This window comes from Natrix helvetica (genome assembly GCF_964273705.1).
Source record: "Natrix helvetica genome assembly, chromosome: 1".
Taxonomy (NCBI): Eukaryota; Metazoa; Chordata; class Lepidosauria; order Squamata; family Natricidae; genus Natrix; species Natrix helvetica.
In genome coordinates, this window is record NC_138548.1 from 305,778,005 (window position 1) to 306,066,362 (window position 288,358).

Below are 288,358 nucleotides of genomic sequence, written 5' to 3' on the forward strand. Positions count from 1 at the left end.
CAGTTGCCAAGTATTTGAATTTTAATCACATGATCACGAGGATGCTACAAAGGTGGTAACTGAAAAATGGTCGTAAGTAATTTTGTTTCAACAAATTTGTAACTTTTAACAATAACTAAATGAGCTGTTGTAAGTCGAGGACTACCTGTAATACTCTTTATGTTGATGGTACATTGTGAGCAGATATGAAAGTAAGAAAAAGGCAACAACTAATTCAGATTTGTTTTCCTAAAGTATGGGTGTGAGTATGCCACCCTCTGTCAGGCCTGGAAGCCATATTTTGCATTGGGCCCTCAAACCTGCTACATTTAATGCTGTGGGAAACTGGTATGGGGGATTGTATGGAGTGGAGTGTATATAGTTAAAATATCTTATCTTCTCAAAGAGTCAAGGACAACTTGCCCTGCACCTGGAGTGGGGTGACTGGGAGGCATCTCCAGTTGGGATGGTGATTGGACCATGTGATGGACATGTGGGTGCTGGGCAGGGACTTGAACTTTTGTTTGTGTGGAGAAGACCTGGAAACTTTCAGATTCGGGTTTTCCCAGATGTGCCAATATGATCTTTCTAATAAAATGGAACTTTGAGGAAACTCAAGCCTTGGGTCTTCTTTCATTGGGGTTGTTACTTGGAACCCAGACACCCTCTTTAAACCAGTTACTGTGTTGGCAGTATGAAACTAGCTTTTCCAGCAGACAAAACCATGCTGGATGTTCTGACCCTCCTTCTTTCTTTGCCCACACAGAACACGCTCCGGAACAATACTATTTTAACAGGGTTTATTACACAGACATACAGACAGATCCTTGGCAGTAAACCACCACGACAAGGCTCACAAACACTAGACACGAAAGCAGCTATCCAGCCTGGTATGTTTCCATGACCAAACTTCTTGCGGGATTTCTTTGTTGACTGCTGCAAAGGGCGTATGCTTGGTCAACCCTTTTATAGCCTGAAGGGAAGTCTACTTATCAGCAGCTGAGAGCCCTTACTGCCGATAACTGCGCCCTTGCTCCAAGAACTCCCTGATCTCTGATTCACTGTCCCGTGACTCCTCCCCACTGCTCCAAGGCATGGCATCAGGAGCCCTCCTCCTTTGGCTCTCACCGCTGCTCCATGCCTCAGGCGCCTCCTGGTGGCCAACCAGACTCTCCGATCCCTGCTCAGAGTCAGAACCCTGCCCAAGATCCTCCTCATTCTCCAGAGCCGACTCTTAGGGACCCTTACTCTCGGAGTCTGGTGGCAGCTGCAACGGCTCCTGCTGGGCCACAACACTGGACTACATCAAAATAATACATTTTAAGCTTTGCCTACACAAGTCAGGCATTTTCTATGTGTGAAATTATTATTCGATTTACTCTTCTAATAAGTTGCTGTCAGTCCCTAAGTCATGTCTGACTCTTCTTGGCTCTATGGACCATAGCATGTCATACCACTCTGTCCTCCACTGTCTGCCCAAATTCATATTTATTGCACTGATGACACTATGTAACCATCTCACCCACTGGCGTCCCCTTCTCCTTTTGCCTTCAATCTTTCTGGACTCCAGGATCTTTTCCAAGGAGTCCTCCTTTCTCAATAGGTGGCTGAAGTATTTGAGCTTCAGCTTCAGTATCTGTTTCCTGATACAGTGGTCCCTAATCTGTGGATTGACCCTGGTCCGGGCATGCCAGAAACAGGTCTGTGCAAACAAGCGAAGTCCCATACATGGGATGCAGACAGCACGTGAAACCACGCCCCCTTCTGTCCGTGAAAGAACTTCTCTCCATGGAACCGGTGCCTGGTGTCTAAACAGTTAGGAGCCGCAAGTGCTGTCCTAATACACAGAATAATTAAAGTTATTTATTTTCTGGTTTGCTTCCCCCATTGGTCTCAGTAAACAGAGAATTAGCACATTCTGTATACTCCCATATTCTTTAGGCCTAAACTTTTTTTTTCTTGTAATGATTGTTTCTTAGAATGTAAAAAAAGGGGGGGGGGCTTTTCCTGCACCACCAAGCAACCACTCCACCTGACACACCTCGAAGATTAAGAGGAAATCTGATCTGGCCAGGCTCCCAGATGCCTCAAAGATGCAAAGGAACAACTGTAAACAAAAGAGCTTAGCGTGAAAAGGTAATCAGAAAAGAACCTAGTAGGAATCTGACTAGGAGAAAAGTTAACCTAGACTTTTTGGTCAGAACTGTTTTTATTAGTTTTTTAAGGAGAAAAACATTTGGCTCTATATTTTGCACACGCACACACCACAAATGTAGCCTGAATTAATCACACATTGTGTCTTTTGTAGCAATGTTTTATTTTTGTAATGGGAAGGTGTGTTTAATTTTTACTTTTCCCCGACCTGGTAGTACTTACAATGTATCAGCACAACTCAAGGAAACCTCCCATTTTTATTACCCTCATTTCCTTCCTTTCCTTGCAATACAAATGGTTCAACAAAGCAATTTAATATATTTGAACATCTTCCTGGTTGACAAAATGCTGGCATTGGCTGTTATACTTCCCTCCTTATTGTGTGAAGCTCACAGGCAGGTGCAGCTGTTATTATCTCCAACTGACCTCTGACAGCCAATTATCTGAATACTTAGGATGAATGAAAAAAATGTGCTTCTTCAGTCCCAATTCCAATACAATCGGTAGGCGCAGAAGGTCTTCATTAGGACCACCTATGGAGGTGAAGAGGGTCATTCCTCTCCATGCTCTCCCCATGCCGGTCAAATTGCCAGCGTCCCAGGCCTTTATAGAAAAGATTCTGAACATAGTCAAGTGGGATCCATCACCTCCTAATATTGTACAAAGATTCAGGACAGAAGTGATTAGAGAGATTAACAACATGGATACCAGCAAATTTATCCAATATATTTACCATCATTATTTAAAAAAACGAAAAACACAAATGTTCAATTCATGATGGCTATTGCAAGATGAGTTATAGCCCAATACTGGAAAAATTCAGAGCCTTCGTCATTAGATCTGATATGAAAAATTGCAGAAGATGGTTGTTATAGAAAAATTGGTCTATAAAAGATGGAAGATGTTATGATATATTAGACAAGTTATCTTTGATTCATTTGGGAAAACAGTTATCCTTTTTGTAAAACAATAAGCTAAGATATTTTTTGTTTACTCCAGTATTTATTAAAGTTGTTGATTTCTTCTTGGACTTTTTAAAATACGATCATTCTGTGATATTTAAAACGTTTTATTACTGTCTTGCATTTCCTATTATTGTTTTTACTGTATATTTTATCACCAGATCACATATCCCTCACTCTGTATCTGTGGTAAGCAAAAAGAAGATTAAAACAAAAGTATAATCAATCACCTCCCAAGTGCTAAATTACACTCCTGAATGGTGAAATGAAAATGGCAGCTAGACTTTTCACTCAAAACAATTCAAAATATTTGTTTTTTTCTATAAGCACTATTGAGGAGAGATGTATCTCCATCAATTATTAATTTTCTTTCATGTTAATGATTATATAAAGTATTTTTGTGTTTAATCCTAGGTTATTGTAGTCTTTATTTTAAGGATGTCTTGGCTATGTTATATTTTTGAATGTTTACACACGAATATATAACAAAGTAATGGGAGAAAATGTAAAGTTATACAGACAAGGCCAAGCATCAACTGCAGTGCACCCCTATTGTATTTTAGGAAAGTGTAGCTATAATAATAATTTCTGAGCAAGCTGGTGTGGTAGTCCAGAATATATATCCAGATGGATTTCAAAAACATCACATTTCCAATGCTATCCTCTTGAAAGAAGAAAGTTGGAGATTCTTTTATCTCAAGTCCTAATAGTGTCAGTTGAAATATTTGCTTGTTTACATTCTCTGCATTTTTTCACTCTACAGATATCAAGAAAGTCCACAAGGTTTATTTGGAACTCTTCTGTCATTTAGTATGTTCTAAATCAGGGATCCCCAAACTTGGCAACTTTAAGACTGGTGGACTTCAACTTCCAGAATTCTCCAGCCAGCATAGCTGGCTGGAGAATTCTGGGAATTGAAGTCCACCAGTCTTAAAGTTGCCAAGTTTGAAGACCTCTGTTCTAAATGATCAGCTTATTATGATCAGTATAATCATCTATGAAAGAAAACTCCATTGTTTTGCAGAACAATGCCTTGTATACGTGCTTCCAATTACTGTATATAATGCAGTAAAATTGCTGAAAAGAATCACTTTTCAGAGTGCGGCTGACAATTCTAAAATAATAAAATATTTTAAACCTATTAAAAACAGTACAAAAATAAATATAAATGGATTCTCATTATTGCCATATGCTGTAAAAGAACTGCAGGAGGGAGTAACTCGTGTTTATTTTATTTTAAAAGTTGTACTTAGATCCTTCTCCAGCATTTCCACTTTTTTTTCAAATTAATTATCCAACTGCACAAGGAAGACTGTTAATTTCCCTTAATTATTGCTTTCCTGAATTACACACATTTCCTCACCATCAGCTATAGATTTACAGAATGGATTATTGTCTCCTGGTGACTGTGTAGATTAGTCTCTGTACTTTTCTTGGCAAGATTTTGGAAATGGTTTCTTCTCTTTCCTAGCGCTGCTGCAACAGATTGACTGATCCATGGTCACCAAGCTGGCCTTTATATCAAAAATGGGACTAGAACTTACATATAAAGCTTTTACATGATTCAAAACAATCAAAGAAGGCTTCTGGCTTTCCTTTACCAAGCAAGATGAAGTGGCTGTTGATTCAGAAACCTTCTGCGTTTAGGATAAAATTAGCTGTGTGCTGGAGAGAGCAGACTAGCAATCTCAGCATTTTGGGATTCACGGTTTCTGTTGGAAGCTGTGGCCAGAAATATTTTGCCCATTTCCAGCTGATAAGGCAGTTGTTGCCTTTCCTGGATAGGATGACAAGAGGGCAGTCACTCATCTCCCTATAATATCTTGATAGGATTACTGTAATTTGCTCTACATGGCCCTGCCCTTGAAGGCCATCCAGAAACTTCAGACAAAGTCTGTCCTTTTCTTAAGCTGATTTCTGACAGATGAATATGATTTCTGAGCAAGAAGATCAAAGGGAAGTAAATGAAAGGGACATAGATTTAGTTTCCTCTCCTTCCTTCCTTCCTTCCTTCCTTCCTTCCTTCCTTCCTTCCTTCCCTCCCTCCCTCCCTCCTTCCTTTAAAAGTATTCTAGGAAGCAAAGACAAAAATGAATGGAAGAGTTGTGACAACAAGAATTGTCTAACACTAGTTTCACATTGGATGCTCTATATGTGCACAGTCTAGTGAAAGTGCTAGTATGAAAAGATAAATGCTAACCTTTTTCAAATTGCTGGAATGTATTAGTACATTTATACAACGCATTAGTGTATCAGATCTTCTGGCTATTTAGAACTTGACAGAATGACTGTTGCTGTGAATGAGTATCAGCTGTGGTTGTTTTCTAAGGTTGTAGCTCTTCCTGGAGTGGATTTTGCTTTTGTTTTCATGTTTGGGATTCATGGTTGACATAATTTTTGAATTTTTGTAGCAGAAGAAAGGAAACGACTGGCAGTTCTGAAGGTATATCAAGAATTGGAGAAGGCTTCTTGTCCTGAATGTGTAGTGTTAGATTCCTAAATAAATGTATTTAGGAATCTAAATACATTTATTCCTGGTATCAAAAAAAAAGTGTTCTTAATGGATGTAGATAACAAACAATGGATTTTCCACCACCACCACCCACATGATAGCTTTCTGGAAAAGGATTTTTTTTTCTCTACATTTCACATTGACATTTCCAGCCCAAATATGTTTTTTAAATTATGTTTATTTCAATCATGTTTCTGATAAGACCCAATTTTAATGTAACATCTAATAATTTTGACAGTGGAAAATGCATCTTTGCCAAGTAATCCAAGGAGTTAAAGCAGGGATGTCAGACTTGGTTTGTCATGGTGCCCTCACGTGATGTATTGTGGCTTTTTTCCGATTCACTAAACCAGGGTTGGGTATGGCCAGCGTGTGACGCTTCTGGCCTGCAGGCCATGAGTTTGACACCCCTGAGTTAAAGGATTGAGAGAGATAAAAGCCTCTTCAGATGTTCTTAATGCTTTGTGGCACACAACCAAAGTGGAAAGTTAAGTCCAAGTATTCTAATTCCGTTCTCACTTTGTTCTTGTTACCTTCCTCATAAAGTATATCAGCTCCTAAAGCAAAATGCTGTTTCTGTTGATTTGATGAAGAACTTTGGAAAAATGGAGGTTGTAGAGAGAAAATTCCCATTTTCAAAATGTGCTTTGAACATAAGGAGGATGCTGATAATGTGGACGAAGTAAGTATAGCTAGCTCGTTCAATGCTTTTGCTTTTTACATGTTGCTACAGTAAATTCAGAACACATAAAAAGAGCTAAGCGCAATTGGAGTATGCACCTATCTTCCTGTTTTTAAATGTTAAAATTAACTTGGTTATTTTAGTCACTATCTTGGACCTATAGACATAATCCAAATTTTGCTCTGTTTTCCAGAGTATTGTCCTCTGCCAAATTAATAGTTATTCCTTACACTTCCTATCCAGGTCAGTAACAGGGGGGAAAAATGAAGAGTATTGTGTCTAGGATTGAATCCCATTTCATCTAGCTGTACCAAACTAATGGACTGTCCATGGGCACTCTGTTGGGGTGATTTACAACTCTGTGGATTTATCAAATAGTCATGCAATTCATCCCCACATTTATTAGTTTGCTAATCAGCACATCTTGGAATACTTTAACTTAGGGTGACCCCAACCCCTGATCCGTGGTATACCAGAAAAGGGGTATGCAAACAAGTGAAGCCCATCCATGGAATGCACACAAAACCACACCCCTTCCAGTGTGCAGGAAAAACTTTCCATGGAAGTGGTCTCTGGTTCCCAAAAGGTTAGGAGCTATTGCTTTAACTCTTCTCTAGAACTATCTAGGCTATAGTTAAAATGTTTTGCATTATTAAAAATTGCTGGTGATTTCTTCTGGAAATACAGTTAAATACTGCAATCAGTATCATTCTACCTATATTAATCATTATAGCTTTGAAGGATGTTCTGGTGTGTTCCTTCCTATTGTTTGTGCTATTTCCTTTCTGACATGCACACAACCAGATAATGCAAAAAAAAAAAAAGAACCGATCAGCAGAATATACGCACTCACACAAGCACACACATACATATTGGGCGTGTTCCTTTATAAGCAGAATCCAAACTGAACGTGTCAAGCCAGAGGCGTTTAATTATTTTAAGTGTTTTTAAGCCATCACACCCAGGAAATATCTATCCAAAAATAACAGCTTCCTTTTGGTTATGATGATACAACTGCTTTCTACAATTAAGGAAAAGCATAATAGCCAAAGTTTTGATCAGAGGAATGAGAGCGACATGCATAAGATAATAAAACATTTTCTAATATATTCACTTAAATGATCGTTTGGCTAGCATACAAAAGTATTTTATTACTTAAATGTGGAATGTTTTATATCTCTAACTTTTCATAATGGCATGCACATTTTGCTTATGCGCTGAGCAATGACTGAGCCCAGTGTTATCAAAAGGCTGGGACATCAGCAATAGTGTAAAGATAATAAAGGGGGCTGAGCGGGAAGGTTTGTTAAAACAGTAATTCTCAACCAAGTTCCAAACACGGACATGAGGAGATCTTCTATTCAAGATGCAATTCATGAAAACATTGCTTTGGGGGTGGTGATCTGGTGAACTGCTTGCACAATGTATCAATTATTCCACCTCCAAAGTTATTTAAATAATGTAATCCAAAGTATTAAGAACTCAGTTGCCTGGAAAGCAAAGAACTGTATTGGAGGAATTGATTTATTTTGTCTAAGCTTCTTCTGATTCTACTTTAAGCTTTTGCTATGGCGTCACTCTGACTAATTTACAACTTCTGAGTTCAGAGATCACTTCTAATTATCACTCTGCCATGTATCCTTGCCACAAAACCCCCCTTAAGAATAGTAAAAGAGAATAGCCACAATATTATTTTTGTTCAGTTGTGTTGATCAAAAGCAGTAAAACCTATAGTAAGGTTTTATAGTAAGATAGACTGAAAAAGGATAAAACCTATAGTAAGGTTTTATAGTAAGATAGGCTGAAAAAGGATAAAACCTATAGTAAGGTTTTATAGTAAGATAGACTGAAAAAGGATGATCTCTCATCCTTCAAGCTCAGGTTTCCATGATCCAAGTGAGGATAAAACCAATGAAGAGTATCATAAATGGTTCCATGTACTCACATTAAAAATTCAAGAGATAAGACCTTATTTCTACTGTTTTTTTAGACTGACTCTTAAATACCCTAATTCCTTAGAGCAGTGGGTCTCAACCTTACAATAAAATACAATAGCAGAGTTGGAAGGGACCTTGGAGGTCTTCTAGACCAACCCCTTGCCTAGGCAGGAAACCTTATACCGTTTCAGACAAATGACTATCCAACATCTTCTTAAAAACTTCCAGTGTTGGGGCATTCACAACTTCTGGAGGCAAGCTGTTCCACTGATTAATTGTTCTAACTGTCAGGAAGTTTCTCCTCAGTTCTAAGTTGCTTCTCTCCTTGATTAGTTTTCACCCATTGCTTCTTGTTCTGCCCTCAGGTGCCTTGGACAAAAGTTTGACTCCCTCTTCTTTGTGGCAACCCCTGAGATACTGGAACACTGCTATCATGTCTCCCCTAATCCTTCTTTCTATTAAACTAGACATACCCAGTTCCTGCAACCGTTCTTCATGTGTTTTAATCTCCAGTCCCCTAATCATCTTTGTTGCTCTTGTCTGAACTCTTTCTAGAGTCTCCACATCTTTTCTACATCGTGGTGACCAAAACGGAATGCAGTATTCCAAGTGTGACCTTACCAAGGCATTATAAAGTGGTATTAACACTTCACGTGATCTTGATTCTATCCCTCTGTTGATGCAGTCTAGAACTCTGTTGGCTTTTTTGGCAGCTGCTGCACACTGCTGGCTCATATTTAAATGGTTGTCCACTAGGACTCCAAGATCCCTTTCACAGTTACTACTGTTGAGCAAGGTACCACCTATACTGTACCTGTGCATTTTGTTTTTGTTGCCTAAATGTAGAACCGTACTCTTTTCACCATTGAATTTCATTTTATTATAGTGCCCTTCCTAATTCCGCGACCCTTTAATACAGTTCCTCATGTTGTGGTGACCCCCAACCATAAAATTATTTTATGTTTTCCGAATTTTTTTGAAAATATGTCTTTTCCGATGGTCTTAGGCGACCCCTGTGAAAGGGTCATTCGACCCCCAACAGGGTCCCAACCCACAGGTTGAGAACCACTGCCTTAAAGCAACAACACGACTTACTGCCAAGGCTGCTAATTATGATTGTTGACTGGTATGATCCATTTCCTGGATACCAAAATTGTCACATTTCCTTGGTATCCAAATCCTCACTATGAAGGACTCTGGTACTTTTCGTAAGAAACCAAAAGTGCTGAATATTCACCAGTAATAGCCATGAACTATTATGATGCCATCACTCAGCTATATATCAGCTTATCTGCATTCACAGATGGTAGTAATAATTTGCCTCCTTATGACTTGAATAATTTCTGCCTCCTTAATTACTTTGAAACTTCTGTTTTGTTTAATAAAGCTGGTATCCTTCATATATTAAGCAACAGAAAAATTTAGCGATACTAATAAAATGCATGTGTATGTGTTCTATTTTACCTGGGGGGGGGGGAAGGAAAGTGAGTGATCCATGTCCAAGGCAATTGTAGGTATCTTTTAAAGATACAGTTACAGTTTCTTTTCATTTTGTGGTTGGTTTGTATAGTCCTATTGTAACATACTAGACTAAAACTCTCCTCTCCCCCCCCCCCCTTTCATGTCTACTTTGTCTAATTACAGATAGCAAATGTTTGGGTGAAGCCTCTCTTTATCCCATATTTTTTTAAAAAAACACTATTATTGCAAATTGTAACTTTAAATTATGTACCCATTCTTTTTCTTTCTCAGTGAAATGAAAATTTAGGGCATCTTCCATTACTCTTTCCTTAAATTCACCTTGCACAGCACAACTTGGCATCCCTCCCTTTCTCCCTTTCTTTAAAAAAAAAAAACCCACCGCCACTTCCGTTATTTCAGTATGTGCAACTTGCCTTTTGATTGTTGAAAAGGATATATGTGCTTGTGGTTTGCTCTTTGCAGGGAGATACTGTGTCCAGTGCCTTTAAGGGGAATAGGGTTAGTCTTCACTAGAAATCTCCACTTTAAGTCCAGAGTGAAATATTTCTAGCCTTCCACCCCCAGATTCCTTTTCTAACCTTTCCTCGCTTCTTTACAAGCCAATTTCCCTTCCTGGGGATCTCGTGCCCCATCCCGTCTCTCATAATCCGTCTCTCCAACTCCTTCTGCCCACCAAGTTTGAATTAGTCCTGGGTTCTCATCCAAAGTCCCCTGGACTTCTTTCCCCACCCCGTTCGCCCCTCTGATAAAACTTTAAAGACGGAGGAAGGCAGCGCTTTTACTACGCGGAGAGAGAGGAAGAGGTGGGTGGAGAGACATCAAGGGGGGTCTTCACGATGACTGATGGACCCCAGCCTCCGGGTTTTAGGTTAGATAAACAAGTTCTGCAGTTGGTCGGTTTCCTTGTGCTCTTCTTTTAAAAAGTCCCTCCTTCCTTCTTCTTCCCCTCCCGATTTCTGTGGCTCCCCCTCCCCTTTTTTTTGGGCAGCTGCACTAGTGACGGCGGCGGCAACAAAGCAGCAACAGAGTAGCACAAGGGCGCCTGACAGTTGCGTGCATATGGGGTAAGTTTTGGTGGTGGGTTGAGTGGAAGGGCAGAACTGGCCGATTAAGGGGCTCAAATGGGGGCCGCTGATGAGCAGAAGGCGTGAAAAGCCGATCCTCGGGATAGACTCTGGAAGCTTTCGAGTATATATCAGGTCCACCTCCGAAGCGGAGACACCGCTTTTGGTCAACTTTGAGACACCCTCAACCTCCCTCCGTTCCCAGACTCGGAAAACGGAGGCTTCCGAGCAGCCCTCCCAACTCTCCCTTCCGGATCGCGCTCCCGGTGCCCAGGAACCAGGTAGTCCGGGGTGTGCATGTGTGTGGGCGAGCCAAGGCAGGGTCCCCGCGACTCTCTGGGAAACCGAGCTGCTTTTCCGACTCCTTTGCAAAGGAAGGAGCGCGGCACTAGTTGAGCTTCGGAAGTGAAGGCTCTTAGGCTGGGGACTTGGAAGTCAATGTGATTGAGCGGCAGGAGGTCCTGTTAAGTGATGGAGACGCAAAGGGGAAAAGCAATTCTGCTTCTGGACGATTGGATGGGAAATGGTAGAAGCAGCCAGAAAAAGTCATTCGGGAAAGGAGGGGGGGGGGAAGGAATATGAAAATGAAATCACAGCGCTAGTACCCGTGTGATGGAAACAAAGTGTGAGAGAAACAAAAAACAAAAAAAATGTTGGTTTTTAAAAAAAAACTTCAGCTAGGCTGCAAACAATTCCCTGGGGAGAGGCGTTTTGGTAATTAAGTGAGGCTTTTGAGAAAAGTTTATGGTGACAGAAGAGGACTAAACACCAGTAAATAAAATAAATAAACCTCACTCCATTCTTTCAAACATGCATCCCCAAATCCTGAAACTCTTTCTGGAAAAAGTTCAAAGGAAAGAGGGAGGGGTTCCCACCACTGAGCAAATTGGAAAAAAATGGAAGAGGGGAATCGTGTAAATATATTGCAACTCTTCTAACTTAGTACCTTCTACATTCTTTGGGATGGTACCTTTTGGGTTTCCCAACCAGAATGGCCAAAGGCTTTGAATTATGGGAGCTATGATTCTAATTTATCTCAGGGATCCTAGGCTAATGACCTCTGGCCAGATATTTCATACATGAAACCCAACACATAATTACTTCCTAGAGGCAACCAAATTGACCTTGGAATAAGGTTTTATTCTGCTCTTGCTTGGTTATATCTGTATAAGGTAAAATATGCAGCTAAACCCAAAAAAGAGAGTTTTAAACATTCTTTCCCTGCACCATTTCAAAATGAGTAAAGCAGATAGGAAAAAATGAAGAGTACATGTAGAAGTCCTTTAAATTTTCCATAAGTTCTACTCTCTTTGGATGAACAAACTGGTCTCTTGTCTGCAGCACTGATCTATTTTACAACATTTCTATGACAGCTAGAAAGCAATGAATTGGATCTGGATTTTTATTGTATAATCTTTGGGGTGGATCCTATATAATCAAAGAATCTGAATAAGTTCCTAGTAAGTTTTTGTGATTCCATTCAATGTTTGGATCTAATCAGTGTTATGTGAACTATTGTGATCATTTGAAGTAGTAGTATTATGTGAGTATTATGTGAGTATAAATCATTTTCTGAAACAATTCAATCTCTATCTCCTTCACTCTCCTTATTTCTGTCTCTTTGACACTGAAGCTGCCACTTGGGATTTAGGAATTTCGGGGGGTGGGAGAAGAGATTCATCTCTGAATCATCTTTCATGCCAATGGGATTAAAGAAAGGCCTTCAGTAAAGAACTATGATGTAGATAAGACTAGTGACATAAACACTTACATATTTTTAATGTAAAACTAGTAGAAACCCAAAAGACAAGATGGTTGAAGTACATGCAGTTAGAGAAAATACAACCAGTAATATTAAAGGTTTGGTAAAATTGGAGGAGGAAATTAATGGGGTATCCAAAAGCATGAATTCTGTAAAAAAAAAGAGAGGAATAAACTGTACTGGAAATAGAATTGTACTGCGGACTGGGAAATATTGCTAACTTCTTCATTTTTAAAGTTTTTGCTGTTTACAGATATATGCGATACATTCTTTTGTTCTCTTTAAGAAGTGGTCTCCATAATTATCCTCCTGCTTGTGATTGCATGAATGAAAGCTTTCCTTCCCTGGATTGGAGCCTCACTAGTATGTGGTTTGGGCATTGTCTGTGTCTGACAATAGTAGAAAAAAATATCCTTTGTCTACTTGGCAAAAAAAAAAAATCAGTTCTGTTTCAAATAATCTTTCCCTAATATTGTTGTAGGCTCCATTGTATCATCTGTATATTTTCACATGTACTCAACCTGCTGCTGCCAAAATATCAAACTTTTTGGCACAGGACCTAGGTATTTGCGGGATCGCATCCTGCCCCATACATCCCTTCGGCCAATCCGCTCTCACAGAGAGGGACTCCTCTGGGTGCCGTCCACTAGGCAGTGCCAGCGGGTGACGCCCAGGAGCAGGGCCTTCTCTGTGATGGGCCCGACCCTCTGGAATGACCTCCCCCCCGATATCAGAAATACCACGGATCTCTGCTCCTTCCGTAAGAAGCTTAAAACCTACCTGTTCAATTTAGCCGGCCTGGCCTAATCCCAGCTTAGTCCCTCAAGTATGTATTTTAAATTTTTAGGGGTGGGTTTTAGGTTGTTTTTTAATTTTTATTACTTTGTACAGCCTATTGTTTAATTCGATTTTATGGGAATTTAAGGGTATTTATTTTTGTATACGGTTTTTAATGAGATGTCTGTACATCGCCCCGAGTCCCTTCGAGGAGAGGGGGCGGTCTATAAATCAAATAAACTTAACTTAACTTAACTTTGAGATTGCTGGCTCATATCTCCTGGGCTTTACTCTCAATAGTCACTCCTTTTGGTTCAACATCCAGAGCCGTGGTGACACAGTGGTTAGAATGCAAGCTACTTCTGCTGATCACCGGCTGCCAGCAGTTTGGCAGATCAAATCTCACAAGGCTCAAGGTTGACTCAGCCTTCCATCCTTCTGAGGTTGGTAAAATGAGAACCCAGATTGTTGGGGGAAATATGCTAACTCTGTAAACCGCTTAGCGAGGGCTGTAAAGCACTGTGAAGTGGTGTATACATCTGAATGCTATTGTTATCCATTGTTATCTACAACTTTTTTCTTTTCTCAGACTGTTTTCTTTCTTCCTGGACCTCTTTTCCAAAGCATCTCTAATGAGATAACACACCTTTAGTTTTTACAACACATTATCTTAAAATGCGTTTTATGATAAATCTTCAGTTGCAATTCTCTAGTTCTCAAATTCCACTTCAACTCATGCTATAGATTAAGTATAAACATATGCAACTGAAAGAGTGTCATATTTCTTCCATGTTAATGATACTTCCACTTTTCTGTCCTTCATCTGTTGTTTCCCAGAGAAAATTTTAGACAGCAAGCTCTTTGGAAAAGAGGCCTTAGTTTTCTACTTTATAAAGTATCCTGCACTGTGAAACTTATAACTTGCTGTTGCAAGAAAGAACAGAGAAAAGCACAGAAGAATTTTGAATCAAGAAAACATGTTGATTCCTAAAGTCGTAAAATAGGAATTTCAGGTTCTAAAAAATTAATGTATTTTAAACAATCAAGTAAAGTGTGATAGGAAAAGAACCTGGCAGATAAAAGACGGAGCTATTTTTGATGTATTGATTTCTTCTGCTGGCATTAATAGATCTGTGGCTCAGAAAATGTAGTTCTTCTTGAAGTGATAAAACTAGCAGAATTCAATTACTTTAGAGAGATGAAAGCTGGCATAGCTTAATGCTTCTCCATTAAATAAAGTTTGAGCAAGTAAAGCCCCTCTCCCAAACTAGGTTCTCTGTCCCTAATTTTTATTATTATTATAGTTGAACTCATAAATCTGGGTGAAAGACAGCATAGTGATAACTGAGGTTTAGTGGAAAACAGAGAGAGAAGAGAAAAAAATATCCATTTGGGATAATACTCAGGGAAGTGGTTGATGGTTGAAAGATCACAGAAAACTAGTAGAAATGAAAGCAAATACTTAATGTGAGTATTGGAAAACGATTGCAGATTGAATGGATAGGCCATTTAAAGTGGGAATAAGTCTTTATTTAGTTAGTTAACAGCAGTGTTTCTCAACCTTGGCAACTTTAAACTGTGAACTTCAACTCCTAGAATTCTCCAGCTAGCCAATTCCACACATCTTAACATTGCCAAGGTTGAGAAGCATGGGCTTATAATAGTTATCATCATATTATTTATCATTTATCTTGGCTAATGTAGACTAACTCTCTAACATTTAGAAAAAGATTAGCTCTGAAAGATTCCTGCAAGGTGTTCAGTAACAATGCAATGTCCTGGATTAAAGAGGTCCCTTTGAAATGCAGCATTACATTAAAGGTACTATAACAGCAGTACTGTCTGCACAGTTGTTTTTTTCATTTGCTGGACAGTTCCCTTGTAAAGGCTATCTGTTTAAACAACTGGATAAGATTATGGAAGAAGATTACCCTGAGTTGTTTACAAAGACAGATAAGCCTGCCTTTGATACACCACTTTGGAAGACTACATTAATTAGGAATATTGAAATAGTTCTCGATCAATGTCCATTTCCTTTCGATTTTGCCCAGCTCCTAGCAAAAGAAACGTAGAAGCAATTGGTATCTGTATAATTCCTTATAATCTCCTTTACGCCATCAGCTCAGGAAAAATTTCCAACAAGCCATGTATGCCCATGAATCTTTATCTATATGCATCTACTCCATTTGTCTGTGGACTGAGTATATTTATTCTTGGAACATGAATATAGATAGTGACAAGCGTTGGCAGAATGCTCAGTTCTTCATGCTGATAAAGTCTTTTTTTAAGCTTGTGCATAGCTAAGTGAACAAATTGTTAAGAAATGCTCTGCTTTATGAATTTTTGGTCATGATTGTTAAGGAAAACATTGCAGTCATTAAGTGAAGCACATGGTCATTGAGGGAACGTGTTCCCTCCATTGATTTTACTTGCCAGAAGTTGCTGGGGAGATCGCAAATGGTGATCATGTGACCCAACACACTGCAACCATCATCAGTCCATGCTGATTGTCTGACTTTTGACCATGTGACTTCAGAGGCACTATGTATAAAGACTGATTATAAGTCACTTTTTTCAGCAGCATCATAGCTTCAAATGGTTGCTATACACATGTTTGCTAAGCAGAAGATTACCTGTATATGCATGCCCAATAAATCTGTATGCAGATTTTAATTTTAAGTTTATCCTTCAGCTTCATCAGATTGCCTTTAAATGAATTATATATGTGTGTGTGTGTGTGTGTGTATGTATATATATATATATATATATATATATATATATATATATATATATATATATATATATATATATATATATATATATATATATATATATATATATATATGCTTTTAAACATTAAACACAACAGTAGGAAGAGAAGCATGCACTAATTGGGGGCCCCAGGGGTGAGGAACAGATAGAATGGAGAGGAAATGAAAAGATTAACTGTACAGTCTTATTCACATCTTCTCCAAAATTTACTTCCAGCAAAAAGGTTACAGATTACACTCTTAATCCCCAGTCAAGACATTTAAGAGGTAAAACAAGGGATAGGGCTAGTTTGGGATAGACGTTTTGTAGTTAATAGTTTTTCACATTTGTTTATAGAATTAAACGCTGAGGGGATGATCAGAAAGAAGTAATTTCTTTAGCGTATTTATGTTTAATAATATAACTTCTCTAAGACTAAGAAATAAATCCCAAAAAGAGATAGGAAGAAAGTGTGTGTGTGTGTGTGTGTGTGTGTGTGCGCATGTGTGTTTGTGTATTCAGGAAGAATTAACTGCCTCTTAAAAAATTCCCAAATTGCTATGTTCAGAGCATGACTTTCTGATTGAAAATGTGAAAATGAAAAAAGACAGAGGGGCTAGCATCTGAAGATATATCTTTTTTGTAAAATTGAATTTTTTGCAGAGATCTAAATATGTAATTTTAAAACCATCAGATCTATCCAAAGGGTAAATATAGTCCACCTTGCCTCATGTTCCGAAAGCAAAAATCTTACTGATGTTACACTATGTCATGGCCTCATGTACAAGCTTTTACTTTGTTTTTACACATTGTGCACCAACAATTTAAAGATATCTCATGTCTGTTTTGGATGAACATGCATCTATTCTGCAATCCATTGATGGTTGCATGACAGTATTTCTGAGTAGCTAAACATCAACTTACATAAATTACCCTTTCGGGTTTTTTTCCTGAAATAAGTAAATGGAAGAAAATAAAACTGGGCTGAGACATTTGTTGAAGTATTTGGAAAGAAATGGTTTATAATGCTCACATCACAGGCTGAAAAAGACAATTATCTATCTTGCATATTTGTAGGATGACTATGAAGAAGGTTTGCTTTTATTTTTTAATTGGCAGTGGGTTTGAGGGAGAGAAGAAAACTCTAAAAGTTGCTCCAGACAGCGAGAAAACAAACAAACAGATCCAGATACTGAGTACATTCAGATACTGTATATCTCAGGCTGGAAAAGAAAAGATAAAGGGGATATCATTTATGGCTCCCTAAATCCCCTATCACCAAGCCACGCTTGACATATTCAAAAGGAAGCTGCTCTAAAGTATTTTTGGTGGACTTTGATGTACCTAGAACAGGGATGTCAAACTTGTAGCCTGCGGTCCGGATGTGTCATGCGCTGGCCATGCCCAGTTTAGCAAAGGGGAAAAAGGCACAATACATCACATGACAATGCCATGAGGATGCAAGTTTGACACCTCTGACCTAGAAGATAACCTGTTTCTTGCCAACAGCATCATCAGTATTTTATTCTTATTTTGCTTTAATCCGCCTTACCTGATCCTCACAATCTTCTCAATTCCCCATGTTCTCAAATGACAAAAAATATTGAATACCTTAAATTAAGTATGAGGTCACAAATGTGTGCTACATTAAATGTTCTTTGATTTACCATCCCTATAATCCTTTGTTATTGGCTGTATTGGTCAGATCTCACACAGCTGGAATTCAAAGAAACATATGTTGTTCAGTGCAGGGCTGCCAAACTGAAAGAGTTGGGTGGGGGAGAACCACCCATCCACCTCATGATATCCTCACTTAGTTTCCTTACTCCACTTACCGCTAGTGAGGCTAGTTACTTCTGGAATTCTGGTGAGAACAAAGTTCCCTGTGCACAAGTAAAAAAAAAAAGCTTCACAAGGAAAAGCTCCTAATTAACTGAGGATGGTTCTTATTGAATGTCAAGAAAAGACTTAAGAGATTAAGGCAAAATCAGGTTCTGTGTTTGTTTTTTTCCTTCCATTTCTTTCCTTGTTTCTCTTCTTTCCATCAGGCCTTAGAGGCTCTTTGCAATGTTCTTCATCACTCTGAAACTGAGTAGTTGTTAACAGTCTTCTTAATTGACTTCTCCGTCATTCAGTCTTTTCTTATATGAAAAACAGCTGTCTTTACATTTCTGCTGCTCTAGTTTTTTAAACATCCCTCCTGATTTAGGAGATACAGAGTGGACTTCACCTGAGTCATATTGACAACAGGCATCCTTCTTGGGGAGTGTGAATATTGTCATGGACAAATATGTGCTGCAATGCTTGTTCAACTATATTGTAATCCCATTGTCTTTAGTTTCACTGCTGAGACTTGCACCAGCAAAAAACTATGTTGCTATGCGGTCGTGCAATTTGTTGACCTTATTGCATATCCCTATCTTGCCTCCACCCCACCCCCACCCACCCCATATATTCAAAGTCATTACTAGTTAGTATTGTCTGGATGATACACTGCTTGATTAATACAACAACTTTTCTGGTTATGCTACAGTTCTTCTTCACCATATTGACGGTCAGTGGGAATATTTCTGTCAATCATGGCACTGTGACAGGAACAGGGTGGGTCTGTAGGCTTCATTTTTGGCTTTTTTTTCTATTTGATCAACCTGAATTAACAAAACAGCAGAAATAGAAAACATAAAAATGAGCCAAAGAATTAGGAGATACTATTTTGGGGTGGAAGAACACTTCTAACTAGGATATCTTGCCTCCTCCTCTCTTTTTTTAAATATCATCAGCAAGGATCAACATCTGCCTTACTTTCTTTCATTGTCTGAATATCATTCAGAGGAATACAAGGCTGAAATAGTTCAATTGTGGGAATCCAACATTTCAGCCGTGCACAAAACTGATAAAATAGCCCGCCACTCTAGCATCTGCATGAGAAACCAGCTACAGACCTGCTGTTCTGGTGAGTACAGTTGGCGCAAAGCTAATGGGACTTCTAAAAAGTGGCTTGTTGGGAAAACTGGGACAGAGGGGATCTCTGCCATCCTACTTGCCCTAGAAGAATCCAGTCAGGTGATCTATTGTTGCTGCCCTTGCCCTTAGCTCTAGATTGTTTCCCACTAGTTTGCTTCATTGAGAAGCACCTACTCTGAGCTTTACAAAAGTCCACGGATATTCGATAAATGGCAGGAGTAATTTTTTTAGGAAACTGGAAAGAAAGTGGCCAGATTGTCCCAGTTCATGGAAGATTTTAACCGCCCTGATTAAAGATTTTAAAAAAATCAAGCTTAATGAGTCCAAAAGTAGGAAAAACCTATACAAGAACGGGGCTTAGGAGATGGTTAATGAAGCATGCCCAAGCTATGTAGCATGAAATGTGAGAGTTAAAGAGAAAGTTGTGGGAAGAAAAATAATCTTTAGCAAGAATCTTTAGCCATGGAGAGAAATGACACCTTCCGTCCCTGCCAAGTTCTCTGGGAATTACAAAAGTGATAAATCAAATTTAAAGTGTGCAAAAAAATAGCGTTAGTTAGTAACAAGCTGCACTTTACTAATCTGGGAAGAAAAATGCTAAGGTATTTTAACACAGTTATAATTCAGTATATCTGAAACTTGTAAAAAAAAAAACTTTCTTTTTAAACATTCTTCTGCCCAAATTAATTTTCTTGATCCCTAAATTGCCCAGAGTAAATATAAAGGTTTCAAAGAATTTGGGGAACCCTATAATGCAAGGCTTCCAAACTCTTTCCAATGCTGACAATTAAAGAGGAGAAAAGAAAGCCCAAGGGTAGTAGGTGGAATCTTTTTTTTTCTTCTTTTCCTCAAGACAAAGTCTTGTCATGTTGATTCTAAGCATTAATCTACCAGGGACAACTTGAATCCTGGGGAACAGAAGAAACACATCTTTCTAGTTTACTTGACAACACATGCTTCATGCTGAGTATTTTTATTGCCATGTCAGATGCTGCTGTATCCATGTCTTAGTGAAACAACATCAAAACAGCAACAGAAGAGCTGACTGGGAAGGGATGGGGTAAAGTATTTCCTTAGCTTGAAATAACAAATAAAGATATTTTCTTGCACCAACTTCTGGTGCCTGTCTCAGAAGGCAGGGTTGTGGGGATAGAACAGAAAAAGATACTGCTGAAACATATTTGTTTCATGATTGTTGTAAGAGTGAAAAGGTCTAAAAACCATCAATTATGGGGGGAAAACCCAAGGCTTTTATGGAGATTCTCAGTCAAGCAGGTCATGGTTACCTAAAGATGCTTTCTTTCAAAGGCAACTTGTTTTGCTTGAAGACGTTTAACTTTTTATCCAAGAAGAAGTAAGAATCCATAGCTGAAGAAGTTTCTTGGATAAGAAGTGAAACATCTTCAAGCAAAACAAGAATGTCCAGTTGCCTTTTGAAAGAAAGCAACTTTGGGATGAGGATTTTTCTTATTTGGGAGAATCAGTGGTGGGTTGCAGGCTGTACATCCCGGTACAGGTGTACCTGTGCCTGCTGGGAGCACCAAGTACCGTTCTGGTACAGAGCTCTGGAGGGCCCAGACGCCCAGCCTCGTTTCTTACCTGTATTTGAAGGAAACGGGCCATTTGCGCAAACGGGCACAGCGTACGGTGCCTGCGCAATGCTCTGCCGAGCAGTTGGAGAATTGCGGAGGCATCGTGGAGCATCACAGGAGGTAAGGACGCATGCGTGTGCTGCGTGCATGTGCTTGCGTGCTGCATGCATTCATGTGGTGGCCGCCGTGTCCCGTTGCACCATACCAGTTGCAACGGGATTCGGAACTCACCACTGGGGAGAATAGATATGGGGGCTGACATAAATATAAGGTTGAATAGCATAAGGAAAAAGTAAAGAAATGAGAAATGTTAAATGCCTCCTGCCAGCTAGCTGGTCTTAGGGTCTCTGCTGCGCATGCATGGGAGGTGGGAGGCATGTGGGGGCCCCACACACATGTGCGGAAGCTGGTGCATGTGGGGGGCCATGCACACATGCACGGGTGTGTGTGGTGCTTGCATGTGCAGGGGGTGGGGCATGCAGGGGGAGCGCACATGTGTGGGGGGGCAGGGCATATGTGCAGGGGTTGCACGCACATTGCATTTTGAAGGCTCGGACATGTGCACATTTGCATACCCGTGGGCACTCAGTCTCGAAAAGGTTAGCCATCACTGCATTATCGCAGCTTTATTCCATATGTATTTAAAATGTGAGCAAGAGAAGGTTAAATGGTGATTCAACCTTCTCTTGCTCACATTTTAAATACATATGGAATAAAGCTGCGATAATAGGCAACATTCTGCCAAAGCCAGAAATGCCACAAAGCCCACTGAAGTACTAGATCAATTTGAAATGTTCTAAAATGATTTGCAGGCATATTTTTCAGCTCACAGCTTTGCATCTATTCAGTTCGGAAATTCACTATGATTCAGAAATGTCATCAACTTGCCTTCGCATTGAACCTTTGTGTAGAATTGACATAGCTTTTCTTGGTTGACTAGCTCTTCTAGGTAGACTAACATTTTATTGTGGCAGGAATTTTCCAGATCTCTATGGGAGGTTTTTAAGACCCGACTGCAATGTGAATTCCCCCATAAACAATATTAGGAGTACTGCCATTGACTAGTATGCTGCTTCTGACCTTGGAGGTAATCTATAACCATCATGCCTAAAAGGACTTGATATGGTCTAGTTTCCTCTTAGAGCGATCCAGATCTACATTTCATTATACTGAATTGTACTTGGAAGGAAATGCTGGTGTCTCCTGTGAATGAAGGCTAAATGGGTTAGATAGAATTCCAGAAGCTTATTTCCATATTGAATCTATATTTTCAATTTTTTTAAAGATTTATTTTATTTATTTAGATTTTTTAAAATTGGATTTTGAGGCCTTCTGATTCCACAAAATAATTTATAGAAGAATTTAAGAAAGGAATATGATTTAAAGGACAAGAGTGTGTAATTTAAGAAACGGTTAATATAGCGGTAACAATAGTTTTAAAAATCACCAGACATTCTAACCCAGGGCTTGAGAAACATTCTAACCCAGGGCTTGAGAAACAAACATGTTTTAAAGGGCTTCCAGAATATTTGAAGGGTTGGAGACATTGTTATTTCCAGGGAATACTGTTCTAGAGGTCAGGCAGCATGACAAAAAAAGCATGTTTGCTCAGTTTAGCAAGAGGACATTTAATCGAAGGGACTTGGAACAGACCAATGCTGTTCAATTGTACCAGATAGAAAGAGACCGGCTGTGTCTGAAATAACGAGGCCTTATGCCCGTGATGATGAACCTAAGGCACGCGTGCCACAAGTGGCACCCAGAGGCCTCTTCGCTGGTACACGAGCGCCAGCTAAGCACTACCAAGCATGCAACACTGACCAACTGATTTTCGGTTCGCTGCAAAACACTATAGAAGCCATGAATGTACATGCAACAGGAACAGGAAGTACCTCACAGGAGCTGATAGAGGTAAATCCTAGAGAGATAGGTAATAGAACAATGGAGATGAATGCTAGAGAGGAATAAAGCTGCATACAAGGCTGACATAACTCCTGTAACCGTGTAGGCATGCACCGGGGAGGGGGGGGCGAGGAGCATGCACATGAGTGGGGGTGGGGGAGCATGCACGTGTGGGAGTGGGGGTCTGGGAGCACACATGCATTGTATTATGGGTATGGGCACGCATGAACGTGCATCCTTTTGGCACACGAGGACAAAAAGGTTAGCCATCACTGCCCTATGCTATAAAGGGCTCTATAAGTGATGACCAATATTTAGAATTGTATTTGGAAGTTATTTTATCATAGTAGCTGCAAAGATTTTATATGCTTTTTATTGGAAAAGATTTTTGATCTCTGTGGAAGAATGGTTAATTAATCTATGGGAATATTCTTTGATGTCTAGAACCACTACACGTCTAAAGAATAAATCTGATGTACAAGTCAATATTATTTGGAGACCATTTCTGAACTATAATTCTAAATAGGAATTGTGTCACATCCCATGTACATGATTTTAATCAGGCATATAGTCTACACACTATATAAAGTATTGTTTCATTGTATTATTAGTTATAGTGTTTCTTTTTAGCATATTGATTCTGATTATGTTAAAATACATTAACTATTTCTACAGTTTAGTAAAAATATGCCTAGACTAGAAATTTGGTGTGGAATGTCTTATAGTAGTCCAAGTTGTTAATTGTGTATGTTAATATATTAGCTATATGATATTTTAGGTCTGATGGTTATTTAGCAGTTGTTGGCAATCAACATGTATTTTAATGCTTATACGTTTTCCTTCCTTGCATTGCATCTGGAAACATGTTATTTAAAATATAAGAGATAATTGTAAAGGACATGAATTAAAAGATGAAATATATGGAGAGATATAGAGAAGGTGTTTAAAATAGTTTTTAGTATGTTTCTTTTCTCCTCTGTTCAGTTTTAATTTCTTTTACTTACTCTTTCTTACTACTCTGCATAATGTTGCTTATCCTGAAAGGGAATAACATAATGGTCATATACATGAGTATCTAGTGTCAACTTGCAAAGCATTCCTAACCTGCCCTCGAGTTGCCATAGGTAGGGGGATGGGGAATCGAGCTTCGAAGCTGCATCAAGGAAATTGCATTTCAATTAAAAAAAAAAAAGCACATTCCAGCTGGTAATGACAAGGTCATCTCCACACAGACCCACAGTGGCCAGAGGAAGTGACTTCTACAACCCACGAAATTGCTTTGTTGGGGAATGTGACTGATGACACCTTGGGGGGAGACAGAGTCAGAGCCAAGGTGCAAATTAAATGAGGTCAGAGTTGGCTTCACTTGGTCTGTGCTGACATGAAGTTCCTAATAAGTAAGTAGATTTCTTTTGAAGCTTGGCTTGAGGCTCATGGTTTCATTAGGGCATCGTCAGAACCCTGACAGCAAGCCAACTCTCCCAAAACTAATTAAAACGACCTGGATTCCTGAGTCCTGGGCTCTCTACTCACTCCCCAATACCTGGGGTGCATGGAGAAAAACTCAGGCTACCATGGCAGAGGGCGGACTATCCGAGGAGAGCTTGCTCCAGGTGACCCAGAGCAGGGCAGAACTTGCCCCCACCCAGGGAACTCCAGGAAACAGCTTGACATCTAAGTATCTTTTATTTTGTGTTTTGTTGTCAGTAGAAATTCACAGCAAAAGTGTTTGTTGCACTTATTTCACACAAACAAAAGTCTCCTGCCCCTATGCTTTGCGTGTACCTTTTCAGTAGTACCAAAGTCCTTTTATTTTTCTATTATCCTCAAAGTAACAACATTAGAAACAATATTCTGCTTGCTGAGTATCAGTGAATATTCCATGCTACTATGACTACTTGATCAAAAGCATCTTACCATCAAATTAAGAACTTTTGCCTGATAAACACAGAAAATACAGAATAGAATATGAGACTGAAGAATATAATTTAAATGATAATATAGTTCTGGGGGGGAATGCAGAACTTACTATCCATTTTCAGAAAGAGGTGAAGGGACTTACTTCTTTCAACTAAAAACCATTGAGACTGTTAATTCCTTCCCTCAGCTGAGTTGGGAATCATCCACAACTCATCATGAGACTACATCATTCATTGTAGTCTCAAATATTACAGCAAAGAAAGATTCTGATCCCCATTTCCTTCTCCCGCCATAGAAATGTCATACTTTTCATGTTACAAAGGAATAAAAAGTGACTTATTGTTTTTTTTTAAATTTTGGGGTTCATTCATCAGAATTGAATTCTTCCTTATTTTTTTGGAGGGGGGGTGGCACACTGAGAAGAAATATTTCTTATAACACAACACCCTGAATCATCCACCTAAACCAAACAGTAAGCAACATGGGGCAGATTAAAGGAAGTGCTACTTCCTACAGCACATATTTAATCTTCAGAATTTGCTACATCAGAATATAATGATGGCCACCGATTTAATGCTCTGTGGATAATAAGGTTCTCCAACATGGTATATGCCAGTGATGGCGAACCTATGGCACGCGTGCCACAAGTGGCACGCGGAGCCATTTGTCAGGGCACGCGAGGTTTAACTAAATTAACTAAACCTTTCCCAAAAATAGTTTGGTATGAAACAAAATCAATCATAATAGTTATGTGATAAGATCAATTAACTTACCTATGTCAGCTGCAACAGTAGGGTAGAAATGCAAAAAATAAGTATCAGGAACAGTTTTGAGAAAATTTATTTTTTCCAAATAATCTCTGTTATTGTTACATAATGTAAGTTCTTCCCTCTCCTATATAGCATCCACACACATCCACAAGTACATATTTAATGGACTTCATGAAAGAGATGACCAGGCTTAGTCCAAGGATGGGGTCAAACATGTTATTAGTTTGGAGTCACCACCCTCCCATAAGAAACCTAAGACAAGCCCATCCATGACACTTTCCCAGGGCCTATTTCCCTTGACTGTTAGTAAATAAGATCCAGGTAGCATGAAATAAACTCATAGTACTTATGAACTCTATCCTACCTCCGGTTTCTTGCACCTGACAAACAGTATTATGGATTTAAGCTTAGATTTTGACTCAAGTCCCACCAATAGGACATTCTGCAAAGTCCCTTAAGCTCCCCTGGAAGGGGGAAGGAAATCCACATTTTCCTTCCAAAAGCAACAGTCTCAACAGGATCAAATGCCCTTGCACAAATTTTTTTTAAAAAATCCTTCTTTTCTTAGAATGGAAATTCTGGATCCACACCATAATGTGCACATTTATTTGCATTAGACTCATATCTATATATTTGTTACTAACTATTCTACTATTACTTGATTACCTACTGTGAACCAGAACATTTCCATAATCTGTTTAACTTTTTGTTGTTATTTTAATTTTCATAGATTTCAAACACACTTCTACTTAATAGACTCTGTTGGAGGAGAGCTGAGTTAGTTTGTGGTAACAAAATATCCAAGGAGTCTGCTAACATCTTTTCCAGCCAATGCTTTTTATAAAAAAGCATAAAGATCTTTAGGAACTGAACTGGGTTAATCAATGATAGCAAACAGGAATCTTTTGAAGTGAGCTGCAGTCCACAAAAGCTTATACCTTTCAGTAAAAGGTGTTACCTTCTGATTTTTGCACTTAATAGTTAACCCTGGTGTATGCATTTCCTGTATTCTCTAGTTTTATGTCTGCTTTTTATTCTCTGAGCGTCCTTGTTCTTGCTTCACTTTAATCTTCTCCTGCAGCTGTTTGCAATGTAACATTCCCCTCCAGGTGTCTCACACTTTCTCTCAAGTGAAAGCCTTCCTAAATTTCATTTAAGGTAGCTTGTTTCATTCCTGACTCCATTGCCAGGAGTAGTAAAACTGCTTAATATTGCAGTAGTACAGAAGACACTTCACAGGACTGTACTATTCCTGGTTTTTTTCTTTGCTTAATATAACAGTTCTTTAAAAATATTTATATCCAAGATTTGACAAAGTGTTCGTAGAAAAGCTTTGCATATTAGGGTAGTCAGTTTTATTTTTTGAGAGTAGTGTGATAGTAGCTTATGGGACAATAGTGCTGGAAGAAGAGTGAATAATGTTGGTGAAATATCCTGGTTATGATGTTATGGTTATGCCGGAAGAATGTATAAAATATTGTTTTCTGATCCTACTAGATTCCTTGTATAGCATCCAGGCAATGGAGAAGTGGTCCTTATTTAAAGCCTAATTAAGATATTTAACCATGACTTGTTGAATAAGGAGCATGACTACTTCTGCCTTTATCATTTTTATTGTTTGTTTTAGATTTTCAAACCAATTGTCAAGATGGTCTATAACCGTGATGGCGAACCTATGGCACACGGAACCATTATTGCTGGCACACCAGCTGTCATCCTGGGAGCGCATGTGCACCTCACCAGCTCATTTTTGGCCTTCCAGAGGGCTGGATGAGGCAATTTCCACCCTCCCCAGGTTTCAGGAAATCCTCCGGAGGCTTGGGAGGGCAAAAAACAGGCCCAACCAGAAGTTCAGAAGTGATCCATTTCCGGATTCTGCAAGGCCTCCGGTGGGCTGGGAGAGGCCATTTTTGCCTTCCCCAGACTTCAGCGTGAGGAGGGCATCCAAAAGCAGGATACACCTCCACACCCACATATACCTATCCACTGCTCCTTTCCTTAGTAGCCATACTCCTGACCTCACAAGTTTTAACAATTTTGAGAATCCGCTTCAAAGATATGTAATATACAGGCGATCCTCAATTTATGACTGAAAATGTGCCCACAATTATGGTTGTAAGTCATGCTGGTCTTTAAATGGGTCTTCAAGTAACCCTACCCAATTTGAATGCCACTGACATTTACAAGTTGATAATTTCTAGCAGAGGATGACTTGGTCAAAGTATGCATTTACAAAGGAAGAGGGCTTTGTAATCAATGGCCACATTTGCCATCTTAGCACCTTTGTCTCTCTCCATCACTTCAAATGCTCCTGGTTTATTCATTCTATATGGAAGAGATTGGAGACCTATAAACCAGAGGTGGGTTCCTACCGGTCTGGTTGAGCCGAATAGGTAGTAACTCTGGCAGACACGTGAATGTACCGGTTCGATCCTTGGCAGCCCTATCTTGATTTGTGCAAAACAATCTTCATTGAAAAAATGTCCCCCCCCCATTCTTAATGCTGTGCGCATGCACAGACCATTGTTAGTGCTAATGCGCATGCAAAAATTTTCGGGCACCAAACCGGTAGCAATGGTGGCAGGAACTCACCCCTGCTATAAATGAAAGGTCAACGTATCTGAATTCTGAAAGAATTCTACAAGCTAAGCAAGATGATTGATTCTTGAAAGGAATTTAAATTTTGTTTCACTTCACTGTTCTTAGAATATTGTTAATTGCTGGTTTTTATTTGTAATTAGGGGTCAGTGAAAGCAAAACAAATTATTTAAATAATCCTATTGATCTATGATGCAATAGAAAATATTCAGATTTTTTTAAAAAAAAACTTCTACAATATCTTTAGTTTATTCCTTAAAATGGAAGTCTTGGTGAGTTTATGCATCCATGAAATTACTGTAGTACTTCGAATATGATTGACCTTCGTCCCCCTTTAAGACTCTCAAGAGCTTGTAGAATGGTTAGCATGCATGCAGAATTAGGAAAAAGGTTTTATGAACATCCAGATTTTTTGTTTTGCTTTAAGATTTCCACAACTGAAGGAACTGCTATATTTTTTAGATTCCACCAAACTGGGGGGCGGGGGGGGGGGGGAGAACCTTTGGTCATGTTGGTGCTTTCTTTTGTTGCAAATTAGAGGGAGGTAAAAGAGAATTAACCATATCAGAGGCACATGGTATTTCCCTGCTCATATTACAACACAAAATCTGGGCAGTTCCTTTGGACAGGGCTGGGAAGAAGAATTTGTGAGCAGAAAGGAGGCAGAACAGCAGTAAGATGATTGGAGACAAAGGTTATAAGAAGCTGACTACATTTACAGGTCTGTAAATCTACATATTAGTTGCAGCTAAATATTTCTGGTGACTAAGCATGCTTATAGTTTGTTTACCTTTAGTTTTCTAAAGGTAAAGGTGCTTTGCTGGTTTTGATTCTATTTTGTTTTGCTACTCTTTGATTCTGTTCTCAAGGTTTAACTCTCAGCCTTTCAAATTAGTAGCAGTTTTATCTTTGGCTTGACAAAATTTTAAAACTGGATGTAACAGGATTTAAGCAGGACACTTAAAAGTACTGAGCTCAAACTGCAGCTATGTTACACAAAGTGTCCTTGCAGGATATTTAAGGTTTTTTTCCTTGAAAAATGTATTATTACATGTCTCTCAAGGAACTGCTTTAGCTCTTTGCAAACGGAAAACTTTTTTTTTTTTGCAGATGCTGCTTCTGGCTTTTTAACTCATGAATTAAGGACATTTTTACCTCTCAAGTTTAGCTAAAAAGTTTGTTATTCTTAGCACAGATCAGAAGGGAATTGTGATTCAGTGTGGCATGTTGAATGCAAGCCATATGAGGCTGTACAGAGTTAAACCTCTATTCAAACTGATGGTATGAGTTACAAAATATCAGAGAATAATATAATGTCTGTACCAAAGTTTTCCTCCCTGCACAAATTTCTTTTCAATTTCTTTATCGTATGTGATGGAAAAATGCCTAGTAAGCGTTATATGCAATACGTGCAGAATTTTCAGATCTCTTAAGGATTTTTGCAAACTATAAAATGTTTAATGAGCAAATTTTTATTGTTTGCTGTATAGTTAATTATAGAAACAATTGTCCCTAACTTCTTAATTGGTTCAAATAAACAGTGTTTTAGAATGATACATTCAGATAATCCACACCCAAAAGATAATAGGTCTATTTAAAAAAAAAAAAGTGAGCTATGTTTTGCTCCAAGCATCTGTCGTCTTTTAATAAAGGATTACATTTTTTCTATGCATGTGATAGAGTGTAATTTGCACAACTCCTATTAACAGTACTGTACTAATAAAAAATGCATGCTCATTTGGCTGAACAGTTGGTCCTAAGCAGATTGCAGTCTTACTCTTGCTTTCGGGCAAAATATTTTGGTTTTTCTTTTTTAAGGAATATTTTGATGAATAGATTCTTTCCAACCTTATACTTCTGTTTTGGAACAGAGGTTCTGTCTTCCCACCCTTTGGCTATATAGAAGACAAATGAAAGCCATAAGAGAATTGTTTAGTGAGTCCTATTTTCAGTAAATCATGATGTCCCTGAGATAAATTTAAAATGCATCTGAACACATTCTTGTTTCCATACTTACCTAATTGATACAATCTGCTTAGGAGTGATGACTGACAAAGTTTTTATGTACATAGTGAAGAAAAAGTGCAAAGGGGGTATTTTGTTCATCCAGATGTAGTTTTTAAACATTTAATATAGCAATATAAAGTGCTATATTATGATAATGGAGATGATAACCCTGAAGCTGCCCTAGATTTAAAAGTAGTTTCTGCTGGCAATAGCTTCTCCAGACGTTATTGGAAGATCTCTGCTTGTTTTGGAGAAAAGCAAAAAAAAAGAAGATTGAAAGGCATGCTTAGGACAATAATTCAGTCAAGAATTACTGGAAGAACTTAGAATAAAGAGCAGAGAGCAGAAGTTTCTGCAGGATAGGGGGAAAATGATGAGACCGCCATTGCCTCTTTTGAATATGCATTAAGACATTACATGGATCTATGAAAGAGATAGTGCTTGTGTCATATTAGTGTGATGTGATGTGAACCTTTGGTCCTTATCTCTACAATATAGATAAGCTGGAAGATCTCATATATTATTCTGAAATGCACAGCCAAATTTTAGGTTTCAACATTTAACCAAGGATTCCTATTGTAGCTGTTATTATAGATGGATTTTTATAATAGTAGCAGAATGTAACTCCAAAATCAGTAGCCAGACCAAAAGATACCAGAATGGGCAGGTTTTAATAATACTAGAAATGGCAGAATGAGGCACAGAATTGGCCCAGAAGTAATCTTCTAAGATCACAGAGGTTACTTCTTTAATCCTAAAACAAGGTACAATTTAACTCAAACATAAATATATCTCCTGACCATTCCATCAGAAGATCCTATTATTAGATTTCAATGTTGTCCCTTACCTTATAGTTTTAGTTGAGGAATTTGTCTATACTGAACTCTATTCTTTATTTATACTATGTGAAATAGTTTCTGATATTACTATTACTCTTTCAGAAACATGGTGGTTTAGGCAAAATTTTGATTTGACATGAAACATTCTCACTCTTAGACAGATCACATCTGTAAGGAAGATTTAGTAATCCTATGAAATAAATCCAATTAGAAGAATTTGAGATCTGTTGTTTACAAACAACAAAAACAACTAAAACAGAATTGTTCGGGATGCAATATAGTCTGATGCTTTTCCAGGGAATTCGGATTGCATACCCCAACTTATTTCAACAAGCACTGTGAATATTAGATGTGTTGCTTTTGTCAGCTAGGTGAAAACAGCAGGTAATCAAGGACTGGAATGCTAATTGTTGAGAGTAGTAAAATGTAATGACTGCAAAAAGCTGACATCTGCTACAAGCCACCAATAAAAGGAAGATGTCCCTTTTTATACAAATACTACTGAATGAACAGCACCAAGTGTGATCTGGCCCAAGCCCATCTTGACTAAAATTTATGACCATCCTCATAAAAATTAAGAAAGGTGACAATGTTTGTTCAATTCACAGTCCTACCTGTTTGCACTCCTAGAAACAAAGCACTAATTGAAACAGTAATTGTAGTTGAATTTTGTCAGATTGCTGTGGCAGCTGGCCCAAATCTGAGAGGTTGAATAGAGGGCTAATTCTCTCTTGGAGGAACTAATGGTTTGCTACAAATTTTACTTTACAGTAACATGTAAAAATCTTTAGAGGTGTTGGGATTATCCAACTAGCCATATCTATCCAGGAGCTCTGCTGCTCTGCAATTTTACACCAAGCACATCTAGAAGGGCTGCCCTCGGGATTCTTATGCTCCTCTTTCTAGGCTTCTCAAGATGTGTTCATTGCTCAGAATAGGCCAAGTCATCTTCCAACTCAAAAGGCAAAACAAAGTTAATGGAAGGATGAAAAGATGTACAGTATATACAGTAGCCAAACAGGAGAGGGGAAAACAGTTGTATTATGTTGGATGCTGGTTGAGGTTTTAGTGTAACATTATTAACTGTGACTGCTTAATTTTATTAAGGTACTCCAAGTAAAATTGTCCTGTCCAATGTCTAAATTGAAAAAAAAAATCCAAATGAAGTAGAACTCTCTTAAATGTTTATACAGAGTGTAAGTAACATACTGATATAGATTTTTAAAACAAACCTTAAATCAGAACATGGAATATGTGTTTTCCCAAAAGATGGAATTTCTAAAAAAAATAATAATAATAATTGGAAACAAAGATGATTTAAAAACTATTTTATTTTTTAAAATCTCCAAAGAAGACACCCTGAATGTGTGTCATCAGCACATTTTTGCATGATAGTCAATACATTAGAGCAGGGGTGTCCAAACTTGGCTACTTTAAGACTTGTGGACTTCAGCAGCTGGCTGGGGAATTCTGGGAGTTGAAGTCCACAAGTCTTAAAGTAGCCAAGTTTGGACACCCCTGCATTAGAGCCATGGTGGCACAGTGGTTAGAATGCAATACTGCAGGCTACTTCTGCTGCAGTTTGGCAGTTCAAATCTCACCAGGTCAAGGTTGACTCAGCCTTCCATCCTTCTGAGGTGGGTAAAATGAGGATCCAGATTGTTGGGGGCAATATTATGCTGACTTGTAAACTGCTTAAAGAAGGCTGTAAAGCACTGTGAAGTGGTATATAAGTCTAAGTGCTATTGCTATATTAGAGATCCTGGGGTGATGCACTTGAGATAAAACTGGGCTTTGACTGCCTTTGTGGCCACAGTGCATGGTAGAGGCCAATATCTACCAGCTGGAGATGATTGTGATTTAAGGAAGATTGTGACTCGGAATATGATGAAAGTAATTGATAAAAAGGAGGAAGAGAGAGAAGATTGTGTGAAAGTAAGAGAAAGAGGAAGAATATAACAGATCACCTGACCTTAAAAAATGGAATTGATGAATGCCTACAGGGAAAAGAAGGTATAAGTTCCATTTTGAATGGAAGTGCTGAAACACATATAGTACGAAAAACAATGGATTAGTGCTATACAGGCTGTTGTGGATTTATAGAACAAATAGGCTGGTGATCAGTGCATGCTATACTTCCATCAACTGTGAAAATTGAAATAAATTGGAACTAAAATACTCTACTTTCTAATGAATGAGATCCAGGAGAAAAATATTACTGTATTAGTCAACATTAACAGGTAAATAATGATAAAAAGTTGTTAAGTAATTCATAAACCCAAGAATGAATGAGAATGATAATTGCTGTATAATCTGCTTAGAAAACGCTTTTCCCCCAAATAAGGGTTTAAACATGTCTACCCCTCCACACAGATGGTAAAGAAATGGAATAAAACATAGTTAATTTAATTTTTTGTTATGAAAAATTAGAGAATGTAATGAAGAGTACAAAGGTAATAAGAGGTTCTGATTGTAGGGCAGATATTTTTCTGCTAGCACCAAAGCAAGTACTTTGATGTGCTTTGGTTATATAATTCTAACTACAAAATAAATACAATAGGCATATGCAGTAAATGAGATTATTCAGGTACTCTTACATGTAATTACAGGTGCTTGTGCAATTCCGTTTTTTAGAAAAATTCATAGGATGAATTTCTGTTCCTTCTCTTATTGTGATCATCAGTTATTACATGATTTTCATGACCCAAAATCCAATTTCAGGCAAATGGGAAAACTCTTGTAACCATATACAAAATATTATTTGTGTACATGACCTCTGAAATAGTACAATCTTAAAGGTTTTTTTTAATGTGCACAAATATTTTCTACATGGTTATTTCTACTGCATGACTACATGTAGTCCTTGACTTGCAACAGTTCATTTAATGATGGTTCAAAATTACAATGGCACAGACAAAAGTGACTTATGACTGTTTCTTTCACACTTACAAAAATTGCAGCATTTCCATGGTCATGGGATCAAAATGGGGCAAAATTCATGTAACAACTGTCTTACTAAACAACATACATTTTGGGCTCAGTTGTGCTTGTAAGTTGAGGACTACCTTTATTTTCTCCAATTATGATCACAATTCACGCGAAAATTTCTGTTGCTAAGTGAGGCATTTGTTAAGTCAGTTTCACTCCTTTTTACCACCTTTCTTGCTATAGTTAGTAACACAAATGTGGCTTCCACATTGATTTTGCTTGTCAGAAAGTCACAAAAGACTGGGACTGCAGCTGTCATAAATATGAACCAGGTGCCAAGCATCTAAATTTTGATGACGTTTTGAACACTTACAAATGGTTGTAAGTGTGAAAAAGGGTAGTCAGTTTTTTTTCCAGTGGCGTAACTTTGAACAGTCACTAAACAAATGGTTGTAAGTCGAAGAATATGTGTATTCACTTGCTTTGCCTACTGTCAATGGGTTCTGCATAACATGTGCAGATAGCTTGATCATTAGCACATCTTCATTCTTGTAATAAACAAATCATATGTTCTCTTGCCAAATCATCAGTATTTATAATTTTTGTTTTCTAGAAAATAATTAAGAATAGCTTGTTTTCAAGTGGGAGAAGAATGGGCAAAAGTAAAAAAATTGTGTACAGGGCTAGTATGTTTGTATAACAAATATTTATTTTATTATTTATCTTATTTGTTTGTTTTATTTCATAAAATGGGGGTGCTTTATGTGTACCTGGGCTCAACAAAATTCAAGATATCTATTAGTCAAACTATTTTCCAAGGCACCTGAGGGTAGAACAAGAAGCAATGGGTGGAAACTAATCAAGGAGAGAAGCAACTTAGAACTGAGGAGAAATTTCCTGACAGTTAGAACAATTAATCAGTGGAACAGCTTGCCTCCAGAAGTTGTGAATGCCCCAACACTGGAAGTCTTTAAGAAGATGTTGGATAGCCATTTGTCTGAAACGTTATAGGGTTTCCTGCCTAGGCAGGGGGTTGGACTGGAAGACCTCCAAGGTCCCTTCCAACTCTGCTATTGTATTATTAAGATGATGGATGTGCTGGTTATATATTTATCAAGATGTGCTGGTTTATATATTATCTCATATGTAGAAAGATAAAATGTTCACATATGGTGATAATAATAAGTATATTTGGAAGAGTCATATCCAATCAATATTCGGCAAAGAATGAAGTTTATATATTTTAAAGTTGGAGATTAAGATTTTAAATTATTGAGGGACAAGATCATGGAAAGTATGGTTCTGGATGACTCTTTGGTTCTAAAAAGAGGAAACGCTCAGCATGGCCAAGTAAATAAGGTGGTCAAGCTTTTGGTGTCCACTTGTCAAATGATAGGTTAAAGTGGTAATATTTGCTCAGATGATGAAAAATATGTGATTTTTCCTGAAATTTATCAAGAATTACTGCATTGACAATTGGATTTTTCTAGAAAACAGTAGCTTGTTTTTAAGTGGAAGAAGAATGGGCAAAAGGAAAAGATTCATGTACAGGAAGACAGGTTTTTTTATGTTTAAGTGCCAGTTCTTTGTCTTTTAATAGATTTGTCTTGTCTCCACTTGAACAGGCAAATAATACATATAATTTATATCTTTGAAGCTAACCACACTGATAAAATATTTGCAGAATTAGACCACAACTTTATCCTTTTTATTCAAAACCATCTTGATACAGAATTAGTTTATACACCACAAATTATTATAGAAAAGACCACAGCAACTTCCTGTGGTAAAAAAGAGAATATAATCTGTAATTACCAAAACAAACCAAAGCTGGCATTCTAACATGATTCTGGGTTACAATGGAAACAAACTCCAAGCTTATTAAGAACTTACTACACATATAGCTCAAAGGCATAATCTATGTGCACATAATCCACCTGAAAGGCTACTATTTGAAGATAAGTGCTTATAAATTGAATTAAAGGTACAATCAACTCATTTATGTCTCACCAATATCTGGTGATTTAGCACAAGACTGAAGCTTTCAGATTTTCTTCAATCTATACTTTCTAGTTGACTCTATCACTTATTTGCTTATCATATTCAAGCATAGTATTTTCCCAAGCATATGACAATCAGCTTTGAAAACTGAATCAATTTTAAAAATCTGTTTATTTTATATAAAGCCTGCTGTTTAAACAAAAGCAAAAGTTAATCTTGTTTTCTATTTTCAAATTCTAAAATGTGGTAGATTATATTATATTTCAGTCTGCAATTGGTACCCCATTAAATACACCTGATGATTTAGCATAATAAATCTTACCCTCATTGCTTGCTTACTTTTTTTGTTCATAGAGGTGACCTTTGCTGCATCTTATTTTATGAAATGTCTTATTTGACATTCCATGCAAGTTTTCAAGGTACTACTGTAGCTGTGTTAGCTCAATCCTTTATTCATCTTTCCTTAGGAACACTTTTGAATTTGTAGCAAAACATAGAATATTTTCAACATTTCCTGATTTGAAAGTTTTTCAATGGCAGCTTAAATCACAAGATGATGCATACAGTGTGATTTTAAGAATACACTCCAGTTCTGAGTTAGTTCTTAACACCTCCTATGTTGTGAAATGGTGCCAAACTAGGAAATTTGGTTACATGGAACAATTTCATCATACAACATTTGAACAAATGGTGGTAAGACCACACTTGGAATACTGCATCTAGTTTTTGTCACTGCAATATAAAAAAGATATTGAAACTCTGGAAAGAGTGCAGAGAAGAGTGACAACAATGATTGAGGGATTGAAGGCTAGTTTATGGAGACTAGTTGCAGGAATTGGGTATGGTTAGTCTGGTGAAAAGAAGGACTAGAGATGACATGATAGCAGTGTTCCAATATTTGAGAGGCTGCCACAAAGAAGAGGGAGTCAACCAATCCAAAGCACCAGAAGGAAGACATGAAGCAATGGATGGAAACTGAACAAAGAGAGAAGCAACCTAGAATTAAGGAGAAATTTCCTGACAGTAAGAACAACCAACCAATGGAACAACTTGCCTTCAGAAGTTGTGGGATGTCCCAACAGTGGAAGCTTTTAAGAAGGGACTGGACAATCATTTGTCTACAATAGTATAGTTCAACCGCCTGCTGGAGCAGGGGATTGAACTAAAGACCTCCAAAGTCCCTTCCAATTCTTTTATTCTGTATTCAGTTCTGCTGCCTTCAAAATTATTTAGATAACAGTAAGAAACAGAAATGAAATAACTTCCTGCAGTTACTGATTTGAATTCTTTCTTTGGCACCTTTGGTTTTTAAATATCTAAATAATCCAGCAAGTCCAGACAATATGCAATTCAGGAAATGACTGAAAATACCATTTCAAAAGGTTACACTTCTTGTCACTACAATATAAAAAAGATATTGAAACTCTGGAAAGAGTGCAGAGCACTCTTTAAAGCGCTCCATGGCACAGGACCTAGGTATTTGCGGGATTGTATCCTGCCCCATACATCCCTTCGGCCGATCCGCTCACACAGAGAGGGATTCCTCAGGGTGCCGTCCACTAGGCTGTGCCAGCGGGCGACGCCCAGGGGAAGGGCTTTCTCTGTGATGGGCCCGACCCTCTGGAATGACCTTCCCCCTGATATTAGAATAACCACGGACCTCCGCTCCTTCCGTAAGAAGCTTAAAACTCACCTGTTCAATTTAGCCGGCCTGGCCTAATTCCAGCTCTCCCACCTCAGTCTGTATTTTTAAATTTTACGGGTGGGTTTTAGGCCGAGTTTTAATTTTTATAAATTTGTACAGGGGTTAAGGTTTAATTTGATTTTAATGGTATTTATTCTTATGTGTATGGTTTTTTAATTTGGTGCCTGTACACCGCCCCAAGTCCCTTTGGGGAGAGGGGGCGGTCTAGAAATTAAATAAATTGAAATTGAATTGAATTGTTGCACTTTATCATACCAGAAATGGACACATGAAAATCTAGTTATTCTAAGGTGGAATTTACTGTAGTGTGGAAAGAAAGCTCAAGGCTTGGTGAGGCATTAATTAATTCTGCTAGCAAGACTATAGTTGAGCCTTATATTGAAATGCATCTTTTCTGTTCTCTGCATTGCAAGAAAGCATCCATGTTTTCATCCACTGAGATATCTTACCCCAGGTAAATATGTGGATATTCTGTTGAATCTTATCTCTTTTTATCCCAGGAGGGATATTTGATTCATTATTGACAGTTGACCATTTGACTGCTAAATGTAACAAATACAAGAAGGCTGAGGAATAAATCAGTTTCTTCTATGGTTGAATTGCTCTGAAAAGTGTTATTTGTCACTCAGGAAAAGCTCACTTGTGAACTACAAAGGGAAGACAAAGAGGGTGACGCAGGGAGGGATTACATTTTTAAAAGTGCTGCATTACAAGATTACCAACTAATTTAAGAACAGATATGATTGGCAGACCTTCCCCTGGAAATTGAATATTGTTCAATAGTCTGAGTATTTGGAAGATCAAAGGCTAAAACACATTTATAGGAGAATATCATCAGTAGCGATCAGTTTTGTGCTCTCAAAAATATGGAAACTGATAGAAACAGCTGGAACTCTAAACTGTTGGAGGCTGATATGGAGGAAACAAAATATGGCCCAATTGACATGTTACTGGATTGGCACAGCATTTAACAATTCATTATAGAAATGATGTTGCTTGGGTAATTTATTTTCCCACACACAGACTCTAAGCTAAAATGATTTGTGACACAAATGTTCTACGATCTCTTCAGAATTTATTTTCAGCCTTGAATCAATCCTGTGCATTGTTTTGGAAATCTGACTAAAATAACACATGAATTTACTAGGTATAATTGTAAATTCAGAGGAGACGGGAAAGAATAACCTTGAGCTGGGAAACTTCTGTGTGTCAGTGTTAAATTTAGATTATTCTGGCTTAATTTAGTTTATGATAGCATAAAGTTTAACAAATTTAGGAATACATTTTTGGTTTGGAACAACACCAACACCACACACACATAGATATATAGGTAGCAATGTCAAAATAACAGTATATACTGTATTCACAATATAAAGTTTAATCAAAGTTAAGCAAGAGTGATTATCATATATATTTATAATGTATGATGCTGCATGGTAAATATAATCGCAGTTTGGCCTTTAGGGGGATCTTTAGAATATTAATTTAATTTATCAGCATTGTATATCATCTAATAATAAGCCATTTTGATACACATTTGATATACATATCAAAATAATATAATATACTGTGTAAATTTTAAAGCAATATAATATAATAATCTATATAACTCTTCTACTTCCTTGTTCCAATAATTTAATCAATTTGTTTTTTGTGTAGTTTATCTGGTGACACCCATGTGTGTGTGGTGTGCATGCACATGCAAGTACACACGCGCACATACACACACAGTATGTCATTCGTTGTTTGAAAGATATGTTAGCAATGAAGAAATCATTGGATTGGCAAAAATGTATAACGAATTCTCTAAATTATTTTTGTTTTCTAGGCAGAACAGAACAACCTTTTTAGTATTTGCAATGGTAGCATTCCCTTCTCTAACCACAAGGAGCATAAATGTGGATAACTGTCATATTAAAGGGTTATCCATGGTCCAATTGACCAATTTTTGGTCATTGATTATAGTATATCCAAATACTGTCTTTGCTGTATCCAAATACTATCCTTGCTGAATAGTAAACAGTTTGATCTTCTGACTGAAATTATCCAATCCCAGCCCATTTCAATTCACTGATGTCCAAGATCTCAATGCACAGTGAATTCATTTAATTGTTCACTGTGTTTTCTGTGTTCAAGCTTTATTGTGTCCCACGTTCTTTCATTCTGTCTTTGCACTTTGGGACTTTCCTGCACTGCAATATCAGCAACTAGACTTCCCAAAGGCTTTAATTTAACTGGATCATAAATGCCATTGATACTCTGAAAAACTTAGTACTTTCTCTATAACATGTTCAGTTCCATCTGACCTAAGGGGCCTATCATCCAGTGTAATGTTGCCAATCACTTTTATCTTGTCTATATATGTGGTATCTTGCTAAAACCCAAGAGTGTTTACTGTTGCTTTCTCCCACGTAACATGAAACAATGCCTTTACCATTGTCACTAAAGTGATCATCTGCCTCTAGCCTCTTTCTACATCCCAATTGCCCAGAATAATATTTTAGCTGTGCAGTTGAAATGATCTTCAGGCCTTGGGTGATCCTGAGAGAGCATATATCTTTGGCATGTGCTTCTTTGCTCTTCCCTCCAAGGAACACCCCCTTCCTCCCAGCACCTCAGGACTTGAAGAAGGATCCAAATACACCCACAGTTAAATCCTCACCAGCTTCTATGGATTTTATATGAGAAGGCTATCAGGTCTTTGTTTTATAGCTGCAATTTGCTCTTTCTGTCAACAATCTCATTCTTTTTGCTTTCCCCAAATTGTACTCTACGGTCTCATTTGTGGTGCACTCAAACTTTTTGCTGAGACGATTTATATCTTGGGCAATTTTATTCACTTCAGGAAGAATACACCAGGTAACTATCAGAAGAGAATAACGGCGAGGATAAGAGAAGGGCCATGCGAGATTTGGGCCCAGTTCAAGAGCACATCTGATTTTCCATCATTGGAAATATGTATTTAATTTGAACAGTGTAAGGGAGAGGAAAGGAAGGTTCTCATGAGAACTACCCAGATGTATGATCTTTCCAATGACACCTTCCTCCAGCCAGCCTTGGTAAAACAACTGGCTATTCATAGAGCCTGGGGTAACATTCAAACATATGACTAAGAAGCTCTAAAAAAGAAGCAATGATTTAATGCAGCTCAGTCCAAAAGACAATATTTCTAATGGCATAAGAAAGCTATTCATTTTATTTGCATGCTTTCCATTCTCTTCCAAAGGTTATAGCAAAGGAGGCATGTAAGCTCACTGTAGGCTGAAAGCATGGAAGGCCATTGCACAGAGATGAATCAAGATTGCAGCCTTTCAGAAAACAGATACAAAGGCAATTCTTCGAAGGTTAGTTTGATGCCTATCAAAGTTATCAAATCATTTAGGGTCCATGTTCTAAAGGCACACAGGAAATACTGCAAAAATATCTCTGCTGAAATCTGTTTCTTTTACTCAGTGCTTGAAGTTCTGGAAAATTAACCTGGGCAGATTTATCAATTAAGGCATTAAAGAGAAGGGAACAACATCATTTTAAATGTTTTTTCATGGTTGCTAGTGGTGATGTTATCTATTTTTTATAATACCATTACCAGCCAGCATCTGGTGAGCATCAAATTACAAAAGATGAATGTTTGTCATTTTTTTCATGGTTCCTTTGACTAGCTGCTATTCGGCAGTTCAAATCTCACTGGTTCAAGGTTGACTCAGCCTTCCATCCTTCCTAGGTGGGTAAAATGAGGACCCAGATTGTTGGGGGCAATAGGCTGACTCTGTAAACCGCTTAGACAGGGCTGTAAAAAAAGCACTGTGAAGCTGTATATAAATCTAAGTGCTATTGCTATTGCTGTTGACTGACCTGTGAAAGTTGTAAGGATTTGTAATGCAAGGGTTGATTGTAAAGCTTCTTTTTCATCCCCATTGTAGCTGAATGGTTGCTAAATGATGGAGTTTCTGGTGTCAAGCAGTGTCATTAAGTAAGGACTACCTATATTGTAAACCATTAGGAATATGTATAAATACAATAAATGAAGATGTGATTATTAACAGTTAATTAATATGATTTAGCAGTAGCAGTTAAGGCAGTAGACCTGGAAGAGGGAGAGCCAGGCTCTAGTCCATTTTCAGCTATGGAAGTCATCTGGAGACTCTGCACCACACATTCTCTTAGCCCAAAGTGCATTTGGGAAGAGTAGGGAAGGCTATCTCTTTAGCTGCCCAGTGAAAGGAAAAGTGTGAACCTAATAGACAAATAAGTAGTCAGTTAAGCCTGAGCTCCAGAATTTATGGAGAAACACTAGATGTTAGCAAAGTTATCAGGTTCTTTTTGCTCTTGTGCTTGTCATCTGTAGTTTAGAGTCCATATTTGACAGCCCTACTATTAATAGAAAGTTATTGTTAAATAGTGTTTTAATTGCTCAAGTTCTGGGTACCTGGGAAAATTATATAATACTTTGTCTTATATAATACTTTACTGTGCCAGTTATCCACAATTAAGAGAGGCAGCAATTCAACGTAAGATCAAACCTCAACTACAACTCTGTCCTCTGGTAGTGAGTTCAGAGAAATAAACTTGGAACAAGTTATGCTACATCTGTTCAAATAACTGGGTTTCAATGCAGTGCAATTCCTATCAGATGCCTAGTCAATTGGGGTTCCTAAGGCTTCATCAATACAGTTTTTAAGAATCATGTTCATTTTTCCGGGCTCTCCTCCAAATTGGTGGGTTGCCATGCCCAGCATTTCAGTTGTAACTGAACTTTGATATTTTGAAAGGATGTTTTAGCTTTCACAGGAGATTAGGTTTTGTTAATGCTTTTTTTCTGATTGCTTGCTTGTGGTAAGATCAGATTTTAACTTTATAAAGCAAAAGCTTATTTGCATTGCAGTTTTGATGCACATGGTTTTAAGAAGAGAACAAAGCTTGTGAAGGAGTGCCTCAGTTTGACAAAAAATTGGCCCAAATGACTTTACAGTATTTCATTTTGTCTGGCACAAGCGATTCTGGCTGGTGAACACAGTTACAAATATCATACAGCGATGTTTTGTGGCATGATTTTGATCATTGACCAGCCTTGAAAGTTTCAACAGAATTATTTAGCTACAACGAAGCCCCGAAGCAGGGATCTGTTTCAAAGCAACAGGTTGAAGCAGATGGCTTCAAAGTGTTTTCTGGCATTTCAAAGAATGTTATCAATTGAGTGGCTTTTTCTCTGCTTCTGGAATTGTTAACAAAACTGCTGCCATTTTATTTCTATATATGGAGAAAGAGGAGGGAAGGCTGAGTAGCATAAGGAGCTTGATGAGCCCTGGGGAGTACATTTTGTCACTATATTAGACTCTTCGTCTGCCAGAGCTCCTTTCAGATTATACTGTTTGTTAATACAGCAGTGAGTCTTTGTCTTCTTTACATTCTCAATGTCATCAGCCTTAAACCTGGTTAGGGGAAATGTAGTAAGAGAGGGGTTTTGTTTGTGTATTCGCTTACTTCTGCACAAGTGTTGCCAGTGCACGGGGAATTCACCTTAGCTTTCTGCACATTGAATAAAGACACGAAGCGGACTATTCCGAGAGGCACTCTTGGGTTAACTGTTTCAAATGTGCATGAAAGGGCAGCTTTAAAGGTCTCGAAAATGAGAAAATGGCTGCAAGGCCATCACTTAGAAATGCTAGGCCAAACGTTTATAAATAATAGGCAGTGTCAGATGTACAAACTTCCTTTTTTCTATGCCAGCTTCTTTCTCCATGACTTGACCCTCAGTGTCATTGTATTCATACCAGGTTGTGATTGCCACCTCTGCTAGTATAAACTATCTGTCGGAGAATATTATCAGTAAACTATACTACTGAAGTACTCGGGTCTTGCTAATATGCCAGGGATAGGGTTATTAGTCCTCTGGCAAAAGGTTGACATGTCTTCTTACTCCTCCTGTCCTCCTGTCAGAAAGCATAGCCTTAAAATCAAATATTGTCTGGCTGTGTGTGTGTTTTAGTACCTAACAAACTTACTCTTCCCGAGCAGCTTTGCTCTGTGTGGGGCAGCACTTCCTTAAGTGCTAACCATAAGTTAACAAGCTCTGCTCTGTGTCTTTAATTAGTTGATTAGTAGCCTCCAGCCAGCTTGTCCTGCTGCATGAAAGGACAAGACCTTAATCAGTTACAGACTGAAAGCTTTTGCCTCTTAACTGGCTCTAGCTCATTCCTGCAATTGAAAAACCAGTCTTTCTAATGCTGGTAAAAGGAATCTCATATGTATGTAGGCCCAAATACATTTTGCTTGCAGATTTCTACTGTAATTTTTGTTGTGAATGCCAAGGAACTTAAACAGTTTGTGTTTCCTTCCCCTCATTTATTTGGCTTTCTAATCGTCTTTGTCTTTCTTTGCCTGTTCAAACATCTGATAACCCGAATCAGGGGGTATTTTGCCAGTCAAATATTGCCAGTCAGATGTGCCCACCCTCTTGTTACTCCACAATAGCCCCAGGGGTCTGTGGACCACAAGCTGAGAACCACTACTGTAAAAGATTGTACATTAATCCATTCCTGATATTTTTACCTGACCCTATAAAAAATGAGATGCTCCCTATTTTACTAATGAACAAATACTCAAATCAAAGTTTGAAGTAACTCAAATGAAACACTCAATTTTCAAATTTGTAGCTATAGATCTAATCAGAGTTGATTTACAGAGACCTAATACATTAACAAGCAACATCTTTTATATGCTAAATGCATATTTTAAATAACTGCTGTTATAATACACTATGTTCAGAACAAACTAAGAGTTAGGTCCATAATTGCTGTACCAGATATACTTGGGTATAAGCCCATCCGTAGATAAGATGATCCTTATCCTTGGTTTTTTAACCAAAATTGTAAAAAAAAAATGTATCACTTGTAAATAAATTGACCCTTTGTGTGTTTTAATTTGCACAATAAGATTACCCATGGGCAATCCACAGATTATCCTCTTCATGATATTTTGTGGGTCAAGTTATTTGTAGATGAGTCTATACATGAATATATATATATATATATATATATATATATATGTATGTATGTATGTATGTATGTATGTATGTATGTATGTATGTGTATGTATATATATATATATATATATATATATATATATATATATATATATATATATATATATATATATATATATATATATATATCAGTGATGGCTAACCTTTTTATCATTGCATGCTTATGTGCGTGACAGTGTGCGTGCGTGCGTACCCACAATGCAATGTGTGTGACTCTCCTGCATCCCACGCCCCACACATGCACCTGTGACCCCCCCATTCTCCCCCCATGCCGCCCCGAGTCCTTTTTGGGAGAGGGGGCGGTCTAGAAGTGCGAATAAATACATGTGCACATGACCCCCCACATTCACACTACCCCCCGCACATGATAGATATTTCCTGAAAAAGCTTGCTATTGTCATGCTGAATCTTTGTGTACAATTTTTGAAGTATCGTTTTGAACTAATTCCCTGTCTGATCTATGGTCATCAGCTATAGTTATACCAATTTTTTAAAAAGGGTGACCCTTGTTCAGTCGAAAATTATAGACCCATTTCTTTGTGTTGTGTTACATGCAAAATTATGGAATCAATTATAAACCAATCCATCACTCACCACTTAGAGACAAATAATTTGCTATCCAACAAACAGTTTGGCTTTAGGAAAAACTCATCCTGGAATTTACAACTTTTGCATTGTAAAAACATCTGGACTACATGTCTTGATCAAGGTAAAGCTATTGATGCAATTTATAGCAGAAATATAACATCATAGCAGAAGTAGGTGGATAGAAATAATTTGTTTCCCTGACTCTACATGACATTTTTGATCTCCTATTGAGAAGTGTTGCTCTATGGTCATTTACTTTATTCTTTGGGTACTACAGGAAATAATAACAAATGTTTGGAGTAAGAACATTACAGTACCCAGATCTTTATAAAAATAGTGATTTTCCACTTGACCTACAAGATTGAGAAAGGACTCAAAGAAATGCTTTGCGTTTAATACTAAAGACAAATGATATTTAGACCAAACAAAATGAACTTTCGGGTCTTCTGTGCTCCCAATAATACTTAAGTGATAAAGACTCATGTTAGGTTCAATAACATTGAGAAACTAGTTTCCTGATTTCTAATATGCTTACTTTCATTGCAGGTCTTTCTTATGGTTCCTGATGACCACACCTTGTCCCATGCTTGCTCCTTACAGCAGTTAGTGCTTCATAGAGGTCCTGCAATGGACAGTTACTGCAAGTAAGTTAAATTGGAGGTGAGGAAAATTATTTTCGTCAAATACAACTTTTCAGGTTAAATTCAGACTCTATTGGGCCCAAATTCAAAACTAATTCTAATTAATATTTTGATGCTATCTTGCCATTCATACCTCTATTATAAAACAGAATGAGATATAGTGCTAAAACACATTCAGACTGTATCAATGTGAGAAAGAATTGTATTTTTTGTCAATAATTATTTTAAAAGTTAGAACTAAGAAAAATACACCCAAGAATATTAAATCTGTAAAAAGAAGTACCACAATAAAAACTTGCCTTTTATTTTACTTCTTTATTGACATTTCTTAAATGCTTTTTAAAAAAAAAAAGTAAGAGAAAGAAATTTAAGAAAGTATGAGAAGAAATTTTAAAAATGTAGTCTGAAGTTTGGTGTCTACACTTGGATGAGGGATATGATTAATTTTATGTCAGCCTCCAGATGTTGGGGCTTTATCCATTTTTTAAAATATTGCTAATGTTTACCAGGATATGTGTGAGGCATAGTCTTTAACAAAGTTCTCTTTCATAAACCTAGGCTCTAGTTCCAAAACATAATCCAGGGAAATATTTCTGACCAAGAACTGAATGAACAAGAAGTTCAAGGGGGTAGTAAAGAAAGGAAAAGAAGCCCATAAAAGATTAGAAAAACTGAATGCTTGCCAAACCTATTTAGGAAGATTATGGATAGGCACCAAATGTTCCACTTACATTGTATGAACACTGTCCTTTTGGTGCTTATTTGGACTGGCATTGCAACAGCACAGAAGGATTGCACAGGTGTGGAATGTAAGCAGCCAGAAAATTGCATTGAAGAAGTTCTAGAGCCTGGAGAATGCTGCGCCTCTTGTCTGCAGAATGGCTGTACTTGTGAAGGATACCAGTACTATGATTGTGTGAATGTGGGATTTATCAATGGAAAAGTGCCTGAAGGGCAGTCCTATTTGGTCGACTTTGGAAGCACAGAATGTTCTTGTCCCAAAGGCGGGGGTAAAATCAGCTGCCAGTTTATGTTATGTCCAGACCTTCCACAAAACTGCATTGATGCGGTTCTACCAGCAGATGGATGTCCCGAATGTGGAAGAATAGGCTGTGTCCATGAAGACCAGAAATATGCTGCAGGACATACCTTCCACATGCCTATGTGCAAAGTGTGCCATTGCCCTAATTCTGGCGGCGACTTGATGTGCTATCAGCTCCCAGATTGTAATGAATCCACATTAACCTCCCCTAATCCATCTGATACCATGGAAGTAGAACAGCACTATGATGATCCCTACAGTTTTGACCAAGAGGCACCAGAAGGAGACACCACTCAGGTGGAGCCACCCAAAAAGTATTACAGTTATTCAACACAATTGGAACAAGAGAGCATAGGCCAAGAACAAAGTGAGGATTATGACTACCTTGCAAGCAGTGTTACTCCATCTTCACTGACTCAGTCTATTTCAGACCCAGAAATGCAGCAACAAACCAGCACAAATGTCCCTCTCCTAAATCATCCAGAAAACAGGAGCAACAATGAAAATAGCAAGGTCAGGATGGATACAACCACAGTATCAACAACCAAAGCACCACAAAGATATAAGATGACCACTACAAGTAGTGTGTTAAAGGAAGAAGTCATGACAACAACTGAGACACCCCGGGATGGGGCAGAAGTGGAGAGACAAAATGCGATCAGTCATGAGAAAATTGAGCAAGGAGAAAATCCTCCTTTTAGAATCAAACTAAACATGAAAAAAGACCAGAAATTAAAAGTACCCAAATCATTGGATTTCAAGGAATCCAAAAGAGATAACTTCCCTGAAGTCAAATTTAATCCGACACCATCATCGCTGATTGCCTTAAAAGAAGACCGTAATTGGATATCCCCCAAACAATCTCAAACACTTTATCATTACCAGCCTGATGAAGACGTAGATCCCAACTCTGTTCATACATCCTCCAAATTATCAGAAGGTAAGATGTTGGTTTCAGTGCCTTAATGTTACATCAGTAAACAGTACAGTAGGATTGCTGCCTGTTTGCTACAGTAATGAAATGTACAGAGAGTCCTTAACTCACAACACTTCATTTAGTGACTGTTGAAAGTTACAACAGCACTGAAAAAAGTGACTTATGTCTATTTTTCACACTTGCATCCATTGCAACATCCTCATGGTTATGTGATCAAAATTCAGATGCTTAGGAACTGGTTTACAGCTATGACGGCTGCATTGTCTGGGAGTCATGTGATTTTGTGACCTTCTGACAAACAAAGTCATTGGGGAAGCCATATTCATTTAACAACCATGTTACTAATTTAACAACTGAAATGATTCACTTAACAACTATGGCAAGAAATGTCGTAAATGGAGCAAACCTCACTTAACAAATGTCTGACTTAGCAACATTAATTTTGGGGTCAATTGGGGTCATACGTTGAGAACTACCTGAAGTCTAACGAACAGTTGCAGAGTCAAGCGATCACAAAAAAATCTTAGCTCTTTGTAGAATAATTATGCATAGTTTTAGTGAAAGTGAGTGGATAGCTGGTCAGCTGTATTGCAATTTACCTTTCTTTTTCTTTTTCTTTGAGGGGTTATCTAACATTTGGACTTTTTAACCATTTGATTTTATGGAAAAGAAACAAAGTTTGGGGTTTTTTTCTCTTATAGATAAAAAACAATTGGATGAAATTTTCATGGTTGGGCTGTAGGCATTTTGAATTTATATTAGATTTGATTAAGAAGGGAGTGTAAGTATTTTGCTATCTTTTATTGCATAATCATTATTAAAGTTTTTCAACTTTTTAGCTTTGGAGACTCCCCAAAAAAGATATAAGAATGCTCCTCCAATGGAGAAGTAGAGGCAGCCAGTGATGAGAAATTAGTATCTTCTACCAGTTACAAAAAGTTCATAACCACCCCCAAATGTCAGGAATGTCTCCCCAACCTTTTTAATGAAAGCATACTGTGAATACAACAAACAGGTAGCCTTTTTACAAACAAAGATATTTTTACAGGATTGTTAACATACAGTATCATAAAACGTTAACATATCATAAAAATGCTATCACTATCTATTTTACTTTAATTCATATATCTTAATTAAATATATTTGACTTGACTTACACTAATTTTCCATTGACAAAGGAAAATGAAAGTTTGAATTCAAGTGGCTTTAAATATTTGATGAAAATATCAAATTATTATATTTATTGAATAAATTAAGCACATAAGCGTTTGGGTAATGCAAAGTAAATGTCCAATCCATATTTGTTACTCATAAAATTTAATATTATTTAAATTTTGACCCAACTGAACTCAGTAACTCGTGCATATATTATGTAACATTTGGTCAAACAGCAATGTGAACTGGTTCGTGACCTGTACTGAAAATGAAGCTGCTTGCTGCTTTGAAAAAGAAATTCTTTGTTAATAATGGCTTTGCTAAATGAGCAGTGTTTATGTTAAATACCTCTGTGCATTAATACAAATATTAGTCCATCTCTTAGAACAATCTTTGTAGATTTGCTTGCTGTAGATAGCTTTGTTATGTGTTGAAAGGAACCAATGATGTTAACAATCTGAAACTGAAACAGGAGTGATCAATGTTTCCACCCAATCAATGGATACTTCCAGTGAGCCAGTCACCCATTGCCATAAGGACACTGAGGCTATGCTCTCATGGCAAAATTGGCCAGATGCAACCATCCTATATGCACGAACGCAGTTAATACAATGTTATGTCAGTCTATTTTATGGAAATTCTAGAAGTGACATGTCTATGGAGATTCTCAGTCATCCAGGTATGGTTGTCCCCAAAGTGCTTTTTCAAAAGGCAACTGGACTTTGTTTTTCCTTGAAGACATTTTGCTTCTTATCCAAGAAGCTTCTTGGATAGAGGGCCTAAATGGGATGCGGTGGAGCCGGGGCGAGTGGGAGGTGGCACCCACGATTTTTGCAACTGGTTCGGTTGAACCGGTCCGAACCAGTAGAATACCACCTCTGGATTGCAGTTAGAGTAATTAAAAGAAAGGCCACTATAGCACTATGAATTCCCTCTACAGTTACACTACTTATTATTTTCAGACAAATTGATATCACTTTTCTGGCATGAAAGTATTTTAATATGCTGACCATAATATTCAATTATGCCCATGCCACATATCTGCAAAAGCGTACAGGAAACCCTGATTGTTAAGGAGCTTGACTTTTGTTACATTTCTTCTCTGTAACAATGAGCCATGAAATGATCCCTTCCTGTTCCCATTGTGATAAGATGAGAAGTGAGATCAGATCATAATGGATGTTGCCCAAAATAAACCATGCTTGTGATCTAAAGATTGCTGGACTTGCCTCTCCCTTTCCTGTCACTCAGAGAGCCTCCATGCTTGCATTTCTCATGTGCTTTATTGCCAGGTCTAACTTAATTGGTCATGCTTGCCATCCTAATCAGAGGCAGACCTTATGGGTTTGGATTTCATTAAAATAATATCCTGATTCAGGTTAAAAAAAAGACCCGTGCCAAAAGATAAAATTCATTTATTTGTACAGTAACTAGGCTAAATTCCTGGCGGCTGAGCGTTAAAGTTGAGAAGCTGCCATCTCATGACCTAAAGCAGACATGCCGAAGAAGAAGATATCTATGGAGAAAGAGAAAGAAAAAGAGATTATTCTGCATACTGGCATCATTAAACTCCCAGTGAAAGAGCAACCGGCTCCTCCATTATACAGTGGAAGGCATGTGGATATACTTTCACACGATAGCAACCTTTGGTTTTGAGACAGAAGACTCTTGAGCAACTATCCTTAGTGATTCTCTCGTCCCTTCCACTCCCTGCCAAAGTTTTCACTAGTCATTCAGTCAACTCTTTCTATTCGGAACAAGCAGGGATGTCAAGCACCAGGGAAATCAGGCAGTTCAAATGTGTATACAGATTTATTGTAAGCTTAAGCTCTGTACAGGAATCTGAGCTAGTAACGGTAAATGAAAATTAACGGTAGTTAAGAATAGAAAGGAATTCAAAGTGTGGCTGACTTAGATCTCTTATGGGCATGCAGGGACTCATGACTCATGATGCATTTGACCCATCGCTCAGGCTCAGCCTGGTCATCTCCTATAATGGGGAAACCATGCCCCTCCAGAGCTACATCTTTAAGCAAGCTTGGCCAGCAAGGCCAATTATGAGTACTAGTGGAAGATCAGCAACAATTTCTCCATATTTTCTGCAAACCATACCCACACTGGTATAAGAAGTAGATGTTTTATTTTTCTCCCCTATATTTATTCTGCCTTAATGAGAAGAATGTCTGGATCAAGGAACAATAGAATTGAGGGCGTTGGTGACCAACATATTCTGTCCTGGGCTGGGATACAAGTCTAAATCATTTCAAGAAAACACTGCCTAATACATGTTCTGTATCCTAGGATAGATTGGTGCTTTACTGTGTATTAGTGCTTCCAGTCAGACTAGTTGAAACATTCTCTGTGACAAAGCTGGAACAAAATGTAATAAAATACAAGTTGGCTGCTAGTAAAAGCAACTTCACATATCCTCTGCTTCTCTTCTCAATGACAATAGGAAAGCTGTGATGTCACTTATACTCTGTCCAGTTTTGTAAAGAAGCATCCACTGATTATGATGACATAATGTTAAGTATTACTAGATGTTTATGTGTAGAGATGTTGAAAAGAGTCGACTGTGGTTTTCCCAGGCAGTTTGGAACTTTTATCCTGCCCAAGAGAGCCACTGGAAATTCCTAGGCCACAGAGATCAGCACCAAATCAAAGATCCAAGCTCAAATCAAAGTTAGAGAACAAGCTGAAAGTAATTAAAAAGGTAAAAATTTGTGAGGAATTACTTTTACAACTTAAACTAAGAATCCTTTATATTTTTTGGAAATTATATATATCTTCAGCAAGAAGATTTCTCACAGAGTTATTGTTTTGGGGAAAAAGGAGGAAGGAATATTGGGTATGCTTGCTGTTTTGGGTTATTTATAAAAAATAGTAAAGGGATATAAATAAATTTGGAAAAAAGGCAATATTCAAACATGCGAAATGTAAATAAATAAATAAGTAAGATGTTAGAAGCCTGTCACAATGGAAGGTTCTCCCTTTTTCTATTGCACCTTTATTAAGCTACAATTGATCATGAAGTTTTGTAGTAAGTGGTGGTAGTTAGCCAGCTTTGGACTTGGAGCAAAGCAAGTGAAGACGGTTCTCAGATAGGAAGTAGGCTAAATTAGGAAGTACATATATCTGCAGTGTTGTCAAGAAACCTTCATGAATGGGTTCACAAAGACATCAAGAACTTGGCTCGGACTGAAGGAAGGTTTACTTGTTGTGTATTTTATATGTGATATATCAGATAGTTTAAATCTGAAGTATTCTGAGATGTGTAAATGTGTTTCTAATAAATAAATGATTGTATTTCTTGCAACTATAATCCTTACTTGCACCCTCATATTTAGGGGTTACTGAAATAGTTCTCAGTACTGTTTTAGGTGCTACTCAATTTCTTTAGTCTTCCCAATTATTTCATATTAACGATCCCAGTGTAGGCCTTGTGAGGACATTTGGCATAATTTTAAAGGTTGGCAAAAGTCTGTTGATGTTGGACTGGATAAAGTTTTGCAGCTGTGCTAGTGAATTTTCTAAGCTATAGATTAACAATTTAGGCTCCAATGAGAGAAATACAGAAATAGCTAGTACCTCCAGAAATAATCATACAAATTTTTAGACCATGATTATACCTTTCCTCAATTCATTCTGTCCTTCTAATGCTTAACTTCATTGCATCCTGAGCAATGGTCCCAATTCCCCAATAAAATTTCAATTATAAACTAAGAGCAGTGGAAATAAGATCCATATTGGTGATATAGAAATGAAAAAGAAAATTTTCTATGCATTTTAAAACTGCTTTTTTTTAAAAAAAAATCCCATTCTTCATTAATCTTCAGTTGGGTTATATTGATCAAAATAATTACATAATTTCTGGAGTGAATCTACTTTTAATTGCCTAAGTAACATATGAAAATTAGTTTTTAAAAAGGCCAATGTTTAAAATGCACAGAAAGGCTGGAAAGTGACCTTAACATCTGGCTGGATGAGGTGGAAGAAAGTATCTAGTTAGGATCTGGGCTCCAGGGAGTCAATTTTGAAAGGCCCTCTCTCTTAACATTTCAACTCTTGCCCTCTGGAACAGCTGCAATTTTCATGCCAACTTCAAAGGCAGGTAGATAAATGTTGTTTGAATGGAGTTCTTGGAGCAAGGATAAGCTTGATTAGACTTGTTCTTGTTTGTATATCAGTAGAAATGTTGCAACAACACAATGGTGTACATAATCAGGACTGCACACATTTTGGGATAAAAAGCATTTGTATTATATTTTCTTATGAAAACAGGTGATCTGAACACTTTATTTTTCAAAACAGGAATGTTGCAAAGAATGTGACCATTAGGATTGCTTTCTCTCATTGTTGGGGGAATGGAATCAGATTACAAGCCTGGTGATGCTTGTTCCTCTCCTTGGAAGTAATAGTGACTCATTTGACTATATCCATATGTGTTTCATGATTAAACGCACATGTCAATGTTTCTTTCTTTGCAATTCCTTGAACCAGCATAACTGATGGCTACTACAAGAAGGAAAATCAGTGGGACAGAATGGTCGGATGCTTTTCCTTTGGTGACATTTTGAGTGCAAGATAGAGTGAAATACTTCAAAAAATGCTTTGCGGTGCTTTAGAAATCCAGAGTGATTATCGTTGCTGACAAGAGGAATGAAATTATCTTTTTAAAGGGTCAGTTGCTAAGTGCAGTGCTCCCTCTCTCTTTCACCTTTCCCAGTTTTGGCTTAAGCAAGGTGAAAGTGGTCAGCCGTTTCCAGCTTAACATGCTCTGACATTCCTGAAAAAAGCAATCTCCTGAGTAAATTAATTCCCTTTTTTTTGACAGTTTAGAATTCTTACTTGGATTTCTATTGAGCCCAGCTCAAGAGGGCAATGCATTTCCAAAGCGGTAGACTTTTGTCAATTCGCAGGGGTTTAAGGAAAGGTATTTAGCTCGGAATTACACTGGGCACAGCTACTCCTGGATATATACTGGCAAACTAAAAGCCCTAACCAAACAGCTATTTAAGAATATGACACTCTTTAGCTGAAAATCAAGAAAATTTGCAAGAGCTCATAAGGGCAGGAGAAAAAGGAATTTTTTTTTTAAAAAAACCTAAGTGTAAAGATCTATATTAAGAAGACAAAAGCAATGTTAGGCAACATTCTTGTTCATTATTTATTTAGCATAAGGCATGATTAGTGAATGCTTGACAATGAAGAACTGCAGGTGGTAGATACTTCTCTTTTCTTGGACTCAAGAACAATTTAAGACGAAGTGTTTCTTATTGCTTATTGCTTCTGCTTATTGTTTTTTTTAAAACAAATAATAAAACAAAAAAGAAAGGCTGTAACATTTTTAGGATCAACAAACGAGAACTTTTTCAATAGCAATAAAGTTCAGAATAGTTAAAACAGTGGACTTTCTGATTGGTAAGGGATGTCTGTGAAAGCCACATATTGAAAAAGAAAGAACAGAAGACCCACTGTCTACCTGAGGCAATTATTAGCATTCATTTCGTGACCATTCGAAGTTAAATTGCACTGAATAAAAGTGACGTATGGTCATTTTTCCCACACTTATCGCCGTCACAGCATCCCCAGGGTCAAATGATCAACATTTAGATGCTGGGCAACTGATTGGTCATGTGATCTTCTGACAAGCAAAGTCATTGGGAAAGCCAGATTCACTGAACAACTGTGGCAAGAAAGTTGGTAAAATGGGGGAAAACTCACTTGACAATTGTCTTTGTTACCTATGGAAATTTTGGGTTCAGTTGTGGTTGATTACCTGTACCCTGTTTCCTGAAAATAAGACCTCCCTGGATAATAAGCCCAATCAGGCTTTTGAGTGCATGTGCTAAAATAAGCCCTCTCCCGAAAATAAGCCCTATTGCAAAACAGCAGCAGCCATGAGGTGACCATGCTCACTGCCTCCTGCACCTCAAAAATGATAAGAATGATAAGACCCTCCTGAAAATAAGGCCAAGCGCTTATTTTGCGGGTCAAAAGAAAATAAGACTCACTCTTATTTTTGGGGAAACACGGTATTTGTTTAAGTATCCTAGCCCTCCTCTCCATCCAATCAGATGTGATTAGTAACATCGTGTCTTTAAACATCTGCTTGCATTTTCTTATGTCTTTTTATCGCCTGGTGTTCAGATTTTAGCTTCTGAAATGTGTAAGTTTTTAACTTATGAAGTTTCACATAATAATGTTGAATTTATGTAGGGTTTTTTTTTTTGTAGTTTCTATGATTTCCATTTTTCATTTGATTTTATAATTTTGCATTCTTGGAAAGAATAACACTGAAGGGCATGGAATAAGTTAAGATAATTACTAGAGGAATGTTTTCTAACAATGTAAGCGTGATGCAAACTTCGAGTGTTACAGGCCTTCAGGAAACTAATCATAGGAGCCAAAGAATGCAAATTGCCCTTTGTTAGTTCAGGTGGGCTAATCTGAAACAGACACCAGTCAAAGTGATTTATAATGAGTGGACTCTACTTTATAATTAAGTGGAATTAAAAGTTACTGATTTTAATGCCAAGAAAGATGAACTATAGTCTACACATTTTAGAATACTAACTTATATGGTAAGATATCGAAGGTTATATGATAACCTGACATCTTTTCAATGTTTATGCTTTTTGTCATCTTTACTAAGCAAGGATAATGCATGTTGATTCTACCTTTCCACTGTTCAGATCAGGTTTACAGTAGTGAGGATAAAATCTTCTGTCCAATCAGGAATTCTTCACAATAACAGAATAATAGAGTTGGAAGGGACCGTAGAGGCTTTCTGGTGGAGTAAAGCTCCCTTCATCGAGAGACAAGGGGTATATGAAAGAAAAGTCACTCATGCTTTACTTGTTCAGGATTATTACATTTTTTTTAGCCTTAAAGAACATGAGCACTTTTATTTTTCAGAATATACTGTAAAATAATTGCAATTAATACTTCTGAACTACATGAAGTAAAGGGTTATTTTATTAGATTCAGATGCCCATACATCAAAACTGGGTTTATACATCACTCAAAAAGCATGATCGTGTAAGGCAAAGCTGATAGCATTGTTTCATATTTTAGACACAAATGTAGACTTCATTCACATAACAAGTCACGCAGCCACTGCAAAACAAATAATATTTATACTAGTGTTGGTGAACCTTTTCGTCATCGAGTGCCGAAACTGGAGTGCCCATGCACCGGAAGCAGGAAGAACAGCTACCCAGTGCACACCAGGAAAATGATCTTCTGGTTTCTGGTGTGAACATGCATACCAGCCATCTGATCTTCATGCGCACATGCGTGCCATAAACCAGAATACCATGTGCATGCCAGAAACCAGAAGATCATCTTCCCGGCATGCGCATGCAATTTTTCAACATTTTCACAGCATTTTTTTCCTTTTCATTAATTTTTTATACACTACTATTCATAGCATTAGTTTCCAATTCCCTTTTAAACATAGCCTCTTTGTCACTGAAATTTTCCAACGTTTTCATTGCATTCGAAGTAATTTTCTTTGCATGGTGGCTCACAAGATTAGAACGCTGGATTGACCATTGGCAACCTCGCATTCAAGACCTGCTGCCGCCATGGGGCAGGGTGAGCCTCTGTTGTATGCTCCAGCTCTCACCGAGCTAGTGGTTTGAAAGCAGGTGATTGCAAATAGATAAATGGGTACCACTTTGATGGGCAACTTCATGGGGATGCAAAAGGAGCCCCCAACTGGGCATCCTCCAGGCAACAGTGATGTCACCGGCAAACCCTTTCACCTTGGAAGCATTTGGGTGATTCTGACACAGAAGCATTAGTATTCCATTCAATTTTCTGTAGGCTTCTAGTTTAGCCAATTGACTTTCCAAAGCATGTTTTAATTCCATGAAAACCACTTGTTTTTGTTTTGATCCATTTTAATTTATCTAGGAATGTGCAGTGTTTGGTTCTGAGGTTGAAAAGGAATCCATGTAGGCATATATATGGTACCACTTGATGCTTTCTTAAAGTTGCATCTTTTCCTCTTCTTTCTCTTCCCTGGCCTCTTACCTTAGCTGCACAATCCTAGGTAGACACCTGGCCAAAGGTATGTCTAGTTTGGGGAGCTGATAAAGTCATTTTGCTGAATAATTGGTGGAATTGTAATTCTGAATGTGTAACTATGGTCATCTACTGAGCTGTCATGTTTACTTCCAAGAAATTTTGAGGACTGCAATGATGTAGCCACCGTTAGGTATGGTTCATTTATATCCTATTAAATAGATGAGATTTGTGGCTCATAATTTATTATAGGAACATTTATTCTGGATGAACAAAATATTTCAAGCCTTTCATAGATAACATATATTAGCTCTTTAGGGATTTTAAAAGAACAAGTCGAAAGAAATTAATAGTTTACAATGATTTTTCAGGTGGGGGAATATTTTATATTATATTGACTTTCACCAAACTACTCTTACCAAGGCGACTTGTTACTCACTCAAAATCTTTTAGTTGAAGCCCTTCAGAGATATAAAAGCTATTATATCATTAAAATTAGCAGAGCTCAATAAAAAGTTGACCCTGCCTTTGTCAAGAAATCTTAAGGAATCATTTTAGAGCATTTAAAAAAATCTATGTTAATGGATTGCATGCTTGAAGTCTTTCATTATGAATTTACATTATACATATATAATGGCAAGGATTCAAAACTCAAACTTGGATTGTATTTTGCATTGTGACTGCATAAATTATAAGGAGGAATGACAAATACTTTTCATGATTCAAGGACTTTCTGAGTCGAAAATTGAAATAAAGAGTTTGAAGGGAAACTTGTGCTGATGAATTTGGCTTGCTTGGTTGCAATGTTTAAGGTTGCCTTTTAAGGTTGCCAACTAGGATGACTTAAAACCTAATCACCCAAGCACGGTGGTTTTGTACCTAATGAATTGGGACATAGTGTATAAAGTTACTTTGAAAAATAATAAAGTTGCATCTAATTTGGGCTTCATGGATTCGTTTATAGATAAGAGGTGGGATAGCCGAGGTGGCACAGTGGTTAAAGTGCAGTATTGCAGGCTACTTCAGCTAAATGCTAGCTGCAGTTTGGCAGTTCAAATCTCACTGGCTCAAGGTTGACTCAGCCTTCATCCTTCCTAGGTAGGTAAAATAAGGACCCAGATTGTTGGGAGCAATATGCTGACTCTGTAAACCGCTTAGACAGGGCTGTAAAAGCACTATGAAGTGGTATATAAGTCTTAAGTGCTATTGCTATATGGGAAGAACATTTGTTGTATTTTAAGAGAGATTGATAATTAAATTGTTTATACTTGTGATGAAGAGGGAAGTCACTTCTTCAGATATTTCTTTTCTTTCTTTCTTTTTATCATATTCTTATTTTTTCTTTCTTTTCTATGTCTGATTGTTTCCCCAGAGTTGCACATATGATGGCATTGTAAAATGGTGATACAATGAATCATATCTGAGCTTTTCATTAAAATCACTAACAATATTATGGCCAAATGCCAAGCTGTTTTTCATTGAAATCATTTCAACGACAGGTAATGTTTGATTCAACTGATAACATTTATGCTTTTCTTGGTTCAAAACCAAAACATGTGGATATGTGGATTTTATAACAGTTTAATTCAAGAGAGACATAAGAAATATGAAAGTCTGCCAAGTTTTTAAAGTCATGAATTGCAGATGTGAGTGAATATTGCTGTTATCTATATGGACCTAACTTAAGTTGTCATTTGGGTTCTAATACTGTTCTGCAAGCTCATATTTTACCTATGTGTAGCATTATTAAGATTTCATTGTCAAACAATTGATCACCGATAATAATCAGAGAAAGATGGAGGATCCTATCCTGTTATTCACTAATGGTAACAGGTTAAATTTCTGTTAAAATATATTTTGAACAATATAATTGGCATCACAAAATAAAGAAAAGGAAAAAGTTGTCAGGATTAATTAAAATTTTATTAACAAATTAATGGAAATTTTATGATTGTAATGATATTTACAATATATTAGGAAAATTTTAGCAAACATATTTAAGACCTGTTTATAGCAGCAAAATAGTCAGCCAATCCCACTCACCCACCTACTGATAATCTTACCTACGGTAGCCTGGAAATGGAACATCTGCAAGAAAACAATTAAAATCAAAATCAATAGCCACATGAATGACTGAAGCAATACATTAAATTATACAAGGACGAACTGAAAGATACAATAAAGAAATTCAGCCTTTTGTCAGGTTAATAAAGCATGAAGTCCAAAGATTTAATATCGAAATAAAAGGGTTTTACTATTTATCTAGGGAAGAAGAGGAGTCCACATTTTCAGCAGTGCTATCGAGAATTATTTTTCTTCTGTTCAATTCTGGTACAGATGGGACAATATGAGAGGCTTAGTATCTTTGGTTTCTGAAAGAACATCGTATTTCTATGTGGAGCATGATTTTTCAGGATTTACATTATCATTTCTGAAGCAATCAGCATAGCAATTTCCCTGCAACTAAGGAGTTGAAAATTACGATTCACATGACCAGCTACTCCTGTAAAGTTATGTACCTGAGTGGAGGATGGACATGCTTTTTTTAAAAAAGTTAAAAATATAGTTAAAGAATGTCCTCCATACGCACATGCAGAGCAACAGTGTTCTGAATGGAACTCTCTAATATGCTGAAAGTCAAATTGTGGTGGTTTCCAGAAGTTCTAAGCCAGGGGTGCCAAACTCCAGGCGCACAGGGTGCTTAGATCTGGCCGGCGGAGCCACCCTGGAAGCAGCGAAGGATTGGCCCACTGTGCCTCTGCCAGTGAAAACAGAGCTTGAAGGGGAGAGCATGCTCCATTTTCACTGGCAGAGGGCTAGCAACACTGTAACAGCAACAGAGTTGGAAGGGACCTAAAGGTCATCGAGTCCAACCCCCCTGCTCACGCAGGAGACCTAACTAGGGATTCGAACCGCCAAACTGCTGACCTTTCTGATTGACAAGCTCAGTGTCTTAGCCACTGAGCAAAACAAAACAAAAGGAGAAATGTTTCCTCTTTTGCAGGTGCCCCCGACACGAGTGATGTCAAGCTGGCCACACACTCCCAGCTGGCCACACACTCCCTGCCTCCTCCCCCGAGGTCAAACACAACCCTGATGCGGCCCTCAATGAAATCAAATTTGACACCCCTGTTCTAAGCCATGCTGAATCTCAATTTGTCATACATAGGAAGTCAGCTTTGATGTAGAGAATGTAAACCAAATGGGTTGATAACATACTTCCAATTGGAACAGTATCTGGAAATTAAAATCTTCCCATTCAAGAGTTTACTTTACTGCAAGAATTTCAGATTTCAGTGGTGTGCTGATTTCTTTGTCCAGAGGTTGAGTGCTTATTTTCAAGCAAGGTCTCTATCAAGGACATGAGATTAAAATTATTAAGAAGATGCATTCTTGCAAGTAAATGATATCATTCTTTTCTTCTAATCAAAGTTAGGGATATCTCTAATTTTAGAGAAAATATGTCAGCTTTGCCTTCATTATCTTTCTGAATGTGCAAGGAAAACATGACCATGTTTTGGCTTGAACATAAAAAGCTATTCCCAAAAAATCTAGTTGCCACAAATTAATATTGCTTTAGGGACTTTGAATATTTGGCTGCTAAGTACATGTTTGAAATTTTTACTGTGAATGTTACTGTGGTGTGATGACATTTTCAATGATTTCTGGCAATTGTTCACTTGGATAAGCAAGTAATGTTTTGTTTTATTTGTTTCTCTAATAGTAACAGTTGCAAAGGATATAAGCATGAATCTGTCTTAAAATGTCAGTTACACAACTTGTGGTCCTCCAGATGTTGCTGAGTTACAATCTCTGGAATAATTTGCTATTAGCAGGGGTCATTGGGAGCGATGCTTCTGTTTATGGCTTTCTGAAAAAAACAAACTAGCATTTCTCAACAATGTTAACTTTAAGGAGTGTGGATCACAACTCCCACAATTCCCCCCCGCCAACACACACACCATGGATTTTACTGGGTAGAAATCAGTAGTGGGTTCCTACGCAAAACACTCTCTCAGCAAATTGGTAGTAAACCAGTTAGGAACCCACCACTGGTTGAAATCCATGCCTCTCAAAGGTGACAGTTCTTCAAAATGAAGGTCATGATTCTTAAAGAAATACTGCTACAGACCATGACATTCACATGAGTCTCAAGCTAAAATAAATTTTCTGAGATTTCCAGAAGTGTGTCTATGATAAACACCATCTGGGCATTTGAAGTAGGCGTCATTGACATGCTAGTGACACACTGCTCCATTTTTCATGTTTATCTAATCCTGGAATTGTAGCTTATGTGTAGTTTGGAGTCGGTAATGGTTTGCACACAGAGTGATAATTGAGATCCAGACAACTCTGGGTATGTTGGGCATGACAGTCTATTTGATACTGAATTGGAGCTTGTCTTAACTTAAGCACCAGGTTTGAAGGGAAAATGAATAATTTTTCACCAGCTTTTATTTAGTATAAAGTTGTGATCTTGCATTGGAAAGAAGTTGTTAATATCAGCCAAAACCTACAACCGGTCCAGAATATGGCAGTCTCTTTTTCATCAAAGTTATGCTTTTCCCTCCCCGTTGTTCACCAAGTCAGAGTTCAGATCTTCACTGTTAAAATCTTATTTCTAGAAAAAGTAGAGGTTTTTTTTTTATGGACTGTATTACCAGAGTAGTAATTCTGATTTATTTATTTATTTATTTATTTATTTATTTATTTATTTATTTATTTCTTGGATTTCTAGACTGCCCCCTCTCCCAAAAAGGGACTCGGGGCGGTGTACAGTCAATGCAGATAAAAATACAATCATAAAACAATTAAATGCATTTGGATGGAGGAGATAGGCTGTACAAGAAATAAATATATTCTAAAACCCTAAAAACATCCCCAATTAAAAACCCAAACCCAATTAAAATAAATCCCCGGCAGGTAAAACTAAGAAAGTGCCAGGCCAGCTGATTGAAATAGGTGAGTCTTTAACTTTTGATGGAAGGAACGGAGGTCGGTGGTGGTTCGAATGTCGGGGGGGAGGTCATTCCAGAGGGTTGGGCCCATCACAGAGAAGGACCTACTCCTAGGTGTCGCCCGCTGACACTGCCTAGCGGACGGCACCAGGAGGAGTCCCTCCCTGTGTGAGCGAATAGGTCGCAGGGACGTGTGTGGTAGGATGCGATCCTGCAGATATCTAGGTCCTATGCCATGGAGCGCTTTAAAGATAGTGATCAATACCTTGAAACGCACCCGAAAGGCCACAGGTAGCCAGTGCAGCTCGCGCAGGAGCGGTGTTACGTGGGAGTAACGTGTACTCCCCATGATAACCCGCGCGGCTGTGTTCTGAACTAGCTGCAGTCTCCGGATGCGTCCCAAGGGAAGCCCCATGTAGAGGGCATTGCAGTAGTCCAGGCGAGACGTCACCAGCGCATGAGTGACCGTGCGCAGGGCACTCCGGTCCAGTAGGGGGCGCAATTGGTGCACCAGGCGAACCTGGTGGAACGCCCCCCTTGCCACGGCTGCCACATGGTCCTCCAGTGACAGCTGGGCATCAAGGAGGACGCCCAAATTGCGCGCCCGCTCCACAGGGGACAGTTGTTCGCCCCCTATGGCCAGCGATGGTGTCAGCTGGCTGAACCGAGGTGCCGGTACCCATAGCCACTCGGTCTTGGAGGGGTTGAGTTTGAGTCTGTTGTCCCCCATCCAGACCCCGAAGGCTTCCAAACACCGGGACATCACTTCGACAGCCTCGTTGGGGTGGTTTGGGGTTGAAATGTACAGCTGAGTGTCATCAGCGTACAGGTGGTACTCAACCCCAAAGCCACGGATGATCTCACCCAGTGGCTTCACATATGCGTTGAACAGGAGAGGCGAGAGGACCGACCCCTGCGGCACCCCACAAGTGAGTGGCCTCAGGGACAACCACTGCCCCCCTGTCAACACACATTGCTTCCGGTCGGAGAGGTAGGAGCCGAACCACCGCAGAACGGTGCCTCCGACTCCCATCCCCTCCAACCGGCGCAATAGGATACCATGGTCGATGGTATCAAAAGCCGCCGAGAGGTCTAATAGGACCAGAATAGAGGAACAACCCCTATCTCTGGCCCTCCAGAGATCATCAACCAACGCGACCAAGGCTGTCTCAGTGCTGTGCCCGGGTCGGAAGCCGGACTGGCGTGGGTCTAGATAGTCGGATTCGTCCAGGTGTCGTGGAAACTGCTGCACCACCACATTCTCAACAACCTTCGCCAAGAAGGGGAGGTTGGAGACTGGACGGTAATTAGCTAGCTCCATTGGGTCGAGCGAAGGTCTCTTGAGCAAGGGTCTCACCACCGCCTCTTTCAAGGCGGTTGGTAAGTAACCCTCACCCAATGAGGCGTTCACCAGGCCCAGAAGCCAGCCTCGTGTCACCTCCCAGGCTGCCAGTACCAGCCAGGAGGGGCACGGGTCCATTGAACATGTGGTGGGTCGTAGCCGTCCACGCAACCTGTCCAAATCCTCGGGGGCAACAGAGTCAAACTCCTCCCAGAATGGTCTCTCAAGACTCGCTGTTGACGGCTCGTCTGGTCCACTGACGGAGGTCCATCCACTCCGGATCTGATCGATTTTGCCCTGAAGATATTCCCCAAACTCCTCTGCTCTTCCCTGTAAGGGTGTCTCTCGCGTCCCCTGCGATAAAAGGGAGCGGGTCGCCCGAAACAGGGCGGCAGGGCGGTTATCCGCGGACGCAATAAGGGCAGCACAATGTCTGCGCTTGGCCGCTCTTATTGCCACAAGGTAAGTCCGCAAATAGGCTCTTACCTGTGTTCGGTCAGATTCGGAGCGTGAGGACCTCCACCTGCTCTCTAGACGTCTCCTGTGGCGCTTCATCACCCTTAGCTCCTCAGTGAACCAAGGAGCCTGGGTGGATTGATGCCGCAGGAGAGGTCGCAAAGGCGCAACCCGGTCCAAGGCCCCAGTCGTCGCCCTATTCCAGGCAGTCACTAGGTCCTCGGAGCGGGAGCGGGACAAGGCTACATGTATTGGCCCAAGCTCCGTCTGGAATCTATCCGATTCCATCAGGTGCCTGGGGCGGTACCAGCTTGTAGAGTCTGGTTCCGCCTCCTCGCGGTGGGGGATAGCGCCAGGGAAGTCCAGCCGGAGGGATGAGTGGTCTGACCATGACAGGGGTGTGATGACTAAGTCCCCTATTCCCAGATCACTCGTCCACTGATGAAGCACATGCCAGTGGGACAGCTGAAGTGGACAAACAATGAATAAAGACAGATTCAAGCAATGTACCCTCTAATCTTCTCATCATCTTCCCTTTCCAGTCAGCAACAGCAGCAGACTGCCAAGGAAGGACCAAGGCTCTGAGTTGATCATTTGCAGAGGGCAGTTGGAATTAGCCCAAAATCTATGTGAAATTAGGCTGAAGACTGGGTGGACTGCCTATCCTTTTCCAGTACTGTCAATGAGGTGGTTCAAGTTATAGCTTCTCTTATCTTAATCTATTTGGAACATATTTGTGCTGTATCTCAAAGACCGAAGTCAGTTCACCAACATTATTGACCTATCTTATAATTCATTAACCCCAGAGATCATGTACAAAAAGCCTTTGTCAAAAATAATGTAGGAGGCAGCAGCTGTAGAAGTTGGACAATCTTCTTCCCAATTAAGTCTGAAGGGCTTTCTTTCTTTTTAATGGCAAAACTCAATCTTGGTTCATCACAATTCTGAAATTATTGTATCTCATTTGACTTATTTTATTATAACAGAACTTTGTTGGTTACTATTTTACTCTATAGCTTGCGTATAAAGGTAAAGGTTGCCCTCGCTCATATGTGCTAGTCATTCCCAACTCTAGGGGGCGGTGCTCATCTCCTTTTCAAAGCCGAAGAGCCAGCACTGTCCAAAGACATCTCCATGGTCATGTGGCTGGCAGGACTGAAAGTGTTACACTGTTACCTTCCCACCAAAGGTGGTCCTTATTTTTCTACTTGTATTTTTACGTGCTTTCGAACTGCTAGGTTAGCAGAAACTGGGACAAGTAACGGGAGCTCACTCCGTTACGCGGCGCTAGGGATTCAAACCGCTGAACTGCCAGCCTTTCTGATCAACAAGCTCAGCATCTTAGCCACTGAGCCATTTAGCTTGCACATACAATTGTACTAAATGGAACTGAGGTTGCAATCTTCAGCAAGCATTAACCTCAGTAGGAGGTGCTTCTCAATAAACACATGTTTTTAGACTTCTTTGGGTTTACATTTTTCATAGAAAGCCAGGATGTAAATATTTTTATCTTTCTCTGTTTGCACACAAATATATCTGGGCACATATGCACACACGTTTGTAGCCTGTTTTTCAGAGTTGGCATCAGTCAAAACACCAGCATGGGATTTCAGTGATTGTGTTGCTCTGGATGTAGATTTGCCAATTGACACAAGTTTGAATGCTGGCCCTTGAACTGTATAGTCTGCCTTTTTATGATTTATTTCCTTTCCAGTTTTTCCCTTGGTAGGTGGTACAGAATAGGCATTTAATCAGTTGCAGGCTGCAGACGCCAATTGAGCCTCTCAGAGTGTTTACATTTCAGAGCCAGACGAATTTGGAATGTACTGTGTGGTTGACTGTATTTGAACCTCTATAGATTTCTTAGCTTGCATTTATGAGATGATAGCCATCTTCTCTGCTGTACTGAGAAACCTATTATTCACTTCCAAATAGTGGACATTACTGTTAATTGTATAGTCATAAAATCCTTGGAATGATACAGTTTCTTGAATTTACTTTAGGGAATGGCTGCATAGATTTGCTTCATGTCTTTCTGGTTTTACATATTCTATAGCCAGGTTTTAATACCAAGCCTCGTCTGTTTCCATGCCATTATCAGTGTGCTGTGGTGCATATATGAAGAAGACATCCTGACTATTTCCAATCCCTAAGGCTGCAAACAGTTGAAATGCAGTTAAAGTGTTGTATACGCAAGGAGCGATTCAAATGCTTCCACATTTTAGCCTAGCAAATGGTTACCCAGAGAGCTGTTTGATAAGACTCTTGGATAAAATCCTGACTAATAGTGTATACTATGTGCACCATCGACTTGCTCTTAATTTATAATTCTTGGGCATAGTAATGGTAAAACCACCTTAAGGATTACTGCTCCAATCAATGTACAACTTAAACTCCTTTCTTAAGAAGTAAACAAAAATAATTCTGAAACTAATTGTGTATAGTCAAGTGATTATATGGACAAATGGTTCCTATTACGTCTTGCCTTCAGTAATAATTCAGTTCTGTTCAAAGAAGTTTCTAATAAATTCCTTGATATCATACCTCCACTTATTCATGGTCTTCCTATTCTTCTACATTGCTCAACCTTGCCATGTATACCCAGTTTTTCTAGTCCCATTGCACCATAATGGCTAAAATCTGTAAGTTTTGCTGGTCATCCCTTTTATTTAATCATCTTAATTAAAAGGCATTTATCTTCTTCTTTCACTTTTTCTTGATGTCCAACTTTTACTGCTGTAGGTTGTTACTGGAAAGAAATATTGCTTAAATGAGTCAATTCATTGCTGTCTTCCAAATATCCTTAACCTTCATAACCTTGTTTAAAGTTGTCATTATCTTACTTGCTTTGATTAATTGTTTCTTTACTTCTTCAGCATATTACATTTCTTCTTGAGCCCAAAGATGAAAATTGTCTACCAATTCTTTGAGTCAGCTATATATTCATTAAGAATGCAGGTTGACGTTACTTTTGACTTCCTCTAGGTCTTTTCCTTCAGCTAATAAAGTGATTTCATTAAGGACAACATTTATAAATCTGTGGTAGTACAGAAAGAATTATCTTTTTTTATAGCTTAGAAGATATGACAGTATAGGAGTGGCTCTTAATAAATATTATATAAGATTACATTCATATTCCTGACTATGGTCATATTAATAATGGATTAAAGAGGGAAATTTTTTCTTCTGCCTTTTGCTACAAATTGCTCCTTTCCTGTAGCTGTTTCTGGAAACTTTGGCTTGATTTGCCTATTTGTTTTATTTATTGTGTTGCGTATGTCACACTGTAATTTGACCTGTAAGCAACAACTCATCCAAAACAGTTTGTTGCCTTATGCAAAGGAAAGAATAATAGCTCATTCACTTCATAGAGAAAAGCATGAGGTGGTTTATATTTTATAAATAAATTGTTGTTAACATTGGTAACAGATAAAAAAATAGTATCTTCCATATCACTAGACTTGACAATGACCAATAACTAAGAGAATATCAGATGACTGGTCTATAAGGTAGAGAGAGGTAGATATTAGGATTAAGAGCTAGTATGAAAGGTGGTCAACTGGCAGAGTAGTATAGCTTATTGCCCTTTATACTCTGTTTATTAGGTAGCAGTCCTCTTGTAAGTAGGATATTGTCTATTACTTTGAAGCAAGATTTGTTTAACAAAATGTTCCACTTTTTATGTGGAATGAGATAACCAGTTTGCTTCTTTTCTCAGGCAACAAATTTCATCCTCTTCCTCCTCCTCCATTTCCATCCAGGTAACTATCTCATAAGCTGGATAGTAAGACCAAAGGTTAATTGTGGGGCTGATCCCTATGTGTGGCAGTATATGAAAGTTTATTTTCCTTTAACTGTGAAATTTTATGTGTACAGTTTGAGGAATAGAAAGGGATAATGTATTGAATAAGATATTGAATATTTTAAAAAATTAAATACACGCTCTGATATGTACCACACTAAAGTGTGTTTGTTTTTGTTTTGCATAGAACAATATTTGATTTGCTGTTATGTGTGCTTGACATTTCAGTAAGGAGGACAAGAGTGCCTGAAGAACTGAATAATGGATGTGAGGTCATTTTTTTATATCATGCTTGCCTTCATTCCAAAGCTGGAGATTCTTGCAGTCCTCTTGCACAATTCTTAGTGGAATGTTCTTAATAGGTGGCAAGTTCATGTATTTGTAAGATCGCCATGGTGACACAGCATCTGTTGAAACAGAACTGTCTCCTAGAGTATATCTGACAGCCCAACCCTACCTCCACTTCCCATTTGCGAAGTGCTTATTCCCAAACGTTTCACTCCATGAATGAGATGCAAAGAACAATTTCACCCTACTGTTTGCTTTTTACCCTTAGGTACCAAAAATGCATATTAACTGGAAAAAGGAATAGTGGCTATTTTATGTAGACATTTTTAGTTACCATTCAAAACCATCATTTGATTGAAAATGCTCATAGATGCATACTCATAGCACACACACAAAATCTTTAAATTGACTGATGCACCTGTACAGCAGTATCTAAGTTATATAGTGCCAGACATTTCAAAAAAGAATATTTATATGCAGTTTTTTAATCGTAGGTTAGCCATGGCTATCTCTGTAACATTACCTAGGGTTTTTTGTCCAGTTAATCCAATAAAAATGTAAATGCTTTCATAGAGTCCATGAGGACTCAGAAGATACACAGAAGATAAATTGCACAAATTAATAAATATTACATCTAATTATATTACAAGTTTCTATAACCATTGTGAATACAATGTGTCAGCTACCTTCTCCCTTCTGCCCCCACAAATATACATCATGAGATTTTATAGTGGTATGATAGCAGCTTACAAGTTATAAAACAATTAAAAATAATTAAAATATTAAAACATTTAAAAAACTTACAGAGGTTAGAATATTGTTAAAAACTGTACCAAAACTGAAATTAAGCAGACTGATAGGCAGATGGGACAGGGATAAGGTCTTCTTACCCCATAAGCCACCCCTTGTGGTGGGCACCTGCCGTGGGCCCCCAGACCAATTGGCATAGCCAGGTTTTATTACCCTTCCAGAAGATCAAAAAGGAGGAGACAGTTCTTACCCCTGGCGGTAGTGCTCCATCAAGATGGAGGTCACAGCTCTTCTTGACCTTGTCTGCTTCAATTCTTTAGCAGACGAGATCCATAGCAGGCCTCTTCTGCTGGCTCAAATTGTATGGCTTTGTCCTATTGGGAAGAGTTGGCTCCTCAGATGTGGTATATTCTACATCTAGGAGAAATGTGTCTAACAGGGTAAGTGAGCATGCAGAGACCACTATAAGATCCTGATCCCATGATGGAACAGTAAGATAAATAATTTGCAAAGAGCAATTTGTTCTAACAAAAGTTAGGAAATAACACAACATACCTCCCTATTGGGCTCCAGTTGCATGAGATCAAGACAAAGTCCTAGCTTACATAGGAAAGCTTCCATATTCCCCAGGAACTTCTTTCTGATATAGTCTCTGTTAATGCTGGAAGTGCTCACTTTTGGATCATGCCTCCATCCTTTTGCAAATACTTAGAAGGTGTTTTTTTTGTCAAGCAGCAAATATGCTTTCATTCAAAGATAATTTAATTACCTATATATTTACAATACAATAGAATACAATAGAATACAATAGAATACAATGCAATGCAATGCAATACAATACAATACAATACAATACAATACAATAGCAGAGTTGGAAGGGACCTTAGAGGTCTTCTAGTCCAATCCCCTGCCTAGGCAGGAAACCCTATACCTTTTCAGATAAATAGCTATCCAACATCTTCTTAAAGACTTCCAGTGTTGGGGCATTCACAACTTCTGGAGGCAAGCTGTTCCACAGATTAATTGTTTGAACTGTCAGGAAGTTTCTCCTCGGTTCTAAGTTGCTTCTCTCCTTGATTAATTTCCACCCTTTGCTTCTTGTTCTAACCTCAGGTGCCTTGGAGAATAGTTTGACTCCCCCTTCTTTGTGGCAACTCCTGAGATATTGGAACACTGCTATCATGTCTCCCCTAGTTCTTCTTTCTATTAAACTAGACATACCCAGTTCCTGCAACCGTTCTTCATATGTTTTAGTCTCCCGTCCCCTAATCATCTTTGTTGCTCTTCTCTGCACTCTTTCTAGAGTCTTCACATCTTTTCTACATCGTGGTGACCAAAACTGAATGCAGTATTCCAAGTGTGGCCTTACCAAAGCATTATAAAGTGGTATTAATACTTCACGTGATCTTGATTCTATCCCTCTGTTGATGCAGCCTAGAACTGTGTTGGCTTTTTTGGCAGCTGCTGCACACTGCTGGCTCATATTTAAATGGTTGTCCACTAGGACTCCAAGATCCCTTTCACAGTTACTACTGTTGAGCAAAGTACCACCTATACTGTACCTGTGCATTTTGTTTTTCTTGCCTAAATGTAGAACCTTACTCTTTTCACCATTGAATTTCATTTTATTAGATAGTGCCCAATGTTCAAGTTATTTAATTTTATTATGAGGTATGGTTACCTAATTTGAGTACCATTCTTGAAAAGCGATATATACAAAATTTATTCAAATATTTTAAAATGGAATCTATCCTACCTCATAAAAGTACGGTAGTCCTTTTCCTTTGAATAAAACCAATTAGAAGTACTGTCTGAATAGAAGTACTTTGGTTGCATAAATTAATGAACCCAACCGTCATTTTAGAAAAGTATCTTTTGATTATTAATTGGTCTTAAGTCAGAATACTTGAAAATGTACATCAACCTACCCAGAAAGTGCTGGGCTTATGACAACTCAGTGTGGTCAACTTGGTGTAGCCAACTTGCCATGGCCAATTGTTGAAATATTCTGCAGCAAGTTGTCTTGTAGTGAACTGGCCACAGCACATTGTGCTGCAGCAAGTTGGTTGTGGTGAGTTGGCCATGCCAAGTTAGCCATGGCAAGTTGGCTGCACAAAATTATTCCTTTCTGGAATGTACCAGAGTGTATATGGCATTCTCTCTATATATTATATTAAGCCTGTGTAAGCAATGATTGTATAAATGATTGTGTGTATACACATACACACACACATATTTTCTCTATTTACTTATAATTTCCTTACTTTGTCTATAACTAAGTAGGTCTTCCAGTTCAGACCATAATATTGAATTTTAAGGAGAACAGAAATCAACAAAAATGTGTTGATTACTTCCATCTCTCCTAGCCATCTCTCTCACATGAAGTCTAATAGCAATTACAGCTCAAGCCACAATGATTTCCTGGGGATTTAAGAGCTCTTCTAGTTAAAAGAATCAAAGAACAACTTAAAGGATCTCAACTTTTTCATTAATCCAGAAACTATTCCCAAAACCATGCACCAAAATTGATTACGGAAGCTAATAAACAGAGAAAGCTTCAGTAGTTAGCTGGTATTGATTTTATGTTTATTTGCTTTAGTGTAGAATGAACATGTACCATGTCTATACCTTTGAACCGAATCGAAGCAACACCTGCTTTTTAGTTTGTACCATTGAAGAAAGTTTAACTTCTTGAGTTCTGTTTAGAAACGGCTACTTTGATGTCTCAAACAGTGGCCTTGGGACAATCATTGTCTCAAAACATACTTCTAAAGAAATGGCTTTCAAGGGTTCCTGGGCTTTGGAAGTAAATATTTTCTCATTGCCCCACATCAGCCTGATTTTGATTCTGTTTCCCATCAACAAACTCACAAATGCTCAGACTTCAATTTGAGGCCTTGCTATACATTCCATATTTCCAAGAATGAGACAAAAAAGATTTTATCTTCTGTCTAAATCATGGGTGTCCAACCTTTTGTCTTTCTTGGACCACACCGAGTAAAGAGAATTTGTCTTGGCTGCATACAAAATGCATAATATATTTAATATATGTAAATCACATAATCTTGTGGGGCTGTTTTACTAGCCATCCAGAATAGATGTGGCCTGTGGGTTATGGATTAATACAATACAATACAATACAATACAATACAATACAATACAATACAATACAATAGTAGAGTTGGAAGGGACCTTGGAGGCCTTCTAGTCCAACCCCCTGCCTAGGCAGGAAACCCTATACCATTCCAGACAAATGGCTATCCAACATCTTCTTAAAGACTTCCAGTGTTGGGGCATTCACAACTTCTGGAGGCAAGCTGTTCCACTGATTCATTGTTCTAACTGTCAGGAAATTTCTCCTCAGTTCTAAGTTGCTTCTCTCCTTGATTAGTTTCCACCCATTGCTTCTTGTTCTACACTCAGGTGTCTTGGAGAATAGTTTGACTCTCTTCTTTGTGGCAGCCCCTGAGATATTGGAACATTGCTATCATGTCTCCCCTAGTCCTTCTTTCTCTTAAGCTAAACATACCCAGTTCCTGCAACCGTTCTTCATATGTTTTAGTCTCCAGTACCCTAATCATCTCTGTTGCTCTTCTCTGCACTCTCCCCAGAGTCTCCACATCTTTTCTACATCGTGGCGACCAGAACTGAATGCAGTATGGGTTGAACATGCTGGCCAAAATTCTTTGTTTCAGGCCAGCTGTTGCAAACAGAAAGCCAAGTAAACTCAAATATGAAAGTCTGAATTGGTGTATTGTCAAGCAGCTGGGATAATTAGCCACTGCTAATTATAGTAGTTCCTTGACTTACAACCACAATTGAGCTCAGAATTTATGTTGCTAAGTGAAAAATTTGTTAGGTGAGTTTTTCCCCATTTCTACGACTTTTCATACTACATATGTTAAGTGGATCACTGTAGTTGTTAAATTAGTAACATGGTTATTACTGTAAGTGCATCTGGCTTCCCCATTGACTTTGTCAGAAGGTTGCAAAAATGATCATCTGACCGACATTCTTGCAGTGCAGAAAAGTCAATGCTATTACTGTGAAATTGACATTTCTAAAAAAAAAAAATCCTCTATATAAAGCACAGGATGGACATTATGGAGAATGAGAAGAAGATAGTCAGGTAATTGACTGCCCATTCTTGGGAAAAGGTTCAATGGCACTGCGATTTGGAGCCAGCTATTCTATGTCTATGGGACATAGAACATTCACAGCCACTAATCCCCATCAAAATAGGACTTTGACCATTGCAAAGAACGCTGAACAACCATAAAAGGCTGTAAGGAACATCTTGAAATTAGAATACTTACCCTGGTAAGTATCAACTGTTTCATGCATTTTTGAGAACTATCCTGGGTTTTGGATAACTAGCAAGTTTTCTAGCAAACATTAGTTAATGCTGCATTGAATTTAAAAAAAACCAAACCAAAAATCCAACCCATACCACATTTATTTATTTCTCTGAATTCTCATTAAAGGGCTTTGGATTATTGTTATTCATTTTTCTCTACACTGTACAATCAGATTTGCAGTATGGAATTCTTCCTTTTTTTAAAAAAAAACCAAACCCTTGCATTATTCACCTGCAGCATTGTTAAATGTTGGGGTGCCATTCAGTATCAGATGAGAACCCTATTCTGAGTAAGAGTAGAAAGAAGTAAAAAAAATAAACTCCTCACGGGGTTCGAAAAGTATTTATGAAGTGACATTTCACACGCTATTGTTTATCTGTGGCTGTAATGCATCCAGCTGAGGACTGCATTGTTTCCTTCTCTAAGCAAAACCAAAACAAGAATGCTGAAATCCCATTTATTTCATTGCAAGGTAAGTGTGACTAACATATGAACCTAGTGGTACCTTTTCTTGTTGAAGCTTTTAATAGTTGATGCCACAAAGAAATTCTTGGCATCCAGCTGCAATTCAGCATCGCCTTGGTGTTTGTGATATTAGCTAAAGGGTAGATTGACACATATACCACTGTTTACCAATAATCTCAAGGATGGAGATATTTCAGAAGCATGAGACAATTATTAATTCCCAAGACAAGTTAACAATGACTAATGTCTTTTCTGCACAACAGACAAGCAGGCTGTTTTCCTTTTATCTCCTCCTTGTTATAAAACTTCAGACATAAATAGGTGATCCAAGTAATTAGGGAGGAAAATAATTCTTTCATACTTATTAGAAATTCACACTTAAGCTTTAGACATATATCAGAAGAAAATGGGGATTCTGCAGTAACCTTCACCTGGAGTGGGGAGTGAATGGAGATTTTACAGTATCCTTCCCCTGCCATGCCCACTAAGCCATGCCCATCAAGCCCTGCCCACCAAGCCCTGCAACTCCCACCAGGCCACGCCCACAGAACCAGTAGTAAAAAAAATTGAATCCCACCACTGTATAGGTTCTCCTGCTTGAGCAGGGAGCTGGACTAGAAGATCTCCAAGCTCCCTCCAATATCCTATTCTATTCTAGAGTAATAAAATGCATGAAACAGGATAAGCAGAATAAGTATTTGTAAAATAAACAACAACAAGCAAACATACAGAGAGGAGAATGATTGCTGTAAGATGAGGATGAGAGGCATTATGCAATATGTATTCACAGGAAAAGATAGTTGCAAAAACATAATGTAATTGAACAAGAAACAATTAAGATCAACAGATGCAGAGAAAATGGGACTTTGGAATGTGTTTTGGAATGAGTGAATTCCAATGATTGTACATGACTAAACAAGGAACCGTCCCAGAGTGAGAAGAATTTAAAGAAATAAAACTGATGAAACTAAATTTGGGGTGAAACTAAAGAAATGGTGACAGGAATGCTTTACAGATTTGTATGGGACTGATGAGAATATGTTCAAGAGTGGAGTTAAAACAAATGCTAATAATATTTGTGCTCAAGACAAAATTGATCAAGTCATATGTGCTGTGACAATTTTGAAAAATTGTAAATTTGCAGAGGTGGGGACGCATATTTATTTATCTATTTATTTATTTTATTTAGATAATTTATATTGTCGCCTATTCACACATGGCAACTCAAGGCAATTTACAGAGTATAAAACTTCATATAAAAACAATAAAACAAATAAAAGAGGAGTCATGTAATAAATTAATATTAGATAATCATCACCCACCCCAGCGACAGCACCTCATATGAGCCATTTAATGGGCTCCATCCCGCTCTGGGTTCCCCAGGACTGCTGGCAGAACCAGGACTTCAGCGCCTTCCAGAAGAGTGCTAGAGTGAGGGCTAGTCTAATCTCTGGGGGAAAGATGTTCCACAGAGATGGGGCCACCATGGAGAAGGTCCTTCTTCTGGGTCCCACCAGGTGTATCTCCCTAGGGGATGGGACCTGCAACATTCCCTGCCTCCCTGCTCTGATAAGGTCAAGTAGATGTGACCGGCAAGAAACGGTCCCTCAAATAACCTGAAGCCATGAATGACTTTAAAGGTGGGATAACCCCATGTGCAAATTGGCAGTCAATGCAGCTCCTGCAGGAGAAGTAATACATGTGCACACCGAGGTCTGCACAAACCATGCGGGCTGCTGCATTTTGCACCAACTGGAGCTTCCAGATGCTCTTCAAGGGCAGCCCCATGTAGAACGCATTGCAATAGTCAAGACGGGAAGTGACTAGGGCATGAGTGACTGTGAGTAGGGATTGTTGGTTCAGGAAAGGGCGTAACTGGCGCACAACCTGCAGTTGTGCCAAGGCTCTCCTGGCCACGACTGCCATCTGCTCTACATAACTTCAGAAATTGAAAAATATGGGTGCAGTTAACATGGGGTGGCTGTGCAACTTACTTAACGTGTGAAAGCTAATTATTGTAAGTATGCTGTTACCATTTTCCTATGCAGAAGAAATAACAACCAGAGTGAATGCAAATTAAGTTGGTCTGGGAAGGTGATTGATTGGAAAGTGATAAGGAGTAGAATTTGTAAGGAGAAAGGTGGGAAAAGCATAAGCTGGGTAGGAGCTGTACAGACCAAGTTGTGCTTTTGAGCATGATACTGAGAAATGCATGGATGTGGGAGAGAAATTTTAGAGATAGTACATAACAAAATGAATTGGACTGAATTGTTATAATGTTATTTAATGTGAGTATGTAATTGAAGGTGGCAGAACCTAATAAAATTGGTAAATAAAAGCATTGTGAGAAAAAACTAAATGCTTAATGAATAGTTTGATTTTGAAGTGGGAGAGTAAGAAAGGATGTGGAATGCCCCTTCATTTTGTTATTTATAGACAAATATTATTGTATTGTTAGCTTAGAACTTGAATGATTTGCAGGAAATGTTAGGTAAACTGTATGAGGCAATGAAGAATATGAATCTGAACATCAGTGTATCAAATAAGAATGAATGATTGCAATGTATGTGCAAATGGTGAACAATTGAACACATAGATGAAACTGTGTACCAGATAGAATAATGACTAAGATGGGGGAATATTTAAAAAGGAGCAAATGTAAAGAGGCAATATATGGTTTGTAGCAAGCAATGAATGTTTGTCAAAAGAAGCAAAACTGATTGGGTTTAAGAGCCTATTTTGTTATGTGGAAATAATAGTTTTGTACATCAGGAAAAGCATAAAAGTAAATTGAAAACAGTGGAAATGGGGTACTTAAGAAATTTTGTTACACAAAGTGATTGGGTCTAGAATGTATGACTGCTGAATGACAGAGGACTGAATGCAAAAGTGAACAAACAATATATAGGAAAAATACACTGAGGTGGGTTGTCATTTGGAGAGAGTGAATGAGGCTTGAATTGCACAACAGATACAAGAAGGAAGAGTAAATGAGTTGAAAAGAAAAGAAAGACCAGGAAAGTTGGATGTGGTTGAATGGAGTTGAGAAGAACCTAGAAAAGAGGTTAGTACTTTAAAATACAAAACACAATATATGAATTTGTGGCTGGACATAGTGAAATTTAGGATAGTTTGCAAGGGTGGAACATTGTGGAGCAGTAGATAGTAGTGAATAGTGTGTGTAAATAAACATTCTTAGCTCACATCTCTATTTGTTGAGTTACTATCTTCCCTTTTTTGTGCTCTACATAACAATGTGTGTCTTGTGATTGTATGTATGTAAGCTTTCTAAATGATAATAAATTGTTGGAGATGTATAAAACATAACCCCCCCCCCCCATGGGAAAGTCTCCTTCCCATTTTTGGATGTTGGAAGGAACAAAAAAAACCCTACAATGTCTTTTATGATAGGAGATGAGGTTGGACAAGTTTTAGTTAAAAGGGCTAGACATTCCTGGCATTTTGATTTATAATAAAATTTTATTGGTTTTTCAAAATTTATAGGGAAAAGGGTAAATGGACAGGTATACAAATTTTGGCAGTTGCAAAGTGTGTGAGGCCCCCCTCCCTCCATACCCATAGCGTACATTTATATATAATGCATTAGTATATAATTGATTATAATCAGCATATTAGTTCTATTATTAAATTCAATCAAATTAAACATTACAATATAAAATCCAAATATAATTCCATTTTCACTTTCGGTCAATTTATAATAATATGATTTTCGTATTTATTTCTGTGATCTGAGTCTTCTTGCTATTGCCCCATCTCCCTCCACTGGCAGAGCTCTGGCCCCTCCCGTGTCCTGCGTGTCCGTTGTAGTGTCTGGTGGTTTCTCTAGGAGTGTTTTATTTTTTTCCATAAAGGCCTGCGCCTCTATGGGTGAATTAATTCTGATTCTTGTCTCCTCCCAGAATATCAGCATACCTTCAGGCATCAACCATCTAAACCACACCCCTTTCTGGTATAATTTATTCGCTAATTGCGAATAATTTTTTCTTTTTTCTCTAATCTTCTTAGGGATCTGCTTCAGAATGGTTATCTCCATATCATGATATGTCAATGCTTGCCCCCTTTGTACACCCAGAATTTCATCTCTTGTGGTTTTTCTAAGGAATTTAATGTGAACCTCCCTGGGTAAATTGTGTGTTCTAGCATAAGCTGAGTTCACTCTATAAACCAGATCTATATCCCACCCCATCTGTTGTTTTTCTTTGTGTGTATAGTCAGCCAGAATGTTTGTCATGATGTCCCTTATATTTTCCCCATCTTCTTCTATAACATTTTGAAATCTAAGATAATAGGACATTCTCTCAAATTCTAATTTCATCTGTTGGATGTCAAGATCTTTGTTCCCTTTCTGCACGGCTTCCACCCCCCCCCTCACCTCCTCCACCCCCCCTTCCACAAGATTCAGTCTTTGTGAGTTCTTATATATTTGGGCTTGATTTTCTTTAATTTCATCTTTCATTTCCCTTAACTGTTTCTTGATTTCCTCCTGGCCCTGTAGAATTTGTTGAAGCATTTGTTGAAAGTCCATCTCTGTAGTCTTATGGTGCATCAGTTCTGTTATCCTTGACTGTGTGGCTGGACTGGATGTTGCGGATGTTGGAGCAGAAGTGGCAAAGCCAGGTTTTCCAGGAGGGGGTCTTTTAGATGCCATCCTTTATAACGTTAAAAGTTCAGTCCAAATATGAAGTAAGCAATTAGAAAAGAAGGGTAGCCAGGTGAATCCGGGAGCAGAATAACCAGGCAGAAGAGAATCTCTCCAATAAGTCTGGCAATAGATAGAAAATTTCCCCTAGAAGGTTAAAAAAATACCAATCCACAAGAGGTTCCTCTGGGAGACACGGAGACAAAGACCGGAAGCCTGAATTTTAAAGGTGGAGTCAGGTTTCAGAGTTCATAAAGACAACGGAAGTGTGCCATCTTGCCCTGCCAGTTTTGGGCACAGAGGCGTAACAAAGTTTTAGAAAGTTCCAAAAGTCCTCAAATCATTGTAATATGTAAAATTAAATTGAAAAGAAAATCATCTCAGCCTAAGTGAGGCTTCATTCGTTGGCTCTCCCCCCTCCTCCTTCCCCGGGGGCTGAGAGCAAAATTGTTTCTTGCCGCTTGTCCAGGGGGGGGGGGGGAAACCCCCCTCCCTCCAGCCGCACCTCCAAAATGCTCCGAAAGTTGTTTTAAAGTTTTAAAAGCTGAATCAAATCTTCATGCAAAGTAAGGGATGAAGAGAGAGGCAACCTCACCGCACCGCAGCTGCTTCCTTCAATTGTAGCATTCTCCAGTCGGCTTGTAGCGAGGCGCGAGGCGTGGAAACGCGATGCGCCCTCCGAGCTTGCTCCCCGGTGCCTTGGGCGCGCGAGAGAGCCCCCGCCGGCTGCCGCCGCTGCAGGAGACCTCCGCGATGCCGCCCCTCCGGCAGGACCCCTCTGCGGGGTGTCCTGTGCCCCCCAAGGAGTGGGGAAGCCCACCGGGGAGCCGGAGCGGGCAAAGAGCTGCCCGTCGCCGCCGCCGCCGGAACCGGAACTCCCATTCCTGGCATTTTGCATTCCTCAATTGATTTCTTGGTTTTGTATTTGAGAGTTCTTGGAAAAGTATGTGGCATTCAGGGTGCATTATGAAAACCAGCTAGCTTGATCAAGGTTACTTGTGTTTTTGAAGTACTAAACACAAGAAAGTCTGTTTAGGATCCTCAGAACCACAATGCAGAAACAGTAAGTTGGGCAGTGATTCAAATCTCCTGAGAAATGACTGCATGTCGTTATTTACCTCTTTTGTTCACTTTCCATTAATGTTTGAATATGAATGGATTTCTAATCTTTCTGTCATTGCTGTTGCTAATATTTTGGTTGCTGGAGAGTAGCAGTGGCTGCATTAATATCAGACTAGACAAGGTAACAAATTATGTTCCACATGAATCAAAATGTTCACTAATGAGCTAAAATGAGAAAGCAGAAAAGATTTTCAGTAAAACCATAATTGATAAAAAAAATCTGCATGGCAGGATAAACTTTCAAAATTACTTCCACTGCATAAGTTTATAAGCAATAAAAAGAATGGTGCATCAAAAAGCAGAAAGTATATCTAAACCCCAGGGGCTACTTAGAATGAACAATGACTTAAATATAAACTAGAAGTTTGATATTCCTGGTCAGAATGAATGCCATTGTTAGTGGCATGAAAACTAAGCACAACGACAATGTTCCACAAACATAAGGGTCTTACTTCCTACATTGTTTTCTCATCCCATTTTAAAAACATTCAGAAGTTGTTTCCTTAGGCAACAGGTTAAAAAGGGAACTGAGGTCACATGATCCTACTAGCTGGCCCCATTTTATCTGGAACCAATTTAGCAGTATTTGTGAATGGAGCTCTGTAAGCCAAAATCTTTATTGAGAAACCAATGGTGATGCAGTTTCTCTTCCAAAGTAAGTCCTAAAGGAATGGAAATGAATCATTTGTCATGTACGGCCTCTCTGTCAAGTACTTAAATAGGAAACCACCAAAAATACCACGACTTTAGCTAGATTGGGAAAGTGTTGAAAAGATCCCCAAAGATAGCAGTAGGAGATATCAAGAAAATAATGTGGATATGTTCTTGAAATCACCAGGAATTGAGTTATAGTTGACATATGGTTTTTAAACCTGTGGATAGAAGATAGGTTTCAAAATTGAAGTACTTTTGAGTATCTGCAGAGTCTTCCTTCTCTTCCATTCAAGCTTAGCATTGAAAACCATTGTTAATGAAAATGTAAACTAAATATCTAATTTAGCTGACCTCTGTCCCAGATAATTCAAAGTATTCAAAGTAGTATTCATCACCGTAGTCCAAGAAAATATTAAATGTTCATTTGTTTTAGGAAGAAGGTCAATCAGATAATACAGCCTGATGCCTATTCTATTCTGTGCATGGGATAAGGAGATACATCTATTTGTTCCATTTGGGCAATCCAGATTTTTAATTTTAAAAACTAAGCATAGATGAATTATTTATTGAACACAGATTAATTTAAAAGATCCTATTACTCGAAGCAGAAAAAAGATCTGAAAGATTGATTCTAAGAAGAAGCAATGTATGGAAGCATGAATTTTGAAGGATATACCACAAGAAATTTACAGAGAGGGAGAAAAAATTGTGAAAAGGAAATTGGTATATAAATACTTATATGTGTAATTGGGGCTACATAAGCAAAGTTCCAACCAAGGTATTTGTCTTTTTGCCTTCATGTTAATCTTGAATTTGGTACCCAGTATCCTATATGTTGTAAAATGTAGTGCCAGCCCCCATTGACTTTATATTCAAGAATGACTCTGGATCCCACATGGATTCTAGAACTTTGCCTTCAAAAAATAACCAAGGATGAATAACTGCAGATCAAGGCTTTCTCTGGAAGTATGCCCACCTGCCTAAAGAACAAAGTCTTGCAGGATTCTATGGAGCATGTAGGACTGGGAGATGGCACTAGAATAACTGTAACTAGGGTAACACATTTTTGTACTGTGTTTGACTTCAGACTGCAAATATAAAAATCCAGTGTGGGAACAAAAATGATATGGTGATCAGGATGATTTAAACATCTTTGGTCCTCTTTCCCTGGCCTCACATCAAGTAATATCTCCCATCACAATATTCCATTTCGAGATAGTTTAGAGTAGAATATTTTTCTTTGAAGTAGAAATTAAAATTGTAGGCATTTTTAAAAATGCAATTATTTTGATGAAATCTAGCACTAGGAGCAAATTTATCAGTGACCATATGGCTACGTTTTCTAAACCTAGGTATCCTATGGTTTCAGACATTAATGCTATAGGATACTTAGAATGACTTTGGCATTCTTCTGCAACAAAATATATGTGAATTAATGTTTATCAACAATAATGTTATTCTATTTGGTGATGCTAATTAATATTTCATTAATACCTCATTTATATTTAATGCATGTACTTACTGTATCTTAGCTTACCTTGGATGTTAATATGGCATTTGTATCTGTTTTACTGATAGATTAAACTCTTGAGTGGCTCATCAGCTTCTTGCATTTCTTCAACTGAAAAGCTAATTTAGTATGCCACAAATTATGGACCATAACCTACTCAATATAAATCCTATTAACCTTCTGTATTGAACACAGAAAGTGTCTGAGGATAAGCAAAGTTCAGACTTTATCAAATTAGAGAACTTCATCACCCCAAGAGAATTTCCTGTTCAATATTTGACAGTGATGCCTTATGTAATATTTTTGGACAATGAATTAAAAAAAGACAAATCATTCTTAAATAGTTGGACAATATTGGGTCAGTATAATATATTTTTATTCATATCAATAGATAAAACAGCTTCATTCAACTAGGTTTTATTTGTAAAATGACCTAGAAAGCTTCACAAATATGCTTTAAAGAATTTGTGAAAGGTCATTTTGCAAATAAAACCATTCTTGAGAAAGAAATATCACTGTTCTTCAATCATATAGATTGATTCTTTTTTTTGGGGGGGGGGAGTCAGCGTTCAAAAAGGTTGCTTTTAAAAAGTTTTGAATCTGAAATGCTTCCTGTGCTACCATTGACAGCCCTGTCTGCTGTGGCATAGCTTCTTTTCTTGTGTGTTGTCAGAAACCTGCTTTTCCAAGCACTATTAGAAAAACACTATTGGAAGTCTATGTAGATGGAAATGAATGTGCAATCTTGTTTTAGAGAGGTCAGGGAATAGCATGTGTACTATCAAAATGTGTTGAATAAAATGTCAAAGGCTTCACTAGATTTCAATTCTCAATTTCATCCTATTTTACAAGGCAGTTTAATGAAGTATTTCTTTCTCCAATTTTATCCTCACTGTCTCAATCCTGTGAGACAGGTTGGGCTGAAAAACTAAGCCAAAAAACATCTGGTGAGTTTCTATACCTGAGTATGAACTTAAAATGGTTCTCTTCAGTCTTAGTCCAATACCTTAGCTATTACATACTGTGTATAGCATGTATTACATCTAAATGGAGTCTGAAACAAAATACAGAATGTATGGACAGCTTTCAGCTATTCATCCTTTTTCCAGGATATAATATTTCATCTCCCCTCTGTGCATTTTTGTTCTCTCCCTTGTTCAGCAGTCAGCCAATATTCTGAGGTCACTGAACATGGTTCTCACTATGTTCACTTGGAATCTATTTCCATATAAAAATGTTTTTGAAATATTGATGTTTTTGTGAGCTTCCTGATCTCTATTTCTTCTGAGTGGATGGTACCATTTTAGAACAGGAGAATGATGCTGTGTCTATTTAGAAATAAGACATTTTCAATAGGGTTTGTTCTCTAGAATTTGTGCAATGATTGAAGTTTAAATTATAATCAGATTTTTAAAGTCTACTGACGTATATCATTGGAAATCTGCACTAGCCATCTCTGGAGTTCATCATTTGAGGACCAATAGGAAACAAGAATCAGATTCAATCAGAGATGGGTTGCTCCCGGATTGGGTGAACCAGTAGTAGTGTCAGTGGGAGGCTCCTCCCGGAGGCTTCTGCACATCCCACACGTGGGAGCGCACCGAACTGGTAGTAAAAAAATTAGCAACTGACCACTGGATTCAATCTAATTATTGAGAAGCTTTCATAACTATCTGGCATTGTGCTCACACATAAGAGAATGGTATCAGTGGACTTGAAAATCGTAAATTTTTAAAGATTCCAAAATAGTTTTTAAGTTTGGGGAGGGAATAGAAGTCCAAGTTTCCAATCTTAATTCAAAGTGTTAATATAGACCCTCAATAATTTGAGAGAGTTCCACTCACCCAAGTATTAAGATCAACTAAGAGGTTCTTTCGAAGAGGTTCTTCCATTGTTGAGAGAGGTAGAGTTATGAAGAATTACTGGTGTTTATTCCATTGATATTCTTTACCATGATATCTATGCATAGGTTAGGTAAGAAACATATATGCATAAAAAAACCCAATGTTGATTGAGCATGTTCAGGGTTCTTGGAATTCTGATTGTTTACAGAAGGATTATTACATCCAGAAAATCTAGGATGGAGGAAGGGGAATAGAAAAGAATGGCCAGAATCCTTTACAGTGGTACCCCAAACAATCATATTTTGTAACAGGTGTTATCAATCTGCTCTGATGTCGCAAACATATTTCATGTAACTATATACCTGTCATTTTTCAGATTCAACAAAGGATTTAATTGAAACTTGCTGTGCTGCTGGACAACAATGGGCTATTGATAACAATGAATGCATAGAAATTCCAATAAGTGGAACAAGTGGTGATATTTGCAGGTAGGTAAAATAAAAAAAAATTTTTTTAAAAAAACCAAGCACAAAAATTTGAGTTTACAAATATACTGTACATTATAATATAATCAACTTGCTATTCTTTATGTCAGGTCGATACTAGGTGACAATACTGTCAGATCTATTGCTTAGATTATTATTATTATGAAGCTTTTCAGATATTTTCTAATGATCTTTGGGTGTAATATCGCATATATACTTAAATGTTCCACTCTAAACATTCTCAAGTCTGTTCACAACTATTATCATAACTCTGGAAGAGGATTGTGCATTGTCATACTTCCATGAATAATGTTTTTTTTCCAATATAACCATTTGCATCTTATCCTTTACAAAATACTAGCTGTCATGTGAAGGCACAGGATTGTTTTGTGCAAATTTTAAAAAGGTGTCCCTGAAATGGAGAGAGTTTGTGCTCCCTCCAGCAGCTCTCAATTATAATGTTTTCTAATTATATTTGTTTTAATATTTTAATTTTATGATTATTTTTATTTTAAGCTGCCTAGAGTAACTTTATGGTGGGATGGATTGCTATAGGAACATGATAAGTAAGAAAATAAGGAAAGTGCCTCAGATTCTCTGTACTTTACTGGTACTCCCTCAATGTGGTGCCCTTATGCAAAACTCAAGTCGAAATAACTGAACATAGTGCCCCACCAACACTGACAGGTCAAGCTGTTGTGTATACAGTAAACAAAATGCAAGTCCCACTCTGTTTGGCACTGAAGAAGTCTGGTATCATAATTACTGCAAGCAAACAACCAAGCTCAGAGAGCACCCAAGAGTCTCCTGTTGTATATTCCGTCAACATTCCTACGCCTGTTTGCAGATTAAGAGTTCAGTTCTTTCATATCTATCTGTCTGTCTGTCTGCCTGCCTGCCTGCGTACATTTCATATAAAGATATATGAAGGAACAGAACTCTTGATCTAAAACAGTACAAGTATTTCAGTAAAGAAAAAGAAATCTAATTATTCTAGTTGTGAAGAAAAAAAACAGTCTAGCACAATGGGAAATTAAATTGTTGAAGTTCACATTTAAAATGCTCCCCTAGTAAAGAGGTGTAGTATTTTAATGGATCTTTATTTTCATTTCATATGCCAGTGTCAAGCTGAATGCCTGCTCCTAAAATCCTATTAATTTCAAAGCAGCTCACTGTAACATAATTTACAAAACATAGCTAGTCTTTATATTGTGACTTTGCAAAGGAACGTGCCTTGTGATAAAAAACATGGCATTCAGTACTGTGACAGAATGGAGAGAATAAATACCATCTGCCATTCCGTCATGTGATCTTCCAACCATTTGTGATAACGGGGAGGTAAGAAAAGAGCTTGGGGGCACACGCATAAACAGTTTCAGGGGTTAAGAATCTGGCAGGGAGTTAGTTGTGTTGAGCTTTAAAGGGAAGAAGAAATAAAATGACTCGTGAATAAAGATGCCATTTGGCAGTCTTGGGCTGCTGAACAAACACAGATTCCAGGATGATTTTGGCATACAAATTGCTATGCAGGGAGGAGAATGACAGGACATGGGAACTATCTAGTTGGCTCAGATTTCCAGACAGAAAAATTCAATTCACCCTAAAGAAGAGCAAGGCTGTTGTAGCCATAGGAGATGTCTAGTAGTCAGGCTCTAAATATTTGGTTGCCCTAGACAAAATCACTTTCTGGCACCCTTTATGTTTTTGGCTCATCTTCCAATTTTATTAGAAATTTCAAAAAGGCACTTCCTTATTTTTTTTTCCCCTTTGAGTTTTTTTTTTTAATATTTCTGAATTTCAGTCCCAGGTATATATTTTCTTGGACATTTATTTACACAGCAAATTATTTTAATTGCATCAGCATCTATTATTGTCATTTGTCATTATATTGATTCCTCTGTCAAGAATTCTGAACAAGTTGGGGCATGATTTTCAAACCTCACAAACACCTGCCAGGCATCTCACTTCCTTTACATGGATGATTTTGCAGCTGTGTGAGAAAACGCCATCTAAATGGAGTCCTTGAATGTATCGTTTTTTTCCTGCTCTTTTTTTGTATCTATGAACTTTATCATAAAATGTAAATGGTACATGTTTGGGTTATAGCTTAAGGAGATATAAGGAGTTATATCATGAAAGCTTTTGTAGAGGTTTGATTTCTTCTCCATTTTTAGTGCTAACCACTGGCATGTTTATGCCTAAAGGAAGACATAAATTTGATTGTAGTGACTCATATATAACACCTTCCTGCACCATTTAGGCACAAATTTCTGTGGTTGGGCTCCATTCTATTTATTCAGAGAAGCCTAACCACCTGCTAGGTAGTTTATGTTAAGCAAAATGATATAAATAGAAACTGCCAGTTGTATACCTTGGTATAAATATTCATTTAAATTTGAGATGACATATTTTAAACCTATACTGCTTGTATCCTATGCCTTCCATCTTCACTGTATAAGAGTGTTTGCCAGCAGCAGCCTGTGTTGTGAAAGCAATATATATATATATATATATATTTTAATTCGTTGCAGAATTGCCCAAAAGCAGTGCTGTGTCTCGTATTTAAAGGAAAATAGCTGCATTGCTGGCATGATTGCTGCCCGAGAAGGTGATTTATGTGGATCCGATGAAAGCGATACCTGTGGAGGATCATTTTATAAGGCAAGATATTCTGCTGAAATCTTTGTGGCATCCTTGCTAATACAAACCAGCTTATACCTGGACCATTTTAAACCTTAAAAAAATTAATCCTGAATTTTACTCAATTGCAGAGCATTATAGGTAGGAAATAATTTTTAAAAGTTCCTTAGCTAAGCACTTTGGCTGTTTGCCTCCATTTCAGAGCTTAGGCCAGATGTACAATTTATCTAGCTGATAAGAATTTCATTAGTGCTTTGCTTAAGCAGTCTGTCTCCACTATTATAGTTAACAGCATGACAGGATTCTTTTTTTAAAAAGAAAAAAACCCGATCACATTATAGATAAATTGTCGAGTTCCATGTGTGGTTAGACATATATTTTGGCTTAAAAGTAAACTGAGCAATGAAACTGATTTAAACTTTGAAAATATTTTATCTGATTATATTATTCTTTGTAAAGGTGGTGTCTGGCAAAACCTGCAATGCAGTTAGTTTCTTCAACTCAAGGTCTGACTCCTTACGTATGAAACCTTTTCTTCCAGATCCTAGCCACATTTAAGATTTCAAAATATTAATATTGAGCACAGAATAATTTTGATTGATTACAGCTGGTGTAGACTCTTAGTGATCATATACCCTGTCTCCACCAAAATAAGACCTAGCATGCTTTTTACACGTGTGGCTAATATAAGCCCTACTCTTGAAATAAGCCCTACTTAATTGCCTACGCAGCCACCCATCTACCCGTTCTGTCTGGTTGCTCGTGATGCCGCTGACATGAGGTGAAGTGAGGAGGAGATGGAGCTGCCCCACGCACCCCACACTGACTTACCACAGGGCCCACACGGCCAGGCCATCCATGCTCTGACAACTGCCTTGTGGTTGCAGCAGTGGAGCATCGCTCAGCTCCTGTTCCATTGGGGCTGTGAGCAGGCAGAAGTTGGACTGGCGGTCACACAGTGTTGGGCTGCCAGAACTGCCGCTATGAGCCAAGAGAGGTGTCAGGGAATGGGTGGCCTGATTGTGGGGGCCTGAGATAAACTGGTGCAGGATGCATGGGGAAGCTCCACCCCTTGCCTCATGGCAACAGCACTGACAAACAGTGTGGCCTCCTGCCCCACCAGGAGCAAGCATAAGAAGTGGGCCTCCTGTACATGGGGAAAAAAATAAGACATTCTCCTCAAATATGTCCTAGTGCTTATTTCAGTGCCCAAAAGAAAATAGGACTGGGTCTTATTTTCAGGGAAACACAAGTAGATTTTTCCCTCCATCAAGACCCGTCCCTGGTCCCTAATACCTTGCAATGGTGTACTCATTGTTACTTTTATTGAGTTCATCCACCTGGCTACTGGTTATCTTCTTTTTTTCTTTCCTTTCACCTTTCTCAATGTTAGAACCCTTTTGGGAGAGCTAGGGCTTTGCGTAATGTGTCCAAATTAGGATATTTTGATTCTGACAGTATATTTATTCATTTGATTCTCACAAGTATATTTTGCATAGCCCAAGGTTGGTGAACTTTTTTGGCACCGAGTGCTAAAACGGGCACATTCACATGTGCGCAGGGGAGCACTGGAAACTGGAAGAGCAGTTCCCTGGCATGCGTGTGTGTGCCGGGAAGCTGAGCTTCTGGTTTCCAGTGTGCACATACATGCTGGTCTGTTTTTTGTTGGTGCTTCTGGCACACGTGCCATAGGTTCGTCATCATGGACACAGCCTTGTCAAGATATGCATTAACTCTGCCTCCTTAGGTAATATCCAAATGTCTTACAAATAGATTTATCAGAATAAATTGCTGATATAGATTATGAGAATGAAATTTATATACACTGGTTCGTGGGGTAATTCAAGCGGTAATTACTGAATGGTTTATTGAAAATATTATTTAATGTTTTCTGAAACATGAACAAATAGTAAAGCTATAGATATCCATAGGGGGACAAGGATGAAATGTGCTTTGTTGACCTTAGAATGGGAGCTATAATCACAATGCATGTGATTATGCCTGTTTGAGATCATTGTGGTTATGGGTAGATGCCTATGATGATTTAGAGTAGAAGTCATTGTGATACAAATGTATATTAAGCATGAAATAAAAAAGGGAGCTGTATTTCATTTGTATTTGGAGTACCTCAAATGTCATATAATAACATGAAGCATTTAGTATATTGATGTATTGTAGCTGCTCCCTCTTTGCCCTCAAAGTAAGTTTCTACTATTCACATCAGTGATGCGAAGATTGGGATAATGGAATCCAAAATACATAAAGATTAAAGTAAAAAATAAAGATTAAAATAGTGGTGTTTCTGTTGTTCTCCTAATGCATTTATATCTAATTATCTGTTAAATAATACTTTGCAATATGAAGTGCACTTTATTATTTCTATTAGCATTTATCTTTCTGTGGTTGTTAGAAAACATACTCTGGGACTCAGAGCAAGTTAAATTAATTATTCAATTCTGAATGTTTAAATATACAATCATTGACCTATCTGTCAGTTAGTGTCCTGAATTGAGGTACCTTCTTTTTCATAAGTGGCAAAAAAGATTTGCTCATCTTCATAAACTGCAATCATGTGCATACTAACATATGTAAGCGGCAGTCATATATTATGTTTGTGTCTGATATGTGAGGTATGGATATGGAGAGAGATTTCCATTTCTCTTTCCAATGTTCAGATCAGGTCTGACTGCTTTCTGGCCTGTCATCTGCAACCTCCACAGAAGAAGTACCGTTCAAATGGTCTACCCTAGGCCCCTGATGGAATCCAGCAGATTGCCAATGGGGAGCAATCTAGTAGGCAATTATGATTGAATGAGCAATGTAGAGGCAAGCCAAGTGGTGTCAAGATTGTCCCAAACAACTTTTTTCTGCTGGCCTCTTTTAATAGACTCTTTGGTTTGCTGAGAACTTCTGGGAAATAAAGTACCAAAAAGGATACCTAGAGTGCTATGAAGAAAAATGACAAAATATTCTGATTAAACACATGTTGCACTCCTATATGGTGATCAGAGAAGTGAATCACTTTTACTTTTCCTCTCTTATTGTGTCACAGGGCCATTGTCTAATAGCCTTGCTTAATAACCAACTCTCTATTAAGAAATAATTAAGACCAATGCTGATATAGTTATTCAGATTTGCCAGAATCTCAGTGCTGACATATGTCAGGACCTAGGTGTGGCTAGTGTGACTCTCCTGATCCTTTAATACAGCTCAATGGCTTTTGATACTAGCAACTGTAGTACTTTGTTGGACAGCCTTATCAAGTAGTGACTGGAAGCACTGTTTTGCAATGGTTCTATTTCCTCCTCACTGGGCAGTCTCAAGCAGTTGTGGTGGGGGAAGAGAGGTCATCCTCTCTGGTGGCCCAGTGGTTAGAATGAAGTATTGCAGGCTGACTCTGCAGACTGCCACCAGTTTGAGTATTATTGGCTCAAAGTTAACTCAGCCTTCCATCCTTCCGAGGTCGGTAAAATGAGGATCCAGATTGTTGAGGTCAATATGCTGACTCTGTAAACCACTTCGAGAGGGCTGTAAAGTACTGTGAAGCGGTATATAAATCTATATGCTATTGCTATCCTGGTGGCCTCTACATCAGAAGGGTCAGTCCTGTCTCTACTATTGTTTAACATCTCTATGAAGCCTGTGAGTGAGATTTTCCAGCACCATCACCACAAGATACACTGATGTCGTATCCCAGTGCCCTGGGGTTGTTAGAATCTAGATATGACAGAAAAGATTGACAGAATCCTGACATGTGGGGCTCCTTTCATGTCCTTGCCAAGAAGCTGGAACAAATGAGAGGAACACTCTGGTCCCAAATGTGGGCTTGCTAACCTCCAACCTGATGCCCTAACCATGTCAGCCACCTGACTCCCATTTCCACTGGTGAATTGACTTTATGAAATAATATCCCTGAAGATTTCTCTCTTGTGCCACTGCAGAATATGTTTTTAAATTTTCCTGAGCAAATTCAGTTTTAAATTGTTGTGCCAACATATTTGGGGAAGTGAAATATATGTAGGTATAGTTTGTCCTTATGGTACTTATTCTTGTTTCATGTACTGTTTTATTCTTTTAACATCTTTGCAATCTATGCAAGTATATTTCTAATTGGGTAATTTTTTAAAAAAGTAACATTTCCAATTATTTTCAAAATTGTTTTAGTTGCTGAATTAGTATTTTGTGTAAGATAATAAATATAAAATATAAATATAAAATATGGCCATAGTATAAAATAAATAAACATTTTTGTTATAAATTGATCTGTTTTACACTTGTTCTATCTATAGTATTTATAACACTATTAAATCAATACTCCTTATAAAGAAAACAGTAAGTGAAAAATAAAATGAAATGCCAAGGATTTATGTAATTCCTTTAATTAGTTCTACATAGTAAACCTGTACTACACACAGAAAAAACTCAGCAAAGAAGCTTCATGTAGAAATGTGATTCCTTATCCTCCATCTTCAGCAAGGTATTTATTGTGTATAGGGATGTATGCCAGTTATGGAGAGTCAGTCAAATTTCTCATTCAGTCATAAAGTTGACTGTAAATTTAATCTTGCTTTCATAATTGTTAAGTTACAATGGTATAAGGAGAAAATCTCCATTCATTCTGAACTTTCTGGAGGAAGGATAACATATAAAGCATTACAGGAATAAATAATTTGATTCTCTGGTATAATTTAAGACAACGTTTTGTACATTTTTCTTACTCTTCCTGACAGTTCTTTTAAAATTTTAAAATTTTAAATTTTAAATTGTGTTTTACAATTGGGGTATTTTAATGGTGACTTTTAATTGTCCATGTGATGTAATTTGTTACCTCCTCCGTGCATGTATGTCCTGTATATATGTATGTTTATGTGTTGTATATGTTTTATATGCTCCATTGTACGCCGCCCCGAGTCCTGTCTGGAAAGGGAGCGGCTAATAAATTTAAATTTATTATTATTATTATTATTATTATTATTATTATTATTATTATTATTATTATTATTATTATTATTATGTTATGGTATTAGATGTTGTTTTGTTCTGTAGTCAGCATGTAATGGATTTATATAATGCTCCCCATAGCAACAGTAATAAACCATAGTATACTGTATCGTGAATGGACATAATAAGCTGTAGTGTAATTTCAGCCAAAAACATATGTTCTGGGTTAGCATGGTTTCTTTTGTCTTCTATATGTAAAGGGGGGGAATTGTCTGTGTGTTTTCCACTCTAAATGAAAAGAGTCATGCTGTCGATTTATTTCTCCTCTAAGGGTGTACTAGAAGGACCTCTGAAACCTCCCAACTCAGCACATGTCATGTCAAAATCATAAGTGTATTCATGGGCAATACAATGAACAGTCCTGCAAACATTTTGCAACAAAATCTATTTTTCCTTAAATTTCTACATTCTAAAGCCTTATGGAATAATTTACAGTGATGTGCAATAGAATGGAACTTCAATGAAAACAGTATAATCAAAGCCTCCATATAGAGGTAATGGAAGTATTGCACAGATAATTTCTAAAAAAGAAGAAGACCAATAAGTTTCAGTTTAGCTCTTTGGCAAGGCCCACTGAGTTATCTTGGCCGGAGCATGGAAATAGTTTATCGCTTGCCTTGAGTATCTTGAGTGATGTTTTTTGAATTCCCAGGAATCTAGAACAGGGTATCCAAGCACTAGCTAGGTTTGACAATGCTTTTCTTTTCTTAGTCAAGGTCAACTAGGAAGACAGAGAGAGGTATGCATTTTGATGCCAGGAAAAAAAAAGCATGAAAACCTTTGTTTAAATATTCATGGAGTTTCTGTATAATTGGTTGGTTTGCAATTTTAGTCAGTAGAATATTCATTTGATTATTACTGTGGCCCTCTAAAAAAAACAACCATATTGTCATGGTTCCAAGTAATAGATCCATTGCAAGCAAGAACTCTGAGGCAGGTAGATTCCTCAAAGAATAGCTTTATTGGAAGTATCAAATTGGCACATATTTGGTGAAAACCAACTCTGGGAGGCCCCTTGGTTTTCACCTAATTAAAAGTAAAAGTTTTCCCCCTCAATTCAAACACTCACAAACATGGCCCAATAAAGGCAACATCTGCAGATCTGGTGACATCACTCCACCTTCTTCCGGCCAGGTGTTAGAATGTCCTTGGTTCCCAGGACACAGTATTTTATTTTGACTACACAACCCCAGCTATCTCTAATCCTCCCTCCCGATCCCTCGCTCTCCAGTATGGCAACACTGAAGCTCCAAAATGGCTCCAGCTGGGTCATTTTCAGTGTTGACACATATTACAATCATTATAAAGAAGAGTATAAACAATATACGGTAGATACTAAAACCATTTTTTTTAATTTTTCAAATGAACAAATAGACACTATTTTTTTTTAAAAGACAACAGAACAAAACTTTTAGGACAGGTTCTTTGAAAAGATCAGCAGATTGACCCAATGAAGTTTTTGTAGAACAAAGTTATGAAGTAGATCTTACATGATTTTTGGAATACTGGTAAAGTTTCGTGCACAAATTACATAGTTTCAAAACATTATTTCTTAAGGATGCCCTTATATGAAGAATTGGGGCCAAATGGTTTCTGGGTCAATGCTGATGTTAGTTTTTTAAAAGACTAGTTAAATTGAGACATATTACAACTTGTTGTGTGTGGTTTCTTAACTTAATTCAGTTGCAGACATGGTGAGAAATGCAGCAAAATATGCTCAAGGTTGAGAATCTGATTTAAATATTTATTATGCCCTTTTCTTATTAACCATGTAACCAGTAAAGCCATTAGGGGAGGAAGCTATGGGAATAAAAAAATATTCTGACTGAAACAGCGTGGAAGAAGAATGTCTGAAGAATTAAATGGCTTTTTAGAAAGAGTCTTTTAAGTTTGCCTTGGGTGTATATGTAATATCTTCTTTTAAAGATGTTATTTTATTGAATATGTGAAAGATGATTTTGGAATAAGTTGGTACACTTTTGTTCTTTTGCATTTTGGGGGGGGGGAGAAATAAATGTCTATCCCCCACCCGCTCCAATCTTTATATCATAGATTAGGAAATAGCTTCTATTAGTCTTTGTTTGTGGTGATGGTTGTACTTTGGAGATTACAGCATTCCTCCTATTTGCTGTAGCTTGATTTAACAATTTGCAAATAGAATTATAAATTGAATATCTTGGGGGTAAATATAATTACCTGCTGAGATACATTAACTTTCTCAGCAAGAGATAACAGGTCTATTAAAGGCAAGTTGCAAATTATTACACTAACAATAAAGTAACTATGAATGACCTCAAGGACAAATGCAGCTGTGGAGGATCAGACCACCAGAAACGTTTAGCTAGGGAAGCCCACAGATTGGACATGAACAGAATAGTTCAGGTATCTCTGAACAATTTTCTTGGCTGCAGAATGGAAACCATTTGTTAATGCCTTATTATGAGATGGCTTTGACTTCACAGTCTAGCCTAAAGCCCAGTATTATCTTGTGATCTTCTGTCCAAGTATTAACCAACCCTTTTACCTTAGAGGCCCAGGGGACATCAACTGAGGCTGCTGAGATGTAGCTCTTTAAAAACCAGTGATATACTGTACTCGAATCTCCAAATTCTTTATTTTTTCCCCTCTACTTGGTATCAGTGGCAAATTAATGAGATGTAGTAAAAAATATAATGGAAAATTCATCTCATGTTTTATACCAGGGATCATATGTGATTACTTATTTCATTTTCTATGGTTTGTTTAGTCTCTGGGATTTCTTTCCTCAAGCAATAGGTTTGATTGCCTTATAAACAGTGACCTTTTGCTACAGAATTTCTGCCTCTTCTGAAGGTTTCTAAATTGCTCTCAAAAACACAAACAAAACAAAAACTTTCATCATCAGCTTTACAATACAATAATACAATACAATACAATACAATACAATACAATACAATACAATACAATACAATACAATACAATACAATACAATAGTAGAGTTGGAAGGGACCTTGGAGGTCTTCTAGTCCAACCCCCTGCCTAGGCAGGAAACCCTATACCCTTTCAGACAGATGGCTATCCAACATCTTCTTAAAGACTTCCAGTGTTGGGGCATTCACAACTTCTGGAGGCAAGCTGTTCCACTGATTAATTGTTCTAACTGTCAGGAAGTTTCTCCTGAGTTCTAAGTTGCTTCTCTCCTTGATTAGTTTCCACCCATTACTTCTTGTTCTACCCTCAGGTGCCTTGGAGAATAGTTTGACTCCCTCTTCTTTGTGGCAACCCCTGAGATATTGGAACACTGCTATCATGTCTCCCCTAGTCCTTCTTTCTCTTAAGCTAGACATACCTAGTTCATACCTAGACATACCTTAAGCTAGACATACCTAGTTCCTGCAACCGTTCTTCATATGCTTTATTGGAACGGACCAAAAAAGTGAGGAGGAATAGTCTCATTTCATTTTTTTTTCTGTTACATGCTGACTGGATTGGATATTCTAGAAGTCAAATTTATCAGGAAGAAGTCCGATTGGCAAAGACTTGCTTAGGTTCATTGCCTCCCTACCTATCATCCTTCTATTATCTCCTGCCATTTTTATTTACAAACTGTGTTTCACCCCCAATATATGTATATGTTTGTCTAGTGTTGAATGCCAAAATCAAATTATAATATAGGAGAACCTTGGGAGAGTTTCCATTAAATAAAAGCTAGGTATTCTTGCTCAAAAATGGCACACCAAAAGTCTCACAGATCATGTAATAATTGAAAAATAATTAATCTTATTTAATATTAGGGCCTTGTGGATGCCATCTAGGGGAGGTATCTGTATCTGACCGCCCTATGTGCAGCTTCTTAATTTGATAAATAAATTTTAAGATCCCATAGGCACTTTTTTGCTAACTCTTTATATGGTAGCACTCAGAATTGTCAGTGATAATATAATGGTCAGCACACAGAAGATTTGGGAACCAATTTGATAAAGCATCTAATGTATAAATATTAAAAATTCCTCCAAGGAAAAAACATTATAAAAATGATGAAATAATTTCCCTTTGAGATATGGTATGTCAAAGTTAATATGGTAAAGAGAAACAAAACAAGGCATAAAGAAAGAAAAAAAACAGCAGCCAACAGAATATTGCTATAGTTGGTTTATTTGTTTATTTCCTTTGGCTGTTTCTCAAACAATGCTTGACAAAGAGTGAGTCTGACTTGAGTGCAAGTAAGAACCTGTATTAAGAAATACCTTGTGGCAATAATGGCAGTGAAATTTGCTTATTTCTTCATCGTTGGTGTACAGTATTTACTGATAGTTGCCTCGTGGCTCTGGTTTGGATGATTTGGGATTCCTTACAGGTTTGTCATAAGTATTTCACTAAGCATGATGGCTGGTGCTGGTCCTATGGAGATGATTTAGGTCAGTCTTGCCTGGTTATCTAATGGAAATTTATTTGATTATACTTGAGGAAGTGAATAGGGTCCTTAGAAAATTTCATCCTGTCACCTGTGTGTTAGATTCATGTCCTCCTGCATAATCAGAGTTTTCTGGAAATAACAAGAAGCAGGGGTAGGAAGATGGAGGAGGTTCAGCCTGCTCTTAAGAAATCAGTAGCTTCTCCTCAAGATGCCATTACTGGGATCAGGCTTTACCTGACGATATTCATCCATCTCCAACCTTGCATTCTGGAAAAGCTTGTGGCTACAGGGATTGCTGGCCCTATTGCTATCAGGGTTCATGCTTGAATAGAGCTCCAAGGCAATTGATTGAATTTGTGGATGATCTCTGGTGGTTTGGGAAATATAGAGTGATCATGTTGTTGCTTGAGAAAGAAAAATCCTAGACCTATAAAAGCCACTGGAGAAGAAATAGCATATGAATCTTTGATACAAGCCATGAAATACAATTCCCATTATGTCTAACTACAATTGTATTAATTTTGCATATGACATAAAAGATTATCTATTTGTTTTAAAAAAGTAGAGTCTTTTAATATGATTTTCTGGTATCGGCAAAATGAAACCAAGAATCCATCAAGGCAGCATTTTTTTTAAAAAAAATACTTCTCTTCATATAAAATATGACCATGAGTGGAAGGAGTTTTGAGGACTACAGTTTGGAGAATATGTTTTAACCCGATTAGATACAATAAAGCCCACCAGAGGCTCTGGGTGGCTTCTTTAGGGCTCTCGAACAGCAAAAATGCTAACAAAATGTCAATTTGTTTTATATGAATGATCTGAAGCTTTACAGTTAATCAGAAATTGAAATCCAGTTATTGACAAACACTGTAAGAATTTCTAGCACTGGAATTTTGTCTAGAAAAAATATACTATATTAGCAATGAATTGGGGTAAAATCACTATTAATAATTGATTTTAAATGCTGAGTAACCATTCCACTAGGAACCATCCAGATGAAGCCTATACATAATTAGGCATTTTGCAGCTGAATAACATCAAACATTAGCAAAGAATATATCCCAAGAGTTTAAAAAATTGTTTAAGGCAAAAATAAATGATGGGAACACCATCAAAGCCATCAGTACCTTGCCCATACCCCTAACATGATACACTTTTGGAATTATTAACTGGACAGAAACTGAACTAGATAGTTTATACTGGAAAAACTGATAACTATTCACTATGTAGTATACTCCCATAGTAATATTTCTAGAGTACACTGGCCCTGTAGAAATGGAAGCAAAGGTTTACTTTAAGTTAAACAAACTGTTGAAGAAGAAAAGAATGCATTAGTTGATTATGCAAAAACAGAGCAAACATTGATGCAAGTTAAAAACTGGAACTTACTGAATGCACGGGAAACAAAATATGAAGACTGAAATAATGCTGTAAACCAAGAACAGAATACTGGCAAGGAAAAGAATTACACAGTCATTTTCTATAAAAGAAAGGGAAAGTGGATAAAGATAAAACCTGGCAATGGCTTACAACTGGAGCTTTAAAAAAGAAACTGGAGGCTTGATTTTGGCTGCTCATGAGCAAGCTATTGATTTAGTCAAGGCCAGATTTTTTTTAAAAAAACATCAAATGATCCAAAGTGCCGACAAAGAAACAGAAGAAGCAATAAATCATATATTCGGCTCATTGCAAGAAGATTTTACAAGCTAATTATAAACAATGATATAACCCAGTTGCCAAAATGATTCACTGGAACATCTGTAAAATGTAATAAAAATTAGTAGTGTAGTTGAAAAAGTGGTTAAAAATGTGCAGGCAATATAACCCGATAAAGTCTTAGTTTAGTTTAGTTTATTAAATTTATAAACCGCCCCCTCTCCCCGAAGGGACTCGGGGCGGTGTACAGACAATAAATATATAATAGACAAAGTCTTGGCTCATAACAAATGAGATTTAAATGTGGTTGAAAAGAAGAATGTGTAGATAATTGATGTGGCAATGCTAGAGGATAGTAGTATAGAAGTATAGTGGTATAGAAAAGAATTGGAGAAAGTCCCAAAGATCTGAAAATCAAAGATCTGAAAGATTATGATGTAAACTGCCTATGGTGGCTCCATTTGCACAACTGGATGAAAAATTCTTGGACAGCACTCAGAAAATCTGCACACTGGCAAAGTTGCCTTCTGTCAATTGCAAAAGACCACACTGCTGGGATCTGCACATATTTTACCTCAATACATTATGATCTCCTAGGTTTTGGAAAGAACTTGATGCATATTAAGGCCAATATCACTAAAGAACTGACAGCTGTCATTACATATTGTTATTTATAATAATATATACAAGTAGTCCAGAGGTGGTATTCAGCAGGTTCTGACCAGTTCTGGAGAACCGGTAGCGGGAATTTTGAGCAGTTCGCAAAACCAGTAAATACACCTCTGACTGGCCTCGCCCCCATCTATTCTCTGCCTCCCAAGTCCCAGCTGATCAGGAGAGAAGAGGGATTTTACAGTAACCTTCCCTGGAGTGGGGAGGACATGGGGATTTTATAGGATCTTTCCCCTGCCATGCCCACCAAGCAACGCCACGTCCACCAAGCCATGCCCAAAGAACTGATATTAAAAAAAATTGAATCCCACCACTGAAGTAGTCCTCAACTAACAACCATTCATTGAGTGACCATACAAAGTTACAACAGTACTAAAAAAGAGAAACGTGTGACCAATTTTCACACTTCTGACCATTGTAGCATCCCCATGGTCACGTGATCAAAATTCAGATGATTGGCAACTGGCATGTATTTATGACAGTTGCATTGTCCCAGGATCATATGGTCGTCATTTGTAACCTTTCCAACTGGCTTCCAATAAACAAAGTCAATAGGGGAAGCTATATTTGCTTAACAACCGATGGTTCACTTAACTTAGAATGATTCATTTAGATTCAGCTATGGCCAATAAAAATCAAACAATGGGACAAAAAGCACTTAACAATTGCTTTGCCTAGCAATGGAAATGTTGGCCTCAATTGTGGTAGTAAGTCAAGGAGTACCTGTAATAATTTCTACATTTAAACATTGTAATGTCAGGGATCCTGAGGCTTCAGACATGAATTTGACGGCTTTGTGAGAACTATAGATTTGCTATGTCAGACTTAAGAACTGTTTTATAGGGTCTTCTTTATGTTACTCCATCTACAAATGCTGTCTTGGTCAAAACACAAAATAAATTTGATTTGTGGTCAGTTCTGGAACTTTCTTTCTAAGACTGGACTAAGTTTTTCTGAATTATAAAAACTTTATTTCTTCTGAGTTCTGAGTGGTTTTTTTAAAAAAAATACTTTGAAGTACTTAATTTTTGCAGTTTGCAAATATGTAAATAATATTAGATTCCGTGTCACGCTGGCTTCTCTTTGACCGGAAAGATGATTCAGAAATAAATTAATTAATAATCCCTATGGATTCTCTATCAGTTTGTGAGAGCAGTGTTTATAATACTGCTACACACTACCACTTTTTGATACCCATATATCAAGAAAGCATTTTGCTAGTACTAAATTAAACGAACATAATTGTTGTGTTAATGGCACCTTTCTCTTTCAGCAATGTTGTGATTGCTGCATGTTGGGCCAACAAGTAAAAAATGAGGGTCAAACTTGTGAGTCGAATCCAAATCTTGGCTATCCTTGCAACCATGTGATGCTTTCCTGTTGTGATGGGGAAGACCATCTTATCTCTCCAGAATTGAAGAGACAGCCTGAACCATTGTCAACAGTGACACCTGAAAAATGTAAGAGCATTATTATTGTCTATAACAGGGGAAGGCAATTATTTTTTTCCAACAGGCCCCTTGAGAAATTGGGACTATTGTGGAGGGCTGAACCAAGAGGCTGAAATTGGCACCCATATATTGAGGGAGGAGGAATAAGGAGCCTCACCTCATTTCACCTCACCTCGGCCTGACAGCCGTTCTTCTTCCCCCCCCCCCCAAAAATAATAGTGTTTAAGGTACACAAAATACTGCATTTGTTACCAAAGCAACCAGTTTTTTAAAGCAAATCAGATCCAAGAAATACAGGTGACTTTTAACTTCTATAGCAACGTTTCTTTGTGCAAAATTTGATTCTGTTTCTATTTCTTCTAAATGGTTTTTGAAAGACACTTATGGAGGCCAGCAAGTTTTTAACAAAAAAGTCAGGACAATGAATATAATCCCATTGGTTGCATTATGCAATTGTTATACTACAGTATATCATGTGCTGCCCATATATTGTATACTAGGGAACTTGCTGAGGTTAGATTCTTCCGAAACCAAAGAGATATTAAACCATATAAATATATGCAGTCGGCCTTATGGGATAGAGATGACTCCATGTTTAATATGGAAACTTCTACATAAAAATGCCTACTTAAATAAAGCTCATGATTTTCTTTTCATAGAAGATATACATCAAATGGAAAAACATCTTGCATAAAGGCACCTCTCTTTTTCAAGATATTTATTAGCAAATGGCAGTTTTGAATTTTATAATAACAAAATCATCAAGAACAAAAACACATCTTAAAAAAAAAAGAAAAAATCTTCCAAAAAAGACACTAGATACGGCCTGGCCTTTTTCATTATTAATTAGAAAATTATGCAGGTGAATGCATAATCATTATATTCTTATGCATTATATTCTTTTCTTGTTAAACAGAAATATGTTCAATTAGTTTGTAAAGCTAGATACTATAAAAACATATAACCAACATGCTCAGATATTGAAATTATACTATCCATATCTGATAGGTTTTTCCCTACATTCAGTCTAGCAAAATGGATTTAAGAACATTTTAAAAATACTATAGTATTTTTAAAATGTTCTTAAATCCATTTTGCTAGACTAAATGTAGGGGAAAACCTATCAGAGGGCAGATATGGATAGTATACTTTTTATAGTCACTAACTTGGAATCAATGGTGCAGGACAATATAATATTTTAAAGTGTCATTTTTATCATAAAATGAATCTAAATTTAAGAAATATACTTTCCTTGGTACAGTTGAGAGAAGAAAGGGGAATTCTGCATAACATCCATCACTTATGGATGATGATCCTATTACAGAAGAAGACCATAGCACCATATTGGCATGCTGGGTGTATCAAATTATTTTCCCCACTTTGAGGATGCTATAATCCATGATCCATCTGGCTTTTAGACTTAACAACTGGCATTTTACCAGTACAGTAATATTTGTACATGGCTGCAACATAGCCATAGAAGTTCTTATGAAGTCGATAGAACCTTCCAAGTAGATCCTCTCAGGCTGTCCACAGTTGAGAACTGATTATGTTATTTCTAGTAACTGCAGCCAATTTCTTTCCTGACTGGACATAGCAACAATTGCATACAAATACAAGAATACATATTTGGCATCTTTTAATTACTCAATCCTTGGGGAAAATACATGTTTGCCTTATGTGTGGTTCTGAGTCACCAATGGTTTATTTCTGGGATTAATAAATGGAAAGATGTCATTATTTTGTGTCAAATTACATCTGCTATGATAAATGATAGATGTAGTCTTTTCAATAGTTACACAGAAGATTGGAACATGCCCATTTTTCCTGTAGAGGCTATATGGGTATAATTAAATTATTTTACATGAATGTTCCATAAGTTATATTTCTAGAGGTAGACAATAATTAATGAAGTACATTATTGTTTTTGACATTTAATTAGGTTTTAAATAAAACAGGAACCCAGTCATGTAATATAGGAAAATCTATTCCAGAAATAATGTAGTAGAAAGAATTTTTAAAGAGAATGAGCTAGCATATAGAAAATCTGGAAGGTTTAAAATAAAGTTACTTTAAATGTATGGTGTCATTTTCACGGTAAATGTACCTACTAACAAAATAAGCTCCTAAATGAATGTGATGAAATTCAAGAAAAGGGAGTCGGTGATGCTATGGAATCTCAAAGATACATGAAAGAAAAGTAGAGCTATTGCAGTTTTGAAAGAAACAACTATGCTGAAGATTTTTTTTTTCTTTTATATACCAGACTTGGTAGATTAACTATAAATAGGCATTTGCACATTGTCTGAAAACCAAAAATTAAAGGGAAATACTGAAATATCTGCATGTACATATGGAGTATTTTGAGAGGGGGTGAATTAGAGTTAGTATTGACTCATGGGAATTGTATCAGAGGTGGGTTGCTGTCAGTTCAGCCTTGATTGAGCAAACCAGTAGTAGCGACGGCAGGAGGCTTCACCCACTGGCCCGGATGCTTCTGTGCATGCAAGTGTGCAAGGGAGCACGCCCAAACTGGTAGTAGAAAAATTGGCAACCCACCTCTGAATTGTATGGATTAGTCCTGGCAGCTTTCTTTACTAAGAATTTTTTTTTAGTAGTTTGCCATTGTCTCCTTCTTACGGCTGACAGAAAGTGACTGCCTTAAAGTGGACATAGCAACAATTGCATACAAATAAAGAATACATATTTGGCAACTTTTAATTACCCAATCCATTGGGGAAATGCACATCTGCCTTATTGTGGCTCTGAGTCACAAAGGGTTTATTTCTGGGATTAATAAGTGGAAATTATTGTCATTATTTTGTGTCAAATTACATCCGCTATGATGGATGATAGATGTAGTATTTTCATAGTTACACAGAAGATTGGAAGATGCCCATTTTTCCTTCCTAGGGCTGACAGAAAGTGGCTGCCCTAAAGTGTCCCCCCAGCTTCCCAAACTGGCTGCACCAAGCTGTCTCACAATATGGAGATGGTGGAAATAATTTCATCCCTAGTTCTTTCCCATTCCTGCTATGCATTGGACTATTTTGATTCCTATATCATTGTCCCTCAAATCAAGGGACAATCAAAAAGAGCATAGGACCTGCACAGAGGAATTACATCTAGGGAGGGAGAAATATTTGTTTGGCAGTAATCCAGAACTTTGTGGGAGCTATCTGAAGTGAAAAAGTACAGCTAAGGAGTAGACTCCTATAGAAACTGGATAGGAATCCGAGCAGAAATGACTTCTGCTGTAATGTCAATTTAAGCCAAGGCGTAATATATCATTGAATAGAGACAGGTTTCCAAACTCCAAGAAACAAGGTTTCATTGGATTCATCTTGCTTCAACTTTCTTTTAAAATATATTGAATATTTTTTATCCCAGTCTCAAAAAGTTCATTTCCCCACTCAAGCCTTCTATTTTTTTTCATATAATTAACTATGAAATTTAAGGAACACCCAAACCAAAAAGTACAACAACAAAAAAGTAGAGCTTTTAAAAGTATTCAAGCATGAATTCCATTAGGAGCAAATTTAGCTGTTCAGTTTCCACTGGACTTCTCAGTGGCTTAGATGTTTGCATCAAATGAAATCTGATAGGGTTCATCTTTCCCTAATTAAAAATCTGCAAACACTCTCCAATTAAATGAAACTGAATTAAATTAAATTAAAACATGGTAATTGAAAGTTGCACACAAACAGCAGCCATTATGTATTTTTAAAAGCTAAGATAGTAAAAGACTATTGGCTGAAAGTATGAACTGTGATCTATATTGTAATTGCTTATTTGGAACTTAGTCCACATACCTACATAGATAAGTTCAGAAACCTTCTGCTGGTTCACCAGCGAGTGGAACTTGCCTGGATTAGAAGTGATGAGAAACAAGGTCTTTTAGTTAGCTGTGTCGTATTTGCCCTAAGATGCCTTCTCTTTATATCAGAAATGCAAGAATTATTTTTATTCTGTCGCTTATTGTTTATTACTATTGCTTTGATTTATTCAATGTTTTGGGTATGACAGATGGTGGAGTTTATGCTCTAAGCAAAAACACTCCCTTGTGGGTTCCTTTGGGTAAATTGTGGTCTAGAAAAATTCGTAAGTTGTCATGTTACTCAATTTTTTTTAAAAAAAATGCTTTTCTGTTTCTAATAATAAGCCAGGTAGCTTTTGACATAAGAATGACTTTTGAGCAGTGGGGACAGTGCTAGATTAGCCTTGGGTTTTTATGGGTGGGTCCCTCTATTTCATATTCTTCCATCTTTTGAGCAAGCTTTAAAAAAAATACCAGAGCTTTATCTGCTTTTGCTATTTCCACCAGCAGTTCTGTCTTAGCTCATGTCATCTAAGCTAATTATTTTCCTGACCAAGGAAGACAGAAGTTGTATTACAACACATCTAGATTACATCAGGTCAGGGTAGTGTGATATAAAAGCTTTAAAAGAAAGCATCAGGGTTTTTTTGTGTCCAAGACAACCTGAAGCTCCAAGGCTGTTTGCAATCTTTAAAACTTTTGGGCTCCTCTTAGAAATATCATTCTTAATATGACAGAAATGTAAAATGATTAAATATGCGATAGCAACAATTATATTTTTTTGATAAATAAAATTGAGTATAGTCCAGTCCTAGGTATACCAATAATAGGCCAAATGCAGCCACCCACTGTCTGGAAAAAATTGTGAAACTTCCATGAAACCCATACATACGCATGTACGCATACATAGGAACACAAACACAAAACAGCTGTGCGTTCTTATCATTTATAAACTCACTTGTTTTAAATCTGAAAAGCAAGAGTACAATCAGCTCAATCAGAAGATGGTGAAATTTATATGGGCCACTGCCTGTTGTGTATGACCAAAGGAAAATCAATTTCCCTTTTTCCATTTGCCCTCTGTATTTGCTGACCAGATGAACTGTGTACTTAGAGCTGAAGCAATTGCTTTTAATCAATGGGCATTTTAAAGTTCAGCTCCCCTCTCTGAGTTTTTCTTCCTGCCAGTTTACTAGATCAATAATGCTTACCCTTTAGATTCCCTTCCCTTCCCTTTCCAACTCATAGCTATGAAAACAGAAGAGCTAATTTATCCCATGTGTTAATGTTTCAGCATGTTCTGAACTTTCCCAGAGCTTGCAAGCTTATAACCTGAACGTGAAAAAAAATATGTTTACCATTAAAAGCAAACATTTTTTTAAATATGTATTTCATTTTTTTCTGTTTTGCCTCTGTTGCAAGTGAAGCTAATTTTGAAAATCACTGTTACATGTTATATCGTTCATTGACTATGAACCATTTTTTCTACAAACTGATCACTGCTTTGTGATTATCTTAATAATCTTTATGTGTAAACCATGGTGCAAGTGTTGTAGAAATTTGATAGCTATCGAATTAGATGGATAGATAGATGACAGATAGATAAAGGTTTTTTTTCTGCATGCATAAAACCTCTGATCTGTTGCAAATCTTAATTCATGGGTCAGTGTCTTTATTGCTCCTTATCCTACACCTTTGCCTATCATGTAGCAATACCGAGTGCCACAAATAAGAACTCTTGGGATCCATCACTTGGCTCTCTAGCAGGCATCCTGCATCCTTCTTATTCTCTGAAGATTTATATGGGAAGGCTCAGTAAGATAAAATGACAGGGCTGACAATGATTATTTGCCTTGGGAGTGGGAGCATTGTCAAGGGAAAAGCTGCTCCAGGGCACTTGGGAGGAGGCAAGAGCTATTGACACAAATCTTCAACTGGATGAAGATCAAATTATCTATGCCCATTGAGGATCCCCTGTCATCTGTAGAACTCTGTCCATTATTATTAAGAGGTACGTTAAACGATCCTGTAGAAGAAGTCATTTATTTGTTAACATAGTCCCCTACACATAGTCATCTAATATGCATAGACTGTTTTCCATGAATTCTCATCTCGATTGATGACTAAGGAATGTTGTCAGTGACAGAGATAGAGGATCACCACGAAGCCTTGTCAATTAGTCATGAAGCTGAAATGTCAAACAGCCTGCCTGGGGATGACCAGGACGAGTGCCTTGCCTATCCGGGAGAGCTTTGTCAACACCTCTGTATCAACACTGTGGGGTCCTACAAGTGCTCATGTTTCCCAAGCTTTACTTTGCAAGATGATGGACTCAGCTGCAATCCAGGTAAGAAAATGAACCCAGGTAAGAATATGTATGTTGGGCCCAACTACAACAGCATTACTTTCATAGTTAGTGTTCTTTCATTAATGAAGTGCCTGTTTGTTCCTAAATATATACATAACTTAGCCACTTAAGTATTTGGTGAACTTTGATCCTTAACATTTTTCTTTGTTTGTTTGATCACCTCTATGTTTGCTCTTAAAAAGATGTGATATTACATAATGTTCAAATTTCACAGGCTGAGAATACACACACACACACTTTATTCTCCAAAAATAAGACCTCCCCAGATAATAAGCCCAATTGGGATTTTGAGTGCATGCGCTAAAATAAGCCCTCCCTGAAAATATTGCAACACAACAGCAGCCATGAGGTGACCACGCTCGACACTTCCTGCACCTCAAAAATAATAAGACCACTCTGAAAATAAGGCCAAGCGCTTATTTTGGGGGGTCAAAAGAAAATAAGACCCTGTATTATTTTCAGAGAAACACGGTACATGAACCCTTCTTCAATAGCTCCACCATCTCCAGGAACAAGTGATATTGTAAGCCACCCAGAGTTACCCTGTAGTAAGATAGGCAGCCAATGAATTAGATAAATAAATAAAAGTAAGTAAATACAAATCAATTGCATTTATCCTCATATGTGGATAAAAGTTTAACACAGGTTTTTAAAAAACCAACTAAATAGCCCACAACAAATATTTAGCATTCTTTCTTATTTTCTAGGGCTTGTTTTTTTTACTCAAACATTGGACAATAATTGGACATCCATAACAATCTCTACTAGATTGCCAGTGATGTGCAGCTGTAACTATCTTGTTTTACTTAGTAGAAACTAGTTTAGGAATTAGTGAACTTTTATGGTGGGTATTTGAATATTCTAATTAAGCAAGCAGAATTATCTTATTATTTTGGATCAATCAGATGACAGACTTCAAGAACATCCCTGTGGAAGTAAAAAAAATATTTTGCATTGTCAGTTGGTTCATTCCATAGGTCAAATGTTGTTCTTGCAGTCATCTATCAGGTGCAGCCCTCTTGAAAGAAGAAAAATGGGTCACCAATTTAAATAATTTTGCAAGCCTATTTGTCATGATAACTACATACTGTTTCTAGGATCCAGAGACGATGAGCTATATTGCTGGGAAATAGCAGCAAACAGCAGCTCTTTTGAGGGTTATAGCGTTCTAAACACTATCTGGGTAACCAACATGGCCTTTTATCCAGAAATTTCTTTTAAATATCTATTAGTAGACATTGTACTACAGGTAGTCCTCAATGTACAACAATCAGAAGGTGGCTAAGAGACTTGCAAATGGCAATAAACACATACTGGTCATAAATACATGCCAGTTGCCAAATGCCAAAATTTTGATCATGTGACCATGGGTATGCTGCTAAATGCAAGGATCAGTCATAAGTTCCTTTTTTTCCAATGCTGTTGCAATTTTGAATGGTCACGAAATGAATAGTTGTAAGTTGGGGACTACCTGTATATCTTCCAAATTTAATTCACATTTATAGATATTCCCAATGTTCTAAATGTAAGTCTTTATAAATCCTATCTTTATGCATCTTATCTATATAAAGTAGAATGAGTAGATTGTTCACTTCCTGCACTGTGAGGCACAAATTATCAGTTTTCCCCTTCTGAGTGTTTCTGATTTTTTTTTAAGGAAAAAACTGCATGACAAGTTGTATTTTCAATTTGTCAGGCCTCCTAATGTTTATAGGCTTTTCCTAATACAAATAGTTTTACAAGCAGCTCCCTGCAATAAATACATATATTTTATAGTGTATGGTATTTTGTATAACATGCATAACTTTACATATCTTTTAAAAACTATATAGTTTATATATGCTTTAAAAATCGGAGATCTACATTTCAAAAGCTGTAGAACTGCAAGAGCAAATTATAACTGCATTCTGGTTTATGTTGTAATTTGCAGGATGCAAATTGGGTAGATAAATATTAAAATGAGAACCAAGTAAAATTCTCCCCCATCCCTCCTGAAAGTATGGAAATAATCACATTGGTAAAAAAAGTAAAATCCAAAACACACAAGCATTTCCAGGACAACCACCAGGCTCATATATAAGCTGATAAAACATTTAAATTGACACTTCAAATGTCTTTTTTCCTTCTTCTCCCACCTAATGGAGAAATAAACCCAGCATATGTCATGAGATTATTGAATTGTGCATTAGTAATCTCAGCTAAGCATCCTTGTACTGCTTCAAGTGCTCCACTGAACATGGACAGTAAAAGAAAAAAAGGGGGGGGGGAAACATGAAAGTGGAAGATGGATTAGTTTCCTTTGAGGTTTTTTGTTGTTGTTGTTAATAAATAGCACAAGGAGACAGGAGCAGAGGTGGTATTCAGCTGATTCAGACCGGTTGGCCCAAACCGGTAGGGGAAATTGCACCCATCTGCCCCGGCTCTATGCCGTCCTATTTAGGCACATTTTTGAGGCCGGGCACATGCAAGCAAAGCGCATGCACAGAAGGCCGGGTATATGTGCGGAGGGGGCACATGCACACGGCGAACCGGTAGTAACAAAATATGAAACCCACCGCTGGAAAGGAGTTATTTAAAATGCTATGGAGTGAATCAGAGATTCTATTCAGAGTCAATCAGAACCTAGCCAAACTATATTTAAGCTTAGCATGTTGAACAGTTTCTATCCCATGAATATCTTGAGCACAAACACAAACCCTCGAAATTAACCCAGTAGAAATAGTTAAGGGTAAGAGAACCCTTACTTGTGAAGTCACTTGTGCAAATACTGTTGAAAAGTAGAATTTACCCCCAAAATCTGTACCTTGTTCAATGCAATAATTTCAATTCTTTTTCAGAGAAGAGTGGATAATATAGGAAAGGTACTATCTTAAACCTCTGCTTTCTTTCCACTGTTCAGAAAGTAATTCATACATGATTGCCCTTGTTTAGTGACCATTCAAAGTTGTAGCACTGAAAAACCGACTTTGTGACTGGTCCTCGCACTTACAACCATCACAGCATCCCTGCAGCCAGCAAATGAACATTCAGGTGTTTTGCAAGCTGCAGGTGTGTAGGACTATTACAGCATCCCACAATCATTGCCTTGTGCACCTCACAGCTGGCTTCTGATGAGTCAATGGAGAAGCTGGCAGTAACATCGCAAGTCAAGATCATGTGATGTCTCCCTTAATGACTGTGGCACTTATTGACAGTTATTGGTCCCAATTGTGGTTGTTAAGCAAGTGCTAACTGTATTCACAATGATTAGATTACTTTCCCTCTGCTTTCCTATATGCACCCAATTTCTAATTTTTGCTCCTAGCAATAAGACAGAGAATGAGAGAGGCATCAAACTTTTATGACAAGATAGGATCAGGGCTGGCTGATTCCAGGAGCCTGTGGAAATGGAAGCCATTCAGATCTTTATAATAACTTATCTTCTCCACAGAAAGGGATGCAGTCCTGGGGTGAATTGGACTGAATCAATATAAATCTAGTGGAGTCATGAAATAAAGGTAGTCCCTTATCCAGAAAAGTTTCTTGCACGACTGCTTTTAATTACACCTCAAGATAATGTGAAAATGTGCTCTTATGCATGTATTCCAGGCTTTTTATTTTGAAAAGTTGGTCCAAGCATTTATGTTTTCCCCGCCAACACCAATAAACCTTTCTCCTCTTTCTTTTGCTATGTTTTTGTCCCATTTTTGCTGCTTCGTTTGAGGAAAATTCAAGAAAATCCTTAGAAAAAGTCATGTTTTAGTTGCGGAATAATTAGCAAGATTTTGATTCAGTGCAAAAAGAACAGTCTGTTAGCCATGTGTTAGTCATCTTATTTTTTACCATTCTATCCCATCTCTATAAATTCATTTGGTTCAGCTTCAGTAGAGAAGATTTTTTTTTGCTTCAGTTTATTTCAGAATACTTCCACTCATGTAAAATTAAGGAGGAAAAATAAAATACATAAAATTAAATTAATTTAAGTTGATTTCATTTTAGCCGGTAGCTTTTATTAGACAATCCAATTAAATTGGGCAACACTCATTATAATTAGGGAGAACAAATAATGTTAGCATATTTTTTCTTTATATGTTGTCTTCATTGGAGTTCTGTTTTTAAATAAATAATGTGTTCAGTTCTTAAAATTTATGCAATAAAGATAAAAGCTTTCCGATGTTATAGTTTGAGATCTTGTCATATGTGCTGATATTTTAAATTTAAATTCAAATCGGTGATGTCAGGTTCATACCAAGTTTGTTGCTATGGAAAATAGACCTGTTTAAATGTACTCTATTGCACTTATTTTCTTAAATGAACAACTATTCAAAAATCTGAAACTTGACATTTAACATTACATCTCTTCCTCTATTATTATTTGTCCATTTTTATTAAGTATTTACAATGCTAAAAACATTTGGTTACAAGGCAAAATTCAGTGTAACAGAAAGGTTTCATTGTTAAAAATCCTTAAGTTAAACAGAATGTGTTAATTCTTTAATATTAATTTCATAGTGGATTAATATTGACTTTTTTTTCTTTTCAAATTATATCTATTCACATCCATTTCTGTCTTTATAGCAATGAAAATTTAACACTTTAAGTACTACTTGAAATGAAAAATACTTAAATTCCATCTTAATTTTTTATGACCTTGTAATCAGCTTAATGGATTTCAGATGTTCATTTCTGAAAATATTGTTTATGTACCATCAAGTCAGTGTCAAATCTTAGTGACAACGAAGAGCAAACAGCAGCCCTTTTGAGGGTTATGGGGTTTTGAACATAGGTAACTAATATGGCCTTTGATTCAGTAGTATCTTCTGAAGATAGATCTACTATACTAACAGACATTGTACTAAAGATACTATAGAGCAGGAGGGATATGTTTATGTACCATCTCGAATCGTAGTGATCACATGAATAGATTTTCTCTATGATATTCATGAAGTTTAGTTTAATCAGATTGCACACTTGTTGGCATTCTTAAGATCAAAGTAATGAATGACATCATCCTAATGAATAACACCTGGAGTATTTGGACATTTTTTAAAAAATCATTTTTATTTGCTTTTCTTTATCTTCAATTTTTTACTTGAGTAATATAGTAAAAAATAGTACATAGTAAATGTGCATCGCTAGTGGATTCTGCTGACTGACTGCCATTCAAATCTCACCAGGCTCAAGGTTGACTCCATCCTTCCGAGGTGGGTAAAATGAGGACCCAGATTGTTGGGGACAATAGGCTGATTCTGCAAACCACTCAGAGAGGGCTGAAAAGCACTGTGAAGTGGTATATAAGTGCTATTGCTATTGCTATTTTACAAGACCTTCTGAAGTATATTTGTTGCAAGGAAATTCTAGGGTAGAAGAATAGCAAAATAAATTTCTGTTGCATGATATCTAAAATAGTCCAGAGATTCTGAAAGCTAAAGACAGTCTTAGTCACTGATGAATCATATCATATGAGAAATATGATAGCTGCTTTATCATGAATCCCAAAGATCAAAATGGGAGAGTTTGGGGTTTTACACACACACACACACACACACACACACACACACACACACACACACAGTCTTAATAAAATTATATAAAAGTTTAATACACACACACGCACATAATTTTATTAAAAGTTTTTAAAACAAAAATTAAAAATGATACTGATATAGAATAAGAAATAAAAATAAAGAATCAAAGAGAGCTAAAAGTGCAAGAAAGAAAAAGAAAAATAGAAAGGAAGGAAAAAAATACAAAAGAAGTCGCTTCTGATCTTTACAGCAATTATAAGTACAATTATAATTTTATCTATTTCTGACTCTTCTTTCTATAAACTGTCTAATCATCAAAAACTTATTTACAAACAGTGTATAAGAGATTTCCAGCCAGTAGTAAACATATTGCCTTTTCTCTGATCAAAAAAGTCAATCATCTTCATCAATCATTTCTCTATTGTAAATATGGTTAAATCTTCCAACCTTTGTTCGTACAAAAATCTCACTGTACTTATTCATACACAGAGAGAGGGGGGAAAGGAGGGAGGGAGGGGGAGGGAGGGAGAGAGAGAGAGAGAGAGAGAGAGATTGATTGATTGATTTTCAGGACTTTTTTCAACTGTTTATGACTGACTTTTCTTGTTGTTTACATTTCCAACATAAATTTGACAGGCCTTTATACACTAGACAATTTCCTTTGCATCATGTAGCATCTGGTTTTTAACTCATGTTTTTCCCCTTGCCATACAAACTTAGATATATCCTTTTGGCACTTTCTAATAAATCATAGAAATTCTCCACAGCAATGACATTGTAGTTTCTCCCATCTTAATTTTGAAATAGTACACAATTAGAATTGGACATGACTGGACAGGGGAAATGTTTACCTTTTTAAATATTTGTTATGGTGATACTTGTCTATTTTATTTTCTTCTCCATCTGAAAACCTGTTCTATTCAACAATTCTGTTCAATTCCTTATTTTCATATTTTTGTTAAAATGCTCATTTTTCTTTGTTTATGATTTTTAAAACCAGCTGGTCTACCTTTTTACTTTACTTTACTTTTATTTAGATTTTTATACCGCCCCCTCTCCCCAAAGGGACTCGGGGCGGTGTACAGTCAAATAAAAACACATCAATAAATAGAAAATACAAACACAAAGAGGAGGCAATAAGAAACTGTACATATCTGAAGTAAAGTAATTAAAAGCAATATTTAAATACCCTAAAAATACCCAATTAAAATATCTGCCAGGAGGTAGAATAAAACTATAAATGGGCCAGGCCGGCTAAACGGAACAGGTGAGTCTTCAGTTTTTGTCGAAAGGAGCGGAAGTCGGTGGTGGTTCTGATATCGGGGGGGAGGTCATTCCAGAGGGTTGGGCCCATCACAGAGAAGGCTCTACTCCTAGGCGCCGCCCGTTGGCATTGCTTAGTGGACGGCACCCGGAGGAGTCCTTCCCTGTGAGAGCGAATCGGTCGCAGGGAAGTGTGTGGTAGGATGCGATCCCGCAAGTACCTAGGTCCTGAGCCATGGAGCGCTTTAAGGATAGTAATTAACACCTTGAAACGCACTCGAAAGACCACAGGCAGCCAGTGCAGCTCGCGCAGGAGTGGTGTTACGTGGGAGTACCTAGTACTCCCCATAATAGCCCGCGCGGCTGCGTTCTGGACTAGCTGCAGTCTTCGAGCGCGTCCCAAGGGAAGCCCCATGTAGAGGGCATTGCAGTAGTTCAGCCGAGACGTCACCAGTGCATGAGTGACCGTGCGTAGGGCATCCCGGTCCAGTAGGGGGCGCAATTGGCGCACCAGGCGAACCTGGTGGAACGCCCCCCTTGCCACGGCTGCCACATGGTCATCCATTGACAGCCGGGCATCTAGGAGGACGCCCAAATTGTGCGCCCATTCCACAGGGGGCAATTGCTCGCCCCCTATGGTCAGTGATGGAATAAAAAACATTTATTTAAAAACCCCCTAAGCTTCCGTTTCTTCCATTTCTTCCACCTCTCGGGGTCTATAAACCCGTCATCAAGGCGGGCCCTTACAAGCGACAAGGGCCATGCCTGCGAGAGGGGGGACTCCCTCAGGCGGAGCAGGTCTAGCCTCGAATAAATAATCTTAAAAGATCTTAAAAACACGATGGGGTCAAGGTGCTGTGGATGATGAGTGGTCAGTCAAAAAAGGGGGGGAAGAGTAATCTTTAGCCTTCCCTCCAACCTCCCGACCCACCCTGGCGGACCCAAATGGGTCCAAAATGGGCCAGGGTGGTCATGCTGTCTGACTCCCGGCCCTCAGATGGAACGAGGGCCGGATACAGCCTCTTTCCCCCCCATCGCCGAGCTCCTTGGCATTCCGGAGCTTCAAGAGGCGACTGCCATTGTCGGAAGCTCCTCCTCCTTTTCCCAACTTCTTTTAATTTAATGTTTCAATTCCCCTTAAAGGATCTTCCAAAATCAAGACCAAGTCATCTGCAAAAGACTTTGACTTATAAATTCATTTTTAAATCTTTACTCCCACATCCCCACTTCTTTTCTTATGTTTAATATTTCAAGGATCAAAATAAGCAAGAGATGAGACAGTAAGCATCCCTGCCTTATTTCTTTCTGCATCTCACAAGGTGCGAGAATTTAATTACTATGCTTCCCAATAAACTGTAGTTATTTGTATCTTCCAAAGAAAACCTTTTTTTAAATATAAAGACATGAAAGAATGTAATTAAAATATTTCTGTAATATATACTTTTTCAGATTTTGAAGATGATACACAAAATACTGCCTTAGAGGAGAAAGCCACTCCAGCTCCAGAAGCTTTAAATATTCAACCTGCAACCAACAACACTTTACAAGTAGAACAAGATAAATGTAAAGGTATGTCTAATTGGGAGTGGGAGATATCTATCTATCTATCATCTATCTATCTATCTATCTATCTATCTATCTATCTATCTATCTATCTATCATCTATCTATCTATCATCTATCTATCTATCATCTATCTATCTATCTATCTATCTATCTATCTATCTATCTATCTATCTATCTATCTAGTTATCTATCTATCTATCTAGCTATCTAGCTATCTAGCTATCTAGCTATCTAGCTATCTAGCTATCTAGCTATCTATCTCTATCTAATTTATATAGTCACCCATTTTATAGAACAAGCAACTCTATATATTGTTTTTCATGTGTTTGAAAATCATTAAAAGCTTCCTTAGCAATTTTTATTTCAATACTAGTCCAAACAGCTTCCAATAGGTTGACAAAAAAGAAAAACAGTAGCTCAAAGGATAATGTGCTGCATAATTGGAGGTTAACTTGAAAACTCAATGTTATTTAAGATTAGCTGTTTAGACTTGTTTGTGCAACACAGCTGCGTGTAGTAATTTCAGCCTCATAGATAAACTTAGCTCAGGTGTGTTTACCAATAAAAGAAATATTCTAAAGAATGATTCAGCATATGAGGGTATGTGGTTTATTTGCATGTTTATTTTCTGATATGATGACCAGGATATAATTATAATATAAAAGGAATTCACTTTAATAGTTTTAACATGTTTTGAAATATTATGTTTCCCAGATAATGGTCCCTGCAAGCATATTTGTAATATGGTGGAAGGGGAAATTGTGTGTTCCTGTTCACTTGGCTTTGTCCTTCTGTCCGATGGCATTTCCTGTGAAGGTAAGTTTGTTGAAATCAAAATCCTTGCTTCTCAGTTCTATCTATTGAAGGACCTTTAGACACTGTCAGAATGGTTCTATTGTTTTATTTAGTTGAAAAGATAATTATACCTATAAAGCTTACGTATTATATCCCTAAATTTTGGTCTATTTATTTTACAAATAGTTGTAAAACAATTCAAGCATATGCTTTACCTTCATTTACAATTCTCTTGATGCATTGCATATTCTAACTGGTCCCACTATGAAAGTTAGTTCCTTTACTGGGAAAAAATATACAATTCAATTTTGCATAATTTGCAGGGTGCTTCCATATGGCTGTCTCATAGCGTGCCTAACAGAAAGGCAAGAAAAACTTATTCTACATATCTTTCCTTAATGGATATTCTGTAATAAGAAAACATGGGAAGATTTCAATTGCAAGAAAGGGTTAATTAAACTGTTCTTTGAATGGGCAGGTTAGTTACTTCTTAAAAGACTCTGGTGGAGCTACTTTACATCTTCACTCCCAACCTATCGGTACATGGGATTTGACTATAAATGTACTGAAAATGTAAAATATGCCATTAAAATCAATGTGATATTTTACTTCTGCTAGAGTTTCTTCTTGGTAATTCTTTGGAACAGCAACCATCCCACCAACACTCATACAACAAGCTACTGTATATAAACAGATAGCAAACCCTATTCCCTTTTAGCACAAGTGATGTTACTTAGTTTTATATTGAAACATCTTTTTAAAAAATCTCCAACAATCACCAAGCAGTTTTACTTACACAATTTTTATTTTCCCGCTTTTAATGTTAAAAGTGTACATATCCATAGATACATATATACCAGGGGTGGGTTCCTGCCAGTTCTAACCTCTTCTATAGAAGAGGTTCCACAAATCTACAGTGCTGTTTAGAACCAGTTCCAGCTTCCTTCCCCCACCCGTCCACACATCATCAAGATGAAGAGCGAGAGGAGGAATTCTGGGAGTTGAAGTCCACAAGTCTTAAAGCTGTCAAGTTGGAACACCCCTGGGGGTTTTTTCTAAAGGGTTAGGGGTGCAAGGGTCTTGTAACTTGACAGCTTTAAGACTTGCGTGCTTCAAATGCCAGAGTTCCTGAGACAACATTTTGGTTGCTAAGCAGGAGTGTTGTTAAGTGAGTTTCACCACATTTTACAAGTTGGCCATGCCCACCCAGTCACATGGCCAGCAAGCCACTCCCACAAAGCAGGCCACACCTACAGAAGAGGTTCTAAAAAATGTTGAAACCCACCACTGATATATACATACACAACTTGGTTTAACTTTGTGATATTTTAACTTTTGTTCTGACAGTTTAGTAGTATTAGTAAAATGTCATAACATTTCTGGCTTACGTTAACATTATTGGTGTTCTTGGTTTATGGCTCTGTGCTACAAGGTAATTTTGAAATGTGGAAATGGTTCCTGTATTGTATTGTTTGCTATTTATTACATTATCCCGCTTTTCTGCCAATGAAGCTCAGTGTAGCAGATAGCTAATACCAGTATGATTCCAGCTGCAGGGTGGGAGAATCTGTGTACTTGTTATGTCAGCGAAGCTATTATATGTTTCCCTGGTGCAGAAACTGTTTGCATTTAGCATCAGTATACTGGTTGTCTATAATTTTGGTTCTGGTGACTGAATAGCTAAAGGAAATAGTTAGTCAGGCTTTTAGGCAATAGTAAACATTGGATCTGGACTGCAAATCATTTATGCCAACCCCAAAGAGGCAATAGACCTGCAAGGGTCTGGAGAAATTAAGTTCATAATACTGAGATCCCAATGGGTTGCTTTTTTCTTGACCATTCCATTTGCTTTCAGTAATTAATAAAACCCTCAGATGGAATTTCTGTTAATTAATAGGAGCCATTTCCATGCAGGTGTAATTGAGTTGCCAACTGTGAGCAAAATGTGTAGATGCTTGGGGAGGGAGGGAGTCAAACTATTTTAGGATATGTATAAACTATATTTTATTTTTTGCCCCATAAGTTTTTGAGTCACTGCTTCTGTGAAGTGCAGGAATGAAATTCTACATATTGCCTAAAGAGCAACAAAATTCTCTTTCCTCCATTCAATGCCCCATTTTGCCCTATAGGTGGTTGCTCGCATGAGACTTCTAAAATCTACAGGGCAGGACTTTGCTAGGGCTTTGCAAGGGCAGGACTTCTTTGTCCAGCCACTTCACTTTCCAAACCAGGACTGGAAATCTAACCCCCTGCTCAAACAGGAAACCCTATACCTTTATAGACAAATGGTTGTCCAATATCTAAAATACTCCAGTGTTGGAGCCTCTACAACGTCTGGAGCCAAGTCATTCACTGCCCTTTCACCATCTTGGTAACCTATCTCTAGACTTGCTCCAGTTTATTTTAAATTGGAGTGTGTAGAACTGAACCAATAGTTGAAGTAAGGATTATTATTGCAAAACTAGCCCTTCTCCAATCTTCTGGGCCCTTGGCTGTTCTTCAGGACTTCTCAGAAGTGCTGTCCTAAGTGGTAAATGAGCAACACTTCATCTGTAACTTTAACAATATTTCAAGGAAGTTGTAACTCATCATTCTATAAGTGATTAAGATATAATTCTATTATGAGCTCTGTTGAGTCAGCAGGCATAGAATCAAGATTAGAAACTAACTTTTCTCTAAATGTTTAATTAAACTTTTATTTTTCCAAGTATTTCATAACTTGCTTCTGCTTGCATTACTGGAAATGTTGTATGTTCAATTTGCACTGAAGATATGGAAAAATGTTCCTCATAGATGTTTGTGGTTTTTACTTTCCTTTCTGCTGAAGAGAAGTCCACATTTTGCATTTCCTCTCCCCAGCCAAGACCCTGCATTCAGCTGAAATCAATCAACATGCAAGTAAAACCTGTGAAATTGCTTTGACATGTACATTTTCCCAGGAGAAGCTATTTATAAATCTTGCAGATGCAGGAAATAATTGGACACTTCTCTGTTTTCTTGTTTCCATATCGTTTGAGTTTTGATTAAATATTCAAGGTCACTTAGGGATTCATTGTACATTCTATTTTCTTTCACCTGTAATCTCTGAAGTTTTTTGACAAACACTGTGGCTTGCAGAGGATAGTCTTGTAGGTCAACCTTTCCCTGCTTGGTACTTTCCAGATACTTTGAAATTGCAGTTCAGCTGATTGAATACTATTGAGAATCAAAATTCTAATAGACTTGAAAGACAACAGAATGGAGAAAGTTCCTTACTTTGGGGCAGGAAATCCAAGTGTCAGGATTGTTTGAAAAGCTCAAGAAAGGGCAATAATTATGAGATAATTGTTTCTGTTATCCAGCTACTTCTTTCTCTGAGATGGTTTGCTCTATCTGGCGGAAATCTATTATTCTTGCTTAAAGGTTCTCTGTTTTCTTGTATGGTCATTCATAGAATTACAGGATGTTTCTTCTACCCTGATATCTTTTCTTGATTGCAGGGTTTGATTGCCTATTTTATTCCTTGCTGCTAAATGAGATTTCTACTACTTTTCTGCCTTTAACTTGATCTTAGATCTTTGCTGGACTGTGCCACAATTATTCTATCTGTAAAATGTGCTGTTGGATGCAGAGTTTGTATGGGAAAGCATAATAAGCTACATTATGTTTCCTTCTGAGGCCCTACTATGTGTGTGTCCATTGTAGCATGTGAAGTATATATTAAACTGATTGTGGGTTTAGAAATGAAAGGGAAATAACTGAAAGGTTTCTCTGATCTTTTGCTGTTCCTACCCTTACATATCAAATTGTGCCATGTATTACAAATTAAGGTCCTTCATGTGTAGAGGTTGTGGTAAGATCTTGACATTTGAAATGGAACCTAATCATTGCCATAATTTTGAATTAAATTGTATGTCCACCATACTGGCGTATTTCATGCCCAGCATGTAATGATAACAATAAAACATTTCTAGGATTGCAAATTATACAGCAAGCTAGAAAAATGAAATGTGAGATATAGAAGGATCCATACAACCTAATAACCCATATGCTGCCAGTCACAGTAGGATCACAGACAAAGTTCATTTCTCATTAACACATGCTGGGCATGAAACATACCACTTTATATATACTACTCAATTCAAAATTATGGCAATGATTAGGCTCCATTTCAAGTGTTAAGCTTTCACTACAGTTCCTACTTGATCGTATAACACAAGTTATTCTTATGAGCTTCAAAGCATAATTTTTCCTTCCTACTCATTCCTGTGGTTCTTCCTTGGTTCCTTTGTTACATTATTCATATATGTCTTTTGTGTCCTGTGGTGACCAAGTGATTGCTTCTCTTGTGAAATTGAATTATATTTGCTATATAAATTCGGAATATTCTATATGTAATATGCATGCTTGCATTCATACTTTTCTAAATTCTGTGTCTAATTACAGTAGTTAATTACATAACGATCTTGACTGAATGCATCACTCAAAGCAAAATTAAAGGTGGAACACTTCCTAGAATTCCCTATAAATTAAAAAATTGCAAACATCTGTAAAATTGGCAAGAAATTTTAAAAAATGCAATAATATAAATTTTTCTTTCTGGACAAATAATTTCTGCCATATCTTTATGGAGTTTCCCCTCATCTTGTAGTAAATTTGAAAAAGATCTATTATTTGCGATATGATATGCTGGAATGTGGTCTTTTCACAGATATTAATGAATGTGTATCAGATACTCATACTTGCAAGAGAGGAGAACATTGTATCAATACAATTGGATCATTTACATGTCTTCAACAACTCAGCTGCCAATCAGGATATGAATTTAGGGATGGTGAATGTGTTGGTAAGATTAGAATTTATTTTTGCATGAAAAGGATGGCTTTTTAAAGCAGTTTGTAAACTTATTTGTCAAAATCTTGAGCGGAAGTACATACAGATTTTGAAGAAATGAAATTTAAAGTTATAATTAAACGTATTGTTTTTATGAAATTAAATGGATTATTTTATGTAAACCCTCCCTCAAAATAACCTTGAAAAAGAAATGAATTGTTAAATAAATATATATATAGCAATCTTTGATCCCAGAATCAGATTTACACAATTTATGGTTGTGAAATAGATATTCCCCAAAATATTGTGGTAGCGGTTGAATATTCATTGTTGATGCTTTGATAATAACACAGGGAAAAAACATTCACTCAATTTTAGCTTGCAATTTGTTTGATACTTTCCAGACAAAGTGGAAAATGCATTTATCTTACTGAATACAGGTTGCTAAATTTTGGGGAGTAGTTGTTGCGCTTTTATAAATTTTCCATGATTTTACTACAGAATTGCTTTGTAATTATCAATTCTTATACAACACAACAGGAATTGTAAATTCTTAGTAATTCAGAATACTCAAAACAATTATGATACTATTCCATATTGCAAACAAAGAAGGAAGGATCATAATAGCTACCTACTTGTTGCAATGCTTTCAATTGTCTTTGTATGCAAGAAGACCCAACTGGTAAGAGTAATTTACTTTGTTGACAAATTCAAGCTTTCTCAGGAAACAAAAATTGCTACCCCTTCTTTAAGTTAATTCAATAGCCTGAATAAAGGCACAGCTTGGTAATGGGTATTATTTCAATTGTGAAGCATACAATTAATGCTGTTATATATGGTAAATTAACACATAGCCCACCCTTGAGAAAGGCTGGTAGGGCCAATAGCCTGTATGCAATTCCCTTCCATGTTTTGATCAAACATTTTGAAGCAACAATGAAAATAAATACTCAATCTATTTCTAGCTACTTTAGATATTTGCAAATATTGTGGGCTGTTTTTTTTAAGTATTAGTAGATATTAGTGATTAGTCAGTATGGTGGATATTCTTTCCAAAGGGAGTGAAGGCTAGAAAAAGAATGATTGCTGCATCTTCCATTTACTATTAGACGTTAATAGCATTTTGTATTGTTGCATTGCTCTTTATAAACTTACACATGTACATGAATAAAAAGATACCACAAGAGTATTAGAAATGGGATAGCTAAATTGTTTCTTTTCTTTTCTTTTTTTTTACAAAAGATATTGATGAATGTGAAGGAGGAACTCACAGCTGCAAGATAAACTTTGCATGTCAAAATACAAAAGGATCATTTTACTGTGAATCAAAGCAACGATGCATGGAAGGATTTTTACAAGATCTGGAGGGAAACTGTGTCGGTGAGTATTTTTATTCCTCAATTAATGAGTTCCAGATGCTATTCTATCACCTGCAGTACATTTAATTACATTCAGTCATCTTTAACGTTATACTGTTTCTCCACTCTTAAATTAATTTTCTTTAAAATACAATAAAACAAGAAGTAAATATCAGATTTTTGAAATATTATAATGTTAACTATGGGCTAAATAAAACCCTATTAGTCTGGAATTTATTGTACAATAAATCAAAACCAAATGAACAGGAAAGGAAGAACAGCTGGAAGATGGGTTGCTGAGTAAGTTAAAGACTGATAGCAATATATTAATATTTATTCCACAGACATTAATGAATGTACATCACTTCCTGAGCCATGTAAGGCTGGATTCAATTGCATCAATACTGTTGGGTCTTACACTTGTCAGAAGAACCTCTTAATATGCAGCAGGGGATATCATTCAAGTGAAGATGGAACCCGATGTGTTGGTAAGAGTCAGATGAAAGAACCTGGCGGTTGATACAGTTAGGTTTACCGTCTGTCTTTAATCTCATTTTCGAAGAGTTTTGATACATTTCTGTAAACATGCATGTTCTGAATTCCAACCAATGCATAAAAGCAAATATTTGGAGTGTGGTAGAGATACATTCAATGTTCTTTGGCTTACAATGGATGGCTTTAATTGCCACCCAAAACAAATTGAGTTATATATACATTGCCTACCTGCTAAATCTTAAAATAGACCTCAACAGGTGAGAAACACAAGCCTGCCAAATTCTTGGCAGTGAACAGTGTTACTGATTGCTGTTGCTTTCCACTAGGCAGTGTTATTCATCAGGAAATGTTGACATTTAAACTAGTGTTTGCCAAAATAATTACTCTTGTCCTTGTTAATGCCAACAAGGGAAATAAAATCTAAAATAATTATTCCTATGAATTAATATAAGACACCTACATGCATCAATAGTATAGATGTTTCAGTGATTCATGCTTCTTCTGTTCCTTCTGATTTCTAAAAACTGAAGCAAGCATAACTCAGGCATACACTGAATCATGGGAAATGCCCTTTTATGGATCAGTAAGTTTTATTATAGAACACAGAGAATGGGAATAAAATAACAGTTTTTTTTAAAAAAAAATGGATATATATATATATAATAAGGTCATCCAGGAACATGGACTTCAAATCATATATGAACAATGAGAGATAAACTTTGCAAGTAACATAAAGTGAATATGGTGGGTTCCAAACAATTTTTTCAAACAATGATAGGAGACATTCATTGGTGGGATTCAAAAATTCTGTGGGCGTGGCTTGGTGGGCTTGGCTTGGCTTGGTGGGTATGGCTTGGTGGGCGGGACAGGGGAAGGATACTGTAAAATCTCCATTTCCACCCCACTCCAGGGGAAGGTTACTACAAAATCACCATTTCCTCCCAATCAGCTGGGACTTGGGAGGCAGAGAATAGATGGGGGCAGAGCCAATCAGAGGTGGTATTTACTAGCTCTCTGAACTACTCAAAATTTCCATTACCAGTTCTTCAGAACTTATAGAAATTAGAGCTTTGTTGTATTTAGAAACTTCACAGTTCATTGTAATATTAGTAATGAAAACATTGTGCTGCTGCCCTTGTAAGTATACTCCTATGCTTAGACTTTAAGCATAGACTGTGTGTGTCTGTATGTCTGTATCTGTGTTAATAGAGTGAAAGCATAAGCAACCAAGTAAAAACTCATTTTTTGAAAGAATACAATGGATAATTAAATTTTAGATTGGATAAATTTATGGTTCTAGAAATAGAGCATTGGAGCAAGTTATGCAGAAGAATGGAATTGTGGTAGCTTCTTTTTGCTTGCAGAATTCTTAACAAATTTATTCTTTTTAATGCAATAGAGTGGTTAGCAGCAGTTTCTTCCAACATTTAGCTGGAAAACACTGTAACTGTCATGAAATGGGATGCTCTTTTGACAGAATAATGTACTGAAAGTAATTAAAAGCAGAAGCAATTGGAATGCACAATTTCAAAGAAAACTAATCAAAGACTTGAACAAATGAATTAAAGGCAACATGTTGCTAATTGGCAGATTTAAATCATTATTAAAATTTACATTTTAATGCTTGCTGTAAAGTGAACAGAGATGCAAAGAGATGATGCTTTAATTTTTTTAAAAAAATCACTTTTTGATTGAAGAGATTTTTCTAGGCTCCTTGAAAACAAGAGTTAAAAAATAGATTAAGAAATAATCTTTCTAACCAAACTCAGGTTTTGTACATATAGTACTGCAGAGTATATTATATGCCATTTATTTATAGTGTTGGCCATACAAATGGTATTTGAAATTCTGGCTATAATTTATTTATCTCCAAATAAAGTTGTCTACAAGTAAATCCAAGGATCCCAAAGGTTATAAAAATTGTTATCCATGCTCATGATATTATATGCTACTGCCTAGTGTGATGCCTGTACTGATAGCCAATATTATATAGTAGTTAGGTTATTAGCCTGGAATGGAGATCGTACAAATTTAAGTAAACTTCACCCATAGTTGCTATTGTAGTAAAAACAGGAGAAGGAAGTGCTATTTACCTTACTTTTTGCTCTTAAATGAAAGGCCAGATGTAAAACAATCAATCAAACAAACAATTAATTAATTTTAAAAACGCAAAGCATTTGTTGGGCACATGTGAATAAATGAAAAGTATTATCAGTCCTCAGAGTATGTGACAATTGCTTGATTGGTATGGAAAGAGATCAAAGAAAGATTTCAATTTGTAATGAAATCTAATTCTGCCTTTATTATTTTACATAATTGAATTTGTTTCCTATTATCTGAAAATGCTGGTTTAATAACAGAACAGAATAATAAATAACAGAGTTGGAAGGGGCATTGTAAGTTTAAGTTTAAGTTTATTTGATTTATAGACCGCCCCCTCTCCCCGAAGGGACTCGGGGCGGTGTACAGACATCTCATTAAAAAACCGTATACAAAAATAAATACCCTTAGATTCCCATAAAATCGAATTAAACAATAGGCTGTACAAAGTGATAAAAATTAAAAACAACCTAAAACCCACCCCTAAAAATTTAAAATACAGACTTGATATTGTAGGCCTTTTATTGTAGGCCTTTTAGTCCAACTCCCTGCTCAAGCAGGAAACCCTATATCATTTCAGGCAAATGGTTCTCCAGTCTCTTCAAAACTTAAAAACTTCCAGTATTGGAGGACACACAACATCCACTGATTAATTCTTCCAACTGTCAGAAAGTTTTTCTTAGTTCTAGGTTGGTTCTCTCCTTGATTACTTTCCATCCATTGCTTCTTGCCTGTGCTCAGGACATAATAATTCAGGACATTCCAAACATCATAGGATAATTAAGAATGTAGCTGTTTCTATATTCAATATATGTCCAGAAAAAAATTAAAAGGAAGCTAATGTTCGTTTAGATCCAAAATAGAGTGCCCGCCAAGGCTTTGCAAGTTGAATTTCTATTTTATTTTAAATTATAGGGTTTGTCTGTAAGAGCCACAGAGCTACAGGAGGCCAGCTGTGGCAAAGGGAATTGTAATCACTAATAACTGTACCTGCAGTTTCGGGGGGGGGGGGGATTAACACACTTCTGCTCCTGCTGCATGCTTAGGCTGCAAGCACCTTCATTCCACACATTTGCTGAAAATTGTGCTACAAAAGGAGAGTGGCCATCAACTGGCTCATGGTGGTTAGAGTAATTGCTACTTTTTGCTTCTATAGATGTTGATGAATGTCAGTCTGCCACACACCGCTGTGGAGAAGGACAGATTTGTCACAATCTACCTGGGGCCTACCGCTGTGATTGCAAGATGGGATATCAGTATGATTCATTCAGCAGAACTTGCATTGGTAAGTATGACACAGGGGAATTGGTATTGCTGATTGTTGAAAAATATGGACCTTTGGACAGATTTTATATGCTATTGATTTCAGCATAAGTATTAATTCCTGTACTAAAGCTCAAAATAAGATAGCATGATTGCTTCTGAAGTACCCTTCATTCACATGGACTAATTTGTCTGTTTGATAATTGCATGCTCCAGTTTTATTTCAAGTATAGCAATAGATTGAAATTAACCTAAGCCAGTACATATTGATGAGCTAAAAAGTCTCCAGCTCTCTGTTTTACTAAGTATCTTCACACTTGCAAAGAAAATAGGTCCTGAGTGATTTGGATGTTAGGTAACAATCTAGCAGCTATTCAATTTCTGAGCGGATGCTATAATCCAGTCAGTGCAAGTAGGTGCTGTAGCCTCCTGATGACACATGTCAAGTCACTTATTTAATTAGACAAAAATGAATGGCAAATTGTTGTAAAACTTTGTGCATGTTCACGCACAAGCGCACAGCATAATTGTGTAAGCTTAGCTTGGAAGGTTGCCTAGAATTAGAAAGAATGGTATGAACATTTCTTCCCTTCCCCAGCTTTCTTCCCCAAGGTAGCATTGAAGTCAAAATGAGTTTTGAAAGAGATGACCATGGAGATATGCTTGAAGATTTTGATTTTTGCAAATTCCTATACACGACGCATGTTACAGATTATACCTCGCTACAAGAACTTCTGGATGTTATAAATAAGTGAATTAAACTGGCAATCTCAGAAACCATCAGCCAGTTTGTGCTCCTTTGAGATTCCAATTTCAGAAAATTAGAAGAAGGGAGAAAAGGGAGGGCGGAACACTCTTACTTTACAGAATTGCTTGTAAACCTCTAGACCACTATAATGATTATCTCCCCTCCTGGTCTGTTTCTACTCCAGGTTGAATGTGCTCTGGATTCTAAATGATTTCAGGTGAAGCAGAATATCCAAGAGAACTGATTTATTTACAGTTATAATGATTGGGAAAATGTACATGAATGGAATCTTAAGAATGCTGATTTGGAACAAACAGATTTAAAGGTTATGAGACTTAGAGTCTGAAATAAAAAAACCCAGAGAGGGGTTGGAGCTTACATAGCTTCAGGATGCTGAGCCAAAAAATATCTTCTAGTCAGGGACGTGCGGTCAGGGGAGGCAAGGGAGGCAGAGCCTCACCTCTCTTCATGAAATAATAGTATATAATATTATAATATTATATACATCCGCCCGGCCGCGCCCGGGAGCTGCAGAGGCAGAAATGTTGTCGGCGCTCCCGGATGACGAAGCCACGAAAGCGACTGGGGGACGTTCCCCAGTCGCTTTCGTGGCTTCGTCATCCGGGAGCGCCAACAACATTTCTGCCTCCGCAGCTCCCGGGCGCAGCTGGCTGGATGTAGCCAGAGCGACGCCGAGGCGGTCCGGGCGGATGAAAGAGCGAGCGAGCGAGCGATGGAGGTCCTCGGTTGCTCACCCGCCGGACTGCCTCGGCGCTACTCTGGCTACCTCCTTCCGTCCGCGCCTGCGAGCTGCGGAGGCAGAAATGTTGTCGGCGCTCCCGGATGACGAAGCCACGAAAGCGACTGGGGAACGACGAGAACCTTCCTGCCTCTGCTGGACTGCAAAGTCCAGCAGAGGCAGGAAGGTTCTCATTGTTCCCCAGTCGCTTTCGAGGACTGCGGAGCGCAAGCCGGCAGAGCACGCTCAGGAAGGCGGGGAATGGGATCACGTGTGCTGGATGCTGAGGCAGCCTCAGCTTCCAGCACACATGGTCCCATTCCCCGCCTTCCTGATGACGTCACTAGCCTCACTAGCCATAAACCTCACCGCACGTCACTGCTTCTAGTAGTAGTACAAGTAGATTGATATTGCTGGGCCATGGGACAGGGCTTTGATGGGATAGAAATTGTAAGAGATTGACAGTTGAAAAAGGAGGTTGTGTCGCTAACTTTAGCTAATGAATGCTTACAAAAAAAATTAAAATTCATGAACTCTCAGTTTAAAATTCTCTAATTATAGAGAAAAAAGAAGTGGGACCCATTAATTGGTATAACTTCATATTCTGGAGGTTTCCAAAACCATTCGATGTGCTATACGTGATTTAATAAGTCAAAAACATAGAATATAAATGTAGACAATTTTGCAAAAACGAAGGGCTGGTTTATTTGATAAGGTGGCAGCTGCATTTTTCTATACTTCTTTATTTCACTATACTGATAAGCAACTAAAGTAAGGAAATGTAAACATCCAAGATGGAAACGATTGCCCAAGTCTTCCTCTAACCCCTTTGCTTCTTTCTGCCTTACAATTTCCCAGGTGTATTTTTATGGTTATCAGTTTTGTTTTTGTTTTGCAATAGACATAAATGAATGCTGGAATTATCCAGGACGACTCTGCCAGCATTCGTGTGAAAACACTCCTGGATCCTATCACTGCTCATGTTCTTCTGGATTTCGCTTGGCTTATGATGGGAAACATTGTGAAGGTATTTGTAGATGAAGCTATCTCAAAAAAAAAAAAAAAAAGAGGGGGGCTAGATTGCATGATGAGAAATGCCTGACAGAAAACAACACATTTCTAAATGCAGGTTTTGAAATTCTTATGCTTTCTTTTCTATTATTCTATTCTTTACTTGTCACGATTAGCATTCCAATTTTCCAATGTACTTTGTATAGTATAATGAAACCCTGACATAACTGCCGTTGGGTCCTTTTTTCCTGTATTTGTATTTCGCTGAACATGAATACCTATAGTCTAATTCAACTTGCATTACAGGCCTATGGTTTTGAATAACATTGCAATGATAATAGCACGATAAAAATGAGTTGTGTTATAACTGTTAAGTCAATGGTGGAGAAGGAGAAGCCCAGATCTGTTTGTAAACTGTTAACATCCTTTTCAGTCCTAGAGCCTCTTCCTCCGGTATTGCAATGCCATATCGACAGCATCACCTGCTGACCTATTTGCTCGTAGACAAAGTGCAAATAGCTTTGAATAGACCCTAGACTTGGCAGCCATTAAATGAAAATTGTAATTTGCATATGTTTATATGAAAAGTTTAAGACTTTCAATGAAACTTAAACTTCCTGAATACATCCTGGCTCCATCTCTTTCTTGATTGTGTGATACAACTTCCTATAGACCTCAAGATACTACAAAGGATACATCCCACATCTAAGTTACAGTTACAATCATCTGTAATGATCTGTAATTAATGCTAATTAATATTCTCCCAATTTAGTAATATAGTATTTTAATCAAATATATTTCCTGCATGTATAAACCACTGTCTGTCATACTCTATCTTAGACTTAAAGATGCTCCATGTTTTGTTTTAAAAAGGCAATCCATTTAGTTAAGGGGTTTTTCTACTTTGCCTTCAATGACAGATATGTGGCAGCAACTGATTTTAATGTCTCTGATACTGATTTTTCAACACAGATGTCAATGAATGTGACAATAATCCATGCAGTCAAGAATGTGCTAATATTTATGGTTCCTATCAGTGTTACTGCAGGCAAGGCTACCAATTAGCAGATGACAGCCATTCCTGTAAAGGTACATCTGATTTGTTCCACTGCACCACTACTGTACATTTCTCTGGGACAATAAAACCATTGCCCTCACATGTTTGCTAATGTACCAATTCCAGATATTGATGAATGTGCCCAAAGTGCAGGCATCCTGTGTACTTTCCGCTGTCTGAATGTGCCTGGGAGTTATCAGTGTGCATGCCCCGATCAAGGATATACAATGGCTGCCAATGGAAGGACTTGTCGAGGTAAGAATGACATTGGAAAAAGGACAGACAAGAAATTGTTTCTTGCCATTAGGTCATGGTGAATAGACCTAATTTTCATTTGCCATCACTGTATGTGAATAAAATCTTCATTTTTAAAAAATGCAATAAAGGAATGGAAGTTAAACATGAAGTAGGATAGTGTGTGTAAATGAACCTGGCATACCCAGAAAAAGTATTGGGGAAAATCACTTATTTAAATTACATATATACATATATACATACATACACACACACACACCTCCCAAATATGGGAGGAAGCATACTGCTTCCTTTCTCTGTCTATCGGCTCATCACAAGAAACCATCCAGACAGAAAGCTATTATTTTTAATGTTGCCTTTGTTATTTGTGTTGTGTTTGTGCTGATAAATAAATAAAGGGAGACTAGTATAGATCTATTTCAACCTATTTAGGTCTCATCAGCTAGCCATACCCTTACTGGGAATCGAACCAGTGCTGTACTGCATATTAGGCCAATGTAATTGCCACTAAGCCACAGGCTCTCTTCCTAATCAGCTAGGCCAGGGAAATAGGTATGTATTGAGTCACAACCCCTGGTATGCCCAAATATGGGAGGAAGCTGATAAGGAAGAGAGCCTATGGCTTCGCGGCAATTACATCGGCCTAATATATATATATAAAGATGAAAAATATTGAAATACAATTTTAGGGAATCTACAGCATCACAAAAGTGCATGTATTAGAAATTTGCACAAAAATACATGTAGAAGTTAATGAAGACATTTAAAAATGTACATCTAAAATTGTTCAGCAATCAAAAGATTGGGAAAATGATAAACTTTAAAAAAATTAAACTTATGTAGATTTGTCTGTAGAAAAATACTATTATCTGGGTAATTGTTTCACAATATATTATTATTAAAATTGCAATAAAATCAAACACAGTCACTCAATGGCAGTCCTTGAAAATAAGTATCTAGGTAGAGAAGCATCCCCCCCCCCCAACTTTGGCTTATTAGGGGGTAAATGTGATTCTCCCTAGCAGGATAGGAGGTTGTGGCAGCCAAAAAGATTTAGGGTGAAGAAGAACTGAGTCAGCATTTTCATCATTGTTTTTTGTTACCCTACCAGAAGAACTGTAATTGGTCAAATCAAAACCATATTAGCCAAATGTTGAAATAAAGTTTCATAGGTTCATTATTCCTTTAATTTGGTATCAATATAGGTGGGAGTCAGCTAGCATCAATTCCCAACACAGATCAGTTTTTATATAGTACTAGTTGATAACCCGGCGTTGCCTGGGTATTTTGTGAAATTATATTCTCACATGCGCCAGCCACTGCAGTGATGGTCAGACTGGGAATTCCAAGCATCCCAAAGAGTACCATGTTGGGAAGGTAGCATAGATGGTCAAGTGATATGATTCACACTAGAAGTCATCCTTTAATATGCTCAACATAGTTCCTTTATAGCATTACCCAAGCAGCCTTAAAGAGATATCTCTCTATTGTTGCTATTTTAGCACACAAAAATGTGTATGGTTCTAGATATGGATCACTAGTAAGGAAATGATTTGAAAATTGAGAAACAGCTTTTTTGTTTGGATTATTTAATGGGATCCAGTACCAATGAAAACTTTTCAGTGCTTGACTCAGAGAATTCATATGTCAGTCTTGATTTTGTGCAAATGGAAGTTGCCCTAGTTGCTAAACCTTGGGTGCTACTTTTGTCCCCCCCCCTCCTTTAATAATTATAATTTCCCAAGTTTTTTTCCCTGCTTTTCAAAGCTGAATAGCACTTAGCACTAGCATTTAGACTTATATACCACTTTCCAGTGCTTTCCAGCCCTCTCTAAGTGGTTTACAGAGTCAGCCTATTATCCCCAACAATCTGGGTCCTCATTTTACCCACCTCGGAAGGATGGAAGGATGAGTCAACCTTGAGGCTGGTGAGATTTGAACTGCTGAACTGCAGCTAGCAGTTAGCTAAAGTAGCCTGTAGTACTGCACTCTAACCACCGCGCAACCTTGGCTCTTATATAGGAGCCAAGATATAGGATAACATATGAATAGAGAATCTGCATCCCTAATTATTATAAATCCAATATTTCATGAGGTTCTAGAGAGACAATGAGTATTAATTTATGTATTAGGGAATTTTGGCATATATTATTTGCGACATTTAAACACTGTTACCATTTGTGACCCTTGGAAGTCTTGAAGCTGGGACAGGATTGGAAATATATATCTTATATTTTTCCCTAATATATATAACAAAAAGTATTGTTTCTACCCAGAAGAAATCTTTGTTTTTCTTCCTTTCCTTTCTTCCCACTTCCTTCAGGGCCATTTTATGGTTTGGTGAATTAAAACTACCATAGTACAACGCTATCATATTATGTTATGGATTGTTGTTTTCAAAACTGTCTGGTAAAGCTTCAGAGAGTGGTAAATCTTTTTGCAACATGAAATTCCATGTGGGAACAATTTATCTTTTCACCTAATTTTATGAATCAATGAGAAGGGACTTCAATTATTTTAATTCATTTTTTTATTCCCCATTTAATTTCTTTTCCTATGCCTTTAAACAAGCCACACTCCATGCAAGAGTGATGTTGATTTAGGAGACTGTCTTCTCTGTAAAAACTGGCAGATTTCACTGCAATACTTTGCTCATGGATTGTTTAGCATCTATTTTCATGGCAAACCTTTGAATGCTGTCTAGACATTTGAGATTTTTTTTTGGAATAGCTAAAGAGTTAAGCCAGGATTTCCTTCCCTGTCTTTTGCAGCCATCACAGATCAACAAATGGCTATTTTGTTATCTTGCTCTTCAAAGATTTTTCTTGTAGGATTTTCATTCTTATCTTAAGTATCCTAGGTAGAAATAAATTATTGTATCCCTCAAACACAATGACACAACTGGAATTGATGAAATGCTGGTCTTTAAAAAAAAATATCTGTAAGCCTCCCAACCAGACATGGGTTCCTACCGGTTCGGCTGAGTAGATAGTAACTTGGCCTGCCACGCTCCCAAACCGGTTCTCTCGGCAGCACCATAGGCAGCTCCATCTTGTTTTTTTAGGACTGCGCATGCGCGCATAGCAGGAATCATGCACATGGGCACAACAGGTTCTTGGGCGGACCAGCAGTAGCAGCTGCCGGAACCCACCCCTCCTCCCATCCATATAGAGAAGTATATATGCAACAAGGGTTCTGCAGCCTTTTTATCAACATGCCTCCACAGCAATAGTAGGTTCAGAAATGGGGAAATCAAAATATATTTAAGCCCATCCTTAAAAGCAATCCTATTCAGTCATGTAATTAAAAAGTCCTGCAGATTGCAGGCAGAAATGGAAGCTGATTGGTGCCTGCCTGCCTCTGGGAGTTTCCACGCAGAGCTTTGATACTACTTCTGCGGGGACACATTTTCCTCCCCTTTTGAGAGTTGAGCTAACTCTTCTGGCTGTCGTGCTGTACAGTTCAAACTGCAATTTGCAGCTTATGATTTGTGATGCTTGTGCTCTGCAAGAATTGGAAGAGTTCTACTTTTTGCCTTATCTTGCCTCACCCCATCTGCACTCAGAGATCTCCAGAAGATGTCACAATTGAATTTATTAGTTTATCCAGGCTTATTCTCTCTAGTAAACTTTGCAAGGGTTTCATAATTCCTGCTTTAAAAAATCTGTTCAGTTTAATATTTTCAGCTTAGGTAAGCATCATATACTGAACTATTTACTTTGTCTCACTTGCACGATCTGGGCTCAGGAAAGTCCTTCTTCTCCACCCAAAGGTATACCATAGAGGTCCTATATAACAACTTACATTGATGAATGTATCATTGGGGAAGAGATCCTGGTTGCAAAAGAATGATGCTAGGCTTTAAATATACTCTTGATATCTACCAAAACTTTCCCCTACTCAGAGGTTCTGGAGTTAGTCAAGCAAATGCATACTAGATGTTCTGAAATGTGTTTGCATGGATGGGATGAGGCAATTCATTTTCTCTGTGTGTAAAATGAGGGGACATTTATGTCTATGGAGATTCTCAGTCATCCAGGCCATGGTTGTCCCAAAGGTGCTTTTTCAAAAGGCAACTGGACTTGCTGTTTTCCTTTGAAGATGTTTCGCTTCTCATCCGAGAAGCTTCTTCAGCTCTGACTGGAGAAGTCCATTTAATTCCCCACCATCCAGCCAGAGCTGAAGAAGTGAAATGTCTCCAAAGAAAAACCAGAAAGTCCAGTTGTTTCCTGGAAAAGCACCTTTGGGGTGAGGCAACATTTACTGCTCCTGGAGCTGTAGACATTTAGAGACCTGGGAACTATTTTTTAAAAAAAATATTCAGCTTGTTAACTGGAGGGGGTGTTGATTTGTCTTGTTTTTTCTCAGCCAAATGGGGTTGCCTGTAGTGAAGACCATATCATAGATGACTACAAAGTGCTTAGGAAGGATTGGATCAGATGTGAAAGTGCCTTTTTTCCTTACCTGTTTCTTTAATTATTTCACTTTATTCATTGAAATTCAGTGTATTCAGTGAAAAACAACTTAGAGTTATCAGAGGGGATGGCTTTTAGTTCAATCGAAATAGGAGTGCCCAATCTAACCCATACATCTCCTTAGACTTTCCAAGATATCTTCACCAATAGAGAGAAGAAGTTCTATCTCAAATTTCCCACCCCAGCTATTTCTCTGACTTTGGACAGGGAAATTTACCTACGTGTATGATTCACGATTATCCCGCAGGTGATAGGAGTACAACCTTTGTGTGTGGAAAAAGTACTGGCTTGGGGTGGATGGATTTATTCATTTTATTTCTTAAATGTTAAGTATTACCAAATACTGATATTAAGGTAGCTCAGAAAAGGTGCCTATATTCTTCTCTTAAGCAGTTCATAAAATAAGTCCATAACTTACAATCTGTTTAACTAATTGAACTGAAACCTTTAGCATGGTAAGGTGAATACATGCATTCTTTCTTTTTACAAATAGAAACGAGTCATTGTGATTGATTTTCCTACAGGTAACCCAATGGAGTTGGTATGATTTGTTCACTTATGGAAGAAGGATGCTACTAAATTGCCATTTTTTGTGTATGCTTCATCCTCAGATATTGATGAATGTGCAATGGGAACCCACAACTGTTCATCAGCAGAATCTTGCTATAATATTCAAGGCAACTTCCGATGCCTTTTAATTGAGTGTCCACCCAACTACAGAAAAGTGTCTGACATGTAAGTCTAATAATTGCCCTTTCAATTCCTCTACATGGCAGCTAATTACATCAATACTCAGAGTCCTTAATAATTACTCAGCTGAACATAGGGTGTTTGTTGCACTTTTATTTGTTGTGATTTTTTTTCAAAACTCTAATCCATTAACACCAATACGTTATTTAATTTTTAAAGACAAGCCAGCTACAAATAGCTTCAGGCAAGCAATTGGGGAACCATGTACCATTGATTCTACAGTTCAGAGTAAATGTGACCATAATCTGAAATGGGAAGCTCTAGTTTCACTAGAAAAGAAGTCATGGTAGAGTTTCTCAAAATCAAACATACATTTTATTTACATGTATACATGTACACGCCATCCTCATTTACACTTCCTCCATTTTCTCGCCTGAATGTACTCCCCACACTTATCCATATTCTTGCCTTTTCAAACGAAACTCCAGCAATTCAAGCAACAAAAATGTGATATATACTACCATGAAAATTTTCTAAAAGTCTGTTTTCAATCAGGGCATTACATTTGTATATCATATAATGCTTAGGTAAAATTCAACTAGATACATTTAGTTATTCTGATGAACAGGCCACCGCCTCTTATGGCCATGGGGAAATATAGTCTTATCCATTTTTTGATAGTTGAATTTCATGCTGATTTTTTTTAAAAAAAGAGCTGTAAGAGCTATGACATTAAAAGCCATGCAGCTGCTCTAAGGAGCAAAATGTGAAGATAATTTTATCCCCAGATGACTAAGAATGAATGAGGATCCAAGGCACGTTCCCGTTAAATAAAAGTTTTAGAAACAAATGGCAAGGTATTCACAATAAATGATCTATGGATCCAGTGGTGGGTTTCAAATTTTTTAGAATCTATTCTGTGGGTGTGGCCTATTTTGTGGGTGTGGCTTGGCAGTCATGTGACCTGGCAGGTATGACCAATTTGACATCACTCATGCACACTCAGTCACATGACCCCCCCCCCCAAGCCATGTGGCAAAATTTTTGGGACTCCTATGAAGTGGGGGGAGAGGGAAAATCTCCCAAGAATAGACAACTGGAGGATTAAGGGCCAAAATTAGGGAGATCTGCGAAGGCAGGACAGAGAGACATGCCAGGGAAAGAATTTTGGGAGATTGGAGGAGGCAGGACAGAGGGGAATCCAGGACAAAGCTATCACATGCTGGGGAAAGAACTTTGGGAGATCTGAAAAGGCAGGACAGAGGGGAATCCAGGACAAAGCTATCACATGCTGGGGAAAGAACTTTGGGAGATCTGAAAAGGCAGGACAGAGGGGAATCCAGTAGAATGCTTTCATACCTTGGAGAAAGAACTTTGGGAGATCGGAGGACAGAGAGGAATCCAGGAGAAAACTCCTGAGCTTGCCACTGCTCTCTGATGGATGGTGCCACTGGACCTCTCCATGCTTTTCCGTTCACCATCTCCACTCCCAGGTATGGGACTTGACACCGAATTGGGCTAGGATAGTGCGGATGGGTGGGGGTGAGCGAGTGACCAACAGGGCCAGGGCAGGCATTCAGGAAGTTACTTCAGGGTCCACAGGTCGAACCTCCTTTCACCGGATCGGTAAATTTCACCACCCGGTTCTCCCGTGCGAACCAGCAGAAACCCACCACTGTATGGATCTTAAATCTTAAATTACTCCTCAGTTAATGAGAGGGTACATTGTCTTACAGAATATGAGAAGCTGGAAAGTGACATAACGGAGACACTGGGTAATCCATTTTTTTAAAATCAGAAAGTTACCAAATAATTAATGGGAGAATAGCTTTGATATACGATGACCTTAAGGAATCAAACAACATGTCTGGAGAAGGTAGGAGTTAGGGCTAGAAGGGGGAAAAAACCACGGATTCAAAGTGTAAAAAATGACAAAGAAATCCATCATCCAGAATTATATCCAAAGTAGGCATTTCACAATTGCACAGTGGTTGGGATTTTCAGGCATAGTTCATCTGATAGAGATCCACAACTTTTAAAAGAGGACCATCACTGGTCTACGGTATTCCCATCATTGAGAAGGCTCAAGCCAGAATGTGCTAAATATGACATTTTCTCAGGGATAAGATCTTCAGCAGATCCTGTCTTCCAGTTGATACGAACAAGCAGTTTCAACTTTGGCAAAGTGGTCATGACAATATCTAAGCCCTGAACATATAAAGGTGACAACCAGCAAGTCAAATTGCATCTAAGGCTAACTCTTAATCAGTGCAACTCTCACAATAGTTATGAACCATAAATACCCAGGATGTTTCAGGTTTCATCAGCTGAAATTTAGGGTTTGTTTTCTAAAGAGTGTTATATAGAATGCATTGTGATAATCCAGTAATGCAAGATAACTGATCCAGGAAAGATCACAGCTGGCACAGAAAATATTCTTCTATAGTTTCATAAATTTGTATATAGCACAAACTGGTATCTTACTCTGACACTTTCATTTGATACAGTGTGTTCAGCCATGTAATCAGAGGGGGTTGCTCCTGCACGCGCTCCTGCACACGTGGATTGGATTGGATTTATTAGATTTATATGTCGCCCTTCTCCCAAGGACTCAGGGCGGCATACAGCATTAAAAAAGACATAGTACAAAACTTAAAAGGAAATTAGAAACAGTCCAAAAAACAAATCCAATTTATATAACACTCACATTTTAAAAATTAAATAAAATTAACAGGCCAGGCCGGCTTGCTGGAAAAGCCAACTTTTTAGGGCGCGTCGGAAGGACCGGAGGTCAGGGATTATGCAAAGCTCCAGGGGCAGCTCATTCCAGAGGGAAGGCACTCCCACAGAGAAGGCTCTCCCCCTGGGGGTCACCAGCTGACACTGTCTGGCCGACGGCACCCTGAGGAGGCCAACTCTGTGGGATCGTACTGGACGGTGGGAGGCTATTGGTGGCAGTAGGTGGTCTCGCAGGTACCCTGGGCCTAAGCCATGGAGCGCTTTAAAGGTCATAATTAGTACCTTGAATCGCACCCGGAAGACAACCGGTAACCAGTGCAGGCCGCCTAAAAGGGGTGTAACATGGGAGCGTGCAATGCACCTGTGCAGAAGCATCCGGGCGGGTGAGCGGAGCCTCCTGCCGCCACTACTACAGGTTCAGCCAATCAGGGCTGAACTGGCAGCAACCCACCTCTGCACGTAATCATTCCCTAAAGTTCCATAATGCAAGTTTGCATAAGTCAGATTGCTGTGCAATTAATAAAACGTCATTTTGATACACATACATACATACTTACTTTACATGCACAACATAGTTCCATGAAGGAACAGTCACATTAACTTTCATAAGGTGGAAATGATGCTAACTTTGTAAGCATGAGTCTCAGAGATTTCATGGCCTGATCAGAATACTGTGATTGGATAAATCTCACTGTTCATTTCCAGACCAACCTGTGCAGAGTAATTTTCTAAGCATTCCTTTAAGTTCATTGCAGTTTCCAGGAGAGGTTTTCAGGTTCATGACTTTTTGACACTTGGCTTGTTACCACAATAGTTGCATTGACACAGGGAGGGTTATATAAGAAGAGCAAGCAGCTGCTAATTGTACAGTCAGTAATATTTAACCTGGCTATATATTGCTTAACACCAGAGACAGGTTTTCTGGAACTCTGCATGCTGTCCAAGAGCTCGCCTTCAAAATCCCAGTTACTAAAGTGCTAAATATTTCCTATTTCTCTTCTCTCAGGAGATGTGAACGTATCAACTGCTTCAACTATTTGGATTGCCAAAGCACTCCGCTCCGCATTACTTATTATCAGCTTAATTTCCAAACAAACATTGTTGTTCCAGCTCATATTTTCCGAATTGGTCCCTCGCCTGCTTATGCTGGAGACAACATAATCCTTGCAATCAACAAAGGAAATGAAGAAAACTACTTCAATACCAGAAAGCTTAATTCCTATACCGGTATAGTTTATCTTCAGAGGCAAGTGACAGAACCCAAAGACTTCTTGCTAGATGTTGAAATGAAGCTTTGGCGTCAAGGAACCTACACAACCTTTCTGGCCAAAATTTATATTTTCATTACATCTCATGCATACTAAGATGGATGTATTACTGTTGAAGCTCATTGGTGCTATTTTTTTTAAAAAAAAATCTTTCCTGCCAAAGCTTGTGGTAATAGAGAAAAAAACTGATAGAAAAATATAACCTTTTGTATTTTTTCTAGCTCCTAAAATATCTTTGTTTTTGTAAAATTAACTTAAAATGTATTCACCTGTTTCTCTTTTAACTCTGAATGTTTATCTGAGCAAACTAAGGTTGTTGAGCTTTGTTGCAAATGTGTACAGTCGTCATGCTGTCCTTTAAAAGTTATTTTGATATTGCACCAATGACAACCTCAGAATTAGTTACCAAGGTTGGGGGCATGATCTAGCCAAACTTAAATAGTCCAGATAAGATGGATTTCAAAGGGAAAATAAATATGCAGCTGTTCAAATAAATTGTATTTGAAAGATGCTTAAGTGCAATTCAGTTGAGCTGATGAGAGGGCAGAAGGCCAATTCCAGTCTTTAAAACAACTAAAAAGAGAAAGAAATTGCATGTCAGACAGTGATTTTTTTTTAATTTACTGACAATTACACAATGTAGTTTTAAAGAGGGGAAAAAAATCTTCCTTTGCTGAAGATGCCCATAATATGTGAGAAGAACTTGCTGTGCCAGTCAAATTCTGTTTTTATTCCTCTATTCCCTTGTAACACATTAGTGAATCAGATATTGGTATGTCCATGTGTTCCCCCTTTATTGATATCCCCACCCAGTTACTAAAGATGCTGCCTCCTATGGTTAAGTTGGAAATTATAGATGCAGTGCAAAGGAACAAATAAGTGATCAGGAATAAGTCTGACCAAACTTGATATGCATATAGGCCTCTCAATTAATTCACCTGAAAAAAACTCTCCTCATATAGTATTTATATAATCAATATTTACTTTTCCCATATCTTAACAAATGTCACTGTGAGACATTTCCATAGAGTTCCCATAGACCTATGACCATAATTGACCCCAACATTTCTGTTGCTGAGTGAGACATTTGTTGAGTGAATTTTTCCCCATTTGATTATTTTTCTTGTCATACGTTTTAAGCGAATCACGATAGATTTTAAATTAGTAATTTGTTACTAGTTTGTACTTGTTAAGTGAATCTGGTTTCCCCATTGACTTTGCTTGTCAGAAGATGGCAAAAGGTGTCACATCACCTCGGGACACTGCAACTGTCATAAATACAAGCCAGTTGCCAAGTGTCTAAATTTTGATCTCATGACCATGGGATGCCGCAATGCTCGCAAATGTGAAAAATGGTCATAAATCACTTTTTCAGTGTCCTTGTAACTTTGAACAGTCACTAAATGAGGTGTTGTAAGTCAAGGACTACCAGTATAAAACTGTTACCAGACTTTGTTGGCCAATAAAATTGTTGTATGAATCTCTCTCTGCTCCAAGAAATACATGAAGGCTGAACATCTCAATGAATAACATAGAACAGGGGTGTCAAACTCAACCTGGACCTTCTCAGCCAATGCTGAGAGTTCAGGGTCCTGTCCCTCATGATGGAGACATGTGGTCTGCTTGCTGTAGCAGCTTGTTTTCTCAAAGGAGCCTCACGAAAGATCCATACAGTCATTCTTTGAATCCAAACAATCCCTGGCATTTAATTCCTTGGGTGTACTGGACTAGCTTTAAAGGAATGGCTCTTCTTAGCCACTCAAGTTGCATAGTACTAATGCTACAAGCAACCAGATGACTGTTAGAGACAATATCAGACAGCAAGCCAAAACCAACGTGAGTAATTTCTTTATTGTTGCTCACCCATAGAATGAATCTTGCCAGATTAAAGCACAGTCTGCACAATTATCAGATGTGCCCTGTAAATAGCTAGGGTGGGTTCACTCTGGCCTTCCTCCTGCATACCAAGGATTCCAGACTGATTTGCCTCTTAGCTCCTCCTGAAAGACCCTTTCTCTCCAACATGTCTTCACCAGACTCTACCACATACAAGAGACTGAGAATGGGTGATGCATCCTTTACGGTGCCATCTAGTAATTCAGAGTTTGGCACTCCCTTGGGCTATCTTAAGGATTTCTTTCCTCCCTTGTTATTCCGTATTGGGGAACCATGGCCGCCTGGGAGGAAAAAATAGCCATGTATTTAACTATTTTCCTATGCCTTTCAGGAGAATGCTTACCTCCCAAGGCCATAGTGAGGCATGTTGTATGCAAGCGTATCAGTCTGCATAACTTGTCTTGTAAATAGCAATCTCTGTCTCCTTCTAGACAACTTTTCGAGATGAAAAACCCATATCTGATCTTGCATTCAACACAGATGAGCATCTCTTAACTGGTCCATATTTGATGACACATGTTCATAGGCATAATGAACCTGTAACTTAAATCCCATTTATTTGGAAAATAGACCCATTCAGCACAAACTGGAATTATTTATGAATAACATAGAGCAGGGGTGTCAAACTCAAGGCTCGCGGGCCAGGTCTGGCCCATGGGGTGCTTAGATCTGACCAGCAGGGTTGCCCTGCAAACAGCGAAGGACTGGTCCGAGTGCCTCTGCAAGTGAAAATGGAACTTGGGGAGGCGGGGTACTTGCCCTAACCCTCCCCAGGTCCATTTTCACTGGCAGAGGGATGCAGGAGGCTGTTGCAGCTGAAAATGAACATCGAGCTGACCTCTCTCCCCTCCAGGCACCCTGAGGTCAAACACAAGCCTGATGCAGCCCTCAATGAAATCGAGTTTGACACCACTGACGTAGAGGATATTCTGTCATTCACTCACTTTTAGATTATTTTTCTTCCCCTGGAAAGTGATGCACACTGAACAGACAATATTTAATTTAAAATTAAATAAGGGCTTAACACCAAGAGGCAGTTGATCTACAGTTACAGTGAAGGAATTTCAGGTTGAAAGAAAATAATGGATGCATGGTGCTTTCTTGTTAAGCTGTAGCTTGCTAATTGGGGCTTATTTTTAAAATTCTATTCTGAAAGGACACTTTATTTTCTAGTAATGTTAGATTCAGACAAGATGTATTATAATTTTTCAAGGAAATGCCAAAGATGAACAATGCCAAACCAAGATACTGAAATGTTACAGTATTCAATACCTGATTGTATTGCATGGCTATCCAATTAAGATAAACTTGAAGTAGAGCGATAGGTATGTTTTCTACTTTTCTAGCTTGAATTGCCCAACAAAACTGGAAGACTATTTGGCAGTGTATGTAGACTAAATCGCAAACTAATAGCCGAATGCAAAATGTACATTTTTACATTGCTCTTACTCTATAAAAATAACTGAATGAGATTGATGTCTACAGCCCATATGTGCTAATAGATACCTTAATCAAAAGATTTGTAGAAATTTACAAATGAACAGTGATTGTTAAAAATAAATTTTTGGGTTTTTTAGATAAAATAGTTTCTAGGATTCAACTTCTATTTGAATATTCATTAACTTGGTTATGTAAAAGCTAATTTTTAGCTGTTTGCTAAAAGCATAGCTACAACAACCCACAACTTCATGTATTTGTATAGCACCTATTTTTGGTATGATTGAAACCCTTTGGTATGTTTGAAATATTTTCCTAATTGTGAAGACAGTGCCTCCCTGCAACGTAGCTTAACCTTTGATACGTTTGGTCACATCCATGGAATTTTCTTGGCAAGATAGAATCACAGCCACCATTATTTTTTTAAAAAAAATCCAGTCTAATTCATATATTTTGGGGTGGCGTCCTCTTGAAGAATTAATCAGGTCCCTGGTTAGTGCTTTGCAAGATCCGTTAAGGTCAGCTTGATGCTGTACCTGGTGTGGCCCAGATGCTGTAGTGCAAGGGTGTCAAACTTGCATTGTCACAGCAGCATCACGTGACATACAGCAATTTTTTCCCCTTTCTAAAATAGGTGTGACCAGTGTGTGATGCATCCGGCCTGACAGTTTGACAGCTCTGCAGTAGTGCAACTTAGATACTATGGCACTTCCTAATAATTGTTTTGTGACGTATTGAAACGAGCATGGGGGCCCACTTTTCAAATCATTGCAGCAAGCACAACATTTGTAAGGCTTTGGAAGCATTTCTTGGGTTGTCTCCAGATACAAAGTGGCCAAACAAAAATCTTAGCAGTACATGGATAATTTGAAAAGATGCGTTGTGGTGCAGTGCTGTTACACCTCTTTCAAAGACTTTTTGCAGCCCTTTGTACAATAAGTTACTTTTTTCAGCACTTTTTTAGTGACTTCAAATTGTCACTAAATGAATGGTTAGAAATTGAGGTCTACGTATACACACAAAATATGCAGTACTCAAAACTGATTCTCATGAAATATCTTATGAGGCCCAAAAGAAGAGTGATTGTGAATTCAACTTAAATTCAGGAATTTTCAGTTGGTTACAGTAGCATAGCATGTTTTTGCTTATGGCCCTGGTGTAACACTGTTGTGGCCCACCAGCAGTTAGCAGAGCTGCCGGCAGACTCAGACAGTGAGGTGGTTGGTGAGGAACATGGACCATTCCTGGAGTCTGGGGAAGGCTCTGATGAGTGCACTGCATCGGAGACAGGGATGAGACCAGGGCCATCTGACAGTTATCAGCTGCCTTCAGATTGGACATCAATAGGGAAGAAGAACAGCTGGAGCCTGTTCCCAGGGTGTGCATGCATAGAGCTGCCAAGAGAAGGGAACAGTTAGGGAACAAGGGTCAACTCAAGAGTAAAGTCACAGGTGGATAGTGAATGGCTTCTCCCATAGGGAATAAAGAGGAGCGAAAGGGGAGTGGAGTTTGCAGGAGACAATTAGTTCAATTCATTAGAGTGAAGATCTGTTCCTGACTTCTTGCCAAGTATTGTCTGCTAGAGAGTGGCATTTGGAAGATATCCACCTGGCAGCTCTCCAAGCCTGATAAAGGTGTGTGGCTGTGAAATCTCTTGAAAGACTGTTGGCCAGAACTTTGCTGGAGAGGAATTCATTTTAAACTAAATAAAAGGGGTTTATGGAGACGAGGAATTGGCTTCATGCTTTTGGGAAGCCTTGGTCAGAAAAAACACAAAAAATCAGTGTATGTTAATATACTAGCAAAAGTACCCATCTTTCATCCGGGATATTCCGTTGTTCAATATTGTTCACACATTTCATAAAAGCACCAACTGTATTGTCATTCCATTAGGTGCAAAAGGATCAATAAAATTATGTGGGCGCATTTGATTTCCAAAGGTAAATGTTACAATTCACCATCTCCAATCATCAGACGTTTAAGTACAGATAATTAAGAAAATGGAGCACTGTTTAATATGTATTATTTAGCATAGACCAGTGAACTCATGCAAAGAAAACAAGCCCTTGTACATTTTTAATACATTTTGAACAAAAATAGGATGCTCAGCAACTTCTCCCCTCTGCAGGGCATTGGCCTATCTGTCTAAGTACTTGGGTCAAAGGAAGAAAAAGTGGTGAGAAAAAGAGGAAAGCCAACTCTCCCTTCTGCCTTGACCTGTGTAAAATCAGCAGTACACAAGAGATGGCAACACCTCCACAATGGTCTTTCTCCAAGACTCCATAGCACTATTCTGCTTAGGAAATAGGAAATTGTTATTATAGCATGTGGCATTCATAAATTGGCCTCCTGGATTAAACTAATCTGAAGACACCACTGTTACTAAAGTGATAGTATTAGGAGAAAAAGAAAAACCAAGGTATTATCATGAGTTTTTCCCCAGTACGGCAGTGGTGGGTTGCAGGCAGTACGCCTCCATATGGGTGTACCGGTGCCTGCCAGGAGCACCAGGTACCATTCCGGTACGGTGACCCGAAGGGCCCACCTGCCCACCCGAGCTCCTTGCCTGTATTTGAGCTCTTCGGTGCTTCTGCGCATGCGCACAGAGCGTACGATGCCTGTGCAATGTTCTGCCAAGCACTGAAGCATCGCGGAGGCATTGTGGAGGTAAGGACACATGCTCGTGCTGCACGCATGCATGTGGGGGATGCCGGGCCCCGTTGCACCGTACCAGTTGCAATGGGATCCAGAACTCACCACTGTAGTATGGTGTCTTTCAACCTAAAATAAATAAATAAAAAGTAAAATAAAAGGAAGGTAAACATTTCTTCAAACTTAGCTTGACACTTTGTGACTTCATAGTTATGTCCATCATATACAAACACAACAAGTGATTTGCCATTGCCTTTCTTTGACTGTACATGTTGTTTCTCTCTTCCCATTCTGTTAAGTTTTCAAGTTCAAAAGAGTGTTTCCTTTAATGTCACTGCAATTTAAATCCATTAACAGTTGTCCTACCCTCTGGTGCAGCCAGGAATGTGCGGTCAGGGGAGGCAGGGGAGGCAGAGCCTCACCTCTCTTCATGAAATAATAGTATATAATATTATATACTATATATACGAAAACAAATATTATAATATTATATACATCCGTCCAGCCGCGCCCGGGAGCTGCGGAGGCAGAAATGTTGTTGGTGCTCCCAGATGACGAAGCCATGAAAGCGACTGGGGGAAGGTTCTCGTCGTTCCCCAGTCACTTTCGTGGCTTCGTCATCCGGGAGCGCCGACAACATTTCTGCCTCCGCAGCTCCCGGGCACAGCCGGATGAATGTAGCCACAGCGACGCCGAGGCGATCCAGGTGGATGAAAGAGCGAGCGAGCAAGCGATGGAGGATCAGGCAGCCTGATCCTCAGTCGCTTGCCCGCCGGACTGACTCGGCGCCACTCTGGCTACCTCCGTCCATCCGTGCCCGTGAGCTGCGGAGGCAGAAATGTTGTCGGCGCTCCCGGATGACGAAGCCACGAAAGCGACTGGGGAACGCCGAGAACCTTCCTGCCTCTGCTGGACTTTGCACGCTCCTCGCGACTGCAATATATGTCCAGAAGCGGCTTTTGTGGCTAATGGGGTTTGGGCTTCCAGCCCATCAGCCCCTGCCACTTCTGGATGTCTATTGCAGTTGCGAGGAGCGTGCAAAGTCCAGCAGAGGCAGGAAGGTTCTCGGCGTTCCCCAGTTGCTTTCGAGGACTGCGGAGCACGAGCCGGCGGAGCACGCTCAGGAAGACGGGGAATGGGATCACGTGTGTTGGAGGCTGAGGCAGCCTCAGCCTCCAGCCCGCGTGGTCCCATTCCCCACCTTCCTGATGACATCACCAGCCTCACCAGCCATAAACCTCACCGCATGTCACTGGGTGCAGCCAAGAACAACTCTGCTGTCTTCCATATGACAATATTTCAAATATTCTCCCTTCGTCTATGTTGAGCAATTTCTTTAAGCCACATCATTATAGACAATTCATATTTAACAATGCTCTTCTTAAAATATGAAATCCAGAACTGGACATAATAATCCTAAAATAGTTTGGGAATAAAATAATGATTTGTCCCTATAATCTTGATACAAGGATTTTGTTAAAATATGTTACAGCTTGAAGCCAAACTACACTTTTTTTTTTTTTGTAGCAGCATTTCACTTGTGGATTATAATTATCACAATAATACTGTGATTCACTAACCATATGCATCTTTATTGGGAAGTAAGCTCTATTAAATTTAATTGACCTTAATCCAAACTAAATGTGGAATGGGATGCAGCCTAAGACGCCCAAATGTTTTGCACATGTGTCGCTGCCAAGCCAGCTCATTCTTAGATAATAATGTAGTTGCTTTGCCTGTAATGTGATTAGCAAAGCACTTCCCTCTTCAGGCACGATCAACTTTGCCATACCTTAATCCTCAGACCATGTTCAGTTTTTTTTAAAAGGAACATGTCACAAGAAGACAGTTTTATTGTTCATTCTTCCATTGCCTATCCATTTTTTATAGACAAGCCCTCTATAGTTTAATTGAAGCATGAGAACATGAAACGCCACATTAATTTTCAATTGTTATACTGCACTTGGTTGCATTTTGATCTCACTAAATGGTAAACAACAAACTATATGACACTTACAGGAAAAGACCACTGCAGTGCTGTTTTCAGGTGTTTTTTTTTTAAAGCTTATAGAAATTCACAGATCGTGTGTCCCATCAGATGCTGGATTTCTATTTGCTGTCAGAAATGGCCTAAGAACTTGATTTCTTATATTTTAATACTTGGTTTACATTTCATTGATATTTGCTTATATTACGAATTCTTTTTAAGCAACACACATGGCAGCCTACAATCAGTTTCTACTATCTGGTCCCTCTTTTTATGTTCCCAATCTTTATAAAGAGGATTGCTTGATTGCAGAACTGTGATTTTCACCTTTTCTTGAAACAGCCAAAATATCTCGAGAATGAAATGATTTTAAATCATTTCTGAGTCTTGAGTATTTTTAAAAGTGGCGTGGTTTTTTCAAAATTCTTGCAGGACTTACTCCACTAGCACAATGTAGCTTTTCAGACTAGAAAGGAAAAAGTGTGTGTGTGCGTGTGCATGTTTTATTTGTTTGTTTGTGTGTTTGTTTGCCAAGCTTGTACTACAGTTCTGCAGAGCAATGATCCAAACCAGAGTAAATTCTTTTGGAGATCTTGGTACTGGTCTCGGTTTTGATCTTAGTCTTGGTTTTCTTCTTGCAAATGTCTCATTATTAAATCACTGACAATGTTATGTGGTTTGGTAATGAAATGTTTGCAACAAGAAAAACAAACTCAGCAAGCAGCAAGGTACCAACATTTCAACTCTACACTATATGCATTTTCCATTATTTCCAAAGATAGGTTTGGAAGGAAGTACAGACATATATTAAGTGGGCATCCTAAAATGGTCCAAAATCCCTTTATATTTTTGGATCTGAAACACTAAATACTACTCCTACTCACCATCAAATGGAGTTGGGATGAAAGCATTAATCTACTTATATTATGGTATTCAAGCAAACATTCCCTGAAGCTATCTAACTGAAACACAATTAAAAATGTAATTAAAATGTTTAAAATTCATAATAACAAGAAGTATTCTCATTAGACCTACATCTGGCCAATAAGCATACTTTGGCTTTTCTTAATTTATAGTGTTTTTATCCTGCCCATTGGAAAGACTTTGAGCAGGATACAATAAATGTATCATTGCAAAATCAGTTAAGCATGTATTTATTCAACACATATGCCTCTCTGCAATTCTTCTGAAAGAATCATTGTTCCATCCTCCCCTTCTTCACTGTCCAACAAAGATTTTCTACAGAATTATATTATTGCCAAGTAGGACTAATAGCCAGGAATATTGTTGGTTCCAAATTCTCTGCTAGGCTTTTTCTATTGCATTGGCTTCATGTCTGGTGTAGTTAAATTACTGGGGGCCAAATTAAAATACCACCTACTTGATTGATTGAAACCAGCGGTGTCTTTACAATCCCAAGATGTGGATAGTTCAGCCTCCATTATCAGCACTGTTCTCCTGAGGCACTTTTTTCGTATAAGAGTTCATCAAAATGCAGTGGATCTGAAGTTTTGCTGACCTTGCAGCTTTATCAAGGGAGCTTTATCCTCCCTCCGAAAAACCAGACTTGTCTTTACTTGAAGGCACCCATGAAGCTGGTGACTGGTAAAGCATGAATTTTCAATGACTGCTTGATCTTCAGGCTCATCTGAAATTTCTTCCTGACATGTAGTGAATGGATCGTGTCATCCAGTCAAACTGGCAAGGGTATTTTTCTAGGGTATTTTTGTAAGTCCTTAAGTCACTGGGACATGGGAGAAGAACCAACCATGATGCGTATTGCAAGAACATCCTTTTTACCTCATTAAATGAAGCTATATGACCTACCCATAAATAAAACTAACAAGTTCATAGAAGGTACATTTTAATAAGAAATTACATGACTTTTAGTAAAGAAATGCTAATATACATATCAAATAAAACATCATGCAACATATAACATTGTAAAGAAATCTATAATTCAGGATTTGTATAAGTCCTGAAGTATAGATTTATCTGTAAAAAGAGACACTTTTATTCACCAAAATTGGAGTGAGGAATGAGAAAACTGGTATTAAACTGTTGCAATTTGCAAATGTTAATTTGCTTTGGGTGATTTCTCTCCTGCCATAGTGTGGGCCAAATGACTTTTTTCTTTCTTTCCAGAATTGCAATTCCTTAGGGATTATAATCAAGTCTGAATGTTCAGAAGCCTGTAAACTATTCAAAGCCTAGAAGAGCTAGGTAGATTGAAGAAAGATACCTTAAATTATGTTATGTGGCTTCTGGGACTTCTGGAATATGGGGAGGGGGAAGAGCATCAGAACTTGAGTAATGAAAAACATTGGTCAAGGAGAGAGACAACTGAGATGAAGGTTGTGATGTGACAATATATAAGCAACCTCATAAGATTTACCTTATCGCTCTGGTAAAAAGGTAGAGGAAAACCCTGCCTCAGCTTGGACAATGGACTATTTGGAGATTGATCCAATTGAGAGATATTAGGAAGCCCTTTTTCCTTCCCAATCAGTTGGGCCACCAATCTCAAGATTGACTTAGTTCTTCAATAAAACATACCTGAAAACAAGGAAAAGAAGGAAACAAGAAAGTCTAAAGTCAAGGGCATCAACAGTTGGGTGGAAGACGCATGAGATGAAATATGTGTTGTGATACAATTGTGGAGCTTCTTTGGTAATATTCTGTCACATATATACTTAGTACAGTTAGTCCTCAATTTGCAACCATTCATTTAGTGACCGCACAAAATTACAACAGCATTAAAAAAACTGACATGGCAATTTTTCACACTTAATGACCGTTGCAACATCCCCATTGTCATGTGAACCAATTTGAATGCTTCATATTTTTGATGGTTGCAGTGTCCCAGGGCCACATGTTCACCTTGTGACCTTCTGACAAGCAACAGGGAAGTCAGATTCACTTAACAACTGTGTTGCTAACTTAACAACTGTAATGATTCACTTAACAACTCTGGCAATAAAGGTCATAAAATGGGGCAAAACTCACTTAACAAATGTTTTACTCAGCAAAAGTAATGTTGGGTTTAATTGTGATTGTAAATTGAGGACAACCTATAGTTTATGTAATCCCATAGCAAACATCTCTGACTGCAAATTACTGTCTGATGAATAGATTGAGCAGGCTGGAGAGTGGTTTTTCTACTCAAGTGGAAACTTACTTAATGGTAAGGCCATCATTGAAACAGAGCCTGAAAGATGCAGCTGCTACACCCCCATAATCCCCTAAAGGGAAAGCAGTGGGAGCTGGGAATGTTGCCAATATCCTGTGACCTTGAAACTAGTTGGTTTTGTTCCTATCAATGCACTGCTGACTTGTGCAAGGGTTGGTTTTCCCTGTAATAAATACTGCCACCCACCATTTTTTTAAAACTTTGACAAGCGTTGTGTGACTCTCTCAGCACCTCAAGTCTTCGCCATTCTCCGTCAGCACCACCACTGTTACGTTATTGGGGAATCGGAAAGGGAGAAATACAATGTGAAAAGGGTGTGTCGGGAATGCCAAACCAAGGTTTTCTCCTGAAAAGAATTCACTGAATAAACCCTCTCTCTTTTTGTGGAGGGAGAGATACACAAGCTGCTGCTTAGATGGAAAATCTGCTTTTGGAAGCTCTTTGCATGGGGTAGAATCAGTGCGCTGTCTGCTTTGCTGCATTGAGAATCCAGAGGGGATGATCACTGGTGGACAGAATCTGAAAGGTTTGTACTCCATCTGGAAAAAAAATATTCACTGATGCCATCCATTCCAGTTAGCACTTAGTAGAGCACCATCCACATAATTTGCTCTTCTTTTGCCAGCAGTAATCCTGAATTCTTAATTTCTTTTGCTCTGTACTCGTCCTTGCACTTTGTGGATTTATTTTTTATTTTTGCTTTTGGAAGGCTTTAGCGTGCATTTAAACATTCAAAATCCTGTGTGTAAGTGACTGAACTGTACTCTCAACATTAATTTGGCATAAGTGCTTAAACAGAAGCTGGATGTCACCAATATCTTAGTAGGAGATTGCCGCTGATCAGGGTATTTTACTAGATGACCTCTAAGCTCCTTTCCAATTCAATATTTTATTATGAAGTTGATGAGATATTTTGCTGCAAACGCATCTTTGGATTTCTTGGTCTGATGGTTTGCTGCAGTGTCAGTTTTTCTTTGCATTTGGTTTGGGTTTTCTGCTGAGCTGGGTATGTGCATTACTGTAACATTTGTTCTCTGTGCTGCAGAATAGTACCCATAAATGCAATGTTACATTTAGGATGCACAGCACAAAGGAAATAATTTCATGTTGCTGCTGTTGTGGGGGCAGGCAGTTCATCTATCTTCCTGTCTTATAGAAACTGCAAATCATTTCTTTTCTGGAACCTAGCCAGTACTGGACAGCCCCAAAGGGAGAAAAAATAAATATTTAAAGAACCTGAATCTTACCTCCAGGACATCTTTAGGTGGCAGCAAAGAGGGTTTTTTTTCTGTATATCTTTGTTGCCATCTAAAGGATTGTCAGATTTCTACACCTTCAGAATTCTACTACTTGCAAGGAGATTCTACAACTGCTTTCTTTGGGTTTCATGTGGATGAAAAACTGAGCAGGCAATTTCAAGGGCCGTTCTGGATGCTGTGTGCCCTAGAATGAAGGAGCAGAACTCCTAGAGCTCTTTAAAATGAGCAGTAATTTAATGTTGATGTTAATGTGGAAACAATACAAAAATATTACAGCTGCAATTACTGGAATGAAATATCCGTATGTTTCAAGGTTGGATTGCCAATTGTATGCAGCCATCAGGGAACAAAAACAACTTAAAATATGCTCTCTTTTTTGTACCTGATCACATTAAATAGATATAGATTGGATTGGACTGAACCTCTTTTTTAAGCTTTGGAATATTGTACCATTGCTTTTATGTACTGAGGCATAAATGTGACATTAACTCAGTTAACAATGAATTTCCAACTCATTTTCCCCACCCCCATTTTTCTGCAGTGTGAACTTGGCAAGATTTAGAAGACCAAGAAAGGAGGCCCAATTGTAAACTTCCTCATCATTTGATGCAAGTGCTTTGCCAAAAATAACCTGTGTTGAGTGGCAAAGATCCAGAACTTCTCGGCAATCACTTGGAGAATGTAGATTTTCCAAGGAAACGTGATGTCTGATCTGACTAGTTCAACAGGACAGGAATGCAAAGGGCCACAGAAACTGAAGTGGCAGACCATACACAGCTCAAACGTTTTCCCTGTCATCTCTCAGCATTCCACAATATATCTTTCAGAGACAGCCTGGCATTTCTCTTCACTCTCACTTCTCCTTTGATACCCAGACAAAGGATTGTGTTCAGACCAAGATAAATGCTGGCTTTGGAACATGCTTCGCCCCTAAAATGCTCTCATGTCCTTCAATGTCATGTTCCTCATTCAAATTATACATGTGGACCAAGCAACGTGTCACTTTTTTCTTCCTTTTTTCCCCCCTATCAGTTCATCAAAGAAAAAGAGTCAGAATATATAGGCTGGGTTAACTTCTGTAGGTTATGTGGTGCCGATGCACGACAAAAGTAAAGACCTCATGGCAGAAGTCAAATGAAAAACAATTAATTGTGTTGTTGTTGTTTAAAAAAATGCATGCCAGGTTTTCCATCATCTCTGGGATGAATTCAACCATTAAACTTTTATTGTTGGTTAAAATTCTAGGCAAAGGGTTTTATTTGCAGGATTTGATGATGATGATTCCATTATAGCCTGTTAACCTTGGGGTTTTCAAGGTGAATGAATTATGACTCCTGTAAATTTATTACCAGAACAACCTCTGAGATAAGTTGATCCAAGAGAGGTGACCAATCTGGACTGAACACCATGCCAAACTGCCAATATATTTTTCTTTTCTCATCATTCTATGGCTATGAAACAAACACAGCAAAGTCCGTAGCTGTTTCCATTCATCAGAAGACCAATGGGGAGAAGTGCTGTTCCTTTCCTACTGCTGATCCCATGAAGAAAGAGTGCTAGACTCAACAGCATTAGGGGGCCTCACTTACAATTCTTCCAAATGGCTGCAATTTTCAGGTCATAAGTCAAAGCTGTAGAGCATGCAGTCTGAGTTTCAAGCTGTAATAGGAATAGTTTCAAAGAATCTTATTCAAAAATAAGCTAGCAGCAAAGTTACCCAAAATCACAGCAGCAAGAATTAGAAACTGGGCCAAAATAAAGTACAAAGCAGGTCTTCATCGCTATTTTCCAGGAAAAATACACACTGTATATGGCCTTTTTGTCAATTTTACTTTATTTATAAAAGCCAATCATCTTTTTCTACTCTGTTCTTCTAGGGTTTCTTTGGAATGCTGTGGCATGGGATAAGGAGAGGAGGAATGCTAAAACAGTCTGCCTAGGCAGCCTATCGGATCATGCGGTGCTGTTATAATCCATTAAATGGAATCCTTGCTGATCTGGTTGGTCAGGCATGAAGCTATAACAGAATGGTAGAAAGATTGACATGCTGAGAGCTTTCCAGTTTGCAAATTGTTGCTCATTATAAAAGCAAAAGAAAAGGGCAAGAACTGGAGACTTATGGCCACACATGCTGCTTCCATCATCTAATGGCAGGCCTGTCCAGGGCTGGGAGTGATGAACTAGATGAGAACATAAATGGACTTTCAAAATTCCCCTGTCAATTTATAGGCAGAGAAAGGGGGGAGGGGATAGAATGTCTCTCAGTTTCTCCAGGGAAAGTGAATATTCTCCAACAAGGCAAGACATCTGACAATAGCACTGTTACTGAAAAAGCAAAAACAACAACAAAGGAAAGAGTTCTATCATGACACCCTCCCTGGGAATTGAACTGAAGTATGTCAAGGCTGCAGACTATTAGAACAAGTACAGGAGAATGAAGGCAAAATGTTTGCAGAGATCCTCGGCACAAGAATGCCCCACTCCACTAATTTAAATTTCATTAAAAAAATTTCATTAAACAAAATTCTCCACTGAAAGAAATCCCAAGGCTTTTTTTTTTATTCAAACTAAATGAAAACTGGTATTTAAAAATACCTCAAAGAATTTTGTTGTGCTGAATCAGTGTTTTTAAATCAGGTTATATCCGGATTTCATTGCTGCCAATGTCTCAATATTATTTGAGCAAACTCTACACAATAATTAGCAGTAAGGGGGAAGAGATTCGTTTATAGCTATGTATGTATAACATAATATTTAAATGAAAGGCAATCTCGGGAATTCAGTGGGATTTAACATATATAGAATCTTGATGCATGACTGAATATTATGCACAGAAATCAGCTTGAATTACATCTGAATAATGTTTTACATACACAGAAACACACACACACACACACACATCTACATAGTTCCAGTCTGTATTGTTAGATCAATTTGAAATACAAATCAATAATAAATTTGGCTCAGTTCATTGATTTGGTTGTAAACATTTGATTGATTTGAACATTTGATTCAGTTAAGACGAAACACCTTCGGTAACTGGAAAATACATTAAATGGTCAAAGCTTCATAAAGATTTCCATAAAAAAAACAAGGTGTGGAATTCCTTGGAGAGAGGTGGGTTTTTTAAAAAAAAAAAAATGTTGCACACAAATATTTTCAGAAAAAATACTGAATGCTGCTTTTTCATGCCCTTTCTTGTCCGCTCAATAGCAGCTTTTAATCTATAGACTAGTGTTGCTCTAAAAATTCTTCAGAGAAAATACAACTGATATCAGCAGCATCGTGTATCCTTGGCCATTAGTATTCCATATCAAATTTACACCTGTGAATGATGATACTTCAAAGCACCTGAAGGGTACCAAGTCTGAGAAGCCTGGTGTAGAATATGAAGTTCGTTTTAGCTCTGCTACACTATGCATAATGCATTTATGAGGAAACGTCAGGAATAATTGATGGTACAATATTATGCATGAAATGAATAATATTTAAAATATGATCCAAAGGTTTAATAATTTCTCTGGGAGGGTAGATGTATGTATGCTCTACAGCAGAAGCCTATGTGTCCTTATGAGGAGGAAGCCCTGAAGTTGAACTCAATGGGACTGAAACTGTGCTTATTGATGGCTGACCACCTTTGTTTCAGATTAGCAGTTTTACAAAGTCTTTACTAGAAAATGTGAATAAATTCTGAGCTGGTTATCTTCTCCCTTTCTCTCTTTGTCAAGATAAACTAGTTTAATCCAATAAATTTGTAAGAGAAATTATCAAATATGTATCAAGAATTGGGTGATTCCATTCAATAATTTAAAATGTCTTTGATTGGGAATATTGGTGAAAAATGGAACCAAGATCTGTTTTGTTCAGATTTGAGATCATACCTTGATTGCAAGCAATTACAATACACTACAAAACTAAATGTGCAATTGTAAGTGAATTCTGCGAAATTCAGTGGTGTTGTAAAATATATGTTTAAAAATACAAAGCTCCTGAAACAAATGAAGCTATTTGGGACTTTCCTTTATTCTGACTGAGTTGGTAACTGTACCAACTACATTTTGTCAGGCAGACGTTGAACTGGAGGAAAGTTATATTCTACATCATTTCCACAATCAAACAAAAAAAGTTTTGTTGAATTTCTTCTTGTCCTGTGGCAAAATACCTGTATTATGGAAAATATAACACTTCACTTAATATCCACCTTTTCAGCACCATATTTCTTTTCTCTGCTTTTCTAATGCATGTGTTGAAAGAATAAAAATCTCATTGATCCCCACCGTCACCCCAATTTCAAATTAGAAATATAACTTCTGATTGGTAGTTTTTTCCTGAGTGCCATGAAACTTTCTGATGGATTTAAAAACTACATACAAGGCATTAAAGCAACATCTTCAACAAGGGAATGGTTAAGATAATGGAGGCCTTACAATGGCTGGAACAGGGTGTGTCTAGTTTAATGAAAAGAAGGAATAGGGGTGATATGGTAGCAGTGTTTCAATATCTAAGGGGCTACTACTATACAAGGAGGAGGAGGTTAATCTATTTGCCAAAGCACCTAAAAGCAGGACAAGAAGCAACAGGTGGAAACTTACGGAGGAAGAATTCAATCTGGGAATAAGGAAAAATTTCCTGACACTGAAAACAATTAATCAATGGAATATTTTGCCTTCAGAAGTTGTGGGTGCTCCATCACTGGAAGATTTTAAGGTAAGATGTGTGAAATGGTATCACGTATTCTGCCAGAAGACTTCCACGGTCTCTTCCAACTTTGTTATTCTATGTGGCAGATATCAGCATAGCCATTGGCTCCCAGGTGGGAAAATATTGGACTGGAGAAAGTGAAACAATGGTCACTTTTTCCTTAGTTTGCAAAGACACAGGAAAGAAACAGAAATTAAAATAGTTATCAGGTGAGCCATTGCCTGTAGTTAACTAGTCCTAAGTAAAAAATGGAAATGACAGCTGATGGAGTTCAAGTGAACTCAGACTATGATGTGACTAGATGAGTCTCTAGCCACACACTGTCAGCTCAGCAACAATTTATTAAGGCAATTGGCTTCTCTTCCTGCCCACGGAATGATAACTGACTGTTTAATCAAAAATGTGACCTCATCAACTTGCAACGTATTTAGCAAGTCTCTTGGCTTTCTGACTAGTAAATTCCATGTCCAGTCGAAGACTAGAATTTATCCTTATTTCAGAAACAATTTAAATCTCATATGTTGTGTCTTGGAGAAGAGATGGAGTAAAGCTGAAGAGATTTAAGTTTGCTTTGCCATGCTCATTAATTTAACCGCAGGAGATTTATTTGCTCATTTAAAATGATGCACTGGTGTCTGGAGTATGTTGTTGTGCTTATGAGGATCATAATTCAAAAACATGAAATGCAGCCTTGCAGGGTTTTCTCAAATAAAATTCAGTCATTATCTTGCATGAATGCGATTTTATTTCTGACTTAAATTAAAAAAAATACAAACATTAAGAGAAGGCAATGCTCATATTTAGCAGCACTTAGAGTATAATAGAACATTCAGTGCTTAATTTATAATTCTACAGGAATTCAACATTCCTTTTATATGTATAAAATATAGACATGTATAAGTATACAGTGCTTACATGGGAATACCATGTTTCCCTGAAAATAAGACAGAATCTTATTTTCTTTTGATCCCCGAAATAAGTGTTTGGCCTTATTTTCGGGGAGGTGCAGGAGGCGGAGAGTGTGGTCACCACATTGCTGCTGCTCTGTTGCAATATTTTTGGGGAAGTCTACAGGGTATGAAGAGATAGATCAAATTGTATTAGATCACTCATTTCAAATAAAATAGGCAGCATGTTTCAAGCAGAAATCTCTAGCAATTTTCATTCTCGTGGTCTCCAGTTTGGACTGCTATGCCCATTATCACAGTCATCCTAATCAGATGTAGCCTTACTGCAATCAATAGCAAATATAACACAACATAACTGCAGGCATAGATTGGGAAAGGTTTTTACACTTTGGTACTTTGTAATCCAATTTTTAAAGCTATGCTCCTTTTCTCCATATTTGCTACCATGAAATGGTCCTAACTGCATACAATGTTATGGCCTTCCAAGTATAAATATAAAGATTTTGTTATGTTGAGAAAAAAGGTAATCTCACTGAAAAGACTAGAACTCCTGAAATTTTAGAACTCACCACGGGAGAGAGTGCTGACAAAGTATGTAAATTGGTCTACTGCTTGCAGCTTTTGTCCCTTCACTGTGATGATGAGTTCTTGGTGTTGGACATTTGCAGCTGGCTGGTGCATCACTTTGGTCTTCTTTGTGTTGATGAGGAGGATGAAGTTGTCACATGCTGCTGCAAATTTGTCCATGCTGGCTTGCATTTCCTGCTCTGATGACAGGGCACAGTCATCAGCAAAAAGGAGATCTCGTAGCACAGTCTCTTTTATCTTAGTGATAGCCTGGAGTCTTTGCAGGTTGAACAGTTTCCCATTGGTCCAGTACCTCAAGCTGACTCCCAAGTAACTGTTTTGGAAGGTGGCTGACAGCAGGGTTGAAAACATTATGCTGAACAGGATCGGTGCGAGCAAGCATCCTTGCTTGACGCTGTTTGTGATGAGAAAGGCCTCTGAAGCTTCTCTGTCGTCCAGAACACGAGCCATCATGCCATCATGGAACTGACGTACCATCAAGATGAATCTATGAGGGAACCCAAACTTCGATATGATAGGTCACAGACCTTCGCAACTGATAGTGTCAAAAGCCTTGGTGAGATCCACGAAGGTGGTGTACAATTCATGAAGCACAATGGTGGTTTCACTTAGCTACTACCTTGCTTAATAAACAAGTTGCCAGTCCCAATTACTAAATAAGGATTGTCTGCAATAATAATAATAATAATAATAATAATAATAATAATAATAATAATAATAATAATAATAATAATAATAATAATAATAATAATAATAATAATATTGAATTTATTAGCCGCTCCCTTTCCAGGCAGGACTCGGGGCGGCGTACACTAGAACATATAAAACATAACACGTGTGTACAAACACATAAACATACATATATACAAAGACATACATGCACGGAGGAGGTAATAAATTACAACATTTAGACAATTAAAACCATTAACATACCCCAATAATAAAAACCCAATATACAATAAAAATTTAAAATTTAAAAAGACAGTCTGCAGCACTCCACACTGCCTTGAAAACCACCAAGAACCTTCAACTGGTTCACTATGCAGCACCACAAGCAATGAAGGGCATCACTTGGTATACCATATGCTATTATTTCATGAGCTGCATTGGTTGAGAGTTTGCTTTTGGGTGCAGTTCAAGATTTTGGTGATTACCTATAAAGCCCTAGATGGTAAGTAACTGCTATATCCCATATCATCTGCCTGACTGATTCAAGCCTGCAGGTTGGAATAGTGTGGGTTCCTTCAATTAAACAGAGCCATCTATTGGGATCTTGGCAATCCACCTTCTCAGTAGCAGCACTATACCCTGGAATGATTTTTCTACTGAAATCAAGATGCCCCAAGTCTGCTGTTCAGAAAAACCATGGAAGACCTGATCCTTCATCCAGGCTTTTGGTAAGGAAGAGTGAGACCTCTGCCTTCATTCCATCTGGTCTTTTGTTCTGGCCATCTTTTATCTTTTATTGAAATTATTGAGAGCTGTCTAGAATCATTGGGAGTACATGCAAGTTTAAGGATGATGATGACAATGATGACAATGACGATGATGATGATTTGAAAGTCCCTGACATCCAACTATTATATATGTAGCTTCATTCAAGTGTTCTGTAGTAACAGGTCTAATATAGTCCATTCATATTTGTGAATCTCCTGGAAAAGCCAGTCTGCCAAGCTGAGCTAAGGGTTGGGATGTGATTGTTCTTATTTTTTTTATATTAAAGGTTTTAACAAATTTTACAAATATTACCCCTTGTCCTTCCCACCCTCCTACCCTCCCTCCCCCCAACCTCCCAGAGCAAAATACAGGGTATAAACATTTAACAATCATACGCTAACATAAGCTAACTGATTTTGACATCCTACCTCCTCTTGTGCTTTAATTCCCCTTTTGTTAAGCTAACTTTAAGTAAATTGTAACATTCTTTGTGCCTTCACTCATAAGCTAATTGAAATTTCCTAGTCCGATATTTATTTTGAATATAGTCAATCCATCTTCTCCATTCCAACTTATATTTCTCATCCGAATGGTCCTTCAAATATGCTGTGATTTTGGCCATCTCTGCTAGATTTACTATTTTTAGTGTCCATTCTTGAATAGTAGGCAATTCTTCCCTCTTCCAGTACTGTGCCACCAACAATCTTGCTGCCATCATTAACTTCAAAATCAAATTAGTCTCTATAACTGTACAGTCTGTAATTATACCTAACAAAAACAACTGGGGGGGTGAACTTTATCCTTTTTTTAAGTATATTTTGAATAACCCACCATATTTTTATCCAAAATGCTTTGACTTTTTTGCAAGTCCACCATATATGGTAATATGTAGCATCAGCACAATCACATCTCCAACATTTAGGTTGTAAATTCGGATACATACAAGATAATTTTTTGGGATCTAAATGCCATCTATACAACATCTTATAAAAATTCTCTCTCAAATTCTGAGCTTGCGTAAATTTTACATTTCTTACCCAAATCTTTTCCCATGTTTCCATCATTATTGGCTCTTCGAAATTTTGTGCCCATTTTATCATAGTCTTTAACTAACTCTGTTTCAGAATTTATTTCTATCAGTTTATTGTACAACCTTTTTATATGCATTTGACTCTGGTCCCTAATTTGTTTTACCAAACTATCCTCATTTTGCGTAATACCAATTGTCTGATCTTTTTTCCATCTAGCTTGTAACTGTCCATACTGGAACCAGGTTTGAATTACCCTTTCCTCTCTTAATACATTCAAAGGCTTTAACTGTAATACACCTCTCTCTATATTAAGAAGTTCTCTATATGTAATTACATCCTGTTTTTGTTCTATACTTATATTTTCTATCGCGTGTCTGGATACTACCCACATAGGTATCTTATCATTTAACCTATATTGGTATTTTCTCCAGACACGCAATAGGGCATTCCTTAATATATGGCTTTTAAAAATCTTGTCCATCTTCTTATCATATATTAAATTAGTGTGCCAACCATATACCAAATCATATCCCTCAATATTCAATATTCTATCCTCTGTTAGATTAATCCAATAACTAATTGTTGATAAAACTACTGCTTCATAGTATAATTTTAAATTGGGCATTTTCAAACCTCCTTTTTCCCGTATATCTTGCATTATTTTAAGTTTTACTCTTGGTTTCTTCCCCGCCCAGGCAAAGTTATTACTACCTTTCTGCCATCCTTCCAAATTTGCATCTTTTTAAAATATTGGTATCATTTGAAAGAGAAATAGAAACTTAGGCAAAACATTCATTTTTACTGCTGCTATCCTTCCCAACAATGACAATTGTAATTTTTTCCATTTATTCATCTCTAACTGTATTTTATGCCATAATGGTTCATAATTATACTTATACAATTTCCCATTTGAGGTTGTAATGTAGACTCCTAAATATTTAACCTTTTCTACTATCTCATATCCTGTTGCTCTTTGTAATTCTTCTTTTTGATTTGTGGTCATATTTTTAACTGTCATCTTTATTTTTCCTAGATTTATTTTGTACCCAGATACTTGACCATATTGATTAATTATGTTCATTAAACCTCTAGCTGATTTCCTGGGTTGGGTTAAAGTTACAACCAAGTCATCCGCGAATGCTCGTAGTCTATATTCATAATGCCTAATCTTAATTCCCTGTAGGTCATCTGACCCATGTATTCTATTCAACAATAACTCCAAGGTTAAGATAAACAATAATGGAGACAGGGGACACCCCTGTCTTGTTCCTTTTTCAATTTTGAAGGATTCTGTTAAACTACCATTAACTATAATTTGTGCTGTTTGTTTCTGGTATATTGCCTTGATAGATTGTGTAAAATACTTTCCAAAATGCATATTTTGTATTATTTTTATTAGAAATTGCCAACTTCACTCGATCAAATGCTTTCTCTGCGTCTAAGAATAAAAGCGCTGCGGGGACTTGGTTGTTCTTCCCCAGATATTCCAATATATTAACAATTTGCCTTACATTACTTTTCATTTGTCTCCCCTGTATAAAACAGGATTGATCATTATGAATCGTTTGTTGTATAATTGACATCAACCTATTTGCTAATATTTTAGCAAAAATTTTTATAATCTGTATTAAGTAATGAAATAGGTCTATAGCTTTTTGGCTGAGTGTGGTCCTGATCTTCTTTTAGAATCAGGGAAATAAAGGCTGTTCTCCAAGATGGCGGTACTCTTCCTTCCATTTGAATTTTGTTAAATAATTCCTTAAGAGGATCTACCATTTCTAATTGTAACTTTTTATAATAAACCACTGTCAATCCATCTGTACCTGGGGCCTTCCCAATTTTTAATTGCTTAATTGCCAGGAGAATTTCCTCTGTAGTTACAAGTTGATTCAATCTTTCCCTTTGCTCATCTGTAACTATAGGTATTTTCTCTTTCTCCAAATATCTATCTATATCTAAACCTTGTATCTTATCACCAGTATACAATCTAGTATAGTATTCTGAGAAAGCCTTTTTAATCATATCCTGTTAATAAACTTCTTTACTTTTGTATTCTACTTTCTCTATAGTACGAGAGTTTTGTTTTTTCCTTAACATGTATGCTAGCCATCTATCTGGTTTATTTGCATTACAAAAAGTATTATGTTTAGCATATATCAGATTTGTGGCTACCTGGTCTGACATCAACATATTGAACTGTCCTCACAGTAAAGTAATTGCTTCTCTTATCTTCTTATCGACTGGATTAGATATTAATGCCTGCTCTTTCTTTTTTATTTCTTCTTCTAATTCCCTTTGTTTTTCCCCCTGTCTATGTCTATATAAATTATTCAAATTTATTAAGAAACCTCTCATGTAAGCTTTGCTTGCATCCCAAACCATTTCCATTGATATCCCCTTATGCATGTTAAAAGCAAAATATTATTTCAATAGTTTTTTACATTCTATAACATTTCTGTCATATCTAAATAAATTTTCATTTAACCTCCAAGATCTCCTAGATCCCTCTCTATATTCCAATTCCATCCAAACCAGATTATGATCTGTTAGGGTTCTCGAGCATATCTTCATCTTCTTCACCCTAGAAAATAAATCATTTGTAATTAATATAAAGTCAATTCTGGAAAAGGATTGATGCCTATCGGAAAAAAATGTGAAGTCCCATTCTTTAACATTCCATTCTCTCCAAATATCTCTCAGTTCCATATCATCCATCAACTCAAAAAAGGATTTAGGCAGACTTGTTCGCATTTGAGAGTTTTGCAATAGTCTCTTCTTGTCTTTGGTAGTGTCCATTACTCCGTTCCAGTCACCCAATAGTATACACGATATATAATCCCATTGTATTAATTTAGTATGAAGCAACTTATAAAATTTTTCTTGCTGTTGGTTGGGAGCATATATTCCTGTTAAGAGTATTTTCTTTCCTTCTATTAATAATTCAATTGCAATATATCTTCCTTGAGGATCTGCTTCGATTAATTCAGCCTTTAAATCTTTTCTTAAGTATATAACTATACCATTTTTCTTCTCTGGAGCAGATGCCACAAAGTATGATCCCAATCTTGCATTCATCAAGTATTTCTGATCCTGTATTCTAACATGAGTTTCTTGCAAGCAAATTATATCATTTTTAAATTGTTTCAAGTAGTGAAATATTTTTTTTCCTTTTTTGTGGTGAATTTAAACCATTAACATTCCAGGTTAGAAATTTAATTGCCATCTTCAGCTCCCTGAAGCTTTCTAAGAGCTGCCTGGAAGTCTTGCTGGGATTTCACCTTCGGTCTTGCTCCCCCCACAGCTTCTGTGTTTGTGTTTGTAATTTCTTGGATTATTGTCTGCGTTTGCTGCATCTTTCATTCTTGCTCTTTGCGTTTAGTGGCTGCTCGAGTTTGTCTTTGTTCCATAATTTCTTCTGTCTCCTCAGGTAAATCCAGAGCTTGAGCAGCTCCCCCTTGTACATGAATATATTGTTGTCTGTTCTCGCCTGCTTCTTTTCTTCCTTTAGGTCCTGGGGATGGGGGGCATCCAGCCTTTAATACATTGCTATAAAAATCTCTTGCTTTCCAAACTGTGTTAAGACAATATCTTTGTCCTTGATAATTCACCACCAATCCGACTGGGGCCTCCCATCTAAATTGAATCTGGCGAATTTTAAGTTCATCCATTAAAAATGCATAATCCTTTCTGGATCTAAACATTTTTTGGGAATTTCCTTCAATACTACCACAACTTGTCCTGCCACTTGTAACTTATTTTTGTAAGTTGCTTGCAGTATTTCATTCCTGGTTTTCCTGGTGACAAAATAAATTACAATATCTCTTGGTAGTTGTCTCTGTCTGGCAATCCATGAATTAACACGGTAAATTTTATCGATCTGCCAGGCACACTCCGCCTTTGGTTCACCAGTTAATTGAGTGAAAGCTTCGGCAAAAATATCTCGCAGATCTTCCTGGTTCTGTTCTTTCAAACCTCTTATTCTTAAAGCAAATTCCATTGTTCTATATTGTATCATTGTTACTTCTGCCTCTGATTTATCAATTTTGCTTTGTGCCTCCTCAACTTTATTCTCCAACTTAACGTTAGACTGATTAATTTCTTCTACCTTCTCATCCAGAGATGTTACATAACCAAGTAAGCCTTTAAATGCATCTACTATGTCTTCCCTAATCTGTTGATACGGGTTTTAATTAAGTCCTTAATTCCAGACATTTCATCAGGCACATTTTTAAAAGCATTTGAAATCTTTTCCTCCAAAACAATGGCTTGGTCCTTTAATGCATTTTGGAGATCCTCAAGTGTCAGAGTTTTTGTTTCTGCTGGGGGTAATAAAGATTGTAATTTTTGTGTCTGGGCTGGGGAACTGCCAGCACTCTTGGAAACATTTAATTTTGCTTGTTTTGAAGCCATTTCTAAATATTCAAACAAAATTTTCAGCGGCCAGTTTATTAAGTCCAAAAAGTCTACCTATTCTCCCAGGTTTGTTAACCAATACTGTTTTCTTTGATCTTAAACTCTTGAGTCTTTTAACATCGTTAACAGGCAGTTAACAAATGCTATCCCTTTTAAGTTTCAGTTTCGACACACCCCTTGTTATTCAATCGCCATCTTTGAGTCCTTTTGTCTTCACAGAGGGAAGTATTTTACATCGGAATTAGGGTTTGTACTTACAATTATATTCACTCCTGTTTCACTCTGCCTGCGTATCTTTCAAATATAAATTTAAACATTGGCAGCAAGGGTTGTCGTGACGTTTCATTTCTGCAAAAGCAGAAGCGTCCCGGATGAGGAGCTATGTCGGGCTTCTGGGGAGCTCTCACCCTTCATACCCCAGGATCTCTCCTCGGGGTCCCAGAGAGCTGTGCCTTTGCCCGTCTGCTCACCCCCCCTCTTTTCCCGAGGGGGGAGTTTTCAAACTGCTAGACAGCTGATTTACACTGTTCTAGTAGTTTATTACTCAATCATGGGGCTGGCATTCCCTAGGGAGCATCTTCCAACGCCGACGGTGTCACCGGAAGCAGCGGATGTGATTGATTTCTTGTTGATCCCAATCTGACTTCTTGATTGCTTACTCCTATTTTCATTGATGCAAGAAGAGAATCATCATCTAGGGATAAAGGATTTACACAATGCCAAACTTCATCTCGCAATCCAAACTAAAGCAGAATATTTTTAGTTCAGGGTTGAAATGTGGAGCCCTTGGTACTTTCCGAGCTTGCTTGTTTTCTTGCAGATGTTTCATTACCCTAACTAGGTGACATCAGCAGTGCTCTGATGATGTTACCTACTTAGGGTAATGAAACATCTGCAAGAAAACAAGCAAGCTTGGAGAGCAGCAAGGACCGTTCATAACCGTATTTTTAAATACTTTTATTAAGAATGAAACATATAAAAGTAATACAAGAATCGAATACAAAAAGGTATTTAAAGAAGAAGAAAAGGAAAAGGAAGGTAACACATTTAAAAGTATAAAAATCCACCCCAGAGAAAATGAAAACTCCTCTTTATTCCCAGGAAGTATATTAAACATTAACAAATTAATTCTTAAAATACAACAAAATACTTAACTTGAAAACAGGCACTTAGCAGCCGTTCAATGTTACGACACAGTCCCAAACAGATACTTTATACTTTGACCCAGTTTCAAAGTTCCAGCAGCTGCCTATCACTCCTCCCTGTGCTCAGATGACTGCATTTTGGGGGCTCAGCAACCAGACCTGAAACTAGAACTCACAGTCTCCATAATTCTATCCTGGAGTCTTAATCATCATAGCAAATTGACCATCCTGGTACATATGAACTAGTTTATTTCTTAAAGAAATCCAGATGGATTTTAGCACAATTAAAGAAGTACAACATATTCTTATTAAAGCAGTTTCTTTAAGGGCAGGCGGATTCTCTTGTTTGATTTCATGAAAATACTGTATGTTAGCAGTTACAAGCATTTTTGCACTGCAGTGGGCAATTAATAGTTTTGTGCCTAACTTCATTCTTTTCCATTAAAAAAAATCTAATCTGGCTAAAGCATTTCTCTGAGCTTTCTGCCAAGGCTAGCTGAGAAGTTGAGCTGAGGGTGAACTTTTGGAAAGTTAGTGATTTATTGCTAAGCTCAAGTGTGAAGCCTAACAGTAATTCTCTGTAATAAGAAGTACCTTGAGTCCTGCCTTGACTGTTTTATAAGGCATTAGGTATTCAGAATGCAGACAGCGTCATCACTATCATTTAGCCATGACTACTTTCTGGATTCTCCATTTTTAAAGCAAGGGCTCCATGTCTTCTCAGAAGTTAAGCCACACAAAACCCTGAACTTGATCAATCCCTCTGTAGTTTATGCAGTTCTGTTATTCTTCCAATCTAGTGCAATTATAATGTAATAGTTTAGAAATTGTATACTTTTTCTAAGCAGAGAATGCTATTTTTAAATCTTGATTGGTATTATTGTATTTGCTATAAATCCAACTGGATAATGAGAGAACACCAGTACTAGAGCAATTTTCTGTTATAGTAATAGCACTTAGACTTATACACCATTTTACAGCCCTCTCTAAACTGTTTACAGAGTCAGCCTATTGCCCCCAACAATCTGGGTCTTCATTTTACCCACCTCAGAAGGATGGAAGGCTGAGTCAATCTTGAGCCTCATGAGATTCAAACTGTTCAATTGCAAGAAGTAGCCTGCAGTGCTGCATTCTAACCACTGCGCCACCCCTGCCTCTAATGCTACTTTTCTAAACTTGGTAGGATTCACATCCATCTAAGCATGCTTTGAATTACATTTCAAATTTGCATAAGAGGAAAAGGAAGCATTCAGTGAAAATAAATGTAGCACATGAGCAGTAAGAATAAGAAGAAAAGATTAATGGAAGGAAGCCAGCTGATGCATTGATGGAGGCACTGAATCTGCTGTTATTTTCAAAAAAACATATTGAAGCACCAGTGAATTGTTTTGTAAATAAATCTGCATGTGTAGTAGAACAGGCTTTAGTATTTTTTTTTTAGAATGAAACGGGGAAAAGAAGCCATAGTTCCAAATCAGAACGCTCTAATATAACATAAAATATAAAATTGAACAAAGTAGCTAAATCTAATTTATAAATGATCAAATCACCATGATTACCATACTGTTGTTACCATACAATCTAATATCTAATATAATGAATAAACTCTATAGTAATCTGGTTTCATAATTATCTGTGCAGTCATCAGCAATGTGAGTTGCATTAATGTGGAATGAAGCCTCTATGCCAGGGACAAATTAAGCGCTAGCATTTTTCTAGGATTCAACTCTTTACCGAGAAACATTATTTCTCTATTCTTCTAGAAACTGGCTTATGGGAGAGAAGATAACTGGGTCAGTCATAATGTCAGAAGTGTATGTAAATCAATAGAGTTAAGTTATTTCCAAACCCACACTATGCCGAAATAAGTGAGGCTATATAGAATAATCCAATGCCGCAGAAAGAGGAAGGGTGAACCACTGACTTCAAGCATGTAGTAATCTTCTCCCACATTTTTTTTGAATTTTTTTTATTGTTTTAATTAAACAAAAATACAAAAAAAAATATTCTTCATTACATCTTGTAGAAAGCATGTCTATTGGTTACAAATGAATTTCGTGCGTTACTATACACCCTTCATATTTTTAATTTACATTTTAAAATCGAAGATCTTTATGTATTTTACCATCAATATACCATCATTCTCATTTAGCTGTAATTATTTAAATATGCTTTTATCTAGAATCATTTGCACTTGAAGACACAACCATCTACTGGCATTCATTAGCTATTCCTATAAACCTCCAATAATTACCCTTTTATAGCATATTCCCTTTTTCCCCCCACTCACTATCTAAGGCTTATATCTAATTGCTTTTACCAATGCCAAGACATATAAAAATCATTAAACATTATCCATTAACATTTTCTTATTGTTATTATAGTTATCTAAAGAAAAAAAAGATTTTTTTTGTCATTTATATCACATCTCCCCACCGACCCAAGAAAAATTACATCTTTATAATAAAGTCTAACCAAAAGTTTGTTAGTAGAGTTTATAAGTGCCCAAGAAAAATTACATCTTTATAATAAAATCTAAACAAAAATATATTAGTGGAATTGATAAATCTTTTCCCCAGGTTGCAATTTACAGTTTATATCCAAATTATTTTTACTAATTGAGATTATTACTTCATTATTATTATTATCATAATGAATTATTAATTAACAAAAAAAATTAAAGAAAACATTCTAAAAGTGTCTAAGAAATCCTACTTATTAATCACCAAAAGTTAACTAAGTTTTGAGTTATCAACCTTCATCATCAGCCTGTGTCTTTCCAGAAACAAAACTGTCTTATCTCTTTAGCCAGTTGTTGTGTCAATTCTCTTATAAACTTCTTTATAAAGTTTTTAAAAACTTCTCTCCACACTTTTTTGCTTGAAAGATCTCTCATATAGTCTTGTTGCCCTTGAATTAGTATTAAAATTGGCATATCTTTAATTATCCAATGTCTTTCTAAAGCTGTTTTCCTTCTTAATTCCATCATCAGATACATATCTTGACAGGGCGGGGGGTAGAGCTCCAGATCTTCAAGTATGTAATAATCAAATTCATTTTTCCATGTTCCCTCCTTTCCACTTTCACTATTAAGTGCTCCATTATTAGGTTCATCTGTTATCTTGTCTTTATCTTCTGTATCTTCACTCTCTTCTTTATTTTTTGAGGCTCCAGTCCCTTCATCTTTTGTTGAGCCAGACAATAATCTATCTAGCTTCTTATCAAATCTCTCAAATCCTTCCAATATCTTTAAAATTCCATCCAAAAAATCCTGGTAGCTTAGGGTTTCTTCATCTGTATATGAATGCATATTTCCCAGAAGAAAAGAAAAGGTTTGAAATCCACTGCCACTTTTGCCCTCAATATCTCTTTTATGTATAATTTTTTTGTTTTGTTTTAAAATTGCTCAAACATAAGATCCTTTTAATTTTTTCAAGAAGAAAAAAGAAATGAGGGTTCTATCTTTTCTTTTCTTTCCCTTCCCTTGTCCAAAGTATTCCACAAGGACACCTGCAAGAAAAACAGTTCGTGTCCTTGAGCCAGTATCAGTCTCTACAGACAAGCTGCAAACCCTCTATTTACAATGTCAACAAACTCAGAGAAAATAAAGCAAAGGATACTTTGTTTCAAAAGGAGAAAAAAACCAAGTTCTGGCTTCCCAATGGCAGCTTCAACTTTCTCTTATTCGTATCAAGCTTAAGGAGAAGAAAGATCTCTAAGTGTCTTTAATAAAATATAGTCAGAAAGAGGAAGGATTATTAAAGTGAAAAAAGTTTTAGATCAGCCAAAAAATAAAGGTAGCACAAATTAGGAGAAAAAATCAATTCATTCACTTAAGAGGAGAAAGAGGGAGCATTCCAATCACTTCAAACCACAAAACGCTGTTACATAGAAGAGGGAAAAAAACTTTCTAAGGTAGCCTAGTAAAGATAAATTTCGCCGCTTTATTCTTTTGCTTAAAGGACTAATTTATCTTTTTTTAAAAAATTTCTTTAGGCAATCATTCTCAAACAAAAAAAAAATCTCACCAGCTGGACTCACTTTCATTGCCTTCTTTCCGGAGCTGTCTCTGACTTTGTCAGCCTGGGGGCTATCTGTTTACCGCCAGCTTGGAGAACTTCCCTTGGGTCAATCAGGGACTTTGCGGTGTCCCTGAGACCAGCAAGGACTTGTCCCCCTGTCACCGTCTCTCTCGGACGGTTTAGGTCCCTACGGACCGTGCAGCAGGTAAAAGAATCAACGGCGGTCTCAGACTATCGAGACCGCACGTTGTGCCGTCGCAACGTCTGGCTCGTTCTCATCTTCTCCCACATTTTTCTGGTTCCTAAACAAAAATATGGTGCAATTAAAAACTGCTCCTTTTTTACAGCCTGCCACAAACGATGACTGTCCTATCTCTGTAGTATTATATCTCACTGTGCCGGTCTGCTGCTGATGCTGCCATCTTTGTTTAGTAGTTTACTGTAGGGAGCCAGGGAGATGATCTTGAGGAAAATATCCAGAGACTATCAAAACAATAACAGGTGAGCCTGAGAAAAAAATGGAGACTTTAGGAAGAAACTCAGATTGGATTCTATGAGAAAAGGGGTGGGGTAAAGGTGACAGAAAATACCGTCAGACTCGCAAAAGTCTGATAGAGTCTCACTAAATATAGCTCTAGTTTTCTTTTGGAGTCTGTTTCCTAATCTGGACAGCATCATAGTGACAGTGCTAAGATAGAGCATTGTTAGCAAGGATAAGGTACAGCATTGCTAACAACCCAAACAAGGAAGCCCTGTCAATTTTAAGAGGGTAGGGATAAGCTTGGCAACACTTCTGAAACTTCAGAAAGTCAAAGATTTCAGAACTAAGTCATACAACAAAGGCAAATTACTGTTAATCAGTCATACTCAGAAAAATACAAGTCTGCCCTTGTATTCTGTATAGTTTGGCATCTCACTGGAGGCAATAATCAATATACTTCCCTATCTTTGCCAATTTTTTACACTCTTACCTAACACCTTTCAAAATCTTGATAGAAGCAGCAAAGCTGCACCACCCCATAGGGAAGTATGTGGTGACTCTTTGATGTCGCTCCAAGCCTGACATCCATTAAAAGCAAGCGGAAAGGTAAGAATTAGATTTTTGAACATTTATGGCATGTTTTTTTATTTTTAAACTGCAGTAGACTTTTGCTGTGTTCAAACAGCACAGCGTAATCTGATGGCTACTGCGTTATCCATTCCTTATCTCAGCTATCTCTACCTTAAAATAGGTTGAGGGAGAACATTTCAAAAACTGAAATCCCTTGAAAGTATATAGCTGAAATCTGGCAAGATTAACATCCACTAAAGCAATATTTTGAGCAGCTGTGCTGCCATGTGGCTTAATGAGTTCTAGTATGCTTGGGGGAAAAAATGAAGGAAGCTTTTTGAAAAGTCCCTAATATGTTTCCTGACTCATAAGTAATTGGATCCACTGGTAAATAATTTCCTTGTATTAGTGGCTATAAACGGGTTTTGACTTCTCCAGAGCACCATTTAAAAAAATATTTGTGCTCTTCCGTAAACATTTTTCTCAAATTAATGGTCCTTCCTTTTTTTGCGTTCTGAGCCAAAATTATCTCAGCATGTGCTGTTGGTGCCAGTATGATGCTATTTCACAGAGATAAAGTTAGATCAGTCATAACAATGTCTGCATGTCTGTTACTCTGCCCATGAACAGATACATGGTTTATTAAAAATATATAGAAGCTCTATAGACATACGCAGGTACTGGGTGGGAAGGGGCAGCCCCCCCCTAATGCTCTACAGCATCACTATAAACAAACACAAAATGGAAAGTTCTTGTATTTTTTATGATCTGGGGTATTTTCTTCTTTACACATAAATATGGGTCAACCACCCACCCTGGCACCCTCTTACCTTTGGCAGGTCCCTTGACATCATTTTAATCTCATTCCCTTCCCATATCTAAGACAACTTTAAGTCAACCTTAACTGTCCCGGTGTTAAATCACTTTGCAAAATATGACATGGACTGAGGTTGGTGCTGAGTCAGGAGACTGCAGAGGATGGGATCAGCCTAGTGCCTACCTATGGATCGCTTGACACAACTGTGGCCAAAGATCCCCCTTGTCTCTGGCCATTGTGTATTCTCCTTAAGGACTATTCTATTTTGGGGAGCCAGTCAACCCAATTTTTTCACATCCAATCCACTTTCTACAAAACAAAGAATGCTACGTTATCTTACAGGAAAGCCCACTAGGCAGCTGATCATTGGAAGGAGTCTATGCATAAAAGGATCTAATGATTGAGACCTAACTGAAGATTGCCATCCTCTTGCAGTCAGTGGGAATTTTCTGAGCAGAATAGTATGCTGACTTTACCTAGCTGTTCAAAAAAACCTCTGAATAATGACATATTTGTACATAAGACTGTGCTGTCTTAATCTCATTAGCTTCCAGAATAACGTTCTTGCACCACAGTCACATCAGTGGTGGGTTTCTATTTTACTACTGGTTTGCTTGTGGTTGCGCTCACGCTCCTGCACATGCGCAGAAGCATCTGGGCAGGTGGACGGAGCCTCCCTACCGGTTAGCCTGATCCAGGCTGAACCAGCAGCAACCCACCTCTGAGTCACATGTATTACACATTCACATGAAAGACAGATTTTCCCGTTAAATTTCAGCTCCTCTCCTTGTCATTCACAAATGGCTTTGATGCCTCAAGGCAACAGAGTGTCTTAAATGGTGTAAACTGCTGTACATAATTCTGTGTAAGATGCCGAGAGTCTCTGGACTGCAGCGGGATAGAAATGTGGACAATAAATAAATAAATAGTGGCAAGCGTCACAGTGGGAAAATGCACCTGCACAAAGGAATTCATTAGTTGACATTTCAAGAAAGTCTGGAAATGAAAATCCATTCAGTAACATTTAATGTAAAATGCAAATTGTAAAATCTTTTGAACCTACATGAGGTGAGGGTTTGTTATGGAATTAATGAGGATAATGTGAGCTTAGGAAGCAGTTACGCTGTTGACCAAATGCAATGCTTTTATTTAGGTGGAACTGATGCAAAATGGTCCTGTAAAGAAGTGATACTCATTTTGCTAGGAAAGGGGTGGCTGGGAATGGCATTGAATATGTCTTGGGAGAGCCACAAAAGTGGGATAACAGTGCAAGGAGGATCTGAGGATATCCTTTATATGTTTGGGTGCAGGATTTTCTCCCTGGATTTCAGGAGAGGAATGAGTGCTGACATTCCCCCTTTTCTTCTTCTTCTTTTTAAATAAAAAAAATATGTAAGGCTTATTTTACAACTTCCATTATTGCTTTTATCTATTTAGTAGTTTGAAAGAAGAGGACCAGGATTTGAGGACTACAAATGGCCTCAAGGCTTAGGTTGGCCACCAGGTGCTCTGTTTTTTAAATGGAAGAGCAGTGAAAACCTTTCTTGGGGGTCCTGTTAGCCAGTAGAACACTGCAGTTGGAAAGCAGAGGTACAGAATGTTAAAATATTCATGACTGGGAGAGACATGGGAACAAGGTCAGCCAATGAATAGGCATAGCAACTAAGTCAGCCAATGGGATCTAAAACAGATTTCAATCTGTGCAGAGAATTAGAGACAGAAACTTAAGTAAGAAGTCTGGGCGTGGCTTAGCTGTATTAAGTTCTGTGCTGAGAAATGAAACTTAAGCAGTCTGCTGCTTTGAGAAGTAAACAAGCACTCTGTCTGGACTTGTCTGCTGAAATGGAACTAACTGCTTGTATTTGCCTGAAACTCTCCTGCTTTGTGTTTACTTGGAAGAACCACCTGTTGATATTGTACGTTTATTCATCTATTCTTATGTATATAAAGAAGTTAATGAATCCAGCTGAATCAGTTATCTGTGTGTGCTTTCTGGATTTAATTTTTGCAACAAACTCTGACACAAGTTCTGGGATTGTCACTGTTTCTGGCAAACCAATTGTTGGGCTTGGGAGAACACAGTTATAGAACTAGCAGGAAAGGAAACACAAGCTGGAGCAGAACTTTTTTGGGTTTAGTGCACCAAAACAGAAAGATAGTATTGTGAAGAAATGAAAAAGCTAAAAATTAAAAATTAGTATCTTTAGCTTGATTAGGGTATTAGTTCTGACTAAGTTGGCAGGAGTGTAGATAAACTTGATCAGTTAAACAGACTGGCCAGATGTCTTCCTGGGGGAAGGATTCTCATGCCGAGGTATTTAGCAGCCCAGAGAGAATGAATTAAGGTTTTATCTACTGTTAAAGATTTATTTAGAAACAAAATCAACAAGGAAAAATTCTACACATCTATGTTTCTAGGATTTAGTGTGACCTTTTCACCTTTAGATTGCTTCCCTAACTCTAACGCTTTTTTAGGATGTAGAAATTCTTAAAATCAAACCCTCATATTGAAATGCAAAATATCATAGTCCTACAGGAGATATTCTGCAGTGCACATTGGGCTAAATCAACATTGTCAGCCTACCTTCTGATTTTGTTTCTATAAACTGAATTTCTTTAAATGTTTCGTGGATGAACAATAAGAAATTTTGAATGCAGAAAGTTTGATTGGAATAAATCTTCACATCAGTAATCTCGCTCTGTGTCTCAGGAATAATACCCCAAGGAATGATGGGCCCTTTCTTCTTGTCAAAACACAGGTTTCACATAATACTAATCATCATCATCATCATCATCTGAAAATTGGAAAAGCAAAGCTATGCATGGCCAATACTTGAAAAGTATTGAAGGCAAAGCTGACCAAAAACTAACTTGGAACTGGTTAAGATCAGGAGTACTGAAAAAAGAAACAGAAGGCTTTATTTTGGCAGCTCAAGAACAAGCCTTAGCCACAAACTGCATGAAGGCAAAAATTCAACATGTTACCACCAACAGCAAATGTCGCCTCTGTAATGAGAAAGATGAGACAGTCGACCACTTGATCAGTGGGTGCAGCAAAATTTCACAAATTGACTACCTACAACGCCACGACCACATTGCTAAGATTAAGATAAGATTAAAGTTTGGATTTGAGTACAGCAAAAACCACTGGGACCATCAGGTTGAGAAAGTTTTAGAGAATGAGAAAGGCAAAATCTTGTGGGACTTCAGAATCCAGACTGAGAGGCACTTGGCCTACAACATACCTGACATAACAATAATTGAAAAGAAAAAAGTATGGTTCATTGACATTGCAATACCTGGTGATGCACAAATTGAAGATAAACAGCAAGAAAAAATTACAAAATACCAGGACTTGCAAATTGAGGTTGAGCGACTGTAGAAAAAGAAAGCATGTGTTCTCCCAATTGTAATTGGAGCCCTTGGAGCAATACCTAAAGGGCTACCTTGCTATTTGAAAATTCTAAATTTACCTGACTTGAACATTCTGACTCTACAAAAAACTATCCTACTTGGAACAACTTATATCCTCCAATGTTACTTTAATAGTTCCTAGGTCCTTGGTTAGGACTCTTCCAACCAGCCCCAAAGGCTGCGAATCTCACCAAAGATTAACATCATCATCATCATCATCATCATCATCATCATCATCATCATCATCATCACAACAACAACAACAACAACAACAATAATAATAGTAGTCAATAACAATAAGGTAGCATACCCAATGCAATCCCTTTTTTGAGGGATACTCATTGGCATCGGGGCAATTGTTACCATGTCCAAGAATTTTACAAAACACATAAAGAAATTGCAGCTTCCTGCAATAACACCAGCAGAACTGCAAAAAAACTATGCTACTAGGAACATAATATATTTTAAGAAGGCACTTGGTTGATACCTAGGACGCTGGCAGCAACCTGTATCAACCATCAGTACCAGTCAATGGTATTTGTGATGCATTTTTTTAATGTTCAATTGACTGAGTTTCGTGTTTAATGAATAAAAGAAATAATAATAATATACAACAACAACAACAATAACAACAACAAGATAGCATACCCAATGCAATCCCTCTTTTGGGGGTATGTGTTCTTTTAAACCCTTTCACTCAGTAATTTTATTGCTGAAGAGTAAGGGGCTGTGCACTTACATGACGAAAATTCATGAAATCATTTTTCTCCTGGTCTCATTTGTTTCTCTGCATTATGCTGAAGAAGAACTTTCTTTAGAACTTCACATTAGCTGTCATTGTCAGAGTGGGAAGATGAGGAAACCAGGGAGGAAATCAATAGTTTTATTAGGATCTCAGTATGCTTTACTGTAAAGCTCAGCAGTTGTTTAGGTTATCTGCTTAAATTTGGATGCAGCTGTGCTTTCTGACAAAAATAGCCAAAGGGCATAGAGTACTTTACCAGAGGGCAACAACAAATTGACACAGCACTGAAACCACTTCAGATTGTTATCTTTCCTTCCACAGAAGCCTTTCCTATTTTCAGTGAGCTCAGCTTATGCCGATTTTGTCTATAATGACAAGCGTGTGATGGACGGGACTGTGTCAGCAGGAAAGCCTTGGGGAGAGGAGAGGTGTGGTTTTTGTGTTTTTATTTATTTTTTGTTAGATACAAGTAGTATGGTTGTGCAAAACTTTAGATTTTTACTTTGCTGGTGCTTTGAACAAAGCATCCCTTCAATGCTGTTTTGTTAAGCATCCTTTTTTTTTTTTTTTTTTTTGTAATAAAATTTTATTGGTTTTTCAAAATTTATAGGGAAAAGGGTAAATGGACAGGTATACAAATTTTGGCAGTTGCAAAGTGTGTGAGGCCCCCCTCCCTCCATACCCATAGCGTACATTTATATATAATGCATTAGTATATAATTGATTATAATCAGCATATTAGTTCTATTATTAAATTCAATCAAATTAAACATTACAATATAAAATCCAAATATAATTCCATTTTCACTTTCGGTCAATTTATAATAATATGATTTTCATATTTATTTCTGTGATCTGAGTCTTCTTGCTATTGCCCCATCTCCCTCCACTGGCAGAGCTCTGGCCCCTCCCGTGTCCTGCGTGTCCGTTGTAGTGTCTGGTGGTTTCTCTAGAAGTGTTTTATTTTTTTCCATAAAGGCCTGCGCCTCTATGGGTGAATTAATTCTGATTCTAGTCTCCTCCCAGAATATCAGCATACCTTCAGGCATCAACCATCTAAACCACACCCCTTTCTGGTATAATTTATTCGCTAATTGCGAATAATTTTTTCTTTTTTCTCTAATCTTCTTAGGGATCTGCTTCAGAATGGTTATCTCCATATCATGATATGTCAATGCTTGCCCCCTTTGTACACCCAGAATTTCATCTCTTGTGGTTTTTCTAAGGAATTTAATGTGAACCTCCCTGGGTAAATTGTGTGTTCTAGCATAAGCTGAGTTCACTCTATAAACCAGATCTATATCCCACCCCATCTGTTGTTTTTCTTTGTGTGTATAGTCAGCCAGAATGTTTGTCATGATGTCCCTTATATTTTCCCCATCTTCTTCTATAACATTTTGAAATCTAAGATAATAGGACATTCTCTCAAATTCTAATTTCATCTGTTGGATGTCAAGATCTTTGTTCCCTTTCTGCACAGCTTCCACCACCCCCCTCACCTCCTCCACCCCCCCTTCCACAAGATTCAGTCTTTGTGAGTTCTTATATATTTGGGCTTGATTTTCTTTAATTTCATCTTTCATTTCCCTTAACTGTTTCTTGATTTCCTCCTGGCCCTGTAGAATTTGTTGAAGCATTTGTTGAAAGTCCATCTCTGTAGTCTTATGTTGCATCAGTTCTGTTATCTTTGACTGTGTGGCTGGACTGGATGTTGCGGATGTTGGAGCAGAAGTGGCAAAGCCAGGTTTTCCAGGAGGGGGTCTTTTAGATGCCATCCTTTATAACGTTAAAAGTTCAGTCCAAATATGAAGTAAGCAATTAGAAAAGAAGGGTAGCCAGGTGAATCCGGGAGCAGAATAACCAGGCAGAAGAGAATCTCTCCAATAAGTCTGGCAATAGATAGAAAATTTCCCCTAGAAGGTTAAAAAAATACCAATCCACAAGAGGTTCCTCTGGGAGACACGGAGACAAAGACCGGAAACCTGAATTTTAAAGGTGGAGTCAGGTTTCAGAGTTCATAAAGACAACGGAAGTGTGCCATCTTGCCCTGCCAGTTTTGGGCACAGAGGCGTAACAAAGTTTTAAAAAGTTCCAAAAGTCCTCAAATCATTGTAATATGTAAAATTAAATTGAAAAGAAAATCATCTCAGCCTAAGTGAGGCTTCATTCGTTGGCTCTCCCCCCTCCTCCTTCCCCGGGGGCTGAGAGCAAAATTGTTTCTTGCCGCTTGTCCAAGGGGGGGGGGGAAAACCCCCCTCCCTCCAGCCGCACCTCCAAAATGCTCCGAAAGTTGTTTTAAAGTTTTAAAAGCTGAATCAAATCTTCATGCAAAGTAAGGGATGAAGAGAGAGGCAACCTCACCGCACCGCAGCTGCTTCCTTCAATTGTAGCATTCTCCAGTCGGCTTGTAGCGAGGCGCGAGGCGTGGAAACGCGATGCGCCCTCCGAGCTTGCTCCCCGGTGCCTTGGGCGCGCGAGAGAGCCCCCGCCGGCTGCCGCCGCTGCAGGAGACCTCCGCGATGCCGCCCCTCCGGCAGGACCCCTCTGCGGGGTGTCCTGTGCCCCCCAAGGAGTGGGGAAGCCCACCGGGGAGCCGGAGCGGGCAAAGAGCTGCCCGTCGCCGCCGCCGCCGGAACCGGAACTCAGTTAAGCATCCTTGAACTGCATCCACTTCAAAAGGGTGATGGAAATTGGCTGGGATGCTTTGCTTTGCAACCATTCAGTACCCATACAGTACAATTGAGGATACACAGAGACCTCTTCTGGTGCTTGGGTGCACTGGAGGAGGACCTGAAATGACCTGAAGCCTTTAAGGAGACGAATTCATCATATTTGTGCCTTGACCAGGTAAATATCATAGAACAGGGGTTTCAAACTCAAGGTCCATGAGCCAGATCCAACCCACAAGATGCTTAGATCTGGCCTCTGGGGCTGCCCTGGAAACAGGGAAGGACTGGCCCTCAGTGCTTCTGTCAGTGAAACGGGCTCCCGAGCTTCCTTTTTCACTGGCAGAGCATTGCAGGAGGCCGCAGCAGCCTAAAAAAGACCTTGGGAGCCCATTTTTGCAGGGAGAATACCTGGGCCACCATAGGTGCTGACAAAAGTAAAGTTGAGTTGGCCATGGCCACCATGGCCACATCCACCCCAGTCCCTCAAGGTAAAACACCACCCTGATGCATCACTCAATGAAATCAAGTTTGATCCCCTTGTCATAGAATCATTGTTAAATGTTGATTAGTTTAACAGGGTCACCTCTATAGCACAAAACACTCTTCTTCTGAAACAAAATAAATAAATAAACCACCTTTCCCAGATTCATCATGAATAAAATGTTGGGTTCCCACCATGCAGCTGCTTCCTTGAATTCAGCTTCCCTTTTAGTTAACTATTTTTTGTATTACCAGACCACATAAAAACAGAACACTTTGGGCAGCACGCAAAACTAAAATCTCAGAACATGTTATACAAAAGGGAAAACAATACAGAAATGCATTCAGAAAAAGTGACAATAAACAAATCACGGTTAGCAATATTGCTAGCAGTAAATACAGTAAAAAAACAAAAACAAAATCTCAGTAGGAAACTGGCATTAAAATAGCAGGGAACTATTTTCAGACCTCGCTGCTCAACCGGGCAGAAATCAAGCTTAGCATATGTGGCTCTGCAATTGTAACCCAGTCAAGTATAGCACTTGAATAAGACTTTAGTCAACCCTCTTTGGCATTCTGGTTCTGAAAGATTAATTCTGCATCTCATCTATTCAGATGGCTTAGAGTATCTTATCTCCCTGCAATGAAGCCAGTTGGAATAACTGAACACCAATATTTTTCATTACAAAAGAAACCGAAACAAAAGGACCCCATATTAGTTGATGTATCAGGCCTCCTCCAAACTGTGCTGTGCAACAGCTATAGTAACAACCCTGTACTTTTTCTTCAGCAGAATAAAACACTCTTATCTAAATACAAATTATGAACACATAAGCATCTTCTGCAGAGCAGATTAGAAGCAATTAAAGCAATTACTCCAGCATTCTCCAGTCTGATGCAATACACAGTACTACAGAATTCACGCAAGAAACCGGTTGCTAGGTATTTATGAAGATATTAGATCTGCACCTGGTTGATTAGAACATCTTCTTTTTGCAGCTCTAGGGGGTGGGGGAGATAGCTTTAGTTTACTTCTTTTGGATGTGACCTGCTGCCATGACTATTCTATGAGGAAATTCTTCCCAAACCCTGACTTAAAAGGAAAAAATGCATTTGGGCCTGAGGAACCAGCAGATTAGGTTCTAGAGAAACTGCTTGGTGCAACACAGATGGAATCTTACTTTTGATCAATGTGCATAGTGAAAAAGGATCTATCAAAGATAATAACAATTGCAGGCAAGCAAACAAGTTTGTTGTAGGGAGAGGAAGGATTTACAGATCAGCCAGAGTTATGGCAAAAAATCTTGATAATAAATCACATTTGGCAAGGCTATAAAAGGAAATACCTAGATTAAATAAAATGAATCCCTTTCATTGTAATCTAGGCTCAGAAAGGAACAGAGAAACATGATCATAGTGTTGATATCTATCTGGTTACAAAAACAGTGATAGTTGTTTGAACAGGCTACTTAGCTTCCCCCCCCCCCCCTCAAAGTTCCTGATATTTTTATATGAAATCAACTTGGGCAGCTGAGTCATTTTTGTGACATTTGCTGTCCATTTGTATGTCAGCATATCACCCATTACATTTCTAATGAGCTTAATTAGCCTGTTAAGATAACTAAAGTTATTTTCTCAATGGGAATGCAAGATCAAGGGAAGGATATGATCTTTGGCTCCACTGCCACAGTCCTCTGATAAAAATACATTTTGATTCAAGCTTTTAATACCAGGGCAGATCAAATATAGTGGCTCTATTTGCACAATGACTAAAACCCCTGAATCTGGTGAATTAATGAACTTTGGTTCATCGAAGCAACAATGCTTAAAAAATTCTAAGCATGCTGAAACAGTTTTCACATCAAATAGTCTTCACAGCAGATTAGGACAGACTTGAGGAAGGAAAAGACCATCTATATTAATATATATGTAGCAGGCTCCAAATCCATCTATGTGGTCTCTAAGAATTGGCACCAGCTTGATGGCACATATTCAATCAATCAATCAAACTCTAAAAGCTGCCCTAGCACTTCACGGGGTTTTAGGCAACAAGAATATAGTGCTGCTAAATTAATTGTACGTTCTGGCTGATTCTTCCTTTTGCACATTTTTGGCTCTTGTATTGGGTGGCAGACTTGTAAATTGGTAAAGTGTATGGTACTAAACTCTGTAAATTCTAATAAAAATCTGATGAAAATTAAGTGCATAAACACGGTGAATAAAGTAGTTAATTAATCTTCCAAAGCATATAATTAGGCAGTAACAAGAAAGCAGCAGCAAACTTGTTTTATGGATAAACAGAACACCCAAATAGGAGGAAAAATGTATGTGTTCCTTAACAATCTTCCTGTCATTTCTTCAGGCAAGAGGATGCAAAATATGGGATGGCAAAGATTAAAGCAAAATTTGGCTTTAATGCATGGTGTGTTCTTTTGCTTCCGAGCCACATGCAAGCATATACAGTATATCTGTACGTTGGGAGCTAGAAATGAAACTCAATATATATATATATTAATTCTTTGTGGGGATAAACTGCAACAAAACACAATCTTGGGAAGATTTTTGTTTTGTTAAATACCTTTAGGGTGTGCTCAGTTTCAGAGCGGTGCTAAAATCTTTCCAGATAGTTCAAGAGTGCCATCTACAGGATGAATCATCTTTATAGGGAAGGACATCTTCCACACCATGACTTTTAGTTAGGGGTGTGTGTGTGTGTGTGTGTGTGTAGCTGCAGCTTGTGTATTCTTTCCGAGCATTTGTGACCCTGATTCTAGTGTTTTGATTTGCATCCTGGTGCTTTCCTTTGCCCTGTATCAGACTCGTATGATTACATTAATTTTTCACTATGGAATGAATGCAAATTGCTTTGAGTATAGAAGTTTGAAAATATCAGTGCAGGTGCTCAAAGACCCTTGGCAGCTTTAAAAAAAGATTTATCAGGAGATTGAAATTTGATTTAGTTTATCATTCTGAGAATGTCTATTAAAAACTTCTCATGCAAAGATCAAATTGTCTAATAATCATGATATTTTTAAAGCGAGTTGTGGACTGAAAACTGGTTTGTTATGAGACTAGGCTCATTCGGTGGAGAGGTGAGAGGATGCTTTGCCTGACGTTTTTCAAAGATATTTTTGTCCCACTTGTTTTCATATGCTCCTCAAGGTATCAAGCATACCTTCTTCCACCTCCTATTCCCCACTCACAACTCTGTGAAGTAAGTTGGGCTGAAAGCAGTGGTGGGATTCAAATTTTTTTACTACCGGATCAGTGGGCGTGGCTTTGTGGGTGTGGCCAGGAAATGATACTGCAAAATCCCCAATTGTTCCCCACCCACTAACCTGTTTTCCAGATCCGTTCTCCTGTTCAGGGCAACAAAAGAAGATCAGCTGAGAGGCTGGGAGGCAGTGGGGGTGGGGCCAGGCTATTTGCCAGTTCTCTGAACTACTCAAAATTTCTGCTCCCGGTTCTCCAGAATCTGTCAGAACTGGCTGGATACCACTTCTGGCTGAAAGAGACTGACTGGCTCAAAATCACCCAACTGGGTTTTCATACCTAAGTAGGAACAAGAAGTCACTGACTTCTAGTTCCCAGGCCAGCACTTTAACCATACCACCAAACTGGCATTCTTTCTCCATTGTATGGTCAAACGTATTACTGTAATTACATATTTGTTGTCCTGTTGTAAATCTTTCTTCTGCTCTGCTGCAGTGATATCTCTCGTTACTCTTGGTGTTGGCTCCTGTGAAATAATAATTCATTAATATATAAAGGGGGAGTGCAGATTCAGGATGGGGAATCTCAATTGTTTCCTTTTGATAGTGCAATAGAGGTTGTCCTTGACTAACAACAGTTCATTTAGTGACCGAAGTTACAACAGAGCTGAAAAAAGTGATTTAGGACCATTTTTTCACGCTTGGGACCCTCGCAGCATCCCCATGGTCATAGAATCAAAATTCAGATGCTTGGCAACTGACTCACATGTATGATGTTTGCATGTCCCAGGGTCATGTGATCATCTTCTGACATACAAAGTCAATGGAGAAATCAGATTCATTTGACAACTGTGTTATTGACTTAACAACTGCAGTGATTCATTTAACAAGTGGGGCAAGAAAAGTCATAAAATGGGGCAAAACCCCCAACATATTTCTCACTTAGTAACAAAAATTACCAGTTGTGGGTCATAAGTTGAGGACTACCTGTACAGGTTCTGTAGAACCACAGCAACAACAAAAATATTCCAAGATTCATAGGAAACATGTTTTATAATAAGCTTTCTAGATCAGGGTCAACCGCACATCGTCAGTGAAGTCATGTGACATATTGGGACTTTTTTCCCTTTCACTAAACCAGGTATGGGCTTGGCCAGTGTGTGACACATCTGGCCCATGGGCCAGGAGTTTGACAGCCCTAGTTTAGATCCTTTTCCTCTGTCTCCACACTCCCACCCCTCCACCAAATTTCAAGCTCAAAGAAGGCCTTTAGGTCATCCAACACATCAGGGACTGACTGAAAGGGCCCTGGTTCAGATCCCTTGAGATATCATGGTGAACTTTTCAAAGTGAGTTTCTCAGGGACAGAGTCTTTGGATTGATATGGCATGATTGCGAATTTTAATAAAAATAATTTCTCTGTTTTACTGATTGATTTTTTAAAAATTTCTTCTTGGGTCTGTAATCCAAGAATTCAAGATAAATGAAGCCACTAGTATGAACCACCTAACTTTTAGATTGGCATTTCTAGAATATATATGGTAGGTCTCATCAGTGATAGTTAAGAACAAGTGATAGCAACTGGCAGATATCAGGTGAAGGTAACTGGACAAGATGTGGAAAGTAAAGGCCAAAGTGGTCCCAATGGTGGTAGGAGCCCTTGGAAATGTGACTCCTAAATTGAGACAATGGCTTCAAGGATCCTAGGATCCAAGGATTCTGTCTGGAGGAAAGCAGTGCTAGAAACAGCCCTCTGATAAGTGGATCCAAGATTGAAGAAGACATATATCACCCTTAGGAAGGAGGAAGGATTTATACAGTATCCCAAACCCAGATTCCTCATTCATATGGTGCTTCCAGATCTGTTGGATTAAGATTGCCATGCACTCTCAAGGGTTGAATCTGGAGAACAACCACACAGAGTCTTGGTGTCGCAGTGGTTAGAGTGTAGTACTGCAGGCCACTTCTGCTGACTACAAGCTGCCTGCAATTTGGCAGTTCAAACCCCACCAGGTTCAAAGTTGACTTAGATTATTGGGGGCAATATGCTGACTCTGTAAAATCGCTTTGAGAGGGCTGTAAAGCACTATAAAGTGGTATATAAGTCTAAGTGCTATTGCTATTATAAAAGGCTGGTCTAGCTTACCTTTCTCCTTGTGGGGATAATGGTATAAGGGAATGGGTGAGGAATTGCTGCAGACTAGACAATGGTCAGATAAGAGACAGCTGAATCCGCAGAAGAAACGGATGCATGGCAAACATATCCGAAGCCATTTCATTGTAATGGTTAACATACCAGGCTTGAAACCAGGGACTAGGTGCTCTACTTCTACCTTAGACACAAAGCCTACTGGATGATCTTGAGTCGGTCATTCTCCCTAAACTCTAGGAAGAAGACACTGGCAAACCACTTCTGAAATCTTGTCAAGAAAACTGCAATAATACAGTTCAAAGGCTGTGAAAAACCAACAAACCACCGAAAGTTTCAGGAAGAAGGAGAAAAGAGCCAATTCAGGGACTGAGCCACAAGCTCTTTCTAGAGTCAATCTACAGATTACTTCTTTAGAAAGGAAACTTGGAAGCTACTGATGGAAGCATTCTCTTATAATAATCTGCCAATGGGTATTTGAATTGTATATATGCTTCATGTTTTTTTGGCCACTACGACTAGGCTTTGAGTTCAGATATGTGTGAAGCTGTAATAAAAATGATTCCTAAAATTGTTTTTCTCCCATTTGTAAGGGCAGGCATTAGTACTATTAATGTTTATAGGCTAAAAAACAAAATGTTCCCTAAAATATAAAGAAAGAGGAATTGTATGAATGCTTAATTTCTAGGAGCATTAATGAAATGAATATTTAATGACAACCTGGGCATAGCAACCATTGGCTTTTACTAAATTATTGTTTAATTTTTTAAAAAAAATGCAATCCCAATGCACCCTCTAAGCATTTGCAAACCTTCCCTTTAATTTGTGAACCTCTGTGTTTGCACATTCTTGTAATTTAAGGAGTACAAAATTGATTTTTTTTGTTTTCAAACATTTTAAAGTGTTTCTGGGCTTGCAGCCAGGTGTCAAGTTCCACAAACATCCTTTTCTTTTTCTTTATTTTTGTTGAAAAAAATAAATATATTAGCAAGCCTCACGACTCATTTATAATGAACATGCTGAACTCCATATTCAGATTTAACTGTGGGCCTCCATCCAAGACAGGCAATCTAGATTGTGCTGCTCACATACTGGGGCTACTAATAGAATTTATCTTCTTGCAAGCAAGGAATGTTGATGGCTTGCAACAAGACCTCCTGTACTATAAAATGAAGAAATAATGCTTCTTAGCAGCAGTTTCCACTGGGGAAACTGGGAAAGGAAAGCCACTCAAAAGGTTAAGGGGAAGGGACAGTGTTGCTCATTCCTTGGCTGCATTCATCATTTATGATAAGCCTTCTGCTAATTTCATTACTCAGCAAGCAGTTGGAATTGATTTTGGTTTCTCAGCTGTTAGCAAGAGGAAATTTACATTTTTAGTAGATTTCTGCCTTTCAGCAAAGAAAAATGAGCCAATCAGGGTTCATGATTGGCAATTTTTTCCCTGGAAATTAAGGGTGCTGGAGAGGTTCTGTATTAGCTGCCTGGGAGTTAACAGGAAAGGAAGGAAGGAAGGAAGGAAGGAAGGAAGGAAGGAAGGAAGGAAGGAAGGAAGGAAATATGATGTGTAGCACTTAAAGAAGACATATCAGATTTACTTTAATGTAAATCTCCATAAAAGAGGCATATTATATGTATTTGCAAGGTTGTCTAAGAAATTGCAGTTTAGGAAGAACATGTTAGACTGGAACAGTAAAAGGACATCACTACAGTATGATTGCATTTAAGCTTAATTCACAGTCAATTTCTAGAAGGAGATCTAATTATAGCAGGATGTTGAAGAACAGGAATTCAATCAAGTGAACTCAGAAATAACTCAGAAGTTGTATTCAGAAAAACTAGAATCAATTATGGTGTTCCCAACAAGCTGAATCAAAAACACTACCATCCAATCAAATTATTTTCACAGTGATTTGATACCAGAATTGAATCAACTTGAGATGTGAAATGATGCTAGGGAGAAATGCATGTTGTATACTGTAATTACAGTGTGTATATTATAAAAAAGTAATGCATCAAACTGTAAGTTAGATATAATTATTTCTACTGAAAAGTATGCTGAACTTCAATCCTGTTGAATTCCAGGTGTCTTACACCAAGTTTGGATGTTATAGGCCAAAATCAGAGCCTTGGGAAAGCAGAGGATGATTTCCCCCCAGTAGGCCTGCAAAGAAATTCTCAATTTTGCAAAAATCATACTCTTTCCCTTTCTCATCGATTAGTGATAAGAAGTAGCTGGGGGTCAAGAAACCTAGAGCCGGACAGCAGAGGCCTCCTTTCGATACAAGCCTTCACACTTTACTGAGGGTATAAGTACAGCTTTCTGGTCCTCAGGAGAAACCACTCAGATAGGGTGTCCAATGGTGAAAGAAATCAGTCAGGAATTCCTAGCTTCAGGAATTCAGAGCAGGTAGAAAGTAAAAAGCTGAAACAGTGTGCTGCTATTTCAGCAGTGGCCTCGGAGGTTAACAATGAGAATCCATGAAGCCACCAGGGCCTCTAAGGGCTCCCTTTCCACTTCAAATTCTGGTTCAGGAGAACAGTGCCAGTAGCTCCTCTTCACTCATAGCAGGGTCTGATTAACACAGCTGCTCTTGAAAACTGAGGTGTAACAGTATCAGGACCAGCTTCTGAAGGACATGAGGTACTGTCTTGGGATACACTAGCAGTTTGCATTGTTAGTTTCTGTCTGAGACTCCATCCCACCCTTTGTGCTACCATAGGCAAATTACAGAGGACGGGGAAGCTGAGCTTGTCGATCAGAAGGTTGGCAATTCAGTGGTTTAAATCCCTAGCACCATATAACGGGGTGAGCTCCTATTACTTGTTCCAGCTTCTGCCAACCTAGTTAGTAGTTTGAAAGCATGTAAAAATGCAAATAGAAAAATAGGGATCACTTTGGTGGGAAGACTAACAGCGCTCTGTGCACCTTCGGCATTGAGTCATGCCGGCCACATGACCACGGAGACATCTTTGGACAGCGCTGGCTCTTCAGCTTAGAAACTGAGATGAGCACCACCCCCTAGAGCCAGAATCGACTAGCACACATATGCAGGGGAACTTTTACCTTAGACAAATTACATTATGCCATGGGCACATATGAGCTGACATGAGCTGGGATGAGTGTTATAAGGGCTAAAGGTTTGGAGACTCATAGACTTTACATCTTTGTTGCTATGTCTGTTCTTGGCATACTCTCTCCTCCTGATATTCAATGAGCCTCCATTTCATTAACTATGTGAATTATTAAAAGCAGACTTATGTAGAAAAACTTTTGTCTAGAGAAATGTTGGCATCTATTTATTGATTAGTTATCTTATGGTTTGCTGTGGTGGATGGCTTTGATGTGTTCTTTTGAAATGTTTGGTGTTTATTCCAATATCTCAGGGGTTGCCACAAAGAAGAGGGAATCAAACTATTCTCCAAAGCACCTGAGGGTAGAACAAGAAGCAATGGGTGGAAACTAATCAAGGAGATAAGCAACTTAGAACTGAGGAGAAATTTCCTGACAGTTAGAACAATTAATCAGTGGAACAGCTTGCCTTCAGAGATTGTGAATGCCCCAACACTGGAAGTCTTTAAGAAGAGGTTGGATAGCCATTTGTCTGAAATGGTATAGGGTTTCCTGCCTGGGCAGGGAGTTGGACTTCCAACGTTATTATTCTATTCTATTCTATTCTATTCTATTCTATTCTATTCTATTCTATTCTATTCTGAAATGATGGCATGTCAAGAACATTTGCAATGGACACATTACAAAAAAGATACCTCAGTTTCAGAAAAGTAGAAAGTGTGAAAAGCTCGAAACAACTCCACCTTGACTGTCTTAGGCATAAGTTGATGTACGGGGGGGGGGGCATTTGACAGGCTTTCAAGACTGCTATCAGCCCTCACAGGTAGGCAGAATCAGGGAACATAAGTACCTAGCAGTCATGTAAATGTAAATGTAGTTAGGTTATTATAATAGAATTATGAAAACCTGTCACAGCCCCTCTGTGCTTCAGCTTACTCCTGGCACAATCAAGGCAGAATTATTTCAAGTTCTTTCTTATGTTTTCCCACTTCCACTTCTGAATGCACCTTTATTCTTTACAGCTCCAAATTCTCCTGACATTCCATCATATTACTGTACTGTGGGCATTTTAGTGTATTCAATAACGATACTGTAGGTTTCCAAAAGGCTTTCAATTGTGAAAGACAGAAATTTAATAGATGTTCCAGGTCATTTTTTTTTTTTTAAAAAAGGTATTAATTAGCCAAGTCCTTTGAGTTTGCAGGCCTCCACATTTTCACTATATTTACATCAATGCCGTCCAAGATTTGGTGTTGAATTCCAGCAACCCATTATTTCTCGGTGAGACATAAATTCCTCTTTACTTCAACTACGAGAGGAAGAATAGTGGATTGATGACAGTTCTGCATAAGTGGAACTGATAACTAAGGAAAAGAATTAAGAGCTAGCCAGTAAACTGGCTTTTCAAACCTCAAAATGGACCAGAAATCACCCATAAATGATATGCACCAACAGTTCTGACCCGTCATCAGATGAGATCCACAAAGACTTGAAGAAAAGTTATGATTTAAATCTTGAGGTGAGTCTTGGTGGTCTGTGGCCATGCTCCATGGCCCAAAAGGAATGTAAAGAGGGTCTGTGAAAAAGCTGAGAAAAGGTTGAGAACCACTGCCCTAAACCAGGGGTCAGCAACCCGCGGCTTTGGAGCTGCATGTGGCTCTTTCATCCCTCTGCTGTGGTTCCCTGCACCGATCGATAAAAGGAAAAAGGATGCCACACTAGGAGGAGACTCTATGGTGGGGGGAACCAGACTTCTGATCGGCAGAGTAAAAAGGATGCCATGCTAGGAGGAGACTCTATGGTGGGGGAACTAGACTTCCAGTCGGCTCCAGAATTGAAGCGGGGGGGGGGGGAGGCTTCTGATTAGGACCTTTGTTGCTCTTTGAGTGTTTAAGGTTGCCGACCCCTGCCCTAGACCATTGCTCCTTGTGATGACACTACAAGTTAGTTGCCTCCAGCAGATTTTGAATACTCTTAATTCCTAATGTATATAATACCAAGAAAGAAAACTATACTTCTGTTATTCGACAAGAGGCCTGTCAAACTGGTGGCACGAGAACTGGATGCATCATGCACAGGCCACACCCATCGCAGCTCTGCAAAGGCAAAAAACATTGTGATATGTCACAATACGTCACACACGTGACTTATTGAGTTTGACACCCATGTTCCACAAGATAGGTATTTCTTTTGACAGAGAAAATTAGTCTGTGTTTAAAAGTGTACCAATCATCTTCATCAACCCTGCTATTTTTATAATGTTAATTTTTTCCCCTTTCTAATACTATAAATGGAATAGGAATAAGAACAACAAAGTTGGTTTAGTTAAAATGTGATTTATTTGGTTTAATTAGTATAAGCTTATTGCTTATTCTTCTTTAGCATAAAACTAAGGATAGAAAAAAATTGTCACAGCGTATTTACAGTTCTTAGAAGTAGAGGCTGAAGGTAAGGAGCTGACATGATGAAAGCTTAGAATAACCAATAAAACAGCAATATGAATGTAGTATATAGAGGAAACACTGTACATGCTATAACAATTCTGGAATAAATTGTTTATAGAGTCAATATGTGATACTGGTGACATCTACTGGTTGACTGTGATAATTAAAGATTCTAAAAGTTTTCTCCTTTACAAACACATTCTTGAATAATTCAGACAAGTTACCAATCGTTTCACTGCAATAAATACATAAATAAATATGAAAATATTTAGAATAAAAATGTAAACCTTCTAATAGGTTGGAAGAATCAAATATATTTTATTTAAATCAATTAGACGTTTTTTTTGTTTTTTGTTTTACTTTTTGTTATTTTTTCCTAAAGTTAACAATACAAGGCTGGCCTTTTATATGTACATCCCATTAAATTTAGTACCTTAATTACTATCAGTCCAAAATATTTATGAATCTGAAACTTTTGAAGAATAAATCAAAAGAACATTTGATATTCACAATATTACTTGTATTTATTTCCATTTTAATTCATGGCATTTTGCATATTGCAACTTTGAATATAAATAGACCACTCAGAGATGGACAGATACCTATAAATTTGATAGAAAAGTAAATAAACATCACAGAAGGAAGATAAAATTGAGTATTGCGACCTGAAGCAATTTAAATGGATCACCCTAGAACAATCTAGAAAATAAATTACCAAGCAGGGCAACCTATATATAAATCCTCACAAATGCCATGAAACTCTGGATAATTCCAAGCTGCTACTTAGGCAGTTATACACTATTCAGTATTAATAGTATTGTGTATAGTATAGTATAGTATAGTATAGTATAGTATAGTATAGTATAGTATAGTATAGTATAGTATAGTATAATATAGCATAGCATAGCATAGCATAGCATAGCATAGCATAGCATAGCATAGCATAGCATAGTATAAATCTTATTCTGCAAAATCAAATGGTAAATTCTGGAAGATGCTGTGTTCATAAATGCTTTACAATTTCTCAATAACAAATTTGTCAGAATTACCAGAAACATGGGAACTAGCTGACTTTCTAAGCATTGGGAGAGCTTAATTCATATGGATTTCCAGACAAACAGAAAATATTAATTCACAGTGGGGGAGAAGGGGCAATACCAAGAAAACTCAGATCACAAAAATGAATAAGGAAATTGGTTTGATATAAATTGATTGAAATTATTACCTGAATTTACATGCTGACAAATTATTATTATTTAGTATTGAATTATTTCTTTAAATGAACACTATGAGTACGGGGGGCGGGGACACCTCTACACATTGTAACTGCCAAAATTTGTAACCCATTCCAATACCCCTTTCCTTTTTATTTTTTAAAAACCAATAAAATTTTGTTTAAAAAAAAGAAAAGAAAATATTAATTCACAGTAAATTCCCATTAAGCTGCTTGTTTTACATTTTCAGCTCAATCATTGCACAGTTAAAAAGGACTCAAATCTTTGGTTGCACAATCTAAGGTTCATTAGCTCTTAGTTCTTGCTCATCCAGAAAAAAGTTTGGGAAATAAGTGCTTTAGATATAGTTTGGGTGCATAGTTTTAAGAATAGTTATTGAAAATGCTACAAGATTTCTATTTCCCCCCACACACACACAAGCGCACAATAGGTGATTTCACAAAGAATCTCCAGAAATGCAAGGTACTCTTTTTGCATAATTCAAGATCAGTGGTGCAAGTAATTAATTTTGTTTTGCAGAACAAAATTGCTTTAGGTTTTCTTGCAGGCGAGCTGCTTGTGCATGCACGTGCGTGCTGGCCCACCCCTTGCACGGCTTGGTTCCTTTCTCCCTCCCCCAACCAGGTGGTCAAACGTGGGGACTGCAGGTCTAAACAACATTAAGCCATTCACATCATGCACTCTGAACCTGTGAACAGCTATTTCCCTGTTGGCTAAACATTTCAGAAGCTCATTCACAGAGATCTTTGGTTCTGTTTCATAGATATGACCTGGAGTTTAGATACCGTGTACAGTATTTCTCTTTCTGGAAACAGATCAGTCGGTCATGAAGAAGGTTAATAAGAAAGAAAAAGCAGTTACTCAACTCCTATTTTGGTTTAGTCTTCAACATCAAAAAACAATAGTTTCCATCAAGAATTTGTAAAAGGCAAAATGAAGGGGCAGGAATCCATCTACTTACTACCTATCCATCAATCAGTTTTTATAGTACCCCTCTCTCCAGACTCAAAATGCTTTGAACATGTTACAACAAGTTAAAATTAATACAAGCGAAGATAGGAATAAATCATTTTTTAAAAAATCCCCAGCAATAATAAAGCTTGAGAAAGAAATCATGAATACTTCTCTATTCTGAATGACATCAAAATCTTTTGTATCACACATTAAAAGAAGCAGATAATCTATCAAAATCCAAGTATATTATCTTAGACAAATCCAGAAGAAATAGTAAAGTCCTAAGAGCAATTGATGTCCCTATTTTCAAAAAGAGGCTAACACAGATTTTTCTGGATATAGGAATGTGATCTAATGCTCAGGACTCCTTGTGAACTTTTTCTGTTTCATTAACACAGCAAAGCAAGTCAAACAAGTTTCTACTTTTGATTTGAGTCAGCATTCCTTTGCAAGAGTTATTTGCAACTAGCTAAGCCCAAAGCCTCCTTCCCTTGTCTCTCCCGCTCCCTCTGCCCACTTGATTGATAATGGCAATAAATTGCAGAAAGTTCAAAGTGACTGCCCAGGCATTTTTAAAGTCAATTGTTTTCTTCTACAGAAGACATAAACAACTAGAAAAAGTTTCTTGTATATAGTGAAATCTACCTTGTTATGAGCAAAGCCTAATATATCAAATGTTAAATACAAATTTTGCTATTTTTATATCTAAGTTCCCGTTCAGTTCCTAATTAGAGATACGAATGGGGTTTATTAAACTGACTAATATTTTTTCTCCTCTGGGCAAACACAGAAATTGACTTTGGCTTTCTCTCTGGCTGGTAAAACTTGCTGTCTCTCATCACCCGCCTGAAGAGACACTTTGAGTACTTGGTAGATTTTGTTCAATTCATTGATCTTCTTCAGTCGCCACTGCATTCTCTCATTCTAAGGAGTTTCAGCCTCCCCTCAAGCCAACAAACTTCATCAGTTCCATAACTGCCAACTTAAGGTAGTCCGTCATCCATCAGCACTTTTTTCTAAAATTTTGTGGAAGGAAACTTCAACAGCCAACCTTGTCTTGAATCCATCACAGTCCAGCTATCATGTCTCAAGTTCACTTTATATAAAACTTCTGTCTTTTTTTTTCAAAATATTTTTTTTAAAGACTAGCTGTTGTGATTTATATATTTATTTATTTGGGTGGCACACAAGCAGTGGTGGGTTTCTGCGGTTCGCACCGGCTCGGGAGAACATGGCCGAAAGTGGGTGGGCAGCGGCAGCGGCGATAGGCTAGCTTTCACGAGGGAAGGCCTTCAGCCTTCCCTCACGAAAGCTGTGAGCTGGCATATGCCATGCAGCTGAAAGCCCCCTGCCGCTGCCCCCCTCCAGCCTCGACTAGCTGGCTAAGCCTGCCAGGTGGCGTGCCTAACTAACCAACAACTGGGCCTCCAGTCCAGTAAGTTTACCTGTCCTAGTGCCTCATTGTCTGCCTGTTCCCTGCTGCATCCATCGCATCGGAGAACTGCTGATTTTGCCTGCAGTTTTTTTTCTTTTTTTCTTTTAATGTTTTTAAAAGAATATTTTATTTATTGTGCATAGAATTTTTAAAAATCATTTTACTTAAAAGTATTGAGTATAGAATATTTTAAAATGGTTTACTTCAATTTATTGTGTGTAGAATACCTTGAAATGGTTACAGTATAAATTATTGCTGGTAGAGTACCTTGAAATGGTTACAGTATAAATTATTGCTGGTAGAATACCTTGAAATGGTTACAGTATAAATTATTGTGTGCAGAATATTTAACAATGGTTTTTAAGGATTTTTTTATTTATAGAATATCTTTTTTAAAATTATTTTTAGGGAATTTTTATTTTTTAATTATTTATAAAATATATTTACTACAAGAAATGTTATTCCTTTTTGCAAATGTTTTCTTTGTGATGCAATATGTTGCTTTTAAGTGTTCAGACCACATTGGTATTTTCTTTCATACTTTTGGATTTCTAATTTCTGTTTCTGTTAGCAATTGCTGAAAAAAATCACATGTGAAAAAGTATTCAAAGCCTTCTTGATTTTAATTGTCAATTTATTTATTCCTGCACATTGTAATATTTATTCATTTTCATATCTCTGTTTTTCCACTGTTGTGCAAACACAATTTCAGCAGCTGATAACATGTATAAAATTAGATATATATTGTACTCCCTTTCAAATAGCCAACAAAATATTTCTGGTTTTAATTCCATATCTTGCTTTACCATTGCTTCTAACCACTAATTTCTGAATAGCTTCTTGGACCGACCTAAATACTGAACCTAATTCATATATTCCTGATTTTGGAACTGAGAACTAAATTTCAGAAAAAGGAAATCTGTATTGCTCTGGGAATCTATGTATGACATTCATTCTTGAACTAACTTCTTGGATGAAAGACTATATCTTTCCTGTTTGTTTATATCTTTCCTGTTTCTCATCCTTCCTGAAAAGACTGTACATTGTTGGTTGAAAGCAGAGGTCCCTTCTGTTACCTGTAGTTCTCAGCTTACAACCACAATTGAGTCCAATATTGTTTTATTTCTTTTGCACTTAGTATTATTTATTTTTGTACTTATTTTAATCATATTGTAGTTCATTCATTGGGGCAAAGAATTCAGTGACATCGTCTTGGCCACTCCCACCCAGTCACATGACCCACCCAAGCCACATGGTCACATGGTCGGCAAGCCACTCCCACACGGTCACATGGCTGGCAAGCCACTCCCACATGGTCATATGGCCGGCAAGCTACTCCCACAAAGCAAGCCACACCCACAGAGTAGGTTCCAAAAAAATTTTAAACCCACCACTACACACAAGTTATAACATAATACATAATTTGAAAAAGAATGTGACCCCCCCGCACCCTGGACAGAACCTACATGAATAATGTACAAAAAGTTGCCAGGGGCTCCACAAGGACCCTGAGAAGAGAGCCAGGTCTTAAGGAATTTACAGAACATTTGAAGGTTGGGAGCCATACGTACCTCTGGTGCATGTTGTTCCAAAGGACAGAGAAAGCACACTCCCTCACTTCTACAAGAGGACAATAATTAATTGAAGGGACTCAGAGCTTATCCACTCTGCCTGACCATATCAGGCTGGCAGAAATAATCAGAGACAGGGGGTCTCTAAATAACTAGATCCTGTGGCATTATCCTGTGCCTATTAATTAATTAAATCCAATTTTGAAGCTGCCAAATCCTTGATGACTTATGGGAGGTTTACAAATAAAGGAAAAATATTTTAGTACTTCTAAAAAGAGAACACAGCTGACTGGAAAAACACGTGATGACCACCTCGAACTGCACCCAGAAACTGGTAACCAGTGCAGCTCATGAAGCAGCAATGGCATATGGGCTTATAAGAAGCACCCATTACTACCTCTGTCACTGTAGTTTGAACTAGGGACCGCAGTGGCTGATGTGGTAAGATGCTGGGCCTGTGCACCACTGAGGTCGTCAGCTTGCTGGTTCCATTCCTGTGAGCGGATAAACTGCAGAAGGGACAAGAAAGGAACCTCCCCCAACTGCCTACCAGTATTCAGGCGTGCCATATGATAGATAGATAGATAGATAGATAGATAGATAGATAGATAGATAGATAGATAGATAGATAGATAGATAGATAGATAGATAGATAAAACCAGAAGTCAGTATAAACAAACAAACAAATAAATAAATAAATAATACCAGAAGTCAGTATGGCTTTGTTAACAATAAATCTTCCTAGACAGTTGATCCCCAATTCTGACTAAATCATGGAAACATCAAAGGTATAATATACCTTAATTCCAGTGAAGCATTTGACAATTCCTTATGACATATTGATTAGCAAGCTGTTTATGTATAGGTTAGTAGGCATAACTATTAAAGAGTTATACACCATTAGCTGAAAATCCTATTCAATGAATGTTCATTTGTGGTTTCTCATCAAACTGGAAAAAGGTATAATAAGGTGAGGCATGATTAATGATTGGGATGACCAGGAAGAGTGAACACTTATGAAATTTGCGGATGATAAAACATTGAGTGAAACAAATAATACATTTGAGTACAGATATAAAATTCAATGCTGTCTTTATAGAATAAGCTGGAAGTAGCAAAATAAAATTTAGTAGAGATGAGTGCAAAGCTTTTCACTTAGGAAACAAAAAATGACTATTCAATATGCTATGATAGGGGATACCTGGCTTGATAACATTATTATGTAAAAATCCTGTAACAGAGTGTATTATAACAAGAATATGATGCGTCTGGGAAATGTAGTTTTATGAATGAAGGCAAATATATGTGTTCCAGGATAATGATGCGAGATGAATTTGGGTTGGTATCAGGAGGTAGAGCCATCTTCAGGGATTTAGTTTTAAATGTATTTTTAGTCTGCATCAAAGGAAGTATCATTTCCATATTAGAGGAACTAATTATTCCACAGTATTGTAAATTGATAAGATCCCTTCTTGAGTAGTGAAAACAGTTTTTGTTGTGTTCTTCCAGGCGCGGCCAGCAGATGGCGTTAGGAGAAACGCCTGTGATTGGCCCAGATGCGCTTGCCAGCCAGCAGGATAAAAACACGTTTCCCATTGGTTCCCCGTCTGACAGCTACCCATATAAATAGCTGTCAGATGAGTTCAGTTGCTTGCTTGTTCCTGTCAGTTGTTCAGTTAAAATAAAGGGTTTTGTTGAACTTCGCCTCCTCAGTTATTCTCACCTCAGGCTTTAAAACTGGCGACGAGGACGGGCGAAACGGCCCCTCACCAAGTGCCTCCCATGGCTGCTGCTACTATCTTTTCTCCTTTCCGCCCTGAGGCTGAGGCATGGGATGCGTTCCTCGAACGCTTTGAATGTTTTCTGATCGCCCATGACGTCACCAGCCTTTCGCTCGACAGGAAGAGGGGCATCTTCATGAATTACTGTGGCCCTGAGATGTTTGCCACTGCCAGGGCGCTTTCTTCACCTATTCCGGTTCACACTATGCCTTGGGACCAGCTCGTCTCAAAACTCAAGAACCATTACCAGCCCGCTCCTTCTCGATTCGCACGCCGACAATTTTTCCGCCACTGCATCCAGACCGAGGGACAGCCTATCAGCCAGTACATGGCTGCTCTCTAACTATGAGTTTTCTGATCTCGATGAGGCTTTGCTCGAGCAGTTCATCTACGGCCTCAGAGATCTCAAACTCCACCGCCGCATCCTCTCACGTTCTGAACTTACCCTCAAAATTGCTGTGGACGAAGCCCACACTTATGAGATGGCCGACCAGTCCACCCCTGACTTCCGCCGGGCCCCTCAGCCTACACCTCACTTAGCTACTGCCCCCTCGGTACACCATCAATAAGTTGCTGCCACTTATCGCTCGGATTTAGACCTCGCTATCGATCACCTGCAAGCCCTGTCACACAAGGACGGCCGCACTTGCCTCAGCTGTGGCGGCAGGCACCTCCGTTCCTCCTGTCATTTCCACTCTGCTGTTTGCCACAAATGTGGCAAGAAAGGCCACTTGGCCTCTGTCTGCCGCTCCGCGCCTGCCGACCATCATTTCCCATAACCTCCGGCAACTCTTCCCCGCGTTCCTGCGAACCTAGCCGCCCGCCGTCAAAAATGCCTCTCCGTGGGAGACCTCGAGGACACCTGCCCTGAATGGATCATTGACTCGGCATCTTCGACTATGGGAGGCTGAGGTAAGCTGCACCTGCCCATCTGCATTGAAGGCAAACCCTGTTCCATGGAGGTGGACACGGGATCCGCAAGATCCATCATGTCCTGGGACACCTTGGCTCTCTCCTTCCCCACCTCCGCAGTCAACATGGGCCCCATGGCCGGTCTCACTTTCTTCGTCGTAGTCGATGCTTGGTCCAAGTGGGTCGAGCTTTTCCCCATGAAAAGCACCGTCCAGATGCTTGACTCCCTGTTCACCACTCACGGTCATCCTGACGTGCTTGTTTCCGATAATGGCCCCCAATTCACCTCTGTGGAATTTCAACAATACCTCTCTGAATTGGGCATTCGCCATGCCCCCGTCTCCCCCTTCCACCCTGCGGGGAACGGCTTGGCTGAACGTGCTGTCCATTCTGCCAAGGAAGCTCTCACCCGTATGGCGCCTCTGCCCTGGCATTCCCGGCTTTCCACCTACCTAAGATCCCAGCACACCACTCCTTGCCCACTCTCGGGGAAAAGCCCTGCTGAATTATTGATGGGCAGGAGGCTCCGTACCACCCTCGACCGTCTTCACCCCCTCTACACCCCCACCTCCTTTCACCTATCTCGACCCCTTAGGTCCTTTCTCTTGGGGGAGGGGGTCTTTGCCCGCAATTTCATGGGCGACCCTAAATGGGTACCCGGGCGCATTACCGCAATAACAGGGCCCTGTTCCTACAGGGTCCTCCTTGACGATGGGAGACATTGGCGGCGGCATATAGACCAGCTGCGTCGGTGACAACCAGAGGGGCCTGCAGACAGACCAACCATTCCAGAACAAACAGGCCCTACCAACGCCGCCTGCCGGCCCAATGACAACAAAAACACTATCTCCGAGTCCACGCTTCCCGTCTTGCTCTCGCCGGCTGCCTTACCTTTAAACGCTGGCGCCTTACTCGGGTCTGGGCCTTCTGCGCATCCCGCGCTGCCGATTCGTCACCTGGGTGGAGCCGACGCTCCTCCTCCTACGGCGGCGACTCCATCTTTGGCCAGAAGATCCCAGCGCGTGCACAGACGGACGGCCTATCTCAAGGACTACGCCTGCTCCATCCAGGGGAAAGGGGTGTTGTGTTCTTCCAGATGCAGCCAGCAGATGACGGTAAGAGAAACGCCTCTAATTGGCCCACACGCGCCTGCCGGCCAGCGGGACAAAAACACATTTCCCATTGGTTCCCCGTCTGACAGCTACCCATATAAATAGCTGTCAGACGAGTTCAGTTGCTTGCTTGTTCCTGTCAGTTGTTCAGTTAAAATAAAGGGTTTCATTGAACTTTGCCTCCTCAGTTATTCTCACCTCAGGCTTTAAAAGTTTTGACCAATTTTTTTGATAAAAAGGTAGATTTAAATTTGCACTGAGCAGGTTCCAGTTGAAATCTATGGGGAAAATAATCTTACATTAACAGAAATATGTTAACGAAACCATAATGACGTCCCCTTCATAGAATACTTTCAAGTAAAGACTAGATTTGCTATTCTTTAACTTGGATTCCTGCAATATTCAGGGTGTTGAACATTACATTTTAAATATCCTCCTCTAACTCTGTTATTGTATAATTTTTACTACTCTTCTAAAAATTTTATTAATCTATTGCCTGGTTGCTGTAAGTTTCAGAAATCCGCATTTTATATTCATTGTTCATTACTATGTGATGTTTTAGTGTTTTTCTCAAATGAATAACCTCTAAATAAAAGAAATTGCATCATTCATCATTTTAATTTAGTGATTGGAGTATCCTTCCATAATTTATTGATTAAAACCAAGAGCTACATTATAATGACTCAACAAAGTAGCTACAAATAAGGATTGAAGGTATTTCACTGATAGATTTTTAAAGCAATATATATGATTATGAATAGATATGATTATGGTAAGTGAAATTATCTGATCTTTGTGGTAGGTCTGAAAATAACCTTCAGTAAAGGGCAGCATTAATTCTTCTGTTCTAAATATATCAATGCTGGAAAGGATTCCCAAATTGTATTCATAGACCTTAATTACTTTTTAAAAGTACAATTTTTGAAAAGTAATCTCAGTATAATAGCACTGTTTTCTTTTTCCACTGACTATACAAAATGGTTATGACTCTTCCCCCCCCCCACCCTAGAATTATCATTCTGCTATTATCCTCATAAATCTTCAGATGTGTTGAAAGGGCATAGTCTCTTTAGGGGAAGTAGGGACATGAGCACAGTAGCTCTCTCTGTTCCCCTCCACATGTAGTTAAGATTTCCTTTGTCTACAAATGTTTTCCAGATGAAAGTCACTTGGAAAGCCAGGTTTCCCATCATAGGAGCCTCTGTAGAATAAGAACAGAGAAAACAAAAACAGAACAAGAATATTACACCGAACTGTCCTTCCTAGAGTGTAGTGTCTCAGCACCAACAAAAGTCTTGGGTACAACTTCCAAAGACCTCCAGAAGTTCTTCCTACTATTCAGTCCTGAACCCCAAATACATTTTGATTGATTGATTGATTGTTTGATTGATAAAGTCTTCCTAGATTGTAATATTTAATGTAACAAGAGTGGGAAAATAGTAACAAAATGACTGGAGAATGAAAACATCTATTATTTTAATTTCTATTCAATTTTATATATAAAATAAGATTTATTTATTTTTATCTTTATTCCACATATTAGAGTAGGAAGAGTAGACTCTGGCAGACATTTTCAAAGGCCAATCGTGGACCTTACGTAAAATGCAATACTTTTAGGATGCTTAGAGGAAACGTCTTTGTATCTATCCATTCTATTTGTCTGAGGCAGGGGCCTATGAAATGCTATCAAAGCCTGGGAAATATTATCTGGGATATTAAACTGAATTTAAACATGCTTGGGATAAACACATGTCCATCATCCAACAAAAATGAAAATAAAATAAAATAATTAAATAATAAAGAAAGAAAGAAGAAAGAAAACAAAAACAACAGAAAAAAAAACCCTCAAAGCACAGCCTTAATGGACCACTAGGTCTTTTTCTGCCATCACTTTTTATGTTTCCATCCTTCCTATCTTCATTTACAACTCTCCCTTCTCATTAACATTTTCTATGCAGCATATCCCCCTCCCATTTCTGCAACACCAGGATATTTCAGTCAATGTTTGGTGTGAAAATATTCCTTTTTCATCCTTTCCCCAGTTCTTGGCTACCTTGCTTATCAGTGTCTTCCTATATTTATAGGAATGTAAATCCCAATTGCTGTGATATTTCTCACCAGCACTATGTAGCCTTGAATTTCTGCCATAGTTCTGTGTGAAATATTTGGGGGGGGGGGGCTCTGCTTTTATCCTCCTATTTTATTTATTCACAGACATAAGTGTGTATAAAACTCTGTTTTTGATGTTCATAAGTGAGTGCTATTGTCAATAAAACCTACACTACATCATTCTCAAGAAGAGGAAACAAGAGGGAAGTACAAATATTGTTTTGCAAGTATCATTTAAAGTGGTTTGGGATCAAATCTGGCAGGGACCAAATACTGAGCATCTTCCTTGACCACTGAACGCTGGTTAACTAAAAATAATAATACAATGGAATGGAGTACCTTAAGGAGAAAAAAAAACATATATAGTTTTTGGATGGTATTTTAATAATACACTTAAATAGATAAGGAAATAAATAGATGATGAATATACAAACAAAATAAACATGGTTCTTATCTTTATTGTTTTGAACCAGCATACAAGAAATGTTTAATGCAGGAAACCACAAAATTGAAAATACATACTACTATCTATAATTAAATGGTCAGCAAAATAACTGAAATCTATTGTGCAATAAGCTTCCTATCTCCATCATTGCATTTCTTCAGAATTTTATATTTGTGTATAGTTAGCAGAGTTCTATCATGGTAAGAAATCCTGACCCAACCCAAAATGTGGGTAAAGGACCCACACATTGAAATATCCTTAAAACCAGAAGAAAGAAAAAGAGCAAATGATAGAAAAGGGTCCCGAGCTTCGTTTTCAGCTGTGACGAGCTCCTGCAATTCTCTGCCAGTGAAAACGGAGCATGGGAGGGCCACACTCAGCCCTCCCAAGCGCCATTTTCACTGGCAGATGCACTGCTGGTCAGTCCCTCACTGTTTCCAGGGCAGCCCTACAGGCCAGATCTAGCACCCCATGAGTTGAATCTGCCCCCTGGACCTTGAGTTTGATACCCCTGTTCTAAAGAGTTGAGCAACAGCTACTTGAGTTGTTGACATTTTCTCTGAAAATGATTAACACTTTCCTGTGGTGCTCTCTGAATTTCCAAGGGAAAAGGTGTGTGCAGATGGATTTCTGACTTCTTGAGTGTAGCACTCAAGGTTTTTTGTTTTTTAGAAATTGCTAAGTGCCTCTTATTTTTTTTTGTAATTGTTATTCATATTCTTTTTGGAGCAATTAGTAACTCTCCTAAGTTTACACTGAACAGTAAAATGGGTTATTTTTTTTTACAAAAATCCAATTTAATTGTGTGTCCATATATAATTTTTTAAGTATAAGTTTTTGTTATAAACAGCAGTCTATATAAGGTACCAGGTCAATTATTTTTATATAATTAAATTGAATAAACTAATTTAGAAAGTTGTCAATAACAGATCCTTTGGCTTATTAAAAGTAATAAATTACGATAAACTGTATACTGTTAAAATACGGAAATTTATAAAATAGGTTCTTTCTTGAGTGTGAAGGACACCAAGCTGGTGGAAATAGTTAACACTCAGAAGATAGGCTCAAAATCCAAAAGGACTTGAACCCTGGATCCTATGTAACAAAGTGAAATTCAATGGTGAGAAAAATATATACCTTAGCAAGAAAAAACAAATGCACAGGTATAGAATAGGTGATAGCTGGCTCAGTAGTAGTAACTGTGAGAGGGATCTTGGAGTCCTAGTGGGCAGTCACTTAAATAAGAACTAGCAGTGTGTTACAGTTACTAAAAAACAACAACACAGTCCTAGGCTGCATTAACACGGGATAGAATTAAGATCATGTGAAATATTAGTACCACTTTATAATGCCTGGTAAGACCACACTTGCAGTATTGCAACCAGTTTTGATCACCACAATATAAAAAAGATGTTGAAACTCTGGAAAGAGATGAACAACAAAGATGATTAGGAGCCTGGAGGCTAAAATATATGAAGAAAATCATATGAAGTTGCAAGAATTGGGAATGTCTAGTTTAATGAAAAGGAAGACTAGAAATGATATGATAGCAGTATTCCCATATCTAAAGAACTGACACAAAGAAGAGAGGGTCAACCTATTCTCCAAAGCACCTGAAAACAGAACAAGAAGCAGTAGTTGGAAACTAACCAAGGAGAGAACCAACCTAGAAATAATAATAAAAATCCCGACAATTAGAACAATTGATCAGTGGAATGGCTTGTCTCCAGAAATTGTGGGTGCTCCATGACTTTTTACCTCCTTGCAGTATATTGTTAGACTGCTTGGCAATGAGTTGATCAGTGAGATGTTTCAGTCAACAATCATGCAGTCCATCTACACCTGGCACTGAGCAATTCTTGATTTTCCTTGCTCTTTTTTCCAATATTTCTACTGTTAGTACAAGTTTTTTCAGTTTCTTTTTTTCCTGACCTCCTTTAGTCAAGCTGCATTTTTATTGTCTTTTTTGGTATTGTCCTGTAAGTACATCCAGAAATGTACTGTTTCTGCTTTATCATGTGTTGGTTGGTGCATTGCAGTGTCTCCACTGATAAGTTTATATAAATGTTTCTGATTCAACTGAAATTGGAAATTCTATCTATGGTGTGGAATTCAAGCTTTGTATCTAGTTGATTTTCTTGGTTATAGCTGTTATTTGCTGCTTTATTTTTTCAGGTATACCTTGATCTTCCTTGTCTCTAGGTGGTATTTCTTGATCAAGTATTCCTTGCTCTTTGGGATAAGACATCAGCAAATTTCTCTCTCCTGGTTGGAATCAATTGGCACTTGTCCTTTCCAGGGAGGTTGAAAGAAGTAGCATAGAACCAAGTCTGATACTACTGCTTTTAAAAATTGAGGTGAACAGTAACACAAGGAACAAATAAATGTTAGTACAGTTGATATTAGACATCAAGAGCTCTTTAAAAATTGCATTGTAATTTGCTAGTCAAATGAAAGAATCAGTCTTAACTAAATACACTTAAAATGGTAGAAATGGTGGTAGATTTTAGAAGAAACCCTCCTATACTATCATCTTTTACAATACTAGACAACACAATATCAACAATACATTCAAGTTACTAGGTTCTATCATATCTCAAGACTTAAAATGGACACCTAACATCAAAAATGTCATCAAAAAAGCACAACAAAGAATGTTATTTCTGCCCAAAGAGCTGTTGATTCTGTTCTACAGAGGAATTATTGAGTCTGTCATCTGCTCTTCTATAACTGTCTGGTTTGGCTCTGCAACCAAATAAGACAGACACAGACTTCAACGGATAATTAGAACTGCAGAAAAAACAATTGCTATCAACCTGCCTTCCATTGAGGACCTGTATACTGCACAAGTCAAAAAGAGGGGCTGTGAAAATATCTACAGACCCCTCACATCCTGGACATAAATGGTTTCAACTTCTACTTCAAAACGATGCTATAGAGCACTGCACACCAGAACAACTAGACACGACAGCTTTTTCCTGAATGTCATCACTCTGCTAAATAACTAATTTCCATAACATTGTCATATTACCTACCTACTTTATTACTATTCTTCTTCTCTTCCTTCCTAGTTCCTATCTCTTCCTACTTATGACTATAACTGTATGTTGCTTGTGTCTTTAAAATTTATATTGTTTTATTTGTTTTCTAGTATAGTTTGATTGCTTATTAGTAACCTATGACTAGTTATGTATCTTATGATTCTTGATGAATGTATTTTATTTTATGTACACTGAGAGCATATGCACCAAAGACAAATTCCTTGTGTGTCCAATCACACCAATAAAGAATTCTATTCTATTCTATTCTATTCTATTCTATTCTATTCTATTCTATTCTATTCTATTCTATTCTATTCTTCTATTCTAAATGCTGTGAATATATGTATGTAGACATAGGAAAGCCTTCAATTGTTGTTTCCCCTTTTTTCTAAGACAGGCCTCTTCTTCCTTTTGGCACAAATTTGGGAACTGTGGCAGTATAAATGAAATTCTTCAGAGGTTAAATCCCCTTTTGAGTTGATAATAATAGTAACAACAGCCCCAACAACCCACAACAAAGAAGTTTCTTTTAAAGCTGTCTTCAGTCTGAAGTGTGCTTTTCAAAGAGCAGAGTCATTATCTTCCATGGGGAAGGGAATTCCACAATGATTGGCATAAAGTGGGCATGCTCTGCCCTTTTGCAGGTCTTACCATAGCAAATGATAGAATAATTTTTCTGGAACATTTAATGAAAATGGAGGAAGGTATCTAAAAAGGACACGAAGATTCAAGGGTTTAGATCAGCCAGAATGTGCTGTTTGTCAGAACCAATCATGCTCTGGGATGATAGAAAATAATTCTATTTTCTACCTGCCTATTCTCAGCATCTCCTTACCCAAAAAAGAAAGTTGAATATTACCTTTGGCATTCATAAAGAAGGCCATGTCTACTCTCACTGCTTTACCTCCCCATCCCATGATTGTTCATGGTTTTCTTATGGTTTCCTTGCTGAAGCTCATGTTCATGGTTTGCTTATGGTTTTCTTGCTCAAAAGTCTTGAAGAATCATTTTCTAGATAGTCCTTCAGTTCAGGGGTGGGTTCTGGCCAGCTTTACTGCTGGTTCGCTCATGTGCGCTTGGCATATGCATGTGCTGGATGCATGTGCATGCACAATTCAATTAAAATTGTTCTGTGCATGTGCAGAACTCAAAAACAAGATGGTGGCAGCAACAGTGGTGACTGGGGAACCGGTTCAGGGATGTGGCAGTCTAGGGTCACTGTCAGTTCCTTGCGCCAAACCACTGCCAGTTCATCTGAACCAGTCCAAACCGGTAGGAACCCACCACTGGTTATGATCCTAGCAGATTGTACAATTCAGGTATCTGTTTACAACTGCTTAGCAATGTTTGCTCACCTTTGAAAGATGAGGAGGAAGAGAAAGTGAAAGGAGGAAGAGGAGGAATAGGAAAGGGGAAGGACTAAGAGGAAAGAAAGAAGAAGAGGAGGGTGTAACAATTAGGACAAAATCATGGAAAGAAAATGTTTTCTCTACCATCTCTGAAATAGTGTATTGGTTCATAATTTCTCCCTCTATCACCTATCCCAGTGATGGTTAACCTGTGGCACGCGAAGCCATTTGTCAGGGCACGTGAGGCGCTGCCCTGTTAGCTGGCCAGTGCGCATGCTGAGTTCACCCTTTTTTAAAGCCATTTTTTGCCTTCCACAGGCTCCAAAGGCTTTATAAGAGCCTGGGGAGGACAAAAAGAGCTTCCCGCCCCTCCCACCCCGGAGGCCTTCCGGAGGCTTCATGAGCTTCCCTGAAGCCTCCGGAGTGCAAAAAAACGGCCCTATGAGCAAACCAGAAGTTCAGGAATGGACTTCCTGTTTGCTCGGAGGGTCATTTTGACTGCTCCAGAGGCTTCAGGGAAGGCTCTTGAAGGTCCCTGAAGCCTTCGGAGCATTTAAAATGACCCTCCGAGCAAACTGGAAGTCACTTCTGGTTTGCTCGGAGGGTCGTTTTGAGCGTTCCAAAAGCTTCAGGGAAGCCTCTTGAAGGTCCCTGAAGCCTTCAGAGTGCTTAAAACGACCCTCCGAGCAAACCAGAAGTCACTTCCGGTTTGCTCGGAGGGTCGTTTTGAGTGCTCCGAAGGCTTCAGGGAAGCCTCTTGAAGGTCCCTGAAGGCTTTGTAGCGCTTAAAACCATCATCCGAGCAAACCAGAAGTGACTTCCGGTTTGCTCTGAGGGTCATTTTGACTGCTTCGGAGGCTTCAGGGAAGAGGGAGGAGCCACGCGTCGCTGCGTTACCACGGATCTTCTGGTTACTCCAGATGATCCGTTGAATCCCGATCGTTTGGACGGTCCACTGGACCCAAGCTGTCCCGTAGAGACAGTGGGAGGTAAGGGGAAATTCCGGGGGATCCAGAGACACTCGCAAAGTCTCTGGAAACCCTGGGGAAACCCCTTTTTGCCGGCGATCAAGAGCCAGCCCCCAGGCTGCCGAAGCGGCTGACGGCTCCGCAAAGCAAGAGCAGGAGAGAGAGAAGCATGCCGTGTTTTGGTGAGACTATTTGAAAAAAAAGTTTTTTTTCGTTTAAATTATGCAGAGGACACCCTTAAATTGGAGACTAAAGGAAAAAATAAATAGGAGGCTTCAGGGAAGCCTCCTGAAGGTCCCTGAAGCCTCCGGAGGGCTTCCAGGGGAGCGGGGGAGGCTGTTTTCGCCCTCCCCATGCTCCTATAAAGCCTCTGGAGCCTGGGGAGGGCGAAAAAAGCATGCAAAAATGGGGGGGTCGCGCCTGTATGTGTGCATGTGCACTAGGGGGTCGCACATTGCATTATGGGTGCGGCACGCCTGCACATGACCTCCCTGTGCTCCCCCCACTTATGGCACGTGAGCCAAAAAAGGTTTACCATCGCTGACCTATCCCTTCAAACTGTAGCTGAACATAATATCTGTCTTATTCAAGTAACCGGGAGACCATATGCAGGGAACCAAACTTTCTATAGTCACTACTCTCATGAAGAGCTCTTCCATTAATTTGTAGTTGTCTTTTTACTGAAGGAAAGCAAGGTTTGACAAATTATTCATTTCCACCATTCACTTTATTATTTACTTTATTATTACTTTATTAGTGAGAATGTCTTTGCTTGACGGAATGCCAGTACATTTTTTTGAATACCTAAGTGTAGGAAATGAAGCAATGAATGAGGGATGTTTATTTTTTGTCCCTCAGCACCAACAGTCAATGGAAATAAGTACAGAAGAAGAAGACTATCATTTCTGATTATGTTTAAGATATTCACCATTTTTCAACATGGAACCCAGATTTTTAATTTTTTTTAACAAGACTGTCCTTAGAATACAATAATATGAGTATCAGTTATCTATGGCAAAATATAAAATGCAACTTTTTCGTAGGTACATAGCAATGTGTAGCTCCCTCCTATTGGTCCTCAATTCCAATGCAGATCAAGTATGGCTGGACTTTCAACGTCTAGTGCACTAAAGGACTATTATATGAAGAGTCCTTGGTGTTATATGCCCCATTTTTCTCGCTTGAATGCCATATCAGATATTAGACAGGTGATCAAGGACCAGCAGGATCTGTTTTGGAAGAGTTTCATGGATGAAATAGATGCATTAACAATTTGCAAGGTTTTAGATAATGCAGCCCCTACCTGCACAATAAAAGAGTTCAGTGCTGTGGCTTCACTCATTATGGGAATGACTTTGAGGATTTAAAAAAACGTACATGGGAAATCATGTTTTCATATCAACCCAATACTTCACAGCCTACCTCTTGCTTTCCTGCTATTTAATCTCATCCACAACTAAATTGGCTACTGCCAAGGATATGGCTTCACTTCCCATCCTCTTTCTTGTCACAGGTGACCTAAACTAGAGCGGGGCTGTAGGGACAGAAAGATTCAGTAGAATTAATAGTGCTGGATAGCTTAATAGTATGGTATGTGGGCATGAAGTCAATGCATTTGGAGATGGAAATGAATGTGAAAAGTGATAAGATATTTGGAGCACACATGAAACAGAGGAACGAAGTAAGACATCTCTTTCCTTGGATAAAAGTGCCATCTAATCCAGCATTTGATTGTAAAAGCAAGTAGCCAGATGCTTTAAGGAACATCTCATGTTGGGCAAGAAGATGGGATCTTTCCCTTCTTTACTTATTTATTAGATTTTTATCCTATCTTTATTATAACAAGGTGGTGAAAATAATTAATCCTCCTCCTTCCTCCTATTTTCCCCACAACAAACCTGGCGAGGAATGACTGGCCCAAAGACTCCCAGCTGGCTTTCATGCTTCAGGCAGGATTAGAACTCACAATCTCCTGGTTTATCTCTGAAACTAGGGTTTCAAACTATACAGTGACCCACATGCAACAAATATATTTCAGAGGTGGAAATATTAAATAAATAAATGCTTATTTGGAAGCTTAAGGTTTTGAGTTTATAGTTTCTCTTGATTTTTTCTCTTAGCATAGCTTTTTAACTTGGGATGTTTTCAGTTATTTTAGCTGCTGGTTTTTCCCCCTATTATAAGCAGAAAAGTCAGAGAGAAATTTGATCAATATATCTTTATGGACTTGGATAAAAGTCTGACTCCAAATTCTCCCACATCTAAACAGACTTTGGGTGCTTACACACAAGGAACGAAGGCTATCTCACCATCCTTTTCTGTCCCCAGAGGTGTATTTATGTCCTGCAAAGTTTTAGCAGAACCCAATAGAACCCATAATGGCAAAATAGGAGATGGTCTTCTAATGCATTTGGAAATAGGTAGATCAAATCTTATAGCAGCTTTATCATTTTTATCGTATTTGATACGATGCAGGGAGCATGTCTACTTATCTATTTTTGGCATTTTACAGACAGACATGAATACCCCTTTCTGATGATTGTGATATAATTTGTGTGCCACTTGCTGATTTATGTTCTCTGATCTGTTTTGCTAGAGTGGTATTTACAGATCATATGTACATTTGCAGATGGAATTCTGAAACATTAAGTGAATTATACAATGACCTGGTTGCTATTATGCAGTCTTGATGGCAGAAATGCAGGCAAAAGAGTATTCTATATCCATCTATTATTATTCATTTGTAAGAAGTTGTAGAAAGCAGACTGTTTTACTTCTGTTCATTCTGCTACAGAACCACTGGAGGGCAGAGCAGAGATAAATCTGTGTTCTAAGAAGACCTTTGAGGTGATCTCTGTTTATTCTTTCACATCATTATTTAAATACACTGAAATTTCTCCCCACTCCCTTATGATGGATAAACCTGTACTGTTCCTCAGTCATGCACATATCAAAAATATCTGTAAACTTATACAGTTGCCTGATCAAGGCAACCTGAGGTATTTCTTTAATTGACAAAAGTAAATCTAAAAAAGTGCATTGCAAAAAACCCCATAATGATCAGAAAATATATATAATAAGTTTAAATATGTCAAGTGTCAGCTTCTGGAATGAGACATGTTTAGCCTTGGGGTTTCTATTCTTTCTTATCCAATTTCAAGACTTTTTTAAAAAAAGAGGGGATAGAGAACTCTCATTTTTAAAAATCATTTTCATGAAGAAAAAGATACACAAAACTTCTGGACAAATTATAAAATACTTCTCTGTTCTGACTTACTAAATGGAAGCGCTAAGATAAATATTTCCTTAAATTTTATTTCCATACCATCTGCAAATGAAAATGTGTGTGCTTTTCGATTTACCATTTATTTTACATTTTGAGTACTGCCCTATCTGTTAGACAACATGCCTATGGTAAAGTAGTATGGAAAGGGCAAGATGTGAGATTGTCAACAACTGAAAACTTTATCTTTACTATTCAAACATAAGTTTGGGCAGTGGTGAAATTCATTTTTTTTTACTTCCAGAGATTCCAAGGATGCTTTAGGCTAAGCGCAGCTCCTTCTCTGCCGCCTGCCGCCTCCCTTGCCTCTTAGTGCCCCCCCTAAGTCATCCCACCGCCCTCTGAGGGCGATACTGCTTTAGTTGTAGATTATAAAATGATATCAAAAGATCCTGTGAACTGTTTTGTGAGTTTTTTAATTTAACTAAAACAAAAGGAAAAAAAAGAAAATAAAATTCTAACCTTTCATTATACTTTAACTTAAAAATATAAATATGAAATGGACTACTTTGTCTATGATGCTGCTACAGATCAAATCAGAACATAACCATTTGTTTTATGTGTGCATGTGGAAACTGCACAAATAGAAATTGATCGGCGATGGCCATCCTTCAAAACTGCCTACCGTATTTTTTGGACTATAAGATGCACCAGAGTATAAGATAAACCATGATTTTGAAGAGATAATTTTTTTTAAAGTGTTTGCACTCTGCAGGCCTCCCAAACCCTCTGCATGCCTCGTTTTTTTGCAAAAAAGTGGGGGGCATGCAGAGCTTTGGGAGGCTCTTAGAATGCTCCTGGGGGCTGGGAGAGAACAAGCAAAAATAGCCTGTTTTTGGCTCGTGTTTGCCCTCCCCATCCCTTAGGAGCACTTTGCAAGCCTCCCAAACCCTCTGTACATCCATTTTTGCAAAGGGGGCAGGGGTTTGGTAGGCCAAAAATGCTGTATTCGGTGTATAAGACAAACCCAGACTTTCACCCTCTTTTTTGGGGGAAAAAGGTGTGTCTTATACTTTGAAAAATATGGTATTTTGTAATCTAAGCTATTTTTAGTCTTTGGAATTACAGGGAATGAACATGTTACTTTTAGGAAAGCAAGCAAATGGAATTTCCCAAGGCAGCCTTCTTAGTAGGCCTGTTTTTGCTGCTACAACTGCTGCTCCCTGAAGATAAATGGAGGAAATTATTTGTCCTGTACATGTGCAGTTACCAAGACATGATTGTGTTCCTTGACACAAGTGCCATCCCATCAGATAAAAAGTGGTACATTTTCCCACTATGTTTTCATAGCTTTTAGACCAAAGGATCTGGATACAATTTAGAGGAGGAAGAGCCTAGAGTTCAGGGACTTCTGGGGAAGAAATGGCAGACCGAAGACAGTTCTGCAAAACGTGATTGAATAGTCTCTAGTGCATGGGTGTCAAACTCAAGGCCCAGGGGCCAGATCCGGCCTGCAGGATACTTAGATGTGGCCTGCAAGGCCACCCTGGAAACAGTGAAGGACCGGACAGCAGTGCTTCTGCCAGCAAAAACGGGCTCCTGAGCTTCGTTTTTGGCTGGCATGGCCTCCTGTAACCTTCTGCCAGTGAAAACAGAGCTTGGGAGGGATGCATGCTCTGCCATTTTCGCTTGCAGAGTGCTTGGGCCACCAAAGGAGTCCCCAACATGATTGAAGTCAAGCTGACCATGCCACCTCCCCCGCAAAAATCAAACACAACCCTGATGAGGGCCTCAATGAAATCAAGTTTGACACCTCTGCTGTGGTGGGTTTACAGCTCTGGGAGGTGAAGGAACAGCCATCTTGCTCACATCATGGTTGGTGCCTTTGAAAGGAATTTGCGTACTTCGTTTTCTAATCACTTTTGGAAATTGCTTGGAATTAGAAAATGAAGTACGCAAATTCCTTTCAAAGAACTTGATGATTTTTAAAAAATTCTTAGTGAAAGAAGTTGTAAAGTTGTTTAATTTTTTTGAGGGGGTTGTAATAAACATTAAAAGGATGATGAAAACTTAGAAAGTTAGAAATGGACTAAGCACCCACATAAACTTGAACTAAGATTTTGGAATTAATTATAAAGAATGCTTCCAATGGAAAAATGCTTTTGTTTTTATTTTATTTAAAAAAAAATATGCTAACACTTTAAAAATTGGCCATTGGATAGAACTAGAAGGAAATAAATATTACAATTAAAGAAGAAGAACACTCAAATTCAGCTTACAAATAGAAAGTGAAGCAAAATATTTCAACATTGGATATACCTAATAAAGGATATATTTGGTCTTAGGAGTTAACCTTAAGAGTATAGGTAAACTATGCTTAAAAGATATTATGGAAGGGAAACTACTTGTACCTGACAAGATTGAGATTGATTTGAACATGTGTTTAAAAAAGACTGGCTACAAGAATAACATAGAAAAGGATGTTACATTGGACATACAAAAGAAACTGACTGACATCTTAATAAATAAATGGGAATACACAAATAAGCAACAAGGAGAGTGATCTGGATAATTTTTCTATATTGTATTTACAAATAAGGCTTATTAAAGCTTTGAAGAATTTTGTGAGGAGGACAAAGAAAAATGAAAATAAACTAATGTTAGGACATTATTTGAACAGAATAAATACCAAGATTGCTAGGAGTAAATTCTGCCAGATGTTGAGGCTGAATTTGGCATTTTTGTCCACCTAGTCCTTCCCAAGGACCTGAGACAGGCAGGTGCTGCTGTTTGATGATGTTATAGTCATCACTGCAGGATGTAAACTTAAACTGTTCCAAGAACTGTTCCAAGTTTGTTGCAGGATTATTATTATTATTATTATTATTATTATTATTATTATTATTATTATTATTATCCTCCAAGACGGAGTGGCTGTGGCTTCCGGCCCCCCGGTTCAACCAGTTGCTTCCATCTCTGGCCATCGGGGGCGAGCAACTGGCCCCCGTGGACCGGGCGCGCAATTTGGGCGTCCTCCTGGATGCCCGGCTGTCCATGGATGACCATGTAACAGCCGTGGCTGGCAAGGGGGGCGTTCCACCAGGTTCGCCTGGTGCGCCAATTGCGCCCCTTATTGGACCGGGACGCCTTACGCACAGTCACCCATGCGCTGGTGACGTCTCACCTGGACTACTGCAATGCTCTCTACATGGGGCTTCCCTTGAGATGCACTCGGAGACTACGGTTGGTCCAGAATGCGGCCGCGCAGGTGATTATGGGGAGGACTAGGTACTCCCATGTAACAACTCTCCTGCACGAGCTGCACTGGCTTCCTGTGGTCTATCGGGTGCGTTTCAAGGTTTTGATTACGATCTTTAAAGCGCTCCATGGCACAGGACCTAGTTACTTGCGGGATCGCATCCTGCCCCATACATCCCTACGACCAATCCGCTCACACAGAGAGGGACTTCTCCGGGTGCCGCCCACTAAACAGTGTCGGGGGGCGACACCCAGGAGCAGGGCCTTCTCTGTGATGGGGCCAGCCCTGTGGAATGACCTCCCCCTTGACATCAGGATTACTTCCGATCTCCGCTCCTTCCGTGTAAAGCTCAAAACCCACCTTTTTCAATTATCTGGCCTGGCTCAACCGTAGTTTATCCTATTCCTCCTGACAGCCCTTTTTAAATTGTATTATTACTATGGGGTATTTTTAATGGCTAATTTTTTAATAATAATTTTTTATTAGTATTAATGTGATGTATATTTAACTGTTACCTCCTCCGTGTATGTGTATGTATATGTATGTATATGTGTGTATCTGTATGCTTATATGCATGTATGTATGTTTTTATTGTACGCCGCCCCGAGTCCCTTGCGGAGAGGGAGCGGCCAACAAATTAAATTAATTATTATTATTATTATTATTATTATTATTATTATTATTATTATTATTATTATATTATCAATTAATGTATTATACATTATTTAAGTTTAACTAGAAGCTGTTAGAGCAATGGACTAAAATTTATTTGGCACAATGAAGCAAAGCAAATTTAACAGGCTTGAAGGTCTGCATGAATCTCAGAACTTTTAATACTAAACTCAGCCTTACATTAGCCTCTTATTCCCAATGTAGAGTATAACACACATATTGAGATTTGAGATAAACATTTTGGAAAAGAAGGAAGAAAGCTAATTGGAATGGTAAGTTTTGACATGTGCTTTCTTTCAGAAGAGGAAAAATTAATTCTGAAACAACATAAGACAAGGCAGGGCAGGGCAGGGCAGGGCAGGGCAGGGCAGGGCAGGACAGGACAGGACAGGACAGGACAGGACAGGACAAGACAACACATAACATAAAACATAACATAAAACACAACACAGCACAACACAACACAACACAACATAACAAAAGCATAATTCTTCACCTAGTCAGTCCTGATCCAATCAATCTCTCTACCAAGTGTGTTCTGACAGCACACAATCAATCATGCCAACTGGGTGAAAACCTCAATGGTTCAGTTCAGTTGATGAACTGAAAAACTGCCTACTCTCCTAGTTGCTCTGCATCCTGGGACCTCTTGGACTAGAAAAAGAATATTAAGGTTTCCACTAATTCTCACTTTGATTAAGCAGATAAGTAGCAGGAATTGTGGCTTTGTTACTGTTGGAAACAGGTTTAGGGTTCAGTTTTCAGTAGTGAATTCTCAATGGAGTAAGCCACTGTGTGTGTGTGTGTGTGTGTCTTTCTTTCTCCAAGGGCATCCCCTTGGGGAACTAAATATGTCAGTCAGTCATTTGATTGGATTTAAAATGAAGTGGATCTAGTTTATCACTGCAAATTGGATTTGTTGTGAGATAAATTCAACTGATTGGTCATTTACCCAGGAAAGCTGATCTTTTAGGGATATTTCCACAACACATTAACTTACATTAGATGGCATAAAAATCAAGATGGTAATCAAGGGCATGTGATTAAACCCCAACTACTTTGTTGAACATTATCATCAATATACATAAATGAAGGGCCAAGAATTCAACTGCAGTACATCATCCACCATCTTCATTTCTTTAATGCACCCATATCAAGCAGATTCTCCTAAGCCTCTTTCATTGGTCCAGCTGAGTTGATTAGTTGAAAAGAGCCAATCAAAAGTCTTTTATAAAACCATCAATTTTGTGGTGCTGATCTAACTTAAAGCAATAAAGAATGAATTAGTCATATGATGGAATGGATTTGGGACAAAACACAAAGCTAGCTATTCTCCTTTCTTTTACTACATGGAAAGGGCTGCTTGGAATAATAGCAGAACCGACATTCCCAGTGTTAACAAGCATGTATGAATAATCAAGCTTGGGTGTTTAATAATATGTATTTGCTGCCAAAAAGTACATTTTCTTTTTAAAATTATTTTAATGGCTGTCTCACCTTATTACAAATTAATTCTCTAAATGAGTGCTCATTTTGTTTTTAGTTTACATTTACTCTATAGGCTCATTACTGAGAACAGTGTGAATCATAGGAATTATGAGGTCAAGATAAGAAATTGTATAAATAGGAACAACCTTTTTATGCTATCTATGACACATTTCCTCTTTAATGTTTATAGCCATTCAGTTCCTTTCCAAATCATGTTTAGTATCATTTCAGCATTTGCTTGCATTGGTCATCCATCTCTTCATTAAAGAGTAAATCTGCCACTTTTTAATTTTCTTGTCTCTTGAAGATTAAATAAAACCCATCACCAATAATTGTTTAAACTCATATATATGTACAGTAAAACTGAGCCATGGGGAGTGGATAATTCTTGGTGTTATTACATGTCTCCGAAAAGCACCTATGACTGTCTACATCCATTTCAAAAAAGAAGAACTTTCCTATGGAGTCTATGGATCCCATGGCTTCTGTAGATGGAACAGAAGAGGGACAATAGCTTTTCTTGCACCCTAGCCATACAATCTTCAAAGCTGCTCCAGAGGATCCTCCATCTCTGAACTAAATGTTGATGGTAAAGAAGGTCTTTAGAGAGAATAATACAATACAATACAATACAATACAATACAATACAATACAATACAATACAATACAATACAATACAATAGCAGAGTTGGAAGGGACCTTGGAGGTCTTCTAGTCCAACCCCCTGCCTAGGCAGGAAACCCTATACCATTTCAGACAAATGGCTATCCAACATCTTCTTAAAGACTTCCAGTGTTGGGGCATTCACAACTTCTGGAGGCAAGCTGTTCCACTGATTAATTGTTCTGTCAGGAAGTTTCTCCTCAGTTCTAAGTTGCTTCTCTTTCACAGTTACTACTGTTGAGCACGGTACCACCTATACTGTACCTGTGCATTTTGTTTTTGTTGCCTAAATGTAGAACCTTACTCTTCTCACCATTGAATTTCATTTTATTAGATAGTGCCCAATGTTCACGTTTGTCAAGATCCTTCTGTATCTTAAGCCTGTCTTCTGGAGTGTTGGCTATTCCTGCCAGCTTGGTGTCATCTGCAAATCTTGTGTTATGGTTCCAAATAGCATCCAAAAGTAAATCAGAGTCCAAGGCAATGTATTGCTCAAAGTTCCAATTTATTAAGAGAGCCATGTTGGCACATCTGAGAAAACCCAAATCTGAAGGTTTTCCCCACCCAGTTGAAATTTAAAGATCTTGCCCCCACATCCACATAGTCCAATCTCCCACTGCCATGCTGGCAGTTCCACACATCCAATTCTGGTCAGGTGCAGAGGTGCAGAAACAAAGGATGACCTTGGCTTTCTAGAAAGAATTTTGTTATGGCTACATAGTATTAACTCCTTACAATCCCTCCTCCCATTTTCCAACAATGGAATATGCATATAGAATAATAGAAAGTGTGGCAGGCCAAAGATCCAAAAGAAAAGATGGCTGCAGGCCTGACATCTTGTTTATCCTAACCCCCTAGAAATGGGCTAATCCTAAATCAGTCCCCTCACCCAAATGAGAATAGCAATAGCACTTAGACTTATATACCACTCTGTAGTGCTTTACAGCCCTCTCTAAGCGGTTTACAGACTCAATTACTTTAAAATTGTAAATATTAAGTGATATTACCATTGGCTTAATTTCTTCTTATGGTTATTGAAATTGGGATTCGTTGTGTATGTAATTTTAAATTAGTTTTAGCTTAACAGTCAGATCACTCTGGGTACCAAATAGAACAGCTGATAAAAGTGAACAATAAATTAGCATTAATGTCTGGATTATATAGAAACATAGCGTATTGTATGGAATTACTTTAATTTATATGTGGTATTGTAGTTGACCAAACATGAGAGACAAAGATAAAAATGTTTTCTATTTAGATTTAAGCTATATACAATTTAGGTACATGGGTCCAGAATTTCAGCCTAATTACATGAGCAAATCAGGAATGTTAGCTGGAGCCTTGGTTATATTTATTGCTAGGTACCAGATATATAATGTGGACTGGTGAGATGGGGCAATTTGTACTGCCCATAATGTTTAAATTGAATTGAGTGTGAAGCAAACATGGTGCAGATGTTTCTAGCATTCCTCAAATAATTATTTCAAGTTCATTTTGAGACAATATTATGTATTGGACTCATTTAAAAAGATGGAATTCAACATTGTGCAGAAAGAAGACAAGAGTAAGGTTCTACATTTAGGCAACAAAAACAAAATGCACAGGTACAGTATAGGTGGTACCTTGCTCAACAGTAGTAACTATGAAAGGGATCTTGGAGTCCTAGTGGACAACCATTTAAATATGAGCCAGCAGTGTGCAGCAGCTGCCAAAAAAGCCAACACGGTTCTAAGCTGCATCAACAGAGGGATAGAATCAAGATCACGTGAAGTGTTAATGCCACTTTATAATGCCTTGGTAAGGCCACACTTGGAATACTGCATTCAGTTTTGGTCGCCACGATGTAGAAAAGATGTGGAGACTCTAGAAAGAGTGCAGAGAAGAGCAACAAAGATGATTAGGAGACTGGAGACTAAAACATATGAACGGTTGCAAGAACTGGGTATGTCTAGTCTGATGAAAAGAAGGACCAGAGGAGACATGATGGGAGTCTTCCAATATCTCAGGGGTTGCCACAAAGAAGAGGGAGTCAAACTATTTTCCAAGGCACCTGAGGGTAGAACAAAAAGCAATGGGTGGAAACTAATCAAGGAGAGAAGCAACTTAGAACTGAGGAGAAACTTCCTGACAGTTAGAACAATTAATCAGTGGAACAGCTTGCCTCCAGAAGTTGTGAATGCCCCAACAGTGGAAGTCTTTAAGAAGATGTTGGATAGCCATTTGTCTGTAAAGGTATAAGGTTTCCTGCCTAGGCAGGGGGTTGGACTAGAAGACCTCCAAGGTCCCTTCCAACTCTGCTATTGTATTGTAAGATACACATGTGATCCTGTGATTTAAACCTTCCTCCTTTTTACAGCATACACATGCTGCATGTCATAGCCACCAGCTTTGACTTTTTGGGTCCTCCAACTCTTCCGATCTCATACTATAATTAATCAAACAGCAAGTATCATGCCAGCTGAATCTCCCAGTTAGGTACAGTTTAAAACATGAAAATAATGGGTATTATTTCAATTTCCTTTCTTGGTTTAAATTTCTTATGAAACATTCTGTTTTTAATTCCCTAACAGTTTGCTGCTGGAAATCTTACTTCCAGAATTAATAAATCATTTTCCTTCCCTCTCTGGAACAGATAAACACGGTAGATATTCCTCACGTTATTTTTCCTTGTAGCTAAAATTGTCTTTGCAGGGAGAGCAATCGCCAAAGCTTGTTACCAATACAATTCTAATGTTTATTTTTTAATATGGCAGACAGGTAGTTTCTTGTCAGAAATAAGCACATCTGCAAGTGGAATAATTACTATTTAATTAAGATAATTATAAAAGAGGAATGTAAACACTTAAGGTGCAGTATGTCTGAACATTCTTTCCTTTCATATTATTCAAACATTATGCCTTATACCTGATTCCTTCCTGTCCCCCTCCCCCTCCCCAACCACTACATCAATCCTGGGTAATTATAGCAGTGTAGACATAAAACAACTCAATTACTAAATTTAAAATGGGTGGTTCATTGGATCTCATCTCAAACTCCAGAATACACATTTTGTCCTCATGTCATGTGGTCTTTCCATTGCACTCCCTTTCCATGTCCTCTCCTGTTTGTTTCCTCTGTACTGATAAAAAAAAATTATGCAGTGACACCCATTAGCACTAAAGCCAACACCCTGGAATTGCTTTTCAGAGTTGTGTTTTTAAGCTTTTAGGTGTTTTTTTTAAATTTGACCATAATCCTAGCTACCTCTTCCACATAGCTAGCCAGAATTTCTGATTTGGTCATTGATCTCTTACATACAAAAGCAGGCTGGTAAGAATGTATGTCTAATTGGTCCAGCTCAGAGCAATTATATGAGAGCTTGAAATACTGTCCTTGAATTCGTTTTCCTTGGCTCTTTTATCTCAAATGTTATCTAGCAGGTTATCTGGAACATCCCTTCCCACAAGGAAAGGTGGTAAGTGCAACTGCTTGGACTCTTGCTTGAAAGAGTGAATAAAAGAAAGATCCTTCCAGTAAAGTCATCTAACCCTCTCCCCATCATCTTTCTTTTCTATGTAAATAGCAAATCAGAAGGAGACAGAGACAATTGGCAGTGCCCATAGCCTGAACATACTCTCTAAGAAAAAGTCAGCAATAAGCTAAACTAAATAGTGTCCCTGTCTCATAATGTAGCACAGTTTGAGTATGTCAAAGAATCATAAATTTGGAACGAATCTTAGAGTTCATCTAATCCATCCTTTGTTCAGAAATTTCAGAAATAAATAATTTTAGGTCTTCCAAAAATATATTTCTTTTGAGAGACTTTTTATATATTCTTCCTCCCCCCCTCCCCCCTCTCTCTCACATACACACACACACTTTTTTTTCCATAAACATAAACACCCAACAATACTTCAGTTTTTGTACCTTTGCTAATTGCTAAAGTATAAATGATGATAAGATAATCTATTTCTAGAAAGCATTTTGTCTTCATTATCAAGAATTTGACTGAACCCTACAGACATCACTGACTATTATTTGTATAACTCTTGAGAAAATGAAATGAATTTATTATATGTTGACAACTATTAAATCACAAGGTTCACTGCTTGTCCATAAACCGTTATGGTTATAACTTACTGTATACTTTTTCTCTCCCATATTTCCACCTCTTTAAAATCATGAAATTATAATGCCTCTCTGATTAGGGATGTAGTGGCAATTATTTAATTGCTGTCTGCAAACTCTTTGAAGTTAAAACACCTGCTTCTCCTTGGTCTTGACAAGACTAATCGTCTGTATAGGCTGGGCTAGAAGGATGTCAATCATACCTTAAGTTCATTCATACCAAAATAGACACCCATAAACTGCAGCAACCCCCAAATAACAGAGTCTAATTATAAATCAAGAAAAAATTAATACCCAACTTATGTATAAGCAGTCACTTGCTGCAGCAAAGACGTGAAAGATAAAATCCATTGTGGCTCCATTACCCTCTCCTTCAGCAGCTATTTTGTCCTATTCAAGCAGAGGGACAAATGGGACTAGAAAGTCACCATCTACAATTGTGAAAGTTGGACCTTAAAAAAAGCAAGACAGGAAGAAAATCAATTTGTTTGAGCTATAGTGCTAGAAAAGATTCCTGCGCATTCCTTGAACAGCAAAGGTGACCAACAAACAAGTACTGGAGCGCATAGCATCAGACATGTCATTAGAAGGCAAAACCACGAAACGGTGTCTTATTTACTTTGCCCATGTCATGCAAGGGAATTCACTGGAGAAAGCAAATATGTTTTGGACGAGTTAGTGGTAAAAGGAAACCAGGCCACCAAAGAACAATGGTGGCTGGACACCAGTAGTGGGTTCCGGATCCCGGTGCAACCGGTATGGTGCAACGTGGTCTGGCATACACTACATGAATGTGGGATGCACGCATGCACACACACACACACACACACGCAGCACACACATGCATACTTACTGCCTGCGACACTCCGCAACGCCTCCTTGACACTCCACTGCTCGGCGGAGCGTTGCATAGGTGCCATACGGTCCATGCATATGTGCGGAAGCCCCAAAGAGCTCAAATACAGGTAAGGAGTGAGGGCAGGTGGGTGGGCCCTCAGGAGCATCATAACCGAACGGTACCCAGTGCTCACGGCAGGCACAGGTACCAGGGTGTACCAGTTGTAACCTACCACTGCTGGACACTATCAAAGCTGACACCAGCCATACCATAGAAAAACTCAAAGAAATAGGGCAAGATCGGAAGATGTGGAGAGACCTGGCCCATAGAATCACCAAGAGTTGGACATAACTGAATGGATATCATCATCATCATCCACTGAGCACCATTGACCTCCCCTCTCACTCAATTCTTTCAATTCAAACTAGTGTTGGAAATCACTATGGCTAATAACACCTTCCTGGTAGCACAACAAAATAGATACAGCAGCACTCAGTCTTCACCAATGACAATCTTGTCTTCAACATTAGGGATATAACTTACCGCTTTCTTTCTTTTTATAGCACCAGAGGAGATAATAGTGGGTCACTCTCTTAAAAAGAAAAACACTAGGCGTCCATTATTAGTTAATTAGACCTGAGGCTTGTTTGAGCTTCCTTTCTCACACCCTTATTCTTTTAGGTTTAGATTGTAAACATGCAGATGGAATGTCTTCTTGACTTTGTGCAAGTCTACTCAATGATGGCATAACAGTAATACAATTTTATTGAATGATAAATTATATCCATTCTCAGATTTAAAAAGTAGAAACTATCTCCATACTTAAGCTAAGTTTCTAATTATTAATTTTGAGCTGAAGAAGAATGAAAAGAAACCTGTGTCCTATCAAATACTTTTGACTTTCATTGGTCATTGGCTGGCTGGAGTAGATAGAAATTCAATATCTGCAGACCACAAATGGCCACATCACAGACTGAAAATGAAAAGGCTGAGATATTTAGCTTTTGTGTAAGACAGTATCTCTTAAAAAAAATAGAATAGCTAGATCTTTTCTTTGTCTCATTTTTTTTACATTACATTTTTTACAGGTGTATGCCATAAGAAGATACATACATATATTATTGGTTCATAGCTTCCACCTAAGCTTTTCAGCAGTTAAAATTTATTGCATATTTCTAGCAAACAAAGTACTGTAGGCAGATCTAGTCACAAAGCAGGAAAGCTGACATTCCATGAGTCAAGCAGGTGATTTGGGAGAATAAGTTACAGTGTTAAGTGCAAACATGCAGACCTCAAAGAAAAAGGGATGGTACTTATCACGCAAGGAAGATTCTGTTGCTTCACTCTATGTTGTGTGCAAACAAAAGGCTTGCAGATAAATAGCTCTATTATTTTTAAAGAGATACTCAAGAAGAGAGGGAATCCTTTGCATATTTATTTCAGAGAAAATTGTATATAGGATCAACTTTCAGGAAATTGGGTACTGGGAAATCGGATGTTTTGTTTCCATTGTGTGTTCAAGCTCACATGGAATAATGGTTTACATTTCTTAGAATCAATTTTCCATCCTTTTCTTTAAATTAAACATGTGATCTTTCAATTTATAGTCTGATTTGGATTTCAGGATATATTTTTTTTAATCTTTAAAAGGCAGTGCACTTATATGCATTTCACTAGAGGTTAAAGTTCCTGAGAGGGAGGAAGGGAGTGTGTGTGTGTGTGTGTGTGTGTGTGTGTGTGTGTGAGAGAGAGAGAGAGAGAGAGAGAGAGAGAGAGAGAGAGAGAGAGAGAGAGAGAGAGAGAGAGAGAGAGAGAGAGAGAGAGAGAGAGAGAGAGAGAGAGAGAGAGAGAGAGGGAGAGAGACTTTCGGCAAAAAAAATTCTGAATTCAATCTCCATCCTATATGGGTTATCCAACTGGGATTTGAAAGTATTTTTCCTCCCATCTCTTGAATTGGCAGTTGGATCTACAGGAGCACAAGGTTCACTTTCAGTTCAACATGATAATTGATCAGCAATTATGTAGCAGGCAGGTGGAAAATAGGAATAGGGTGGAATTTGCCTGAGAGGAAAAAAGGATTAGAGAGCTCTGGCTGTATGTGTCAGCCTGTAGTTCCTTTCCTGTTTCTAACCTTGGGGTGGTAAAGTGATTGATATCTCATTCCTCTGGGGGATTCCTCTGTTCTCTTTCTCTCTCGCCCACCTCTTCTCTCTCTCCCGCGCGCTCTTCTTCCTTCATAGGCAGATTATGTCATTTATACTTTCTAATACTATTATTTGTGAATTTAGCCTGGTTTTATTGGGCCATGGAGGTAGAGAGGAACAGCCAGCATGTGCCAAAGGATTTTAGCAAAACCCATCAAGGCACCCTCAGATAGTAGCTACGTAGTTGAAAGGGAAGATTAAAAGCTGTTACGAATATTTGGCTTTAATTAATTAAGCTTGTTTCTCAAGCTTGTCCCAACAAAAGGAGGGAATTCATATAAAATCACCACAGGAATATACTACAGATAAATAACAATGCTGGACTTTTTGAGGGGGATGGAAGGAGGGTTTCTATTTCATTATGGAAATGTGTAAAGTTGTGAAATTCAAATTTCAGGTTTATAGGGAAACCTAGGAATGGGATTAAGGGAAGGAAAAGTTGGGCATTGAAGAAATGCAAGTTGCAATCTGCGAGTGCAAAAGATTCTGAACTACTAATGGTCTAAAGGAGTTAGTGGTAGATAAGAGTCAATGGGATTCAAGGTTAACTGGACCTAGATCTCTTGTGGGTGTGAAGGAACTCTCAGGATTGATGATGTTCTTGATTCCACTCTCTGGTTGAGCCTGGCCATATGCTACAAAATATCACTAGCAATAGCACTTAGACTTATATACTGCTTCATAGTGCTTTACAGCCCTCTCTAAGAGATTTACAGAGACAGCATATTGCTCCCAACAATTTGGGTCCTCATTTTACCCACCTCAGAAGAATGGAAGGCTGAATCAACCTTGAGCCTGGTGGGATTTGAACTGCCAAATTGCAGGCAGCCAGCAGCCAGCAGCCAGCAGAAGTAGCCTGCAGTACTGCACTCTAACCACTGCACCACCGAGGCTCTTGATTTAGTTGGTATCTAATATTCACCAAATAAATGTAAGCATATATCGATGTGAGCTGTTTTGAGATCCTCACAATATATTTTTGCTGCCTCTACTACTTGAATCTTTATGCAATACAGGGGTGACAGCATTAAGCCAGATGTTAGTATAGTACATTAGTATATTTAGTATAGAATAGAGAACTTAGTACATAGAAAACTTCCTTTCTAGACATCTAGATTCAACTTTAGCTACAGTTTTGAAGTAAGATTTAGCTATCATCTCATAGGCTTCTGGATGAATAATTCATAGTAGGAAGATAGTTTATTTCATGGCATCTTTTCAGTACAGTACAACAAAGATTGTTCAATTTCAATTTCAATTTCAATTTATTTGATTTGTTAGCCGCTCCCTCTCCACAAGGGACTTGGGGCGGCGTACAATAAATAGAAACACATATATATATATTACATTACACGGAGGAGGTAACAACCATTACAATATATAAAAATAGAACAACCATTACAATATATAAAAATAGAAATTAAAATACCCCAGTTTAAAATTACTAATTTAAAAAGACTGTCAGGAGGAATAAGATGTAACTATGCTTGAGCCAGGCCAGATAATTGAAATAGGTGGGTCTTGAGTTTTGAACGGAAGGAGCGGAGATCGGAGGTAATCCTAATGTCGAGGGGGAGGTCATTCCAAAGGGCTGGGCCCATCACAGAGAAGGCCCTACTCCTGGGTGTCGCCCTCTGGCATTGTTTAGTGGACGGCACCCGGAGAAGTCCCTCTCTGTGAGAGCGGATTGGTCGTAGGGATGTACGTTGACGAATACATACTATTATCCAAGCCAAGGTCCCTTCTTGATCTTTGAATAGTGTACCAAGGTTTTCCATCAAATAACTAGTTTGGTGTAATGGTTAAGATCCCAGAGTAGAAACATAGACTGTGTATTCTAGTCCTTCCTTAGGCATGAAGCCAACTGGAAGACATTGAGCCAGTTACTCTCTTTTAGCTCAATCCAACTCAGGGAATTATTGTTTTTGGGGGAAATAGGAAGGATTATTATGTGCTCTACTGTCAGTCATACAGTGAAGGAATATAATTCTAATGAATAACTAAACTTCAACTAGGTCATCAAATTATAACATTTTCTCCACTAAAGTGGAGGGGTGGAAAGCAACCTGCAGACTGAAGGCTCTAAGAATCGCTACCATGCTAGAAAAAATGGCCAAATTGGTGTACATTTTAGTAAGCACTGGAAAAAAGAAAAAGCAGCAAAAGAAATTGGTTATTTGAGGACCCAAATTTATTCTTTGGATTTCCCCCCCCCCCCAAAGGGATGTTAAAGGGGGTCTGAAAGAAGGAAGGCTTCTAGATGGCAAACTGTTCAAAATCCTATTCCTAAAATTCTGAAAAAGCAAAGCAATGTTTTATCCCATTTTCTTTAAGGATATCATAAGTCAATGGTGTTGTAGCTGGGAGAACACGGGTGGACAAACGGAGGCGAGCCAGGATTTAACAAATGCTGTGTGCATGCATGTGCTCACCTACCACTTCCGCAGCCTGGTTCTGAATGGGCCATGACCTGGTAGTGGCCCGTGGCCCAGGGATTGGGAACCCCGTCATACTTCACTGGATGACCTTCTGTGAACCTTTGGAAAATTGAGAATTATCCCTTTGAGTCTTTCAGTTTTAAGATTCTCTGACTTAATTGCTGCCTATTGTGGAGTTCTTGGTGCTCTCTGAGCTTTGTTGTTTTCTTGCAGATGTTTTGTTACCCAAATAAGTAATACCATCAGTGCTAGAAGGGAGTAGGATTTACTGTCGGTTTATACTTGTTATTGACTATTCCCCAATTAATGTACCTCAAAGTATCATGAGGAAAAAACCTGTAGGAGTGTAGTGCCTACTTTGAGGTTTATTTATCAATTGTCATAAATAGAATAAATGGGGAAGGCTGTGTTAAGCATTTCTTTTTTCACTGTGCCATATGACATATAGTTCTCATCATCATACTAAAATGTATTTTTATTGATTTCTTCAAAAAAATCATTTCAGACTTTATTGTTTGGTAGCTAAAATTTTAAAAGAAATAAATATTGATTTCTAGCTTTGTTTCTCTCTCTCCCCCCCCCCCCAGTAAATTAGCAATGATTTCACTCAACTGTGGGGGGGGGAGGAGCCTTCTCAAATATTAAACATAGACACTCCCAAAGGCGAGGCTTACTTTAAGCCTAAGTATTTAAACTATAAAGGAACAGGAAAATATTAAAATATCTGCTCTTTCCATATTACAGCATAAGGTCTTGAGATCACCATTCCTTTCGGAGGAGGATGCTTTCATTTTAGTAATCAAAAATATTTCTCTGACTAATTGTGCATCTTATGCAACTCCTGTAATATCTTGGTGTCAATTCTGTAAGAGATTTGATTAAAGAATGCATTAATTCCTGACAACTATGGCCAGAGGCTAGGGATGTGCTTCTTCCATTCCATTCAAATTGCCAGATCAAGGATCCTGTTCCAACAGTAGTGAAGGATTCTAGTTATGGAATATACTTTTCTGCCAATATTTCTATCTTCTCTTTCCTCATCCCCTTGTTATAAACATATTTGGAGAGAGTTAATAAAATATATTTTCAGTTAAGAAAGTGACACCATAATAATAATTTTAAAAGTTTTCTTCTTTTTTTTCTCACCTTATTGCAAAAATCATAAGCATTGCATTGCTCTGGATAATGTCTCATGGAATACTATAGTATTTATTTCATACTAGATATGGTTAGCATTGTGCTATTCTGGTGTAGATTTTATGCATATATCCTGGATGAACAGTTCTTGTTCTAAATCAATCTGTCCTAATAATATAATTATGCCCTTATTATATTGAGACTTAAGTGTCGTTTAATGTGTGGAACAGTCTTATATGCCCCAACACTGAATGCCCCAACACTGGAAGTCTTTAAGAAGATGTTGGATAGCTATTTGTCTGAAACGGTATAGGGTTTCCTGCCTAGGCAGGGGGTTGGACTAGAAGACCTCCAAGGTCCCTTCCAACTCTACTATTGTATTGTATTGTATTATAGGCATAACAAGACTGTGTGCATAGGCTGTGTTTGTATCACATCTAAAAGAAAACACACACAGGATATGTATGTGTATGCAGAGGTACATTTCCTACTTGTTATGAATAAAGAACATTATTTTGATTTTAAAATAAGTTATTCTGATCTTACTAGAAGTATTTCACAGCTTTACCAACTATTCTGGAAGTGTTTTCATGCTTACAACAGCTATACTTCCAGTTCAGATTAACCATGATGCATTCCAAATAGGGTCGTTCTATGGCTCTGACCACTAATGTAATTGGTGGAACAGCATCAGTAGACTTTCTGTAATGATGTCTTCAAGTGACTTCAATGTATTTTACATTCAAATCCAAATGCACATATCTATATTACATGTATCAAAATGTAAATGCAATCCAAAGGCATTCATTGATATTTTAAAAAATAATACATAGAGGGAAGACAATGCCACATCCTGCCCCAAACCTTTATTCCTGATTTCTTACATTGACTGGAAACACCTATGATATTGTATAACCAAATACAAATGAATGCCATTATTGTCTCTGTAGAATTTGATATCTTGAACAATTGGGATTCTCAATTCTGTAAAGTAGTACAACTGTGTTGATCCAAGCATGGTTATATGTTCACTCCAAGCTTTCTGCTCCAGCAGAATGTCCCTATTTCTCATTAATTTTGCCATTTTGTCCACCCTTAAAACAGAGTTGGACTACCAATATTCAAAGTACACTGTAGTATTATTAAAGTCTCTGCTTTGCCTTATCACTGCAAATAGTGTGGAGAAAAAATATTATCATATGTCCTATCCATGCAAAGAATGCATGTTACTTTGTTTCTTTTGTTTTTTACTCCAGAAGAGGATGTGTGTGTGATGGTGATAATAAGCAACCCAAAGCAGATATACCGAGGAAAAAAAGGACAAACCTTAAGGGCAAACTCTATGGAAATAACCTTACCTTATGGAATGTTTATGATTCTAAGCACAACCTCTTGAGCTCATAGTTATTGTTTTGTAATCAGGGATAAGAATGATGCAGGCGACTGAAATAGGAGGAGGGAAATGCTCTACTCTATTCATAAGACCACATTTCAGCTTGCTCAGCTTCATTACATTCAGAGCAAGTAGCACATGTATGTAATGGCAGACTTTGGCCTAAATCCAAGAGACTGATTACACGGTCACCAGAACTAATCACAATCAGCTGTGCCAAGAAATTAGGTCATCCTAGTCCCTAACTCAATAGCAGTATGTACCTTAGAATGATAACAGAGACACTGCCAAAAGATGAAGCAACACAACACAGAAAGAAGGCATATATAACCCCCATACTTTAAACTCAATAACAAGGCAGATAGGGAAGCTGACTGAAGGCTCATCCTCCTGCTCCCTGAATTGGAGCATAAACATGCTTTGGAAACTAGTTGTATAGGCCCTGTCTCAACTTTAGTCATTGTTAAAGTATAAAGTCATCTCTGGTTAATCCAGTTTTTGAAAATGATATTTTTCATCATGTATGTGTGTGTGAGTGTGTGTTTATTTGCTATTGCATTTTGATCCCTTGAGATGCACCCGAAGGCTACAGCTGGTCCAGAATGCAGCCGCGCGAACAATTATGGGGAGTACTAGGTACTCCCATGTAACACCGCTCCTGCGCGAGCTGCACTGGCTGCCTGTGGCTTTTCGGGTGCGTTTCAAGGTGTTGATTATCACCTTTAAAGCGCTCCATGGATCAGGACCTAGCTATCTGCGGGATCGCATCCTACCCCACACATCCCTACGACTAATTCGCTCTCACAGAGAGGGACTCCTCCGGGTACCATCCGCTAAGCAATGAGGGCGGGCGGTGCCCAGGAGTAGGGCCTTCTCTGTGATGGGCCCAACCCTCTGGAACAACCTCCCCCCCGATATTAGAATTACTGCTGATCTCCGCTCCTTCCGTAAGAAACTCAAGACCCACCTGTTCCAATTAGCTGGCCTGGCCCAATCGCAATTATAAGTATAATCTAAGCCTGACCTTCCTGGATGGCATTTAAAAATTTTAAATTCTGGGGTATTTTAATTGGTTTTAATTGGTTTTAATTATCAGTTAGTTTATGGCTATTGTACAGAATGTATTCTTAATTTGTTTGTCTGGGGTTTTGTATTTTGTTGTCTATTGTATATTTATTGTCTGTACACCGCCCCGAGTCCCTTCGGGGAGAGGGGGTGGTTTATAAATTTAATAAACTGAAACTGAAACTGATCCATGATTTGCTTGAGAACAATGTCAGGGATAGGGCCTACTGGTCATTTTAAGCTACTACAGATGTATTCTTTGTCTTCCAGTCCATGGACAATTTTTGGCGCCATTCTGCATTAGTGGTAGGTTCTCCCCATTTATCCCTCAAATTTCTGAACTAATGGCTGGCCTAAAGAACTGAGCTGGGCTAAGTTACAACTGACTAACAATGGCAACAGGAATGGGGCTTCCATGATAAAGCAGGAAAATGGGAGCTGTCTATTTTTCAGAGCTCAAGCTCCCATCATGTCATTTTGAATATTACACATGATTTCCCATTAGTAATATTTGTCAGAGCCTCAATCACAGGAGAAATGTATAGCTTTTTATTCCATGGATCAGCTCCGCAATTGAGAAAGACCTGGCAGTTAAAGAATTGACTGCCCTCTGGTCTTATTTCGGTGACTGGGGATCTAGTGAGTCAAATAACTGAGAAGTATGGTGGGATTAGGGTGATAAAATGGCAGAGAACCTGCTTCATCATGGCCCCCTTAGGGCCTGTCAGTTGCTTTTCAATTTAGCACCCTTTCAGAAGAGTGCATTTAAAAATAACTCAAGAAACAGATAACAGTGTGGATAGGTTGCAGTTTTAAGGTGAAGAAGGAAAGCCTTGTCCAACTGCACCAAGCAACTGCACTTTCTTACAGAGAGCTATTAGGTAGGGCACTTTTAAACATGGCTTCACATCTCTTCCAAAATGATACTTAACCAGACCTATATTCAAGAACATTTAAGCTCAGAAGAGTACTAAGTCCAGGCTTAAAAATATCTTCCACCCTAAAAATCAGCTACTATCAGGATGAGGGCTGCCCACCCATCCTACAGAATCATCTGTCTTGACACTAAGTTTTGAGAAATGATTAAAGCTAAGGGTCTAATCTATCAAAACTATCTCCACCATCTGCCTCAGTTCCATCCCACATTAGGGAGTGATTGTTATATGTTGATTGTTTTTCCACAATGAAATTTGCAGGGGGGAGGGGTGGAATGAAGCCACGGAAATCTGCAAATCAGTTTTCTTAACCAGCATTAAACTGTAAGGACAGCACCACTCAGCAGTTTCATCCTTCACCATTGAGAGTTGAGGTTAGGACTTGACCAATAGACTTAGTTTTCAGCTAGCCCAGGAACCTATCATTCTATGCCCATGAACCACATTCCATATTAATGTGTTCCTTTATGATAGCCATACTGGAGATGTATGAATTGAAAGAACCATAACATTTCCAGGTGAAGAAGCACCCTTTTTTTTGGTATTTTGTGCCTACACAAAACTATCTAGGGAAGCTATATGATTATGCACTTGCCTTTTACATAAAGCTGAGTAAAATGCCCCAGATATTTCAGCAATGATGAACTAAATCATAGGTTACTTTTGTCCAATCATATAAAGTCCCTGTTCCAGTGATAGAGAGGCAGAAAAGATAAGCTTTTACTAGAGTAGAAACACTTCTTGAAATTTCTTTCCTAACCAGGAGTTTTTGTAGACATTGCTGAGATGTTTGTTTTCACTCCCTGGGTAGGACTATCTCCCGTGGTGTAATAACCATTAAGCTGACTAAGCATGTGCTTAGGGCACCAGGCCCAAGGGAGCATCACAAAGTTGAGAAAGAAAGAAAAAAACGCCAATGAAGATTTGTACAGTATGTACAAAGGAGGGGGGGAACCAAGATTTGTCAGTGCTTGGGGCACCCAGTGAGCTTTAATCCACCACTGACTATTTCTGTTGCTTCCAGAAGGGTTCATCCAGGTTCATGAGCATTTTATGGGACAGTTTTTGTAGTAGCAAACTTCCCAATCCTTCCTTTCAAACTGCCAGTGAAGGAAAATGTTGTCTATGTGGCTTGCACAGGAAGACACAAGGAACCATGACCATAAGGTCAAGACATTTGTTAGTCTCCAGAACATGGCAGAAGATTTATTGAGTAAAAAACTAAACCAACAGGATATAGTGTGGGAGGTTTCTTGTCTTGGGTTTATCAGCTATTTGACCAAAATCTTATGCTTCCTTTTTCATTAAATGTATAAACAATCTTCAATAGTAAGTGGTTAGGTTTGGGCTCATTTGTCTTAAACAGACAAGAAATATTTTCTCCTGCTCATAAATTACAAATTTAATAATCCAGGACTTTGATTACTCTATGTGGTCTGACCTGCATTGTAATCTAGGAGAGACTATTTGACACCATTCCAAAAGTCAGTTCCTCTTGTATATGTTACAAGATCACAGTCTGGTGTATGTATGTTCTACTGGTAAACAGTATCATAAATGAATTTTTTTGTGACCTTTGTTCCCTTAAAAAAAGTTTTCCAGAAAATGGTATTACATTTTTTTCTCCTTTAAAAAAGATGCAGTTTCTTATTAACTCGAGTGCTATCTTATAGTCATATATCTAATTCTTTTTTTTTCCAGATTACCCAGGATATGTAATTCAAAATAAGACTTCTATTTCTCCCTCCAACCGAGATCTCTGAGTTCAGTATCAGAAGCGAATATTTTGGTTATGTTTCAAGGTCAAATGAAGTTTATTTTATTTAGTTAGTTAGTTAGTTTGTCAAACATATATGACATAACAGGTATAAGTATAAACATGGACATGAGCACATGAAATGAATACAAATAAATGGGGACAGTAGGACAGGGTCAGTAGGCATGCTGGTGCGCTTATGCACGCCCCCTTACAGACCTCTTAGGAATAGTGTGAGGTCCATAATAGACAGTTTAAGGTTGAAGCTATGGGGGTTTGAGGAAATAGCAACAGAGTCAAGTAGAGCATTCAAGGCATTGACCACTCTATTGCTGAAGTCGTATTTTCTGCAATCGAGTTTGGAATGGTTTACCTTGAGTTTGTATCTATTGTTTGCCTGGGTACTATTGGGGTTAAAGCTGAAGTAGTCGTTGACAGGTAGGTTGTTGTAGCAGACCATTTTGTGTACTATGCTTAGGTCAGACCATAGGCAGCATAGTTCAAGGTTGTCTAAGCCCAAAAAAAGTTCCTTTGAGTTTAACAGAAGAGAAACAATCCCAGCTTCTAGTAGTGGGAAACATTGCATCATTTAAAAAAAATACGAAGATTTGAATGGAGAAGGGTGTGTGTGTATGAATTATGTTTATCTGAGGGACTTTTCTCACTAGCACCTAACCACAGCCCTGGCAGTATCAATTTTCTGCATCTACTCTTCATCTCATTCCCAGACTGTGGGTGAGGCAGCTGCTCTGGCATCTGCTTCCTTATTCTGAAACCATTCTGTGACTAGCATTCCTTGTCTTGAATGGCCATCAATTGACCAGAATGGCTTGTAATAGAGACAGGCTACAGATTGGTAAAGAGGACAATCCATTTCAGGCATGTATGGAATTGTTGTCAGTTGGAGCAGCTGGTATATCCCTACTATTTAGTTCAGCGCTTCAAGATTGTGCTGTCCTCTTTCTCACTAACTCTGACTTATATACAATCTCTAGCAAAAAAAAAAAAAACACTTGTACAAATGTTACAAGTTGATAATTCCATTAGAATAAAGGATTTCTTCTACATGGGCAAGCTTCTATTTGTATTTATTGTAAGCTAAATTGGAAACTCAGATTTTTTTAAAAAAAAATAATGTTAAAAGATTCTAGTGCATTAATAACACATTAATTAATGAAGCTAGTCCTTGACGTAGGATCATTCATTTAGCAACCATTCATAGTTTCATCGACACTGAAAAAGAGTGATTTACAACCGGTCCTAACATTTCCAACCATCTCAGCATCCACATGATTGCAATCCATGCATTTGGCAACTGGGATACATTTAGAACTTCCTGTGATCACCTGATCACCATTTCTGATCTTTCCAATCATATTCCAATAATCAAAGCCATCGGGGAAGTTTACAAGTTACAGTCACATGATGTTTTGTTTAATGGCAAAACACTTTTCCAGACCCAGTTGTGGTCATAAATTGAAGGCTACCTGTAGGATCTGGGACATAAAGTAAGTCAACCCAAATACCCAGTAATGTGTGAATGCATTTTAAAAGAATGCCCAAGTTAAGCTATTTAAATATGTTCAAACATAATAGTGTAGCAAGAATTAAGAAAATATAATTATAAAATAATAAAGGATAGGGATGTTACTGTGAAATCTTTCCACATATATTGACTACATTGGGAATCTTCTTTAAGTTTAGGAACTTCTTGGAAAATTCTTCTTTCTTTGTAATTTTGATCATCTTTAATATTTTCCTAAGATTCACAGATAATATTTGGTGTTGTGACCAAAACAACCTACTCAGTTTTGTCCCTGTTAATAGCATTCTTCTTCCAACCAACATAAAAATGTATGTAACACAGGATTTTGTTTGTCTTGATGAATATCTCACACAAGCTAGACACAGGGACTTGTATCCAAATAAATTCAAAGGGATATTAGTGCAGCGACTTGCTAATTTAACAAGAAAATGGAATCTCATTCTTCCAGAGATTATATTTTCTCCCACCTATAGAGCTTTCCATAAAGTCCTAAAATGTGGTTTTGTGGTCAAGCTGGGGTATGTGGTGGAATCATGATTATATTGACTGTGTGATTGATTTTACCTCGGTTCCGGTATTTGTTATTTGTTGTTTTAGTAGGATGTTTTTATGCTGCTATTATTGTCTTTTAGCCATTCAGACTCATATATTTGAAATAAGCAGCCACATATTTTATGTTAAATACCGTAAATAAATCTTTAAAATCAGTTTTATCTCACTTTAATCAGATAGTAGCCAGTTTGGTGTAGTAGTTAAGGTGCCAGCCTAGAAACCGGGAGGCTGTGAGTTCTGGTCCCACTTTAGGTATGAAAGCCAGCTGGGTGACTCTGGGCCACTCTCAGTCCAACTCACCTCACAAAACCTTATTAAATATTGTTGGGGGGGGATAGGAGTATTAGAAGGAGTATTAGATATGTTTTATGCCTTGAGTTATTTATTAAGTAATAAAGGAGGAATAAAGGGGGCCTTGCATGGGCGCACAGAAGACCATACAACCATGGGGATGTCTAGTCCAGTGCTGGGTCTCCAATTTTTTTACTACCGGTTCTTGTCGTACTCACGCATGACGCTTCTGTGCATGTGCAGAAGGATCTGGGAGTGTGGGCGGAGCCTCCTGCCACCGGTTCGCCCAATCCAGACTGAACCAGGAGCAACCCACCTCTGGTCTAGTCCTATGAGAATCCTCCCTCCTTGCAATAACTTAATTATTAAATGATCATCTTTAGATTTATTTTTCCCCTTTTGATGTTTAATTATCATTATTCTATAATTTTAAAAGTTTAAATTCAAATTAAATGTTAATGTTAATTTTCATATGTTGTTTTAGGTATCAGTTATATTATATTGTATACTACCCAGAGCTCCCCTTTGAAGGAGATGGGCAATTTAGAACATAAAAACTTACTATCTAAATCATCAACTTGCCTTCCAGAAAGTGGGCTACCCATGCATTGCTCTTGAAGTTCTTTCCTCTTTGTCTCTCCAGCTCTTTGCTGTTTGAAGAGCTGCAATAAGGAACAAGGAAAAGCAGTTCTTACCGCTTTGCTGTTTGCTTGGTAGGGTTGCTGTTTCATCTCTAATAAATGACGGGTTTTATACATTGCATTAAGCTATATAAGAGGAAAGGGGTTTGGCTCAAAGAGTTAGTGTGAATCCAGAAATCTGTGGCTTATTCAATAACCTGGTTAAGGAAGCTACAGTCTCATACAATATGTGAAAAGGCAGTTCCCAAGCTTGAAAATTTATGAAAGCTTGGCTTCACTATAGAAGTGCAGTTATAATGCAACCATTAACATCCCAAAGCTCTTCATTAAAAGTCATTCATTTAAACAGGCAGTAGAAAAAAGGAACTTAAAATTCACAGTAAGTCTTTCTACTTTTGAAGGCCAAGTTGGCTGGTTGCCTTTCTGACAGCCTTTCACCAGTTGGTGAAGACCTTCTGAGGAAAACATTTGTTTCACAGGGTATGCAAATTTTATTTGATGTTTTATTTTAGCTACTTAGTTTGCTCGCTTTTAATATGACATTCCCCTGCAGTTTTAATTGTTGCCAGCTGTCCATGTTTAAGCCCTGAAAGAGTTAGATATTAGAGCTCTCTAAATCCTTTCCAAAAGTCATTTCAGAATGCATGTACAACACACACACACACACACACACACACACACACACACACACACACACCTTTCAAATCATTGAAGCAACCATGACTTGTCCCCAGAACACAGGGTGCTTTGAAAGCTGCTCTCTGCTGCCTTGGTTTGGTTCTATAACTCAAAAGACAGACACAGACTTCAGAGGATAATTAGAACTGCAGGGAAAAAAAACAATTACTACCAACCTGCCTTCCATTGAGAACCTGTACACTGCATGAGTCAAAAAGAGGGACATGAAAATATTTATAGACTCCTGGCATCCTGGACATAAATTGTTTCAACTCCTACCCTCACAACAACGCTATAGAACACTGCACACCAATACAACTAGACACAAGGACAGTTTCCCCCCCCCAAAAAATGCCATTACTTTGCTAAACAAATAATTCCCTCACCACTGTCAAACTATTTACGGTACTAAAGCTTCATTACTATTACTATTAGTGTTCTATTACTATTAGTCTTCTATTACTATTACTCTTCTTCTATCATTCATATCACTGATCTCATCCCACTTATGACTGCATGACTGTAACTTTGTTGCTTGTATCCTTACGATTTATATTGATATTGAATATTCCCTGATTGCTTATTTGTACCCTATGACTATCATTAAGTGCTGTACCTTATGATTCTTGATGAATGTATCTTGTCTTTTTATGTACACTGAGAGCATATGCACCAAAGACAAATTTCTTGTGTGTCCAATCACACTTGGCCAATAAAGAATTCTATTCTGTTCTATTCTATTCTATTCTATTCTATTCTATTCTATTCTATTCTATTCTATTCTATTCTATTCTATTCTATTCTATTCTATTCTATTCTATTGGCATGTATGTGCCAACACAGCCATTTCTCTCTCTCTCCAACTGCTATATCTTAGGGAAAAAACAACCCTTCTCTTAATGGAGGAAAGATGGATTATCTTAACAAACCTGGATAAAACAATAGATTGTACACAATCTTTTAAAATCTTATGATTTGTAGAAAACAGCAGTGCTTCTTTGCTCCATGTGAATATACATCCAGATGTAGCAATTAAATATAAGAATGGCTTCTCTGTCAATTTATGGGAGATGCCAAGATAAATGCAATGGTTTTATATATTACAGATCTACTGTATCATATAAATCATATATAAATGTAATATATTTTAGATTAAATTATGCAAATAACCTAGTAATACATATTCTTTATGCCAGCCCCTTTCAAGAAGGAGTTTCTGAATGTGTTGGGGCTACAATCTTTAGGATTTCTCAACTAGCATAGGCTAGTTGGCCATCTTGACTGGAATTCCAATAGCCAAAACCAAAAATAATGCTTCGTCATCTGTTACAAACTGACCTTTCCTTGGAAAACTGGATACATTTCTAATTCATTTAATTTGCTCTAAACTTATAAAATTATCACAGTTCATTTAGAAATGTGGTTGTAATCACTATAACAGATGATGTTGAACATGCTGCCTCAGCTTAATCCACTTTAGAAATTACAAATTAATTGTTTTGCAATTGCTACAATTTATTCTGTCTATTGTATTTTATAGTTTTTATGTGCTCCTTTTTTTGAGAGAAACAAAGAATTGAAGATCTAAGCCATCCTGGTAAGAATATCATACTAATTTGAATTTAAAGTTGTCAAATTTTAGACATTGGTGAAAATTGCTAATTCCTTCCTTTCTAATAAATGGTATTCTTTAAAGGTGTCAGTTCATCTTTAAACTTTTGAATATATATAGCTCAATTAAGTTTGATTGGTGTGCTTGTATCAGTGTGTCATTTTCTAGAGACTTCTGAACATGATTAACAATTAACTTTGTTTTTTATTTTGATGATTAATGTTCTTACATTAGATAAATTTCTGCTAGGTTATTACATGTAATGTATCTTTATTATAAATGAACTGCAGTCGTTGGGTTTATTCTATGACTCTGGGCTTTTTTACATCACTTGCTTAATATACATTTATTATTTATTACCACTGAATGTTTATAAATCATTGTAAACTGGAACTGTGATTTTTCTAAATAAACCTTTCATACCATGTTTACTATGACTGGAATTGTCTAGGATTGTTACTTGTCCCTCCAATAACAAATCAGGGTTTATGTTAGCAGGCAATGGTAGGCAATTTTCAGATGGCATAATATCCCTTCTACTTCATACACCAATAACTGAATTTTATCAGTTCATTTTATCTTATTTTCAAATTGAGGCAATGCAGCCGCAAATGTCACCTAAGTCCACATTGCACGGTAACTTCCAACTCTTAGAAAAGTTGTAAAATGGGCATTAAATGCTTTTCAGATTCTGGAAAGAGGTTAATGGTGAGAATAGGTATGGTTTGCTTCCCCAGAGCTCTATTGCTCCTTTCCCCACTTTCAATAATTCTTAGATAAAGTGTGTGCAGTTGTGCTTGACTTACAACCACAATTGAGCCCAAAATTTCTGTTGTTAAAAGAGACATTGGTTAAGTGAGTTTTGCCCCATTTTACAACCTTTCTTGCCATAGGTTTTAAGTGAATCGCTGTGGCTGATAAGTTAGTAACCAGATTGTTACGGGGATTTGGCTTCCCCATTGACTTTGCTTGTCAGAAGGTCATAAACGCACAGCAACTATCCTAAATATGAACCCGTTGCCAAGGATCTGAATTTTGATCATATAATCACGGGGAGGCTGCAAAAGTCATAACTGTGAAAAATGCTCATAAGTCACTTTTTTCAGTGTCATCGTAACTTTGAATAGTCACTAAATGAACTGTTGTAAATCAAGGACTTCCTGTAGTCCAAAGATCTTACTATATCACCAAGTGGTTTTCATTCAGTCAGTAGCCTCAGTTTCACGGAACCTTTAGCAGTTGTCTAATCCAGTGGCAGGTTCCTATCGGTTCGGACCGGTTCAGTGGTTTGGTGACCTGGGTCGCTGGAACCAGCAGTGACCCAGGCCTGCCAGGCTCCAGAACTGGTTCTCTGGCCAATGGCACCGGCATCTTGTTTTTTACTTCTGTGCATGCACAGAACAATTTTTATTGCACTGTGCACCCCCAAACAAACGAGCAGTAGTGCCTGGCGGAACCCACCCCTGATCTAATCCCCATGAATCCCATTTGGGTTATCTGATGAACAGTTTACTGGATAAGCCATTTGGGGAGGTAAACATTGTTTTAACTATGATAAACCTATTCTAAAGTCTATAGCAGCAGTTCCAATCTTTCTACCTCCATGAAGTAACAATGTTGGAGGTGGTGGCAGGAAGGGAAGGGGATGGGTTTGTGCCCGCAACCTTCCTCCCACACATGCACAAATGAAGCTTTGCACAGTTGCCCGCCACTTCTGTGGCCCAATTCCTAACAGTGCCAGGGTCCCGATAGCTGTAGACCGCTGATCAGGATTGGTGACCCCTGATCTATAGTATAATTTTCATATGTTTCCTGTCTAAAAATAGCAATAAAATGAATTGTTAATTTTCAGCCATCATAGTCAGTAGGAATTTTTAGGGCTATAAAAAGCAGGCTCAGGGGCTTAAAAAAAACTTCGATTGCAAACTTTTTTCTATCAATTTTATGTGCAAAAATGACTACTCTGTGTGTTGTATACAATGACACCTCACTAAATGCATTACCATAGCCTAAACAATACGCAATGGATAGACAGAAGGATTCTGTGCCAAGAGAGAATCTTAAATTATATAGGAATAACCAAGTTAACCATAGGCTTCAGAACAAATTCTCTAAATGAAGGTCAGAGGTTCAAATCTTGGCATCTTTCGTTATTTCTGTAAAATCTGTTGAGGAATGGTTTTGGTCAGTGTCAACAATACTGGGTTGGACTCAGGATACGGCAATTTCCTGTGCTCTTATGTCAGCTGAAAAGGAATGGCTAAATTATAGTGGGAAAAGAGCTCAATGCCTTCTCAGTGCTGTTTTGCCATAAGTAATCCATGGAAGCAAAGTTCAGAGTGACATGTTTTGAAAAGAAATGTATGGCAACATCATATGTTGCATAAAGATTTCATTATCATAGTCTTTTTTGTTTGACTTATTTGAAAAACTCAATCTGTAGGTTCTTGCGCACAACTGGTAGACCAACAACTCTTAGCTGAGCAGAATGTTTGGCATGTTAGTTATTGTTAAGTTTCAGGTAGCACCCAGGCCAACAGAAAACTGACCAACTGTGATGTCCATCTACCCTTAAAGTCTCTACTACTTATCTGAAACTATTGTTTAGACTGAAACAAGTCCACACCGCAATACACATAAAAAAGAGCATGTAAAGGTCATCAATAAAGATTTTTCTTCCGGACGGCAGCCAAGACTTGTACGAAAACTCATTTGTTCATGGATTTGGCAGCAAAGACTGACATGAGCATTTAACCATGGAGACTGTGTACATTCCTTGCAGTGTGTTAAATCTCACCATACAATGCAATTCAATAGTATATTTTGTTGAATTAAGTGGATCCTTGACACTTATGTTAATGTATGCCTTCACTTAGAAATATATAAACAGTTTTGTTATGGGTGGGTATTTTTTTAATCCATCATTGAAGTTAGCACTTGAGTAAGTCCCTTTCTCTGGGGTTTTTTTTTCCTGTACCTTAAACTGCACATATTTATTCATAACTAAAAGACCACCTACAATAGTTTTGCCATCTCATGCCCCGAGATATCTCGGGGTATTATTATTTTTTATCACTGAACTGCAATGACTTAGTTTCAAAATAATAATATAACTTTGCACGTATTTATATACTTTCTTTTTGTTCTCTCCAGGTTTTCCTTATAGGATTCTTGCCAATACCTCACCCTCAGTAATCAGAGGCAGAGCCTGCTTTATTGTCCTCCGTGCAATTTCTTATGAAAATCACTGCCACCTCTTCCTCATTTCTCAAATTCCCTAGCAGTACATTCTTATATGTTTATCATACTTCATATTCTAATTTAAGTAAAATGACCTTTTGTTCTCTCATTCCTCATTTTGGAGACTCTCAGGCCCTGATAGCACTTAAATCAAGCACTTTATTTTCCCTGTGTGCACTAATTCTTTAGGTCACATTTATTTGCTCCATTGTGGTCCTTTTTCTCCTGAAGTTTTCAGTGGCCTGCATGGTATATGTCAGTGTGTGTGTGTGTGTGTATGAAGCATAGCCTAGCCCAAGGCTACTTTCCCAAACTTGCCATCTGCAGTGAATGTTTTTCTACAAGACTGCAATATCCATCTGCTTTTGACAAAAGCAGAGTATCAGAGAATGAGACAGTGATCCTTGGCACTTAGAATTCAGCATTCAATTCTGGTCATAAAATGCAGAGAGAGAAAGAGAGAGAGAGAGAGAGAGAGAGAGAGAGAGAGAGAGCAGAGAAGGCAACAAAGATGATAAGGGGTCTGGATTGGAGGCTAAACTATGTAATGACTGATTGAGGAATCTGGGTATGTTTAGTCCAACAAAGAGGAGGACTAAGAGGTGACATGATACCTGTCTTTCAGTACTTGAAGGGCTGTCACAGAGAAGAAGGAGTCAACCAAAGCATTTGTGGGCAAGACAAGAAGCAACTGATGGAAGCTCATTAAAGAGAGGTCTAACCTAGAAATAAGGAGACATTTCCTGACAGTGAGAACATTAATCAGTGGAGCAACTTACCACTAGAAGTTGTGCTTTATCACTGGAAGTTTTTAAGAAGAGATTGGAGAGCCATTTGTCTGAAATGGTATAAGGTCTTCTGCTTGAGCAGAGGGTTGGACTAAAAGACCTCCAAGGTCCATTCCAACCCTATTATTCTATGTTCTGTGTTTATGCAGAACTGTACCATGCAGACATGTATAGCAGGGCAGAATTCCCCATCTCCCAAAATGCTTAACCAGTGTCCAGTGAAATCTATGAAAAGGAATGGACTTTTATGCTCCCAGTGATGGACAGACAGACAGAATGAATATGTCTGCTGCTACATGACTCCAGCCTCTTCTTGCCCTTTTAACATACCTATAATATAGGACTTTTTACAGTTATTTACAACTCTTGAGCTTTGTTTCTAACGCTGTCAAAGGCAAAATTCTGGGTTAAATATGGATTGGATGCTCTCTTTTCAGATATTTTTCAGTTATGCCTGAGTATGGATTTTGTTATACATCGGTCTAAAAGCTTTTATCTATAGGATGACTCACACATACTAAAAATAAAATAAATACATTAATACTGGAATACTCAATCTGATTTTGGGGTACAGTTCTATGTTTTATATAGTTTTTATACAGCTATAAAATTTTGTACATTTCCGAGCATTTGACTGTACAATCAGAAAAAATGTACTATAGTCTATAAGCTATATTGCTGAGATATTCTTTCCTCGTTGCTATTTTTCAGCAGCAAAGGAGTGGCTTTTGATAATATAATGTTTATATTAGAATAGAGCTATTTTTAAAGATGAGCACAAAATGTGGATTTGTTTTAGCAGATATTAAATAAGTCAGCATTAGGTCTGCTCTGATAACAAGTATCCAGTTTAGATATGACATCACTGACAACCTAAAAGCAACATGCAGACTTTTAATTCATTCCGACCTGAGACGTTAATCCTTGAAACATTCCTCCTGTAAGTGATATTTCATCCTGCGTGCAACTTACACTTGTGATGCTGTCCACCCCTTCTTTAATCGAGTGGGTACAATTTGAAAGCAGTGATGCACAACTAACTGCTACTGCATTGTGTTCAGTTCCACCCATCTGTGAATGATTTCCAGAAGTTGATTATTCCAGGATGAATTGTTTTCTAACAAAAAGTATGTGCAGTTTTGCGAAACTGTGGCTCATATTTGCTATTGCAAATGTGTAACTTTAACCAAGTGTCCAACTTCATTGATAAATTAGTCTTCAATTTGTACGTTCCACTGACTATGTTCTTTGATATTTAACAATACACTGCTCATGCTTAAATGATATATGTGGTCATGAAATATTTAGAAATGGTTAGGTGTATGAGTGTAAACTAAGTCAGGTAGGTTATTAGGTTGCCCTACTAGGAAGGAAGGAAGGAAGGAAGGAAGGAAGGAAGGAAGGAAGGAAGGAAGGAAGGAAGGAAGGAAGGAAGGAAGGAAGGAAGGAGGCAGGCAGGCAGGCAGGCAGGCAGGCAGGCAGGCAGGCAGGCAGGCAGGCAGGCAGGCAGGCAGGCAGGCAACTACTGGAGCTCCAGTAATTAGTTTTCTTGTTATTATTTCTGCTGCTGTATGTTGTCCATGGATTTTTCTCAAATTCCTCTGAAAAAGTGATATCTCAATCTGGTTACATTAAATATACATTTTTTTCAAATAAACTTGTCACCCTTTAGCAGGAAAAATATTGAGACTCCAGCCACTCATTGCATCAATCAGGAAAGATGATTGGGAGATTAAAATCCTATTAGTACCCACAGTGAATAGTCCTTTGTCAGATACTTTATTCCTTCATTAAAGCAGGGGAATGAACTTGATGTTCCAATTATATATTTCCTAAAGCAAACATTTGTTCTATTAACTTGTGGGAGATTAAATATAAATTAATATACTGTAGCATCTGATTGTTTTTATTTGTTCCTAGTTTCTGGCACAACCTTAGCACTTCCTAGTTGCTAGATCCAAGGGAGAGTAAATTGTAGTGCAGTTCAGTGGTGGGTTTCCATTTTTTTTACTACCAGTTTGCTCGTGCACGTTCTGCACATGTGCAGAAGTGTCCAGGTGGGTGGGCGGAACCTACCGCCAGTGCTACTACTGGTTCGCTGAACCGGGGCGATCCGGGAACAACCCACCTCTGGTGCAGTTGTTGAGAAGGAAAAAGTGAGATTATGGAAAAAACAGTAGAGACTTTCTGCGCTCACTTGAAGGACCTTCATCCCATTTCTTGGAATCTCTCTTGCCTCCCTGCCCCCCCCCCCTTTGCACAAAGTGGATCCTTCCAACTTTGAGGAGTCTAGGAAATATGTCTCAAAGACATGAGGAAATGTGGAAATTTGCATTTGTCCATTCTGAAGACAGATATCGAAATCTATTTTAATGTTCTATATTCTCACCAATTTATATTCATTTAGGCATTCTCTCCCTCTTGCTCTCTCTTGCTCTCTCAATTAAACATAACTAAAAATTCAGACAAGCAACTATGAACTCATAGCTACACTGCCTCAGAAACAAGTGTTATTATGTAGAGAGAGTTCATAACTATTAAATATGAGCAAAAAGTTGCAAATCTAGTTTTAGGAAGTATGACGACACTAAAAAGAAATCTTAACAAAAATGAAAATGAATTTAAGCAAAGACGAATATTATACATGAGATGCTATTTTGAAAGGCAAAAGAAAATAATTGCACTGAAAATAGGCAGTCTTTTGGTCTAAGTGAGAAAGTTGACTGATCAGGTGTAGCTGTGTGGTTGCAAGAATTTTTAATTCATTAGAAGCCATTATCAGTTAATTTCTTTTTCCAAACTGGTATCTTAGAACTGATCTTCACTATGGTTTTGTTCGCATATCACATCATCATTTTATTTTAAAATAATGTTTACACCCCAGAAATTGCTTCATCTTTAGCTATTTCCTCTTTCTTTTGGTTGCCTTTCGAATTCCCATTATGAAACCGATAAGATTCAGGGTCGGCCCAAACAACCATGGGGAGGAGGCCTAGAAAGAAGGAAATACCTGCCCTTTTTGAGATGTGGTTCCCATGGAAAGAATACAGATACATTGCAGCCAGTGAAAATAATTAGAGACAAGAATAATTAGTACAAGATTAAAGGAACGTTCATTCATTACTTGCCACAATGCAGGTCATAACAAAATGTAAATCCCATTCAATGAAATATTATAATTTTCCCAGTGCAAAAATTCAGGAACTTTCATAAAGCTGATTAAATTCCCATGACGTGATTGAGAGGAAAAATAAACAGTCTTGTACTCATCCTAGAGGGTAAAAGCAAAAAGATGAGCTGGACAACCCATGTCCTGTTGGGTCATCCTTTCAGAGGTATTTCCTTACCTAAACAGAAGCAGAATGGCCAGGACAGGCAAAAAAGCAGTGGGAGTAGGAACGACTTCCGATTTCCTGCCAGCTTCCCCATTGATTTACCTTGTGGGAATCTGTGAAGGAACATCAGAAAACTCCCCTTCCCTTCCCCTCCCAGCAGGCAGGCAAATGGCTGCTGCTGGGTGGGGGTTGGAACAATTAATTGTCAGATTGGCTAGGAAACTGTTCGGGAACATTGAAAATGAAGATCATATAACCACAGCAGCAACCCAGCAGCAGGCAGTAGAAGAATGACAACCTCCTGAGTTTCATTCCCTCGGGAGTCATGGGTCCTGGTTTTTGGATACATTCTGTAAGTTAGTCTATGTCAAATATCTTGGCAGAAAATTATTGCCCCGTGATGCACTGTTTTGCTCAGTAAACTATCCTGCGTGAGCTGCACTGGCTTCCTGTGGTCTATCGGGTGCGTTTCAAGGTCTTGATTACGATCTTTAAAGCGCTCCATGGCTCAGGACCTAGTTACCTGCGGGATCGTATTCTGCCCCATTCATCCCTACGACCCATCCGCTCGCACAGAGAGGGACTTCTCCAGGTGCCGTCCACCAGACAGTGCCATGGGGCGGCGCCTAGGAGCAGAGCCTTCTCTGTGGCGGGCCCAGCCCTGTGGAATGACCTCCCCCCAGATATTAGGACCACTACTGACCTCCGCTCCTTCCGTATAAAGCTCAAGACCCACCTATTCCAAATAGCCAGCCTGGCTCAATCATAACTTCATAACGCTCCTGATGGGTTTTTTAATTCAGTAATTTTATTTAATGGGATTTTAAATTGTGTTTTTTAATTGTCTTTCACTTATGAGTCTACCTCCTCCATGCACATGTATATGTCTTTGTTCTTTATGTATATATGTTTGTCTTTATCTGTATTTTATCTGTTTTGATTGTACGCCACCCCGAGTCCTTCGGGAGAGGGTTGCGGCTAATCAAATAAAATTATTATTATTATTATTATTATTATTATTATTATTATTATTATTATTATTATTATTATTATTATTATTATTATTATTATTATTATTATTATGACAATGTGAATTTTAGTAGTATATAGCTATTTCCAGTACTCTTTCCAGAACTCCAGTTGGTTTGTTTTCCTGCTGGGGTAGGCAACATTTTTCAATCTTGGAGGAAGTCTTGGTTTTTGAGCCCTTTGGAGGTTTGAACAGTGATGTAATGATATTACTCAGTTGGATATTATAAATTTTTCAGCACGTGTTTAATTAATGTTTGGGAGAAAAGCAAACTATATTTTGCTAGTAAAGTAGTAAAGTATTCTTCAACTCAAGCTCAATTCCTTGTGACCTGTGGTTTTCTACAAACCTGGTTTGCCATTATGTTCTTGGGATTTGTCAACCTTGTGTGCAAATCAACTGTGATAATGTTTCCTGGCAAACTCCCATCATGTTCTAACCTGGACTAACTCTGGTTAGCTTTAAAATTCAGATAAGAGACAGGATAAATAGAATTAGGCAGCATGCCCACTTGCTAAACAATAAATATTAAGGGAGAAAATATAAGTCATTTGGCTGATAAAATTATTTGTATAATATCCCAGCTTGGATAAATCTATTTTTGAGGTCCAGTGGTGGCTGTGATGCATTTCAGCCTGCAATTCTTTTAATAATATTGCCAAGGCCCTATAGCCTAATTGAACTATAATGGGAATGTTTTGCTTTTATGGCTGTTAGTTGAGCAAATCCTGGAGGATACTGGATTGTGTGCAGACTAGAGATACATTGAGAAAATTGGATATGTAAGAGATAAGTTATCAAAAAGTTTAAAAACTTAATTTCTAAATATTAGCAGTTTAAGCAAAAATATTTACCATATGAGCTGTTTTTCCAAGAAATCTATAGGTGATGATTCTCCCTTCACTTGAGACCTAAGAATACCATTTCTTCCCAACCATGTCATTGTCATCATCATCACCATCATCATCATCTTCCTCACCACCACCATCATAAACTAGAACAGGAGTCAATTAATACATAATTGGCATAAAACTATACTGATTGATTCAAACTATGTTGCAACACCACTTCAAGTGTCAAGATGAAACATAATATTTATTTGAAGAAAGAAGTAATGCTTCTTGGATGAAAAGTTTCAACATCTCCAAGTGGCCTTCAAAAGTGAAATAAAAAAGCAAGTTGCAGGAATGTTAATATCATAGCATGTTGAGAGCTCCACTCCATAACTGGGCAGAACCATAATTTGTGGTAGAGTGTCTAGTTTGGGAATGGTAAGTGATCAGATGAATGCCTTAAGCATCCACAAGATTTAATGTACTGATTTTGTCTGTTAGCTCCTAATGAGTCAAAATACAAACGGAGAACTAATTTTGGCCCACCCACTCTGATGCAGGGAAGTATTCTATCTGAAGATATATAGAAGGGGGAAAGACCAAGAAACACATTCTGTTCTTGGAGGGAAGAATTCCTGAACATTTTTTACGTTTTTTTCATTCGCCCTCTGGAAAGATGGAGGGTTAATTTCATGTAATATTCCCCCACAAAAAATACATATAAATTATGAGTTACCACCATTCTAGCCAATGATTCCTATGTGGAGATGTCAAACCTATGGTTAGCTTGATTTTACTCATGCAATTATTTAGTAAGGATATTTTGTTGAGATCAACATAAAATCATCAGCCTTGATGTTACGATCATTCATCTTCTGTTCAAATATTCAATATTTGAACCTACCAGATTCAACCTAAGGGAAAAAAACCTTGTAGCCATCATTGTGATTCATTAAATAATAATCACAGCCAAGCAGAGAATTACAAGCATTAGTCCTGTTTGAGGTCTCAAACTCACATGCATAGAATTACTAGGTGAGGAAAGCAATTTCCTTAAGAATGAAGAAAAACAGATAAAAAAGAAAAGTAAATGAACAAACTTTATTGAAAAGAAATTGTTTAACATCTTTGTTGAACATTGCCTAGAGTAACTTTTTTTTGAGATATGGACAACTATATAAATTTGATATATAAATAGATAGATGAGGAAGAAACTAAAAAAAGAAAAGAAAAAAGAAAAGAAAGAGGGACAGAGGGATGGGGAAGGAAGGGAAGGAAGGAAAAAAGAAAGAAAGGGGAAATAAAGAAATAAAGAAAGAAATGAAGGCCGGAAAGAGAGAGAGGGAAAGAAATAAGAAAGAAAGAAAGAAAGAAAGAAAGAAAGAAAGAAAGAAAGAAAGAAAGATGATAGATAGATAGATAGATAGATAGATAGATAGATAATAATAATAATAATAATAATAAATATTTATTTCTTAGCCGCACCCTCTTCCGAAGGACTCCGGGCGGCGTACAACAAAACATAGGAAATAAATATATCGACATACATATAACAAAACATATACCAAGACATATATACGACATATACATAGATAGATAGATAGATAGATAGATAGATAGATAGATAGATAGATAGATAGATAGATAGATAGATCTTGGTGGTTTTGCTTTCAACAGAAGCACACAGTAGAGTAGTCAAAACCAAAAGGTCCAGAGATCCAAATTGACTTGTCAGCCAGTCTAAGATCAAAGTTTCATGAACAGCTATACTATAATGCTCATATTACTTAGTAGTAATCTATTTTGCATTTTATTTGAAATCACATTTTTCATTTGACTTTCTAATAATACAAACAATATTTCATAATTATTAGCAAATTAGGATGCTCTGCCTCACCTACTGTATGTATCAGCTTTTAACTGCTGTATCAGAGACTCAATGAATTTGATTTTTCTGGCCCAGTGTTAAAAGGTAAATATAGTTTTCATTACTATTTTGCTCAGAAACTATATGCAAACTGTGTTGGATCTTGTTGAGATATAATATTTCAATTCAATATTACAGGCTATGTAAATAATATCTAGGCTTTTATATATGTATGTATGTATGTATGTATGTATGTATGTATGTATGTATGTATGTATGTATGTATCTATAGCAAAATGAGGACTGGCAATATTTAATGTTGTCCCTTCCTTTGGCATTTTATTCATCAATGTGTTTTTCCCATAATATCTTGCCTGTACTTAATAATTATGCCATATAAGAAAGAAACTTGTAAATCATTATGCTAAAGTTCCTTCTTATCCACCTGAAATCAAAGCAACAACCATACACAAACAAGGAATGTCCCATTTTTAATTTCTCTTATTCTCTCTCCCCCCTCTTTTTCTCCCTCCCTCCTTCCCCCCCCCCCTCTCTCTCTCTCTCTCTCACACACACACACACACTTGGTAAAACATTTCATAAGCAGTTTGCCTTTCATCTCTTCCTAGAAAACAAGAATGCACAGTGCCTCAGCAGTTAAGACACTGGATTTGTCAGCTGGAAAACTGGCAGCCCAGGTTCGAGATCTCAGCACCATGCAATATGGTGAGCTCCCATCCTTGTCCCAGCTCCTGCCAACCTAGCAGTTCAAAAGCATGCAAATGAGAATAGATAAATAGGTACTACTTTGATGGGAAGGCAACAGTTCTCCATGATGTCATGCTGGCTACAGATAGCAAATGTCTTTAGGCAGCACTGGCTCAATGGCCTTGAAATGGAGATGAGCACTGCTCTCCTATAATCAGCAGTAACTAGTGGAGTAAAATCCACAGGGATTCCTTTACTTTTATCCTTAGGGCTGAACAAGAGTGATTGGGCCAAGGTCACCTAACATGGTCTCCTGGTTTCTAACCTTTGTGCCTTTAATAATTACATGAACTAGTTCTCTATCAGGCATTTTACTATGAGTCCGAGTTTTTAAAAAATGAAAAAATATTTTTGTGTTCAGGTACTAATTTATTTTATGCATATTGTACCTACTTTTTCATAATATGCCCCTTTTTCAGGAAGCAATACTCCTAATGTCACTCTTTTATTCTCTTTAGTCATATATGACTTTAGTATGTTTTATCATAGAAAGGGCACCACATGTTTCAAACTTCGTTTATTAGCATTACTCTATGATCTGAAATTCTGCCATCCAAAATATAAATCTCCACCATGACTATGTGTTTAAATGTTAGATTATGTAAAGTTTGATGAAAGGATGGGGTCTCATTAAAAAGATCTCAAGTTCCAACCCCATAAAACCTTGAGAGATTACTATAGATGGCCATATCTTGTGGAAACAAGGTAAAAATAAAAGTAAAGTTTTTAAAAGTGGGGGGAAATTGTAAGCTACATATGCTTTTGCAAAATGCTAGATTAGGTTATTAGAGGTGACAGTCATAGCGGCTGAGAGGAGGGCGGAAGAATATGGTGGTAGGAAAATAAAGGAAAAGGCAAATAGCAATAGCACTTAGGCTTATATGCCACTTCATAGTGCTTTACAGCCCTCTCTAAGCAGTTTACATAGTCAGCATATTGTCCCCAACAATCTGGGTCCTTATTTTACCAACCTCGGAAGGATGGAAGACTGAGTTAACCTTGAGCCGTTGAAACTCGAATTGCCAAACTGCTGGCAGTTGGCAGCCAGCGGAAGTAGCCTGCAGTACTGCATTCTAACCACTGTGTCACCGCAGCTCCTTGATGGATCAATGAAGTTTGCCACTCTTGCAGTTAAAGAGGTGAGAGAAAAGGGCTCCCCAGCTGTATTATACTTTCCCTGTAGGATCAGTCTAAGATCTCATTAGGATTCCTCTGGATTTTATTTTATTATTCCCCTTGACATTCATGACATCGCATCTGCAGCATAAGCCAGAGAAGAGGTTTTCACATGGGCAGATTTTTAAAAATTAAATATAAATGCAATCCTTTGGGGAAGGAATATAAACATAACCAGCATGTATTGGTGTTTTTAGTTTGCAGTTTTTAAACTGGCAGTGCTATCTTCTTCATTGTTCTTTCACTTAGCACACACATTTTGCTAATGTTTGCTGAAAGTGAAATAGAGATTACGCAACCTCCAGATTTTTTGATAATGCTAAAAGCTGCGTTGATGAAGCAGGCTGCCCTGCGGGATCAATTTATTCCTGTTTCAAAGCAGAGTATATTCTCCAATTCTGCTGAGGTAGAGATGCTTCTCTTCATATGTCCAAACATCTTTGCCAAACGATCAAACCAGATCCAAAACAGGAGCAGCCTTGTTAACATATTTTAGAGGTTTGATTCAATCATATTGCACAATGTAACCAAAAAGTGCTTAATATATTATGCTGATGAAGGCAAAAGATGGGGGGGGGGGGGAATAGAACATTTCTGCATTTCTGCAGCCAATCCTGAACATCTGTGGTTTACTTGGCTGTCACAATTGCTGTATTTAATGGAGCTTGTAAATCTCTTCCTTTGGAATTAGTGCCCATTAATCATTACTGTTATTTTAATATTTTGATCAAATCCCAATCCTAGAACAAAAAAACAAAAGAACCATCACACCTAAATATTGTACTTGTAAAGTTTTATACAAAGCAAATATAAAAGGAACAGTATAAAAGAAAAATGATACTGTACACCATGCAATGTTATATGGACTATAATCTAGTGTGTAAAAGTATATATGGCATGTATCCTTATTATCTTAACATTTTAAAGCTTTATATTGTTGTTTTTACTTCGTTATAAGCTGCCTAGAGTAGGGGTCCCCAACCTGTGTCCACTCCTGGGCCATGACCTATTCACAATTGGGCCATGTGACTAGCTAGCCGGCGTAGCCCAACTTGCATGAGTGGCGGGCAACAGTGCTCACATCCTCATTTGCTTGAATGGCAGGCACCAGCACTCGCAGCTCCACTTGTGCTTGCGGCATATGCCAGCGCTTGTGGCACCACTCACGTGAGGGGTAAGGACCAATGTTCACAGCCTGTCTTGCATGAGGGGTGGGTGCCTGTGCCTGTCACTCATGCAAATAAAGCTGGGTATGTGAGCCTGTCCCTCACACAAAACCATCCCTTCTTCCCCTCTCCCTCCCTGGACTGCCAACCCAGAAAGTTTGGGGAAGGCTGGCTTAGAGTCACCTCTAAGTAAGATGGACGGCATATACATTAATAAATAAATTAATGTATCTAGTATACATATCTATATACATACAAACAAATTCTCTTTATAGAATGCATATATAGCCGTATATTATTTATGGATAAAATGAAGAATCAGAGAACAATGATATGCATACTTCCTCACAAAAGCATCTTTGAATTAAATCCTTCCAGAATTGATTTGACCACATTCCTTCCTACGTACGGGATTTTATTCCCACTCTAAATTTCAATTCAGCAAATTGCCAGCCCTGGAGGCCATCTTTTTCTTCGGATCTTCAAAGGGCTGCCACACTTGGAGGATGGGCATGCTGTGGGAACTGGCGGTTGGATGGCGACAGGATGAGATGTATAGCCATAACAGCAGCAACATTCTTTCACTGGGAGTCAAGAACATTCAGCCTGCACCTGGAGAGGAGTGACTGGGAAACCACTCCAATTAGGACCGTGACCTGATTGGACCATGTGATGGACTTGTGGGTGCAGGGGAAGGGACTTTGACTTTTCTTTGGGTGGGGAAAATCCAGGAGACTTCAGATTCGGGTTTTCCTACATGTGTTAATATGACATCTCTAATAAAATGGAACTTTGAGGAAATGCCTACCTCGGAGTCTTCCTCGGTTGGGGGTGTTACTTGAACCCTGACACAAATAAATTCAAAGCATGCCCTGCAGAATATGAAATGCTTCATCCAATCAAAGTCTAACTGGTAGGCTGAGATGGAGGTGAACTGAAATTTTGCCTTATTTTCTACCAGCATTTTCACTTTCACTGCTAGCAGGTGTGAGCTAGGTTGGGACCTATGTGAAATTACAGTTTTAAGGCTGGAACAATATAAACCAGATGAGACATGGGGGGAAAGCCTAAAATAGAAGTTCTACAACTTTAAATTTGTGCAATCCTCCTCACAAGTGAAACTACTAAATAAATTAATTGCCTTGATTGGTGGAAGGCTTTGACAAATGGCTAGACCCATAGGTTCAGACATGTCTCAAAATACATTCCCAGCTTTGTTCCCTGATTAATCTGTGCAACTTCGATCAGCTTTAAAGTTCTTACAGAACACCCACTTTGCTTGTGCAAGCCTGAGCAGCCTGGCTGAGAAATAAATATTTCCAAGAAGATTTGAGAGCTCATGAATATGTTGAGTCCCTGCTACTGTAATATTTATAGGCATTTCAGGGGTTATTGTATATCATGTATTTTTAACTTTGTACGCCATGTAGTGATGTCTGGCAAGTAGAATATAAACATTTAAAATAAATAAAGAGTGCAATATAAATCGGATGAGGGTCCAGGCCTAGAATGTGAGCCAGCGATAGGTCTGTGAAAATAAATTGAATGGGACTTCACTTGCGGCATCAATGGAACAAAGCATTAAAGCCCTTAGTCAGCCATCTGGAGGGAAGTGTCTTCAGTGCACATACAGGTGACATGTAGGTAATTAAGAAGGTTTTAAACGTAGTCCCACCAGTGTGTTAAGAAGCCTCTTGATGTATTGAGGAGCCCATCCAAATAGTGGGCCTTTGCTCCACTGGGAACTTATTCTGCATTTTAAAACGTTTTCTCATTCAATCCAGTGGACAAGATATGGGGGTTTTCTCCTGAAAAAGAACACACCAGTTTGCCAGGGTTCCAAGTAACATCCCCAACGAAAAAAAAAAAACTCCAAAGCTTGAGTTTCCTCAAAGTTCCATTTTATTAAAGGAAGTTCAAGCCCCTGCCCAGCACCCACGCCCCAATCCATCACATGATCCAATCAGACACCATCCAAAACGGGAGATGTCACCCAGTCATCTTATTGCAGCTGCAGGGCAAGATGGCCTTGACTTTCTGAGAAATAATGTTATTTTGACTATATATCACCCACACTATATAATCCCCCCTTCCCACAGTAGAAAATGTGGCAGGCGTGAAGGCCCAAATGTAAAAGATGGCTTTCAGGTCTGACACAGTCATATTCTCATAGCTAAGATGCTGTGTTCCATTGCTCAAAAATCTCTCCAGGAATCTTCAGCCTTCCCGACTTCCCGACTTCCCGGTCCAATCAGGGAATACATCAAGCAGGAACTCTTTACATAGAGCACTTCAGAGGGGAAGTCTAGGGCAGGTAGGGAGGGCAACTGGAGACCTCTCCAAAAGGAGACTGCAGTATGACAGCACAAGGCCAGTTTGCCTCTGTCGCCTTACAACAGCTCAAGAATTCAACTCTAAAATAAAGAACCTTGATCATGATCTCTAAAACTTTATAGCTATCTAGTAAATAAGGGAATAAAATTTGGAGGATATAAAAATCCTCCAAATTAGGTATTAAAAAATGACATGTTGTCATTAAGCATATGAAATGAGGAGAACTTGTTTTTTCCCCCCAAAAAAATATTCAGTTTTACATCTAGGTCCAGAATAGATTTCTAAGCAGATTTATGAAGATGGACTATTTTACTTTATTTGTCTAGGTGTGATTAGACACACAAGGAATTTGTCTCCAGTGCAGAAGTTGTCAATCTTCTCTTCTTAGACCTATAAAGTGATTAGACACATATACTGTATAGTGATTTCCTAAATACAGAAACTAATCATAATGATATAGCAAGTAGTTTATAAATTCTATGTTACTATATACTTCATATATAAAGCATCTAGTGGAACTTTATACGTTTTGTGAACAGTAGAGCTTTCTTCTTCTTCGTAACTGTCTCAGCACATTTTTACTTGTTATTAAAACATGTTAAAGTCTTTTATTATTATCTGGCTTGAGGGAACCAGTCAATGCAAATAAAATTGGCATAAATCCCACTATATTCTGGGGATACTAGGGATTAAAGATGCTAACTATCAAACAGAATGATAGCAATTAAAATTAATGAAAAAGTTAGTACATAACACCCACACGTACCAATTTGATTCTTTCAACTCTTTGCAGCATCCTAGAAATAGCCATTATGGAGGATGTTTTTGGAACAGCACAACAGAATTTAAAAACAACTTCAGAGTTTAATTAATATTTCCAAACAAACTGGAAATAGTATTTCTTTGAATTAATCTATAATTATGGCATGGTAAAATAAATGGCTATTGTACAGGGTAGCAAACTGCTAATGCAGCCAGTTTTCTCTGTATTAAGGCTACCTGTAAAAGATTTAGCTCAGCGGTTAAAATTATGCAGTAATACAATATTTTCATCCCTACAATATTTTCAAGATATGTCAGCCCTTCAAGGTAATCCAAACAAGAGACCAAAACACTACCTTTATTATAAGGTTACAGTAAAAGAATCTCACATGTCTGAAAGTGCATCTCCCCTTTTCCTATCCGGGGACCTAGAAATAGTCCCTTCTCAGATGCTCACCATATCCCCATTCTTTCTGGACTGAGCTTTCTCATGCCTGACTATTACCCTAGTTGTGGGGGTTTTTTCCCCTTCTTCTCTCAAGGATATTCCCCATAGGCCATTATGTTATCTTTAAAAAAGCAGAAAACTACTACTATTTAGCCACACATGCATAAGCACATCCTGGTAAGAGACTAGGAGTTTCCTTAAAATAGGTGAAATGTTTATCCATTTGGCAACTTCACATTTCGATTAATAAATGCTCTGTCAGTACCTAGATCTGCGATGGCAAACCTATGGTACGCGTGCCACAGGTGGCACGCGGAGCCATTTCTGAGGGCACGCAAGGCATTGCCCTGTCAGCTCCAGCACGTATGTCCACACTGGCCAGCTGATTTTTGGCTTTGATTTTTGGCTGTTTTTCACCCTCTGGAGGCTTCAGGGAAGCCTCATGAAGCCTCCGGAGGGAGAAAAATGGCCCAACGGGCAACCCGGAAGTCAATTCCTGAAGTTCCGGTTTGCGTATTGGGCCATTGTTCGCCCTCCCCAGGCTCCTAGAAAGCCTCTGGAACCTGGGGAGGGTGAAAAACAGATCTACTGGGACCACCGGAAATTGGAAAAATGGACCATTTCTGGCCTCCAGAAGGCCTCCGGGAGGGGTGGGGGAGGCCATTTTCGCCTTCCCCAGGCTCCAAGAAAGCTGTGTGTGCATGCATGGTGAAGCAGAGGTGTCATGTGTGCATGCGCAGGGGGCACAGCACTGGGGGGGCATTAAACTTTGGGGGTGGGTGCTTTTGGCACCAGAGGTGAAAAACGGTTCGCCATCACTGATGTAGGACCTTATCAAAGTGAGGGTTGTCTGCTAGATCAATGCCACCTAGCTTATGCTTGACATTCTGATTACATTTACCAATCAAGGAGAGAATTAAGAAGGAGAATTAAGGAGAAATTTCCTTTTAGAAAAATTAATGAATGGAACAACTTGCCTCCAGAGGCAACACTGGAAGTTTTAAGAAGAGATTGGATAACTATTCATCTGAAGTGGTGTAGGGTTTCCTGCCTAAGCAGGGGTTTGGACTAAAAGACCTCCAAGATCCCTTCCAACTCTGTTATTCTATTCAATTTTTGTTTTCTTCCCATAGCTCTTCTATTACCCACCAGTGATGATTCTTTATGACACCTTTGTAAATTATGCATATATGTAGAAACTGATTGATTTCCTTCGTCCACTTTGGAACTTGGAATTTGCCCATGAGGACTAGGGAATCTGTTCCACAGTCAGTTTCTGATCACATCTTTATTGTTTTAAAACGGATCCTTAGAGATTACTTTCAACTGTTTAAATGTATTTTTGAAGAGGAATACTAAATGTGAATTTTAAAATTTTGCATATATCCTCAAGATATATACATTCTCAAATTAATACGTTTTCCTCCAATAGTTGGCAGGGGGTAGAGTTTTTTTATTGTGCTTTTTTTGTTTTTGAAATTGTTACTGTCTTATTTATTTAAATAAATACTGAGGAATTTGTTCAAAACATTTTTTTACCTGCGAAAAATACCACACAAATCTGCAGAATACACAGCTGCACATAGATTTTTTTTTAAGAATCAAAAGCAAAAATTAACTTGCTGTTTTTCACCCATGTTCTTGGGATAAATGATTGAAAAGCCATTTCAGTATTCATTGTTACTGGTTTTCATGTGCTCTTAATGGCTTTCTATGACAGTAATTCATTTGGCTATATTGTCTGCAGAGTTCAAAGAAAGGTCAGAGAGAAAAGGGTAGCTTTTGGGGAGCACAAGCTTATAAAGAGGGAAAAGAGTCAGAAAAGACGAATAGCAGTAACTAAGCTCTGTTTAACGTAGCCCATTGGTTAATATTAGCATATTACAGGTAGTGGGCCAAGGATGAGAGAAAAGTGTTGTTCTTACTATCCTCCTAGTAAGTTCATTGTGAATAAAAAACCATAGTGCTGTCAGGTATTCCAGATAGCACATTATACATTGGTGAATTTCTGATTATTTGGACATTAACTGTTTCATACTCTAAAATGTATGCTATATTTTTCCTTTTGTTAAGCCACTATCTTTCTGTCCCAGATCCTCCAAATAATTGGACTAAAACTCTCATTATCCCCCAATAGTTATTGGTTATGATGGGAGATGAAGTCCAACGCATCTGAAGAGCATGCATTTGGAGAAATCTGTTTGAAGCAAAGAGTTGTCCTTATGGTTTGTAAATATTGGAAAGTTATTAAAAATTCTTATTACCATTATCTTTTTCAAAAACCTTATTAGTATTATTCAGATGCTGCAATGTACAATCTGAGTGGAAATTAAATTCATTCTTAGAACTTTAATTGCTCAACAGACAAAAGAGTGTTACATAAATCAAAGTCAGAATTTGTAGAGCACTGGTATCATCTACTGTCTTGGAATGAAATGAAGGTAATCAAGATTTTCAAGCTGCAGTCTTTATTAACCGAAGACTTTGATTTCATAAATTACATTGGATGCCTTCAATGAGCCTTTCAACCTCCAAGATATCTGGAAGTTGTCAACTTCCCTTAGATATTGTTATGGATCTCTACATTCACACAATTACTGTGTCATGGTTTGGTAGCTGGGTAATCGCAGACTAGGTTAAGTCAGTGGAATAAAATATTCTGACAACACAGAATATAAATATTGGGCATACTTTCCTAAAGAGAAATATAGAACGCAAATAGCACTAAGTCATTTTTCCCCTTATCAAGTGTTAGATTTTCTTGGGGATTTGGCAGGATTCCTTAATTCCTCAAACTCTGGATAATTTATTGTTCTCCATTATGTTCAGCAAAGTAATGATGTACCAGCTTCACAGTTCGCTTACCAGTGGCAGTCTCCTACTCCCTAATTCGAATCTGTATGTACTGACCATTTATGCATCTCCCTAATTATAAATTAGAACAGATTTTATCCCTTTGAGCTATGCCCTTCATGTGGATATACTGTGACTTGTTGCTTGATTCTTCTTTAAACCAAAAGTAGTATATTCCTCTGTTTTCTTTACTAATATTCTAAAATGGCTTATCTAGATAGAGTGCTACTGATTGAGCCATTATGTTTGCAGTTTGTTTGTTTTTACAAGGGAAAGATAACATACGGAATAGGTTATTAGATGGTATTCAGATAATTAATGGCTATGTAAAAATATTATTGACAAATATCTACACCATGTATCCTCTATAATTTTCTGTCACCACCCCAGGTTAAAAAATAATATTTAAGTCTTGCAAGACTCTATATGCAGTATGTAGTAATATATCGGTAAGACTACTGTACACAGATAATTGGAGGATACAAAGGGTTCTTCTTCTCCCTCCCCCACCCCCTAGAATTCTGTGTGATGTGCAGAAATCCTGCACAGGGCAGAATTTTTAGATTTGTTTTAGAAGACAGGATAATGAAAGAGATTTCAGTAAGGCATGAGCAGACTTGCTTTGGGAAGTAGTGGACTCATTTTTTGTTTGTGTTTAAATAAGGGCTGATGGCCATTTGTTAGAGATGCTGCACATTCTTGCATTCGATAGGAATTTGGACTGGCTGATACCCAATCCTTGCTCTCCATGAGAATGTATGGAGATTGCTAGAGTCACTGTGGTACCTACCTCCATTGGTTGGGGCTGGAACACTTGACATTTCATTCTTTTCATGCTTTTCCCAGTAACAGACTAGTAATGGAGAAAATTTTTCTCAGTGCTGTCTCACTTGTGAAATATTTTCTTTTGGGAGGCACTTTTGGGAGTACCAAAACATCCATATTTTTGTACAACACTTTTCTTGCTCATTTTAAAATGCAAGAAGTGCCCTGCTGGAATAGGGCCAAGATTTACCTAGTCCAGGGCCCACAAGAAGAATATGAAGGAAATAAAATCCTAGTCTTAGGAGACAGATTTCTAGAGAAACTCTGCTTCTTCTTTTTAAGAGCTGTGGTGGCAAAATTGTTAGAATGCAGTACTGTGGATTAATTCTGCTGACTGACTGCAGTTTGGCAGCTTTTCAAGTCTCACCAGCTGATTCAGCTTTCCATCCTTCCAAGGTGGGTAAAATGAGGACCCAGATTGTTGGGGACAATATGCTGACTCTGTAAACCACTTGGAGAGGGCTGTAAAGCACTGTGAAGCTGTATATAAGTCTAAGTGCTATTGCTATTATTCTTCTGTAAGGTACTGTAATTATCTCTATTTGTAGCCATTAGTTTAATTCCAGTTGTATCTCCCCTCCTCCTCACCCATCAAAAGTTTTAAAGTAGATTGCATGAAAGTGGGAGAGTTTGTAGAATTGAAGGAGAAAAGGTGAATATCTGATAAAAGGTGAATATCTGATAAAATCTGAATATCTGCTACCATGGTTTTGTTCTCCATGATTCTGACCAATCCCTTTTTTCAGTTTTCCAAATTGGTGCCTTCCAGGGAGGCTATGGGAAGTCGACATCCCTGCCAAAGCAGAACAATGTTTACAGTAGTGATTGGTACTGGATGTTGGATTCTGACCAGCCAAATCTGTCTGGAAAATTGACAAATTATGAGATTGCCATGACCAATCCGGACAGCTGCTCCTCATGAGTAGACAACAGGAACAAGGTATTTGCCATTGGTTTATGAGTTGAGTAGCTGAAAGTTATGGGACACCATCTAAGCTGACACTAGTAACATGGTCTTCATTGACAAGAAGCTCAACCAAACCTTATCTCTAAATCACCTTTGGAATTATGTTTTACTGCTTTTGAAATATTACCATATTTTTGGGCTATAAGATGCACCAGTGTGGTTCCTGTACACCGCCCCGAGTCCCTTCGGGGAGAGGGGGCGGTCTATAAATCAAATAAACTTGAAACTTGAAACTTGATAAGACGCACCAAGATTTGAAAGAGGTAAGTAAGAAAAAAGTTTTTTTTTTCCTTCCTGGCCCTCAGGAGCACTCGGCAGGCTTCAGCAGGCTGGGGGAAGGCAAAAATGCCCCCGTTTTTGTGAAAAATGGGCAGAAAATGTGTTGCTTTTTTACAAAAACAGGGACATTTTTGCCTTCCCTCAGTCCTGCTGAAGCCTGCAGAGTGCTCCTGGGGGTTATAGGAAGGGGGAAATGCCTCAATTTTTGCGAAAAATGGACCATTTTGTGCAAAAATGGGATGCATGGGTGGGGCTTGGAAGGGTCAAAAATGGCTGTATGGCTGTGGATGAGATTGGAATGGCAAGTTTTTATTGTATTCACTGGCTGAATCTCCTTCTCCTTAGAAAAGAAGTTTTACATACAACTTTAAGGACTTAAAACAGCATTTTTTTTGCAATAAACAGCAAAGTGGTGATTAGAGTCGTGATTCTGAATAATTAAAAATGGTCCAGATGAATTTGGAATACAAATTTGAAATTAATTATAAGACTCCACTACATGGGAAACTAACATTATTTGGTGTTTTTTTTAAGAACATGATACAATAAGACTTTGAAAGCTAGACATTAGAACGAAGTAAAAGAAAATAAATATTATACATAAAAATAAAAGTGCTTACATTTAACTTTTTAACAAAGAATGGAGCAAAATATTTTATGAAATTTTGAAGGATAGTTTTGAACAGAACATCTCAGAAATTAATTTAAAATAAATCTGGTATCATAAACAATGTGGTAATGATGTCACAGAAGAGAAACAAGTTATACCAGATTAGACTGGAATTGATTCAAATGTGGATTTAAATATGAGAAGGTACAAGAATTATATGGAAAATTATGATATACTGGACATAAAATGAAATTAGTTGATGTTTTAATATTTTAAAGAAATATGCAAAATATTGAACCCAAATAATGATTTGGATAAACTTTTTTACTCGATGTACAAAAGAGATCTTTAAAAGTTTTGAAGGGACAAAAATTGAAAATAAATTAAGTTCTATGATGTTATCTGAAAGCATTAAGAACCAAGATTGTTAAAAGTACGTGGAACTAATATAAAGTTGGTTTATTGATTCAAAGTTAAAATAGATATGTAATTATCTCTGATAATCCTTAATGGACTTTTGCTGATAAGGAATGTATGATCAAGCTTTTGGATCTTCTTTATAGTTAAAAGATGAGATATGAGAAGAAGACAGCATTTGTTGTATTTTAATGGATGGTGATAAAATTACACTTATTATGAAGAAGAAAGTTACTTCTTTTGGTACTTTTCTACACTTTTTGTTTTTCTTTTTATTCTTTTTTGTAATTTGTATTAGCTTTTTATTTATTCTACTTCTACTCTACTTCTACCTCTCTGGCCGGACGCAATGTGTGTTGGCAGGGGAGCAGAGGTCGACCCCGAGGCCCCTTACTTGCGGAGTCCCACAGGGGTCGATCCTCTCGCCTCTCCTGTTCAACACATATATGAAGCCGCTGGGCGAGATCATCCGTGGTTTCGGGGTGGGATACCATCTGTATGCTGATGACACTCAGCTGTATATTTCCACCCCAAACCACCCCAACGAAGCCGTCGAAGTGATGTCCCGGTGTCTGGAAGCCGTATGGGTCTGGATGGGTGACAACAGGCTCAAGCTCAACCCCTCCAAGACAGAGTGGCTGTGGCTTCCGGCTTCCCGGTTCAACCAGCACATTCCATCGCTGGCCATCGGGGATGAGCAATTAGCCCCGGTGGAACGGGCGCGCAATTTGGGCGTCCTCCTTGATGCCCGGCTGGCTATGGAAGATCATGTGGCAGCCGTGGCGAGGGGGGCGTTCCACCAGGTTCGCCTGGTGTGCCAATTGTGACCCCTTTTGGACCGGGAGGCCTTGCGCACAGTCACTCACGCGCTGGTGACGTCTCGCCTGGACTACTGTAATGGTCTCTACATGGGGCTCCCCTTGAGGTGCACCCGGAGACTGCAGTTGGTCCAGAATGCATCCGCGCGGGTAATTATGGGGAGATCGAGGTTCTCCCATATAACACCTCTCTGTGGTAGGCCCTACCTTTTGGAATGACCTCCCCCCAGACATTAGGACAACAACTGACCTCCGCTCCTTCCGTATGAAACTGAAGACCTACCTGTTTCAACTAGCCGGCCTGGCATAACTCTACAGCTTCTCCACCCCTTGGTCATTTTTAACTGTTAATTTTAGTTTTTAAATTTTTAATGTTATTGGGGTTTTAACTTTTTCTAAGCACTGTAATTTATTTATTTATTTTTACCTCCTCTATATGATACTGTTTTGATTGTTGCTTTTGTACGTCGCCCTGAGTCCCTGTGGGGAGAGGGGGCGACTAACAAGTTCAAATAAATAAATAAAAATAAATACTCTAATAGAATTAATATTAACAGAAAAAGAACTTGTGCCGATTGTCTCACTTTCCAAAAATTTGAGCATGCCCTGAGTTAAGAAGCACTTGCTGTTTTCTCTCCTGCATCTCTCACCGGTTGGCTTCAAAGGTTCAGCTTGAGGTTAATATTTATAAGAGAAAAATCTATCATCTCCATTTCATTTATCATTTTAAAACTTCCATGCCTTCCTTCTTTCCCTTCTAAACTAAAATATTTCTAGTATAATATTTCTAATAAACCAATTACTATTGTTTTTTTCCCCATTATTTTGGCAACTCTGTATTCTATTTTCTTTCTTTCTTTCTTTCTTTCTTTCTTTCTTTCTTTCTTTCTTTCTTTCTTTCTTTCTTTCTGTGTGCCACTTCAGTCATACAATTCTGAACACATATATTCCATATGCAGTAATATAATTAAAATATGATTAAGAACCAAGATAGCAAAATAAACCAATCACATAATATCTAGCAGTTTGAGAATATAGGACAACAGTCATTTACTCTGTCACTACATAAGAGATGATAAACTCAATCAGACCCTCAAAGTTCAGGTCTTAACAAGTCCAGGCCGTCTAATCTCCAGGGAGTGGGGAGAAGAGTAACAAAGAAAGCCAGTGCCATGTTCTCATGTCAGTACTCCCTAAGAGTAGTCATTCCTTGTAGATCACAGATATAAAACTCAACATGTCACATTGCCGCCACATTATGTTTTGTGATGTTTTTCCCATTTGTGGAGCTGGGCGTGAGGTGGGGTGGGCATGGCCTGCATATGACACACTCGGGTCACCAGTTTGACGCCCTTTTGTGGATCTTATCAGCGGAGTAAGTGGTGATATAAATACTCAGAACCTGAGCCACATAGGACTTTACAACTGACAACTATCTGTTTCAATTGCACCTGGAAGCCAAATGGTAGCCAGTGCAATTCTCAAAATGGTAATGTTACATGGCCAAAACAAGTACCATCTGTAAACTGAACAAATGAACAACTATAGTCAAGTGCTGCATTTTCGAATGGCTATTGCTTCTGGGTAGACTTAAGAACAATCCCATGTATGGTACACATTCCAATAATCCATCTGAGAGGTAACTAAAGCATGAGTGGACCATGAGAAGAGTTTCCTGATCCAGGAATGTTTGAAACTGATGCATAAGTTGGAGTTCTGCTGCACGTAATTTATTAACACAGATGTTATTTTGGGAGTTTAATCAAAGTGGTATGATATCAGCATGACAGCATCCATCCATATTTAAACTGTAGTTGCATTTTCTTCCATAGTGAAGTGAATTAAAATTATGCTGTCAGTCCATTTAAGTTATGCTGAATTTTAATTTTAATCACAATCTACTCTATTACTCTGAGTTTCTCTCAGAGCACTTTCTAATCAGATGATGAGCTACTACCAGTTAGTGCTGCTGGGAGACAATCTGCATTCCTACATGTTCTCCAAACTCCCCCTGAAATCCTCAGGGATTTCACGAACATGCTTATATTCATTTTGATTGATGCTTTTCTAAGTATATAGTTAAGGCCGTGGTGAGTTATTGACTCAACATTTCGAAAAGATATTTGAGAGGGTGTGACTAAGTGTATTTTAATTGCAACCACACAGAAATTAAATGCAATTAAAGTATATTTTAATCTAAATGATGCAACTGCAATTAAACTGCAGTTTAAAAATGATATGCTCCTTGTATAAATATTAGCAGAGGTAAACTGTGGTCTGTAAGAAATGGTATATAAACTGTGAAGAAGATACTAAAGAAAAGTGGTGTTTGATTTATTTCTCAAAACAGTTTTCCTGTTTGTTTTCTAAAGCACGTCTATATCTTTAATTCCTAGTACAAAGCAAACATTATTAGATGATGTCATTGTTTTTTACATGAGTACTCTAAATGGGTCACACATCGTTTGTAAAAAGCTTTTCAAAAATTATTCAAACAAAAGGGCCTGATGTAAAACACCATTTTATATACTGTCAGGACCAAAACTCCCCCCCCCCACACACACACACATTTTAGGCTTATTCAGGGGTGGAAAATAGATTCAGCGAGAATGGGAATAAACAGCTGAAAATCAGTGCTATACGTATTCTCTTGAGGACAATCCTCTAGTTCAGGGGTTTCACGCTCAATTCCATTGAGGGCCACATTAGGGCTGTGGTTGACCTCAGGGTGCCCGGTGGGCTTGGCCAACTTGGTGGGTGTAGCCAACTGGGTGGGCATGGTCAACTTGGAATTTGGAATTTGTCTTTGGTGCATATGCTCTTAGTGTACATAAAAAGACAAGATACATTCATCAAGATTCATAAGGTACAGCACTTAATGATAGTCATAGGGTACAAATAAGCAATCAAGAAACAATCCTCAGGACAATCCTCTAGTTCGGGGGTGTCACACTCAATTCCATTGAGGGCCACATTAGGGCTGTGGTTGACCCCAGGGCGCCTGGTGGGCTTGGCCAACTTGGTGGGTGTAGCCAACTGGGTGGGCATGGTCAGCTTGATACCATTCACTGACGTGGCTGACTGGGTGGGTGTGGCTGACTGGGTGACGTGGCCAGGTTGACGCCACTTCCCAAACTGCTGGCATGTTTCCTCTTTGCATTGGGTTGACCAGGCCAAAGCCACACTGGGTCGATGTTTGTTGAAGGCACGTTGGCCCCATGTTTCTTCTTCGCATTGGATAGACTGGGCCGAAGCAACACAGGGCTGATGTTTCCTCTTTGCATTGGATATACCAAGCTGAAGTGACATGGGCTGGCCCCCTTACATTTTCCAGGATTGCCCTGCGGGCCAGATCCAAACACAGGCCTTATGTTTGACACCCCTGCTCTAGTTGAAGCATTTGCAAAATATATTCTTTGGGGCTTGAAGAAGCACTCTTTTATTTGAAGGTTACTTCTATTTCAAGAATTGCATAGATTTAATTTAATTTTTAAAAGTTTCTCAAGAATGGGCTTGGATGAGTTCTTCAAGGACTGTTAGCAGTGCATGCAAGAAGAAGGAAAACTATTTGTCTCTTGCATTATTCTTTTTAAAAATAAATTGTACATCTCTAGATAGATAAAAATAAGATTTTACACTGAATAGAATAGAATAGAATGGAATAGAAGTGTGATTGGACACACAAGGGATTTGTCTTTGGTGCATATGCTCTTAGTGTACATAAAAAGACAAGATACATTCATCAAGATTCATAAGGTACAGCACTTAATGATAGTCATAGGGTACAAATAAGCAATCAGGAAATAATCAATATCAATATCAATTGTAAGGATACAAGCAACAAAGTTACAGTCCTGCAGTCATAAGTGGGAAGAGGTGGGTGATAGGAACAATGAGAAGACTAATAGTAATGCAGCTTTAGTGAATGGTTTGACAGTGGTGAGGGAATTATTTGTTTAGCAGAGTGATGGTGTTTGGGAAAAAAACTGTTCTTGGTGTGCAGTGCTCTACAGTGTCATTTTGAGGGTAGGAGTTGAAACAATTTATGTCCAGGATGCAAGGGGTCTGTAAATATTTTCAGGACCGTCTTTTTGACTCGTGCAGTGTACAGGTCCTCAATTAGCGAAAAAAATCAACTGTATAGGTACAGAGTAAGTGAATCTTGGCTCAATATCAATGACTGTTTGAGGGATCTTGGAGTCCTAGTGGACAATCTCTTATATATTAGCTAGCAGTGCGTGGCAACAGCCAAAAAAACCAAGGCAATCCTAGACTGCATTAATAGAGGGATAGAAAAAAGATCTTGTGAACTTCTAGTACCACGTTACAAAGCCTTGGTAAGACCACTTTTGGAATACTGTATCCAGTTCTGGTCACCACAATAGTAAAAATATTGGGTCTAATCTGATGAAAAGAAGGAGTAGGGGAGACATGATAGCAGTTTTATAATATTTGAGAGGCCCCTACAAAGAAGAGTAGGTCAAATTATTTTCTAAAGCACCAGAAGGAAGGACAAGAAACAAAGGATGGAAACTAACCAAGGAGAGAATCAACCTAGAACTAAAGAGAAATTTCCTAATGATGAGAGTAATAATCCAATGGAATAGGTTGCCTCCAAAAGATATCTATAGTTTCATTGAAATTAATTTAACTTTTGTATTTGTTAAATACAACTGTGATGAGTTGTCCCACAACAAGTTGTCTGTGGCAAGTTGTCCCATTCCAGTTGGGGAAGGCTCCTGGACATTGAATGGACATTGAATGGCAAACAAGCGAGTACTAGGATGTATAAAACCAAACATATCACTGGAAGGCAAAATCACAAAATTCCACCTTAATTATTTCAACCTTCCATGCAATCAAACTCAGGAAAATGCATTTTTGCTCAGGATGGCCAGTATAAAAAGAAACGGGTTCACCAAAACCAACAATGATTGGTATATTAAAGCTGACACCAGCCCGAACATAAACCAACTGAAAGAAGCCATAGAAGATTGGAAAATGTGGAGAGAGCTGGTACATAAAATTGCCAAGAATCTATCATGATTGAGCAGATACCATCATCTCAGGCCACCATCTCAGCTGCTGTTCAAGCACTATATGAATGTATTATCTAATGTAAAAATGGAATCGTTCATCACAGTAAACAGTGAAAAAACTATTTTGTCATTGTTTACAAAAATGTATCTAATCTGAGTTGCAGAAAATTCAGACAAGTATACTAGATGGTAGGGAAAATGGATTTCTCTTTGTTCTCATTTAGTGGTTTCATCTGCTCTGATGGCCTTAGACCTCACAATTCATGTAGTAGTTGTGATTTTTAATGTTATGCCATTTATTCTAGAGGTACCTGTAAAGGTATTTATCAACTGCTTTGTTTTTAAAACAGCAGATCAAAATTCCTGGCAGGCAGTTCTGAAATATTCATGTTTGTAAATATAAACCCCCAAAAGGTAGTTCAACTATGATTATGATAGAATTAACTTATGTTTCACTTTTCACATATTTTTTACAACTTCGAAAAGGTTGCTGATAGCTTTGTGTCTGAGGGACAATATAATATTATGCATTATATGTAATGACCACAAAATCTATCCCCCCCCCCCCAGAAATAAACACAACTGTACGGTACCCCAAAATGAACCCAGTAACTTATCCTTCTTTCTCTATCCCTAAAGTAGGGAGGGAAGTTGATTCAATTTAGTCTCTCTCTCTCTGTCTCTCTCTCTGTCTCTCTCTCTGTGTCTCTGACTCTGCAATGGAACATAATTGAAATCTGGATTAGAATTGTGTTCTTCTGGTCTGTTTCATTAGAGAATTTGAAATCCAATTCACTGGTCCATTTCACCTCTGGTCCATTTCATTGAGAGCATAAGATCACTTTCAATAAAGTTTTAGTCCAGGACTTAATGTATACAAATGTTCAGAGGTGAAAAGAAAATATATTTTGTTGAAATAGATAAAAATGTATTTCATCTGTCTTATGGTATAGAAACTTCCTAAAACATGAAGAGAAAAGGGGGGGAAATCTAGGCCTTTAAGAGCTTGCCCTTCCACTCACATTTTCAACACCTGGCTAAGGGAGGCTTTGGTGTTACAAAGACTGATGACAGATCCTAACAGAAGCATTCTGTGTGGTGCTGCCTGCCTGTCTGTTCGCACACTGCTATTTTGTAAAAGTAGAATTGCTTTACAGCTTGCTTGCTTTCAGAACCAGAAACGCATCCTTTTGAACTTAAATCCATGAACTGCAACCTTGTATTAGTCACCTCCCTGTGACAATGTGTTTGGAGGAAAAATGCTATTTTCCATAGGTAAATCAAGCCTTGTGGTTCTTTATGAAGCAGACTTTTTGCCTCTTTGGCTTGAAAAACTGGAGGAGAATGATGTGAACTTCTGGATTTCAACAATTAAAAAGAGTCATTAAGATAAATGAGCACTGGCGAGTAGGATTTGCTGCCCCATTTCCTCCTCTGTTTTCATTTTCAAGAAAGAGCTTGTTTGTAGTTCTTTTAGAACCCATTGCAAACTATATTACTCATTAATTTACATAATTTTATAAGAAAGGCCTGTAGCTTTCTTTCAATAATTGTAACTAACAGCGCTCTCTTTGAGTCCGTAAACATTTTAAAGAAATATCCTGCCAATACATGTACTGTATATAGTCCATGTTGGTTAAAATTTTTTAATTATGTCAGCTTTACAAGATAACCTAGTATTATGTCGCTTAAGAAATGGGGGAAGAATTTATATAAGTCATCCTGCGTCTTGCATTATGCGTATAATGTAATGGCAGGGAGGAAAATATTCACAACAAATCATCCACATCTCTAATTTCATTCTATCCCAGTGCCTTCTTTATGGTTTCCCATAATGGGCAGGGTCTCCCACATCACTGGGAAAGGAGGTTCCAGTCTCATACTGTTCTGTTTTATTTTTTGAAGGGATGCAATGGCAGGGGACTGAAGCAGAAAAATGATTGAAGTGATTGTAGTGTTCTCAGGAAGCTTCTAGAGCAGGCCTTAGTATTAATGGTACAGTTTTTTAGGACTGTGCAGAGTTTTGAAGGTGTACTTCACTTTGACAAATGTTCAACATTCATACTTTTCTTCTTTGAACAAATATGGTGCTCTCCTTGTACCTTTGCTTTTCTGGAAATGAACAAATGGTGGAGCAAGTCAGTCATAATTGAGACATTGCTGGGTAGAGCATCATCTCTATGGTCAAAAGTATTTTATTGATCCACCTTAAAGAGACTGGAGCTTTAAAGAGTTTAGATCTATGAAAGGTAATCTTAAAACTCTCGGCTATATTCCTTTACTGTTCTGAATAATTGCAATATTAAAATAATATGTTAGGTTGACAGTGCAAAATATGTGGTTTCAGATACATGCATGAGAAAAATGAGATTTGCAAATCAGTGAAAAATGTATCTCTTCAGCCAGGTCGCAAAAACTAACAATTGTACTATTTATACCCTGAGTGTTTGGCCTTTGTAATTTGGGCACATGCTTTGCTTCTTTTATCTCAAAAGCTGCTTTGAGTATTCCATTTGAACTGAAATGTGGATAAAAAATAAATGAATTGATAAAATATGGAGCATTGTCTTAGATATCAATAGAAATTAGTTGGTTAATTGTTGTTCCATTAATTTATTTATTGAAGCTAATGATACAGGACAGATATAACTCCTTAACGTAAGACATGCTACAAGGTATATTAATTCTTTCTTCAAGACCATTGTACACATGCATCATTGTTGGGGTATATGGTTGAAACGCTATGAAATATACCATAATGTTAATCATACTTATTAAAAATTTCCATTTCTTCCTTCTCATGGAGTGATGCAAGTGGTGTCACATAAAATCAATTAGATAAGTATAAACATCTTCTTTTCTCTTTTTCTTCAAAAATAAGCTAATTCCTGAACATGAGGAGGAAGCTAAAGAGTAAGTGTTGAAAAGCAGCAGGAAGAGGAACAGTACCCTGAGAAGTTTTACTATTCTAGAACAATAACTATGCTAGTAGGGACACTTAAAAATAAAGTCCAACAACATTTGGAAGTTTCAGGTGACAATAAGAAACAAACTTTCAAATAGAAACTTGGCCAAGTCCCATAGTCCCATCTTCAGTATGAACTCCTTTTCTCTGGTATTGTTACTTTAATTTTAGAGGTAATAAATATACTTTGTATACTGTACAAAGCAAATATAAATCAAGTATACACAAAATATCTCCCTTCTGTTTTTTAGTTTTGTATGTTAGTTCATTACATTTCAAAAGAGCCATTCATTTAACCACTCAACCATTTAATGATGCTAAATAGGCAGGTTTCTGCTTAAATCAATTCCTGGAGGGTAAATATTTTAGTTTGTTAATAGTCTTAGATTATCAGCTTGGAGCTTATTTTTTGTGAACAAAATTTTAGTTGATCATACGAAATACTCATTGGGTGACCTTATACCAAATAATTGACTCTCAGCCTACACAGCAACAGAGCATTGGGGAAAAAATAAAATGGATTAAAAGAAGTCCATGTGGACCTCCTGGAACTTCTCAGAGGAAAAGGCGGGTTGTACAACTAATGAATAATGGGGGAATCTTGAAAACCAAAGAGCTTGAATTTCCATATGAATAACCAATGCTCCCCTGAAGAAAGACTAGTTCACAGTGTTTCAAAATTGGAATCATGCCAAATCCTGGGCAGTTTCAGAGGAAAGAAACCAGCATCCATGGAGATACTGAAGCGTTGAATGGAAAGAAGAAAATTCATGGAGGAATCAAAGCTTCAGGCACCATCTATAATTTAGTGCACCAATGATGTTTTTGCTGCATTAACAAACAAGCCTGTCAGGATTGCAAATATTAGACTGGATGTTCATTAAAACCAGTCTCTGGGAATTGTTTCATTCACGCTCTTCCTCCTGTATAATATAATGAATTTTTTTGACTTTGAAAGTGAGTTGTTGTGGCCTAAAGTAACAAATCAGTTTTGGAATGCATGCTGTCTGTTGTAAATGATTTGGTGGTAATAAATTTTCTGTTACAAAGCAATAGGTAGAGTTTTCATAATGTTGAAAAGTTTAGACTTGTCTTGAAGTGAACAGTGTCACTAAAGAAATGCTCTGGTTCCAACTATTTGTTATTATAAAGGGTGAACTTTTTTTTGTCCTTAAGGTAGAATCCTCATCAAATTTCATTCTTTGCTGTAACATGTTTTATTTCATATGTAGAACAAATTTTTTAAAATCCAGGTTTGTTGAGTTTCTGTTGTAGTCTTTAATGTAAACCACCTCTGGCTACTTTGTAGAGTAGATTTCTTATTAATGAATAAATCAATGTGTGATTAATGCTAGCATAGGGTTTTTTTAAAATTCCTTTGTTATTTAGTTAAGTTGTTATAATCAATATGCAAGCAAAATGGAAATTCTTTAGATATATATTTATGGATTGATAGTTTTTACTACTATTGAAGTATACATTACTTAAATTATATAAACCTTATTTTAAAATTATTTTCCCAACATGATTTATAAAAGAACATCAGAAATAGTGAAGAACAAAAAAAAAAGATTATTAATAAAATAAACATGAACATAAATGCATGACTCTTACTGCTTTGTCCTTCAAGACAGGGATTATTATTCTAATTTCTGGAATGTTCTGACTTTCAACTTTTCCTATTGCTGGGACACTCATATTGTTACTTAATTCTTCTCTTCTCCACTGTTTCAGGAATGCAATCATAAACATCAAATATAAGAGCATAATAAATATGTAAATTGCTGGCTTATAAAAGAACAAAAGCTATTAGTTACCAAAAATGAAAATTCTTGAATAATATTCAAGCTTCTGAACCAGTTGCATTCCTTTAATGACTTTTTTTTCCTCAGCAAGCCCTAAGACTTCAGGGTAAGAAAGCCTAGAGGAAGAATTCAGTATATGTCTTAATTATAAGCAAGTCAGAAATTCTCTTTAAATTACTTGTCCACAGAACAACCAGACTCCTATGGCTATTCCTGGTAAACACATGGAGAAAGAAGTTCCCTGAGGAGGGGCTCCAGCATGAGTCCAAGAGCTTGAAAGACTAAATCTGGTCCCGGTAACCAACTCAGACTGGATCCCAGAACATTATCTTTGAAAATATATATTTGCCTTCATTTGTGACAGATGCAGGCAATTAGTGCTTCGAACACTTTGACTTTGGGAATCCTCCACAGTATGCAAGGTGTCCACTTACAAACAATTGTGCTTCTTGGGAACTTGGGAAGGGGTCATTCCATGCAGTCTACAATACCAACCACCAGTTAGCTCAGAGATGGGCAGATGTACGACAAAAACATTCCGCAAATGTATGTTAGAGGTCTTAATCAATGACTTAATCAATTTATGATTGAGCAATATTAATATACATAATGGGCATCATCTGTCACAACTTAAAGAAGAACTATCAGCCACCTAGATAATGTAATTAGGATCCTTGTGAAAGAAAGACAGAGGAGAAAAAGGAAATAATTGAAGGATAAAATTCAAAAGTTAAAGCCATGGTTCCAAACCTGTGTGAATTTGGTCCATAATTTATTGAGTAAACAAGCCAGCTGGAATTACAAATAACTGAACACAAGGAGGGGTTTAACACATGAGATGCCACACCTAGAGAATTCATAGCAGCATTAGAATCTATATTCAACTGAGATTGAAGAGCCAGAAAAACAGTATTGGAAACAGCAGTGATGAGCAGTTCAGATTATGAAATGAAGACATTTGCCCTGCTGAATGATTCCTCAGCATATAGACCAGTAAAACCATCAGAGATGACAACAATGGTCACATAATTAAATGCTTATCTCAGCCACTTAAACAAAACAACTGTACAATGGAAAAGGAATGGTAGAAAACTGATGAGAACAAATGCTGTCCCAACGAGATTTTATGAACTCCCCAAGATACACAATAGTCCCCCTCAGACCTACTGAGAGAAAAGTTTCCTGGGGATGGACTTCAGCACAAATCTGAAACTTGTAAGACCAAATATCTGGTCCTGGTGACCGGTTCAGATTGGATCCTGCAACATTATCCTGGGACATATATTTGCCTTCATTTGGAACAGTTAGTCAGATCACAGATGAACAAATTCAAGCCTAATTATAGATTTCAAATGTTTTATATCCTTTTTCCTAAGATGAGAGTAAATAAATCTAAACAATTGCACTTCAGTTATCTAAATATTTGAATGTTATGCATTGTTAAAGTTAACAACGTTTGAAAATGTTTTTTTTCTCTTTGAATTGCATCACACCTGTGATTTTTTTTCTCTGAAATAGCTGTTTTCCTGCCTCCTTGTATCCATAATTTCCATAGATAGATTGCTTATTGGCATGAAAACAAGTTCACACCAAATGCCTCCCATTCCATTCTTTTCTACGCATACACTATAACACTTGACGCTTGACTTTTTAACTTTACTTCCCAATATGCTTAAAAACCACTTCTTATCAAATGGTCGTAAATCAAGCTGGTATGTAAAGCCTATCCCACATGATAGAGAAGAGGTTCTATAATATGACAACGAGATGCAAAAGACATTTTTACTATTGCAACACTTCAAGATAGCACATGTTGCAGTTTGGCACGATAACTTCAGTGGGTGTAACTATACAGCCATCTGAATGATTAATGAAAGCTTATAATCTCTATTGAAGCAAGCATGAAGACCACAAAACTGCCTAATACAATTCATGGTAACTGCCAAAAATGTATCTAAGAGATTATCAATATTTTTAGACATGTAAATGATGGCCCAGGTTAAACACTATTTTTAAAACTATTAAATATTCAGGAGAATATCGTACTAATATACTCACTGATGTCCTGCATTTCATGGAGACAATTAATAATCCTACATATAACCACCAACTCAATACATGGTATATAAATATACATGTATTCAATACAATATATATGAAAACGTCTTCGATATTTACTGAAAAGGTTCCTATTATTATCCAGTGATCAAAGATCTTATATGTGTAAAAAGAGAATGTCACTGGTGACTGTTAGGAGTAGCTTGCAGAAAATGTGCATTAAAATCAGATGACTTTAGCAGAAACAACATGATTAAAAGAGGTGCTACAAAATCCTTCCTGAAAAATAATCAGCAAACGCTGGTAATGCAGGATCAACTCAAAGAATTGAATTCCCAAAGAATTATTCATTAGGCACACATGCACACATGCACACACACACACACACACACACACAGAGAGACAATATATAAAAATGGAATACACACACACACACAGTGTGTGTGTTTGTGTGTATATATATGTGTGTGTGTGTTTGTGTGTGTGTGTGTGTGTATTCATTCATGTGTATATATTCATTCATTCATTCCATTTTTATGGATAATGCTGGTTGTGTTGATGATGGTGATGATAAAAACTTTAGCTATTCATGTTTCTCTCTCTTCCTTCCCACAGCTTCAAGAATAGTTCACAACTGGATTGTGAAAAAAATTAATATCATTTTATTGTCTTTTTCTTTTCATAATACCATTTACAATTTGCAAACTATTTTACAATCTCTTTTTATATTTTTATTTTATCTTCTGTCACTGTTAGCATAGACAATGTTCACTGTAGAAGCTTAATTTTTTGAGCAATATTTATACTCGGGAAATTTCTTATTGGTGTTGGTTTTATTACTAAAGTATCACTAATGAGTTCCCTAACATCTTCCCTGGAATCTTTTTCTCCAAGATTTAATTTAATTGGAGATTCTCAGCTGAAATTGCTTAAGGTGATAACTTTACATTCCTAATCAACCCACATCAAGGCCAATAGGGTAAGACAGAGATAGACAGATATATAGATATATACATACACATTTATACCCACACAAATTATAAAATACATAATATTCACCTGACAGCCATAATATTACTCTAATTATAATTGTAGATGTTAATTGCTAATTAAGCCATTATCACATTAATGAAAATATATTGTAGTACATTGGGAAATAATAACCCTGTGGAATGTTGAAGTATTAGTTACTTAAACTAGTTACATTCTAAATATTAAAAAATAATAATTTGAACTATATTTCAGTAACAAATTTATGGTGATTAATACTGCCAGATAATAAATCTAGGCTAAGATGCTTCTTCCTTTTGCCTGTTTTTTAGGAAAAAGTTTGTCCACTTATTTAATAAGCATTTGTTCTTCATGCTGATTTTACTTATTTATTTATTTATTTAAATTCTAAGGCCCCCTCATCTTAGCCAAGTGATTCTAAGCAGCTTATAATGCTAAAACTTTAAGACAATTAACAATGAGAAAAATTGTTAACCAACTAACGGTAAAGCCACGAAATAGGGCCTTAACTCATTCAGAACTCAGTACACAGCTATTTTTTAAAGCCTTAAAAAAGTGCCAACAGGGTTGGGTCTGATTGGTTGGTAGGGTTATGTCAGCCCAAGCGTTCTCTTGTTCTATGGTAATACTATTTGATCTCATGGATTATAGCTTGTAACCTTTCTCATAAGTTATAATATCACTACATGATCCTTATTAACTAATATCAATAGCACTTAGACTTATATACCGCTTCACAGTGCTTTACAGCCCTCTCTCAGCGGTTTACAGAGTCAGCATATTTTCCCCAACAATCTGGGTCCTCATTTTACCAACCTCGGAAGGATGGTGAGACCCAAACTGCCAAACTGCTGGCAGCCAGTGATCAGCAGAAGTAGCCTGCAGTAGTCCATTCTAATCACTGCACCACCGCAGCTAATATGCCAAGCAAAAAGGAAAGCCATTCTCTCTAGGGTAGGACAAACTTGATGGCAGAACAGGAAGAAAAAAATAAATGCCCATATATCTATCTAGCATCAGTTTCTTTATAAACTATTTCAATGCCAAAATCTGAAAAATAAAGTGCCACCCAAATAATCCATAGCACTTTGCTAACTTAAAATGCACATCTTTATGGAGCATCAAGTCAATGTCAACTCTTAGTGACCACGTAGATATAAATTATTTTGTAGAATTTGTTCCCAAACTGGTGCTTCATGTCTTCCAATGGTATACCCACTGCCATTATGGTTCCAATTCCATTCCAATTTAGTCCATCCACCTCACTGATGGTCATCTTCTTCCTCTCCACCTCACCAGCATTAAAGATATGTCCAAAAAAGTAGGTACTTGCATAATGTGTTTGAATAAATCACACATACGTAGGCAAACAATGGGGCATATGACTATTTATGAAAATGGTACCTTCAAATATCTTTATACACCATTGGTTCTTAACCCTTCATTGTTTAAGTCCCACCAGTGAATACAAAGAAACTGGATTCCAGCATGATCAAAACAAAAGGTCTTTTCCCCCAAAAAAATAATATTTCAGTTTATTATCATTATGTAAATATATTAAACTGAAATATATTAAATGGTTAATTAAAGTTTCAGTGACTTAGATTAATTAAAGTTCTATTGATGTAGATTTCTTTTGAATTTCACTTGTGGCATAGATACTAAAAAGAAAAAAAATCATTGTCCTATATTACAGTCTTCTACAGCATCCAATGCAAAGGATGCTGAGATGCCTACATTTATGGAGATTACATACAATTCCACTAAAATGAAAGCACTTAAATATGGCCATTTGAATGGATATGCAAAGGGTAAGGTCTTATAAAAATAATGGTCTGTAGCTAGATGTTTGGTTTGAAGTATCATTTATGCACAGAGTGTGCTTTATCTAGAAAGCCAGGAACACAGGATACTTCAAGGTTTTATCCAGATTGTTCCAGTGAAACGCCTAAGAGAACTTTCACTAACTTACATTGGTTCACCAACTGCAAATCTAATTGAATTACATTACCCAAATATTTTCTATTTGGAACTTTCTGTGAAGGCACTTTCACAACCTTCATCCAGTAAAATATGCTGCTGGCAGTTTGGCCATTTAGAGGGTATTTGCAGATTTAGAAATTGCTTTAAAGTATGGCTCACCATCTATGCTGGGAGGGCAGAAATGGTTGGGATCATCTTCTATGACCACCAGGAGCCATGGTGGTGCAGTGGTTAGAATGCAGTGTTGCAGACTAATTATGCTGACTGCCAGGGGGTTCGATCCTCACCGGTTCAAGGTTGACTCAGCCTGCCATCCTTCTGAGGTCAGTAAAATGTGGACCCAGATTCTTGGGGGCAATATGCTGACTCTGTAAACCGCTTAGAGAGGTTGTGAAGCTCTGTGAAGTGGTATATAAGTCTAAGTGCTATTGCTATTCATTCCAAGCCCACCACAAATATGATCCCACTCAACACATTGAAAACAGTATTGTACTGGCTCAAGAATTGTTGCCTAATTTGCCTGTTGCATTTTATTTTCTGCTAGTTAAAACCTGCATTTTGATAGGTTCCTGTGCACAGTAAGGAAAAGCTCTCTCACATGGGTCAACAGTTGCCTCCATGCTGTTCACCAACCTCGTCATTTCAGTTATAACTGCAAATATTCTTGAGTACTGTACTGCAATGGTTATAATATGTGCATGATATGCAAAGTATCACTGGTTTGAAACCTACGAGAAACAAATATAGAGATAGGCAGGCAGGCAGGCATTTATTGTCCCATGGACATCTTTTTAAAAATTTCATTGGTACATTATTGAAATGCAGCAACTTCCCCACCCCATCCCACCCCCGCCCCAGTGCAGATAGCCAAATCAATATATCCATTGCAGTATTTGCTCATTTGGGATACTTGAAAGCTGGATTAAAGCATTTCACCTCAATTGTCAAGAAAATCAATGAAAAGATGCACTGGTGAACTAAGATTTGGAAAGAAGGAAGCCCTCTATAACCTTTGAAAGATGGGATAAAATATGAATGCATGTAAACTGCTATAAAGAAGTGAAGTCACTAGCTTACATCTTTTTTGTCTCTTTTTTATTTATTTCTTACTTACATTTAACATAATTGTGGGATTTGCCTGGGGTCTGGCTAGGAGAAATTTAAGACAGTAAGCTGTGTATTTGATCCACTTGCTAGTTGCTATTCCTACTATAGCTACTCTTCTTGTTCTTCGTATTATTCCTGCCATGTCAGGGGGATCCACAGTTTAGCATCTCACCTGCCACCTCATGTGATCTGCAGCATTGTGCATCTTGAGTGTGGTGTCAGTTTTGGTGCACAATAATGCAACATTGAAATCCTGGCGGACTTATTGCAGAGTCTGATGCCTACCCCTTCCGGCAATGGCAAAATGTCCCCTCTGTATTCATTATGATGTAGTAATGGTTCAATTTGTGCTGAAATTTGTCTGTGAAAGATGAACCTGTGTGGCTGCTAATATTCAATGACCTAGGAGCAAAATGCAACAACTAATGCATTACAGATTTCAATGAGAGTTAAATTTAAATAGTGGATGAAAAAAAATGAGTTATTTGAATTACATTAGTAGCTTGTATGCAGTTCTATCTTCCATTTACTTAGCAGCATTAGAATAACCTCTGTAAGGAAAAAGAATTATACACATTACATAAAATGAAATGCCATAGAGTTAAAAAGTATAGATCCGTTACAATTAGGCACTTAAGTGGCTTATTACTTGAATTAGAATCTTTAAAGTGCTCTAAATCAAAGAAAACATTTGATTTTTGGTTATTCTTTTCCTGCCATCACTCCCGTCTCTCCCTCACAAGGTGAGGCCTTTTAATGGGTGGTTCCTTCTTCTCCTTCTCCTTTTCCTCTCCTTCCCTTTCTTTCTTTTCTTCCTTCCTTTCTTCTTTCTTCCTTCCTTCCTTCCTTTCTTTCACAAACACCATTCTTTAAGAAAACCTTCAGACAAATTTACAAGGTTCACCGAGGTGGGATAATTGAATGAATTCCCATAAACTATTCCTTGCTAACACAACATCTGTGGTCCCAAAGAAATCCAGCCATGATGAAATAGAGGAACCAATAAAACAGCAACAACAACAACAAAAGCCTCTCTCATGAGCAAGAAATCTAATACCATTCCACAGCAAGTGATCAATAGTTTGAATGAGTCTACAAACTGGACCTAAATTATCATCCACTTATTCCTTGTAGAGCAGAGCCCTCAAGAAGGAAACTTGCCAATATCTGCAGGTAATCCATAAAGTGAAAAAATTATAATATGTGGGCAAAAAGAATATACTTTCATCAACATCCATTGATTTTGGCAAAAAAAAGAGGTGTTTTTTTTTCCTTTTATGGTTGAAAACATAAATTTAGTATATCCAGTATTTCTTGAGGGGCAATACCATAATCAGCAAAATATGAGAAAGGCTAAGCTAAAGAATAGAACTTACACTGCCTTTTCTAATGCTGTCCTGCAACTTTGCAATAAATACTCTCTCCTTTTGTTAGCTCATATATCTGAATCAAATCATGCTTCAAGGTATCTCATTAAAAAAAACTAGGCTGGGCTGCTCAAAGTAATATCTAGTACTGTCCTGTTGCTTCCCTCCCCCCCTTTTTTTTGCTGTGTTTATCATCACAAAGATTATAACTTTCTGTTGTCCCTACATGAAGCTAAAATCTTAATCCGACAACTTTCCCTTTCCCCTTTGAACTTCGATTACAGCTTGTGTTGCTGTCTGAGCAGCTCAACCTTCCTTGTCATTAAATTAAGGCAGCCAGTTAATTTACAGGTTTTACAGCAGGAGTATGCAACTTCCAGCAGCTCAGAGTTCATAATTAGACGATGCTGTACAGAAAATGATCTCCGCCTCCTGGAATCTGCCAGATGTAAGTTCTCTTGGCAGGGAAGACCTGCAGAATACCTTTTCTTCCAGACCTGATGGGGCAGGCAGATGTCATCTGGGAATGGTGGTCTCTCAGATAACCCATCCATGAAGGCTTTAAAGGTCAAAACTATCTCCATGAATTAAATTGAATTGGATATGGGAGCAGTTTGGCAACCAACGCAGCTCAGAAAGCAGACGTGTGATCTGTACCTCTCTAGCATACAGATAACTGTTTGCACCAGCGGCATTTTGCACCAAGCTGAAGCTTCTAAATACATTTCAAGAGCAGCCCTGTGTAGAGTGCATTACAGAAATCCAAATTTGGGGGGGGGGGGAGAGGGTGGACAAAACCCAGAAATGGCATAAAAGAGCTCAGGTAAAGAAATTGCTGTGCAGCAAAGAGCCGTGGTGGTGCAGTGGTTACAATGCAGTACTGCAGGCTACTTCTGCTGATTGCCGGCTGCCAGAAGTTTGGCAGTTCAAATCTCATCAGCTCAAACTTGACTCAGCCTTCTATGCTTCCAAGATCAGTAAAATGAAGACCCAGATTGTTGGGGGCAATATGCTGACTCTTTAAACTGCTTAGAGTGGGCTGTAAAGCACTGAGAAGTGGTATATAAATCAAAGTGCTATCGCTATTGGTACAACAGCAGCAACTCAACTTCGGGGGGGGGGGGCAGGTATGAAACTTTCTATAATAAAACAACGTATAAACTTTGGTTAACCTAACCAAAAAAAATTCTTTTTAACAGTGTTTTATGTACCAATGTCTCCAAAATTGTTGAAATCACACATTATAGTGAAAAGGTTCAGAATGTCTCTCTTTCTCATTTGATTTTTGGTTATACTTTTAGAGAAAACAATTTCCTTCTAAAATGTCTATCTAACATCCATTTCTAAATTGATTATAGAGCCTTTTTGGAATGAGAAAGAAGCAAACCTGGAATGGCTCATTAGCATTTTTGTTTTCACGTCCTCTCTATCACCAGCCAAAGAATGTGCTTCTCATTTATACCTACCTGGTATTTTACATGGGCTGACAAACACTTCAGCGCATTTAAAGAAATGAAGATGTATCATAGTAATGATATGTTATTTTTCCCACAACCTTCGCCTGCTACCATGTGAAGAGTAATTTAAATCAACTTCCAACTTCAACTTAAGGCATGGCTAGCATTGCTATGCTGAAATGTAGGTAAGTCAAACACTGTGAATGGATGGTGTAGGAGGAAGAGGTTTTTTAAGAAACCTCTAAATCCATCTCCAGAAAATTAAATCACACTTCATTGATTGATGGTTGCATTTTCTGTAAATGTATTTTCAGAATTTAAGAACTACTCCATAAAAATTTTTATAAACGAAGAATTTATTTTCTGAAAATATTTTCCAGATATATAAGATCAATTCTTGTCAGAATGTAATTACTCTGGCAATAATATTAATTTTGGGAATGTTTCATCTTTCTCTAAATGGTGAGGTTCAATTACTCCCTTCTAGTGATCTATAAAGAAATCTCTCTATATTGTATTTATATTATATACTATTAATTAAGTTTTATCATTTGATATACACATACTTAAATATTTAATAGATTTGATATAAATATAGACTTAATATTGATATTGATCTGGAATTGAAAATTGATATTGAACTGATATTGAAACAAATATTATTTTGCCTTTGTGTGCAGGGAGAACATTAGAAAGGGAGGGAAAGAAGAAGAGGAACTGGATAACAGATAGGTTGTTTCCATCCGCAGTGAAAAAGATGCCACATTTGCTTAATCAGAGTTTTTGGAGAATAATTTGTTATTCTCTTCTATGCTCTTTTCTTGTTCTTTCTCAGCTAAACAGGAATGTATGAAAAACTTTTTTGAAATCACAGGTGGGAGTTGCAGTTTTTGATGTTTCAAAGGAGATTTTCAAAAAGCAACTGGACTTTCTTGATTTTTTTCCTTGAAAATATTTCACTTCTCAGCCAAGATTCACCAGAACTAAAGAAGCTTCTTGGATGTTTTCAGGGGAAAATAACCCAAGAATCTCCAGTTGCCTTTTGAAAAGCACCTTTGGAACAACCATGACCTGGATGATTGAGAATCTCCAGACATTTTTCATATTTTTCGTTACAACTAACCACATTCTCTACATTCAAGAGGATTTTCCTTTTTGTGCTTGTCTGATTCTTTCACAATCTGATTCTGCCTCCAGAAGTTAACTTTCGTGTTCTGTTGATGTCACTGGTATGTTTTTACGCTACTTTAATCCATATTGTTTTCCCACCCTCCCTTCCATTTTTGGCCCAGTCAAATCATGTTCTATGTTACCTCATCTGGTACTTAGACTAGCACATATCAGTAAAATTATACATAATTCACATAATGTTTTGTGGTGAGTGAATTCTTTAGTTTGTTTTGTAAATTGTATTACCTGTGCAAACATTTATTTGGCATGTAAAAACTGGTGTGAGCTGAGTGACATACAAAAGTATTTTTATCTAATGGAGCGTATTCTAAGTAACCACACTTTTTAAAATCAATATGAAGAGTTTTGAGATTATAGTAAACCATGGGTGGTACTACTAGGTAGAAGAAGCAGAGACAGAAGTTGTTGATCCTGTGCTTGGTTCAGTTGAGATGCTGTATCTTCAAAGAAGCTATAAAGAAATGTATTGATCTATTATTTGCAGATAGGAACTATTTGGAAAAAGATAGCTACTGTCATCCCATTTCTGAAGCTGATACTACCAGGAAACAGGATGTTTTTTGGGGAGGAGATGAGAAACTGAAAAACTGAGAAATTGGAACAGGGATCTCTGGCAGCAGTGAATTCATTCACAGAAGATGTAGAAGAAGGTTTCTAGTGGACACTGAGGTTTTTAAGGGAGTCTCTGGTGATCTAAGCTGATCAGCAGATAGGAAATCTCTTCCACCTATTTGCTCTCTTGCACAAGGCCATATTAATAAAGATTGGGGAAAAGTCAAAACAGAAGCACCCATACCATGGGTTCCCATACCCATACCATAGATGGTTCTCTAATGTTTATCATAAATCAGTGATTGTGTAGAGGACCAGCATTAAGGCAGTAGATCCAAGTCATCAGAGAATGCAGCATAGTCCCACTTTAAGGGGACAACAGATCCCAGGTATGCTATTTGATTACACTTTGAAAATATCCTAGCATAGACAGGCACTGAGAATGCTATGTTCTGACAAGTCTGGTCTTGAACTTGAGAAGACACTTTACAAAAATCAGAATGCAAAGCATTCCAGCATCAAAGCCACCATGTTGCGCATATGTCTCTGAACTTTGCCAAATTTCATCCCTTCAGGAGGTCTGCTTTGCTTAGAGATTTCACCCAGTTATATATATATATTTTAAAAAAGTCATCCATATGTGGATTTCCTATGGCAGCCAATAGGAGGAATTATGTTTATGCTTCTAAATCTTGCTTTGAATTTAGTTCCAGCTCAAATTGGAGAGTCTCTGGTTTGCTTTGTGGCCATTTCCTTATTAATGATTTATAGTTTCTTATATTGTGGTGATATAAAACCTGTCTTCATTATGTTACATTATAGCAATGATTGGATAATGCTATCCAATGCTACAAATGATAAGAAAATAGATTCAGTTAATCCTGATTTCTTTTCTGATCACGAAATTTAATGTTGAGCGAAATCTAAATTACGTATGGAAATCTCTAAAGGAGAATGAAACCTGACTGAGTTGAATTCATTTTCTGGAAAATAAAGTGATATAAGAAATGAAAGCATCTAGGTAAATAACAGTCTGATGTCTACTTAATGATTCATTTATTTGTTTCCATTTATATGGCCACCCATCTCAAATCCATCGTTCTGGGTAGCTAGCAATAATAAAAATCAATATAAAGAAATTAGGAACCATCAATATATTTGTAAGCCATAGCCAAATAAACAGCCACAATATAGATCTACACAGCAATTCCACGTGCTCAAACATCACCCAGTCCCAGATAAAACTTTGCAGAGATAAAACACTTTAAAGCATGGGTGTCAAACTCAAGGCCCACACCCATGCTTTCAAGCCTTGCAAAAAGGTCAATCTAAACTCAAGAATGATTTTTCCAAAGGTCATCACAAAAATTAATTTTCCATTTCATTCTGCATTATAAGGTTCCAGTAATGAAAAAAAGACCCAACTATAAAGAACAATGTCCACAAAAGGAAGAGTAAGTCCTGTGTCCGAACATCCAGAGTGAGTGTACTAAATTCAGTTAGTTTATTAAGAAAAAAACAAGGTGACCGATCACAGGCTGTGGTCAGAGTTAATGCAACTCTTCATCACAAATAACCACAAAACACTAAACTTTAACAAGAAGAGAAATAAAGGTGAAAGGCTTCCATTACATATAGATAAATATTGTTCTGCCCAAAATAAAAGTCATCTGTAATACATCTGAATTTTAGATTGTGTCAGATCTGGAATGCAGGGACATGGGTAGGTGATACAAATAATAAAATAAAAGGCTGAACAAGAGAATAGGTTTTTCTAAAGGAGACCGGAATGAGCATAGTAGTCTTACCTTCATGTTCTTTTCTTCCATGAGTAGAGATAAGCATCTCAAGTGGGGAACCTTCTCTATGGAACTTCTCTCTATGAATAAACAGACTATCCATGCATATATTCATCTTCTAATAAGTGGGAGGCAATGGGAGAACATAGGGATCTACCTACCTACCTACCTACATACCTACCTATCATCTATCTATCATCTACCCTGTTTCCCTGAAAATAAGACCTCCCCGGATAATAAGCTTAATCGGCCCTCTTGAGTGCATGCGCTAAAATAAGCCCTCTCCTGAAAATAAGCCCTTCCTGAAAATATTGCATCACAGCAGCAACCATGAGGTGACTACGCTGGCCGCCTCCTGCACCTCAAAAATATTAAGACCTTCCCGAAAATAAGGCCAAGTGCTCATTTCAGGGATCAAAAGAAAATAAGACCCTGTCTTATTTTCAGGGAAACACGGTATCATCTATCAATCATCTATCAATCATCTATCAATCATCTATCAATCATCTATCAATCACCCATCTATCTATCTATTTATTGTGATGCAGTGCAGTACTGCGGGCTAACTCGCTGCTTACTCCAGGAACTCAAGTCTCACTAGCTCAAGATTGACTCAGCTTTCCATCCCTCCAAGGTCAGTAAAGTGAGAAGCCAGATTGTTGGGGGCAATATGCTGACTGTGTAAACCACTTACAAAGGGCTATAAAGCACTGTGAAGTGGTATATAAGTCTAAGTGCTATATGTGTAAGTGGTATTTCCATCTATCTATCTATCTATCTATCTATCTATCTATCTATCTATCTATCATCTGTTTCATAATAATAATCTGAACTATTCAGATATAATCATTTGAACCTTCCTGAAGCTAGGATTGGAGCTGCTGGAGAGAAGGAGGGGGTGAGTCACAAGACAAAGACACTGAGGTGGGGGCCCTTAAACTCCATATCATTTGAACCTTCCTGAAGCTAGGATTGGAGCTGCTGGAGAGAAGGAGGGGGTGAGTCACAAGACAAAGACACTGAGGTGGGGGCCCTTAAACTCCATATCATTTGAACCTTCCTGAAGCTAGGATTGGAGCTGCTGGAGAGAAGGAGGGGGTGAGTCACAAGACAAAGACACTGAGGTGGGGGCCCTTAAACTCCATATCATTTGAACCTTCCTGAAGCTAGGATTGGAGCTGCTGGAGAGAAGGAGGGGGTGAGTCACAAGACAAAGACACTGAGGTGGGGGCCCTTAAACTCCATATCATTTGAACCTTCCTGAAGCTAGGATTGGAGCTGCTGGAGAGAAGGAGGGGGTGAGTCACAAGACAAAGACACTGAGGTGGGGGCCCTTAAACTCCATATCATTTGAACCTTCCTGAAGCTAGGATTGGAGCTGCTGGAGAGAAGGAGGGGGTGAGTCACAAGACAAAGACACTGAGGTGGGGGCCCGCGCGCCTAACGGCGCGCGAATCATATATCTATAAACCAAAATAGCAATAATACATTCTGGATTAGTGTGTTTGAGATTGTGATTTTATTTATTTCAAAATGACTGGCTTAGTTCAATGTAATAGCTGTTTTGCACCTGTCTTTCGCAGTACTCTTTTCAAATTTGGATACTGTCCCCTTTGTAAACAAATTACGAGTCTACATAGGCAGATTACCTATCTAGAATCTGTAATCTGTGCTCTCCAAGCAGAAACTAGGTGTCTACGTCAGCCATTCCACTCTATGGTGAAGCCACACTATCAGCCCCCTCTACCACAAAGATCTTGCAGGAGAAGAGCTGTCTGGACAACTGTGGGATCTGGCAGGTTGAGAGCTGTGAACCATAAACCCAAAGCTTTTGCTGTGACCCAGCAAAACAGATATAGTGCCCTTGCTGACCTTAATGGGGACACTAAAGAGATAGGTCAAGGCAGTTGTGATAATGATGACTCAAATAAGCAGGGGATCGTGGTCCAAAACGAAGAACTTTCTTCGGAAAGGCGAAAAGGGGAACCAGGTATCACAGATCAGTCGCAGAAGAAGATCAAGGTATGTAAAAAGAGAAGTCACCTTCTGGTTGGTGATTCAATCGTAAGAGATGTTAATTTAGGAGAGGATAAGGAGGTTTTAAAAGAGGTCAGGTGTCTGCCAGGTGCTACTGCCAGCAGAGACAAGAGGCGTATTCTTAAGATAGTCAAGAATGCAAGTAAGGACTGTGACGTTGATGCTATTATACATCTTGGCACTAATGATCTATCCCAGAAAGATGTACTTTCTGTGCAGAATGATTTCCAGAACTTGGGGTATGAACTTAATAGTATAGGTTGTAGGCTTATCTTTTCAGAGGTTTTACCTGTATATAAGGAACAAAAAGGGAAGGGCCAGCGTGTAGCAGAGTTTAATGTTTGGCTAAAGGAGTGGTGTAAAAGGGAAGGCTTTGGTTTTATTAGTCATGAAGCCTGTAGCTGGTCCAATGAAAAACTGTACAAAAGAGATGGGTTGCACCCATCCAAGAAAGGAACTGAGTTACTTGGCATTAAATTCACAGATTTTCTTGATAAACATTTAAACTGAAGAGCGGGGACAGAGAATTAATAGATACAGAACATCTCTGTCCCCAGCAAACTAAAATTCATAGGGTTATAAATGCATGTAACATAGATGTGTGTGTGGGTAAGATTATCACTCCTGCTGTCAAGCAAAACCAAGCATGTAATAGTGATTGTCATACCATGTGCATGAATCACACAAGTGGCAAGAAAATAGGGGCAGTCAGGCATAATACAGGTTATGTAGACAGTAAACACAAGGTCAATCAAAATGGACTCAAATGTCTATATACCAATGCACAGAGTATGAGGAATAAACAGGGAGAATTAGAAATTCAAGTAAAAGAGGGCAGATATGATATTATTGCCATTACAGAAACTTGGTGGGATGAAACTGACAAATGGAACATACAGCTAGAAGGATTTAAATTATTTAAAAGAAATAGACCAAATAAAAGAGGAGGTGGAGTTGCACTATATATAAGAAATAACTATGTCTCTACAGAAATAGAGCACAACAATAATGAGAACTATCTTGAATGCATTTGGGTCAATATTAAAGGTTGTGGGGGAAATGACATTGCCATAGGTCTATACTACAGGCCACCCAACCAAGCAGAGGAAGAAGATGAACTTTTTGCTAGTCAGCTAACTAAGGTATGTAGGAAGCACACCACAATAGTAATGGGAGATTTTAACTACCCTGACATCAACTGGGAAACAAACTCTGCACCAAGTGGAAGATCCAACAGGTTCCTAACAAACCTAGCAGACAACTTTGTTTTCCAAAAAGTAGAGAAGGAAACAAGGGGATCAGCCATACTGGACTTAATTCTCACTAACAGAGAGGAAATGATAGAAGGTGTTGAAGCCATAGGAACCCTGGGGGCAAGTGACCATGCAATATTGGAATTCAACATTATCCAAACACAAGTAGTAGAACAAAGTCAAACTAGAGTCTTGGACTTTAAGAAAGCTAATTTCAATAAACTTAGAGAGAGCTTGGGAAAAATTCCATGGATGAGAATCCTCGAGGGGAAAACAACTCAAGAAGCTTGGGAAATTTTGAAAAATGAGATTAGAAAAGCCCAGTCTAACACAATACCAATGAAGAAGAAAAACAACAGCTCCCAAAAGAAACCAGCATGGCTGCATAAACAACTATCTGACAAACTGAAAGACAAAAAAAGTAAGTATAAAAAGTGGAAGGAGGGGGACATAACTAAGGCAGAATATCAGCAAATAGCCCAAGCCTGTAAAGATGAAGTGAGGAAAGCTAAGGCTCACAATGAAGAAAGGCTTGCCACAAAAGTAAAAATTAACAAAAAAAGCTTCTTCCAACATGTTAAAAACAAGAAAAAAGTTAAGGAAACAATTGGTCCATTGCTAGGAGAAAGTGGCAAGAAGGTGACAAGCAACAGGGAGAAAGCAGAACTATTTAACTCATGTTTTGCATCTGTCTTTACACAAAGGGATAAAACAGTCCAACCTATCAAAAGCAGCACCACAAAATTAGGAACACAAATTGAAATAGGGAAGAAAATGGTAAGTGAGCACCTGTCTACCCTAGATGAGTTCAAATCACCAGGACCGGATGGATTACACCCCAGAGTTCTGAAGGAACTAGCAGACGAGATCTCAGAACCACTGAATTATATCTTTCAGAGATCCTGGAACACCGGGGAACTACCAGAGGACTGGAAAAGAGCTGATGTGGTTCCCATCTTCAAAAAAGGGAAAAAATTAGATCCAGGAAACTACAGACCTATCAGCCTAACCTCAATACCAGGAAAGATTCTGGAAAAAATAATCAAGCAACGAATTTGCGAACACCTAGAAGCAAACAAAGTAATAGCCAAAAGCCAACATGGATTTGTCAAAAACAGATCATGCCAGACTAATCTTATTGCATTCTTTGATAATGTGACAAAATTAGTGGACCAGAGGAATGCCGTTGATATAGTTTACTTGGACTTCAGTAAGGCTTTTGATAAGGTAGACCATAACCTACTACTAGATAAAGTAGAAGAATGTGGGTTAGACAGCATCACCACCAGATGGATTGGTAACTGGCTGACCAACCGCACTCAACGTGTAGTTCTCAATGGAACTGCATCTACATGGAGGGAAGTATGCAGTGGAGTACCCCAAGGCTCTGTTTTAGGCCCAGTACTCTTCAACATCTTCATCAATGATTTGGATGAGGGAATAAATGGGGAACTCATCAAATTTGCAGATGATACCAAGCTGGCAGGAATAGCCAACACTCCAGAAGATAGGCTTAAGATACAGAAGGATCTTGACAAACTTGAACATTGGGCACTATCTAATAAAATGAAATTCAATGGTGAAAAGAGTAAGGTTCTACATTTAGGCAACAAAAACGGAATGCACAGGTACAGTATAGGTGATACCTTACTCAGTAGTAGTAACTGTGAAAGGGATCTTGGAGTCCTAGTGGACAACCATTTAAATATGAGCCAGCAGTGTGCAGCAGCTGCCAAAAAAGCCAACACAGTTCTAGGCTGCATCAACAGAGGGATAGAATCAAGATCACGTGAAGTGTTAATACCACTTTATAATGCCTTGGTAAGGCCACACTTGGAATACTGCATTCAGTTCTGGTCGCCACAATGTAAAAAAGATGTGGAGACTCTAGAAAGAGTGCAGAGAAGAGCAACAAAGATGATTAGGGGACTGGAGACTAAAACATATGAAGAACGGTTGCAGGAACTGGGTATGTTTAGCTTAAGAGAAAGAAGGACTAGGGGAGACATGATAGCATTATTCCAATATCTCAGAGGTTGCCACAAAGAAGAGGGAGTCAAACTATTCTCCAAAGCACCTGAGGGTAGAACAAGAAGCAATGGGTGGAAACTAATCAAGGAGAGAAGCAACTTAGAACTGAGGAGAAATTTCCTGACAGTGAGAACAATTAATCAGTGGAACAGCTTGCCTCCAGAAGTTGTGAATGCCCCAACACTGGAAGTCTTTAAGAAGATGTTGGATAGCTATTTGTCTGAAACGGTATAGGGTTTCCTGCCTTAGGCAGGGGGTTGGACTAGAAGACCTCCAAGGTCCCTTCCAACTCTACTATTGTATTGTATTGTATTGTATAATCTGATATGATCTCAGACATGGGGTTTAGCAAATAGAAATGCTTGAATGCACCCTATCTTAACTTCTCTATCCCTTTGTAAAACTAGGCCATGAAGATGTGGCATTTTGTAGAATCATGTTTCTTCATTCTCTGATTCAAGAAATGGTACAAAAGAAAGTAGGTAAACTGATATA

The 288,358-nt window shown here is 38.0% G+C and overlaps 1 protein-coding gene across 5 annotated transcripts; it reads left to right on the forward strand.

The window, feature by feature from the left end:
• Nucleotides 1–10,696: 10,696 nt before the first annotated feature.
• FBLN2 (fibulin 2) lies at nt 10,697–141,182 on the forward strand. 5 transcript variants are annotated; one of them, XM_081939890.1, is made up of 18 exons: nt 10,697–10,772; nt 45,465–45,562; nt 46,118–47,541; nt 83,310–83,421; nt 85,950–86,079; nt 99,060–99,246; nt 105,195–105,401; nt 113,642–113,761; nt 114,472–114,573; nt 119,243–119,377; nt 120,607–120,744; nt 121,067–121,210; nt 124,474–124,602; nt 126,969–127,094; nt 128,051–128,167; nt 128,262–128,390; nt 133,477–133,600; nt 137,301–141,182. In XM_081939890.1, exons 3-18 carry the CDS (start codon nt 46,263–46,265, stop codon nt 137,656–137,658), a joined length of 3,537 nt encoding a protein of 1,178 aa, XP_081796016.1. In that variant the 5' UTR covers nt 10,697–10,772; nt 45,465–45,562; nt 46,118–46,262; the 3' UTR covers nt 137,659–141,182. The 5 variants fall into 5 exon arrangements, with proteins under 5 accessions (XP_081796016.1, XP_081796017.1, XP_081796018.1 ...); XM_081939891.1 differs by lacking the exon at nt 10,697–10,772 and adding an exon at nt 11,002–11,053; XM_081939892.1 differs by lacking the exon at nt 10,697–10,772 and adding an exon at nt 28,297–28,529 and having other exon boundaries at nt 45,465–45,578.
• Nucleotides 141,183–288,358: the final 147,176 nt, after the last annotated feature.

Excerpts from the sequence above, each read along its gene's own strand:
- FBLN2 (XM_081939890.1), top strand. The coding sequence starts at position 46,263 with ATGGATAGGCACCAAATGTTCCACTTACATTGTATGAACACTGTCCTT. Across the intron at positions 99,247-105,194 it reads AACAGTGACACCTGAAAAAT|TGACAGAGATAGAGGATCAC; the intron begins GTAAGAGCATTA and ends GAATGTTGTCAG. Across the intron at positions 133,601-137,300 it reads TACAGAAAAGTGTCTGACAT|GAGATGTGAACGTATCAACT; the intron begins GTAAGTCTAATA and ends CTCTTCTCTCAG.